Genomic DNA, 288358 nt, shown 5'->3' with positions numbered 1-288358 from the left:
TGCACTAGCTGACGATTACATCCCCTGCCTCTTAGATATTTTGGCTTTCTGTCAATCTTTGGCTTTATGAGTAGGATGGACATGGGGTCCCACTGTTCAGATGGAGCATAGCTATTTAACAAAGGAACTATTTTACCCTAGAACAGAAGATCCTGTAGAAATGAATCTAAACTCCTTGCAAATATTTTATAAAATACATATTTGGAGTTTGGGGGTTTTCCATGTGATCCTGCTTTAGATTATCAAAAGATAATATTAGCCCTAAATCTACTAGCCCCACATAAGGGAGAGCTTTCTGGCAACTGATGACTTTTAGTCTCAGTTCTGTATTGCATGAGGCAGCCATGTGGAATACTTACCTTACTGAATTCATATCAGGCTTCAGACACTTATTTGCAATGAGACCCAGAAGAAATCACTTCACCCTGTTTGCCTCAGTTTTCTTATCTGTAAAATGAGCTGGAGAATGAAATGGCAAACCCCTCCAGTATCTCCATCAACTCCAAATGGGGTCATGAAAAGTAGGACGTGACTGAAAAATACGTACTGCATGAGACTGAGGTTTGAAGGAGTACTTTCAGGCTTAATCTATCTATCTATCTATCTATCTATCTATCTATCTATCTATCTATATATATATATACACACACACCTTTGGTTGAATCAAACTTGTTGGTTTTATGACAACTGTTTCCCTTTTGTCTTTGTACTACACACTATCAATGAAGTAGTTGAACTGATTATTTTCAAACTTGTCAGTTTGAAACTGTATATTGTGTTGTCTTGTAAAACTAGTTGTATTGAGACCTGATTTTCTTTTCTGTGTAATTGAAAGAAAACACTTCTTTTCCCAAAAAACCAATCATTGAATAAACCAAAGTAAACAAAGCAAAAAATTCGTCCCAAACCCTATAAAAATATATTTATAGCCAGACATCAAAAAAGTAGCAGATCATTGTGCACATAAAAGTACCTTTCTTATTTGCTGATTGATAGTATTTTGAAGACTATACGCCTTTGATTTTTCAAGGCATGCACTTCTTCCATGACCTCTATTGATGTTTGAAATGCATGGAATCATGGAACAAATTGAATTAAGTGTGCTTATTGGTCTTTTTTACTCCCCCTCTCCTCACCTTTTTTTCTTCTACATCATGTTATGCAATCCCACATTTCCTGGAGTTCTTTACATTTGTCTCATATTCATATACTATGATTTTAACTTTGGTGATCATTTTTATCCCTTGTCTCATTAAGAATGATCCCCCTAGACATACATATAAAAGGTACTTCCTTGAAGTTTTTAATGATATGATCTTTGTATTGTGTTCATATATACTTTAGGGATGTGTAAGCTTCACATAGGAACTCTGAGGTTGTTGTTGGTTCCTTTTGCTGCACTGCTTTCTATTTTTCCCCAACGATTTTTGACAAATAGGGAGTATGTACCCAAACAATCTCTATGCTTGCATTACTGGGTTACTGAAAACTGAGTTAATGAATTAGTTAGCTTCTGGTTCTTGTTTATAGAGTCTGTTATTCTGGTTGTAGTTGTAAAAGCAGTAACACATCATTTATTGATACTGTTTTATATTAGAATTTGAAGTCTGAAAGTACTGTTCTCACTTGATTCCTACTTCTCCCCAACCCCGTGATTTCTGTTGAGTTTCTAGACCATTTGTTCCTCCAAATGAATTTTGTGATTATGACTAATTCTGTAATATGGCCCTCTAATAGCTTGATTACTATAGCACTAGATCTGTAAATTGCTCTAAGTAATACTATAATTTATTTTATATTAGTACGGCCCAACATTGAGCAATGTCTATCCCTTCCATCAGATAATTATTTCTTTATTTTTATAAAAAAGTGTTTTTCAGTGATACTTATATTTCTTCATTATGTCTTGGTAGATTGATTCCCAGATGGGTTGTGCATTTTACAGTTATTTCATATATGGATTCTCCTTTTATCATTGTTTTGTTATTGGTTTTTTGTGTTTCTGCTATATGGAAATACTGATGATTATGTGGGTTTATTTGATATTCCACCATTTTACTGACATTGTTAATATTTTCAATTTATTTGCTGATTCTCTGCATTTCCTAAGTAAACCATCATATTGACTGCGAATAGGATACTTTTATCACCTCTTCGCTAATATTTATACCTCTAATTTCATTCTCTTGTCTTATTGTTTGCCTTGACATTTCTAGAAGTGTGTTTAATAATATTGTGGAGAGAGAGGGCATCTTTATTCTTATCCTTATGTTTCTTGGGAAATCTATTTCTCAATATGGAAAGTGTTTTTCCAGTTCAAATTATACTAACATTTCATTTAGATATATATTTTTATCATAGTAAAAACAATCCTTCTGTATTGTTTTATAGTTTTAGGAAAAATGACTGTTTATATATGTATGCAGACATATATGTGTGCACGTATATTTACTGCATCTTTGATATAATCATGCATTTTTGTGTTTTGGTTTTTTGATATGATTTCTTATTTTCTAGCTGGTAAAACATCTTTCCATTAATGCTATAAATACAAGTTGGTCACAGTGAAAATTTAATATATTGCTGTAGGTCTTTGCTAGGATTTTCTTTAAAATGTTTCCATCAATATTTATTAGGAAATTCACTCTAGTTCTCCTTTTTCTCATCACTCAATGATTTAGCTATCAGAACCATATTTGTCTCACAAAAGGTGTTTGGAGCAATACTTTTTTCCCCTCAATTATTGAGAATAATTTGTGTAGCATGACTTCCAATTGTTCTTTGAATTTGCTAAAATACACCTCTAACTCCACCTTGGACCCCCCCTTTCACTTCGACAGTCTCTTCATGGCTTGTGCAAATTGACTTCCCAACATTGAGCTATTTAAGCCCTTATATTTCTTGTTTTATTAATTTGGACATTTTGTATTTTTGCAGATAGTCACTCACTTCTTTTAATGCATCAAGTATATAATTTTGTGCAGTAAATCCAGACCATTCTTTTTATTTCTTATTTGTTTTGGTAATTTGATTTTTTTAATCACCTAAAGATTTATCGACTTTATTAGTCTTTAAATAAAAATAGCTGTGGTTTATCATTTTTATTATTTTTTGCTTTCCCATCATATCTCTGTCTTTTCTGATTTTTCAAGATTTATGTGAAATTATTTTGGATTTAATTTATTAGTTTTTTTCTAGTTTTTAAAATTGTATTCTCAGTTAATTGATTTTTAAGTTTTGTTGATTTTTTTTCAGATGCATGTGAACACATATCTATCTGTCTCCTCTGAGGATATTTACCTAAATCCCCCAAATTTTGGCATGCTCTCCCAATTGTTTTTCTCCTTTATTATATAGTTGCATATTTTTTCTATGATCTGTGATACTCAAGATATCATTACTTAGTCTCCATTCAGATTTGTATCTTGCATGTGTTTCTTGTACAGTATCACTTGCCATTTTTATCACTATGTTCTGTAAAGGATGTTTTTTAATGTTGTTTGATTTTTAGTAGATATTCATAATTTCTTTGATCAGTAGCACAAGGAATATTTTTATAAGGCTACATTGTAATACAGAGGATTTTGTATCTTATTTAATGTTAATTGTTAACTTATGGGCATCTAGGTGGTTCAATGGATGGAGTACTAGGTGTGAAATTAGGAAAACTAGGTTCAAATCCAGCTTTAGATACTTCCTAGCAGTGTGATCCTGGGCAAAATCATTTAATTCCCACTTTCCTCCATTTCCTCATCTGTAAAATGAGGAATTTTACTCCCAGAGTTGTGAGGATCAAATAAGATAATAACCATTCAGTGCTTAGCACAGTGTCTGGCACACAGTGAGCACTATATAAGATTTTAAATAACATAATAAAAAGTTTCCATTCAGAAGATAAAATAGTTTGTATATCTTAAGTCCTCTAGTAGTGTGTTTGATGCTATAATTTTGTTTTTGTTATTTATCTCCTTCAGAAAGAGGAATATTAGAATCTCCTAAAATTATTGTGTCCTTACCTATATCTGTAACTCAGTTTGTTCAATCATTATTAATTTAAATGCCATAACACTTGGCACCTATGCATTCAGTGAGGGAATAGTTTCATTGTCTATGCTGCTTTACAGTATAATGGAGTTTCTCTGCTTATTTTTCTTGATGTTGTGAATTTCTCTTTTTGCTTTATCCAATAGCATAACTGAAAAACTTGCTTTTTTAAGAATCATTTTACAGATGATACATTTTCTTCTAAATTATCATTTTTTCTCTGGACCAAATTCATATATTCATTGTTAAGGTTATAATTTATGATTATTATATTTTACTCATTTTTGTATTAATTTTTATCTTTCCTATTTTAATTCAGCATTTTCTTACTATGATTAGTTTTGCTTATATTCATTTAATCATTACCATTTCAAAAGCCTCTCCCTTTTCTATTTATGTTTACCTGACCAATGCCAAGTTCCTTCAATTGACTTAAATTGTTTCTCTACCTCATTATTTATTTCTCCTATTGTTTTGCCTCTTTTCTCTCTTATTACCTAGAGAAGAATGCTGTTCAGTATCTTGCCTTCTTCCGATCCCCAACCTCTTAATTTTTAACATCCTTTGATAGTACCCATTTCTTTGTCTTCTCTCGTTTAAAGATTAGATTTCTCTATCCTACCTAAACTAAAAATTCAAGGTTACTCATGAGTTCTTTCTGACTACTGATGGCTATTCACCCCTCCATAGGTAACCCGATGGCCCCCGATTCTTGGGGCACACCATATTGATGCTAGACTTGATGCAGATAGCTGATGGACACAATTTATTACAGCTCAGAATATCCAAATTCCAAAGATCTGGCAGCGTTATGTTCCCTAGTAGCTAGGATTACAGGCTTGTGTCACTATGCCCACCCATGATACTCTTTTCTGACATAGTATTCCTTTGTCTCTCTCCATACTTCTATCCCTATCTAGATTGTCTTGATTTTATTCTCTTGTTCATGAATGATACATTTACATGTTCTTTAAAAGACTATTTCTTTGTCCCTCGTGAAAAACAGGGCTTCTGTAATACAAATATTGACTTCTTTTCTCTGCCTTATTGCCATGCTACTTCAGTTTTTCTTTCTTTCCTTCTCCTTTTTTATTTCCCCTTAAATGTTTCCTTTTATATATTTTTATGATCATCTGTCTGACTTTTATTTTCTTTTAATCCTGAATCATATTTATTATTTTTATAGAAGGACTATTTTCTTCTTGTAGAAAAATGAGAGATTTTGTTTCATGGCTAAGTCTTTTTTAATAAATGTATTTTATCTTTCTTTTGATTTGCTTACTTGGAGAGTTTGGCTTTTGAACATTCTCTTTATCTTGTTTTTTTTGCAAGAGTGATTCAAATGTCTTTTTTTTTTGAAAGTCCATGTTTTTCATTGATTATTAGGCTTGTGTCTGCATTCTGTATTTGAGGAGCACATTTCTTTCTCCCTTGGTTTTTGGAGTAACTCATTCTGATCTTGCTTCTAATTTCTCACAGATAAAAATTAATTTTATACTATTTTAACTAACTTTCCTTCATAATATTAAGGCCTTTAACGCCGTTGGTAACAAAATTTGTTATTTAACATTGAAATTCTGATATATAACCACCACATACCAAAGTATCAAGGTGAAACTCAGAAGGGAGATACATTGGCCCTGGAATCAAGAGGACCTAAATTCAAATCTAGTTTCAGACACTTACCAGCTGTGTTACCTTAGCCAAGTCAGTTAACCCTGATTGCTTCCCCAAAACAAAGAAAGAAACTCAATAGGGAATTGTATAAAGTCATATATTCATGTTCAAAAATTACTTTCACATGTGCAATATGGTTAGACAACAGTTTGATTAAAACCTTGGGGTTTTAAGCCCACTAAGAATCAACACAATGTGATTCATAGCTAAAATGTTAATATGATCTTAGGTAATACTTCTCTATATTCTGCTTTATTGAAAATGCATCTGTGTCTATATATGCCAGGCTAGACATCATGGTCTAGAGAGCTTGCAAAGACTCTAGAGAGCATACAAAGATGGGTGACCAGGATGGTGAGGAATCTTCAGTCCTTATCATATGAAGATCATTTGTGAGGAACTGAGGCAAAGAGAAATCAAGGAGACATGACAGCTGAGCTGAAGCTATTCAAGGAGGCTGAACTAGGAAAACTATAAAAGAAGTTACAAAGAGGGAAATTAGGCTTCTTCCCCCCCAAAAAAAAACCTTTTTAATAAGCTATTCAAGGAGGCTGAACTAGAAAAACTGGAAAGAAGTTGCAAAGAGGGAAATTAGGCTTCTTCCCAAAAAACCTTTTTAATCATTAATAAACCCCCATGGAAGGTATTTAAGCAGAGGATAGATGGCTACTTGTCAGATATGCCATGGTAGGGATTGGACAAAATGCTAATTGAAGGCCCTCCATTCCAGGTCTTGGATTCTGAGATTGCATTTAACCTATGTCATTATATTACCTATTGTACACTCCTGGATTCCAGTGAAACTTGCCTTCTCTGACTTTCTAATTATCCCTCATACCCAATATGCCATGCTCTGTTTCTGTGCCTTTTTATTAGTTTTCTTCCATGACTGCAATGCTCTCCCACTGCACTCCTGCCTCTTAGAATCCTTCCAATAGAAAGTTTTCTAATTTCCCAACACATTAGTTCTCTCTCCCCCTCTGCCACCCTCTTCTTCTCCCTTCCCCTCTCCCTCTCTCCTTCTCCACCTCTCTTTCTCTCCCCCCTCTCTCACTCTCACTCTCTCTCTCACTCGTACCCTCTCTCTTCTCTTTCCAGATTGTAGTGTTTGCTTATGTCTGTGTCATCCACCGGAATGGAAGCTCTTTGAGGGAAGGTATTTTATTTTTGCCCTAAAACCGCCAGCATTTATTGAATTGAATTTCTTCAATGGGTTTTTTTGAGTTTTGGGCAAAGTGATTTTTCTTGTGAGGGTTTTTGCTTTGCGTTTGGTTGTTTTTTTGGTTTGTTTTCTTCAGAAACATGTGGCCATTTTTAAGGTGAAGTAGGATAGCTGATCATCTCAAATGTGAGTATTCACTCCACCAAGTTATCTTTCCATTTTTTTCTCCTCTGTTCTCCTAATGAACTGAAGCCAAGGTACTAGGTAGGGGCATGTGATCCCAGGGTCACATAAAAAAACAGAAATGACATTCTTACAGAAAAGATGTTTGAAGGCCCATGACCAATCTGTTTTATACTACCGAACAATAACTATTTAATAATTTTAATTTTATATCTTCTAGTATGTAGCAGGTCTTTACCATCATAATGAGGCACTATATTAGTATAAACTAGCTCATTAATCATAATAATATCACCCCCACTCATTTGGCTGTTAAATGGCTTGATCATGATCTTGATAAACAACTGAATTAATTGTCTTGCCGACTCTCTTAAATCAAGACGTAGTTTTCTATTTTTTCTGTTATGAAATCCAGCATGAAGTTCTCAACGTTCAAACTTTTTTTTTGTATCTTAGAGGTGTCTACTTTGACAAATGATCCACTTTCCCAAGTGTAATAAAAATGCTGTGTTGAAAACTGACTTGACTTCAATATTGGAAGGATGAGAAATGACAGGTTGAAGCTTTGCATTCGGGTGGCTCATTTGGGAGGATGCTCTCTTCCCAAGGCCCAAAACAATGATGATTATTGAAGTTTGCTCATTCGCCCCTTCAAAACACCATTACCTAGCCCTTCCACATCTCTTGGCTATGATATTTCATGGCCTAAAGCCCAAATAGCTTTAAGATCTTTAAAAAACAAACTAGTGAAATAGGATCACTGATACACACTTACCTGTAGACAGCCTTATGTGAATTTAGTATTGAGGGTAGTTGAATAAAATACTGATAAAAATGATTTGAGATATAGAAAGGCAATGATATCTATAAGATCATATCTACTGACATGAAATTGAGTAACTATAAATGTAAAAGTCTTACCTTGGGGTTCAAAATATCAGCTTCAACAATGTAGAATTGGGAGAATAAGATAGCATTTTGATGAAAAAGATCTAGAGGGTTTTTTATCAGTAAATATTTATCAAGTTCTTACTAGGTGCCTGTCAATGTGCTAAGTACTGAGGAAAGACAGAAAAGCCAAAAACAAGATCCCTGCCCTCAAGTAGCTCTCATTCTGAAGGAGAGACAGCATATAACTATAGACAGAATAAGTGGGAAGGCACTAGCATCTGGGAAGACCAGGAAAGATTTTCTGTAGAATGTGAGACTTGAATTGAGCCTTGAGGGAAGCTGCGAGGTTGGAAGTGAAAAGGAAGAGCATTCCAGGCATGGGGAGTACCCAGGATAAAAGTAAAGCCATAGCAGGTGGAGTACTGTGTTTGAGGAATTAAAGATAAGTAGACTATTAAAAAAAAAAGTAAACTCTCAGAAGATTAGAAAGGTAAAAAGACACCAGAGTATAAAGAGCTTTGAATTACAATCATAGGAGTTTATATTGGTTCTGGGACCCATTGGAGTTCATTAAGTAGCAAAATAACATGATTACAAAAATCACTTTAACAAGTAGACAGATTATTTTGCGAAGAGGCTTTTGAGGCAAGAAGACCCACTAGAAGTCTACTGCAAAAGTCTAGAGAAGAGCTACCTAGGCTGGTGTCTGTGTGAGAGAAAGACATCTGTACAAAAGAGATTGTGAAAATACAAATGACAGTACTTGGCATTAATTAGAAATATTGCATAAGTAAAAGTGAAGAGTTGAGTTGAGATTGTGGTGACATCTTTACTGGCTTTTATTTTTAACAGACTGCAGGCACCATATATGTGAACACTGATACATGGTGACCATAAGGAATCTCATGGGATCTTAGGTCACAGTGAGAGAAGCAAATGGCACAGAGTCCAGAATGAGGGAACCGAATGTGCTTCCTTATCCTGTTGTTTGACCATATCTTGAACATTGGCTTCAATTCTGGAAACCACACTTGGTTATACCATATTGGTAAGGGGGAGGTCAATGGAAAACCTTAAGGCCATTCCATAAGAACAGAGGAAGGACCTAGGATGAATAAGACTTAGGAAAATGTGGTGGATGTCTTTAAAATTTTGTTGGGTTTTTATATTTTCCTGTCTTAATGTAAATATAGTAGTCATCAACAAACTGACATTTCACAATAGAAAGAAAAGCGAACTATAGAAGAAATTGCTAACTTGTGTTACTTGTTTTAGCTTTTAAAAATATATACCTATATTTTTTTAGTTTAGTAAAGTAATAACTATATTCTATTTGTGTCATCTTTGATACTATTTCTTCTGTACATCTTAATATGTCCTGTTAATACTGACTTAAATCTATCATTATTCACTAAACCACCTCCCTATCTCTCATCTCCAAGAAAAAGCCTTCTTTAGAAGTAAATAAATGTAATCAAGCAAATTAAGTCAATGTATTGGTCCTGTCAGAAAATATATACCTCATTCTATATTGTCCATTACCTTTCTGTCAAGGAGTGAAAGGTATGTTTTATTTTCAGTCTTCTGAAGTCATCATTTGTCACTGTTGTGATAAAAATTCTGGTCTTTTTTTATTCAATTTTATTTTGAATACTAGTTTTTTCTCTCCTCCACCCACTGAGAAAGGAAGAAAACCAAATTACATTTATATATGTGTATTGATGAATAACAAATTTTCACATCACTCATGTTCCCAAAAAAGCAATAAAAAGAAAGAAAAAATATGTTTCGATCTACATTCTTAGTCCATTAGTTATCTACTAAAGGTGTATAGTATATTTCTTCATGAATCCTTTGGAATCATGCTAGGTTATTTTTTTGATCAGAGTAAAACTTGCTAAGTTGATAATCTTTACAAAATTGCTGTTCCTGTGTAAATTCTCCTGATTCTGCTTCCTTCACTTTGTATCAGTATATGCACATCTTCCCAGATTTTTCTGAAATCATCCCATTTATCATTTCTTGCATCTTAATACATAGGAGGCATTTGAGATTCACTTGTAAATTCATTTTATTCTAGTTTTCTTTATGCTTTGCCAATTCACTTATGGCTTGTTCAGTTTCTTTTCCTGGTAAGGGGCTATTTAAATTCTCTATTTCTTTTTCTGTGAAATGGGAAATTTTATACTTTATGAATATTCACCCATTTTATTTAAACTACAGTTTTTTGTTAGTGAAGTACTAGACAGGATTCTGAAGAGGGAGTGGGGGGAAAACACAAATTCAGATGGCTTTACAAGTAAACTCTATCAAGTATTCTAATAGCAATTAACTTCAATACTACATAAATGTTGGGGCAAAACTGTAAAAAGAATCATGTCAAATTAGCTTTATGAAATAAATATGCTGCTGATAAGGGCAAAAATATGTATCAATATCTCCAATGAGTATTGAAGTAAAATATTATAGATCTTTATATGTATCTTATATATGATCACAAACACAAAATATTCTTTATTAAAATAATGGAATACATAAATAATTTGACACACATTAATTGTTCATGGTTGTGCTATGAAAAGATAATAAAATGATAATTCTACTTTCATTCCTTTATAGATTTAGTACAATATCAAGATAGCAAGAGAATATTTTGTAGGCACTAGACAAAATAATAACCAAGGTTATCTGGAGGAAGAAAAGGAAACAAGATCTTATGGGGAATAATAAAAACTAAGTAGGAAGGAAGGGGACCTTAATAGTAAGAGATCTCAAATTATGCTATAAAACAGTAATCATCAAAATTATTTTAGATTGATTAAAAATAGAAGAGTTGATTAGTGGAACAAATTCAGTAAACAAAACTGAGAAGAAATTGGACATTACAGTACAATGTTCAGTAAACTGAAGGACGCCCACAATTGTGGTCAAGTGTTCCTATTTGTCAAAAGATCACCTCTATCTGACAAAAAAGTGGGAAAATTGGAAAGCAATCCAGCAGAAGTTAGGTTTTTATAATAGTATTAAGCCTTAGAACACAATAAACTCCAAATGAATACCTGACTGAAACATAGAAGGTCACATCATCGCAACAATAGCTAGAGGGAAAATGTTGAACTAGGATGGAGATTATTGTAAAAGATAAAATGGACCATTGTGATAACAAAAAAATTGAAAAGCTTCTTTATGTGGAAAATAAATGCAAGTTAGAAGAGAAACAATTGGGTGAAAGTCTTTCCAGACAAGGTGTCTGACAAAGGTCTCACATATAATATAAATAAAGAATTGATGCAAATATATAAGAGTAAGGGCCATTCTCCAATAGATAATTGGTCAAAGATATGAACAAAGTTTGCAAGATCTGAGCTATCAGTAATCATATGGGGAAAAAAAAAACTTTAAAAGTCTCAGCTTCCACTTCAGATAGAGGCAGGTTTGGTACCTAAATTGAGAAGAGACAAAACGGGGGGGGGGGGAATATAGGCCAACATCTTTAATACATCCTTAATACAAAAATATTTATTAAAGTATTAGCAAAGAGGTTGCAGCAAGATGTTTAAAAGATTATGTTTTATGGTTGTTTAGTCATTTTCTAGTTGGTCCAACCCTTTTTGACCACATTTAGGGTTTTCTTGGCAAAGATATTGAAATGGTTTGACATTTCTTTCTATAATATGTCCAGTGGATCCATTCTGTTGGGCAATCAGAGGTTAAGTGTCTTTCTCAGGATCATACAGCTAGGAAGTGCCTGAGATTAGATTTGAACACAGGTCTTCCTGGATCCAGGTCCCAGTGCTTTTTCCAACTCTCCAAAAAATTATTTAACTAATGAGACTTACAGCAGAAATATTTCATAGCTTCAATATGAGTAAAAATTATAGGCATAATGGGCCACACTAATAATAAAAGCAATTAGAATCACAATTATATCAATAGATGCACAAAAACCTTTTAACAAAATAATTCTGTATAGAAATACATGAACCACTCTTTAATATGGTAAATAATATCTATCTAAAATGAGAACTATATATCATGGAGAAGTGCCAGAGGTCCTTCCAATAAGATTGGAGTACAGTAAATATCTTCATTATCACTACTATATTATTTTATAAAGTTCTAGACATGCTAGGTATAGAAAAGAAACAAGAAAACAAATTGATGGAATAAGCATAAACACAGAAAAACCAAAACATGTTCTCTGAAGAGGATATATTTGTATACTTAGATAATCTTAGATACTGAGGTAAAAAGTACTTAACACAAATTAATTATCAAAGTAGCAGGTAGAAAATGAATCTACACAAATCATCAACTTGTCTGTATATTGTTAACAAAACCTAGGAGGAAAAGATATAAAGAGAAATTTTCTTCTAAATAACTACAAAACATATAGAATATTTGCGAGTGCCTACCGAAACACAAACAGTAACTACATCACCACGATCACAAAGCACTCTTCACATACATAAATATAAATCTACAATATTATAAAAATATTAATTTCCCACAGGCATATTGTCTCAATATAATAAAAATGACAGTACGTGCCGATGATAAAAATATGTGAATGGAATTCAAAAAATAATTTCAAAATTCACCTGGAAGAGAGAAAAAATGTCAAGAGTCTCAAAGAATATTTAAAAAGAAGGAACAATAGGGATGCTAGCTAGTAAGGGTACCAGCTTTCAAACTAGGCTATAAAATAGCAAGTATAACAATTATTTGGCTCTGTTTTAAAAATCGAAAAGTTGATCATTGGAACAAATTAGGTACACAAACCCAGAAGCAATTGAACTTGATTTTTCCTCCTAACTGCCAAACCAGTATTCTATTCACTGTGCCACCTAGCTGCCCATTCAATTGAACTTAATACAATAGTTCAATAAGCCCAAAGACCCCAGCTACTGGAGAAACTCATTATTCCCCCAAAAGTGCTAGGAAAACTCAAAAGTAGACAATTATTTTAGATAAGTATCTTACACCACAATCAACTTCAAGTGGGATATATTACCTATGTATAAAAAGTCACAACATAGACAAATTACAAGGACAGGGAAGGAAATACTCTTTGCAACTATGGAAAGGGGAAATAAGATGAAATGAACAATTTTGGTTACATTCAATTTAAAAACCTGTGCTCAGATAAAATTAGTGCAGTTTACATTAGAACAAGAATGGTTTAATAGAAGAAAAATCTTTCACAAGTTTCTGTGATAAAGGTCTAACATTCAACCACTGTAGAGAACTGATTCAGATATATAAAAACACAAACCATTCCCAGTAGACAAATAGTCAAGACATAAGCAGAACAGCTTTCAAAGGAAGAAATCCAAGCTGTCATAATGAAATGAAAAAATATTCTTCAAATCACCAGTGATAAAATGCGAAGTTAAGAAACTCTGAGTTCTACCTAATGCTGATTAGCTTTACAAGGATGACTGGAAAAAAAAAAAAAAGGAAAGTGACATTGGTTAGATAGCCTTCAGGAAGCAAAGCATACTGGTATCTTGTTGGTGGAGCTATAAATTGGTCCAGCCATTCTGGGAAGCAATTTGGAATATACCCCAAAAGTTGCTAAAGTGCATATGTCTTTTGACCTTGTATACCATTGATAGGCATATATTCCTGTTGGAACACCACCTATCCCCAAGGATATTACACAAAAGGAAAAGGACCTGTGTCTAAAAAATATCAATACCAGCACCCGTTATTGTATCAAAGAAATAGAAACAAAGTGGATGGCCAACATATGAAGAATCATTGAACAAATATGAATACAATAGAATGTTCTTGTGTGATAAATGATTGAATGGGATAGATTCAGACAAACTTTGGAAAACATAAAAGCTTACCCAAAGTGAAATCAGAAGAATACTTTATATAAAGACTACAGTATTGTAAAGAAGATCAAATTTGGGGGTGGGGGAGTACTCTGATCAACTGCAACTCTAAAGAACCAGTTATGAAGTAGAGATTTGTAAGGAGACATATAATTTTTTGACATGGCTGAAGAGTAGTTCAATTTTTACTTAACAATGCATAATTTTTAACCAAAGAGAGACATTTTTTTCATTTTGGAGGATTTGGGGGAGACATGGAGATAGTATAATGATGTCACACAAAAATAAGAAAATAAATTATTGAAGTATTTTTAATGCACAAAAAAGAAGAGGGGTAACTTTGAAGGGAAACAGACACATAGGACTACTTTCAAACTAACTCTTTAGAAATAGTTATTTAAAGAGAACTTTATATACAATCATTTTTTCCTGATCCTTGTAGATGCAGATGTTTATGTTTTGTTATCAGGTTGTTTCCCCCATTAAAAATGACCACAAAAATTACAAAAATAAAAATAATAGACACCCACTAGGTTGATTTGGTTGAAAGACAGGGTGAGTGAAGGGGCACAATGCAGAACGTAGGCTGGAGCCAGATTGTGATGTCTACGCATTTCATTCTCCAGAAGGTAGGGAGACTCTGACAATTTTTGAGTAGGTAAGGGACCTTGGTAAACTCATATAGTGAGAAAAGTATTTTGGTTGTTTTATTGAGGATTCTAACAGTTGACATTCACACAGTACTTCACAGCTTACAAAGTGCTAGACATAAATTATCTCATTTCATCCTTACAACACCCTTGTGAAATAACTAGTGAAGTCATCCTTTTCCCTTTTTTACATAAAAGGAAACTGAGGCTCAGAGAACTTAATTGTTTTGTCCCTTGCTGATACTGCTAGTAAGTCACAGAACTGGACCTTCCCCCTCAGGCTTATGACTTCAAATTCATATTCTTCATAAAGCCTAAGCATTGTAAACAAAACCCAACTACCTTAACTTTTGTTACCTTGAAAGATGTGTATCTTCATATAACCTTGTGTTTTGGAATGTTAAGTTGAGCTGTTTCAAATATTTATTATAATTATTGTACTGTAAGAAATAATAAGCAGGATGGTTTCCAAAAATAATCTGGGGAAACTTAGTTGAACTGATACAAAGTGAAATGAACAGAACCAAGGTGGATATTTTACCCAGTAACAACAGTGTCCTATAATGGTCAGTTGGGCATTACTTGACTCTCCTAAGCAAAACACTTAACCCAAGACAGTGATGAAGGACTTATGATAAAAAAAAATACTATCTACTTCTAGTGAAAGAACTGATGGAGTCTAAATGTAGATTGAAGCATACTATTTTTGGCTTTCATTATTTTTCTGATTTTGTTTTTGGGGGTTATTTTGGTCCATGTTTTCTTTTGCAACATAACTAATGTGGAAATGTGTTTTGCATGATTCCACATGGATAATCTCTATCAAATTACTTGCCTTTAAAAGGAGAGGAGAGAGGAAAGAAAGGATTTGGAACTCAATTTTTAAAAAATGTTTTTAAGTTTACAGTTAATTAAGAAAAAAATTAAATGGGAGAAAAATATTTTTTCTTGTAAAACAGGTACAAACATAGTAATCCCAAGAAATCAGACCATTATTGATCTCTACACTTTGGACCATTTGTCTAAAATTGAAGTAGTTATAACCAACTATATGCTTGGGGATCCTAATTGTAACATCATATTTTTAGAAATGCATACACCCTTTGAAAGATGAATTGTCAAATAAATATAAATTGATCATTGGAATGCTGCCATCTTTGCACTTTTGCTCCCTTTCATACTCAAATATGTCATGAAACCTGAGAAACCACTCTTTCTGACTCTGTCCCTCTTGACTGATTGCAAACTCTGTTTTTCTTAAAATGGCTGCTCCAAAATTATTGATTCCCAGGAGCCCTAGAAATACATGGAGTAGAAGAGGTGCAATACGTTGGGTATTGTTTCCTGACTTTTGGAGTACATTCCGCAGATGAATATGTGACCAAATAGACTAGTCATACCTATACCAGATTCTTCTACGGAACTACTGCCCTGGGCTCCAAATATTGAGTCCAAAATGTGACCATCTGTAATAGACACAAGAGTGTTTCCTATGTGGGCTTCATGCTGTCAAACCATAGTATACCAATAGATACTTTGCTTAGCTCCATAATGTTCCTGATAAATCAAAGAGCAGATGCCTTGGGAGACCCTTGCAAATGATTACTCTAGATGGTGCTAAAAAGAAAAAAGAAAGGGAAGAAAGATGAAAGGCTCTGAAATGTATAGATGTGTGGTCAACCCACAAATAAAATCAACTGACTTCATCAACCTTTGTTCTATAGTCCCCAAATATCTTCTTTCTGACCTTTTTCCCCTTTACACTTGCCTTTTATGTTCATTTTGACCTGATTTTACTCATTTAAAATTGTCATGGGAGAGGTACACAATTTGCCCCAGACCTTCCCTCTCTACCCCAAGGACAGCCCTAGGCACCACCAATCCAAAGGACTCCTTTCACTGTCTATGAGAGGGGAAGCAAAAAGACACTATAGACCAGTACCATACAACCAAGTGAAGAATACAGATAGCCCAAGTTTTTCAACCTAGTGCAGAATGACCTTTCATCTCATGTAGTGGTGTGGTTTAAAAGCCTGGGCAAGTCAGCAGTTACTCTACTTTAGCACCAGATGGCGTCCATGCATCAGTAAAGCAAAACATTGACTGATAATTTACATTTTTGGACGATGAGGAAGAACTTGGAGAAGTGGAAATTGACAAATTAGTGGGTTCAGGCAAGGCAAGGTGAAATATAGGAGTTTAGGCAACCTTGGATTAGGTTTAGTATTCCCATGAAATGTGAAGTTACAAAATTTGAGTACTGCTTGTAATAGCAGATTCCATTGACTTTCTTGGTCAAGAAGTGTAGATGAAGCTTGTTGACAAGCCCAAAAGGAAAATCATAAAACTTTGTTACGTGAAAATAATGGTATAAAAGATAAAGAAAAAGACATTAATATTCAAAATCAGATCAAAAATCAGATCATAGGATCACAGATCTTGAATAAGAAGGAGCTTCAAAGGTAATCTAGTCTAAGCTTTTCATGTTAAAATTCCATTTTTAAATGTTTTAATTTTAACACTTCTTTTTACATTACCTCCATTTCTAAAAGCATTGTTCCCCCTTCCTTATTCAATGAGATATCCTTTATAACAAAGATTTTAAAAGAAAGAGAACAAAAGCAAAATTAACAAATATGTTCTCTCTGATCATATATACAATAGTCCATTCCTATATGTTCCCATATCTTGAAAGAATTAGAGGTGTGTTGTCTACAATTTCCTCTGATACCCAGATTATTGATAATGATGCAATATTCAACTTAATTTTCTTGTGTATAAAAATGCTGTTATGAATATTTTGGCATACATGAGAGCTTTCTGCTTTTTACCTCCTTGGGATATATTTCTGACTTTCGGTTCTCTGGACCAAAATATGGAAAACTTAAGTACATTTTAAGGCATAATTTCAAATTATTTTGAAGAATGATCAGGCCGATTCATAGATCAGCCCACAGTGTTTTCATTTTTTTTTTCTCAAAGCTCATCTAGCATTGTTTCCTGCTTTTGTTTATCTTTGTCAGTTTGCTGTGTTGTGAAATCTCTTGTTCATTTGATTTGAATTTTTCTTCTTAGTGAATTGGAGCAATTTTTCATGTGACTATAAATATTTTGCTATTCTGTTTTTCAGAACCATTTATTCATATTATTTAATCATCCAGACACTGGAAAATGGCGTTTGTATGGTTATGTTGGTTCCTTATATATTTTGGATATCTGGCCATTATCAGATATTTGTTGCAAAGGTTTTCCCATCAATTAATGTTTTCCCTTCTTTATCTGGCTGCATTGATTTTGTTTGTGCTAACATTTTTTAGTTTCATGCAATACAATTTTTCTATTTTAGCTTTTGTGTTTTCTTCTGTTCCTTTATTTGGTTAAATATTCTACCCTAACCATGAATACACATGATACCTAATCTCATTCTCTTCTAATTGTTTTTATTATATAATATTTTATATTCAAATCAAATATGCACTTTTGATGATATTGTGGCATGTGGTGTAAGATGTTGATCTAAATCTGATTTCTGCCAAAACTTTATAATTTCTTTTTAAATAGGGAGTTGTTCAGTGATCCCAAAACCTACAGATTTTTAAAGATGAAGAAACCAAAAAATTAAGTGACTTGCCCAAAGTAACATAAGAAGGAAGCATTTGCATCAGGAATTTAAACCCAGGTCCTCTCATCTAGAACCAGTGTTTATGAGTTCATATTTGGCCTCAGATACCTACTAGCTGTGTGACCCTGGACAAGTCATTTAACCATGTTTTTCTTAGTTTGCTCATCTGTAAAATGAGTGAAGGAAAAAAGCATCTCCAGTATCTTTGCCAAAAAAACCCCAAATGGGGTGACAGAGAGTTGGACGTGACAAAAATGACTGAACATCAACAAAATCAGTTTGATGATTTCTAATGTCCTCTCCAGGTTAAAATCAAATCATATTTGGAGAAAGAATCATTCTGGATTACTATCTATAGCTTCTTACATTTGGATTTTTTCCCATATTAAGAATATGAGCCCCAAGTGAGCAAAGACCAGGTCTTAGACACTTAGACCTGAAGTGAAATGAGGAAAAACATGAGATTTGATCTCAACCTGCTCCCAGGGCTCAACATAGTTCTATATACATTGTGCTTAATACATACCCCACCACAAACAAATGGATAAAGAAAGAGTGTTTTCTAAACTCTAACATGTAGTTGTCTGAACAACCCACAGAAATTGTCTATTACTCCATGTATTTTAAAAATTCATCACAAAGGACAGTGACCTGGGCACAGGAGGACCAGCCTTTGGGAACCTGAGTTATAATTTTAATAATCCCAAGCTTCTGCCACAAGCAAAAGTCCATCTTTTTGAACTCCAATATTCTTCTGGTGATGTTGACTGGTTGTGGATTAGGGTATATTACATAGTTGAAGTATTCCACTCAGAAATCAAAGCAGAGCCACATGTCATGGTAGATGTGAGCAGACTTCAGTACAGTACTAACAAGGAAACAGTAGAAATGATGTCATTAGAGAAACACATGACTATAACATACAGAGCATGATAAATAGCAAAGAGATAACTTATATATCAGGTGGTATCCATACCATGGATCAAAAGAAAACAAGAAATTCCCCACCTCATTGACTGGACCCCTTGGAGAGAATTTATGGGCTGGTATAGATGGACACACCACTTGGGCAACATGGATGAGTTTTGGTCTGGAATGTATAAGGGAGTGTCCACATCATCAAATTCACGTCTGCATTAAAACATTATTTTTCCCATGGGTTTCATTCCAGAAGCTGCAAGGCAGAGTCATTCCTGTGACAGTCTCCCCTCTCCCCTCACCCTACAAAGCTTGATCAGAAAGAATTCCTAACATCCCTTGAATAGACAAACCAATTTCCTTTCAATTTCAGAATCCTAAGAGATTACCAAGACCAATTTCATATTCATATGGATTAGGTCAGAGTTTGTAAAGGCTTAAGAAAATGATTAAATGCTGCCAACCTTGTATCAAACATTTGCTTTTAAGAATTTTTTACCTGCTATTTTTTGAATATTTTCTGAGTCCCCTTAAAATTCTGATTAACACTACATCCTATTCCTGAATAAATAAGATTTCACTAAGGTTTGATTAACACTGTATAAATCCATTTGAATTACTTATTCCTTTTCTGATTTGTGTACTTACTTCAGCTGACCAAGTCACATGGTTCTCCCCATTACTCAGTAGACTAAAACTAATGGCCTTTTTTGCTTTTTTCCCCTCTGGCTAATAAGTTCGGAGCATTGTATTCTTTGGCCATAAGTCTCCTTGTCAGTTGTCTTGTAGGAATATGTATTTATTCCCCAGACTTCTCTTCATTCTTTATGGGTGGGAGTACATGGAGTATTTGAGGTTTCTTTGTGAATGTAAAGTCAATTTATAACCCAGATCCACTAAAGCAAGGGGACATTTCCCACATTAATCACAGAAATTATGTATCTGAAAGGAGAGTGTGTTCATTAGGGGAGTTCTGCCTCTGGGGAAATGAGTCTTGGAAGTTGTAGAAAATCAAAAGCTCCTTGATGTCAGGAATCATTTTCTCTTTTGCATTTACACCGTCTGTGCCTACCTTAGTGCCTTGACATATAGTAGGTGTCTGACAGATGTTGGTTTGTAAGGCCAGATCTCCTTCTGGGACACTTTTCTAGAACTTAGAAGAATGTGGTTTAATTACAATGACTGCTATCCCAACTCAGGTCCCTAGCTCAGCATTACCTCTGATCTTCAAAGAAGTTGGCATCTGTGAGTTGCTTCCCTTATGACCTAGAAGAGAGGGGAAGATACACTGATGTTCTGCTTGGACATTTTAGTGGAGAAAAGTCTCCAAAAAGAGGAGTTTGCAAGTTTCTTCCAACGATCAATCAATAAAAAAGTATTGATCAAACACTTCACTTACATGCCAGATATGAATGCATGGCACTGGAGGTACAAATACAATAAAGAAAGCAATCAATTCTCCCAAGGAGCTTTCATTCCATGAATGAGAACGGCTTTTGGAAAAGGATATTTTGTCCCAGTTCATTAGATTGTCTTCTAGTCTTCACTGTGCATTCCTTATAACCATTTTTTCGACTCTGGAATAAACCCACACATGTTTAAGGCCCTAGACTAATAGATAATATTGTAAGAGTGCTTTCTAAAGCCAACCACAAAATCATTGGCTTAGTCAGTGTTTAGGAGGGCAGAACTTTCAGCAATCAGGTTAAGATAATTGCTTCTTAATATGACAAAAGTTTTTGACTAGAAAAGTACAAAGCATCCCCTGAATGCCATAAACCACCATGGCTGGTGATGATTTCCCAGAATTGGATATGACTGGCGGATTGGTCATTAGAAATGCTTCTTTTTTTCTCCATTCGTAGAACTGTGCCTGGGAACAAAGGAAAATAGTAGCCAAACAAAAGTAAACGATCATTGTGTCTAGTGGTGGAGTTCTCCTACCTAGAGGAGAAAAGTGTGTTCCATTATCCATTTTCTGAAAGAAAGATCAGTTATATATATTTTTTAATCTCAGCTTTCCAGTAAAATGAAAACTCTTAGAGAGACAGGATTGATGTCTGTTTCTGTATTTGTATTCCTGTCTTCTAGTTCAGTATATGATATTGATGCCTTATCTTATTGCTAATAATTTTGTGTTGAATTAAAGTGTATTCAGATATTGTATCTAGAATATATTGTGACATATTTAACATGTATAGGACTGCTTGCCATCTGGGGGAGGGGGTAGAGGGAGAGAGGGGAAAAATTGGAACAGAAGTGAGTGCAAGGGATAATGTTATAAAAAATTACCCTGGTATGGGTTCTGTCAAAAAAAAGTTATTTTTAAAATGAATTAAAGTATATTGCGCTTTCATTTACATTATTGTAATCACTTGGTGTATATTGTCCTGATTCTGCTGTTGTCACTCTTCATCAATTGATATGAGAATTCTGTGTTAATACTAATTCCTTATATTCCTTATTTCTTGTGACATAGTTATACTTTATTTTATTCATTTGCCATAATATCATTAGCCATTCCCCAACTGATGTGCACCCATTTGATATCCAGTTTTTTTCTGTTATAAACAGTGCAACTTCATATGTATTTGGATTTATTCAGTTCACGCATATTCTAAATATATACTCGTATAATATATCATTATCTTTGCTCATTAGAAAGTAATCTCCTCGATTTTATGTGGAAAATAAAGAATTGAAACAGGCAACTCTTCTTAATGTATATAATGTCATACACAGACACATATATGGGGTGTGCCAAGTATGCCTGGATCCACTCTAATGACTCCAAGAAATTTTGTTATTTTTTGTGTCTCATTTTCAGACACAATTTCTGAAAACACAATTCAGTATTTTAATTCAATTTTATTGGTCATTCTAAAATTAAGTTGTTTTAATTTCTTTGGTTTGACAAATAAAAAATGATTTCCTCTTAAAAAAAGTAATCTCTTCAAAAGTGGGGATAGTTTTCTTCTTTGCACTTGTATCCCTAGCACCAAGTACAATAACTGACATATAATAAGGACTTAATAAATTTAGGGTTAGGATTAGGGTTAACCCTAACCCTAAACTTATTGGTTGACCTTTGTTTCTATCTTTGACCTCTTTCAGGTACTTTTCTAGCAATGGGATATCATGGTCAGTCAGGTCCACTTTCAAGTCTTAAATAGAGCCATCTACCATACATGACAATCCCTGCTGGGCACATAGTGACTTAGAAAATCCCATGTCAACATTATGTATGTTCTGTTGCCTTTTTATTTATTTAGTCAAACAGTTCCCATCTACATTTTAATCTAGTTCCTCTAATACTTGGAATTGTTGCAGCCAAATGTGGCTTTTCTTACTTCTGCAATAATGTGCCAGCTAGTGTCCTGAATGATATCTTTGTGGCTATGCAGAATCCTGCCTAATCTGTGATCTCCGTTTACTATAGCATTTTTGGAAGAATTTCCAAAATGAAGGTTAAAGCAAAAATTATTTTCTATTTGACACTCAATTAACCAGAAAATTAAATTATCCAAAACAGCTGGCTGTTTGATTATACTGGTAAATGGAGTTTTTACCGTACATGATCCTCTGAATTTCCAGTCAATATGTGTCTATGTGCATGTGAGGTGAAGGGCGAAGGACAAGAGGACCTATTTTATAAAAGGATTCTTTACTTTGTAAAGATTCACAAAAGTCTTTTAAACAACCAACTTCTTAATGAATTTAGAACATGTTTCCTTAAAATGTATTTGAAACAACTCCTGGGGAATAGAACTGTTGCTCAAGACAGCATGGTGTATTGGGGACCCTCTAGACCTGGGTCCAAATTCTAGCTCTTGATGTTTATTTACCTGAGAAATCCTAGGCCAATGATTTAAGTTCTATAACACTGTCTCACTATCTGTGTAAGTGGGACAGAAATCCTGATAACACCTATCTCGGAAGCTTCTTCTAAGTATCAAATGAAACAATGTAAAGAGCTTTGAAAAACTTCAAGTGTTATTTAAATGTCAGATATTATTAAATTAAAACATAACAGTCGTTTCTCACCCACTTCCTCTGTGCAAGACCCTGTGCTAAGTGTTGGGGATACAAATGAGCTTACATTCTCCTGGAATGGGCCAAGGAAGAGGGATCATAAAGATGCACACAGATATGTTAAGATTAGTTAAGAGAATGCTAATATCTAGAGGAGTTGGTCAAGTATCCAGCACGGATGGCCCCCAAGCTCAGTCTTGAAAGGTGCTCAAGAGCCTCCATGGTAAAGGGGAAGAAGAAGAAAACTTGAGATATATAGATCAGGGTAGGCAAAGTCACAGAGACAAGAGATGTAATTTCAAGTTTGGTGCAGGTAATGTGGCAGCTCCCCAAGGCCTTTGTTTCCCCTGGATTGCCTTGAGAGAGGTCTACTGAGTGGGGGGGGGGGTAATATACCTTTTGGCCAGGCCACTACTAGAGTTCTTGTTTAGCTCTGGGCACCATGTTTAGAGAGGGACAACCAGGATGGACCAAAAACTACAGAACATGTCATGGATGATCGGTTCCATGGATCAGGGTTTATTTAAACAATTAGCAATATTTAGACTCAAGAAGGGAATGTGTTGTATGGAAGAGATTACCTTGTTCCTCAACTCCAGAAGAAAAGTGTAAGAACCATAGGGGAAATAGGAGACATATTTAGATTCTATGCCAGTGAAAACTTCCTAACAGTTAGAAGCAAACTTCTTGGGGAAGTAAACTGCTTGGGGATATAGGCCCAGAAGTCGCTTCCACCTCTTGGATTTGATTGTTTCTATGATTCCATTAATTTATAACTGAGTCCTCTATTGGCCCAAAAGAGGTAATGTGTGCAATGCTTTGAAATTTTTTCAATGTTATATTAATGTTATCTAGTAGCAGCAGCAGCAGGCCACAAGCTCAATGAGGGCCGGAAGGATGTCATATATTAGCTGTAGATTCTAAGAGAGCATCTAGCCTCTGAATAAAGACTTCCAGAGATAAAGAACTTGCCATCAGAGAGCTGTATTTATGAGGAATGTTTTCCTTACACTAAGGCAAAATGTACCTGGACAATTTATACATATTGCTCCAAGTTCTGTCCTCTGGGAGGGAAAGTGGGGGGGCAGCTAGGTGGTGTGGTGGATAGAGCACTGGCCCTGGAGGCAGGAGAACCTGAATTCAAGTCCATGATCCTTGGCTTAACCCTGATTATCTTTAAAAAAAAAAAAAAGAAGTTTATTTTGTTCATAAGAACCCTTTGGATACTTGTTTTTAAAAACCAACTAAAAAGCATAGTAATCATGGACTTGGATACTAAAGATAGCTGTGAAATTTCTTCTGTCTTCTCTTCTCTACATCAGACATCTCTGGCCCCACACCAATACTCATCTGGCCCAGTCTTCAGTCCTTTCATCAGCCCTTTTCTAAAAGCTGTCCTAAATTACAGCAAACATGAAATACTGCCTTCCCTTCCCCCATCTTAGACCTATGAATTCAGCTTTAAACAGCATAGATGAAAGAGTTATATTCATTGCTTTTAAATTTGTATTATTTGATTGGAGAGGAAATGAAGGATAGTGGACAGATGGTCCAAAAGTCAGGAAGGTGTGGATTCAAATCCTGTCTCTGCCACATACTATGTCTCAGGGCACATCACCTCCTCTCTTAGTGTTCTCGATCAGAGGGTTCAAACTGGGCCTGACCTCAATTAAAATGTAATTGAGAAATGGGTAACAAAATAAATAAAATTTAATTTGTGGTTTTCTAAATCAATTGTGCTAATAGGGATTCCCTTCCATTTGAGTTTGACACTAGGGCTCTACTGTGAAGGGATAATGCTAACCTGTGTTGGTAAAGAAAGATTCCTCATCCCAAGAGTTCCATCTCCATTGAAAGAATAGATCCAGTCCCTATCTTCATTCCTGTTCCTTGATTGAGTCTGTAGGATCTTGACTCAGTTGTAGAATGAATGAATGAGCATTTATTAAATACCTACTGTATACTACCTCCCAAAGAACACAACCTTTGCCCTCAAGAAGCTGAGATGGTAATCAAGAGAGACATCTTTAAGGAAAGGGCCACCAGAAAAGACTATTTTTCAGAGTAAAGCCATTAAATATTTGAAGGCCATATCCATTCTAGAAGCTCAAAGGGGAGTTGGTCTAGCCTCTATATGAACAGAAATTCTCTTTATATTCTCCCTGGCAAATAGTCAACCCAGAAAAAAATGATGTGGGGAAGTGGGGGCTATCATTTCCTCTAGAAATAGTGGTTTTCACTTTTGCATGCTTCTGTTCTTTAGGAAATGTTTCCTCGTATTTATAATTCCTTACATTTTAAATCAACAAATTGTACTATTTGGGGGCCTGAATTTTGAGGACCCAGACTATACAGTTTCTAAGATCCCTTCTATCTCTAAATTCTACAACTAATAATGAAAAAAATCAGATCTTCACTTTGCAGAGTACTACTTTTCAGTGTCTTACAGTAAGGATTGTAAAAATTTGTTGCTAAGAAACCAAAAAAGATGGTGGAGTAGGAGGAAGGAGCAGGGCATCCCAGCCCAGTTTTCTCCTGGAACCATTTCAGGAAAGATCAAAGAAGAATGCGACTAAGTAGTGATCCAGAAACCCAAGAAAAAAGAGCAGGGATTTTTTTTCCAGCTGGGGTCAGCATAGAGAGATTGTCAGAGGTCTGTGGAAACTGGGAAGGGGTTCTGATAAGAAAGCCTTCAACATAAAGAAGCAAGAGTTTCAAAAGCATTTTATAAGTTAAATGAGAGTTAATAAGGGGAGAATTATAGAAAAATAAGAGCAAATAAAATAAAGAAAAAAATATTGCAGAAGAATTCATAGCTTAATACACCCTTACCCAAGTAATTGACTTCCTGAAAAGCACAAAGGACAAATCAACAGTCAAGAAATCAACAAGCCTTTTATTAAGCACCAATTCTATGCCAGGCATCTGAAGCAATACATACTCAACATGGGCTTACATCCTGATGTGCACAGACATTAATGACTCTGAGTAAAACAATAAGAAATAGTCAAACAAAATCAAAAGACTAAAAAAATAAAAGAAAACATAAGGGGCCTTATACAACAACTGACCTTGACAATAAGTCCAGACAAAAATGTCTAAGAATCATTGTAGTATGTAAAGGCCATGATCAGAAAGGAACCGGGATAGCATATTTTAAAAAATCATAAATGAAAACTGCCTTAGATCTATGGGAACCAGAGAACAAAGTGAAAAAGAAATACACTACTTATCTCCTGGGGGAAAAAAAGAATTAAAACTCCTAGGAATATTTTAACCCGTTGTAGATATTCCATAGGAAGGAAAAAATATTGCAAGCATCCAGAAAGAAAGAGTTCAAGTGCTGAGAAAACATTGTCAGAAAAACACAAGATTTAGCAGCCACCACTGTAAAGGTATAGAAAGTTTAGAATGTTATATTTCAGAAGGCAAAAGATCTAGGCTTACAACTGAAAATAACTTGCCTTCCCCCATAAAAAAAAACTGAATATAATCCTAGCAGGAATAAAAACAAGCCTTTAATGAAATGAAGGTCTTCTCAGTATTCCTGATGATCTGAACAGAGTAGAATCTTTGAAATAATAACATAGAAGTCAAGAGAAATATAAAGTCTAAACAAATGTAAATAGTTTGAAACAGAGGTTATAAGGATAAAATGTTTATATGTTAATAGAGGAAGAAGAAACAAGTGTCTGCTCAGAGCTCTGAAATTATCAGGAGCCACAGATGAAGTTAAATAATACAGAGAACCTAACAGTAGAATTGTTTTATTTTATGTTAAAAAAGGAAAGAAAATGGAGGCAATGTGATATACTAGAAAAGAAAAAGTGTAGAGAGCCGGAACTCTGGAGAAGTATACTTGAAGCAAGGTGTTAACTCAGTGGAATTGATGAGATGATGGTTCTCTAGTTCATATATATACTTAGTACTCAGTATGGTGATGTAATGGTTCTTTAGTTCATACATATATAGTATGCTGTTATGATATAATTGTAATAGGGTATATAAGGGCTAAGAAGGATTGGAAGAGGGACATTTCATTCTTGACTATCCTCCTGGTGGCTCTCCTGCCTCCCCACTAAAGACCAAGGCTGGTCCCCAGATCCTCCAGAAAGTTAACCCAAACATTACCAAAAAGGGGAGGGGATTGCAGGAAAGTAAGACTTTTCTGACATAATCTAAGTAAATCAGGAAAAAAACTATGCCAAATCAAAGGAAGTAATAGCAGAACTGGATGTCAATCAGATCTCACTTCCATCTGAATTGATCAAAGAAAGGTAGAATACACACATATACCTCAAGTTTGGTGTAGAAATACATGGATAATAAAAATAAGTAAAAGGAAAAATATAACTCAAAGCATTTTCCACGTCAATTTATAACCTGAAATGGTATAGTCAAAATACTGGCTTAGAATCAAAAGCCTCTCACAGAATCCTTTCCAGGCAGTCCCATTACCCTCCTTATGTAAAACTTGTTCTTTGATCAGAGCCAATTTTTGCTGAATCACCAGGTGAGACATTGGTATAGTTTTGCCTAGAATGAACCACTTGACACTGAAGAAGAAAAGTACTCTCTCTGTTGTCAGTTGACATGCTAATAAAATGCTGAAGCTGAGATGATGGACCTTGAATTCTCAGTTCTGCCCCCAGAAAAGTTTCTTAAAGTCATCCTAGGTTTATGCCTGCAGACATTTACTCCAAACTATTATTTTAGTTCTAACTTTTTCCTTCCAGATTTTTGATGGCTCTGTGCTCCCCAAACAATACAGATCAGAATCCATTCCATGTCTGCCCCTCTAGAACAATCTTGGTCATGCATCAGGGATTATGCCTCCAAAAAACTAGGTAACTCCTGCCCATAAACCTCCATTTATACAAAAGAGACACCAAGACTATGGTATAAATGATGCGGTGGAGGTGCAACAGGCAAAATGGTGGGAACAAACAAAAGAGGACATGATTTCATCAAGCTAGAAAGAGCCTGTAGCACTATTGCAATGATAGCAAAGCCACACCTCTAGTCAGAATAACCCCAAAATGACTAGAAAGAGGAGAGATTAGAAGCATGGCTAGAGCAGAACAAAGTGGAAGGAGGAGAAATCGGGATTGGAGAAGCTCCAAGCATGCTTGTGCTTTTAATGTATTTTGATTGTTGGCTATTTGCTCTCCTTTTTTATAATTAATCTACAAACTGTCTACAATTAAGTCTTACTTACATCTTCATTGGCCTTATATCCATAGTGATTGTTGTATCTACTGTCATATAGTAAAAAGGCTATCAAAAAATAATTTGTAAAAGAAGAGGGTGGAGGTTTTCTGCCAGGAAATGATACGAGACAATCTACCCAAATAAATTCATTCCTCAAACTATAAAGGCAAGTAGGCACCACCCACCTTAAGGCAGAGTTAGGGGATATAATATAGGTAATAAATCTTTAATCCTGTAAACGGTCCCTGGTAACATTTAGATGGAACACATAAATTTGAGTCTTCCTCTTCTGTTGGATGGAATTGGGCTAGTGGTCAATAGCACACCCTGGTGGCTTAAATGAATGTACTCCATTAAAATCCTACAGAGAAGGGTCTGTACAATCTGCCAGGGGCAGATCTTTCCTTTAAAGCTCTTTATTATTGGCTCTTGCTACATGTTCAGACCACCTTTTGTATGTTTGAAGAGTTTGATGGTGGTGGTGGTGATGGTAGTGGTCTCTCTAATTATTTTATGCTGTTTCACTTTACTATTTTCTTTTAAGTTTTGTTGATACTCTTTTTAATAGCACTGTCATTTCCCAATGAGTGTCCTATCCCCCCTACATAGTATCTTTTCTTGCAACAAATAAGTACAGCCACATAAAATAAATCAACAGATTGGTCGTGTCAGAAAATCTAGGTCTCTTTCTGAACCTATTGCCAATACCTCTCAAAAAGCAGGAAGTCCTTCTAAAGGCATAACAGATATCCACAATGGCCAAAGTCTTTTTTCAATTTTGTTTTCCTTTATATTGTTGTAATCATTGTATAAGTTCTTTCAGATTTAGTTACTTCACTATATCAGTCAATACAAGTCTTCTCAAGTTTCTCTAAATTTTTATTAATTTGTATATTCACATGTCAAAATTTGTTCAGCCACTCCCCATTTGACAGGGACCTACTTTTCCTTCAGTTCTTTTCTTCTATAAATAAATTTGACAAATGTTACTGTATACATGGTTCCTTTCCCTCTGCTTTTGATGTTAAGGTAGATACATTGTAATAGAATAGGGTTTGAATTTAGAACAAGTCTAAATTGTTTTCCAGTATCAAAGCACCATTTACTATGTTTCAGTGAATGTCTTCCCAAAACCTCCTCCAACATTTGCCATTTTCTTCTTCAATCTGCTGGTCTTATTGATATGAAGTTAAATCTCAGAGTTCTTTTATTTTGCATTTCCATTATTATTATTATTAATCAGTTGGAATATTTTTCATATAGTTGTTAATAGGTAGCATTAGTTCTTTTAAGTTAAATTTGTTCATATCCTTTGACTACTTTTATGTACTAGAGATTTTTAATAAAATTTGTATCAATTTTCTACATATCTTAAATATCAGATGTTTATCAATAAATATTTTCTGCAGAACATTTTCTTCTTACATTGATTTTCTTGGGACAAAATATTTTTCAATTTTAAATCATTAAAATTATCTATTTTTTCTTCTGTGATCATGTATAGTCTTGTTTAGTTAAAAATTTTTATGCAAAGTAACTTTTTCCATTCAATTAGCTTTGTTTTAAGGCCACCATCTTGTTGTTGTTGTTCCTCCTATATTTTAGTCATATATCTATTTGGAGCATAATGGAGCATATTAAATAAATGAACTTTTAGGGAAGCTCTTTTCCATGGAGCAGAGTGTTAATGTGATCAAACTGATTTCATGGCAATTTTTATTGAAAATTTTTTATTGAAAACTTTTTAAAGTGCTCAATCTAGACATCGGTGTCCTTGAGTTTACATTAAACTAGCATTTTCATGTGTTCCTAGGTCCTGTTTGCCTTAGTCTGTTCCACTGGTTAGGTTTTATGTTTGAGCTAGCTCTGGTTATTATTGCTTTATAGTTTAAGGTCTTATATGGCCAGTCCCCCTTAATTTCATTTTTTTCTTATCATTTAACTTTGAGAATCTCGAACTTTGTTTCTCCAGATGAATCTGTAAGCACTTGGCATTTTAATTTGTATGATGCTAAATATGTAAGTAAATTTAATTTTTCGGTAACATCATAATTTTGGATTATATTGATGCAGCCCAATTACAAACAATGCATCTCTCTCCAATTGCAGTTAGTCCTTATTCAGAGATTTCATGTTTGTAAATTTGCCTATTGGTGAATAATTTGAGTTATCCAATACCTATGTTCCCAGCTAAGATTGAACAAGGTAATTGTCTAATCTCTTATTTCAGCTCACATGCTGTAAATAAATGTCCTTTTTATGGTCTAATTAGTACCACTTTTTTTGGCATTTTTTGTGCTTTTTGTTGTTAATTTAACTGTTTAAAATGGCCCCTGCACATTGTGCTAAAGTGTTGTGCATCATCCTTAAATGTAAGAAGACTAATCTGCTTTATGGAGAAAATATATGCTCCCTTTAGGCATGAATGCTGTTAGCTATAAGTTCAATGTTAATGAATCAACAATACAATTCATCCAGAAAAAGGAAGAGGAAATGGTCTGTACATGGACGGGGCTGCTCCAAAAAGTGCTAAATAAAGGTCCGAACCAAAGACTTTCCCAAGTCTAAGCCTGTATTTACCCTAGGGGCAATGGCTCAATATTCACTAATTCAGTTTTCTGCAACTTTATAGAATATAATAACTAATAACTACAAATGATGAGAATCAAGTGTATTAGTCTTCATATATTTCTTTAAAAATTAGTTATATTCATATAAAGTCCTGAATGTGTCTTGGTAAATTGACATTAAGATAATTTGTTAGCCATGCTGTATAAAATTTATTTTTCTATCTCCTCTTCCTTGGCCTAGTTAACAAAATGTACCAGTAGGATAGTTCATCCATCTTTAAGAAGATAGCATTAAATTCCATCAAAAGAAAAGTACAATTGAAACTTAGATGCAGGATTCTTGACTCAGTAAGAAGGCAGATAAAAATTCAGTTTTATGCTGATATGTGTGTACATATATACATATACACACACATATATGTATGATTCTGTGTTTTTATATCCTGCTATTTTACTAAAGTTGTAAACTGTTTAAATTAATTTTTAATTGACTCTTTAGTTTTCTAAGTAAACTCATTTCTAATGCAAAATATAGATAATTCCTTTCTTAGCCTATTTTTAATCCTTCAATTTATTTTTCTTGTCTTTTTTATATAGCTAATAGTTATGGAACTATCTAGAATAATAGTAGTGACAATTCACATCCTTGATTTGTCCCTGACTCGATTGGAAAGACTTCTAGTGTTTCTCCATTACAAATCACGTTTGATTTTTAAAAGATAAAAATCAATTTTGGTTTTTAGTGATACTTTATAATCTATTAAGTAAAGCTACATTCACTTTTATGTTTTTTTTTTTACTATTGCTATTCTAACGTTAATGAATGCTGTATTTTGCTAAAGACTTTTTCTATATCCATTAATATTATTGCACGACATTTACTGTTTTTGTCATTAGTATAATCAATTATATTCATAGTGTTGCTGTTGTTGAGCCACTTCTGAATTCAAATCACATCATAAGCAATCTATTTCTGTAGTCTCTTTCAATATATGTGTGTGTGTGTGTATGTGTGTGTGTGTGTGTGTACATATACTTCTGTAGTCTGATATTTTATTCAATATTTTAGGCACATTCATTATGATTTTGGAATTTGTTCTCTGCTTGATTTGGGTATCATGATAGTTTGTTTTATATAAAACATTTGACAAGCTGTCTTCTATTTTTTACAAACAATATCTAACATTGGGCTTAACTGTTTTTGAACGTTTCAAAAAATTCACTTGTTAGTACATATGAACCTGTAGACTTTTTTTCTTTTAAGAATTTATTAATGCCTGGTATAATTTCTATTTCTGAAGTTTGGCTATTTTTAATTTCTTATTTTCTTTTAAATTTGAGTAAATGATTTTTTTTAGTAAATGTTCATCCAATCTCTTTAAGTTTTCATTTTCTTGGAATATCAGTGAGTAAAATCGTTTCTGATTATTTTGTTTATTTCTTTTATCTCCTATGAATTCTCCCTTTCCTCTTCCATTCAGATAACTTAATTTTCTTCTTTTTATATTAATTATTTGTCTGTTTTGCCATCCCTTTTTTAAAAAACGAAATGCTTCTAGCTTTACTAACTAATTTTTTAGAATTTGCTGGCCCTGATTTTGATTATCTCTTCTTTCAGATTTTATATTTTTCTTTGTATTGCAGGATTTCTAATTACTTGATTTTCTAGTATTTTTAGTGAAATGATCAATTCATTAATTTCTCATATATATATATTTCTCCTAAGATTTGCTGTGACTTTATCCCAAAGATTTTCCTACATTATTTAATGGCTTTCACTTCATTTGAAAACATTGTTTATTGTTTCTATAATGTATTATTTGACTCACTCTTGATTCTTATTTCAGTTGAAGTTTTTTCCCTTAAAATGTTCAGTTTGATTATAATATTTATCACATCGTAGTTACAAAAGAGTTTTTAATAATTTGAAGGGAGTTAAATTTGTGTGTGAATCTTTTATGACAGACATAGTCAAGACAAGCTCAAAATAGAGATAGATAGAGATATATGCATATATAGACATATGCATATTCAAATGTACTCTCAGTAATCAACAGAAGTCTATCATATTTTATATATTCTACATTATAAGAAACATTAAAGTTCATTCCCATTCTTTTCTCTTTTAAAACAATAAAACCACATCCTTCTTTGACCTTTGAAGTTGGTAGGATTCTGAAATCAAAGCATCCTATTCTCATTTTAGGATGTAAACAACTCAGATTTGTTGTTGTTGTTCAGTTATTCAATCATGTCGGACTCTTTGTGACTCCGTGGCCCACATCCTCACATGGCCTATATATCTCATTCTCTGCCTTCCCATTTTCCTTTTGCCTTCAATCTTTTCCAGTAAGTTTCAATTTCTCATAATATGGTCAAAGTATTTTAAGGTTCACTTTCAGTATTTGACCTCCTAGTGAAGAGCTTGAGTTAATTTCTTTAAGTACTGGCTGATTTGTTCTCTTTGCTGGCTAAGAGACTCTCAAAAGTTTGTTTAATTTTCTAAGTTTCTTTTGATTCCTTTAAGATTCTCCCTGATCTAATTTTCCTCAGAAGCATACTTGAAAGTCATTGATTCTGCCAAGTTTTATTTTTCCACTTTAGAATTTTGCTTATTTGGAGCTTATAATTTTTATTGTGGGAAGGAATTGTAAATTAATTTTATTTTTTTATTTTTGTATATCAAATTAATATTTCCCTTTCTTTTTTTGCTTTCACATTCAAGTTTACATGGCCCTAACTGTTGTTCCTAGGTATTTGATTACCATCTTCTTTGTTACTTGTAGGTTATTTTTTCTTTGGGGTCTTTAAGTATTCAAGGAAGATGATTACCTCTGGTATGAGTGCTTGATAAGTCCTTTTCAAGACTACTTATCCACCTTTGGTGTTTAGTCCCCACCCCCCAACTCTCACCTGTGGCTCCAAAAATCTGTAGAATGAACAGTGGCCACACTCCTGTAAACCATCTTGGCAGATGGACTAAAAGCAGGTTGAAGGTAACTCACTTGTTGGTGAGTTAGGAGATGTCTAGCCCAAGCACGTGAAGACTTGTCACAGTGGAACAGGTAGATAAGAATAGTTACTTCCAATGGCCAAAAGGGCAACTGAAGCAGGCAATGTATAGTGCTGAGAGCTTGGACAGACATTGACAATGCCCAGGCTAATCCATGGCATCCTGACTTGAGCCTTGCCACTGGACTTTGATGACTCTGGAAGAAAGAATAAGGGCGATGACTTATTGCAACACTATCTCTCATCAATTCACGCATGAGTCAAGATATTGCCGTGTGATGCTATCGATTCTCTTCAAAAACAAAGGACAAAACTGGAAAATGATAGGACACAAATTAGGCAATAGATCAATATCTCACACCTTATCCCAAGATAAGATGAAAAAGGGTCCACAATTTAGACATAAATGGTGACACCATGAGCAAATTAGAAGAGCAAATAATAGTCTACCTGTCAGATCTATGGGGAAGGGAAGAATTCATGACTAAAGAGATAAAAAATATCATAAAATGTAAAATAGATTATTTTGATTATATTAAATTTAAAAACTTTTGTACAAATAAAACCAATGCAACCAAGATTAAAAGGAAAGCAGAAAGCTGGCTGGCAAACAATCTTTATAGAAATTATCTCTGATAAAGACCTCATTTCTCAAACATGTACAGAATTAAATCATATTTACAAGAATACAAGCCATTCCCTAGTTGATAAATGATCAAAAAACATGAACAGGCAGTTTTCAGATAAAGAAATCAAAGCTATCTATAGGTATATGAATAAGTGTTCTAAATCACTTTTGATTAGAGAAATGCAAATTAAAACAATTATGAGGTACTACCCTATCAGATTGATTAAGATTAAAAAAAAAAAAAGAAAAATGATGATAAATGTGGTGAAATTGTGACACTAATGAATTGGTGGTGGAGTTGTGATCCATCCATTCTGGACATCGATTTATAACCATACCCAAAGGGCAATCATACATACCCTTCAATCCAGCATCACTACTTCTAAATCTATATCCCAAAAAGATCATGGAAAAGGGGAAAGGACCTATGTGTGCAAAAATATTTATGGCAGCCTTTTTTGTGATGATAAAATTTTGGAAACTCAGGGAATGCCTCTCAGTTGGGGAAATGGCTTAGCAAGCTGTGGTATATGAATGGAATGGAAAAGTATTGTGCAATAAGAAATGATGAATTGGCAGATTCCAGAAAAACCTGGAAAGATTTGTATGAATTGATGCAAAATTAAATGATCAGAACCAAGAAAATATCATACACAGAATCAGCAACTCAGCACTTCTCAGTATCACAATTATCCAAGACAAGTACAAAGGATTCACAAAGGAAAATGCTATCCATATCCAGATAAAGAACTGATGGACTCTGAAGGCAGGTTGAAACAATTTTTTCCACTTTGTTCTTTTTCATGGTTTCTTTTTTCCTTTTGATCTCTTTCTTCTTTCACAACTGTGACTAATATGGAAATATGTTTTACATGATGACACATGTATAACCTATGTCAAATTGCCTACTGTTTTTGGAAGATGGGAGAGGAGAGAGGAAGGGAGAAAAATTTGAAACTCAAAATCTTTTGAAAAATGAAAGCTAAAAATTGTCTTGACATCTAATTGGGCAAAATATACTATGTTAAAAAGAATATTAAAATTGTATTATATGCAACTGGAGAGGAATAAAATATTATTTTTTTAAAAGGACAGAATTTTTTTTCTTTGACTAAGATAAGGAATTTGGCAAGCAAATTTATAGATATTACATTTCTGGTTTCTTTTGGCTAGTGTTCTTTGAATTGTATCTATGTTTATTTTGATCTATGATTCCAGTGATTTTGAAAAATTCTACTTTATGATTTCTTGAACTATTGTATCAGGTGTTTTTTGAGGCAGCTGGACGAAGTTCTAAGATAATAGACTGAGTTCTAGGCCTGGAGTCATGAAGTCCCAATTCAAATACAGTTTCAGACACTTAATTTGCTATGTAACCCTGGGCAAATCATTTAACCTCTGTCTCAGTTTTCTCGGTCATAAAATGGGAATAATCCTACCTCACAAAATTAATGTAAGGATCACATGAAATAGTATTTATAAAAAGTGCTTAGCAAAGTGCCTAGCACATGGAAGATACTATATAAAAGCTTATTTTCTTTATCTTCCTCCTCTTTTATTATGACTTTATATACTTCGATGATTCTTAACTTCTCTCTCATTGTCTTGGTTTCCAGTTAAGTTAGATACCTTATATGTTCTCATTTTTCATTCTTTTGACTTTATTCTGTTGTTTCTTCTTCTATTGTTGAATTCTGACTTCTGTTTGCCCCATTCTGTTTTCCCCCTTGAAACCTTACTTGAATAAGGCCTTTGACTTCTGTTCTAAATTATTTACTTTTCATCCATGTTTTTCTTTAAGAGTTCTAATGTCATTCTTTATATCATACTTCAATTATTCCTTCATTTTTCCATACATTCTTGGGGTTTTTGTGGCCAACCCACTCCTATTTCTAGAGTTCTACTTGTAGCTTTTGTGGGATTGTTTTCTTCTTCTGGAATTTTATCTTGTGATTTTCTCAATCCATAACATTTCTTCATTGGATAAAAGTGTTTCTTCTGTGTTTAACCTATCTACTTGGGGTATGGTAAAGTTTTTTTTTTTGGTTTCATAATTGCTGGAGTTATTGTCACCCTTGCCCCTCAGTAAAGAATCCATGATTGGAATAGAAGGATGCAAGAGCCCATGTTAAGCTTTCAGTAATAGGCCTAGAGAAGAGCATCCAACAAGTCTGACAAAAAATATCTTCCAGCAATTTTGCTTTGAGCTATCTAGGGGAAAGAATTCATACTAGATGGGATTGGTAAACTTGGGATTTAAATCTTTGTGCCCTTCTCTATCCTGGACTTCTAATTGTAGTTGAATATAGACCTCCTAGCTCTGTCCCTCTTACCCAATCCTAGAATATAATGCTTAGCCAGGGCCAGGGTCTCCCATTGCCATATTGACTAATAGTTCTCAAATCTTCATTTGCAATGTGTTACAACCTGAGCATCCCTACTATCTTCTGGAAGACCTCTTACTGGACAAAAAAATTCAGTTCATTAAAAGAAGAAAAGGCAAGACAATCAAGTTTAGGACCAGCATCAGAGTTCATCTAGGTTATGTTGAGGTCTAAGCACCACAGTTTAAGAATATTGATAATCTGGAGAGTATCCAAAGAAAGATAGTCAGGATGATAAGTAGTCTTAAATCTATGTTAATTAGTTCGGATTACTCATGCCTTTCTTGTTCTGTAAAATTTTGTCACATTCTTTGAGAGACAGAAATTATTTGGAATGATGAATTTCAATGTTCTTTTTGTCCCCTCCCCCTTCATAGGGACATTTTAATTTCTGCAATAAGGTGATCCAAGTATAGGTAACAGCATGTAGCCCCAAATCTTACTCCCTTGGCTTTTATGGTGGTAGGTTATATTTTGAGCACTTCTTTCCTCTCTCTTCCATGGGTGCAACCATGCTGAGCTCTAGAGGTTCTGGAAGAGAGCCCTGACATTGAGAAATGCTTGCTAGCCCTTAAAAGTAGAGGTAATTAATATGGCTGGTTTCAGTATCAGATTCCTGTGACCATTCTTTTCTACCCCATAATTAAGTTCCAAGCTAATCTTTGTCAAGGCAAAGAAATAGCACTAGCTTTGACTCGAATGCTAATTACTTTGTTTTTCTATCTGATAAATAGAAAAGGCTAACTTGGCTTCTCGCTTGGAGAAGTGCCATTTGATTTTTGTTCCTGGGCATTACTAACTTCCTCAGATTGAATCCGATGATAATCAAGGCCCTCCAGGCCATAATCTGTTCTCCAAACCTGGATTTTGTGTGGGAGGATTATATTGTAGATTAATGGGAAGGTGAGTATGATAAAGGATAATAGTAGTGAAGTGTTTAATAAATGGTTAATTACTTTTATTTGGAATTGCACCAAAATTTTTGGTTCCTAAGACCAATGGATGACTATTATCCTTTAAAAGTGAGAAAGCCATGGGGCTTAAGCATGGGGTCAAGAGTTAGCAGTTCTTGTAACTTTCTGTATCACCTTTGCCCATCATTTTAGATTGGTCTTCTTTTATTAACAAAATGTATTTAAGGATCAGAAGGTTGCACAAGAACATTACCAACTCCATACTGACCCTTGATCTTTGACATCGTGTGAAGGTCTAGATAGTAGAGATCATTAAACACTAATTACAACATATGTATGTTACATAAGTCTTTCTAGATGTGCTCTCATCAGGAAACATATACAGAGTAAACTTTACAATTGTTATAAGTCACAATGTTTCATAGTTTGATTGGAGGACTGTAAGAAAGGTCTTGGAGAGACTTGAAAGCGCTTTGACATAAAGCTGATGGTATTGTTGGCAACTGGAATATTGGAATTTGACAAATTCGTGAAAATGATAGAGGCACCTGTGTGCAAGTGGCCCGTCAATCCAGGAAACATTAGTTCATCCTTTGCCATGAGAAGTTGGTCACATGGTGACAGGAGTCTGCGTCTGGGTCAGTCCCACCTCTTTCTCCCAGTTAGGCAGGTTCATTCTCTCTTTAGGTGAGTTGCCATCTCAGTAGGTCACAGGATCATGGAATCACAGAATTAGAATGCATATGTTATCAAAGATCATCTGATCCTGAAAAAGAATCTGAGAACAGGGGAAGAGAAATGGCTCATTGAAGAGCCCACAGGTGCTAAATGCCAGAAGCACGATTTCACTTCAGGTCCTCTGATTTGAAATCCAGCACTCTTTCTACAGTACTGGAGCAAGTGGAACATTTCTTAAGGAAAAGAAAAAAGGTAATATCCTATCTCTGGCACGCACCATTCAAGTCTCTAAGCTGCAGAAAAAATGCCGACTTGTATCAGTACATAATTTTCTTAGAGAGTTCTCCACTGATTAAATCATAGATCTAGATGGCCCAAGAAACCTCAGTAAGCCCTCTGCTCCACCAAAGGAAAAAAAAGGAGACTTTTTGAAAGTGATTTTTCCCCACTGTTCCTTTGAGAATTACAGTGTGAGTAAACAAATGGTGCTGTGCAAATAAGGTTTGCTAAGCTAATTTGATCAGTTAGACATGGCATCTCTGATGATTTGTTGCAAGATGATCAGTGACCTGAGGAACCAGGGGAGGGCCTGGCAACCAAAACAGAATGGATGGGCAGGAGTACAGGGATTGAGGAATCAATCCTCAGTTTCCCAGAAAGCCTTCAGCCAATTTTTATTTATTTTTTATTATAGCTTTTTATTTACAAGATATATGCATGGGTAATTTTTCAGCATTGACAGTTGTAAAACCTTTTGTTCCAATTTTCCCCTCCTTCCTCCCATTCTCTCCCCCAGATGGCAGGTAGACCAATACATGTTAAATATATTAAAGTATATGTTAAATACAATATATGTATACATGTCCATACAGTTATTTTGCTTCAGCCAATTTTTAGTAGCAGATCCTGTGGCTTTGGTTTTTTAGGACTAGCAGTCATGAGATGTCTTATGATAGGCCCAAGATTATATTGGGAGATTCCCAGAATAACGTGACACAAGGGACCTCAAAGACATATCTTCCAACTCACTCCCCAAAAAAAGCATCTCTACTACAATATGCTCAATAAATAGCCATCTAGACTCTGCCTGAAAATTCCCAGTGAGAGTGAACCCACTCCCTCCCACAGCAGCTCTCATTGTGAGAAAATTTGTCCTTACGTCTTTTCTCCCTCTGCTCTTAGTTCTTCCCACTGGGCCCCACATTTCAGCAGGCATTGACAAAGTGGAAAATGTCCAGAGGAGGGCAACCAGAGCTGAATTTAATGCTCTAGCTGTCATCTGATCAGGGGAGAGGACGGTGAGACTCCCTGACCTCAGCTTTATCAAAGCTCACACTTTGAGTGTTGAGAAAGAACCCAAAGGAGAAAGGTTTGAGAACACTTACAGAACAGGATGTAAATGAATGTGAATCATACTTAGGAAGTGGGCCAATGGAGTCATGATTTGTTGCTTCCTGTGGTCCTTTCCAACCAATGTCCTCTAGTGCAAACTCAAATGTATGTATTTATTACAGCATGGCTGAGATCATATTTGCATATTTGAACTGTACTTGGGTGCATGACTTCTCCACAGAGGTAACTGCCTACAGGAATAAAACCAACTTTGAAGACCCCCATTTATTCAGTAGCTCAGCTCTTATTACTGATTTTCTAATGAATAAGTAAGCAGTTTTAACTTGATTTCTTTAGCATCACTTTCTCTGTCTGTAAAATGGGGAGTGGAATGGGGATTGAACAAGATGTTCCCTAACAGCCCTTTCAACATTTGGGGAATCGGGAAAGTCATTTTGCAAAAGATGAACGGTGCCTTAAATACAGAGAGACTCTTAGATGATGGTAAGGAGGAAGTGAATTCCAAGCATGGAGAATAGTCACAAGGACAAGGAGATGGGCAGTGGAATGTTGTATGGAAGAGAAAGACCGTTTGGCTAGAAAGTAGAAAACGCAAGTGTGAAAAATGTTCAGTGAGGATGGAAAGATCACTAAGGTCAGGGTGTACAGGGTTTAAAAAGCTAAACAGAAGAATTTCTTTTGACTCCGGAGAAATAGGAAGTCACTCAGGATGGCAAGTGAGGAGATATAGGTCTCCAGTTCTTCTGTAGCTAGAGAAGTAACCTTGGGCAAATAAATCATTTACCTTTCTAGACCTCAGGATGGGGCACATACTCCAGTGGGTAGCACCAGCATCTGGTAGTTCCATCCATTGCATCTAGGGTTTGAACTTGGTGATCATTGTGGGTGATGAGCTCCATTATGTGGCTTGAACTCCAAAATTCAGATTTTTCCATGATGAGGGTCAATCATCATTGACTTGCAGCAAGTCTTTTATATTTAAGTGAGTAGTGATATCTTGATTTTTAGAGTAGGGTGTTTTTAATTAATGATTTTCACTTATATTCATGAAGCTACACAAAGCCCAGTGGCTATATAAGTGTTAAAAGGTCAATAAGTAGTTCTGAGGTTCAGAAGAAGTTAGAAAGACCCATCAATAGTCCAGACTCATCATTTTATGGCTGAGAAAATTTGAATGGCTTCAGCCAGTAAGTCGCAGGACTGAGCTTTAAATCCAGCTGCTCCAAATCCAAATACACAGGATATGCAAACTGCATATATATAATATTCTATATTCCATATGCTTTTCTGTATATTCATTCACTGTCATAACTTGTTACAAGAAAGAATTCTTCTAGGGTGTTCTTCTAGGGTGGAATTCATTGTACACCATGTGGATGATGAGAAAAACAGAGTACTTCTTGAGGTCCACATGAGGATTTAGAAGGTTGATATGTTTAATTTTTTTAGAAGGTTGACATGTTTAATTTGTTACACCTGACATGCTTTTCTTATAAAAGCACATCTGACACTGTAACTTAAAAGTCAATTCCATATTCAAAAATTCACATTATATACACATTAAACTCCAGGGTTGATTTTTTAAATATTTTTCAATTAGCAAGAATTAACACCTGAAAGAGAATGCTTCATTCTGTTTAATATGAGTAGGTCAGAGATGAAGAAAGCTAAAGAGAAAACTCTCACCTCATAGTCAAATCTCCCTCGTTATATTCCATCACATTAGCCATGGCAGTCCTGCCATTATGATCCAATAAAACTCTTTAGAGTAGCACATGGGCTTAAACCAGTGCCTTTCCCAGAAAAAGCCATTTAAATAGAAAACTGGATGAGGCTTTAAAACACCTAAATATAAAGAGGTTAGTGTGACTGAACACAAAGACACAGCTTGATGTAAAGGGACACACGGCATGTACAGAAACACTCAAGTGAACCAACAGGGTTGGGGAGTGAGTTGTTGTGATAAAGAATCAAACGATAGCGCTTGATAGTGTGGTTTTCAGTTCTTACATGTAGCCCAGTATGTACATCTGCAAGGGAGAATCAAAGACAGAAAATCAAGATCAAATGTGAACCAGTAGTCCAGTTGCTCTGTACCTGTAGATCTTCCCACTGAGCTGACAGTGGCTCTTTCTACCAAGTCTACTAAAGCTCAAACCTGTTACAGGAATTCACACAGTCCAGACCTGGAGAGCTATGAATAGACAGCTCCCCAGATAACATCACCATAGAAGCATTGAAAACTTGCACAACCCTAGACTGAGGTGTGAAAGTAGCTAGCATAAGTTCAGGCCAGAAGTTAGGAAAGCACAATTCTAACATAAAGTCCAAAGTCAAGAAGTACACTGGAAGAAAGAGCAAACAAAATAAAAATACAGCCATAAAGAACTACTATTTTAGTCTCTTAGGAGTTCTCATTTTTTCTCTTTTTATGCTCCTTCTGAGTCCTGTGCTTGAATATCACATTTTCTATTCAGCTCTTGTCTTTTCATCAAGAATGCTTAAAAGTCCTCTATTTCATTGAATATCCATTTTTCTTCTCTACTATTTTGCTGTTTTGCTGGGTGGGTTATTCTTGATTGCAGTCCTAGATCCTTTGTCTTTGGGAATATTATACTCCAAACCCTCTGTTTCTTTATAATGGTGACTGCTAAATCTTGGGGGAGATTTTGACTGTGGCTTTTTGATACTTGAATTATTGTGGTGTGAAAAACCTGGGAAGACATATGAACTAACGCAAAGTGAAATGAGCAAAGCCAGGAGAACAATTTATAGAGGAACAGTAATATTGTTAAGATAGCTTGAAAAGACTTAATAATGCTGATGAACACAATGACCCACCACATATAAAAATATATGATAAAACATGTTATCCACCTTCACATGGATAACTAATGGATTCATAATACAAATCAAAGCATATTTACTTCTTTTTTTTTTCTTTTTCTTGTATTTTGCTTTTTGGAACATAGCTAATAGTGAAATTGTTTTATATGCCTATGCATATTTGTAATGAGCTTTATTTTTCTTGCCTTCTCAATGATTTGAGGAGAGAGAGGGGGAGGAAGAGAACTAAACATTAAATGAAATTGAATTCAAAATTTTAAAAAACAGTAAAATAATGAGATTATTAACAACTATTTTTTGAATCTAACTATTTTACCAGTTCCTTATCTTTCCATCTTCTCTACAAGAATAGCATGAGATGTGTTATCAAAAACTTTATTACATCTACCTAAACTCTCTCCACAGCATCACCTTCATTTTCTAGTTTAGTAACCCTGTCAACAAAGAAAATTAGATTTATCTGGCATGATCTGTACAAGAAGCCCTGTTGTCTCGCTACAATCACAACTTCTCTTGCTAGATGTTCACTAATTACTTCTTTTTAATTAACTTTTTCAACTAGCAAGAATTTTTCCTCTCCCTCCCCTACTGAAAAAAAAAGAAAAATTTAAATGCTTGTAGTACATATACATAATCGAACAAAACCAACTCCCATAATTTCCATGTTTAAGTGATCCATTCTGTTATTTGTTCAGAAATCAAAGTCAGGCTCACTGAACTATAATTTGCAGACCACAATCTATGCATTTTCAAAAATTGGATTAATATTTGCCTTCTTCAGTCCTGTGATACTTTCTTAGTTCACCATCATCTTGCACAGTAGCCATAAATTCTAGTTCTTTCAGAATCTAATAATGTAGTTTATCTGGACCAGGGAACTTGAATACATCAAGAGCAGCTAAATGTTTCCTTGTTTTCTATTACTTTCTTTATCTTGGGGGTCAACTTCCTGGTATAGCCATCTTTGGCTTGCCCTTATAAGCATCCTCTCTCAAAAGAAGAGAAAAGGTAGAGAAGGGGAAAAGGAAGAAAGGAGAAGAGAGAAAGAATGAATTTGAGTCTCAGATATCAGCAGTAGAAGGTGCTACTGAGGTTTTGGGAGATGCTTGCTGACTCTGTGATCTGTCAAGTTAGTATAACATGAGTTGTCTTCTTCACAATGTCTTGAATTTTAGCTGCATTCCTTCGACCATCCTTGAGGTTAGTTGGCTACATTTTAGTGGAATTTTCATCTTTGGCTATAAGATAGCTGAGTTCTAATATTCATGCATATCATCATTTGGTTATATTTACTTTTGAGTCAATTTCTTTAAATAATTTCTTAAGAACATGAATCTTTCAAGAGGTTAATAACCTTATGATATGAAATATTGCTTCAGATTTTATCCAATACACCTGATTAAAAAAATAAAAAGGTAACAGGAGCTCTAGCTAATCCAATTACTCTCTTTTGCATAGCCAAAAAAAGGTCATCTGGGCAAATCACATCTCTCCTTTTAACAGATTTGTCTATGCTGAGTTTATTATATGTTGCAGTGAATTCTATATACTCCCTAGAATAAATGGTTCTCCAGGTGTTACAGCTCAGTGGATTTGATTCTGCAGCTTCTAATTTCTCGTTTGACAAACCATTTTTAATTAAGATACATCTGCCTAATGTCTACAGGAAAATGGGAAAGCAAAGAGTAGGAAGGAGACCATGGACCTGAAAAAGAAATGGGGAATAGAGGAAATATGTATCAGGGAAATGAGCATTGATTAATGCTGTCTTCTTGAGAGCATTCATTTCATTTGTACTTCCTGTACCCCAATTTTCTCATTTGTAAAATAAAGGGGATAAGACTGTTAATACCAAATCCTTTTTGATGGTGGGGAGCTATGTGGGGATAGAGCTGGGTATCTGTGCTTAGCCACCTAACAAGAGATCCATGTGAGCTTAGACTCTGACAAAGTAGCTTTGAAGCTCCTTGAAGGCAGGCCAGAATGTTTTCTTTGCACATTATAGGCACTTAATGCTTTTTCAGTGGCAAGGATCTCTGTTCTTAAACCAAGTAAACCCACTAATTAAATTTAATGGAATTGGACCTATGTGTATGAGGTAGTTTTGCTTTGGGGATCTCATTACCAGTGAAGGAAAGAGAGACCTATAGAGGAACAATGGTTCCTCGCTGCTGTTTACCCTGAAGCTTCCTTATGGGCTTTGCTCTGGCCTGCTGGAGAAGATGGCTCTGCTTCACCTGGGACTGAAGAGAGTTTCATTTCTTTTTTTTAATTTTTAAAAAATTTTTATTGAATAGTAGCTTTTTATTTTCAAAATACATGCAAAGATAGTTTTCACCATTCACTCTTGCAAAGTTGTGTTCCAAGTTTCTCCCTCCCTTCCCCAATCCCCTTCCCTAGATAGCAAGTAATACATGTTAAACATGTGCGATTCTTTTATACAAATTTTCACATTTATCATGCTGCACGAGAAAAATCAGATCAAAAGGGAAAAAATGAGGAAAAAACCCAAAAAGGTGAAAAAACTATATTGTGATGTGCACTCAATCCCCACAGTATTCTCTCTGGATGGCTCTCTCCATCATAAGACCATTGGAACTGGTCTGAATCACCTCATGGTTGAACAGAATCATATTCCTCAGAGTGATCATCACATAATCTTGTTGTTGTTGCAAATGTTCTCTTGGTTCTACTCACTTCGTGAATTTCAATTCTTTAGTGATGAGTTGACCTCTGGAACCATGATGGTAAACCAAGTGCCAGAGGATACAGAGAAGTAAGCCGAAGATTTAAAAAAAACACGCCTTGGAAAATCTACAAGGCAGAACATTTGCTTACAACCAATCAAAAATAGTCTGGAACTGAGCAGACATGTCTAGAAGGATTGACATTCTCTGCCAACACAATTCAGATGAGCAATACTGAAGTGAATCTGATTTAACAGCTCTCATCATCATTAGCTCCAACAACTGGTATAAATTGTAAATGTATGGGACAGTGGGAGAGGAAGGGAGGAAGGAAGGAGAGAAGAAGAGATCTGGAGTAACCAGTCCCCAATTCCAAGTTTTAGAAGAAACACCTGATAATACCTTTTCCCCTCCCCATGATAAAATAAAGGAAGGAGAGCCAAGGCAAATACTATAGCAGTTGGATTTTACCTAAACACTCCTTTCCAATGCTCTTGCTATCTTCTTATTCCAATTCAATTCAATTTATTAAGCATTCATTAAGTGCCTACCATAAACCAAGTCTTTGGGTTTCAGAAAAAAACAAAGAAAAATAATCCCCTACCATCAAGAAACCTACATTCAAAAGAGGAATATGACATGTAAAATGTTAAATAGAGGATCACTTGAAACAGAGATGAAAAAGGAATAGGTTCCAAACTTGGGGGACAGCCTATACACAGGCAGGGCAACAGGAGATGAAATGCGAGTTCTGGAAGCAACAAATAGGCCAATGTTACTGAAATATCGAGTAAGTAAAAGGAAATAATGTGAAATAATCTTGAAAGATAGATTGAAAGAAGGATTTTAAACGCCAAGTTTAAAAGTCTGCCTATTAGTAGGAGCCAAGGAATTCCTGTCATTTCTCAAAAGGAAAGGTAGTGATTGGGACTTTTAGGCAGATAAATAATCATGACATGTGTGTGGAAGATGAATTTGAGAAAGGAGAAGCTGTTTCAGTAGCCTAAGAGAAAGGCAATGAGAGCCTGTGCCATTAATGAAACAAGTCACTATCAGTGGAGAGAAGGAAACAGCCATGGGAGGAATTGACAAGCCTTGTCAGTTGTCTGAATGTGAAAAGTGAGGGAGAGAAAAGAGTGGAAGATGAATCTGTGGACCCAAACCTGTGGGACTAAAAAAGGTTCTTCAACACAAAGAGGGGAAGGTTAGGGAGAATGCTTATAAATTCAGTTTAGAAAACATAGAGTTTAAAATACCTTTCAGATATATTAAGTTAAGTCATCCCGCAGGTGGTAATAGAGATACTAGAACTCTCTATACAGATTTAGGAGGCCTCTTGCTTAAAGATTATACACATGGGAAAAGAATGAGTTTGCAAAGTTCCTAGAAGGAGAGGACAATACTATAGAGGAAAATATTATTTAAAAGATGGGTGACAATCCAACATTCAAGTGTGGGAAGGAGGAATCAGACCAGGTAGGAGGAGAGCTACTTAAGAAGAGTGTCCCAAAAGGCAAGGGAGAAGTAAGTATACATGAGGAGGTGCTGGTTTCTGCTGTCCAAGACAACCCAGAAGTCAAGGGGGATGAGGACTGAGAAAAGGCCAGATTTAGCCATAAAGAAACCAATGGGAATCTTAGAGGAAGCGCTTGAATTGAGTAGTATGATCAGAAGCCAGATTGCAAGATTACTTCTCCTTCTCCTCAAGTCTTTGCTCAGCCCACTGTCCATCTGTAGTATATGTGTATATCTGCGTTCATTGCCAACTGAGGATTCACAGATGAGGAAATACCCTCTACATAGGCAGTTTGGCACTTTCTCTGCAATTTATTGTCTTAGTAAAGTGCCTAGAAGATGAGTTTTAGTCAATTGACTTGTCCAGGGAGAAGGTGACTGTTAAACTAAGATGCATCTGAGGAGGGTGTATGTGTGTATATGTGTGTATGAACAAGGTTTAAACAGAATATTACTTATCAAGATAGTAAGGTAATTTGAGTCAAAAGGAAGGAAGGACTGTGTAGTATACGCATGTAAAACAACCTGTACAAAGTCAGCAAACCTGTCTCTGTTTGTTTCAGTGTAAAATGGGGATTATTGTGAAGATCAAGTGAAATAGTAATCATAAAGTGCTTAACACATTGCCAGGGCACATAGTGAGCACTATATAAATGTCAGCTGTTATTGTTATTATTATTATTATTATTATTATTATTATTATATCCACAACAGGAGAGGAGAAGGAAAGAAGGACAGCCAGAGGGGAAGAGAGAAAGGGAGAGGAGGGGAGGAAAAAAGAGAGAATGTCAAATTGACAGAAAAGACTTGAGGCAAATACCCTAACAGAGCTCCCCATCTTAACCTCTCCTTCCCACTACTCATGCCATCTTCTTATTTCAATTCAATTCAACTCAATTCAATTCCACTTAATTCACCAAGGATTTAGGAAGTATCTACCATAAGCCAAGCATTTGAGTTACCAAGAAAAACATGATCAAGTCATCCTACATTAAAGGAACCTATATCAAAGGAGGAGTACAGCATGAAAAAGCTAAATATATAGAAGGTCATTTGAAGTAGAGATGAAAAAGGAATATGTTCCAGACTTGGGGGACAGCCTATGCAAAGGCAAGGAGGTAGGAGATGAATGTTGAGTTCTGGAAGCAGCAAATAGACCAACATTGTGGGTATATCTAGTAAGGAAAAGGAAGTAATATGAAATAAATCTTGAAAGATAGACTGAAGCCAAATTGTGAGAGATTTTGAATGTCAAGTTCAATAGTTAGCGCCTAACTGAATCCAATGACCATTGCCCAGTCCTTCTCCTCCTTGTCTTCTCTGCTGCTTTTGGCACTGTACAATGCTCTTTCTTACATCCAAACTGGACAGCCACCTTCTCTCTGAGAATGATAGTCTAACTGCCACCTCAGTCCTTTTTTTTTTTCCTTTTGTTGAAAAAAATTCATTTCTCTCCAGGCTGCACTCTGAACTTCCTTTACTATACTCCAGAAACCTCTTCACCCTGGATGCTCCCTCTAGCCCCAAAATTCACACTTTGGAAGTATCTTCCCACTCCGTGGCCCCTCCCTCTGATTGGCTGGTTCCTCCCAGAAGCCCTATATAAGGAAGGCATGAAGGCTAGCTGTGTCCAACACACACACACCCCACACACAATTTTTGTTCAATTTTAAATTATCTTCTCCTATTAGAATATAAACTTCATGAGGGAAAGTACTGTCATATTCATTGTATTTATGTTCCTAGTGCTTAGCTCAGTGCCTGGCACATAGTAAACACTTAATAAAAAGTGCTTGTTGTTAATGATTGACTTCGAAGCTTAATAAATACCAAATGAGTACTTCCATATAGGACTCAGGCAGTTAAGTGGCATTGTGGACAGAATGCAGGGCCTGGAGTCAGGAAGATTTAACTTCTGAAGTTCAAATGCAGCCTCAGACACTTATTGGTTATGTGATCCTGGGCAAGTCACTTCATCCTGTTAGCCTCAGTTTCCTTATCTGTCAAATGAACCAGAGAAGGAAATGGCCAAACCACTCCAGTATCTCTGCCAAGAAAACCCCTAAAAGATTCACAAAGAAGTGGATGTAACTGAAAAATAACTAAACAATAAAATATACATTTTAAGACACAAGAAGGTAGTTCATATCACAGCTTCTTAAACTGTGGGCTCCAACTCCACATGGGGTCATATAACTGAATGTGAGGGTCACAAAAAATTTGGTAACGGTAAAAAGTATGAAATATCCTGCCAAGATGTAATTCTTTTTTTTTTAATTCTCTAAAAATAAACAAACACATCCTTCTCTTTAGTATGTACATTTGCTTTCATCTTTAATAAATGGTAAAATTATATGTATACCCAAGGATTGTTTTAAAGTAAATTTCTTTATGATTTACTATCAGTAAATGTTTGATTTATATAGCTGTTTACCTGAGGTCACATAAAAATTTCTCTCATGAAAAGGTGTCACAAATAGAAAAAGTTTAAGAAGCCCTGGTTTATATGAAACTGCCTCTCTTTGCAAGAGGCAACTTTTTAAATCTACACTATTCTAAATTACTAAATTAATTTTCCTAAAGCACAAATCTGATTATGTCATTCCACCATTTGATAAACTCCCTATTACCTCCATTATCAAATATAATTACCTGTGTTTGGCTTTTAAAGCCTTTATAACCTGGGCCTTTCCTCCCTTTCATGACATTTGACTCCCTTCTACATACTGTGCAATCCAGGTGCATTGGTTCTCTCGCTGTTTGTTTGTTGTAGAAAACAACCCATTTCCCAAGCTCTCTACATTTTTACTAGCTCTCCCCATGCCCACAATGCTCTGCTTTCTAGCCTTCATCTTCTGAATTGTCTGCTTTCCTTCAAGTCTTAAATAAAATTCTACCTTTTTGAGAGGCCTTTCCTAGTCCTACATAACACTAGCAGGAGTCCTCAAACTTTTTAAATAGGGGGCCAGTTCACTGTCCCTCAGATTGTTGGAGGGCCGGACTATAGTAAAAACAAAACCTTTGTTTTGTGGGCCTTTAAATAAAGAAACTTCATAGCCCTGAGGATAAACGTCCTCAGCTGCTGCATCTGGCCTGTGGGCTGTAGTTTGAGGACCTCTGCGACTAGTGCTTACCTTCTGTTAATTACTTTCAATTTATCTTGTACCTGTCTTATTTATTATATATGCTTGTTCTCATGCTCTTCCATTAGATTGTGAGCTTATAGGGTCTGAAACATTTTGCCTTTGTGTTCCCAGCACTTAGCCCAGTGTCTGGAACATAGTAGGCATTTACTAAATTCTTGCTACATTTACTTATTGAAACCTTATTCATATCTTTTACCCATTTATTGATGAGAGAATGGCTCTTGTTCTTAGACATTTGAATCAGTAACTTACATATCTTATAAATGAGATATTTATCAGAAAACCTGATATAAAGATTCATTTTAATGAATTCTTCCTTAATCCATAGGATAAAGGATATTTTCTTCTTTTTCCTCTAATTTTTTTTTATGATATAACTTTTTATAGCTAGGTCATATATGTAGTTGAAGTTAATCTTAGTATATGGTATGCATAACCATCTATAACTAGTATCTGTCATATCGTTTTCCAGTTTTTCCCAGCAATATTTGTTAAATAATTAGATCTTATTGGAGCTTTTGTGTTTATGAAATGCTATGCCACTATATGTGTTTACTTCTTTAAGTTGTGTATCAGTCTGTAACATTGATAGAATTCTCCATTATTTAACCATCATGAAATCATTTTGATCCTGTTTTGTACAATTAATCCTTTCACACCACAATGATCACCATCATGGTTTTGTTATATCAAAGTTCAGCATAAGAAATTAAATGGGAATTTGGCAGAGTTTTGCAGAAACCATAGATGACAAGTAAAGGCCAACAAATGACACAGAAAAAGTTTAGAAATTCAGAAATGCATCTTTTAATAACATCATAACTCTGACTTCTTCTCTGATATGAAAGAAGGGTCAAAAAAATTTTATGTCTATTTTCCAAATCACAGGGGTCCTGCTTGTCCAATCCCTGCAATGTGGAATGAATAACAGTAGTTTAGTCTGAGATCTATTACTGCTGGGGCCTCTTCATTCCCACTTTATTTTTTATTATTTACTTAGAGAATCTTGACTTTTTGTTCTTCCAAATGAATTCTGTTTCTATTAGTGTTTTCCCAGCTATATAAAATAATCTTTTGGTAATTTAATTGATATGGCACTAAATAAATAAATATAGGTATTATTGTCATTCTTATTATACTGACTCAGCCAACTCATGAGTAATTACTATTTCTTTAATTAAGTCTGCCGTTATTCCTGAAAAGCATGATTTATGGTTGTACTCATATATTTTCTTGTGTGTCTTGGTAGGTAAACATTTTACACATTCTATAGTTACTTTAAATGGAATTCCTTTTTTTAATTCTTCCTGCAGGCTTTTGTTCATAAAATATCAAAATGCTGATGATTTATGTGTATATATCCTATATTTATCCTTCATTTTAATTGCACTTAATAATTGCTTTAATTAATTTTAGTTGACTCACTATGGTTATCTAAGTAAACCATATCATTTGCAAAAAGTGATATTTTTATTTGTTGTTTTTATTCTCTTAATTTCATTTTCTTGTGTTATTGCTATAACTACCATTTCAAGTATTATATCAAATAATAGTAAGGATAGTGGCCATTTTACTTTGTGCCTAATCTTATTGTAAAGGTCTCCATCTTTCCCCCTATGACATATAATACTGGATTGGGCTCTGTATAAATAATATTTACCATATGAAAGAATGATATATTTATTTCTTTTTATTTTTAATAGAAATTAGTGATGAATTTTCTCAAAAAGATTTTTCTGCATCTATTAATCTGTTATTAATGTTATATTTTATATTTATAATTTTCCAAGTATTGAACAAATTTTACTATCTTGCTATAAATCCAACATGCTTTTTTATGCATAACTCTTTCCTAATATTTCAAGTTTATAATCTTTTTTCCCATCTTTTCAATTAAGCATCCTTATTCATCTGTCTCTCACACTAATCTCCCCACATTGAATAAGTTTAAGAAAAAAATAAATAAAGCTCTCAATACATAGCTGTGTAGTCTGGCAAAACAATTTCCCACAATAACCATGTTGGAGAATTTATAGCTCTTCGTGCATTTTCATTGCATCACTTCTCTGTTAGGCTGTTGATGAATGGTAAGATTCATCTTCATTCTTTTCCACTTATGGATTGTCATTGTATTCATCAGAATTGCAAAGTCTTTCAAAGTTGTTTTTTCTCTGTAATATCATTATGATTGTATAAATTGTTATCCTTCTGTTCACTTTACTATGCATGAATTCATAGACGTCTTTTCATTTTCTTCTGAAACTGGCCATTTTATCATTTATTTCCATTCAATCATATTCTGCTACATTTGTATACTACCACCATTTACTGCTAATATTTTGTTTAGCATGTTTGTATCATTATTCATCGAGAATATTGGTCTATAGTTTTTATTCTGTTTTGTCTTGCTCTGATTAGCTAATACGACCATATTTTTATTATATTATATTATTAAATATAATCTGTGTTTTTCCTTTTTTTGAAAAGTACATAACACTGGAATTAACTAGTCTTTGAATGATAAAATTCACTTGTAAATCCATCTGATCTTGGATTATTTTTTCCTTTGTTAATTCATTTATTCCATATTCAGTTTATTTTTCTGAGGTTGGGTTATTTAATTATATTTAATTTAGATATTTTATTTATTATATATTATATATATATCTATTTGTTTATATATAAATATATATTTATATTTAGTTATCATAATATATTAATATATACCATATTATGGTATATATTAATATGAACCATAATATAATGATATATTATAATAAATAAATCTATATAAATATATAAATGAATATAGTATCTATAAATATAGCATATATAAAATATATAAATAAATATAATAAATATATAAATATAAACATTTTATATATTTATTTATGTATATAGTATAAATTAATATATATTATAATATAAATATATTTTAATTATATGTTTAGTTATAATTAAGCAAATAATAATTTGTTCTCTTAATCTGGACATTTTATTTTTATAAATATCCATTTTTTAGTTGTCAATTTTATTGGCATATAAGTAGGTGGGATATTTTCTAATGTTTTCCGCTATTTCTCTACTTGTGATTTCTCCCTTTTTTGTTTTTTACTATTACTGTTTGTTTTCCTCTTTCCTTTTTATAGTCATATTTGTTAATGGTTTATTTTATTAAAATTCAGCAAAAACAACTCCAAGTTTTATTTATTCAGTGGAACTCATTCTCTCATCTTTGCCTCTGTGCCTTAGCTGCCTTCTCCTACCAGCCCTCCAACCCCTTTCTCTTCTTGTTGAGTTATTCCCATGTCCTCCATTTTGAGGGAGAACTAAGATTTCAACATTTTGGAGACTGCAAGATACCCATTTTTAAGCCTAATAATTTATATTTTAATAATTTCCTTTATTTCTCTTCATTTATTGTCAATTCTTTTTTTTTTTTTTGATAGTTTGGTTTTCCAAACTGATAGTTTAGTTTTCCTTTCCTTCGTGTAGCCAAATTAATTAATGGTTGATTTTGCTGGAATTCACCAAAAACAGCAAGAACAACTCCCAGTTTTATTAATTAATTCAGTGGGGATCATTCTCTGGCTCCATCACTCATTCTCTGAACTGTTCTGTGATGAAATTGTCTTTTTTTTATAATAACTTTTTATTGACAGAACCCATGCCAGGGTAATTTTTTAACAACATTATCCCTTGCACTTGCTTCTGTTCTGATTTTCCCCTTCCCTCCCTCCACCCCCTCCCCTAGATGGCAAGCAGTCCTATATATGTTAAATATGTTGCAGTATATCCTAGATACAATATATGTGTGCAGAACCGAACAGTTCTCTTGTTGCACAGGGAGAATTGGATTCAGAAGGTAAAAATAACCCGGAAAGAAAAACAAAAATGCAGATAGTTTACATTCATTTCCCAGTGTTCTTTCTTTGGGTGTAGTTGCTTCTGTCCATCATTTATCAATTGAAACTGAGTTAGGTCTCTTTGTCAAAGAAATCCACTTCCATCAGAATACATCCTCATACAGTATCGTTGTTGAAGTATATAATGATCTCCTGGTTCTGCTCATTTCACTTAGCATCAGTTCATGTAAGTCTCTCCAAGTCTCTCTGTATTCATCCTGCTGGTCGTTTCTTACAGAACAATAATATTCCATAACATTCATATACCACAATTTACCCAGCCATTCTCCAATGGATGGGCATCCATTCAATTTCCAGTTTCTAGCCACTACAAACAGGGCTGCCACAAACATTTTGGCACCTACAGGTCCTTTTCCCTTCTTTAGTATTTTTTGGGGATATAAGCCCAGAAGTAACACTGCGGGATCAAAGGGTATGCACAGTTTGATAACTTTTGGGGCATAATTCCAGATTGCGATGAAATTATCTTTTGTTTTCCAAGGATTACGTTATTTAAGTTTGTAGAGGAAAATTAAGCTGCAGGGCACTTGGAGTCCTTCAGCCCTATCCAAGCCTGCAGTAAACTCCAAAGTCCATGCCCTATCAGAATTATGCTAGGGGGGCTCCAGGGGGACTGTCTATGGAACAAAGGGATATTCTGGCTCAGAATTTGTGTAGGTCATTTCAGCAACCCCCAGGAATGTTACTGAACAAGTAATACTTTTGAAAGTTATGCTGACGCTGTTCCCCCTCCTACTTGTTAATCAATATTGGGGGAGGTTCTGTTGAGAGAGGATGTATTGGAAATGACCCAGTTGTAGTTTTTGCATTATTTGCTATCTGTCGCTTATGGGGTCACTCTTATCTGTTGTTTTGGCAATTGGAAAGGAACTAAGATCCCCTTTCGCTGATGTGGACCTATCCTAATTGTCTTTATCTTATAAAAAAGTTATCAATATGTAGAGTGAAGCAATCAGAACCAAGAGAACACTGTATACAGTAACAGCAAATATGATGATCAACTATGATGGAGCTGGCTCTTCTCAACAATATGGTGATTGAAGTCAATTCCAATAGACTTGGAATGGAAAATGACATCCACATTCAGAGTATAGAGACTGAATATGCATAGTATTTTACCTTTTTTGTTTTTTTTTCTTTCTTTCTCATGAATTTTCCCTTTTGGTCTGATTTTTCTTATACAACATGACAAAAATAGAAATATGTTTAAAAGAAATTCACCTATTTAATTTATATCTGATTATTTCCTGCATTGGGAGGGAAAGGAAGGGAAGAAGGGAGAAAAATTTGGAATACAAAGTCTTACAAAAATGAATTATGTTTTTAGAAAAATACTATTAAAAATTTTAATTATCAATAAAAAAAGTTATTTAAGTTTATTGTAAGTTTGATTTCAGTTAATTTGTCCATTCATTCTTCAATGACATATTATAGGATAGAAATTTTACTGCATTGTGTTCAGTAAAGAATGTGCTTAATAAATCTACTTTTCTATATTTATTTATGATGCTTTTATGCTTGAATACATGGTCAATCTCTTTAAATGTACTATGTTGGGCTAAAACATTATGTATTTCTTCCTCTCCTCATTCAGTTTTTGTCAGAGATCTATAATATCTAATTTTTTCTATTGTTATTTAGTCATTGCAGTCATGTGCAACTCTTTGTGACCCTAATTTGGGATTTTCTTGACAAAAATATGAGAGTAGTTTGCTATTTCCTTCTCTACATATCTAATGTTACTAAAATCCCATTCAGAGCCTAAATTTTTTTTTTGGTTTATTTTTGTTTGTTTAGTTCTAAAAGGGATGTGTTGAGGTCCCCCATTATTATGGTTTTATTTTCCATTTTTTGATGTAACTTGTCCAGCTTTTTAATGCTATGGTGTTCATTGTGTGTGTGTGTGTGTGTGTGTGTGTGTGTGTGTATTCAGTATTAATATTAATTCACTGACAATGGACCATTAAGCATATTATGGTCTCCTTGTTTGCCTTGTCTATTTTTGCTGTTGCCTTGTCTAAGATCATGACTGTTAGTTACCTTTGCTTTTTGTAGTTCAGCTGAATATAATTTTTTTTGTTACACTCCTTTACTATAAGTCACTGTGAATTTTTGTTTTTCAATTGTGTTTCTTATAAACAATATTTTAAAATTAGAGGAACATAGAATAGTTTATCTCTCAGACTTGTGGAGGAGAAAGAAATTTGTGACCAAAGATGAACTAGAGACCATTACTGATCACAAAATAGAAAATTTTGATTACATCAAATTAAAAAGCCTTTGTACAAATAAAACTAATGCAAACAAGATTAGAAGGGAAGCAACAAACTGGGAAAACATTTTCACAGTTAAAGGTTCTGATAAAGGCCTCATTTCCAAAATATATAGAGAACTGACTCAAATTTATAAGAAATCAAGCCTTTCTCCAATTGATAAATGGTCAAAGGATATGAACAGACAATTTTCAGAGGATGAAATTGAAACTATTACCACTCATATGAAAGAGTGTTCCAAATCATTATTGATCAGAGAAATGCAAATGAACACAACTCTGAGATACCACTACACACCTGTCAGATTGACTAAGATGACAGGAAAAAATAATGATGAATGTTGGAGGGGATGCGGGAAAACTGGGACACTAATGCATTGTTGGTGGAGTTGTGAACGAATCCAACCATTCTGGAGAGCAATCTGGAATTATGCCCAAAAAATTATCAAATTGTGCATACCCTTTGATCCAGCAGTGTTTCTATTGGGCTTATATCCCAAAGAGATACTAAAGAAGGGAAAGGGACCTGTATGTGCCAAAATGTTTGTAGCAGCCCTGTTTGTAGTGGCTAGAAACTGGAAAATGAATGGATGCCCATCAATTGGAGAATGGCTGGGTAAATTGTGGTATAGGAATGTTATGGAATATTATTGTTCTGTAAGAAATGACCAGCAGGATTAATACAGAGAGGACTGGCGAGACTTACAGGAACTGATGCTGAGTGAAATGAGCAGAACCAGGAGATCATTATACACTTCGACAACAATATTGTATGAGGACATATTCTGATGGAAGTGGATTTCTTTGACAAAGAGACCTGAGTTTCAATTGATAAATGACGGACAAAAGCAGCTACACCCAAAGAAAGAACACTGGGAAACGAATGTGAACTATCTGCATTTTTGTTTTTCTTCCCGGGTTATTTATACCTTCTGAATCCAATTCTCCCTATGCAACAAGAGAACTGTTCAGTTCTGCAAACATATATTGTATCTAGGATATACTGCAACATATCCAACATATAAAGGACTGCTTGCCATCTAGGGGAGGGGGCGGAGGGAGGGAGGGAGGGAAAAAAAATCGGAACAGAAACGAGTGTCAATATAAAGTAATTATTAAATAAAAATTAAATTAAAAAAAAATAAACAATATTTTATTGGATTCAGCTTTCTAATACATTCCACTATCTTCTGAGTTAAGCTCCTTGAGGGTAGGAACTAGTCTTCATTTTGGCATTATATCCCAGCACCTGATACCACTCTTTGTACTAACAGGGTTTTGAGAAATACTTGTTAAATGTTATTATGAAAGAAAATCTAATGTAGGTGGAATGAGAGAGTTGGAAGAATATGCTGGAAAAGCTTTTAGAGATCTCATTTTACAAAGGAAAAAAGTAAGGATGCAAGATGAAATGGCTGTACCTGGGGGGAAAATGTGATTTGGACTGATAACCATGATGTTGCATAGTAGTTAGAGGAATACCTGGGTTCAAATGCCAACTCTGTCATATATACTTGTGACCCTAGAGGGACAAGCATACTTTCCCCTCTCCCATGGCCTCTAGGCTACATAGAGAAAGGATTAAGCTCCCTTGGTAGATGGAGCTTCTGCATCCAGGAATTCCACATATCAAAAAATCCTGGGATCAATCCCTCTCTCCTATCCTTGGATTAGTTGGACAAGAACAGACACTATACCATTTTCAGTTAGGAGAAAGACAGATAGTTTTCAATAACAACTTGTTGAATTTAGCTTGAAGCTTTAGGAAAAAGCTAGGCTGGAAGCCTGACTGAACTAGAAGGGGCAGGGGAAGGGAGTGAGATACCATGGAGCTGAACAAACATGGAGAAGTTGTGCCATAGAGTGTCTTGAATGGCAGACTGGTGATTTTGGATTTGGTCCGACAGGCCATAGAAAGCCATCATCAGTTGAGTAAAAATAAATGAATTCCCCATTAGGTACAATAACTGATGAGCAGCTACTTCCTCGGATGTGAATCCAGTAGGCAGATGGATGAATCCGTTAATTTTCACACATACTGAATGTCTGCTTCTATAAAGGTCCCATTAGCCTTCAATAACATTATATGAATTTGGGACGCACTTCGGAGGATTTTTAGTTCCAGAAAAAAAAAATAGTGACAGCTTGGTAAAAAGGCTTCCATCTGTCTCACACTGCTTACAGCTCAGCCCCACCCATCATCAGTGAGATATATTGTTTGTAATGAGCATGCATTCTGCTCTTTGGGGGGAATTGTAGTTAGGTTGCTTGAAGAACTTGGTCCATTTTCTAAGGAATGAGAGAAGAGAAGGCACTCCACAGGCACTTCATGGCATAGCATCTTCATAAAGACATCTGCTGACATCTTTGGACATCTCAGAAGTGAGGAATAGAAAAATTGAATGAAGAACTTAGAAGCTCATTACTTCCACATAGACCTGAATATGATAGTCACATCTGGAGTAAGAGAGTGATCAAGAAATGAGCGGTCAAAACAACATCTTTTCCTTTGGTTCTTATTTCAGAAAAGTACCAATTTAATGTCACCGTTCACATGATTCTCATATCAAGGAGGGAGACAGAGAAAGCTTGCATTGCCCAGAGCTGTGATGATTTGTCTGATTCCCTAGAGACAGAATCAGGAGGCTCCAACATCTAGCATCATTCCCTGCTTCCCTTTTATCAGATCAGTAAACTGTCCTAGTCTTTATCAGCATATTCTTTTCTGGGCCTATTCTCACTCCAATCCCAAGAAAATGGTGCCATTGGGCACCACTGGTGTGGAGACCCAAGAAGGTTTAGCCATGCTATGTGTCCTAGTTATCAGCAATTGACTTCAATAGAACGTAAGCTCTTTGAGGGCAGAGAGTGTCTCATTTGTTTTTTTATTCCTGTCATTTAGTACAGAACTTGGCACAAAGGTAGAGCTTTGATAAATGTTTGTGAATTGGAATAGAATGGAGTTAATTGATTCATTTCCAAATTGGGGAAGAATCTTGTGGTGAAGGAGCCTGAAGAACCATTTGGGGTTATCTTATCTAGTTACTTCACTTTGCAAAATGAAGACCAACAACAAGTGGACAATACTATGAGCCAAAAGTTGATCTTATGCTAATGTTATGCCCATGGCCATTATTACAATTTGGGAATGTCATTAAAATTTGCCTTTCCTCAATGTCTAGATGACCCATAGTTGAGATAAATGACTAGCATGTCTAAGGGTAAGATTTGATTTTCTTTCTAAAAACTTACCTTTGCATATTTGATTTTAGGCAGCATTAAAATCAGTGAAAACCACTGCCCAGATGTCAATTTCAAAGGAAAAGTTAACTATACAATTACAACACAGTACAGAGACAAGAATACAAAAATGATAGTTGGGAGCAAAGCCACAACTAGGGTGAGTCTTTGTTCCAGAGTACCACCATGTAGAAAACATGATTCCCTCTCCCATAGATGTCCAGGTTTTGTCATTTACTGCCTCCGTGACCTTGAGTGATCAGTCAACAATCAGTGCCAACACATAGTAGTATTTAATAAAATTTATTGATTGATTCCACGTCTATTATTTCCCAAACATGGTGTTCCAGGCACTGAAAATACAAAGATACAAATGAAATTGTCCCTTCCCTCAAGAATCTTGCAATCTGTTGGGAGCTGAAGCATATCTATGTATCAGTATATACAAAGTCAATACAAAGTGATTTGGGAATGGGAATGGAGAGAGGTAGATACTTGGATTTACCTAACATGGATAGGTTACAGTGCAGAATTCTGACAAATGGTGACAAACGGAGAAGGAAATGGCAAACCACTTCAGGATCTTTGCCAAGAAAACCCTATGGACAATGTAAAAATGTATAACATTAGAAGATGAACTGCTCAGATCCAGGGCCTGGCATGCCATCATCTATGGAGTCATGAAGAGGCAGACATGACTGAATGGCAGCAGGGCTTCTTTTTTATTGTAAACCCCTATTGATTTTCTTTTTTCTTTTATTTTTTTTAAGTTTTCAATATTCATTTTTGTAAGATTTTGAGTTCCAAATTTTTCTCCCTCCTCTCCTCTTCTCTCCTCTCCAAGACAGCAAACAATCCAATATAGGTTATAGATGTATAATCATGTTAAACATAGTTCCTCATTGGTCATGTTGTAAAAGAATCAGAACAAAAGAGGAAAACTACAAGAAAGAAGAAACAAAAAAAAAAGCAAAAATAAATTATGTCCATCTGCATTCAGACTCCACAGTTCTTTCTCTTTTCCATCATGAGTTTTTTGGGATTGTTTTGAATTGTTGTATTTCTGAGAAGAGCAAAGTCCTTCATAGTTGATCATTGTACAATATTGCCATTACAGTGTACAATGTTCTCCAACAACAGGGATTCTAAAAGACAGAGGTAAGGAGGAAGAACGGTCCTGGCATGAGGTACAGAGATGAGAGATGGAGGGGCAAGTATGACAAACACCACAAAGGCCTGTTTGACTTATGGTGAAAGAAGAAGAGTGATGTATATAAAAGGACCAGAAGATTAAATTGAACTAATCCAATTAACTTTTTAGTGCTCTACATAACTCCCTATGACTAGAATTGCAAAGAAAGGTCCCACTTGCACCTGTAAGGGGAGTTTTCTCTTCCTTATACCAATGATCATGATTATAGAGCTAGCAGCTAGCTCCTAGCCTCTCTGTGGTTTCTCAGAACCCAGAAAATAAAGGAGCCTGGGGGATTGGTTGAAGTAGAAAGTTGATGGTTTGGTATCAAGAAAGGAGACAGAAAATCTTACAAGTAGGAGAAGTGTATCACCATACCCTACAAAAATGAGCACTTTTAATGATGACTCTGAGTAATGATGAAAAGGTTAAATACTGAGTATACCCATTTAAGAAACCATGGAAGTATATGACATATATTTTAGAAAGATTTCTACTTTAAATGGTCAAAAACATGGAATTTTAAAGGTAAATCTCATTTATATGGAATATTTTCTTCTGTAGAACAGCTCATTCCTCAGCGATGCTGGATAAATGAATGTCATCCTATCGCCATGATAGAATGTGGCTCTTCTTAATGAGGTTATTTTCATTCTTAGGCTGACAATCCAAAGCATTCTGTTTGTAAGAAAAATCATGCCTTCTTGTACCAGAGAAGAATTCTTAATCATTATGGTATCAAAAGATAAAATCTGTTGATACTATATGATACTATACATATATTTTATGCATTTCTGTGTTTCTAAACTTTTTCTAGGTCATCTGCAGCTTCCACATAACTCCCTCCAAAATTCCCATTTAGTTTCCTATGACGAATTTTTATCTCTGTATCTCTGGTGCCTAGTGCTTAGTAGGTCCTTTAGAGATCTAGATAGCCAGCCTTAGTCTTTCTTCTGAACTCCAGTTTCATATCTCTGAATGCCTCTTGGCATTTTGAATTGGATACCCTCTAGGCATCTCAAACTCAAACTCAAAACTGAATTCAGGATCGTCATGAAGCCCCCAGCCCCATGAAAGTGTACTTCAAGAGTCTCTGGACATTCAGCTCAGTATATCCAATACCCAGAGAAAACTGGATGGCTCTCAAATCTGTGTTTGCCTTCTATTTGGGGCAGCATATTGTCAGGGCAATATTGAAAGTAAGTGATACACTGGCTTTGGGCTTTGGAGCCCTTTTAGAGCCACACCCCAGGAAATGGAAGAAGTTTGCCTGGAGAAAGGTTTTGGCCTTTATCTCAGAAACTGTTTCCAAGAATATTTTGCAGAAGAAAATGTTGAGCTGTCAGCCAGTGCCTCTGACCTTTCTCAGCTCTGCCAAGATGAGTAGTTCCTGTGTAGCACCTAAAACAGAAGCTGCACTTTGTTCGAAAGACATTTCTGGGAAGAAAAAAAAGAAACTCTAGTTCTAGTTCCCTTGCTTCTTAATTTCCCATTATTCGTTGGCTTTTATTACGGTCCTACAAGCATTAAGTGCCTATTATGGGTCAAACACTATGGGACAGAAGTCGAATAGTCCCTAACCTCAAGGAGCTTACATTCTACTGGTAGGAAACAGCTTAGACATGAATTTATAAATGCAAAATCTATACAGAATGAATATGAAGTCAATTGGGAGGGAACACTAATAACTAGGGGGACTGGGAATGATCTTGTAAAAGAGGAGGTAGCACTTCAGGTCAAGCTGGGAAGGAAGCTAGTAGGGATTTTATACAAGCTGATGAGGAGGAAGAACATTTCAGAAATAAATGGAGGCCTATATAAATGCACCAAAGGAGGAGAAGGAACGTCATGTACAGTTAGAATTGAATGGAGAATTTCTGGGAAAGAGTAATGTGAAATCTGTCTAGAAAGAGCAGTGGACTTAAGACACTTAGTAACTCATGTCAATGTGGTGCCAGTCATGACTTCAAAGGGCATGTTACCTACCTCTTAGGAGAGAGGTGGTGCATTATGGGTATAGAATGAGGCATATATTGTTAGACATGATTACTGGAGTGATGTAGTCAGACCTATGCTTTAGAAATACAGATTGGACATCTTGTAGAATTAGTTGGAAATGGGAAGTATAGAATCCAAATAGAATGTAATTGCAATATTCCAAGTAAGAGGGAAAAGAATCTGAACTAAAGTGGTAGCCATAAGCCTGAGTGACCATATTCTCCTTCCTCTTATTAAAGCTTTCCAAAGACTCTCGTTCCCTTGTCAGCAAACTTGGAAAAGAAAATAGGTGATGGGGTATTAATGATGGATAATTACACACTAGCCAGAATAACTTCCTAGAAGAAGGGGGGCTTTTAATAGGAATAATTGGAGATACATTTGTCTTAACCCAAAGAAATGACTGTCTACTGACAGAATTTCACATCCTGGAAGAGAGATCTTTAAGCAGAAAGTCTTTCCTGTATTCCTCTGATCAACTCCAGCAGATATGTATAAAGTGACTATTCCATACCAGGCACTTGTTGGAGACATAGTACCTAGTACTTGGAAACACAAAGAAAAACGCAAAATGGTCCCAAGCCTCAAAGAGTTTAATGTTTTGAGGTATACAGCATATGTATGTTTGGGTGTAGGTCAATTCCTCAATGAGGCCACTGTTTTTGTTTTCTTAGATGAAATCTTTCTTCCTATCTTTTCCTCCTGGATTTTGTTGATAGTATTCAGAAAAGCTGATGGGTTATGGATTTATTTTGTGTCATGATACTCTGCTGAAGTACACACTCCTGGACTACCTCTCCCAAACCCTACTCACACCAGCATGTTGGTACACAAATAGCAGCTGTCATCAGAGTTGTAGGAATATCCCTAATAGGTTGAGAGAGATTTCTAATGTTTTATCTCATAGGCCCCTGCTGCAATGCTTTCCACTATACTTATCATTTAATAGCAATTAGTCAGGCTTAAGTCGCTTATATAAAGAGGTATTTACTAAAATAGTACAATAAGAAGATTTGATATGAAGTATGGCAACAAAAATATGGCATTCTCCCAGCAGTACATCTTGAGTCCAGGGAGAATGGGTTCAGACTTAAAGCACATGTAACAAATAAGGTAATTCACAACTGGAATTCCTTTTGCTAGAATTCTCAACACGTTCCATTACGTGGTTCTTTATCTCCTTGGACATGAGGTTCTGTTGAGTTCCCTCCTTGTCAAGTCTAAAAATTACCTTTTCTAAATGGATCTAGTTGGTTCTCAGGTCCTGTTGCTAGTCATGGATGTTTCTGAAACACTGCTGGGACATAAAGAAGTCCAAGTCCTCTGACCCTCTGAAGTTCACAAAGTTGTCTTCCAGTCAAGATATAGAAGAGGGCCGTAAGGCTCATCTCCATCTCCTCTTTCTCCCTCCCCACCCCACACACAACCTCCAAAAGATTCCCTTTCTGAGGCTTAGCTAAAACAACTCTCAAGTTGTTTTATCCTACCCCAGATGTTATTGAGTTTGTTCATTGTGTACAAGTCTCATAGGGCATACCTGAATCTTCTCAACCAAACCAAATATACTCAGCTTCTTGGATAGGATTACTCCACTTCATCCAATAGCCCTCACTCCTTCCAAATTGATCAAGGAGTTGCTGACTTCTACTCCAGTGCTTTTAATTGTCTGACTGATTCAATAGTGTTATTCTCACCTGATTAAAGGAGTTACTTTGATATGGAATATTTGATTGACTCAATCAAAAATACCAATTTTCAAAATTGCTTCTCTAATTTGTTCTTTGACCTCCTCATTATATGCAATAACACTATTTAATTTCCATTTAAGTCTGTCAGTTATTAATATTAACAGATATTAATACAATACAATAAATGCTAGCATTTATTGAACATCAGCTATATGCCACTAAAGTACTAAGTACTGAGGGTATGAAGGAAATCCAAAAAAAACCTCTTTACCTTAATAATAAAAATAATATCAAATATGTATATAGTGCTTTAAGGTTTGGCAAAGGGCTTTACATAGGTTGTTTTCTTTAATTCTCACAGCTCTTTGAAGCAGGTGCTATTATTGACTTCATTTTACAGAGCGCTTAAGTAATTTTCCTAGGCTCACATGGATAGTAAGTTCCTGAGGCAGGGCTTTAATTCAGTATTTCCTGGTTTCAATTCTGGTGTTCTATCTTTATGATTTGTAAAGAGAATGTTAATAGTTCTGCATTTCTTTATGAGTCCTTTATGCCCCCTCATGTGATCAATTTTTGCAATGCTATGGTGCATTTCTGAAAAAAAGATCTTTTTTTTTACCTTAAAGTCCCTCATTCAATAACCAAGGAAGGTATTTTATAGTCCAACTCCTAACACCCTCTTCATTCTTAATTTTTATTCAGCTTTATCATCTTTTAGATTTGTTCATATCTGATAAAAACTCATTGAAGTCACCTAAAACTATTATCTTACCATTTACAACGTTTTATACTTGTTAGCTTTCCTTTTAAATACTTAAATGCTATGCTATTCATATATGCATACAATAATTTGGTGGATTTTTCTTTCAAATCCTCTTTGTCAATCTCCTTTATTTTAGGTGCAAATTCATTCATATCGATAGATATGATGGTTAGGTTTGCTTTTACTCCTCATCAATTCATGTTATTTCTTAAAGTACCACTAATCATCTATAGTTTTTCAAAACAATAAGATTCTAAACTCTTCTCTTTACTTCCTTCCCTTAATTTCTAGTTTGTCCTTATCCCAGTCTTCCTAACTTTAATTTGTTTTGCTTAGGCAAATTCCCTAAACTTCACAACTGGTTAAAATTAATTTTTACCCCATATCCCCAGTCTAGTTGTCTCATTTCTATTACTATAATCATGTTTAATTTGTCATGACTGATTCAGATAAGAGTTTGATTTATAAGATTCTTAGAACCTTCTTTTCCCAACCTGAGGCTGAAATGAATAGACTTCATTTCTGCTGCCTTGATATTCTCTCCATCCTCTCTCCTTGTCCAGAGTACTTCTTTTTGAAACTCTAAACCAGAAGTTTTCTTTCTTTCTTTGTTTACTTGATGACCTTAGATAAAGTGGCACTCCCAGGGGACAATAGTGTTTTCATATATAAGCCAGAGATTCACCTAGCCCTTTTCAGCTATTCAAATGGTTAACCTCCTAACATTTCTTTGATCCCCTGCTTTCATATTTCAAAGGCTTCGCCCTACTCTGATTTTCTCAAAATGAATGCTCAGAAATCATTGATTCTGTTTAAAAGTCCATTTTCTCTCCATCTTCAACTTTGTAAAATGTTATCCTTGGGTGCATATCATTTTCCCATTTTTGACTAGCTCATATTTCAATACTTGTTTTTCTTTCCTTTTGAAGGTCCTGAACAAATGTGACTGGGTTTCCTTGGTACATGATCTGTATCTTTCTGACATCATGCAATATTTTCTGCTTGACCTGGAAACCCTGGAGTTGACAACTACCTTTCTGGGTGAGTTAAATATGACATTTCTCTGATTTGGGAGTAAATGCTTTTTTAGTATTAAAAGCACTCATTCTTGGCATCCCTTCCTTTATATGTTTTTTGTGATTATGATACATACATGTTTTGTCCCCAACTCTCATTTGTTGCCTCTATTGAAGTTAGAAATGATTACATATATTATTCTCATATTTATATATTTGTAACAGTTTTGTTAATCAATCATCAATTAATAGAAACCCTTCTCCTACTGTTTGTAGGGATGTCTTTAGTTGGGGATTTTTGAAGATACTTCCTTCCCAGTAGCATTTCTCTAGAATTGAAGTTTGTGTCTTTTTAAGCAGTGTGTATAATTTTGAAGACTATGATATTTCATTTGGATCCTCTAAGTGCTTTTTTCTTTTTTCTTTTTCTTTTTTCTATATCATATGGGATACCATTCACTCTAATGTTTGTAGTACTAGCTTCTGCTTATAAATCTGTTTCTTGTATTAGTTATTTTTAATTTTCTACCTTCTCAGGCTTGTCTTTCACTTTTTTAATCTATTGATGTTTATTAATTCCATGTAGTTTGATTGTCTGAATTCAATGCAGTTTTTAGTCCTTGGACTATCATTTGTCCCTTTCCCTAATTCTTCCTTTATCTCTTCTGGAGTGTTTCCTTTTTGATATAATGATTTTAAATTTTTAAAAAACTAAACAAATATTTACTAATATTGTTTGTTTTTATATTACCCTTCATTTTTCAATGTAAAGTAACCTCCCAGAAAATTCTCTTTTATAATGAAAAATAAAAAAGATAAACACAGTTCAACAAAACCAAGCAACATAATGGAAAAAGAGTAAAGTTCATGAAATGCCCACTTTTTCTAGCCCTACCTAAATGTTTGTATGTTCTTCTAAGGTGCCCCTTTTATGAAAATATTAAGTTCTTTCTTCTTTCTCACATCTTCCCCAGTAGATTCCTTTTTCTCCTAATTTTGCTTTACTTTCTAACGTCAAACAAAACAACACAAAATTCTATCAGTTGTTGAGTTCATTTTTCTTTGATCTTGAAAACAGTGAAGTTTTGCAGGTCCAATTGTCTCTTTTTTCTATTAGGTTTTAACACTTAATCATCATTTTCTTCATTTAAACTGCAAAAATAAAGTTACCTTTCTAGGATTTTCTTATGTTGGTAGTCTGTATTTTACACCTCTATCCATGGTTTTCTCAATAGGAATGGTTGAAGTCCTTTAGAGCAAGATAGCAAAATCCTATTTTTCCTCTGGTAAAATTATACTCAGTTTTGTTGTATAGGTTATTCTCGGTAAGAAGACATTTAACTGTGCTTTTTGATATAACATATTCCATGGTTTACTTTCTTTACCTGGAAACTCTGAATTTCAAGGATGATATTTCTGAGTATGTTCAGTTCAGAGTTTCTTTGAAGAGGTTGATTGGAAAGTGGTTTTGATTTCCATTGCCATTTTGCCCTAAATAGTAATAGACAATTGTTTAATGATTTCTCAAGATATGATATCTAGACTATTGCTTGGTCATAGTTTTCTGGAAGGTCCAGTGAGTCTCAAATTCTTTTTATTTGTTGTATTCTCCAGGTCAGTTGTTTCTGATATAATATATTTCATTTGCACTTCTAATTTTTAAGTCCATTAGCTTTGCCCTACTATTTCTTGCTGCCTTTATTGAATCATTGAGTTTTATTTGTTCCACTCAGTTTTTCAGTGTCAACTACTTGGCAAAAATTCCTTACTTTTTAGTATAAGGTAGTCTCTTTACACATTTTATAATTTCATGTTTTATCTCTTGCTTCAGCTCTTCCTTAATTTCTTATATCCATGCTTGAAGACTTCATGGCAAATCCATTCTTTTCCCCCTGAGGTTCTATATTTTGTTTTGGAGTTATTTCCTTCTGAAATTTTATCTTGGAATTACGTCAACCCATCACCTTTCTTCATCACAGTGGGACTTTTTCCCATTTTGTCATATATCTGGTTTTACTTCTTGCTGTAGGACTTTGTGTCTAGTTCAGGGTCTGCCTCTTCCTCTATTGTTGGATATTATAGCTAGGCCCAAGGCTTGTTACCTGTTGCAGCCATAAAATAGGATAATTTTGGTACCAAAACTATGTCCAGAATTTGCTGCCATGTTGTTCCTGGTATAAAGCCAGGTGATCAGACTCTAAATTCTTCCATAGCCCTGGCCAATATACAAATAACTATGTATCTGTGTTACACACACACACACACACACACACACACACACACACACACACCCCTGTCCTTCCCTGAAACTCCCATCGATCTATTAAGTTCACTTCAATCTTCTGAATCATTCAAGTTCATAACCTGCCTCACCCTCATATCCAATCATTTGGAAAATCCAATCAACTCTATCACTACAATGTATTTGCCATCTGTCCCCTTCTTTCTACTCACACAGGCCCGCAGTACCTCTTGGCAAAACTGTGGCGTTAGCTTCCTAATTGGTCTCCTTGCCTCAAGTCTCTCTCCTCTGTGAAATGGAGATGATACCTGAAGTCTCTCTTTCTGAGATTGGCCTCTCTTTCTGAGATTCTGGGATTGGCCAAGCCACAAGTTCTGTTCTCCTTGTGACATACTCACTCTGGTCATTTTCTACCCATCTGCACTTTCACTTGCCTCCACTGATGTTCACCTCTTTCTCTGAGTACAATAATCTAATCATCACTACCATGGATAACCTGAACAAGGAATGTTAAAGCCCTGCCTTACTGTTCTACCCTCCATCTTCTCAACTTCTCAGACTGAAGCTCTTTTCCCTGGTCACTACTCCATTATGTATAGTGCTTCCCAAATTGGTATAGAAACTCCTTGAGGCCATGATTTGTGTCATTTTGTCTTTATATTCCTAGCCCTTAGCATGGTGCCTTGCACAGGTGAATATTTTATATATGTTTTTCATTCATTCATTCATTTGCTAAGCACATGAGAGGGTATCATCTATGTAGCTCATACCCCAAATCCCATATTTCTTAAAATACAAAGCTCAGCCTTACATCCTTTTCTCACTTTCCAAAAGAACCATGAATCCCAAACTCTCCATCACCTTAAGGTCACATCATATTGAGTATTAAATCCACTTGGCTACATATATTTTATGACCAGTTTAGAAATACCATTCATGGCTATTCTTCTCTTAGAAGCCCCAAGGTAAAGTGTTTCCATTTCCAAAAGCTTTATAAGAAAGAAAAGGTGAAGAATGAGTGCTTCATAAATCCCTTTGTCATAAATGGACTTTGTAGTGGTTCCAAGAAAATCTGTTTGAATTGTTTTTTTTTTCTGCTCCCTTATGTTTCCAAGATAGTCTTTGGGTTATTTGGGAAAGGGAGATTGTAATTTAGGTACCAGTATTCTCATCAATAGTTGGATGATCCAAAACTATTTCATTAATAAAAAAAAAATCAAATGTGGAAAAGCCTTTAAAAGTTAAATTTCTAAGTGTAATTTCCTGGGCATTTTGTTTTATTTTTTGTCTCAGAGTCAAAACTGAGGTCTCCAAGAACTCTCACGTAGAAAGAATGTTGGGAAGTCATCTAGTCCAGTCACCTGAACCAAACTGCTCCAGACCCATGTTCAGCTAAGCTATGATTAAAAATTGCAGGGGAAGGAGAGGTCAGCAATTTCTCTCTCAGAGCTTACCAATTTCATGCCTGTCATCATATGCTGCCTTCTGAAATGTAGAAAGGAAAGCTCATCCTTTCTATTTCAGTAAAAGTAGAATCAATCCACTCCCTTCAGTGTCTGTGAGAGCCAACCTAGAGCAATGTTGGGAGGCCAGTAAAGACCAAACATCCCTCCTTTTGAAAATCCATTGCCAACTTTTCTCCATCTGTTTGGAAAATTCCACCAAACTTGGAGAGAACCCCGATCTTCTATTGTCACCCCCAATCTACTTTGCCCATTGAAGCCCAGCTCTTTGCTAGTGACAGTGAGTGTCCAGAGGCTGCTCTGAGTTCAGCCTAGGCCATTTCTTCCAGAGAGAAAAATGCCTTTTTCCATTCAGATTCCTTTTAGGTGTTCTATAAGTCAGGGATCTGTGGTATCCTTATTTGGATACCACAGTCTGTGGTCAGTAAAAACAGTCTCTCTACCCCTTATTAGTGAGTTCTTCATGAGCTAGTGCTAAGAAAATGAACAAACCAAGGTTCTTTCCTTTGGCGAGCTCTCTGATGATGAGATTTTCCTCCCTTAGTGAGGATACCATCCCAAGGTGACAAATGCCATATAGTATAGTGGTGGACTCCGACTCAAAGTTTTTCCAATAGAGAAGGATTTGATGGTCCTTTTACTCTACTGATAATGGCTTCAAGAACTTTAGAGTCACCTTTAGGCCAAAAATGAAACTTCAAAAGAAGAAGAATTTAAGGGCCTGCTGATTCTGAGAATTCTCAGTACTTTAGTCAGCCTTTGAAGGAGATACTTTGGGGATAAAGAGGCCATTGATCGCTTTATTTTTCTTATCAACAAAGCTAGTCCTCTTAGTTTAAATATTGAATTGAACTATGACTGCTCAAATCAGTGAGTATTTTCATCTTAAAGAATAAATGAAATATAAAGATGACAGGGATAATATGCCATTGTAATTGAATAGGACTTGTAAAAAGTGAGGGGAGTCACTCAATTCATGCCCAAGAACTGTGTCTTGCCCTCATATTTTTTTTTGCATTTTCAGAGTTTCTGACACTGGTTATTTATTGGAAATTGAATAAAAGAAAAGAGGGATGTTTAATTGAAAAAAGAAAGTCCCTCCCCATTCCAGGATTTCATTTTGTTAGTGGTAGGAGTAGACTTTCAATACTAATCACGTACACATGTAGCCAGTGTTCCAGGCTGGTGCCCTTTGCCAATTAGTGTAATGTGTTTATTGATTCATGTTCCTGAGTCCCTGAGTCCTTATCTGTTGAATACCAAACATAAACGAAAAGAGCTTCAGAGGAGATGGCAGCCTATCCTGAGTCTGGCACCGCCAACTCCAACCACCACCACAAGGAGTCTTATTATACAAAATGAGGGGCAGAGGTTTGGGGAGGAGAACCTTAGTAGAGGTACAATTCAGCATCACTGAGTAAATGCCTACTCTGTACTGAGGAGTTAGACAACCAGAGAGGAAACAGTTTGCATCCTCATGGAGCTTACATGCTGTTAGAGAGTAAGAGTATGAAATATGCCCTATTACAAAGAAGGAACTATCCTGGTATGGTTTTGCTTTTATTCCTAGAATCAAGAAGCAGGAATATCCCCTAAAGAAGATCTAGTCTGTTCCCATCCTTTTACAGGAAAAAAAAACTGAGGACTCCCTTCCCTCAGAAGTGAAAAGACTTGTACCTAATGCCTTTGGTTACTAGCAAAGTTATGACTCCAGGCTTCCTGGTGCCCAGTGCAGCACGCTTCCTCCTATTTTATACTCTACATTTGGACTTTGCAATGGATAGATCTTGTTATGGTGGTAAATCCCTTTAGTGAGCTTACCTTCTGCTGTTATTTTTTTTTTCTTTGTGTGTTATGATAATCCGAAGATTACCAAACTTTGTAACTTCTACTGTTGAGCAACAACCTGGCATAGTGGAACTGGCATATTGTATGGTGGAGAATATTGATTTATTTGCTTGATTTCAAATCAACAAATTCATCACCTCCAAAGTGCAAGAGATTTTCACCCACTGAATCAAATACTTTTTGATAGTCAATAAATAATTATAACAGTTGTATTTCCTATCACTTTAAGTCAACTAGGTGACTGCCAAAATATACTGAGCTAGTTGCAAGTAGTGCAAGAAGATGCCTACAAGTCTTACTGATTCTTTCTTATGCCTTAAAGGCTCTCTTCCAAAAAGGGGGCTCCCGTGCTTATGTCAGAATTAGTCAGGATCCTTTGAAACACGGAATAATAATAATTTACTTTAAGCTTTAGAAATTATTTTATACACATTTGATTTTCACAACAACCCTGGGAAATAGGTGTCATTCTACTTTCTTTCCCATTTTACAAGTCAAGGAAGCTGAGACTAGGTTTCAAATGAGGAACAATTATAGGAGTGAGAATCAAATCTCGGTCTTTCTGCCTCCAAATACAATACTCTTTCCACTATGCCAGGTTGCTGCTCAACAGTAGAAGTTACAAAGTTTGGTAATCTTCGGATTATCATAACACACAAAGGAAAAAATAACAACAGAAGGTACACTCACTAAAGGGGTTTACACCATAACAAGATCTCTCCATTGCAAAGTCCAAATGGAAGAGATATTCCCCATGGCAAAGTCTTCCAGATGCTTGTGTTTGCAGATGTCATTGTGCTGATTACATCAAGCCCCAGGACACTGCAGAGCTTCCTAAATGAGATTCATAATCTTTCATAAGAGTTTGACCAAACTATTTCATGCAGGAAAAATAAATGGATGAAAAATGTGACTATTTTCCAACCTCTGACCTGCAGTTGGAAGGCAATCCCAGTGGAGCTCATCTTTCAGGATAAATACTTTGGAAACATGTTGCAAGTAGCTGAGGAACTGGGCCTAGAATTAAACAGGAAAACAGTGGGTTAGATGGTCTTTGGGGACCTGCACGATTATTTAAGTAACACCAAGCTTCTTCCTGCAAAAGGCACTTATTTTGAACCAGAAAATTCTCTCTGTGGTGGTAATCAGGTTTTCAGAAAGAAGCTTGGTAGTAAGAATAAGGGATAACTGATGGTAATCCCACATATTCTAAAAGCATTCATGCGATGTCCAGTGTGTTAAGTGATCTCTATCACCTTGGATGGTTTATGGTAGGTGTGGGAAAGAGGCTCATAGGATAAGAAGACAGGGTTTCTTGAGTTCTGATCTGTTCCAGGAGATGTAGTTCTTACATCAATAAGATCACAGAAGAGCCAATCAATGAGGGAGGGAACGGAAAATATTTGTTAAGTAGGTACTTTATGCAAGGACTGCACTCAACATTGGGGATACAATAAGACAGTACCTGCTCTCCAGGAGTTAACACTCTAATGGGGGGAGACAACACACATAGGAGGGTTAAGAACAGATGGAAAGGTCTCATGGTCTAAGGTGCAATGGCAAAGCAAGGCAAGGCAAGAAGCATTTATCGAGAAGTTACTATGGGCCAGGCACTGTATTAAGCACTGAGGATATAAATACAAGCCTCCTCCCCAACAAAGATGGTTCCTTCCTCTGATGAGCTTACACTCTATTGAACACCAGACCAAAGAGAGCTGATGACCTGGGGCAGGGTGGTGGGGTGCTGATATTGCATGTGGTGATGTATCATGGCATCGTGTCAAAGTGCAGAAAGGCCAAAGCAGAGCCAATCCAGCCTCCATTGGATGATCTAGGCCTTTCTCCAGGAGAAACTGCATCAGAAAATGGGACTAGAGTATCAGAGGATGCTGCTCCCTGATGAGAGGCCATGTGGTAGCAAGTGATCATGTATTTTCTTTAAAATCATTTGCACTGCTGAAATCCTATCTGTTTCTGATTTGGAACCATTTAAAAGTACCAAAGACTTCAACATCTGGGTCTTAAATAATGGTAATTGCTGAGGAAGCAGGGATCTGTAATAGTTGCCTTCTCATATCTTATGACTGCTGCCTCCAGAAATGATGGATTTGGGAACTGGGTTGGAAGTAGAGCTAGTGGTCTCTTGGGTGCTGTTATCATTGGATTCTAGGGATTACCTGACCACTGATAACAGTCAGGGATTGATGGTAGTGATGAGGAAGGTGAGCTCCTTCTCTCTGTGGATTGTGCCCCCTCATCGATGGCTATGGGAGGCCAAACTGGAAGCAGAGCTGATGATCTGAGAACACTGTTATTCTCAGTTTTCAATTTGGCCGAGTCCACAAGGATGGGAACATTTGTTCCTCTTTGTCCTGTAGCTAGCCCTTGTAGTCTATGGACTGGGTTCAGTCCTGGGTATACTTCCTTCAGTGATAAGACACTGTCCATTTTGGTCCCAAATTGGTTCATAACAACCCCCACTCTGATCCAGCATTCTCTGATAATGCTAATTATGTCTCTCACTACTCAGCTTCTCTTATTGGCCATAGGACCTTCATACCTTTCAGATGAGGTCCCCAGAAACAGGGAATCTTGTATTTGTAAGAAACTTCAAAGGTCATCCATTCTAGTCAGATTTGAATAGTAAGCCCATCTGCTACATATCTGACAGCCAGCCATCCTACATGTGGGGACCACTTACTAGCACATGCAGCAACATATGTGCGAGTTATTAAGTTTGCTACTGGGAAGATAAAGACAAAACAGTCCCTGCCCTCCCAGAGCTGACATTCTACTGAATGGATCTGACAAGTACACACAGAAATATGATAGCTGTGGAAGAGGTAAATGCGAGATCCTAAGAAAGAACCCTGGAGATTTTTGAAGAGGTAGAGGACTGCTTCCAGGGAGATGAAAGAAGATTACACAAAGGAGTAGCACTGAGCAGACCCTTGACAAAAGAGGAAAGATAACGAATCTGAAAGGTGGCTATGACATTTTTCTGATAATACCTCCATCTTGAACCCATACTTATGCCTCCAAGATCTATATACTTTTTTGACTGAAGGGAATAAAATATCCTAGATAATGACATGATTGGTAGAAACTGACTTCAGCTCTCCCATTTTGTAAAAAAAAAAAAATTTTAAAAATCGTTGATCTTTGTGCTCTGTTGTTGAGCATGAGACATCATGGGTTTTTTATTTCAAAACCAAGGACAGCTCCGTGCTGATTAAAATCTGTCCTTTCTAAAGAAACTGTAAAATTGGGAGTACTGTGAGTCTTAAGAAGCTCAGATTCAGGCTTCCTAGACCCAACAATAGTTTGGGATTTTCTGAGGAGAGATTTTTGCTATTGCAATTGCTGCTGCCTTGGGTACTATTCAGTAAGAACATTATCAGCTTTCGTGAGCCCTTAGATGGAGGCCAATAAAGATGAATGCCTTTGAGTTTTCCTATAAAGGGATGTAAAGATCTTTGGAAGACTGGAACATGGGGACTGGGCTTTTTCTTTTGAATACTAAAGAGCCCAGAGAGCACAGGTTGAGAGAGATTTTGCAGTCTAGACCATTTTTTCTTCTCCAGATTGTTGAAAAAAAGTTCAGATATTAGGATGATTCGTATTTTAAAACCAGAGATGGAGGCTCAGTGTTCTTGGTATAATTAGGAACACTGCCTTTTGTGACATTTTTCCATCCCATCAAAAGGAAGAAAGACTTGTAAAGTAGATGAGGTTTGGTCATCCAACCTATGGATAATAATGACCAGTGTTGGACTTGTTTATTCTCCTGTGAAGAGCAAACTACTTTAGTGAAAAAGGTATGACAACTGAGTCCCTAAGTCTCTAAGTTTTAGGAATCATACTATGCATGTATCAGGTGACTACTAGATCTAGTTTTGAAGATAACAAAGATTTCTGTCGTATGAAAACTATCTTTTTCTAACAGAACTTAAGGATCAAATTTTATGGTACTTAAGAGAAAATAAGGCAAATTCAATATTCCACCTTCCTTTGCTAGAGTGATAGTGGGCTGTGGGTGTGAATCAAAAATTTAATTTTGGGGGGGGGGGGCTTGGCTCTACTTCTTATGAGCAAGCATTTGGGGGTAAAGGAAGGAAGGTAATGAAAAGGAGATAAATTGTAAAAATAATTGTAAAAATTAAAAAAAAAACAGAAAACATGTTTTAAATGAAGAATAAAGAAATCTCCTGTAAAAAGCAATGAATAAGGACTTGACAGCTGGGTGTTAATACTAGTCTAGTTGTGCGATCTTGAACAGGTCCATTTATTCTGTGAATCTTGCTCTCCTCTGGGAAGTGAGACAGTTGGACTAGATAGTCCATAACAACTCTAAGTTCTGATTTTTCTGAATTTTTTGGTTAACTTGAAAATTTCAAGAAGGGCTAGAATTGGGGGAGGAGAAACTTAATCCCAATTTAAGCCCCTATGAGCATGCCTTCAAGCCAAAGCATTTGCTCTCAATAATCTACTGTGGGTTCAAAATATAGGAAAATGCTAGATAAGGTCCCACTTTTACAAAGCAATTTAACTGAAGTCCTTGTGTGATCACGTGAGTGTTCCATGCACATAAAGGGGGAAAAGCAGGGATGTTTTATGTCACTAATGTACTGATTGTGATTTGGGAAGTTGGCAAAATATTGGTTTTGATTGGTTTGCGAATGTTTTGCCAAGCAACCAACTGCATTGCCAAGAGTCCACAGATGCATACCACATTTACAAGTGAGAATATTATTTTGATTTGCATTCCATTCTGACTGTGGGCTTTTGTCTGCCAGCTAAATATTTGGAGATTTATTTCTTCACCATTTTCAAAACTGCTAATGGGGCTAGCAACTTTCCATAATAACACTTAGCAAGGTGAGGCAATTCCCTCATTTCTATGTTCTAGCAGACATTGTTTCAAAATGTTAGCAGTGCTCGTGCCCATCTCCCACCAGCCACACCTTTCATTGAGAGAGCTCACTCCTAGTTCCCAAGCACTTTTATTGATGCTCTCATTTTGCTGCTCACTGTGGTCCTGTGAGCCAGGCTCAGCAGGGATCATCATTTTCATTTGACAGATGGGAAACCCAAGACCCAGAGCTCAAGTGACTTGATTATGGGCTCCTAGATAGAAAGCTTTACTATTGCAGTGATATCGTTAAGTGTGAGAGAAGAGAGTATAAACATGGTTTGGAAAAGTTTTTATGGATTGACATACTTTCTTCTTTAAGCTGCCTTCAAAGCTTTCACATAGTTAGAAAAGAATCCAAGTAATCCTTCTGTAATGAATTATTTTATGATGTGGTATTTACTCATTTTCTAATCATATACTTGCACCAGGAATGCTGAACCTAGGCTGCTTCCCCTACTGACAATTTCATTACTAAGTTTTCAACATGTTGAAAACCCCATCCAGTGGTTTCTATTTCTGATAGGAGGTGCTGACGATAATAAGCAATGGTTAAACTCCTTGAAGGCTTGCAGACAAACTGCTCCGATTTTGAAATGGAACGTGGTTGATTTAGAGGTGGGGAGTGACTGGTTTTTACATGAGCATCATGGAAACATTATGAAAATTGAAAAAAATGTAATTAAAAATTGATCAGAAAGGATATAATTACATTCAAACAACACTGGGAGAGCCCACCTATTGCTAAGTTAACATCAGCAAATTGCCACAGCTGGAAAGGAAACTACTTGTAGGTGGGAGCTAAAAAGATGGATTTTATATTTTGAAAGCAGTATGTCTGAATGTTGTTGAGCTACCTGCTAGTCATTCACTTGAAGACAAGTAAACTTTGTTAAGCACTGGGGCAAACAAAGACAAAACGGAACCAGTCACTGACCTCAGAGGGATTCAATCTCTGATTGGCTGATTGGACAAAGCTAAGGCTTAGGGGGCCGAAGAGCATCTGCTAGGGTCACGTCTCGAGGTGCGGGAGATGCAGAGAGGAGCAGTCAGAGCTAGCCAGGGAAGAATAAAAGAATGCTCGGCAGTCTGGGTTTAAATCAGCAAGATTCCATGGAGTACATAGCTCTTTGCTGCTATCTGGAGGGAACCAAGAAAGGACCAGCAGGCTGGAATAGAATGCAGTGCCCAGGTTTGCACACTGCTGGATCTGGGGAAACTGAAGATCGGCTGGTTTCAGATTAATGTCCAGATGATCCTGGTTTGATCTGGCTGAGAGAAGCCCAGAGTGGACCACAGTAGCTCCCTCTGACCAAATTAACTCCCTTTTAATTCAGAGCTCTGCTCCTTACAGAGAAGAATGAAAAAATGGCTGGGATATGTGCACATGTCCTTAAGGGAAGGGGAAAATCATTACCACTTCCATAAGATAAGGCTTGTAAGCAATTTCCTGTTACTAATGAGCTATATGGTCTTGACCAAATCCCTCTACACCTCAATTTCTCCATTGAAAATCAGGCTAGTGGAGGGCCTTGAGTTAAGGAATTGGGGGAGAGCATGAGATCTGTCTTCAGGTAGGTGGGGGACTAGCATATGAAAGAGGGCTTGGGTATATTTTTTGATCAGCCCCAGAAGCTTGAACATGTAAGAAATGGAGTTTACTGAGAAGGACAGGTTATTAAAAGACATGCTGAAGACTGCTAGAAGGGAAAACTTCTAAGAAATTGAAGCTATTCCAAAGTGAAATGTATTGCCTTGGGTATTTGTGTGCTAGAGGACTTCCGGCAAAATTTGACCATTTGTCAGGTGCATTGGGTGGTTGGGAGCAGGCTGGGTTTCTTGCTCACGTATAAATTAGGCTAAAATCTTTCACAACTTGGAAATTCAGTGATTTTGTGATTCAAGCCTTACCCTATGGGAGCTGACCAGGAGGGCGTCCATAACTCTTTCACGGATGACGACTGAGCTGTTTGTCTCTTCTCATACCTAAGAGTTTGGGAACTAGTTTCTTAGGCTTGTCTTCTTCGAAGTGGAATGCATGGACAGTTCCCCCTACTGGCCCCTCTGAGCACATCTACTTGAGAAAGCTAGCTCATTGCTAGATCATTGGGCATTTTTATCAAAGCAATAATTATTATAAAGAAAAACTAACATTTGCATATTATTGTTCTTCTTTACAAAGAGCTTTCCTATCTGTGTTTCTTGTACTGACCTTGGGAAGTTACTAGAGTGGCTTAATTCCCTTATTTCTCCTCTAGAATCTGTTAAAAAAAAATCGTATGTGAGTATGAAGGGAGAGGAAGGAGAGACAGCAACTGAAAAAGAGAGATGCATTGATAAGGAGAGCAAGCATTTTGATTGTGTTATATAGAGGGGTTCGACAGCTCTGTAGTCATTTCCGAGCTGCCTTCCTCTCAGAAAGTGGAAAGAAAAATCTCTCTTGTGTGTGAGAGACAGAGACAGAAAGGAGGATGGGGGGGGAGACAAGAGAGAGGGACAGACAGACATACTGAGAAACAGAGAGACAGAGACAGAAAGAGGAAGAAGAGGAAGCAAGTAGTTTTATGGTGTTGTCCAGAAAGCTTCCATTTGGAAATACTGCAGTTGTTTCAAAGGTAGCTTCCCCTCAGAGTCTGTAAAAAAAAATCTTCGCTACAAGGGAGGAGACAAGAGAGCGAGAGTGGAGTGGGGGAGTAGAGGGGGGCAGTGAGGGAGGGAGGGAGGGAGAGAGAGAGGGAGAGGAGAAAGCTCAATTATGTTGGAGAGAGGGCTTGCATTCTGCAAATCTGTAGTCATTTTCAGAGATGCCTTCTTCTCAAAAAGCTGTAAAAAATTCCTCTCTGTGTGAGAGACAGAGATGGAGATGGGGATCGGAGGGGGAGTGGAAGAAGAAGGAAGAGAGAGCAGTTTTATTGTGTTGTATAGAAAGCTTCCATTCTGAAATTCTGCAGTTGTTTCAACGGTGTCTTGCTCTGTTATATTTCAAAAAAAAACTATTCCTTTGTGGAAAGGGGACAAGAGAGAGAGAAAGAAAGGCACAAGGAGGGAGGGACGGAGAGGGAGAGAGAAGAAGACGGAGAGGAAGAGGGACTGAAGGAGGGATGGAAGGGAGAAGTGCAAATAGTTTTGTTGTGTTGTATAGAAAGCTTCCATTCTGAAATTCTGCTGTTATTTCAAAAGTGCCTTCCCCTCAGATTCTGTTTTAAAAAAACCAAAAACTTCTCATTGAGTGTGTGTGAGGGGGGAGGGAGGGAAAGAGGACAGGGGGGAGAGGGGGGAGAGAGAGATAGAGACAGACAGAGAGACAGAAAGACAGAGGATGAAAGAATGAGAATGGAGGCAAGAGAAGAGAAAGCTAAGGAGTAAGGGAAAGCAAGCAGTTTTATTGTGTTATATAGAAAGGTTCCATTCTGAAATACTGCAGTTATTTCAACAGAGACTTTCTCTTAGTTATATTTCAAAAAGAATACAATTCCTTTGTGGAAGGGGGGACAAGAAAGAGAGAGAGAAAGGGAGGGAGAGAGGGAAGGAGGGAAAGGAGAAAGGGAGGGAGAGATGGAGGGAGGGAAAGAGAGAGAGAGAGAGAGAGAGAACTGCAAGTAGTTTTGTGTTGTATAGAAAGCTTCCATTCTGAAATTCTGCTATTATTTCAAAGATATCTTTCCCTCAGAGTCTGTTTAAAAAAAAAACTTCTCATTGAGGGGGAGGGAAGGAGGGAGAGAGGATGAGAATGGGGGGGGGGGTCAAGAGAAGAGAAAGTGAAGGAGGAAGGGAGAGCAAGCAGTTTTATTGTGTTATATAGAAAGGTTCCATTCTGAAATACTGCAGTTGTTTCAACGGTATCTTTCTCTTAGAATCTGTAAGAAAAATAATAGTAATGCTAATCTCCTCTGTGAGTGTGAGAGAGGGTAGGAATAGGGAAGAGAGAAGAGGGACAGAGGAAGGATAAAAGGGTGGGGAGGGAGATAGAGCCATTTTACTGTATAATATAGAAATGTTCTATTCTGAAGTACTGCAGTTGTTTCAGAGGTGCCTTTCTCTCAGAAACTAAAAAAATCTCTTAATGTATGAGAGAGGAAAGGGATGAGAGAGCAGGAGATAAGTGGAGGGAAGAGAAAGGGACAGGGAGTTAAAGAGAAGAGAAGGGAGAGGAGAAAGACCATTTTTGCTATATTGTATAGCAGGATTCCATTATGCAAATATGCAGTTGTTTTGAAGAGGCCTCCCAATCAGAAATTATAAAATGACAACAAAAAGCCCTCTCTTTTGTGTGTGTTTGGTGTATGAGAGAGACAGAGACAGAAAGAAAATGCATTTTATAGACTACTTTTCTACTCTCTGGCTGTTTTGAAGGTTCCTTCCTCTCAGAAAATATGAAAATCAGATATCCTCTCTGTGTACTTGCATAATACATATCTCTTTTTCTGTGAATTAAAAATGGTATCTTATTGTATTGACAATATTGTTGGAAGAATCTGGTTGGAATTGCATTGTGTTACAAAAGCTGCATTTTGAACTGCCAAACAATATGCTCAGTTAATGACCCACTGCAAGTTAGTAGGTTTGAGGTCAGATAATTGATATAACTATTATGATGCAGAATGTTGGCAGTATTTTCATACTAATCAGATTACCATAGAAAAAAATCCAGCAACAAAGCCCTATACCGGAACATCTCGACTGATGCTCTGGGAAAGTAACAGACTGTTGCAGATGTACAAGCCAAGAAAGCAGAAAGCAAAATGCCTTTCCTTACCTTTGTGAGCAATCTGCTTATTCCTTAGCACTTTTTGATACCTAATAGCCATGGGGAGGGTTCGCTCTGGTAAAACCCACTCTGCAATTTGACAGACTTTATGAATTCTCTGCCCCTTGCTATTTGTGTGCCTCTGGGGAGTAATTTAACCTTCCTAGGCCTCAGTTTCCCCATCTGTTTACTGAGCAAGATGGACTAGATTATCTTTAAGGATCCTTCCAATTCTAAATCTTTGATATTATGAAACCTGTGGTTCTCCCTTTTTCACTTGAATTTCAGATTTGAAATACATTTTAAATGCATGCTGTTTCTACCCTGGCTTCAGGTTCAGCCCCAAAGCTTCTTCTCCAAAGCCATTACAGGACATGATTTCTGATGTATCGTGTGGGTGGAAAGATACCAGGAGGGATTCTACATTAGGCACTTCTATCCTCCTAGCAGGGAAGAACACAGCTCTCCACCATGGGAACTGATAAGAAGCCTTAGGCGAGAAGTGCTTTCCCTGTCTGGGGAAAAGGTTTTAGACCTTCCTGTGTATATCTTCTTCAAAAACCCTCCTGAGTATATCTCTTTCAAAAACCAAATCAAAGTTCTTGAAATCTGGCTGGCTCAGTCTGTTCTAGCTAGGCTCATTATTGAACTTGGGAGTGTTGGGGAAGGAGGTTGCCACGGGAAGACAACAGAGCTTTATGCTATGGAATGAAATGCCCCGAAAGCATCTCAAAGTTACCGGGGCCAAAACTGAACTCATCATTATTGCATTATTGCCAACTTCGTTATTGCATTTCAGGGCATCACTGTTCTTTCACTCCTCTAGAAGTCATGTTCAGCTCTTCACTTTCACCCTTCCCCTTCCCCATAGCAAATCTCATACCAGCTTTAGCTAGACTCTACCTCCACAACACCTATCTCATCTGTCCTCTATTTTCTCCTCACTCTACAACCACTTTGTTCAGGTCTTCATCGCCTCTCACCTAAACCATTGCAAAAGCCTCTTAATTACTCTGCTCCCATCTCCCATCTCATCTCTCTCCCATACATTCTCTACATAGATTTCAGTCATGTCCAACTCTTCATCACCCAATTTGGGATTTTCTTGGCAGAGATAGTGGAGTGGTTTGACATTTCCTTCTCCAGGTCATTTTAAGATGAGGAAACTGAGGCAAAGAGTGAAGTTGACTTGCCTACGGTCACACAGATAGTAACTGTCTGATGCCAGATTTGAACTTAGAAAAAAAGAGTTTTCTTGACTCCAGGTCTAGCACTGCAGTGCCACCTAGCTGACCCTCTACATACCTGCCAAGTCAGTATTTCCAAATCAGAGTTCTGATCTTGTCACTCCTTTATTTAAGAAGCTTCTGTAGCTTCCTATTACCTCTAAGATAAAATCCAGCTTCTTCTGTTTGGCATTTATAGCCCTTCCCGGGTGAAGGCAGAGGGATGACCTGCTGAGAATTTGTCCATCTTTTCAGGCTGGAACTAGATGATGACTCTTTTACATAGTGTTTTCCCTAACAAACTTGCTGTTTCTTAACAGCAAACCTTCTGTTTCCCACCTTTGAGCTTTGCATAGTCTGCATCCCAAGTCTAGAATGATTTTTTCCCTTCTTAGAACCCCTATATCATTTTTCCTTCTTATCTATCTATCTAATCAAGACAAAATGTAGACCTTTCCTGCTTTTTTCCAATTTTTAAGTGTTCTCAGAATTATTCGCACATACACACACACACACACACACACACGTACACACACACCTTGAATTTGCTGATCGAGTCTAACCTGAACTCCTAGTAGAATGAGTTCCTCAAGAACAAGGATTGTCCCAGAATAAAAATAAAATCATAGAATCTCACAGTTGAAAAGAACCTCAGGCCATGTAGTCATTCAAGCCATACCAGAAAATATACAAGCACTGAAACATACCCCACAGGTGGACATCCTACTTCAACCTGAAGGCTTCCAAAAGGGTGCCGACTCCGAGCTTGTAACACTTATGTTCTTCTAACTCTATGGATCATCTCATTTTTGCCTTTGGATGCCCACTACTTACCATAGTACCTGGTAAATAATCAATAGGGCATAGGATCTAGAGCTGCAGCTGGAAGGGACCTCGGAGTAAGACTAGCTAGTCTAGCCTGGATGGGTAGGATGGCTGGGAGCCTGGGAGATGCGATGGCTTGTCTGAGGTCATGAGGTGGTAAGCATGGTGTTGAAATACTGCTTATTGAATTTTCTTCTAACTTGGTCAGAAAACACCTGCTTCACTTGCTTCTGGAACCATTTCAGGAGGATCCCTAAAAAAGCAGATTCTCCCAGCAGGCTCACCCCACCCCACTGTCTTCCACCTGGGGCTTTCACTCTTCCAGCCTTGTTTCTTTCCATCCTTTTGCATGCCCAAGCTCTTGGCACTGACTGTTCCCAAGCCAAATGAATTGTCCCCCCAGTCCAGGTTCTAAAGGTTGGGACTTGCTGGGGGAAAGGAGTCCCTAGAATTGAGCACAAGAGCTGGGGCTTAGTAAGGGGAGTGCTGTGGAGAACTCAGAAGAAAATAAGTCTGTCTGGGGAAGGCAAGCCCCCTGAAAGGTCAGTGCTCCCATAGGGTTGGCATTGGGAAGTCCAGCCAGTGTCCGAGGGAGAATCAATAGTCTAGTCTGGTCTCCTCTTCTTTGTAGCTCTTGAGCTGTAACCAAGCTGAAGCAAAAGCTACTGTCTCGTCTCAACAGTGGCCTCTTGTGGAACACAACTTGTCGTCCCCACCCTTGTTGATTCGGAAGTCCAGTGGCCTTGCCTTAATGCTGCCAAAAATCCCTTTCGGTCCAGGTGGGATTTGAGACCTATTTAATGACTACTCTCAGCTCCTGGAAATGGGACCCAACAGGCAAAGTTGTCTCTCCATCTCTGTCTCCTCCCTATCTCCCTGTCTCTGTATGCCTCTGTCTGGGGCTCTTCTCTGAGATAGGAAGCTTCCACGAAATTGTGAATTCAGAGAAGCAGAGAGAATACTGCAGAGGAAGAGCGGCAGATCCCGGCAAACGACATGCACAACGACTAAAATCTTGATAATGGAAAGAGCAACCCCAATAGCAAAAATTCATATTAAAAAACAAAAAGATGCTGAAAGTTATCTAATTATAAGCACCAAGCTTAGACCTAAAAAAAAAAAAAAAAAAGAGGAAAAATTGTACCTTGCCCCTTTCCTTTCAAAAGAGTAGACCATGCGTGGGGAGCGATGCACATTCTGGGAGACTGAGTTTGTGGTGCTGGCTGTCAGTTTGGGGGGGACCTAACGGCTTCGCCCACCCCTCCTCTCGCTTTTTTATTTTATTGCAAAAGATGGTTATTTGGGTCGGGATATGTTTGGAAATGAAGGTGATGTAAAAACAAAAGACAGCAATTATTATTATTATTTTTTTTTTATTAAGCAATTCCGAGCTACCTTTCTGTGTGTGACTGAGGGAGGGAGGAACTCAGCCAAGTCTTAGCCCTTTTCAGAAAAGGGGGCTCCTTGGGTAATTTTGGCCATCTCCCCCTTGCCCTGGGGCTGGGGGCTAGGCTCTTAGCTGAGTCTGCGGCTTAAAAAAAGTCCTGGTGGTCCCTACTCCCCAAGGTTCCTTTTTCTAAGTCCTCCATCTATCTGCCTTGCCCCTAGTCACGTCCCTGTCCCCCTCCTTCATGGCTGCTCTGCAGTAAAATTTTTTTTTTCATTGCCTCCATCTCCCCGCACTAAAGCACTGAGCCCAGAGCTTTAGTGGGGAGGAGGGGGGAAAGAGAGAGAGGAAAGTCGTAAATACTGCCCCCTAAGACCCCCAAAGTTGAGGGGCGATGGGGGAGATGAAGCTCACCTCTCCCCACTATCCTGCCAGCGCGGGCGGGGCTGGGTGGCTCCTCTGAGGTGCCCTCCCCCCAGGGGGCTCCAGACACCAAAGGGTTAAGTGGCCCCGCCTTCCCACCCCCACCAAGTGTTTGCGTCTTTGCTTGCGCGGGCTCGCGGCTGTTGAAATAGACTGCGGCGCTCGGAGCGCGCCAATCCCTCTGCCGTCGTTCCTTCCCTTCCCTTCCCTTCCCTTCCCTTCCCGTCGGCGGAGCTCTCCCGCTCCGCCGACACCTCTTCCACCTCTGCCTGCCGCAGTCCTTGCGGCAGGCAGCCCACCTGCCTGCCTTCGGGCAGGCGCTCTCCCAGCTCCCGGCTCCGCGCTCGCGGGGCTGGGAGACCTTCTCCCGAGCCGCCGTCCCGCCCGCTCCGACGCGCCCCGACCGCCCGGGACTCCAGAGCATCCCGTCCGCTCCGCAGACCGTGCGCTTCGCTCCAGGTAGGTGGTATGGGGATGCGCGGCAGTCGCCGCTCCCCGAAATGGAGCCCGAGAGGTGAGCGGGCGTCCAAGTACACATCCCCTGCCCTTCCCGAACATTAGCTCAGAACACGGCTCACGGACTCGGGGGATGGCTCCAGGGGACACCGAGACTGGGAGAGCAAGGAAAAGGCGAGGCGAGGCGAGCCCCGGGGACGGCCAGCTCCTTCTGGCTCCGTCCTGTTCCGGGAGGTCCCCGGAGACCTGTTGCGCTTTGCCCGGGCATAGAGGATTGGGGAGGACGGGAGGCGTATGCCAAGGAAACCGAACTGTTAGCGAAAAATCGAAGCTCCCCGGGGCTTGCCAGCCAGTCTTCTACCACTGGGAATGGGAAATAGCGAATGATAGCGGACCAAAGCGCGGGAAGCTTTGCGCACCCGCCGGAGGAGCGGCCACGGCTTCCGGGAAATCTCGGGAGACCAGCCGCGGGGAGACTGGGCGCACCCGCAGGGAATGGCGGAGCCGGGCTTTAGTGCCCTCTTAGAATAAGCTGCGGGCACGGCAGCGCTCGCTGTAGCCAACAAGTGTTTCCCCAGCCCGACCGCGCTCGCAGCCCGCCTTGGCCACCTGTTCTTCGGGCAGTGGCGGCTGATTGCGCGGGCTGCCCCGGGGCGCTTCATGATTTCAAAGCGGGACCCCAAAGCCCAAGTGCGCCCCAGACACGTAGGCACACACTCGCTCGGAGAAACCTCGCTCGGGGAGCCGAGCCTTCGCTCCGATCGCAAATCCCCGGCTCGCCAAGCTTTGCGTTCTTGGCGCAGCCACGGCAGCCGGCGACTTGCGATCCCAAGCCTTGCCTTGGGCTCGGCTTAGGAGCGAGCGGATTCGGATTTCGGGGAGCCCTTAAGCTCCCCGAAATCTCCGCAAAAAAAGCCAACTCCGAGCCCCCCGTCGGCGCCAAAGGGGAGGCGAGCGGAGCGCGGGACCGAAACGCGCTGAAGACGTTCCCTGCAGGTAAGCAGATGCGCGGTCAATTACACAGAAACACACTCGGTAGGCACACGCACACTTGTAGGGTTCTGAAACGTCGTCAATATCGGCCACCTTCCCGGTGAGGTCCTTGCAGCCCCCAAGGAGCAGCCTTTGAGATTGAAAAAAATAAGAATAATTAAATAAAAAAATAATTAGGCATCGGCTCTCCTTAGGGCGCTGCAAAACGACACGTTCGGGAAAGACAGGGCTCGGAAGGGGCTCCTCTCAGCCCCCCTTCTCGAGCAGGGTCCCTGAACAAAAGCGGCTGCAGCTCACTAGCTGGCCCCCAGCCGAAAAAGCCGCAGCGCCGCGCGGCAGGAACGGCCGAGCCGCCCGAAACGGCTACAGGTGGGGGGTTGTTTATTACTGCCAAATGAGCAGTTGGGGAGGGCTGCGGGGTGGGGGCGGGGGCGGGGGCGGGGGCGGCCAGTCCATGTCTGGCCACTCGGCCTTGGGACTGCGCTGCTGCCTCTCCCCATTTCCAAAGGCTGGCAGACTCTGTCTCATAAGCTGGCCGGGGAGCAGGTAACTGGCTTAGAGCCAGGGATGGCTAATTAGTGTGCGTGGGAATGCGGGCTTCTAAATCCCCCACACACACCTCATTCCCCCTCCTCCTCAATGCCCCCACCCCATTCTCGCCCTCCCCATCCCACTCCCCTGCCCCTCTGTCCCTACTTCCTCGCTCCATTCCCCGTCTTCCCTATTCCCTCCTTTCCTCCCCTCCTCCCTTCTCCCCCTCCCTGTTGTTCCCCACCTTGCCCAAGCCCCCACCCGACTCTTCTCTTTCTCCCTCCCGCACTCCTCATCCTGTCCATTTCTCCACCCCCGCCCCACTCTCGCCCTCCTCCCAGCTCCTCCATTCCATTCCCCATACTGTCCGTGACCCCACCCCATTCCCCCACCCTTCTCCCTAACCCTCCCTTCTCCCTATTCCCCTACTCACTCTTCCCTTTATCTCTTCTCCCTCTCTCCCCTCTTCCCCATTCCTCATTTCTCCGGCCCCACCCCACTCTTCCCCTTTCTCCCATACTCTTCCTACCCACTCTCCCCTCCTACGTACTTCTTCCCTTTTCCCCACTCCTCATCCTGCCTCTCTCCTGCTCCCCAGCCTATTCCCCCACCCCACATCCTCCTCCTCACCTCTTCTTTCCACTCCCCATCCTCCCCATCCCTCTGCCCACCGCCCCTCCTCTCCAGTCTTCCCCATCCTTCACCCCACTCCTCATCCTGTACATTTCTCAACCTCCTCACACCACTCTCTCCCTCCTCCCAATTCTTCTATCCCACTCCCCATCCTGACCATGACCACATCCTACTTCCCTGCTCTCACCAACTTCCCTTTTTTCCCTACCTCCTCCTCTCCTCCCCTCCCCTCTTCTCCCCTTTCCCTACTACCCCTCCTTTCCTTTCCCCTTCTCATCCACCTCTCCCCTTTTCCTTCCTCCCCATCCTGCCCATTCTTCTTTCACCCCACACACTTCCCCCTCTTTCTCACTGTCCCCTCTCCACTATCTCCACTCCCCACAACCTATTGCCCTGCTTCCCACCTCCCTATCCCACTACCCCAAGTGGACAGTTCTTCACCCCCATCCTACTTTCCCCATCTTCCCCAATCCTACTCCCACTTCCCATCCTGCCCATTTCTTCACATCCCACTTCCCCCCATCCTCCCCACTATCCCTGCTCTCTACTCTCCTCCTACTTGCTCTTCCATCCCACTCCCCAACCTGCCCACTCCTCAACTTCCCAGCCTACTCTTCCACCCCACCTCTTTCTCTGCTCCCCACTCTTATACTCACTCCCCATTCTTCATCCTGCCTCTCTCCAACCCCCCCTCACTTCCACTTCCTATCTTGTCCACTCTGTCCCTTCTCTGTGCCCCCCCATTTTTCCCATTTATGCATTTCCTCAACTTCTCCCCTCCTCCTCTTCAGTCCTCCACCCCCTCCCCATCCTGCCCATTTCTCTACCTCCACTTTGCTCCTCTTCACTCCTCCCCTGTTTCTCATTTCCCCACCCCATCCTGCCCATTTCTCCACTTCCCATCCTATCCATTCCTTGGACCCCCAGCTTACTTTCTCTCTTTTTCCTACTGCCCCCCCACTCCTCCTCCCCCACTCCCTATTGTGCCCATTTCTCCACCCCTTACTTTGTCCCTCCTCTTCACTTCTCCCCTGCTCCCCATTCCTCATCCTGCCCATTTCTCCACCCTCGACTTTACCCCTCCTCTCCACTCCTTCCCCTACTCCCTATCCTAACCATTTCTTTGCCCCTCCTTTTCACTTCTCCCCTCTTCCCACCCCATTCCCCATCTTGCCCATTTCTCCATCCTCTACTTTGCCCGCCTCTCCCCTTCTCCCCCCATTCCCTATCCTGCCCATTTTTCCACCCCCCACATATTGCCCCTCCTCCTCATTCCCCATTCTACCCATTCCTCGGACCTCCACCCTACTTTCCCCTTTTTACCTACTGCCCCTCCTCTAGTTCACATCATTCCCCATCCTGCCCATTTCTCCACCCCCCAACTTTGCCCATCCTCTCCATTCCTCCCCTCCCCTACCCCATTTTGCCCATTTCTCCGACCCATTTTCTACCCATTCCTGGGACCCCCACCCTACTTTTCCCTTCCTTCCTATTGCCTTTCCTCTCCAATCCTCCGCTGGTCCTCATTCTATTCATCCTGCCCACTCCACCTGACCCCACCTCACTCTTACTCCCCAAATCTTGTCCCCTCCGCCCTCCTCTCTGCTCCTCTATCTTGCCATTTCTACACCGATCTCTCCCCTCCTGCCTTATTTCCCACTCCCCCACCCCACACACCCACTCTACTTTTCCCCTTCTTCCCATTAAAGGAAGTGCTCCCCGCTTCTCTACCCCATCCTGCCCATTTCTCCACCTCATGCTTCACCTCACTCCCCTTGCTCCCACCCTCACCCCACTTCCCCCTCCTTCCCACTGTCCCTCCCCTCTCTCACCCCTACTGCTCTGCCCCCCAGCCTACCCCCACTCCTACTCCACTCCTCCACTAGTCCCCACCCTTCACTCCTCATCCTGCCCATTTCTTCACCCCACCCCACTTCCATCCTCCCTACTATCCCTGCTCTCCACTTCTTACCTCTACCCCACTACTCATACTGCCCATTCCCCTGACCCCACCTCATTCTCACTCCTCATTCCCATTTCTTTTCTTGTCTACTCTTCCCCTCCTCCCTGTTCCCCCATCCTGCCCATTTCTGGGCCCTACCCCATTTGTCCCTTCCTCTCCACTCTTCCCCTGCTCCCCACTCCCCATCCCATCCTGCCCACTCCCCCACCCACTCTCCATCTTGTCCATTTCTTCCTTCTTCTCCTCTCTACCCTACTCCTCATTCTGCCCACTCCCTTGCCCCCAGTCAACTCCTGCACCCCATCCCACTCCCTATTTTGTCCATTTTCCCCACCCCATCCTTTCCCTCCTTCCCACTGCCCCTCCTGTTCATCACTCCCCTCTCATTCATTTCTCATCCTGTCCATTCCCCTGTCCCCCAGCTTTTTCTCTCCCTCATCTCCCTCCTCCCCTTCTCCCTTCTTTCACCCACTCTCCTTCATGTCCACTTCCCCCTTTTCCTTTCCACCCCTTTCCCCATCCATTCCATTCCTCTACCCCCACCCCACTTCTCTCCACTTCCCCACTACCCTTATTAATCCTCCTCTCCACTCATCCTCTCTTCTCTGCTCCTCCGCCTTACTCCCCATTCTGTCCAGTCCTCTGTCCCTCACCCCTGCCACCACCCACTGCTCACCACTCACCCCAATTCTTATCTTGCCCACTTCTCTCCATCTTGCCCATTTTCAGCCCCCAGACCACTGTCCTCCTTCTCCCCATTCCCCTCTTTGTCCACTCCCTCACTTCCTACCCCCATCCTCCTTCCTCACCCCAATCCCCCCAATCCCCCTCCCTACTCCCCACCCTCACTTCTTATCCTGTCCATTTTCCCCCTCTTCCCCTACCCTGCCCCTTCCTCTTCACTGCCCTATCCCATTCTCCATCCTTCCCACTTCTCCCCTCTTCCTCACTTCCCATCCTGCGGGTTCCTCTGCCCCCTACCCCACTTCCCATCTTGCCATATTTACCCCTTCCTTCCCATTCCCTATCCTGGCAACTTTCCCAGACCTCCACCCCACTTCCTTCCCCCTGCTTTGGATCAACCCCCCACCATGGGCCCATCGCAGACACAGATTAGTGGGATGGAAAAGTTAGGTGTGTACGTACACACACACACGCACACACACACTCAATGTTCTGAGGCGGGACTAACTAAGTCTGACATAGGGGGGAGGGGGGCAGAGGGGAGGGGATGGAGAAGCTGACACTTTCGGGCTGCAGCAGAGCGATTGGGCTACAAGGGGCAAAGGCCAGCCTCTAGCGTGGGACTGGGCTTGGGGTGTGCACGGTTCTGGCGACTCCAGTGTCCCAGAAGGGACGTTGCACCCAAAGGAAGCCAGGGTCGGCCGGGCTTCTAGGATGCAATCATCTGGAGTATACAAAGAGTCCCTGAAGTGGGTCCGAGCCCAGTAAATGTGATCGGTGGCTCTTGGGATTTGGTATTCGGGAAAGCACATGTCCATGGCACCACGCGCGGCACTGTGCCACCAGTGAGGCAACTGAAGCTTGAGGGGCAGGGGGGCAGGATGAGGCCCTCCGGTGAAATGTGAGAGAACACTTAGGGGGGCTTAGGGGCTGCTCTGAGGAGGGGTGGGAGGCTTCAGCATCTTGGACTTGGCTTTGGTTTGCATTTTTCCGGCACCGCATCTCTAAGGACCCGTTTAGCATCCCGGAGCTGCTGTACACACACTGACCCGGGGCTTCTTCCTTAGTGGGGTGCGAAAACAGGCAGAGGGCGCTAACCCCAGGCTTCTCCAACCCTGCCATTTGGAGGGTCGTGATCTCTGGGGCTTCCTAACCGGGAGCTTTGAGCCCTCTGCAGGGGCCGACCCTGGCCACCAGACAGCCTCGGAGGGAGGGAAATGGCAGCTGTGAAATCCTCAGGACCTTGCCCTCTCTCCTTCCCATTTTTACCACTTTTGGGGGGTTTTGTTTGTTTGCTTTTAGTTAACCTTGAAAATGAAGCTCCAGTTCCCCCGGCCTTCAGACTCCTGGGGGCATTTGGGAGGGGCACGCATCTTAGGGCCCCTCTCCCATAGAGTGAAGGCTGGCTTTAGACTATTGAAGACGGGCTCTAATTTAACCCAAACTGGGCCAGTGCAATCCCGTCCACCCCCTTCGCTTGCAAAAACGGGGCTCGCCTTTGGCTTCTTTGCTGCTGGTGGGCTGCTCCTGTAGCCTGGGAGCTCCTGTTTGGGGTGGAGCGGATTGATGGGGAGCTGTCCCAGGCTGCCGCACTTTCCCTGATCCGGGGAACAAGAGCAGAAGTATTCCTGTCAGTCATTATTTCCATGCGGGGTCTCCCCTCACACCAGCTGCATGGGGCCCTCGGGGCTCCCTGCTCAGACTCGAGCCCCGGGGGTGCCCCCCTCCCCCTCTCCCCCACCCTCCCCACCCCGCACTTTGCAGGAAGCTGCTGCTGAAGGGAGCTAGCAGGAGTCTCCTCAGCCCTTTTCGATCTGTACAGACCCACACTTTGGGGAAAGCTTACATTTTTTTTTTCTTTTTTAAATGCCCTTTTAAAAAATAAGTCACAGTCAACTCCAGGACAGGCTTTCACATATAATGCATAGAACAGGTTTATTTAGCTAAAATCAGGCCAGAATCCTATACTGTTTCCCTCCACAGCTTTTAAAAATCAATTTATTCATGTCCTGTCCTCCAGAAAAAAAACAAACACGCAAACCTGAGGGTGTCTTTGAGACCCTCCGAAATTAGAGAAACGTGCTTGGCCCCCAGACTCGGACTTGCTTCTCTGGGCGGGACAGTCAGCTCCACCCCAGGGGTTGCCTAGAATTCCCCGGGATCCAGATTTGCCTTGGACCGACTCACAGCAAAGAGACCAAAGGTCCGGTTTTCCTCCCCTCAAATGCCAGGTTGGAGGGTCGTGGCAGGTTTTCTTAGCAATATCACGGGGGCATAAAAATTGGTGCAAAATCATTCCCAAATCCCTATTGATCCCAGAGTAGCAGTGTGGCTCCCCAGGCTCGGGCTCGGGTCCGCTACCTCAGATTCAAGGTCCCTTAGAAATCCATCCTTTCCCCAAAGCAGGAAATGGAAGGTTTGGGGAGTTCTTGTGCTGGTTCTCCCTTTCCTTTGTTCAGGGTCATTAAGATCTCGAGGTCATTTGACCCCAGTGGTAATGAATTTATCACTCTTAAACTGTTTTTTTTTTTTAAGAGTCCAGTCTTTTGTAAAAAATCTGCCCCTCCCTCCCACCCTCCTCTCTGAGAAAAGGGAAGTAGGACTCCTAAGTGTCATTAGGACCAAGATGTCTCGCTCCCATACTGAGAGCAGATTTTCAGAGGTGGCAGGAGGTTGAGAACACCTGAAGGGCAGGGAAGCAGGAGGGCAGGGGAAGTTAGCAAGGGATGGAGAAAGGCTTAGAAAACCATTTCCTTTTTTTTTTCTGAGGCAAGTGGGGTTAAGTGACTTCCCAGGGTCACACAGCCAGGAAGGGTTAAGTGTCTGAGATCAGATTTGAACTCAGGCCTTCCTGACTTCAGGGCTGGTGCTCTATGCACTGCCCCTCCTAGTTGCCCCTAGAAAACCATTTCCAACAGACGCCACAGGGAGCACTGAAACAACAGAGGCATAGTTCTTCATCAAAATGGTCTTTCCTTTCTCTGGCCCTCCCTGCCAAGACACCCCATGCATTTGGAAAGCATTGGGGGTTTGTTCTGAGCTTCCAGGGCCCATTTTCTTGTCAGGTGTCCCCTCCCCAGGATTTGCTTGGCACCTCTCTGGTTAATTCCCCATAATCAGTTGCAGATTACACTTTCGTATTTATACCATCACACCCTCCACCCCACCAGGACAGGCATTGGGTCTAATTTGATGCAAAGTGTTCCTTGTGTTTTTCTTCCCCAACCCCATCCTGCGTGTAACACAAGACCAGGCACACTGCGGGTGTTTAATAAACATTTACTCTTGCGGCTGCTGTTGTTATTATTTCTGTGTGCGTCTCCCACTGTACCGTGACTTTCTTTGAAGGCAGCTCTAGGCTCCTGCCTGCATATACCATGGCTTCTACATCCAACAAAACCAGACTCCACGGACCTCTGTTTCCCCTTGAACCTTTTCCGTTGCTTCTCAGGGAAAGAGCAAGCTCAATTCTGAGGGGGCAAAATGGGCACTGATTTTACGTGACAATGAGACATTGTCTTCCTGTCATAGGGTGATAGTTAAGATCTTAGGATTTTTTTTCTATCTCCTAAGAAATTTCTCGTTAAAAGATTTCCTCTCTCTCCTCCATTCCCTCTCCCCTCCTGTTACATTAGACTTTTACAAAATGGCTGAAGAAAATGTTGGCATTGATTATGCTCTTTAACCTTGCTTAGACACACAACAGTTGTCAGTTTGTTGGTTTTCCAGCTCTCCGAGCTTTTGGTCATTGTTGTTGCTCTCATCAGGGGCTGTGACTGCTGGGTAAGAATCCATCGAAGCTAGGTGCCGCATTGCAGATGCCAGTGCAGATGCCAGTAACATCTGCTCCACTAGGGGGCTTGGTTGGCAGAGCCTTCACGGCCCCCCCTCTCCCTGAACCCCACCCCCTAGACTGCGGCAAAATTTTCTCTGTCGTTGACCAATGGAGAGCTATGGAGACTCCATTTTACCCACTTCTGAAGAGCTTAGTCTTTCAGCCCAGCCACTCCCCATCTCGTGCTGGGATTGGGCAAAATAGGACAAAGTATATACTGTGTGAGTCCAAGCCAATGCCCGTCTATCCAGGGTCCCAGCTTAAGTCGCCACGGCCATCATCCCAACTTTTCACAGCAAACTCATCTCATTTATAGCTGTCTCTCCTCAAGAGCACACACACACACACACACACACACGTACAACCTGCACACATCCAACATCCATCGACATGCCATGCCCAAGAACAACTACTGTACTCATCTCACTAAGGCAGGGGCCTCGAGACTAATGGCATTAACTGGGCTGACCCCTGCAAGTCCCACTCACATCGCAAGTTCTGAAACACTCTCATGTATAACCCCCAACCTTGCTGCTGTGGTTTGAAAAGAGCTGAATTATTTTCTCATGCCAAAGGCTCTTCCCGAGGCACCTGCCACTGGAGCAAAAGAGCATGATAGCAAAGATCCCGAGTACAGCCAGCTTTAAGGGGGCATGCCTTCCCATGACCCATCTCTGGGACAAAATGGAAACTTATTAATAGGAGGATGATACATTGAGCAATATCTTATTGGCCACTAATAGTTTATTGTAAATTAATTTATCAGACTCAGTCCAATCATGTAGCAGGAACCTGGATCACCAGAAAGGTAAGTTTTGAGAGAAGGTGATTAGGTAGATTCTTCCTTGTTAGGGAATGATTGTGGGGAAAGGGCTATACCCAAAACAGAATGAAAGTGGGAGAAAGACCTAATCCAGGTAAAGGAACGCCACATTTGATTTCATTTCCTGCTTTCCAAAGCTCTTCTCTGGCAGACCTGAGCAGCCTGGAATCAGTGTTTTTATCACCTCTACAGAGGTGTAGAAAATTGAACAGGCCCAGGGCTAAAGCTGCTTAAGTGTCCTATGGTGCCTCAATGGGGCAGAGTTGCCAAGGAGTCACAGTGACCTAGCTCCAAATCCTGCCTTAACATACTTGTAGCTGTTTGACCTTGAAAAAGTCATTTGAGCACTTTAAGCCTCAGTTTCCAAATCTGTAAAATGGGGGATGATAATAGCCCCTGACTCATGGAATCATTGTGAGGATCAAATTAAGTAGTGTATGGAAAGTGCTTTATAAGCCTTAAATCCATATAGAAGATGGAATTATCACTATTATTATTTTATGATACCAAGGTATCTAAAGTACTCTGAGGAGCCCGTTGACCTGTTCAGCCTCTGAGCCTCATACCCCCATCAGGATACAGGGAGGTTCTGAAGGGCAAAAGCTGATGCTAAAAATAAACTTTGCTGTGGGCTACCTGCCCATCAGAGTGATTTCTATTTCTTAAAGATGATCTAGGTTTAAAAAAAAAAAAAAAGCACAAAAAGAGAGTCTAATGAAAAAGACTATGGAGTGAAGCCTGTTGGTAATTGGGGCACACTTTTGGCTCCAGGGCCCTCCACTGCCCGTGCTTGCCAAAGGCAGAGCCATTTCTCTGCTGACCACCCCTAGTGCTGCCTAGTTTATGGAGCCCTGCTGCCGTCACGGTGAGCCAGGAGCCTTACCATTTGGCCCCATTGGGCAGATGAGCTGAGTGACTTGTAGCTTAATCCCTTTGACTATGACAGTGGCTTTTATGACAGCCACTCTGTGGGGCCTTTTTCTCAGCTTTTACAATCTAGTCGGTCACACACTGGATGTCCTTATCCCATTTCCAGTGTCGATAATTTTGGCATCTGGTCACCTAAAACTTTATCATTTACTCAGTTGCTGAGGACTAAGAGCCAAGGGCAAGCTGCATGCTTTTCCCCCCTAACACCGCCCCACACCCTGACAACCTTAAGGTTCCATTGCTTTGCCTTATAGTTTTGATCTAAAAGGCATAAGGAAATAGTAAACACTGAGTTTAAATATTGACTCGGTGATTTATTACCTGCATGACCATGTGTGTGAGGTCTCTCTTGGCCTCAGTTTCCCCATCTGGGGATAAAAACATCAGCCTAAATGCCCTCTCCAGTCCTTTCTGGCTCTAGATAATAACTCATATTTGTAGAATGCTTTAAGATTGGCCAAGTATTTTGTGTTACTTCCTCAGATCCTCTGGACAACCCTGGGAGTTAAGTGCTCACTTTATATCTTCACTTTACAGATGAGGAAACTGAGGCTGAGGGAGGTAAAAGCACTCACCCAGAGCCACACAGCTTGCTAGTACGTACCTGAGGCAGAATTTTCAACTCGGCTCTTGCTGCCTCCAAGTCCAGGGTTCTATCCAAAGTGCCACCTAGCTGCCCACTAAGGATCCCATAATTAGTAGAGAATTCCCGGCAAAAATTGGGTCTCTGATTTTACCGTGGGCATTTAAAGTGTCCGTGGGCAGAAGGGGAAATAAGAAAGCCCAGTGTAAAAACACTTAGAATCCCCAAGCCCTCAATTCCAATCCCATCTCTGAGGTTTACTAGATATGTGACCCCAGGCAAATCCCTCACTGATTAAAGAAACCAGAATAGCCTTAGAAAGGAGAAGGAACCCGGCCAAGCTTCTAGAGGGGCTGGAAGAGCCTGGACCGGAGCTTACTTACTCTCTGACCGTCCAGTGCTTTTGAAGGTTTTGGTGTTTGCCAATCCTTCAGTGACTTTTCGGTAGGCATAGGAATCATGTCTAGTACTTTGAACCCGGGACCTTCTAATCCATTGCGGGTCTCTTTTACCTATTAGTAACCATGTGACCCAGATTTTGCAATATGATCCCCATTGCAAGAAAAGAAAGTTAGATTTGAATGAGACTTTGACAAAGTAACCGTCTGTTAGCAGATGGGGATTTTGTTTCGGCAATATGGCTACTTTGTTAGTCTCTGGCCATGCTGAATGCTGTCATCTCTGAGTCAGCCACGAGGGGGCGATGCCATATGAATTTGAAAGAGACAAGCATCTGGTCCATAAAGGATTAATGGGCTGAAATCTGGGCCTCCTGGCACCCCTAGCTCACATTGCACCCCAGAAATGATGTTACCTATTGATATCTTAAATCTGTCTTGTTAGCAGTGGCTTAACATGTTACCTTTGCTAAGTACCATAATTCTATTTTAGCAGGAACCTTCTGGAGACTGTGTCTCATCTAAAAGGAAGGACTTGAATGGTTGGCTCTCAGAACCTTAGTAGGCTATAGAAGGATAGATCCATGATGGGATGGCCTGTTACCTGCCAAATCACACTTCCATAGGCACCTCCACTATCTTCTTAATTGTCTTAATAGGAATAAAATATCCACTAGCTCCTTAAAACTCTGCATAAATTGCAATCTGGATATGCTCTATGGAGAGAGGAGCTATGGCATAGTGGACAGATGGATGGTTTTGAAAATAGTAAAAAAAAAAATAGAAAACAGAAATAGTAAAAACAAAAAAAAATAGTAAAAGCTGAGTTAAAGTCCTCCCTGTAGCACATACATTTCCTCTGTCAGATTCCCAGGCAGTCTTCCAAGAATTTCCACTCTAGGGGCTCCTATACCTATGAAAGCACAAATCCAACCTGCTCTCATGTCCCTTTCTACTTCACCTTATCCCCACCTACTTAGTCCATTCCTCTGAGGCCAGGGATCAACTGAAACATCTTGCCTAAAAAATAATAATCCCAGGTAGTTGGAATTGGTCTGGAAGTCATCAACCACCTAAGGCAGGACCTTGATCCATCCCAAATAAAGAAATTTGCTCATGTTGGGGAGTACCAGTTAGGGACTAGTGTTCATTTGGGCCATTTGGGTGCTGAAAAAGGCAGCGAGTTCATCAAATGGATCTAGACTGCCTCTTCTTCTCCCCTCCCATCCTTGGCCTGATGAGGACACAAGCTGGGACCGACTCAGAGAGGATGTTTCTTCTCAAGTCTCCACCAAGGCAGATTTTTTGCAAAATATTGTAGAGCCTTTTTAATTCAATTTAGAAAAATGACTTCTCCTATTTTTGACAGGAAATCCTCAAACTTCGAAGAAACTTGGGTCACAAACACTTGGCTGCCTACCTTTACCAATGTGTCTGTACCCTATGGATAGTAATATGATCAAATAGGGGTTTTGATGGCACACTTCGAGTTTTCACCTTTTGGATTCTGGTTGCCCAGAAGCACTAGGAAAATTCGCAGATTGAGTACTTGCTCTATCCAGAAGCAACTCAAATGTGAGAGAGGGAGACGAGGTCCTGAAAAACACAAAGGAAAAAGAGGAAAAAAGAAAGGTAGCAGAGGCACTTTCTTCCTTCCCATCTTATGAACAGAAATCAACCCCTCTTGCTCTCATTCATCAGTAATCACCTGGAGGTAGAGGGAACCTCTGGCTTTCAGTTTCTTCCTGGGCAGTGTGCCCCCTTTCCTCTATCTCTTGTTTTCTTCTTTATTCTCCTTCCTCCCCACCCACTCCAGGGCCCATTGCCCCCCTCTCAGCCTCTAAATTTCTGTTTCTTTTTGTCTCTTTCCTCATTTTTTTCCTGTCTGTCTCCTTTCCTCATTTTTCTTTCCTCCAACTCCTATACCTCTCTGCCTCTACTTCCTCCTTCTCTTTCTCTCCCTCCTCCCCCTTTACCTTATTGCCTCCTATCTCTCTCTGCTCCCTCCCTTTTCCTCTCTCTACTCTTATTTCTCACCTCTCCCTTCTCTGTCTCAGTCTCTCTGTGTGCCCCCCCCCTCTCTCTCTCTATATATATATGTCTTTCTATTTCTCTGCTTCAGTCTCCCCCTCTCTTCCCCCCTTCCTTTCCTGCCTCCTTCTCTCTCTCCCTTTCTATTTCTCTCTTCCCTCCCTTCTCCTCTCTCTCTCTATCCTTTTTTCCATCCACTCCCCTTTTCTCTGTCTCTTTGTATATGTCTCTCTTTTTCCCTCTCCTTCCCTCTCCCTATTTATTCTGTCTTCTTTCCTCTCAAACCTTCACCTCTGCTGCTCCTCATTCCTTTCTTTCTCTCTCTTCCATCTTTTTTGCCTTTGTTTTCCTCATTCTTTTTCTTCTCTCTTTTTTCTTCTTTCTCTTTTATCTTATCTCCCTATCTCTACCTCCATTTCTCTCCCTACTTCCTATTCTATCTCAGTGTTTCCTCTTCTCCCTTCTTATTTCTCATCTCTTCTTTCCTCTCAAACCTTTACCTCTGCTGCTCCTCCTTTCCTTTCCTTCCTCTCTCTCCCATCTCTTTTTCTCTATTTTTCTCATTCTCTTTCTTTTTCTACTTTCCTCTTTTTTCCTCTTTCTCTTTTCTCTTGTCCCCTATCTCTGTCTCCCTTTCTCTCCCTACTCCCTATTCTTGGTCTTAGTAATGCCCCTCTCCCTTTCTGTTTCTTTTTCCTCTTTCCTTTCTTTTCTTTTTTCCTTCACTGTCCCCTTTTCTTCTTTCCTTTCTCTCTCTCTAACATGTTTCTCCCTTTCCTCCCTTTATTCTCTCTGTCTCTCCTTTTCTCTGTCTCTGTCTGTCTCTGTATATGTGTGTCTCTGTCTCTATTTCTTCTCTCTCCCTGTCTCTCTCTATTTGTCTCTGTTTCTCTCTCTCTTTCTCTCTGTCTCAGTCTTTCTCTGTCTCTCCATCTTCCCACCCTTCCTCTTTCTTTCTCCCCTTCCTCTCTTCCCTTTCCCTTTTTTCTCATCTCTTCTTCCCTCTCAAACCCTCACCTCTGCTGTTCCTCCTTTCCTTTCCTTCCTCTCTCCCATCTCTTTTTCTGTGTTTTTCTCATTCTCTTTCTTTTTCTTCTCTCCTATTTTTCCCTCTCTCTTTTTTTTTTTGTTCCCCTATCTCTGCCTCTATTTCTCTCCCCATTCCTTCTCTCTGGTTCCCCTCTCCCTTTCTCTGTTTCTTTTTCTTCTCTTTTTTTCTCTCCCTTCACTGTCCCCTTTTCTTCTTTCTTTTCCCTTTCTCTAACATGTTTATCCCTTTATTCCCTCTCTCCATTTCTCTCTCTCTATCTCTCTCATCTCTCTCTCTCTCTTTTTTTCTCTGTGTCTCTCTCTGTGTCTCCCTCCTTCCTCTTTCTTTCTCCCAAGTCCTTCCATCTTCCATTCTTCCCTGTCTCGTATGTCTCACCTCTACTAGTCCTCCTTGCCTTTCCTTCCCCCTCTCTCCATCTCTTTTTTGCTTTTTTCTCATTCTCTTTCTTTTTCTTCTCTACTCTTTTTTCCTCTTCCTCTTTCTCTCTCTCTGCCTCCCTTTCTCTCCCTATTTCCTCTCTCTTGTTCCCCTCTCTTTTTCTCTGTTTCTTTTTCTTCTCGTTTTCTTCCTTCACTGTCCCCTTTTCTTTTTTCCTTTTCCTCTCTCTAACATGTATTTCCCCTCCCTCCAGTTATTTTCTCTATTTCTCCTTTTCTCAGTCTCTGTATGTGTCTGTCTGTCTCTATCTCTTTCTCTCTCCCTATATCACTCCCTATCTGTCTTTGTCTTTGTCTGTCTCTCTCATCTCCATCTCTCTGTCTCTTTTCCTCTGTCTCAGTCTCTCTGTGACTCTGTCTCTCCCTTCTTCCCTCCATTCCTCTCTCTTTCTTCCCTTCCTTCCATCTTCTTCTCCTTCCTCTTCCCTATTTCTCGTCTCTTCTTTCCTCTCAAACTCTCACCTCTGCTGTTTGTCCTTTCCTTTCCTTCCCCTTCTCTCTCATATCTTTTTTCTCTATTTTTCTCATTCTTTCTTTTTCTTCTCTCTTCTTTTTTCTTCTTTTAATTTTCTCTTCTCCCCCATCTCTGTCTCCCTTTCTCTCCCTACTCCCTATTCTTAGTCTCAGTGATCCCTCTCTCCCTTTCTCTGTTTCTTTTTCTTCTTTCCTCTCTTTTCTCTCTCTTCCTTCACTGTTCCTTTTTCTTCTTTCCTTCCCCCTCTCTAATATGTTTCTCCCCTTCCGCCCTTTATTCCCTTTTTGTCCCCTTTTCTGTCTCTGTGTGTGTCTGTCTCTGTCTCTCTATCTCTCATCTCTATCTATATCTCTCTCTCTTTTTCTCTCTCTCAGTCTCTCTCTCCCATCTTCCCTCCCTCCCTCTCTCTTTTTCTGCCTCATTTTACAGCTTCCTTTCCTTTCTTTCCTCTATTTCTTGTCTCTTCTTCCCTCTCAAACCCTCACCTCTGCTGTTCCTCCTTTCCTTTCCTTCCCCCTCTCTCCCATCTCTTTTATTTCTATTTTCTCATTCTCTTCCTTTTTCTTCTCTCCTATTTTTCCCTCTTTCTCTTTTTCTCTTGTCCCCCTATCTCTGTCTCCCTTACTCTTCCTATTCTCAGTCTCAGTGATCCCTCTCTCCCTTTCTCTGTTTTTTCTTCTTTCCTCTCTTTTCTCTCTTTTCCTTCACTGTCCCCTGTTCTTCTTTCCTTTCCCTCCTGCCTTTATTCCCTCTGTATCTCCTTTTCTCTGTCTCTGTCTGTCTCTGTCACTATCTCTCTTTTCTCTCTCCCTCTTTGTCCATCTCTCTCTCTCTCTCTCATCTCTACCTCTATCTCTCTTCTTTTCTCTGTTTCTCTCTCCTTCCCTCCCACCTTTCCTCCCTCCTTCTCTATTTCTTCCCTTCCTTCCATCTTCCTTCCCCCCTCTTCCATTTTTCTCATTCTCTTTCTTTTTCTTCTCTCCTCTTTTTCCCTCTTTCTCTTTTTCTCTTGTACCCCTCTCTCTGCCTCCCTTTCTCTCCCCATTCCCCCTCTCTGGTTCCCCTTTCACTTTCTATGTTTTTTCCTTCTTTCCTCTCTCTTCCTTCACTATCCCCTTTTCTTCTTTCCTTTCCCTCTCTTTAACAGGTTTCTCTCCTCCTCCCTTTATTCCCTCTGTCTCTCCTTTTCTCTCTGTCTTTCTCTGTCATTATCTCTCTTTTCTCTTTCCCTCTTTCTTTCCCTGTTTCTCTTTGTCTCTGTCTCTCTCTTTCATCTCTACCTCTATCTCTCTTTCTTTTTCTCTGTCTCTCCCTTCTTTCCTCCCTCCTTCTCTCTTTCTTCCCCTTCTTCCATCTTCCTTCCCCCCTCTTCCATTTCTTTTTCTATATTTTTCTCATTCTCTCTTTCTTCTCTCCTCTTTCTCTTTTCTTTTGTCCCCCTATCTCTGCCTCCCTTTCTCTCTCCATTCTCTCTCTCTGGTTCCCCCCTCCCTTTCTCTGTTTTTTCTTCTTCTCTTCTCTTTTTCCTCTCTCTTCTTTCACTGTCCTCTTTTTTCTTTCCTTTCCTCTCTCTTACACATTTCTCTCCTTCTGCTCTCTTTACTCTCTCTTTTTGCACCTCTCTCTCTCTCTTTATCTATCTCTTTCTCTCTCTTATCTCTCATCTTTCATCTCTCTCTGTCTCTCTTTTGTCTCTGTCTCTCCCTTCCTCTCTCTTTCTCCATCTCCTTCTATCTTCCTCTCCTCCCTTTCCCCCTTTTCTCATCTCTTCTTCCCTCTCAAACCTTCACCTCTGCTGTTCCTCCTTTCCTTTCCTTCCCCTTCTCTCCCATCTCTTTTTCTGTATTTTTCTCATTCTCTTCCTTTTTTCTTCTCTCTTTTTTCCTCTTTCTCTTTTCTCTTGTCCCCCTATCTCTGACTCCCTTTCTCTCCCTACTCCCTATTCTCTGTCTCAGTGATTCCCCCCTCTCTAACACATTTCTCTCCCCTTCCTCTCTTACTCTTTCTTTCTTGCCTCTTTCTGTCTCTTTTTCTCTCTCTTCTTTTCCCGCTCTCTGCCTCACTTCCCTTTCTGTACCTCTCTACATCTCTTCATCTCTATTTCTCCTTTTTGCTTTGTCTATGTCTTTCTTTATCTCTTTCTCTCTCACACTTCTCTGTCCCTCTCTCTCTGTCTCTGTCTCTCTGTCTCTGTCTCTCCCTTCCTCCATCCTCCCCTACCACCCCACCTTGATATTTCTTTTTCTCTTCTTTCTTCCTTCTTTTCCCTCCATCTCTCTCTGCCCCCTTCTTCCCTTTCTTTCCCTCCTCCCATTTTTTTTTGTTTTGGTGCCCCATCTCTCTCATCCCTTTTTCTATTTCTTTGGCTCCATCTCACTGTCCCTCATCTTCTCCTTCCTTTCCCAATTTCTCTTCCTGTCTCATCTTTTTCTGTCTCTGCTTCTCTATTCCCCAATCTGAGGTTTTCTCTCTTTTTCCCTTCTTCCCTCCTTTCTTTCAGCTTTTCTCTTGATGATTCTCACTCTGTCTCTATGTTTCTTGTTCTTCTCTTCTCTTTTGTTCTCTCTTTTCTCTTTTCTTCTCTCATCTCTGGCTGTCCTGCACCCTCCTCCTTTTCTTTTTCTCCCTCCTTCCTCTTTCTGCCTTAATATTCCCTTGTTCTCCACCTCTCCCTCTTCCCCCTTTCTCTCCCCCCTCTTTCCCCCCTCTCTCCTTCCCTCTCTCTCTCCTGCCTCCCCTTCTCTTTCTCTCTCTCCTTCACCTTTCTGCTTCTTTACCCACTTCTCCCTCCCTTTCTCTTTGCCCTTTCTATCTCTGTCTTTCTCTGTGTGTATTTTTTCTTCTCTTTGCCCTCCTTTCTCCCTCTACTCTTTCTCCCCATCACTCTCTCTCCCCCCTTTTTCTCTGGACTTGTGCTCCCCAAGTCTCTTTCTCCCCCAACATGCAGCCTGTATATGGGAGGTCTGATAGAGGTGATTTCTGGTTTTGTCAGTTCTTCTCCAAGACCCTTATTTACAATATCCATGGTTTTAAGTCCCTGAAATACGTATTTTTTTCTCTTTGATTTTGGATTATGGAAATTTATAGGAATTCAGCTAAAGTTTCCAATGCCAGTGTGTCTTAGTTTTAGCTAAGCTTCTTCAAACTCTGTCGCCTAGTTCTGGGGTCCTAACCCATGGGGAATCACCCTCATCATTGTTGTGTCAAAAGAGCCTCATAGTCATTTTTGTCTTGAGTAGACACAGCCGAGCTAAAGGGTTGGCAGAGGAGTCCATTTCAGTAATAGGCTCTGTGAGTAATGAGATACATCTTTTCCTCTTCCCTTCTCTTATTCCTCTTTCCTCCCTCTCTATTCATTCTTTCTCTACATATGATGCCCTGTCTTCTTACCTATGTCCTTCTCTTTCTCTAGTTCCTCATTTTACCCAGTTGAGACCTGCATGTGGTAGTTTCCAACCCCATCCCATATTCACCCCTCTCCTCAAAACATCAAACTGACTAGAGGAGAAGGCCCTGTGTAGGAGTGACAACCTTTCCTTCTAGCCTGCGTCTAATTGTACCGAGAGTGTCATCTTGTGGAACGTGCTGATTTTCCCATCTTTGTGAATCCACAATCGAATTTCACCTAAATAAGATTGAGTCATCCTGAGACTCCTGCCAGAAATTATTCAATCTTTGTGTTTCCACATTTCTTTAGCTGGGAATTATGGGCCGGTGCCTTCCCTTGGGAATTCCTTGAGAGGATTCTTGATTTGCCTCTTGTGGCTTTAGGAGCGAGCGCCATGTTGCACCCTGGGAAAGTCCAAGTTTCAGGACAGTATGGTAGAGTAACTTGTCTCGGATTGTAATTCCTGCTGTTTCAGTGAAATGACCAGCGGAGCTGAATTGATCTTTGTAAGGGGTGTGTATTTTAACTGTGAATTAAAGTGCAATTGTTGGAAAGGTTGATGAATTTTTAAGTGCGTATGGGAGGATGATTAATGGATAGACTGAATGACAAGAGACCGCCCAGGTAGCAAGAAACAGAGACTTCCTAGCAGAGCTGATGGCAATCCTTTAAGTTAAAGCATTGAAGACCAGCTAAGATGTAGATGTGATGTGGAAAGGCTAAGCCCCAAATCATTGTCAGTTAACGGCTCAGCTTGCATTTGTTTCTTATGGTGCCGTGTCTCAGTTATCCCTCTGGGCCCCAGGGGAGCGGGACACTGGAGAGGAGGTAAGGCTTGATATTGCATGTATCCTGTTTGGGAATGGTTGAGCGCCTGGGGCCCGGGGGTCTTGGTACAGTGGCACTGGGCACTTTACAATGGGAGAAGTGCCAGCAGGACCAAATAATACAAAAAAGGATAGGGACAAGGACAAGCATCATCTCCCACGAGATTCAGCTAAAATGTACATAAATTACCTGCCTGTTTCTTCTCCTCCTTTTAGCTGACCAGATGGCTCAAGGTGAGTAGATTATGTTTAGATTTGTAAATGCCGGTATTGGATGTATTTTTACTCTGTGTCGCCTCCTAAATGTAATGGGCATGACTATAAAGACTACTCCAGCTGCTTCTAAAAGCCACAAATGAAAAGGTGTCATATTTGATGACCGTTCAGTTGGTATGAATGTTTCAATTAGCACTTGACTTAATAATAACCCTTTGGCAAAGCAAGATGTCAAGGTGATGTTGCACAGTTGACTGTTGTCTTTTTCATTGCATCCATCCGTCAACATTTCTGCCATGTGCTCCTACCACTGACTGGGCAGCCCCATTTTCCCTTTCATTCGGCAAGAATGCCACTCCGTAAAATGGCGAGGTAAAAGCAAATTGTTCCAAATCCAAAGGGAGAAAGAGATTTCAAATAGATGACCTTCAGGGTCCCATATCACAAGGAAGCATCATGATGAGAAGAGAATAGGTTCTACAAGATCCCAAAGTGGTCAGATGTTTCAGAGGGGAAACCTTTCATCTGAAGAAAAGCAGGGTGTGAGTGCAGAAGTAGGAAAGTCGGCGATCATTGTAGAGAGTACAGTGATGAAGGTTGAAGGAACTAGAATGCTTCCCCAAACAGAAGGCTTAGAGAAGCACAGAACAGGGGAGCTCTTAGGCTCTTTCTGTTACAGAGAGAAGCCTTGGCTGAAGTGGTTACGATGCTAAAATAAAGTAGCATCAGCAAGGGGGAGATCTAGAGAGCACATTAAACTGTTTGAAATTAGAAGAAGAAATCTGAGTAGAAAACCTGAAGAGGGGTGAAGAGAGCAGGGGGCTGTTTGTATTTTGGACAGATTATGAGGAAAGCCACCAAGTTACCCCAAGTTGGAGGTAGCTGTATAAATGATAGGAGAGCCCCGGTAAATAAAAGCAAAAATGCGCCCGTAGGATTCATTTCCTGATTCCTATATTGCTGGGCAAAGTCTGCTTTTCTTAAGGAAAATAAATTACATGGCTATTTCTTAGTTCCATCCCTGCTACAAAGCAAGGGAGAGAATGAGAAGAGAATTCTTTTTTTTTAAATAACTAAGCAAAATAGAGTTATCAGTAGCCCTAGTATTCACAATCAAGTACATCAGGTGAGATTTCAGAAGCATGTTTACCTGAAAATAATGGACAAATCACTTCACTGGACCTCAGGTATAGCAATAATAATCATAATATCTAAAAAGCGTTAAATTTTAGAAGGATGGGAAAGGAAGAAGGAAAACAGAAGGCGGGGGGGGTAGAAAAAGAAGGAAGAAAAAAGAGAGAAAGGAAAAACAAATGGAAGGAAAGAAGAAAAAAGAAAAAGGAAGGGAAAGATGAAAGGAAAGAGAAAAAGTATATACAATGAAGAAAGAGAGAAACAGAAGAAGAGAGGGAAAAGGGAAGGAGGGAAAAAGAAGGGAAGGAGAGAGGGCTGAGAATGTCTCTTATACTTCCCCAAAACAAGGCATATAGACGTTCTCCTGGACTGTCCTCACTCCAAAGAAAGTGTTTTCCCAGCCGAATGATTACAGCTAACCTAGAAGTAGTCGATGCTGGTGCGGGCTGTTGGAGTTGACCCCTTCACCACTGAGCCAGTCAGACTGTGCCATCCCTCTAAGGCTTTGCCTTTTGTGTTTGTGCAATTTTGCATTATCTTGGGTGCCAGGATAACCAGAGTAGTGCATAACCACTTGGCCAGCAGGGTTTTGTACCTAGTCACCTCACTGATAAGCCAGGAGGTCCTGGGGCTTAGAGGAAAGAAGACTGAGTCTGGAGTCTGTGAAGCTGGGTTCGAATCCTGGCTCTGTGACTTCCCTTGGGCAGGTCCCTCTGAGCCTCACTTGATTCCTTTAGAAAATGAGAGGTAAACTCTAGGGACCCTTTAAAGCTCCTTCCCATTCGAAATCTGTGATTCCTTGATCCTCTAAGAGCTGATTTCAAAGGTTTTCACTGACACTAGTTGTATGACTGTGGGTAAATCACCTCACCACTTCAGAGGCTGGCGTAAATCCCCTCTACAGAACTGCAAGCTCTCAATTTATAATCCCGTGACCTCTCAAGGCCTCAGTTTCCATGTCTGTATAGTGAAGGGGAGGACTACATGACCTCTGAGTTCACTTCCAGCTCCAAATGACCCTATGATGTCATTAGTCTCTGTGGAGAAAATTTTTAAGAGCTAAAGGTCATATACTTGTTATACAAAAATTCCTTCTATTAGTTTCTTTAGAAGAATAATCCAATTCATGGTGATGAAATTTAATAAGCATAAATTTAAAATTAAACAGCTCTTGAACCCTAATAGTTCATATTCTCTTCAGGGAATGATATTTCCACAGATTAATCTATGCAAACCACCATTTCCTGCTTGCTTCTGGAGAATAAATAAATAAATAATATCCAGTCCCAAAGCCCTCTTTTTAGTGGGGTCTCAGAGAAGCTAAGTTACTTATTTAAGGTCTCACAGCTAAGTAATTACAGACCATTATATATGTCTTCCAACTGTGTAAGAAAAACTCAAAGAGAACAGAGAAGACACCCACCTACTGGTCAAGCCTTACCTTACCCATTCCCAATCAGCCATCCACAGACCGTCATGGCTCTCATTTCCTTTATGGCCCTTGAATCTAGAAGGAAAAAAAAGGTCAAAGCCCAGATTTGAAAGTTCTAGGAACAGTTCTAAAAGTATCAAACTTGGAGTCGGGAAGTCCCAAGTTCAAATCCATCCTTGAACCCTTGCCAGCTGTGTGTCCCTAGGTAAGTCACTTCAATTCTCTGAACCTTCATTTTGTTATATATTAATTGAGGATCTTTAACAGTTTCCTCAAAGGATAGTGCGGGTATTGAATGAAATCACATGTGGGAATCACTTTACGAACCCTATCCCACTACCAAAACTCCTGGTGTTCTAAGTTATCCATCCAGTGAGATCTGGATTCAAATACCTGCTGTATGATGTTGCGTAGGTCACTGGACCAAGTTCGTGCCCAATTTCTTCATCTGCAACATGACAAGGTCGGACTAGGTAGTCCCTGAAATACCCTCTGACCTAGCTCGAGATCTAGCATCCTGGAACCTCTCTTCCACATGATAAGCATCATCTCCCCCACTCAATCCTTCCCATAGTTTCTTCATCACCGGGCTCCCAATCCTTCATGCCGTGCTTGAGCTTAATGGTAAATTTAATTAATCTCAACTTTAGAGTTCAAACAATTTGCAGCTGCCTTCCGGTTAAGAGTGATTATGGGAGAGATGCTCAATCGGTCCCAAGTCATTTCGGAGGTTAATCGGCTGATGGAGATTTTTATTGCTTGATGGAGCTTGGGAGAGCTGAGAGATCCTGGCCCCGAGGACCTGCTCTGCAAACAGATGGCTGTAGAAATATGAGGCTCAGTAGCCTAGAGCCCGGGAGCACCAACCCCCGCCCCATCAGCTATTTAAAGCAAAAGCATTCATTAGTTATGTTGTGCAGGGGCCAAATTTGCATCCCACTGGGATAAGCGCAGCTTCCCTGGTTTTCATCCCCCAGGGAGAGACAGGGGATCTCTGTAGCCTTGCTAAAGACCCCCTGGGTTAATTTCCATAAGGAATCAGTGAGCAATAACATGAGAGGGGTCCCTCGGCCTTTTGCCTTAGAGTGGAAATCCAGAACGACTGGGGCAGGGTCACACGATTAATGGCCACAACCTCTCCCAACCGCCAGACTGATGTGCTTCCCTGAAGCCAGTTTCATTTGGCTATTCACCAGGATATGCCAGTGAGAGAAGTCATTGTGGGGAGTCTTTTTTAGAAGGAGCTCAAGTGAGATAAGGTAGCTGGTTATGTGGGTTGGGTTGGGTTTTCTCCTAGTAATTGAGACGGTGGCCATTGGCGGGAGCCCTCCATTTTGTATAGCATGATGGAGCCAACGCTAAATGTTGGATTCCAATCCTGACCCCGATGCTTACTGATGGGATGGCCCTAACAAAGTCCCTTTAGTTCTTGGAGAGTCAGTTTTCCTTATCTATAGGAAAGAAGCTGAGAGACCTGGATCTGTCTGAAAGCACAGTCCAAGTGACTTGGTCAGGATCACCTGGCCGCTTCGTGCCGAAGCAGAACCTAGACCCTGGGTCTTTGGAGCCTCAGAGCTCTCTGGATATAACTCCTTTAGATACAAACTTGGAATTTGAGTGAAAATGTTTCATCCCCGTAGGAGCATTTCCCGCCTTTGGGGATTTCTAGAGCAAGATTCATCACATTGTGTTTCAGAGACATGATTTGTGGCCCGGTCGGTCCTTTTATTATAGTTACATGTCTGCTTTTCAATTCCTTCTCAGATGATTATAAACTATGATGTCAGGCATAAATAACCCTCAGAATTTGAGCAAGATAGATTGGAAGGGTGAGTGAAAGAGAGATGTGATTAAGACCCGACAGCTCGCTGTTCCCTTCTCATTCAGGCACCGTGGTCATTAAACGGATCTGAGAATTGGGAATTATTCAGCGTCCTGGTGGTCTATGGATTTACCTGTGGTACACGGTATTCTCTGAGGCTTTGCTTGGAAATGGGTCAGAGCCCTGGCAAGATCCAGGGACAGGAGAACTTGCCATAGGCCAGCTGTCCTCCACTCAGTCCTCCTCAGAAATCTCTTTGCCACTAACTTATCCCAAGCCTTGGAGCCCTAGGTAGAGCTTGAGGGTTGTGAGGGGAGGCTGGTGAGAAGAGAATATTTGAAGGATATTCACCCAGACTTGCCTCTCGGTTGGCATGGCTCAGCTAGTGCTCCTCCCTAGCCCACAGGAGCCAAAGTCAGTGAAATCCTTTAAAAGTTCCTTGGAACGTTTGAGAATCCAGGTAGACCAATGATAGCTCCCCTTTAATGATCTCAAATAGAGAGACAAACCCTGTTAATGCTACACAGTAATCCTGTGCAGAGGGACTTTGCTACAGCTTTTAAACAGGAAATGGCTTCAGAAAGGTTTAAGTGATTTGTCCAGTATCACACAGCTTGTAAGGGTTCAAAGGTGGGCTCTGAATTTAGGTCTTCCTGATTTCCTGGTCCAGCCCTTTTTTTTTTTTCCAGTACCACACAGCCTCACTTCAGGAGCCAATGCAATAGGAAAAAATAGACTTCATAGCACTGAGTTGACAATGCCATTCAATACTTTTAAGACTTCAGTGAATCTATTAATTTCCCCCCCCCCGAGGCAATCGGGGTTCAGTGACTTGCCCAGAGTCACACAGCTAGGAGTGTTAAGTGTCTGAGGCCAGATTTGAACTCAGGTCCTCCTGACTTTGGGGTTGGTGCTCTATCCACTGCGCCACCTAGCTGCCCCAAATCTGTTAATTTTTCAATATGTCTTAACGTTTAGTGTTGGTCTTCAGATGAAAGGTGCACTGTCTTTTACAGGGTCTGTACCTGAACACTTTTTAGTTTGGTAGGACCTGCCAGAGCCTACCCTTTTCTGGCACATCCTTCAAGAACATGGGGCCTTGAAAATCAGTCAGTGATAGTGTCCCCAGATTGACTTTGTCAAAATCTATCTCGAGAGAATAAAAATTCTACCCATTTCCAGCCTGCTATTGCAACCTCAGATGTGGGCACTAATCCTGACCCCTAATATCAGGTTCTTGAGTTGGTTCCTCTATAGGAAATAACCCAATGCAATGTAGATTTTTGACACGTCTTAATGAGCTCTAGTGTCATTTAGTGCATTGTGTATTGGGTTAGACTGACTGGACTCAAGCTGTCCAATTTTCCTTAGCACCTTAGGCTGCTTGACTGCTATTCGAACTTTCTACCACTAGATGGCAACATTACTCGGTCTAGCTCTCTGCTGAGCCCCAATAACTTCACATTTTAAGATTTATAAAATGCCTTCCTCAGAACAACCTTAATTATCTTGTCCGTTTTCACAACTGTTCATCTGTCTTTAAAAATTCTCCTTTTGATTCAAATATAGATTTGAATTAAATACTGGACTATATGACCAATTATTAAAGAACGAACATAGCAAGAATTTAAACAAAGAATAATCCATGTACTTTTCTTGTGCTTTCTATCTCATTACTAAGCAAAGTATAGTCGTGACTACTGCTCAGATATAAGTTGTACAGCACTACTGATTTCCGACTAGAGCTCAAATTGAATCTCTAGAAGGCAGCATTGACCCCCTCATCTCTGCTTGTCCTTCGTACCACCAACTCCAGCTGTTTCACTTAATGGGAAGACTGCAGAGATTCAGCTAGATAGGAGCCTGAACTCCGTAGGTACTGTATCATTTAAGTTCGGAATTGATAGTTAAGATTGTCTCTGCCCCAAAGCTGCCCCCCCCAAAATGAATAGGGGGCAAGGGGATGAGAGAAGGAGCCTCTTTTGAGTTGCTCTCATATTTTTCCCATCATACTGATATAATTACAAGAAAGAATATGGTCATAGAGCCCCTACTCAGTGATACTTATTTGTCAGCTAGGAGGAAAATGGGCTTGTTGGAGCTATCTGTCTAGTTCTACCCAGATGCCATGTGACAAAAGCTATCTATTACTCTAGCCTGCCTCATTAGGAAAGCTGTGAAAATCTTCAAAACAATATGATCGGTACAACCCTTAGCATGTAGTAGTATAGCTTTCTACAGTCAACCTATTTCTTTTTTTTTTTAAGTCTAAAAAGAATAGCTTTTTTTCTTTTTGTATTATGCATGTTAGGATGAAGCTTAGTGGATAGTAGGTATGGGCCAAACCATGAATGGTTGACACAAGGAGACTAGACAGAATAAGAGACTAGATGTGATCAAGATGAGCTGCCCAGGAAGACCCCAGAAGCAGGTACTAGGAGGAAGCTTGGACACATACATATAACGTTAGGGGAGTAGTAGTAGGCAATTCTCAGAAGTTTGGAAGTCAGGTGATCAGTGTCTAAACTTAAGGAGTTTAGATATAGGGTATAGACAGGCAGAGCCTAGCATGATGATAATTTGGGCAGGTGTCCAGCCAGCTAGTGGAGAGAAAGTCTGGCAAAGAGTTGTTGTTCAAGGTAGAACTCTAGTTTCTAGTTGAAAGCAAGTCAAGGGCCTTAGTCCAAGGAGAATTGGTTAATGGACAGAGAAGTCATGGAGAGGGATGAAATTAATCAAACCGAGGTAGGAAGTCAGAATAGGTCTGATTGTAAGTCTGACTTGACGAACCATCTATTTGTAGTGGGCTAGATTAGTCATGAGACATGGAACTGACCCTGGAGGTGAGGGTTAAGTGGTCCCGTTTGGAGTAAAACAGGGACACAGAGTAAGGACGGTAATTCCATAAGCTAAAACATCACTCATCACTTTTTGTGTTATTTCCCCCAAAACGTCCAGTATAATTACAGAATATTCACCACTTAGGCCACTGATCTGCTGCAGTTATCCTGTTTCACCACGAGATGTCACTTGTATTTTCATTAGCTTTACTTGAACAGCCTTGCCCTATGCTGGCTGGCGCCCAGCTCTTAGCGCTATACTTATGGAAGGCTTTCAAGAAATTGTTCACATATGGATCCACATTTTCTTAAAAGATATTTCTTTAATATTTTTTTTACTGGACCTAGGGTTTTTGTTGTTGTTGTTTTTGCTATTATGAACTCCCTCTGAGGAAATTTCCTTTACCATGCAGATTGGTGCCGGTTCTGTAACTGGTGATCTTAGAGAGTTGCTTGTTTTATTAAAAATTACTATTTAATATTGGCACTATTAATAATCCAAAGTATATACTATTATATAATATTAATAATCATGATTATTCAGGTCAACAAGCCAGTTAAATAACCCACTGTTTACAAGACCATGTACAAGATCTGAGGATAAAAATATTAATAGAAAATAATCCTTACCTTCAAGAACTACGCAATTTAGAATTCAGATACAATTGATGCTATAAAAACAATTGCACAAGTCTCAGATGCTGTTATACAAATAGCTGAAACAATACCTACTTGAGAGCCTAATTGAATTATTAGTTAGGCTAGTATCTTTAGTATTCCCTTAGAAATACATATCAGTACTTTGTAGTGTTCAGTCTTGCAAGTGTGTTAGCATTTTCTGGAGCTGGGCAGCACAGGATTATTTCACTACCCAACCTCTCTCTGGAGGTCTCTTTACTGACTTTAAGGCAGCCTTCAAGCCTGGCTCCTGTTAACTCCACTTTCCACCCACAACTTCTTGAAAAACATGGTTAATTTCTGTTTCCTACATCATCTAACAGGAAAAGCTTTGAGGATTAAATATCTTCCAGACTATTAGTGATCTATCTAAAAAATGGATGTTTAACACAGTCCGTCCAATATATCTGAGGCAAGTTTCTCTTCCTGGGAAATGTTACACTCTAGTGTCATGCCATACCTTGACTAAAAAAAGTAATTCCTTGAGTCGACAGGTCACCAATGTCACTGGTGGTCACCATCCTTCACATATTATAACTATTATAAATGGATATCAATATTTTTCCTGCCACTTCAGTTACAAAGAATATAGTATTCTCTATCTCCTCTGAAAAAAAGCCCATTTAAAATGGCAGCAATAATTGCTCATTCTGTAATACCGATCCGCAAGTATATATGTGTTTGTTTCATTTGTTTCCACTCATTTCCTTTGAAGCTATGACAAGTAAAAGTCAACTTAACATTAACATTGGAGAGATTTGACTGTACAAAGAATATCTCATGTTAAAGACTGGTAAATCTAAGCAGCTTCTGGAGGGAAAATTTTAAAGATCTCTCCCTCTGAGCATCTTTTGGCCAAGTTGATTTATTTGTATTTCTGTGAGGAGGCATGAAGAGAAAACTAAATGTCCATCTAGGGACTGTTTCTGTATGATAATTATATTTATGCCTACCTCTTCATTCACTCACAAAATCCTAGAGTACCAAAATTACTTGGAGTTCTTTAAATATATACATACATATATATATATATATATATATATATATATATATATATATACATATATATATATATATATACACACACACTCCTAGAATCTTGTGAATTTTAATAAGAAGACTTTAAACTGAAAATGGAGCAGGAAGGAGAAAACTAGTCACATAGTTGGTACAGCATAAAATTAAGAACAGCAATCTAAAAAAGCAATAATTCAGAGGAAATAAAACCTCAGAAGAGAACTAGCAGTGAAATTCATGGCCTCAGATAGCTAAACACAAATGAACAGAGAAGGGCTACTAAAAACAGAATGAACCAGAAAGCCCTACGAATGGAGGCAAATTTAATCTCAAAAATATCACTGCAAGTGGAAGGATGAGTCTGATGTTTTGATTATGACTCTGGAAATGAGCTTAAAGGGGTGGTGGAATAACACTATATATTAAGAAAATATAGTCATGTGAGAGAATCCAGGATTTGGATGCAGAACATTTTGGTGAGGTGCAGCAGAAGAACCTAGAGTGTGTTCAGGAGAGTGAAGGGACCAAAGAGCTTGCCAAATGAGAAATAGTTAAAGAAAGTAGGAATGTTTATTGTGGAGCCGAGAAAGGACTTAAGTGTGCCTTGATGGCTTCTTTCAGAATTTTATAGGATCATTATATGCAAAATGGATTCTATTTATTCTGCTTTGTCCTAGTAAGCAGAAGTATAACCAGATAATGGGAAATTGGAAGGAAGCTTGCTACCAAGAATTTCTTAACAATTAGAGCTGCCCAGATTTCTTTCCAGTGAAGAGGAAAATTTCCACTTCTTGGAAAATTTTACAGAGGATCCCTATTTGGGTGCCAGTTGGACTAGAGGGCTTCTAAGATCCCTTCCAACTTGAAGATGCTATCACACCTCTTAAAATACTTCTGAAAGTCCATGTGGGTGGGCACCAGCTTTGGAGATGGGAGGAAGACAAGGCATATCATACTCTAGCTATCTATAAGGAAGGGCTGTTATTCAATGATTTTTATTATTACAACCTCTTTTCATTCTTAACTATGATTAATTTTTATTCTATCACATAACCAAGAATGATGTTATCCTGATGCAATTTCCAAATTGTCTCAATGAGACTGTTACACTCATTTATGCTATGCATAGATTTTGGTATATCCTTTAGAGTCAGGCTTCTTGGTTCCATTCTAGTCCTACCAAAATATCAAGATTTTATCTCTTTGATGTCCATTTTCTTCCTGGGATTGAAAAGACATTTCATATACCAATGAATATGTCTTTGGGGCATCTTGGGAAAAAATCTTTTTTGAGGGGAAAAGATGGGCAAGCATAGAGAGGTTCTGGCTTGGATAGCAGAGAATGTTTTTCCCATCATCCAAAGAGAAACTTTTTTTTCTAAAATAACAAGTGAGGGGGGAATAGTTGTGTGACATTTGCCATTGTTTAATGGGATCAGATTTATAAGGCATAATATATGGAAACACTAACACTGTTCACAATTCTGGCATCTGTCACCAGTCAAAGTAAGTAGGAAGGGACTGTGGCCCTTGCATATAAGTCATCCCTAGATGTGGATATGTTTGGGCAGTTAAAATAAGTCAATTAATTATTTACTTTCCAGAAAAAAAGTAAATAGGCAGTACAAAACTATACCAAGTATTTCCTAGATATGATGTCCTATTTAAAAAAAACTAGAACGGGTAATATGATTTAAAAGAAATATGGTATCTAAGTTTAATGTGGCACTTTCTCTCACTAGATGCATTCACTGATACTTCAGTCACTACTGAACACTGCTCCTCAATGTGCTGAAAGAACTGTTTTCTTTTTGACAATTCACTGGGTACTCATTCATTTCTCACTTACTGTACTCTGTGTCTTTCATTCATTTTACCAAATGTTTCTTAAGCTTCTGCTATTCACCAGTCACTGACAATACACAGACAAAAAGACAGAATCCTCTGCCCTCCAGGAGGCTTTCATTATGATACTCAAGTTTAGATTTGACTTCATAGCCACAACTAAATTTTATCATCAGAAAAAAATTGCCTAGGCTATGGAACCTTATGAGGCAGCTCCTGGTCTTTATTGTATAAATAATATTTTAATTTTAAATGAAACCATATAAATGGGATGGATTCTAACAGGTGCATATTGGCCTATATGAACTGAAATATAGATGCTCATTTACTATGCGGGATCCCAAAAAGGGCTAATGAAAATGTCCAGAAGAAATACGAAGCAAAAAGTCTGTTCAATCAATTTTTAATAATGCAATCATTAATCTCAATGGGTTTTTCAAAGGAGCTCAAGAGAAGGCAGGGGAAGAAAATCTGAGCAAGGGAAATCAGAATTAGTCGAGGAAAACCACAAACCAAATCCAAGTCAAAATACATTTGAAGGTATCAGGGTTCCTAAACTGAAAAGTTACATGTCCTGCCACCACCTCTCAACCCTTTCTGAACGGGCTATGAAACTATTTATGGCCAAAATGTAATCATCAAAGAAATTGTTGAAGGGAATGGAACCTCCACGGCTACTATTTTTGACTCTGGGTCAATGGGCAAACAAGTGCTTGCTATATTCCCCAGTTATGTCATTCAAAAGTGAAAGGCCTTCCATTATATGGACAGGAAACTTTTTTTTAACCCTATGAAAAGTCATTTATCCCATTTGTTAGAAGTCCTGCCTTCCTTTGCTTTAGCCATGACTTTACATTGGGGCCTGATAATACCTTAGAAAATATTCTGGATGAGGAGTAGCTTGATTTAGGCCCAATTTAACTTTTTAATGACTGATCAGTGCATCTCAGCCTCTGGACCTTTTGAAGGATGATATCTGAAAGTCTTTTTTTCTAAACCAATCTATATTTTTATTAGGGCAGAGCCTGTTTTTATCCATTGTGTCTTCATTGCTTAGCACAATGCCTGGCACGTGGAAGGCACTTAGTAAATTTATTGAATTGGATTGGATTTTTTCCTATTTTTTTATTAAACATTAATTTTATTGATGGATTCTGTTTCTGCATCACCTACATTTCCTAATGTATCACTCTCCCTGCATCTCCCAGTTCACAAATTTACCTCCATTTCTCTAATCTGCTTAAATTTAAACAGCCACCAAACATTAACTATTCCCATCTTTTGTTCTCTTTCCCAATTCGCTGGGTGTAATTAAAACCAAGCATTGTTTGGATTTAAATTTCTCCTATTCTTAATGATTGGAGCATCTATCTTTCTATATGAATGAAGGAAAAGTGAAATAAAAAGAAAGTGGGAAGGAAGGAAGACAAAATAGATGTAAGGAGGAAGGAAAGAAAGTATTTGTTAGGAGACCAAATCAGCCACTGAGCTAGACGTGCATCACCACCAGATTGCTTGCAGGTAATGAACATTGAACATTTTGTACTCAACTCGCAACTCTCAAAGATCCTCAGCTCAGTCTTAGACAAGCTGTGATCTCTATGGGATGGGGGAGACTCTACAAGTATCAGTTCATGGAGGCAAACTTTACAAGGCTAATTAGTTTGGATGGTGATTCTACAGAGTCTCTTTGCTGAGATTGCTTAGGTCAGGCTTGTCAATTCTTGCCAAATACAGTATTTTTCACCCGTTTCTAGAACTCCCAAGGAGTAAGAGAAAATGGCAAACAGCATATTGCTCAGCTTAAATTGTCAACCATGTGGGTGTATGTGTATAATAGAAAATGGCCGGAGCTGTGAGACACCTTTATATTGGGGGAAGTTGTGTATCCAAAGAGTTGTGTGTTCATTTCAATGCAGTGCCAAGCTTTTCGGTAATTTCCTTCAATTCAATATGCATCTGATACCGGATCTTTTTTTATAACAATGAACACATTGTAATGTAGTCAATTTCATGGTAATTCAACTTAGGTTTAATTATACTTTGGAAATAAGCATTTTTACAGCATGTGTTATTTCAATACCCCATAAAACTATTAACAGAACAGAACAAATTAATGGCGCATACTGGTCTGTGGAGCCTCATTGTTAGAATAACAATGCTTGCTTTAGCGTGAAGTTTTCACAAGTGAGTCTTTGCACAGCTTAGTCTGGTGGATGAGTTTTGTACTGAAGAGGTACTCTCGTTGGCAGAAATGTTGGACTTAACTTTCACAAAAGAGACAAGAAGCAAAAAAAGAGGGACTGGGGCCATGTAATCTGGTTCAGCCCAGACCCAACCTCGGTCAGCTCCAGAGGAGGTCTACCAGAACACGGAGAGGGTCTCAGTAAAGCACAAGCTGGCCTCTGGCTATTGCATAATTGATCTGGAGTCCAAAAGTGCAGGGCTGCCTCTCCCACCTCTGATTAGCTCAAGTTTTCCTTTCTCACATGTACTGTTCTATAACCGTGTAATTTTGATTGATCTCAAGGAGAGATAACTACTAAAATCTCCTTACTGTGGCTCCCAAGACTCATTGGAAATTTCAGATAGCGTAGACCATGGCAATTCATTTACTGAAGGAAGGTACCCAAGAGACTCTCATCACAGAGATCCTGAATTTAACTCACTAAGTTACAAATTCACTCTAAATCATAGCGATTGAAGCAAATAAATTTGGATAGCTCATGTCAGTATGTCGCACTCGCCTTCTTGTCCCTCTTCATGTTATGTTATGGCCAAAATCTGGCAGACAGCTATTGGCTAACAGTGTTTGATTCTCAGTTCCATCAATCTGCTAATGTCTTGTGACAAGAATAGTGATGATCAGTTAAACCATCAGGCCAAAAAAAAAAGGAACAGGCACCACAATTCCCCATTTGCCAGTTGCCTACTGGCTGTCGATCAGCATGAGCTTTGATCCCTAAGCAAAGGTCGCCGATCAGAGCTGTTACTTTTGCGTGATGATATTCCACTCTCAGGGATGCTGTGACCAGATGGCAATACCTGGAAAGAGACCAAGAAGCACAAATGATAGGAAGAGTGTGGCAAAAGGTAAGAGTATTCTCTTGGTTGTAAGTTGAAAGTGTATGGCTGTACCAGGCAGAGCTTCACCAAAACATTCAAGCTTTAGGGATTGCCGAGTATGCAGTGGTAATACTGTGTGAGTCAGGGTAGGCGAGGTTGGTGAATATCCTGCTGGCACTTCTGATGCCACACCGGACTCTACCTTTCTATACTCGTATTTGTGAATTTGCGAGAACATTGCAAAGTTCTGATGTTTTTATATGGATATTCCCTCCATTGCTGCTGATAGCATGTCCACTGTGATTTGATAAATGGTCTTTGAGAGTTGGTCTAGCTACAAAATCCATTTCCCTGACTTAGTGGTGGTTGGCCACTCTCCAAGTGTAGTTTATTCCCACTGTAGTTGGAACTACCAGGGCTGGGGCTCACTTATGGAGCTTCTGGGAAGCCAGAGATGCTTTTGGGCCCCAGTGGGGCATCACTTGCACACAGTGGCCCAGAGCAGTGGCGAACCCTTTCTAATATTGTTGTTGATAATTTTCACAAAATGGATCATGGTTTCCATAGTCATTTTGCTTTTCTCTCTAAAAGTGAATTTGGATTCAGAGAGGTTGACTGTGTTCTTCTGTGGCCATTTTGTTTTGCCATTATTAGTAATGACAGCCTCGAAGAAAGTAGGTATCATTTACCAGAATTTCACTTGACATCCAAATTATCTGGAACTTGACTACTCAAGCCAGAGCTTCCTATGCCAAGTGCTTGAAATTAAGGCTGCCACTGTGTATGTGTGTTTGGAGGGGGGATGTTACTGCTTCTGTTCTCTAGGCAGCTTTGATTCAGCCCTTTCTTTCTAAGCAGGTCCAAACTCCTCTCTAATAATAGCTCACATTTCTAGGGTTCTTTCCTTAGGGAAAATGTTGTGAGGTAGATGCAAGGATTTATCATCTCTATCTGACAGGTGGAGAAACTGAGGATCAGGGAAATTGTGTGTTGCCTAGGACTTTGTGGTTACTAAATGATGGAATTGAAATTTGGACCAGGTCTTCTGTCTGTATCTTCTTTTAGACTTTTTCCCTCACTTTCCCCTTTCCCCAATAGAATGGCAAACCCTTACAGATGATTGGGTTGCCGGCCTCTGTCCAGGAAGCTGACTCGGTTTGCCGGACCACGGTTCTGACCCATTAAGAAAGTTCTTTCTTTGTAATCTGAACCGAGGCAAGACTCTCTCGCTCCAAATTGTCCCAAACGCCCACTTCCTGCAGTCTAAATTAATGAGGTCTTAGCATAGCACTCTCTGATTAAAATGAATTGCTGGCAAATGCTGCCACAATGCGCTTTGTGTCTATTGCAGAGTGAAAGGAAGGGATTCTAAGGAAATGTGACTGGTTCGAGAAGCAGCATTTCCAAGAATATCGAGAACAGGCTCCCAGGGAAAGGCTTGAGTTAATCTACTTATTAGCCGTATGACCCTGGGTAAGTCTCTTAAATCCTGTTTGCTTCAGTTTGCTCATCTATAAAATGAGCTGGAGAAGGAAATGGCAAACCACTTCAGTGTCTTTGCTGAGAAAATCCATATGGGATCACAAAGAATTAGATTTGATTAAAACAACTGAATATCATTACAGCATGGTAAAGAGCAAGACTAGAACCTAGACTTTCTGACAGTATCACTATGGTATTTGAAAAGACATTAAGGAATTGAAGCACTTTTTTTTCAATTTATACAGAGAAAAATCACTATTTACTTAGGCCTCAGCTTGCTCCGTAAAACTCATGTCAATTCAATAATTCCACTGCTTAATTCTGACCCCAAACTGTGACAGAAGTTATTGCCTTTCCCAGGGAGAACTATTTAAATACCTAATTCACTGGAGGCACTCAAAGTTCCTAACACAAAGATTCCTGATGATAATGTGCAAAGAGCAAACAATTTATTAAAAAAAAAAACCCTCTCGTATTGGAAGAGAGGATTGCCACCTCTCAAGAGATGCTTAAGAATATTCTTGGCTCCGCAGAAGGGAATTAATATTTCAGGAATCTCCTTGGTTCTTAATTGGAAATGCCAGTTTATATTAGAATGGCTTTGCATCGTGAATCTGCCAGCACCCTCATTCTGGGCAGGTTTATTTGTTGGGACCATGAGGCTAAAGAAAATTCTCTTTGTCTTGTCTTCCAACTGCCCCTCATGTGGCGGGAGCTACAAGGCTCTCTAATGGGAAGCATTTCATTGACTTCCTGCTCCAAGTCCCTAAAATCCTTCTAGCTCATAAAGTGCTCTCACATCTATTCCTTCATTTGCTCATCACTTATTGCTGCAAAGCAGAAGGTACTATTATGTCTTTTGCCGAGGAAAAGAAATTGAGAGCTAGACAGAAGTGATTTGCTTGAGGTCATATGACTATAACAAATGTCACAGACAGGATTGGAACCTGGGTCTTCAAATTCATAATCCAAAGACCAAAAGATCAATGCTTGCATTGATTTAGGAGGAGAATTTGAAATCGGGTACCTTCCCATAAATGAACAGCACTAATGGCAATTGTGATTTAACTGGCTCCAAGTGAGTAATGGAGGACCATTTCCCCCTGCCATTTTTGAGACAGAGTGATTGAACTCAATGTACTTGGAAATGTGTACAGAAGCATCTAAATGTAAGCCATAGACATGAAGGCACGCTTTAGTGTGCAGGAATGGACCGAATTGGCGTCTAGTGCCTCATCTAAGTCCTTGAAAAAAGGATTAACTAGCACAGGATCAAAGTAACATCCACAGAAAATACCACTTGATCCCTGGGTAATGTACCATTAATGACTCTCCATTGGTTTGGACCATTTGACCAGTTGCAATTATTTGTGTCTTGTGCCCTCTAAAGGGAGAAATTTGTCCACAATGGTAAAAGGCCATTGATAAAATGGTAAATTGGGTAAAAATGTGGTAAAATGTGGACAAAATGCTATTCAGCGTTAAAACAAAAATTTCTCAAGCCACTAGTCTAGAGGGAAAGATGGAGAATCAGCAGTCGCTTCCCACTTTTCTTGCTCTCTAAGGGATAGAAAGATACATATTTTGGTCCTTTTCCCCCACTGAGGAGACCAGCATAGGTCCAACCCATGCTGTCTGAGCTGGTACCTTAACTGAAACAGGCTCAAGGTTGGGGGAGAAAGGGGCAATATGCTGGTGGGATTGCCAACAGGCAGGCTCTGCGTGTGCATGTGTTGTTTTGCCTCCAGAATCACTAAGTGTAGGCTGGCAACCACTGAGCCAAATGATCAGTGACAGAAAATCTGCCAGCTAAAGTATGTTTCCAGTCAGTCTTAACTTATGTTTGGAGCCTGTTGGAGCCTTAGCAGATTTTCCAAATTCATTGATCTGTAATTACTTCCAGCTGTTCATTAATATAGAAGTTCAAAAGTAGTTCAGTGTCTCACAAATTTAAAATTACCAGAATCCCATCGTACGTGATAGCAGTACTGGGAAGTCATTTTGACCAGGATTTCCCTGTAGGTATATAACCCTCCTTATCCCAGGCAAGTGCCTACTGACTGGCGTGCAGAGGAACAGCAAGAAAAAAAAATTAAGAATTCAGCTCTTCCTGACTCCAGCTCTATCTGGAGGAAAGGGGAATGTGGTGAGGTTTCCCAGGACAGACTGGTTAGCTTCAACATCCTTCCCCAACTCGAAGGAGTTGTTCCCTAGCAAGTTATTTAATTCAGTTTAACCTCCCTTCATTTTATCTACAAGGAAACCGAGAGCCAAGAAGTTAGGGACTTTGGCCAAGATCACCCAGGACTTGGGCTGTAACGTGCAGTACTCTCTCCATTGGCCCACACAGCCCCTGTCAGGTACAGGCACCCTTATGTAATTCAGTAAAGGCTGTTGCATTGTTCACACTAAGACTGACAGACCCTTCACAGCTTGTTAGGATAACGATACTGTATTTGAAACAGATTTAGCCGAGTTTGGATTCTGTCTGGACAGGAGAATGTCAACCTTTGACTCAAGTTTCTAGTTGAAAACTGAATGGATCAAAGTCGTTCTGCTCATCTAAGATTCTCAAGCATATCACAATAGATTTGGTTTTGTTGTTGCTCTGAGCCAAGAGTGATTGTGTCAGAAAGGTTTTATTTCTCCATTTGATGAACAGGGAAGCTGTCGTTTTCAAGGCAAAGAGCCGAGGTTAAGAGGGAATTTTATTTTTGTTACGAATAATATATGTTTTCTGCTCCCTTTTCTGAGTGATCTCCACACTAACTCCCCATAAAAGCCAGTTTTTATTTTGAAAGACAAGATTAGAGTGAAGTTTGGAGAAACTGAGGCCCAGGTGATAAAAGAGATAACACAGCGCAGCAATGGTAACTAAGGCACTGAAGAGGAAAATTGAGATGTTTTTTAAAATAGGGCACTAGTGAACTGAGGATCACAAAATGTCCCAGTTGGTAGAGTACTGCAATTTGGTTAGCTATTCCAGCCTACTTCTTTTACATAGGTCCAGAAAGGAGAAGGAACTTAAGCATAGAGGCTAGCTGAGTTGCAAGTGACCCAAGGGATAATCACCTCCAAATCCACTATTTTACAGGAGGGGAAACTGAGGCCCCAGGGAGAAATACCTCACCCAAAGTTGCACATCTAAATAATAGCAGAGCCTGGCTCCAGCTCAGTGTCCTGAGTATTATGCCAAAATGCATGTACCCTCTATGCCCTTTGTTGATCTGGAAGTGATCACATGTACACCAATCAACTGGATCTTTGTGAATTAGATAGGAACATAGATACTATCATATATACACTTAGAAGCCCCCGTTTGAAATTCTAGAAAAGCTATATGGCAGTGAACAGAAATTTGTCAGTGTGTGAGCCTTCAAGATGGGAGCTCCTTCCACCTAAGAAAATACCCATCCATCATTCATTTCAAGTCTTCGAGAGTCTTGAAGCTCGGAGAGATAGGGTCATACAATAGTAGGTGTCGGAGGTGGGAGGCAATTCCTCTCCTGAGTTGTAATGTCACGAGAAGAAAAAGATACTTGCTTTAGTTGAAAGGATGAGTGCATTTTTCTAGCGTGGCTTCCTGGTCCATGCCTTTTGCCCGTGGTGCTTCCCTCACTGGCAAAAATGAAAAGTCTCGTTTCAAGGACGTGAACGTAACCTCTGGCTTAACATGGGTCCAAAGATCGGAGAGCTCCAAGTAAGAGCTGTGATGGCCCAGAAGGGGGTGTCAAACCCACCTTCACGGGTATAGACAATCCAAAGGAGAAAGGAGGGGGAAAAAAATCTCATGTTATTGAACAGGACACGGGAGACAGATGAAAAGTGTAGACTAAAACCCTGCTCCCTCTCCAACTCTAAGGACTATAAGTCCTTACCATGAAAGCTCTCTGAAAATTGCAGTGCCTGCCTTTCAGCAGTTCTTAGGAATTATTTCACCAAATTTCTAGTGACTAGAGCAACATATTTTCTCTCTTTATTTATTGAGCATCTTAAACGTGCTAAGCTCTGCAGAGAACAGTCGCAAGGCAAAGGCGTCCTCCTCCAAGGACTTATACTTTAAAATATCATGACAATAGAAAAACTAGGGAGAGAGGGAGAGGGGATGAGTGAGACAGAGACAGAGAGAAGAGGAGAGAGGGATGGAGAGAGGGAGGGACAGAGAGAGAGAGAGAGAGAGAGAGAGAGAGAGAGAGAGAGAGAGAGAGAGAGAGAGAAAGAGAAGAGGGGAGAGGGACCCTTCAAATATAAAGCATGGCTGATATCTGGCTTCCCAATGCTGCATGTCCAGCCACAATCAGGACAGAGTCAGAGAAGGGTTGTCCCAAGACACTGGCATGGGAGAGCGTAAAAAGTTGAAATGATTTTAAGATTGGATAATTTGACAACATGTGCCATTCCTGTTTTACTGAGGATTTCCCTCCTTAGTGTAGGAACAAATTAGCAGGAACAACTAGCTAATGTGGGGAAGGTACAGTGTTTTGGGGATACTGAATTGAGCAAGGGATGGAGAGAGGGGGGAAAGAGAAGAGGTGAGAGTGAGAGAGACAGAGAGAGACTATCCATGTGGAGTATGGAGAGAGAGAGGGTAAAGGAGGAGGAAGAGGAAAAGAAAGCAGCAGGGGAGAGAGGGAGATTGATAAGAGAGAGAAAGAGATAGATAGGAAGAAAGGGAAGAGAGAAGGGAGAGAGATGGGGAAAGAGAAGTAAAAGAAGAGAGGGAAAGAAGGGATTCTTTTAAAAAGAGGAGGAAGGGAAAAAACAGGTGGTGAGAGAAAAGAAAGACAAAGAGAACAAAAGAGTAAGAGAGGGATACAGAGAGGGGAGAGGAGATTATGTGAGAGAAGAGAGAGAGAGAAATACATGGAGGGGAAGAGCGAGGACAGGAGAAGGAAGAAGAGGGAGAGAGAATGGGTGGCAACAAAGAGACAGACACAAAAAAGCAGAGAGAGATGGTGGGAGGGAAAAGTAAGCAGTGTGGCTTAGCAGATAGGGGCCTAATGTTGGAAGCAGGAAGATCTGGGTCCAAGCCATTGTTCTGACACATGCTAGCTTTGTGTCCTATGGTGTTAGATAATAATGGCAAAAGGCTGATTTCCAAGTAATCAAGAGCCAACCCTGTCCTTGTAGTATATGGATCTGGAGTCGGGGGACATAGGCTGAAATCCTACTTCTGTCATTGTCCTCCTGTGTCACCTTGGGCAAATCACTAGATGTGCAGTTTCTTTCCTTCCAGATTCCTCTGAGCAGTTTTGGTTCAGTTCAAGGTTCTTAACAGAGCTGTATTTCCAAAGGGAAGAAAACCAAACAGATGGAGTTGGAGCATTTGCATTTAATTAGGCTAAACCTTGATAATGACTATGAAACTTGAATGAGTCCCTCTGTGTTGTCATTGGTAGGAATAGTTCTGCGGGTATGGAAATGAACTTTTACCATGCAGAGACTCTGGCCAGACACTGAGGATTCCCCGGCTCAGCAGTCATAACTCATGTGACTTGGGTTCAGTCTTTTCCCTTTTCTGAGCCTCTCTTAAAAATGGGAGGAAAGGCTCCGACCAGCTGGCCTCCAGGAGTCTCCATGAGTGCCCGCTCCAAATAGCTAATGTGGTGCTAGGGCTAGAAAGCTTTAGCAGACTTAGGAAATTGCTCTGTTAGATTTTCTAGGAAAATATAACCTTCTGTTAAGACCCGCCACAACATCTAATGTTTTTCTGGAAAGTTGTGACATCCTACAGAACACCAAGTTGTATTGTGTGAAAGGATAAATGCTCATTGTTAGAAAGCATGTTAAATGATGCACCCATGACCTCCTGGCATAGGATACATAGTGTTTGCCCCCATCCTCATGGAGGTTCCCTAGGTTGACAAAATCCTGCCTTTCAAAAGGACACAGAGGCATAGAAAAGTGTAATGGCTCAGAGAAATGAAAGGACTTGCCCAGGGTCACAGCCAGTATACCTCAGAGACAGCACTCGAGGCCGTGTTTCCTAATTGTGACACCAGCTTCAATACAAAGTATATTGAAAGTAGGACAGTGTGATTAGAAGAGCGAGAGACTGCCTTTCGTAGGGAGAAGGTAGCTGTTGTGTGCTGAAGGGAGGTAAGGCTTCCTGGAGGCACAGGTGAGGAGGGAGGACATTCTGGACATCCTGGACCACTTTGCACAGTCGTGAGAGAAGGAGTGTTAAACGCAGAGAAATAGCTTGCAGGCTGCTCTTGAGCATTTGAGGAGCGGCAATTGAAAATATGATTGGGAGAGTAGGTTGGGAACCAGATTATCGAGGTCTTTGACGGGCTGCGGAGTTTGTGTAGTAGCCTTGTCTGATTGCTTCAAAATACTACTTTGGAAAGCAGAGTAGGATTTACCGGGAGAAGGAGGCAGAGTTTAAGAGGAATATCTTTGCTAAGGGGAAACAGAGGATAGCCCTGGGAAGGCAGATGGAGCTGACAGAGGAGCAAAGGGGAACCTCGATGCAATCCTGTTGAGGCGGCTCCTGTAACAGACAGAAATGCTTACGTTGGGGCAGCCATTTGTTGTCAGAGTCTTGTGCTTTTTAATCGAAGGATTTATCAAAGCCGGCCAGTTGTGGTGACTCAAAAATACTACTGTTATCTGCCATTGTGATAGAAGAGCTGAGATCCCAGAGGCCAGACGCCCCTTCCCAACTCATTATCTATCATGGAGCAGGGAGGTTGGGTAGGAATTGTCATTGACAAAACACTGGATGGTCAGTCTGTCACATATCAATTAATAGTGGACGAAGAAAAAGTCTGGGCTGACAAAGTTAAAAAATATTTTGCTCTCTTAGCATTGCAATCATAGCTGGAGTTTTGTGTCAGCTCTGTCAGGAAAATAATGAAAAATGTTTAGTGCAAAGTGGGACAGGGTTCCCCAGTCTCCCACTGATAGGCTAATGAACTGGGAAGAAAAACCGGATGCGAACGAAGAAGCTCAGCCAGTTGTAAAGAGGAAAGCATAGAAATGATTTGTCACTTGATTCATTAGGAAACTATTTCCATTTGGCAGCTGAACTTGACCCCAAGAACAAATGTGACCTGAATAAAAAGATGTCTGTGGTTATCAGGATAAAGAAACTTTCCTTTAAAATCCAACTTAACCCCCGAATTTGGTAAGAAGATGCTACATGGATGGCAAAAGTTGAAAAGTCACTTAATTAGATTTCTTAGTAACCCCTAATGAATTTCCAAGAATCAGAGACCTTTAGTTTGGAGGTGACTTAGGTCACTTCCTTTCCCTGGATTCCCCATTCCCCCCTATAAAATGGATTAGAATAGATGACCATTGAGAGTCCTTCCAGCTCAGATTCTATGAATACTACCCAGATTCAAATGTTTACAGCGGCCCACATTGACTGTTTAACCTTGAAGAAATCCCAACCTCTCCAGGCCTTAGTTTCCTCCTGTGTAAAATAATGGGATTGAAGTTGATGACCTCTAAGATCTTCTCAGTTTCAGTGTGAGAAGCTCATAGGACCTTCCCTCATCTGTCATGCAGGGACTCATGGGAACGTGTAGATCTCCCAGCTTCTGTGCTTTCCTTGGTGCCAGAGCTCTTCTGATTGATGGTGTAACTATGGTGCCAGTGATTAACTATCTCCAATAATCATAATCTACATTTTGTCAAGGTCTCTAGAGATCTTGTTGTACATCTGCCCTGTGACATTGATAATATGAGTATTACTACCTCGTGCCTCTGAATGAGTAAACTGAGGCTCAGAGAGGGTAATTTGCTAACGTCACACAATTAGTAAAATGTCAAGGGCTGAGTCCTTCCAAGTCCAAGTCCAGGGCTTTTTCAACTCCCCCCCCATCCTCCTCCTCCAACAGTTCCTTTGTATTCATTCAAAGGGCAAGTTGGAGCTTTTGATTTCACCCATATTGCTCTTATGCTCCAGAAAAAAGAGAGACTATATAGCCTGGAGAGCGTTCTCTCTCCGATGTTGCCTAAAGCTGTTGCTGTCAGGTGGTAGCTGTCCACTGTACTCAGAAACAAACAACTATTTGTCTTGCTGGCAACTCCTAACTGTAATTTGAAGTTAGAATACAGTCTTCTATTTGGCAGCCACAAGCAATCTGTAACTTTTACAAACTGCCCGATTGAGAGATCAGAAAGTGCTTGCACAAAGACTTTGTATCCCTCAGCACCAAACATTTGAACCAGGAGTCTTTTTTTTAAAAAAATGGTTTCCCCATGAAAGAGTGTGGTGGTCTTGTTTTGCTTGTGTTAGCAGATCTGGGTAAAAAACTAACTTCAAATACTAAAAAGAGAATCTGTAATTTATAAAATCCCTTACTCCTTCAATAACGTCTGGGGAAAGAAAAGACACCTTTGACAGCATCTAAAAGACCCAAGAGACCATAAATCTAACTGTCAAAAACCATTTGCCTCAGCCTCTGCTCTTAAAGTGATCTTGAGCCATGAGCGTACGAGGTATGGTAGGTGGATGGGCCGGATGAATATTCTGACGTGGTTTTTACCATTCTGATCAGACTCCCGCTGAGGTGTTTGGGTGGATCTCAGTGCTGCATTTTAAGAGGGATACAGAGGAAAACAAATGGGATGGTAGGCAGTTAAAAAACCAGGCCTACTTTAGAAGCAATTTGAGGAACTGAGCATGATCAGTCGAGGGGTCACTTGAGAGGGATATCATATGCCTGCAATTTGAATAACTGAGGGCCTAACGTGCAAAAAAATTGATTATCTCTGGTGTATGTAGGACATGAAGGCAGAATTAGAATCAGCACAGGTTGCTTGGGATCAGATGTCAACACAGCAGAAGGAAGAACTTTCTAACAATTAGAGCCTATTAACACAGACTGGGATGCCTCCTTAGGCACCCTAATCCCATTACTGGAAGGAGTTCAAGTGGAGACTAGGGAATCATCTATTTAATATGCTGTTAATGAAATCCCTGTATTAGGTGAGCTTTGGGATTCATGATTTCAAAAGTCCCTTCCAACTCCCAGATTCTATAATATTCTAAGATTTTAAAGAAAAAAGAGGGAGGAAGTCACCTAGCTCATTGTTTTAATCAGTCTCAGCAAACACATTGACTTAGTAGAATTTTTTTCAATATTCCTCTCCATGGTTGCAGTAAAAGTACATCTTATGATAGTGAGAATGGTGTCTGCATGTTGGTACGTTATCTGTTTCTTGGAGCTGAAGTAGTGGTTTGTTTGTTTTTTTTTTAATACTAGCCTTATTTCTTTGAGACCTTTGGCTAATGGACCCAATTTTATACTCTCTCATTCCCACTCAGAACCATCAAAAGTGCTTTGCTCTCCTGTGAAGAAATAACAATTTGTGGATCACCGGTCATGTCTCTCATTTAAAGCACTAATAGCCAAGTCTATTAATGTCCCCAAACGGTCAGTCTTAGCTCTCACTGCTCCTTGCTCTCATTATGGAGCCCAAGACTAGGATTTGTATTTTCTTTTTTTTTTTTTTACTATGGCCAGATAATTCATCAATTAGCAACCAGTCTACTGGCTATGAGTCTCAGGAGACTCAGCAGACTCAGACTATCTCCAGGACCAAGGTCAGTGCCCTTCCAGGTAAAATCTGCTAGAACATGCCCCATGGGCAAAGGGCCTTCACCAAGCCAGGGTCCTCCCTGCAAGGTGAGCTATCCAGAGAAGATTCTGTACAGGATCAGACCGCTTATTTCTTTATTGGCCATCTCATGTTTTGAAAAGTTTTCAAATGTAGAATTTTAACAGGCATTCCAGAAAAAGTCAGGCCAGAGTCCCTTAGAGATAAAGTAACCCTGAATAAGTTTGAACCAAGGGGCAGAATTTTTAGTTTCCTTTCCAGTGTGTGAACAGAAATTGGCCCCCACTGGTCTACAAGGTCATTATCTCTGGCAGGAGTCGCTGACCAAATGCAGTACCTTAATGGGGTAGTTAATTGAATCAAACTGAAGCCTTGTGCTAATGAGAGCAGGGGAGACTCTCTGAGGTTTTGCCCCCCTTTTCTTCTTAGGGAAGGAGAGAACTCCTCAAACCCTTACTAAAATGGCTTTTTGTGAATTGAAGAAATGTGTAGTGCTGTGCTTTCTCCAAATTTGGCAGAACTGAAGAGAACTTAAAATTTAGAATGTCATCAGTAGAAAGAGACCTCGGAATCTAGACTATTACAGTTGAAAGGGTGCTTAGAACCTCGAATTTAGAATATCACATCTGAAAGAGATCTCCAAACCTAAGATACTGCAACTGGAAAGGAATCTTAGAATCTAAAATGTTGCAGCTGAAAGGGACTGTAGCACCTAAAATGTCCCAACTGGATGTTCCATCTGGAAAGGAACCTTAGAACCTGCAATGTCACAGCTGAAAGAATGTAAAAAAGAATGGAAAAATTAAAAAGGACTTTGGGACCTAGAATGTCAGAGTTGGAAATGGACTATGTTGCATAGATTCTACAGCTAAAGGGACTCTTAAAACAGCTTAGAATGTCAGAGCGTGGCGATGGTACAATAGTCCAACCCTACTATTTTTATTTATTATGGCTTTTTATTTACAAAAACATACGCATGAGTAATTTTTCAACATTGACCCTTGCAAAACCCTCCGTTCCAACTTTTCCCCTCCTTTCCCCCACCTCCTCCCCTAGCTGGCAGGTAGTCCAATACACGTTAAATATCCAACCCTACTATTTAAACATGCAGGGGCAGCATGTAATTTTTCAGTTCTGATGACGTCCTTTATAGATAACACTCAAGAATTATTGGTCTAAAGGAAGCCTATTCCAGGGTGAATTTAGTAATTCAGCAACCCTGGATCCAAATGAGTGTGACTTATTAACCTGATGACTGGATGTCAAGCTTTAAGAATTTCTGTTCACGAGATCACTTGCCATCACCCATCCGGTGGTCTTTCCCTTACTGGCTGAATAACTGGGAATCTCCTTTGGTTTTGTCTTCTCTCTAAGGGTCATGTGCCTGCAGTTTGTTTAAGTTACCAGCAGATGGCACTCCCAAGTCTTTGCTTGGACAAGTAACTTGTCTTCAAGTGGGCCAACCTATAGTAAACTTGAACGTAAGCCCTTCTCTTTGATCGAATTACCCCCTTATTGATGAATAATAACCTGGTACAAGTTGCTCTTTTAATAGATAGCAGACTTTAAGGGTATTTTCATGGGTTTTTGAATAAATTTTCATTCAGAGAAAAGGCTGTTAACTTTTGAGTCTCATTCTAAATAAATTTCTGTATTTCTACGAGATTTAGTGCTAGCTTATTGAAACAGCGCAGTATAGAGTATAGAGTGCTAGGTTTGACGACAGATGGATGAGGGTCCAACTCTTTACTGCTGATAAGATCCTAGGCTAGTAACTTAAGTTAGGCAGCTCCCTAGGACTTCCCTAAATGAGTCTTAGATGGGCTGAGAATTGTGGGACAAGTTTCCACACTGAGAATGAGCTCCAAATGTTGATAAAACTGTCGATCCTTCTTGTATTTGTAGACAATGATAGCTTCTGATAAAAAGATTTTTCTTAGTTCAGTGTCTTCAATAAGTATATCTATGTAAATAGTGTGTATCTTCCTACAATAGGTAGGGCGTTGTATTCTGAGTACTGGGAGCCTCATTGGAATAAGTATATAGTCAGTGAAGGTAACTTCTTGGAAGGGTACAACACCATATGGATATGTATGTTCTACTGTGTTAAACAAAATCCACACACAACAGACTGAAAATATCTGAGAGAAACCAGAAATATAGAAGCAGATTTCAATTCAGATTTTAGAATTAAACTGAGCTGAGCAGATGCTGCTGTATCTCTCCCAGGCCCCTACACACACACACACACACACTCACTCTCTCTCTCACTCTCTCTCTCTCTCTCTCTCTCTCTCTCTCTCTCTCTCTCTCTCTCTCATTCATGGCTGTAATTGGGAGAAGGTTCAACACGTTCCCATACTCCCAACTTCTGTCTTCACACCTATTGTCCTCTAGCCAACATATCGTATACTGCCAAAGTAATTTTTTCCCCAGTAATCATTGAAGCCTGAGGTTTCTTGACAGCAGTTGGACATGGGATGGATATAGGTCTTAGGTTGGCAAGTCTTTTCTTTGTTAATGGATATAAAATATTGGAGGCTTTAAAGACTTACTGATGTCTTGTATCTTAGAAGTTGAAGGCTACTGGCCAAGAGGAAGGCCAATAACCTGAAGTCCTCCAGCTCCTCTTGGCCCACTCATTTTGCCCTAGATCTCTTGTGGACAATTCATCATTCTCTATGGCAGGAGGCATGGAGGTACTGTCACTCTCTAACTGCTGAGAAAACTTATTTATAGTTAATAAATAAAGACTAGAATAAAGAACTTAGACTTGCCTACTATTTTTATTGAGCAGTGAAGAGACATCAAGCCATTTGGGTTCTACCACAATTTGAATTCTAGATCCTTTGGGAAAAAATTGAGTTTGTGCTGCATAAATCCAGAGTGGTAGGGGAGGATTTCACTGCTAGGATGGCAGTGGCCTCTAGCTTTTTCTTTGGTCATTATCAGGTTCAGAACTTTGTCACTCAGAGTTTCCCCTAGTTCATTTTTGTCCTTGTTACATAGAGCATCAGCAACCAACCAGTTCTTAAGGGCTGTCAATCCAGGTTCAAACCAAAGGAAAAGAATTACACACACACACACACACACACACACACACACACACACACACACACACTGCCTCCACTCTAGACAGTTGTAGCTGAACTGAGAGCAGAATGCCCCTGGAAAAGTCAATTTGCTTTGGCCACATAGTCTGATCAAAAGACAAAAGGTGTAAGGAGTGGAAATAGTGGATAGGGCATTGAATGTGGAGTAAGGCAAATCTGAATGGGTTCAAATCCAACATCAGGCACTTAGCTATGTGACCAAGCCACTTAACTTGCTGAGACCTAAGTTATGTCAGCTACAAAATGGAGTGGGGGAGTGTAGAGGACTCTGGGGCTTTTAAACTCTCTTTTAGCTCTATGATGTTAATACCCTATAGAATGGTGACTTTGAGCCTCCTATCCTATTAGAATTCAGCTTTTCCTCCCAGGAGTCCAATTTCCCACAATTACTGCTTCTCTGAGCCACTAATATATAAAAACCTACCATCCTTGGATCATGATGGAAGGATGGTTATTTATTGAAGTGGAAGCCAATTCTGTTCAGTAAGGCTGATGAAATGTCCACCAACTGAGTGTTTGACTGATACCTCCCTGGTCCTGTTAGTTATCTAGTGAGGAGCCTGAGAATCATTGGTGTGGCTTGAGCTTTTTCAACTTGGCTTCTTTCAATGATTAAATAAATGAATGGAAAAAAGCCAAAAATAGTCAAAAACGAGTAAGTAAATCTATCACATGTTCACATGATCATTCACTAAGTTGTGGGGAAAGCGTTTTGTAAATTTCATTATGAAAAGAAATGGTCAGTATGGGGTCAGAACTCAGTGTAGGAAGATAGTCTATTGTCCCTCTCTGGGAATTCCACGTGTCATTATACAGATGAGCAAACCGAGGTCCAGAAAGGAAATTTGATTTGCTACATCCAGAGACAGAAGGGACTTGGTGCTCTGCTCTTCTGACTTCTGTGGCAGCCACGAAAACAGCCCCAGCCCCCATTTTTCATTGGGGTGAAACAGGTGGCTTTCCTTTGGGTATGACTTGTAGGGAGATTAAAATTCAAAACTATTTAGTGAGTTCCAGGAAATATTTCCAAAGCTTCATTTAAATGCTCTCTTTTTAGAAGTCTGACAGCATACAATTAAACTTAACAACGACTCCTGGGGAAAGAGAAGGGAAACTGATGCCAGCTCGCCAAAGGGAAGCCACTCAGTTACCTGATGATGACAAAAGTAGCCTAGAAAAGGGAATTTTTCAACACTTCCAAAAGTGGGTTGCCAAGGCTTGGAGGGCTAGTGTTTTAACCATTTTATCTTCAACTAGTGTCATCTCAACTTTGCCAGAAAACAATACCTGGACAGAGTTTATGGCATGGCTGATTGGTGTAGTTATTTAGCCTATCTTGCCATGTGTCCAAATTAAGACGGTTTTCCTGGTCATCTGTAAAATATTCCCAAGCTAGGCCCCAAATGGCCAGAGAAGCAAGTCATTGTGTGTTGTAGTCTCTTCCTTGTCCCCAGTCTTCATGAAAAGATGAAGAGTATCCAAGAGAGGCAGCGTGCATGGTGGTAAGTGTACAAAGGCCCGTACAAAGCTCAATCCTGAACCAATCTGCAGCAAGTGGCAGAGGCAGGAGGTTCTCTGACTTTGATGTCAATATATCTTGGAGGATATAACCTCTAGCTGGCTCTCCAGCATTTCAAAACCTCTCTCTGTTCTCTGCTGCCTCACTTTAGTGAGCGGCGCCCACTTTCAGGACCACCATCCTATTCCCTAGAAGTGGAGACCTTTCCACAAATAATTTGCAGCTGTGACCAAAGAGGGGCAAAATCTAGATCTACTTCTTTGTCTCCCTCTCCTTATCTTAGTCTCCTAGAAGTTTCTGCAATCGAGCAGAGAGTTTAGGGGCTCATTTCCCTTATAGTGCAGAAAGTCATTTTTCACCCAGTGATGGGCTGTAGGGATTGGCAACTTTACATATTTAGGGCTACAGCTTCCAGCGGCCCCATAATTGACAGATTTCCTATGGTAATGACTGGAAAGGGTTGGGATTGTTTTGACAAAAAGAATACTTAGAATCTGTGCTTGTTATGCAGAGATGGGAATTGTTTAAGTCACTTGATACACTCTAGAGTTACCTGGTCAGAAATAGTAGCATCTATCCTGCTGGGCTGGGATCCCCTAATGTCGACTATCACTACTACAGCAGGCCAGTGGAGGAAGGGTGGAGCTTTTGTTAAATGAGGTAAGGGGCTGCCGAGGGATAGGGTTAATGCTGAGGTGACAATCGTCCAAGGGGCCCCCTTGGCCCTGGAGTTTTTTAGCAAGTGGTTTGGCTCGTAGGAGCTGCCTTTGGAGACATCTAGCTCAATGGGGAGGCGTGGGGTTGGGGATGGTATTTAACAGCACATTGAAACTAGTATCAAACCTTGGCTGGACTGGACAGGCCCTTAGGAGGAACGTGAGTTCCTGGAAGGGGTAAGGACAAAATGGGAAAAAGAATAGAAAGGCAAGCGAGTAGACTGCAAGCTTCTGAGGCTGCAGGGAGGAAGCTGGCAAAACAAGCCTCCCTCACAGGATGCCGTCTGTCTGTTTCACTGCATCTTATTCAAAGGCAGTTGTTGCCCTTCTCCCATCGCACCTTAAATGTTTTAATCCATTTGGCTAGAAAAGTAATTCTTTAAGTGAGAGGAAAGGGGGCCCTGCACAAAGGATACCAGGGACAAAAAAGTAGATGAGGCCCCCTGCCCCCTCCAGGACCTCATAGAGAAAGAGGTGGGCAGTCTGGGTGATCAGGAGAAATGAGGGGCTGTGGCCCCACAGTGTGGCCAGCTGCCCCAGCAAGAGGGATGCCGTTTTCCCTTCTCTTCCTTCTCCATCCCTGCCCCTCTTCTCCTGTACTTTGCTACAAACTGCTCACCTTTTCTAAAGAATGGCTGTGGATAGTGTTGAGGCTAGAAATCGGCTCCCCCGACAGTAGGGTTTGGGTGCCCCCCCAGGACTGTGGAGGACCCCTCTGCACAGCTCTCGGTGAGCTAGCACAGTGTACTCTTTTCTAACTGCATTGACAAAAGAAATAGGTTTCCCCATGCCATCAGCTTCAGGGAGGGAGCAATAGTGGAACGGGGACAGCAAGTGGGCTTGCGGGACCCCTTGGGCGTTGTTTTTGTGTTTAGTAGCTGCTCGCCATTGTGCCCTCAAGGGCTTGTGAACTCACTGTGATTTAGCCCAAGCCTGAGATTGGAAAGCCATGATGGAAAAACCCCAGCGTCCTTTGTCAGACTGCTGTGCTGGGCTTTATTGCATTCAACAGATGCTTCAAGACAGCACCAGCATCTCAAGGTTTCCTTATTTAAACCCAGCCTGGCTGAGCTGCCCTCCGAGGCCTGGCTGCAGGTGCCATTCGTGTGCCCCCTTTCAGATCTGTGGGGATGATAGGGATCCCTGAAGTTGGCTTGGGGTCTGGCTCTTCCCTGGGGCACCTACCATAGGTTCTGACTGTCTTGCACCCCCACATTAAAGAGAAGAACCTCTTTCTCTCCCTTCTTCTTGGTCCCCTGGCTCACTCCCCTCAGTTAGGGACTCCAGCAGGAAAAAGCTCAGAGGCAAGATTCCACCGGCCCTCGCCAACCATGGCCAGAGCAAGCCCTTTCCCAGCTTCTCCAGCCCAACCCACCCGAACACCTGGGCTGGGATCGTTTGGACCTGGCGAGAGGTTTTGGAGCCAAATATCCCCAGAAGAGCAGAAATCTTGGGCTCATAAACCGGTGGCTTTGCTGCTCCTGATGGTCGGGGTCTGGGATGTGGGCCGGGAGTCTTAGCTGCACCAGGAGAGCCCCGCCCCCAGCCTCGGTAGCCACCCAGATGAGTTCTCCCCGGGCCTCCACAGGGGCACTTCCAGCTGGAGGCTGAGGATATGGGGGAACTCTGGGGGAAAGCTGGGGGTTGGGCTCCCTCAGAGCACACGGTGGAGGACATGTGCCTAGAAGGGGCTCTGGCTGCCTGCCGCCCTCCCGTCCCTGGCTTCCCGTCCATGACTCATCCCCCTCTCCCCGAGGCTTCTAGCCCCCGAAATGTTCTAAGCTCACTGGCGGGCTCCAGACTGGCAGTGAGGCAGATCGAAGGGGGTGTCGGTAGCGAGGGTGATTGGCTGCGTATTGCCCCGCCTCTCCTCCCCGCATTGAGGCAGGGTCTGCCGGGCTCCCCCAGCCTCCCATCCCCGAAAGTTAGTTTGGTGGAGGGCATAGCTTGCTGCCACCATGCAGAAGGGAGGGGAGCCCGTCCCTTCGTGCTGGGACCCGCTCTGTCTGTGACCCCCTTAGCTCCCGCAGTCCCGCCACCCCCTCACCAGCGTGCAAGGTGGTGCGCAATCCAGCGCGCGCCTCCCCAGGTCCCTTGCGCTCCCAGGCAGCCCGTCCTCTCCGGCCGGAGAGCGCCTTGCCGGCCACCCTTTGAGCCCCTTCCCAGCTCCTAGCCCCAGTCAGAGTGCAGCATTCTCTGGGCCTGGCAGCCTCTGGCTTTCTGCGGGGAGGGGAACACAGAGGCGCCGTGCACTCCGCCCGGGCTCCCGCCCAGCCTCAGCGGCTGGGTCCGCAGCTTGCTCCCGTGCCCCTCCTGCAAGCGCAGGCAGCTCCGGGGGATCCCATGCGTGCGCCTGCCACCTCCCAGGACGCCCTCCTGCCGGCGCCCGCGGTAAGTTTGGCACCCCCGCCCCCACCGCAGCACCCAGCACGTACCATGCCAAGCGCATGCTGTCTGCAGACCGCCCTCCCCGGGCCGGGCCACCCGACCTTTGGCTAGGCTGGACTCGACCCTTCTGGCCAGAGGTCCCTCACGGCTGGGGGCTTTTGCCTCTTAAAGCTGTCCCTGCACTTTGCACACCAACTGGCTGCCCCCACCTGCCTAAGCTCCCAGGCCAGAGCTAGCCATGTGTGCGCACTTGTCATGCGTACCTCCCTGCCCCGGGCCAGCCTTGCGCATTCAGTCCAGGACTCAGGGGCACTCGGGTCAACAGCAGGCCCGCTGCATCCCAACGCCAGCTCTCAGCAGCTTGGCCTGGGAGCCTGGTACTGAGGGCACATCTGCTCCCCGCTGTTCTGAAACCTGCCCTCTTGGGCTTGTGATTCCAGCTCCCTGCTTCCCTGGCCCACCTCATTTCCCTTTATTTCTTGGTATACTTTTTTCTCTAGAAATGCACCCCGAGGCTCAAAGGGTAGTACCTGTGAATGGCTGCTGAGCAGCCCAGGCTGGCTTCTGGAAAGCTGGAAAAGTTCAGCTTGTTGCACCAAGCCTGCGGGGGGAGGAGGGAGGGGGTGCTTGGCTCTGGCCCTTGCACCTTGCTGGGGAATGTTGATAGAGGTCCTAGAATGGGGAGGGGGGCTCAGGCTGGGAACTGATTTGGGGGAGGGGCTGCCTCAGCTGGTGCCTGCTCCCTCCCACTGGCCCGCTTTTACAGGCTGTTCCGTGCTGTCCGAGTTCCGAGCCAGAGCTGGAAGAGTCATTCATTACCATTTGTGGGAGCCAGCCCCATCAAAGCCGCCGTTGGGATGCAGAGCTGAGAAGTGCCCAGTTCTCTGGCCTCACCCAGTGGCACTGAGGCAGATAGAGCTGGGAGGCCAAGGCAGGGGCTCCAGCTGCTTGGGTGCTGAGGCAGGAGGGGTCCCTCAGTTACCCTGGAGCTGAGCCGGAGTGTGAGAGTGATACACATAACCATTACTGCTCCTGCTTGGACACTGACAGCCTTAGCCAAGGCGAAGAGGAGAGCAGGGTCTGGGATGCTGGGATTCTGACAGCAGTCCCCTCCCCGTTCATTCTCACCCTGGCTAGATGCCCTCTTCCTGCCATTAGTGGGAATGGGCTGCCTCTGTAGCAGGAGCCAGATCTTCAGATTCAGGGGAGGCTTGGACCCTTCAGCAAGTGCCATAAAGCATCTATTTGGGCAGGCTGAGGAATAGTCTACTCACTTTGAGTATTGCTTTTCTTTGGGCATGTTTAATTTAAATTAAAAAAACCTTCCAAGATAGCCTGATGCCTGGGAAAAATGATTTCTTATACTCTCTTCCCTTTTCTTCTTAAGGATCCTTCCTGTACTGGAGCTTGGTAGAACAGGGTGAATGGTAGGGCTCCTTCCCTTGCATAGCTCCCTCCTCCTTCTTACTCCCCCATTTTGAGGAGAAAATGTGAGAGAGTTGTTTTCCTCCTTGCAATTTCTCCAGTGACAGATTGGCTTTCTCACCAGCAGGAACAGCCCTGAACCTCTAAAGGCTAGCTCAGACTAGTTGGGACAATGCTCAGGTAGGAATTTTGAAACCTTGTCTTTGCCTCCGTCTGGTGACCTCTGCCCTTTTGGATAATCTGGACATGGAAGGGTTTGGGGGTGTTTCAAAACTGTTTCTGCTGCAGTCGTCGCGAGGGGGGAGGGAGACTCCCAGCTTCTTCTCCTTCCACAAACAGTAGGGATCCGTCTGAGATCAACATGGAGAGACAGTGTTGGGGTGCATTTGTCTTTAGGAATATCTGGAAGTGATTAGGTTGTGAAGTCTGCTTTCTGTCACTATGTCTTTTGAAGAGTTCAGGTAAAGCACACAGTCTTTGAGGATGAAAAATCTGAAAAGAGGAGTTTTTATTGATGATGGGGGGAGGGCAGCTGCATGAGCCCTTCACTTGTGGCAGGTTAGGATGCTAAACTCTTTGCTGAGAAACTGAAAAAGGAATACTCTCAGTTTTCTTTCCTTGGTTTTCCTCTGAAAAGTCTGTTGTTTAATCACCATGGACAGTTCAGCATGTAACTGGAAAGAGCCGAGGATATTAGAGCAGTCAGAACTGCTGGTCAGATCTAGTTTGCTTCCGTAGTTTTGTGTCTGTTCCCAGAATTCAAGTATTTATTAGCTACCAACTGTCTACAAAGGTGCTGTGCTAGTTGCTGAGAATACTCCAATGTGGATGTTGCCTCCAGCAGTAAAGATCCTCACTCCTGCTTGCCTGCTAAGCCCCTGTATCTTTCATCTGTGACCTCTCACAGATCAACTACAAGGGATCCTACCCTTCTTCTGGGCAGCTTCACTATTTCTAGAGATGTCCCTTAGAGCGCTTCTTCAACCTTCATGCCTTCCTTCTCCCTTTGGGCTCCCTTTAGAAGTAGTCCCACCTTCGAACATCCCACTTTCAGGACCCTGACCTCTGAACTTCCCTCATCTGATCATGGTCTCCCACCATCATACTTCCTTTGGGCTGTACATTCCCTGAGACTGTGGCTGGTCTCATTTCTCCCTTCCTACGCAGTCTCGTCTCCACATTTAATCTTTTCTACTGGACGCCGTTTTCTACATTCGCTCCACGCTTTTCTCCTTCCCTCTTTCAGGCATCGTCCCATTCTGCTAATCCTCAGCTGAAGCTCATCCCTCACCCAATAGTAACTTTACATCTATGCGAGAAAAGTTAGAATCTAGGAAGATGACCCGTATGGGCCTTGGGGGATTGAAGTCATTAGGGCCAGATAGCCTGGGTCCCAGGGGAGTGAAAGACCTTGCAGATATGAACATTTCGCTTCTGTCAGACACATCTGCACTCACCTCGGCCAGGAAAGGCGTGGCAGGGTTCCCGAAGGCCAGTGAGCCCTGGATTGTCAAAAGAGAGCAGACAATAGAGTCTGCAAAGTTTTAGGCCTGGGATCTTGACTTTGATTCCTGGCAAGCTTCTATAATACATAATTAAAGGGATGGTGAGTGAACATCTAAAAAAGGAAAGAATTGGCACGAGCTTATCAAAACTGAGCATAGCAGACTCCCCTTAGTTGCTCTTGTGTCCATTTTCCTAGACTTCGAGCAGCCTTACAGCAGATCAGCCTTATACAGTCTCCCCGGGGTTATTGTAAGGATCAAATGAAATATGTAAAATAGCAAAGCGTTTTCCAAACCATGAAGCACTCTGTAAGTGCTAGTTGCTATTATTATCTTCAGGACAGAGAAGGCTGGAGACGTGGTTTGCCTGGATTTCAGCAAATGATTGGAAAAGGTCTCTTAGGTTATTTTTGGGGAGGCAAAAAAGAGATGCGAGCTAAAGGAACTGGCAGTTTGGTGATTTGTACCAGGTCAGATGACCAGACCCCACAAGTACTCTAAGGATGACCTGACTCCAAGAGCCCCAGCGCAAGTTCCCACGAGACTGTTCTCTCCTTGTTGAAAATCTTAGAGAGGGCAATTCTTGGTCAGAAACGGGTTGGACTTAGATGCTTTCTGAGGCACCTTTCCCTCTGCAGTTCTGTAAGTCATCCCTTTCTCCTTTCCCTGCAGTTGCAAAATCCTGTGGATTTTACCTTTCTGTCACCTGCCACTCCCACAGCCAATGAGACAGATAGAAAGAGGAGAGAGAGAGTGAATGTGAGTGTGTGCCTATGAGTATTAGTTCAGACCCTCAGCACTGCTCACCTAGCCTATTTGAACCAGCCTCCCAAACTGGTCTTCCTTTTCAATCCATCCTCCAAACAGCTACCAAAATAGACTTCTTAAAATGGAAGCTTGTCTCGTATCCCTCAGCTCCCAGACCTTCAGTGGCTTCCTGCCTCAAGGCATAGGGGGAGATCCAAACTCCTCAGCCCGATACAGTCTCGCTCGGAGCTTCCTTACCACAGGCTCCGTTGCAGCTAGCCTAGACTGCTAGCTATTCCTTGAATCAAACTTGCCTTTTTCCAGTTGGCAACTTCTCTGTCCCCCTGAGCTTTTTTCTTCTTTCCAGATTCAGCTCTCATCCGCACAGCCTGCTATCGCTGTTTTCTCCATTCTCAGCCGACCTCCCATTCTCATTTGTGTGCACGCCACATACCCCAACGTGCTCCATGCCATGCCCTCTCCTGATTGCCCAGCACTTGGCAGGCTTAGCATGTGTTTGTCGGATTTGAGAGAAAGGGGCTCGCTGAAGAAAGCTTCTCCCCACTTCCCTCTTTGGCGTGGTTCTCCTTGCCCCCTCTCTAGTTGGGACAGGCCAGATGCCCGATTTGAGCGGGGTGTTTGGACTTTGCCCCTTTTCACGGTCCTTCCTGGGCATGGCGCCGTCCTCTCAAGGTCCCCTTCCATAGGACTAGGATTCAGCCTTCTCCCACGCCCAGACATACCAGCCAAGACTGCTTGACTCATCTTCCCCGCTGTCAGGAGACGGAGGGACAATTTGGACTTTGAAGGTGACAGTCACTGGAAAATCAGAGTGAGTTTGACAGTGAAATATACTGGCTCCCTCTTATCTCCGAGTCCTGCTGGTTGCCACCTCTGGTTTTCCATGGCTGCTCCATGTTTTTTCTCTGGCTGGGGAAACTGCCTATGAAGAGCACTAATGAAAGTTCTGGGCTCGGGCTAAGACCTCTGGAAGGCTGACCTTGCAGCCTCTGGGCTAGGGCATGGCTGAGTCGGTCCCCAGACAATTACTGGCAGAGGGGTGGCTGGTTGATGGGGCAGAGCAGGGAGAGTGAGGCAGAGTGGGCAGCTTGTTGCCTTTTAGTGTGTGGCAAGCTTCGGGACTGGCCATGAGAGAGAGTAGGTGGGGAAATGGGGCCTTCAGAAGGCAATTAATTAGCTTAGGTGGGAAGATGAGTGTGCAGGGATGAGCCTGTGTTCTTGTGGGGGCCTGTGTGGAATTAACATTTCCATGAAATAGGGATCCTGTTCTTTCATTAAAAAAAACATCCAAAATTTCAGAAATGTCATTAGGGATTTTGTAGAGGTCAGAATGATCTATTTCGAACAAGGAAGGACCTTGAAAGTACAGCCAACATGCTCCTTTTTTTCCTTTTTTTCTTTAATTAAAGCTTTTAATTTTCAAAATATATACATGGATAATCTTCAACATTGACCCTCGCAAAACCTTGTGTTCCAAATTTTTTCCCTCCCTTCCCTCCACTCCCTCCCCTAGATGGCAAGTAATCCCACTTGATTTGAACCTGGGTCCTGTTGTTCCAGTGCAACAGTTAGAGATTTGGGCAGAATGATGATGAGGCACCTATGAGCCTAGTTCTGATCTGGTTTCAAACACTTGCCAGCTGTGTGACCCTGGACAACTCACTTCATCCCCTTTGCTTCAGTTCTGTCATCTGTAAAATGAGCTGAAGAAGGAAATGGCGAACCCCTCTAGTATCTCCACCAAGAAAACCCCACATGGGGTCATGAAGAGGTGGACATGACTGGAAAAACAACTGAATAAAAAAGACTTGGGCTTGAATCTCCCTCAAATGCTAGGCTGAATTCCTTTGAGCCTAAAAATCCCCCTATATAAAATAGGGGGTGGGATGATAGGATCCACCTTTCAGGTTGCTGTAACAAAGGCAATAATGTCCATAAAAGACTTGGCAAACTTTAAGGTGCTCTATAAATAAGAGCTTTGACCTGGCCAGACAAAGCATGGAGTTTGGGAAAGGCCTCTTGTGTTCAACTCCACATCAGGAGGGCAGAAAGCCAGGGGGGAGGCACACAGAAAATACTAAGAAGGTGGTGAGTGAGTGAAAATGGGTGGGCTATATTGAAGATGGCTGGAGGAGGAAGTTGTCACTAACTAGTGCAAGAATTGGACGGCTGTTCTATCAGGACCAGAATTTTCCCCAGCCACGAGGCTAGCACACCTCAGCAGTTGTCAGTAATGGGCGTCTGATTTTAGTCATTTATATGAGGTTGCCTGTTAGATATCGCCGTCTCCCATTCGAGGTCCTTCTGTTCTACCCTCCTGAGTAGCTGGGACAGGTGCATTGTTGTAATTCATTTCATTTTGACCAGGGATGTGAGAGCATTGCAGGTAATTAGATTTCCCTTGGATTACTTCTAAACTATGGAAACTTGTATCCCATGATGACTGTAGCTTCTGAAAAATCCTACCACTGTCTTATTTTTTTTTTCAGCTTCTGCCAGGTTTTAAAATTCTTGACCTGCACCAAGGGATAGCCTTTCTCATAACTCAACAAGCTTAGTGCAGGTCGAGGAGACAGTGCGATATGTACAGAGTGAAGAGATTTGGAATTGAAGGAGTTGGTTCTGAATCTTGTCTGGGTAACATCCAGAGGGTCACTTGCTGTCTCTGGACCTCAGTTGCTTTTGTGTAAAATGAGAAAGTAGATTAGAGCATGAACTTTGAGGGTCTGGGGAGATGAGGAGAGGATCAAAATTGGTTTTTGTCAGTGAGACTTCTCTTGATTCAAGATAAAATTCTTTTTTTGTCGTTTTCAACATTCATTTTTTGTGAGATTTTGTGTTGCAGATTTTTTTCTCCCTCCCTTCCTCCCTCCCTTACCATCCCCTCCCCAAGACAGCAAGCAATCTGCACTAAGTTATACATGTACAAGAGGATCCAAAATATTGATAACTATTTCTTGATTTGGGGATACAAAATAGAATATGAGCTCAAAGAAACAGAGTTGTGATATGACAATTTAAAATGGAGTCTCAGCAGAGACTTAAGAGTCTTTCTTAAAGATTTAAATCATTCTTAAAATTCTCTTCTAGCATCTTCGAATTTTTTTCTGAAATGAAGAACCCAGCGATAAAAATGTCGCTATCAGACAGAGAGTGGGCAGAGAGGAAAAAATAACATGGAGACAGAATGACAAGTGAAGAAATGTTGTCACTGGAGTAATTTGATTTCCTCTTTGTTACTAAGCTTTATATTTTACTTTAAGAAAATGCCATTTTTCGGGGCTCTGCCAAATTCTTTAATTAGAGACTTGATAAAGCCGTACTGGATGTTGAGTCTCCTGACTTGGATAAAACAACAAGCTGAGGCTAGTTAATTTATTTCTGTAGCACAATGCTAAAGACATATCTGGAAACCACCGGAAAATGAGGCTGGAAGGTTGACAGTTTGGGTATTTCTTTATATGAACATGAAAACCAGCATAGGTAGAATGGCCTTGAAAGCCTCCTCCCTGCCTCTTGTAGAGCCTCCTTACCCGGTACTGGCAGTTCACCCTAGAAAGTGTCACTGCCAGGTCCTTCCCATTGATTGGCCAGCACAGGAGTCAGAGGCCAGGAGTGGAACCTCGGCTCTGGCTCTTGGCTCATCTCTGCTTGTTTTGCTTCTTTTGACTTCAACTTCCTCCTCAGTAAAATGGACCCCAAAGAGCCCTTTCAGCTGTGGTCACTGCCCGAGATCTACTAAGGTCAGTTCCTCTGGTCCTCCCGGCCAGCCTGCTGCCCTTTGTTACAGTACAATGGAAGATCTTGGAAAGCTCGAGAATCCAGACACAAGTTTGGCTCTCAGCTCTACTATTTCTTAGCTGTGGGACCTTTGCTGAGGCACTTTTATCTATTTGGCTTCAGTTTCCTCCACATCTGTGAAATCAAGAGGTTAGAAGACCCAGTAGGAGGCTTAGGTGTCAGACACTGAACTCAAATGCCAAAGACCTGAATTCAAGTTGAGCATCTGACACATAGGAGCTATGTGACCATAGAAAAACCACTTAGCTCCATATACTTGAGGCAGCTCTCTCAGACTCAGTTCAAAATAGATCGATGATCAGATGTTCCATCTTAGGAATTCTTTACACTGAGGAAATCACAGATCCAGGCTCTATCTGGTATAGGTGAAGGTAACTCCTCAAAGCATTACAGTACTCTAAGGCACAAGCAGCGCCCTAAACGAATTCTGCTACAAGAGAAATTATCAATAACGAATAGCTAGGATTGGATGGTTTTATAACCAAAAATGGAAAGAGGACGAGAAGAGATCAATTGGTTTTGGTTTTTGTGAGGGTCTGGAGGTAAGAAGGGATAAAATGAATTCGGTTTTAGAGCTCTATAATTGTAGAGTTGGAAGAGACCTGAGAGGTCATGTAGCATAAGCCAGTGTTCTTCCCCATCCACTATAAATGGCGATCCAGATTTTGCTTGAATTCCTCCAGTGATGAAGAACTCTACCTGATGAGGCAGCAATTCCATTTGAGGGCAGCTCAAATTATTAGGAAGATGCACACGTTCATCCGATGTTAATCCAATTGTTTAGTTTTTACTCATCCATCCATTTCTACCTTCTGAAGCTGCATTGGGTGTCTCATATCGATGTGAAAACGGGATACCCGAAGAAAGAGTTTTGGAAGGCAGATGGAGATAGGGACCAAAGCTCTGAGAAGAAAACAAGGCCAGAAATATATGGGAATCTTTAGAAAAGATGGTAGAACCTATGAGAATATGAAATTTATCTAAAGACAATGTGCACTGTTTGAGTGAATGGGAATCAGTGCGTTGGAGTAGGAAGGCAATCTGATGTCAGGGGAGGAGTTCTCGTGTCCTAGGCTCTTAGTCCTGGCTCTATCATTAACTACCTGTATGGTGTTAGGCAAGTTCCCAAGACTCAGACTACCCAGCGTCTCCCAGCTGAGAGCCTAATCTTGTCATCGATTTTCCAGTTGTAAAAACCCACTCTAGAAATCCGAGTTAGAGGATCTGGGTTTAGAATCCCAGATAATGACAATCAGAAATCTTAAACTCTATCATTTTTATTAGGCAAACGAGGGGCCATCTGCCACTGGATATGAGGAGATATCTCCACATCCAAGGCATTTCCATGAATATAGAACTTCCCTGCATCGAGAAGCATCCTATTGGATTGGTGGGAGGAGAGAGCTATATAGCAGGGGAGACAAATAGCTTGCTTTTTCAGGATAGAGTAGTTAAGTGAATTCCAAGATGTTGGCCATCAATAACAAATTACTCATAACCTTTTCTAGGTGACTTCTATTTAAACTTTTGCGCAGTGATAGCCTCTGTAGAGTATTGTTAAAGAATGGATAGGGAGATGAAATCCAACTTCATTTGAGAAACTGCTAAATTATAAATGATAGCTCTTCGATTAGATCCTAAACAGAGCTCCCCAGAGCACAGAAACAGCATAGCAGCAGAGACTCATCAGCCAGTTTTGGCTGGAGAGCATTGTATGACAGCTGGCAGTGGGCACTTGCTGGTTTCCCTGAAAGGTGAAACGTGATAGATTCATTACTGTCTTTGAGCTTCAAACATGTTTATGCTCAAAGTATTTAGTAAGGATTCAGAAATTAAAACTGAAGGGCAGGGAGAGATGGGAAGAAGTCAAAGAAGTAATAATGTTCTTTATCGCTGTTTAGCGATCGGAAACGGTCTTAAAAGTCCAGTCAACTTTGGAAATGTACCAAAGTGCATAGTCCACTGGTGGTGAACCAATTCTACTTCTTAATAAGTCTGTGCTAGCCACTGGATTATACTGAGTTAAGGATAGTTCCAAGAATCCTCAAAGGTTTCCACTGAACTGAGATCAGAAAGAGAGACATTGGTCAGCTGTCATCAAAGTGAGCAGCATTCATTAAGGAAGGTGGTGGTCGTTGGGAACCACGATGGAGCCAGTTCAGTTGAGCCAGCCCCCAAGGGGCTCAAAGTAACCAAGGCTCCAGAGGAATTTTTTTTCTCTAGTAGATGTCCAAAGTTCAGGAACATTTTTATGGAAGTCACCAGTGAGCTCTTAATTTAGAGCCCATGATTCCTAAAGCTGTAGCCAAAGTCACTGGTCCTGAGAGCACAGAGCTGGCCTGTTAAGTGGCCAAACCAAGCCATTGATCCTTGAGAGCTCTATTTTTTTTTGAGGGGTGGGGTAAAAGGGAGGGAGGCAGGGAGAAGAGAGAAACCCAGGACTCCCAGCTAAGTACTTCAGAATGCTTAAGTACCCACATTAACAGCTTGCAAAGCCGCAAGACATTAAGTACTGAACATGGGAATCCCTAAGTAATAGAACCAAAGTATGATGATTAAATGGGTAATGTACTTGCAGAGTTTCCCCTGTGAAGCACCATAATAATGATAATCTCCTCCATGACATTTTCACCGTGCTACACTGAAGGCTTCACGGGAGATAGCGCATTTGATTCTCACAACAACCTTATAAAAGTAGGAAGCTGAAGCCTAGAGATGGGGAGCCAGAGGGACCCCGGAGTCCAACCTCCTCATTTTATACCATTGGAAATTGAGCACCAGAAAAGGACAGTGATGTGCCTAAAATCTCAGAGCCACTTGGCAGGCTTTTAACTTTGACCTTTTGCAGGGATCTGGATGCAGTCTTGCCCTGATACAGCACAGCTGCCAGAGATGGGGGAAAATCCTCTGAGGTTGTCTAATCCCCTCCCTCGTTTTACAAATGGAGAAACTGAGAGCCAGGGCAGGGTAATCAGGATTTAGACAAAGCATAAGTTTCATACAAGGCAGCTAAATAAAGCTCTAGAATTTGGTACAGTGCCCAAAGCCCTAACTTCTAAATGATAAACAGGTCTGCCTCCTCCCTTGTCCCCTGGACCCCAATCTGGTCAGCTTGTCCGGAACATTGCAGGGACATAGATGAGAGATCTTCTCAAAGTGGGACAATTAGCAACCAAAGATTCTGGCAGTATAGTCAATTAAATAACATCCCACCCCACCCCATTGTCCAGTGTAAAATCTTTTGCCCCTTCATGGTTCTCAATGAAGCACTCAATTAATATTATATATAGAATGTTAAAGCCTGCAATCCCCCCCTTCTCTTCCTCTCCTCTGTTCTCCTCTCATCTCTCTCCTTCTCCCCCCTCTCTCCCTCCTTCTTACCTCTCTCCCTCTTTCCCCCTCCTTCTTTTCTCCTGTCTCCCTCTCTCTTCCCCTCCCCTTCCCTTTTCCCTATTTCTCTCTCCCTCCTTACCTCTCTATCTTCCTCTTCTCCTCACTCTCTTTTTTCTTGCCTCTCCCTCTCTTCCTCCCTCTTTTCTCCTATCTCCCCCTCCTTCTCTCTCCTCCACTGACTACCTTTCCCTCTCTCCCCCTTTCTCTCTCCTTTTCTTTCTTCTTTCTCTCTCCTCCTCTTCCTCTTCTTCTGTCCTCTCTCTCTCTGTCCTTTCTCTGTCCCTCTCTTCCTGTTTCCCTCTCTCCCTCTCAAAATGTGGGAGCCTAACTAATGGTAGTATATATCTTGGTAGGTCTGAGTTATAGATCCTAATAGCTGTGGCTTTCCTGGCACAAGATTCAGGATAAGAGATAGCCTCTCAAAATAAGCAATCAGAGGAAAATAAAGGAATGGAATAAAACAAAATGACTTGAGAAAATAGAAGAAATGACTAATAGGGATGCAGACCCAGCAAGGTCAAATATACTAACTCAATTTCCTATAAATAACATCGACCAGGTGAGAAAAACCAATCACGACTTAAAAAATAATCTAATTGTGTTCCCAGAAATTCCTTTCTGGCTCAATCTCTTCTGAAAATCATATGAACCGTTCCCCTTTAATCTAGTTTCCCATTCTTCAAGGTTCTTGCAGATAAGCTAGAGTAGCAATATTTATAGACCATCTATTTTTCAATGGGAAAGTATGTCAAATGAGAGCATTCTTAGCCCAGTATATCAAATCAAGCAGAAGAGCACAGGATGTGATTCGGCTTTGGGTTGTTTGGCCCTGCCTCGAGATTCTCAAGCATCCTGCTCTGTGTTGAGGAGGGAGGAATGTATCCAGTTCCAGCCCATTGTCAGCATGACTTTTGCGATCGTCTACCTTGCGGATACCGTCAAGACAAAATTGTTGATATTAATTAACGTCTCTAAACTCATAGTCATAAAAGGTCGGCCTTATCCTCTCTGTCGTTGCTGCTCTGGGGAAGGGAATAGACATGTGGTTTTTAAACATAACGCGACTCCTGACTCACTTAATTCCACCAAGACGTTAAACTCAAGTCACGTAGTATGCATCTGTGCTTTACACATCATAGGCACTTAGTACTTATTGGGTGATCTCCAGAGGGAGAGTAGAACCTTGCTCTTTTCTCTACCATTGCCTCTGTATTTGCCACATTTCTAATATTCTGGGAGGAATGTAAATGATGGGAGGGATGCTATGTGCTTCCAAATAAAATAAATAAAATCTTTGCATCTAAAGCTGTCCTTCTTGTTTTTCTCCCCCGAGTCTTGCCAAGCCTGTGACGCTTAGAATATATTAAGTAGCAATGTCATTATACGGTTCCCATCATCCTGCCACGTGAATGTAGAAAACTGTTATTTTCCTCGTTCAAAGGATATCGGTTCCTTAAAATAGCAAGTAGCTTCCAAATGGTCTGAGCCGTACCAGTCATTTTCACATATGAATACAATCATGGGAGAAATAGAATTGTGGGTTCCATTCCTTGGCAGCGATGTTCTAATACAAAGTATCCCCTCCTGGTAGAAACAGCTTTTTCTATAAAGTCAGCTCTTGAATAAGTGAGTTTCTTGGGAAAGTAGACCTTCATTTCTTCAAACTAGGTGCTATCTCATTTCTGCCATGATTCTAGGACAGAAATTGCCCTGGCCCACCTATGGTCCCTGCTCTTCATTTGGATTTAGTGCAGTTTGAATGTATAAATTTATGGCCCGGCTCTTCTGCATGGGGCTCCATCCATCACTTTCTTTACATCTACCAGAACTAGTGCCTTTGGATGTACCTTAATGTGCCGTTAACCTTGGTTTTCCGATCCTTCTTTTCAGAGGAAAGCTGATATCTCCAGTGATTGAAAGAGACTGACTTCTCCACATTACCCACTTCCAAAAGTAAGTATATGCATGCCTGCATGCGGGAGCCAACCCCAAGGAGGGGCTTGAGGGGTTTGGGTCGTGTTTGTTATCCAAAATACCCGAGATGGAATTGCCAGATTTTGTTCATGTTGCTCTACCTTATCACGGAGAAAAGTGCATCTTGAACGATTCCTCTTTTACTAAAGCAGAGAATCCTTTAAGTACCCTTCATTAAAACAGAGGACACAGACCTAAGCTTTGATGTTGCATGATCCGATGAAATGATTGTGTTGATTTGGGATGCCTCGAGTCAAACCCAAGGGGTAACATAGTGTAGTGGGTAGAGGGCTGACCTTGGGGTCAGGAAAACCTGGTTCAAATCCTGCTTCTGTCTCTTGCTAATTGCCCTGTGCACAAATCACTCAGCCTCTCGGTATCTTGGGAGGCCTTCTAAAAGTATACGTTGCAGAAAAATTCCTCGGCCTCATTGAAGGAGGGAGTCTCTACATCAGAAGTTCCCTGTGTCAGTAAATTCACAGTCTGACGTCACTCCCTTTGAAGAAAAAATCAGTGCCACTAGATGACAATCAAGGGGACTTATGTGACCCCCTCCAAAAAATGTCAATCTCAACCTATGAGACTTAATCAGTGTTGTACCTTGAGCATTTTAACAAGGCAAGGCCAGCTAGAGTATAATCCAACCAAACGAACACTATCGAAAACAAGCTCTTGTGTGCACTTTGAGGGTAGCTGCACAGATCCAGACCTGGACCAGAGTGGGCAGGAAGTGGACTTTCTTTGTTGGGAGCTCCTTTTATAGCAAAGACTCCCTTGGACTCTCTACTGCCTTCCTGCCCCACTGATAGATAGCTTTCATTACTAACAGTAACCAACTTCTAGGTTAGCTTAAGGAGATTTCTCAAAGTTCCAGATGGAGTGAGATAAAGTTCTAGAAATCCCAATAAGTGATGACCCAACATTGGGTATTTGGAGAAATCCTAATTTGGTCTCCTAGAAAATTGGTTAATTTTGAACTTTGAAATTCAGTTACACAGATGCCCAATCTATCTTTTTGGTGGGATGAAGAAATTGAAATCCTCAGAAGTGAATGGTTGCCTCCAAGGGCACATGTTTAGAATAAACAATTACATTTGTCCCCTTTTAACCAACAGGATGAGATTTAACCACATACAGACTTTTAAATATCTGGTTTTGATATAGTATGCCAAATCCCCATCTTCCCCTGAGTAAGCAAAACTCAGAGATTTTCACAGGTCATGTTAATTTATCCAAAGCAAAATACATCTGGTAAGATTATGGGGGAAAAAAAAACAACCTTACCAGACAGTAGCAAAATAGCAGAACGTGACACAGTATACTGACCCCAAATCTGCAAGTCAAATTATTCTCTGTGAAATTCAGAAGGCCCCCTACACAGAGTTGGGTGCTCAGTGAATTGGGGGAAATGACTTGAATACCTGTAGGAAAGGCAGCTTTGTCCAAGAAGCTAGTACTTGCCTCTTCTCTGTCTCTGCTAAGTGGCTGATGCACTCACGTGATTTCTATTTTCTAATGGCCTATGAGTTGCACAGACAGTCTCAGATTTTGAAGGCAATTGGGGCTCAATTCGAATTCCCAACCTTGTTTCTCAAGTATTGAACAAATGCCTCCTTCTGTGAGCATTTTTTCCACTAGTGTGAATATTTGCTTATCCATCTTTATTGCTGGCTTCCAGACAGAAGCCTTGGAGAATGCTAAATGTAGCCACCCTCGTCAAAACTCTGAGCTGACAGAGAAATCAGCCCACCCTATCCAAGATTCAGGATTCTGTGACTAACATTAGCAGCCTGAAGGGGGCACTTTTAATCCATCCCCATCTTATAGGGAAGAAACTAATATCAGCAAGGACTTGCCAGGGTCATCGAGGCAGTAGATGGCAGAATCAGGATTCGAACCTAAGTCCTCTGACACCACTTCCATTGCTCTTTCCCTTGCACAATGCTACCACCATTTCAGAACCAAAAAATGCAAAGAAAATGGTTTGGTCATTTAAAGGTTAAAAGGTAAGGTCTTATAGTCTCTAAGGCTAAGTTACCGGTAATGGGCATCCGTAGAGACTATTTTCCACACTGGAAGTCCCTACTCAGATGAAGTCTCAAGTCCAGAGCAGCTGGAAGAAAAGGTAAGTTGAGATTTAAGCTAGTATTTGAAGGGCTCGCTAATGCTGGATTGGTTTCGCTACAACCCTGGATAAAAGTTCTATTTGTGGTAGTTGATGTTACTTAACACACCCACTGTCTAAGAGATACATTTCCCCAAAAATGAGGAGGGACTTTTAAATTATAGGTATTCAATATATGCATATCTTCTTCAAGATAACATTTCGGGGGCACTGTCGCAGCTGCAACACGTAAAGGAAGGCCTGGTGGAAGGGAGTTTGTTTGAAGGGTTCGGCTCATTAAGAACAATGGTATTTTTAGGAAATAGAGGCTGTGCCTGTTGTCATGTGTTGATGAGTGTCGAAATTTCAGTAGCAGTGCATGAACTAGAGAAAAGAAAGTGCAGAGAGAGTCTTGAGAAGTCCAGGCCAGCCAGTCTGGGCACAGTGAATGACATTTGCCCGATGATCTGTTTAATTCTATGCTTTGATCTCCTCAACCACACAAATAATTGACTTACTGTAAGCAGTGTGAAATGTACCCGGCTGTCAGTTTACCTTCTTCTCCGCTTCAGCTTTTCCATCTACAGAACTGGACTAAATGGTAACCAAATCACCAAGTTCCTCTCCAGTCTTGAAATTCTGACCTAGTTCACCTGTTCAGCTCCCCAAATGTAGGGCAAAGTGGTGCCTTCTCCTATCTCTTCTTTAGGGTTGAACTTAGTGTGTTTGATTTCCTAGCATTGCTTCCTCTCTTTTATTCTTATTGGAGACATTGTGTATATCGTTTTTCTAGTTCTGCTCCTGATTGGTACCGGACAAGGGTTCATAGAAGGCACCCAGACTTCTCCGTGTTCATCATATCTTTTAGAGCATGATCCAGTTCTCTTATTTCTAGGTAGTGTAGCTTACCTCCCATTCACCTGTCAATGGAGCAAATGGGTTTTCTCAAGCAAAGTTTCAGGATGATTTTTTTAAGTCGCCCTGGGGTCTTTGATTTCTACAGGCTGAGCTCCATCATGATCTCTGTTAGAAAGTGGCCATTTCAGTTAGGTACCATAAGGAGGCAGATTGCTAAGGAAAAGAGAGAGCCAAGTTTTAATGACATCCCAAGATAAGCAGCAGGGCTCGATCAACAACCCAATCCTTTGCCAGCAAAGGACAAATAGGAGATTCTGAGACTCTTCACAAGATTTGATGAAACCGTCAACTGCTGCAAAGGTCTTAAATGATAGAAACTTCTCCTGTGTCACTGTGTCAGGTTAGAAAGCTCTTCCAAAGGAAAACAGAAAACTCCAGGGAACTTTACCCTAGCATTGATGTCACCCTGATAAAATCAAACTGAACTGTTCATTTTTCCCAACTGCCCTTGAGAGCAGCCTCAGTTGGAAGGCAGTATTTGGAGTTATTGGCCTGTCTTGAGGAGAAGGAATAGGCTCTTCTTCTTTAGACAGGTGATAGCAAAAGCAAGTTTCCCAGCATTCTGAGGGTGACCTTGTGACTCCTCAGGTGACAGCTCTTTTCCTAAAGGCCCACTTTCTTTACCTTTATTATGTGTACTGAGGGGAAACCATTATTGGATTTCTGGAAATATACTTTAGAGGCAAGTTTTCAGGTACTCTGCTGTGGAAAGTGAGACCCCAGGGAGTGCTGCTGCTGAGCCCCTGAGACAGATGGAATGATGAGGTGTGCAGCTGCTTTGCATCATTTTCAGCCCTTGCTTTCTAATCCGGCATCCAACACCTCCATGGAGCCAGCCAGTCTAGGGAAATACTAGATGATGGGCGCTTTCCATCGGTCCACCCTTTGGCTCTTGCTGTGTCTTTTCCATTTGGGCTAGTATCTGGGTTTTCTCTAGTGTGTGCTTTCCTAACTGGCCCTTGGTTTTAACTGACCACTGATCATAATAAATACAAAATTGCCAAATTCGGCATAATTATCACTCAGTTTACTGACATGGAGACTTGGGAAACAGACATTAACATAGATTTAGAAACAATCGATGAGCCATTTTCAGTGATTTGTCATATAAAAGGAATAATACTCTGTGGTGCATTCCATCAGTGTCTTCATGTTATTTTCCTTTTTTTATTGTCTTTCTAACCAAAAAGATCCCTCTCTCATGATTGAGGATGTGGGTGTTTAATCTGTAGCATGGCCTACCCCAAGAGCTTCCAGTGGGGTTACCCCTCTTGTGAGCTCCGTGTTAGTGTATGTCTTGCCAGGTCACTAGACGTGCAAGGAGATTGAGTTTACGATTAGACACTTATGAGTTGTTCCCCTCTCCTTATCCCCCATTGCATGGGGTCCTGGGCCTTCTGACCCTGGGAGCTCTCTCCCATCTCCTTATCTTAACCAAATAAGTGGCTAGTGATATAGCACTCTAATTCATAAATGGGAGCTCAGAAGTGAATGTAATTGAAAGATGGTCAATCCTCTTAGCCAAACTTACATCATGTGAATACATGACACCCAATTGCTGAGGAAGGGGACTCTCCATATCCAGTAAATCTGGGGACAGAAATCTTGAGGGGAGTGATGACAGTGAATTGTTCCTTCCTCAATGAAGGGAGCATAAAAAAGTGCCCTCCAAAGATGCTTTGTTGTGATCAGAGTGCTCATTTAAGCAGACAGATATTGAATTTATAAACTCATTTGTTTAGGACCACTGGAGAAATAAAACTGAAACCTTTGTCTGTGTAATTTGGATCTTAGAAAATAGGGGTCAGGTAGAAAATAGAAAACACTTGGAGAGAAGTTAAGAAAGGTAATGGCTGTGTGAACATAGCCATTCTTTCCGAGCCTTGGGTGGGCCCAAATATGTCTGTTTCCATGAAGGCACCAGGAAAGAACACTGAGCTTCCTCAGTCTCCATCCCATTAGCTGCTAGTGTTCTCTTCCTCCTCACTAGTTTCACACCCCACAAAAGTACCTGGTAAATACTTTGTCCACATTTTCCTTACATGGATGTGCTGTATTCCCCTCTCCTTGAAGGCTGGGACTGTTCTCTTTTAGTCAGACATTTGTATTCCCGGTGGGAATCCCGCCTCAGATACTTAGTAACGATGTAATCCTTGACTTCTCAGCCTCAATTTCCTCAACTGTAAAATGAGGCTAATGATAACACCCACCAGGGTATTTGTGAGGGCCAAATGGCATTACATGTAAAGCATTTTGTAAACCTTAAAGCACTATTATAATCATTATAATTAATAACAATAACTTAATAAATAAACTTAACATGGGGCAGCTGGATGACACAGTAGATAGAACACCAGCTCTGAAGTCAGGAGGACCCGAGTTTAAATCTGGCCTCAGACACTTAACACTTATTAGCTGTGTGACTCTGGGCAAGTGACTTAACCCCAATTGCCTCAGCAAAATAAATAAATAAACTTAACAATAATTATTATTGTTAGTCTCCTCAGCCCCTAGCACAGTGTCTGGCACAAAACAGATGCTTAATAAATGTGTGTCGATGATTGATTGGGTTCTGAAAGGCTATACCAGTAGAGTATGAGCTCAGGTCGAGCCTTACACAAAGGAAAAGACTTTAAATATAGTCTGATCAGCAGTGTTAGTTGCCCAAGGATCAGTCTTATGAAGAACATATTTTGTAAGGAGGAAGAGAACATGTTCATTGGGTGAGGGACTGAATCGGTCCCACCTCTCAGTAGGCCTTTTGACAAGTCTTGGAGATTCAAAATTGAAAGGATCCTGGACACTATTCTCTGATCAAAAGTGTCAGCTGGGTATATTGACAATTTTAAAGATGGTCATTGGCTCTTGGACACTTACTGCATAAGCAAAATGAGCTAATATATGTAAAGTGTTTTGCAATTGTTTTTGTTGTTGTAGTTCATTCTTCAGTCATGTCTGAGTCTTCATGACCCCATTTGGGATTTTCTTGTCAAAAATACCGGAGTGGCTTGTCATTTCCAACTCCAGCTCATTTTACAGATGAGAAAATTGAGGCATAGTGAAGTGATTTGCCCAGGATCATACAGCTAGTAATTGTCATAGGCCAGACTTGAACTCATGAAGATGAGTCTTCCTGACTCAGGGCTCAGCACTGTATCCACTGCAGTGCCACTTAGCTACAAACTTTAAAGCACTTTAAACATTCGAGTAGTGAGGAGGAGGAAGAGAGGGGAAGGAGGAGGAAGATGAAAAGGAGTATCCTTTTCAGAAGTTCTAGCTAATATCTTGGAAAGATAAGTCAAGTTTCCAATTTACAAACAGATTGTGATGGCACTGGTAATGGGAAGACCATGATCCATAAGTGAAACAAAGCTTGATCTACCACTGATCTCCCCAAGTACCCATCAGAAATGAGCTTATTGGGTTTCTTTCACAATCCTATTGATGCTACTGGATGAATAAATGGACCCAGGGAATTAGAGGAAGGGGAAAATAAGGCAGCAAGCACCCTCAAGGCTTCTTGGGCTGCCTTGAGGATTGTCTTGCCCTTGGGATAACTGGTGGGAGAACTATCCTTAACCCAAACAGCCATTAGGGGATGCTCTGCCTCCACTGAAGTCCCCTTTTCATATGAGGAAAGAAAATAGGACTTTGGATCAATCAGGTGGGGAAGTAGCTCGAGTGGGATTTCTTTCTTTTTGATGAACAAAACTCCAATTTGAAGAGTGGATAAATGACTCAAACTGGATCCTGTTCATGGAATCCAATAATACTTTTTGTTGCTGTCTAGTCTTGTCTGATGCTTTGTGATTCCATTTGGGGTTTCCTTGGCAAAAATACTGCAATATCTTTCTCCAGCTTATTTGATAGATGGGGAAACTGAGGCAAACAAGGTGAAATGACTTGCTCAGAGCCATGTAGCAATTAAGTGTCTGAGGCCAGATTTCAACTCATGAGGACAGTCTCCTGCATTCTATCCATTTTGACACCTTCCTTCCCATTAATACTTGTTTCACACATGTATTATCAGAAACAGATTAGACCTAGACCTCAAGTTTTTTTAAGTGCTTAAATGATATAGAACATTGGAGGGCATCTAGCTCTCATTTTGCAGATGAGGAAATTGAGGCTCAAGGGCCCTCAAGTAGTGAATAGCAGATCCCCAAGGTAAAGTCAAATGAATCAACCCGAAGCATTTATTAAGTGTCTTCTAGGGGTGAGATGCTGACCAGGGTGCTGAAGGGACTGATAGGAATTAGTGCTTCAGCTAAGTGCTTTACAAATGTGACCTCCTTTGATCTTCTGGACCACCTGGTATGGTAGGTGTTAACATCAGCCCCATTTTGGCCCCTTGGGGCAGTTTCCATTCTACCCTGAGGAACTTTGTACTCGGATAAACACATATAAAGTGTGTGTAAGAGAAACGCCTGAGAGGAGGGAAGCTGACCAGTACCTCTTGTAGGTATGAATTTTAAGCTGTGGAGGGACTTTGGTAAGCGTTGCCCCACCTGGCTTACTGAGAAAATGCTATACAAATGGGAACTAGTAATATTATTATATTATTAACAAACACAGCCTGCACTTGTAATGGTGAAGAAATGTTCCTACTGTGGAGGAGGGAGGAAGGAGATGGAGCAGCACTATTCAGGGAGGCGAGGAGTTACAGGAGAAAGAGTCCTGAACTTTAGAGTTTGGAAAGACATGAGTTGGAATCTAGCCTCTAAGACTTAGGTCACAAAGGTTTATGCTTCTGGCCCTCATCCTTAGAAGGGAAGGGAAAATACCTGGGGATGACTGCTCTATGGTCATGTTGGGGAAGGTGCAAATTAATTAAGAGATGGAAAGCCCTTTGCGACACAGGTTAGTGGCAGAAATATTCGATGAGCTGGTCTTTTGTTCCTACGAGCCTCAGTTTTCCCCATTGTCAAATGAGGGGGGTTGGATTAGGTGAACTTCAAGGTTCCTTCCTGCTTTGACATTCTGTGATTCTATTTTACTTTAAAAAACTCAGAAAAGTTTCCCAACAACTCAGTGTAACCATCTGGCTGTTGGAAGAATCCTGAACAAATGTTGGTCCATGATGAATTATTTCATTTTCCCCCTTTCTTCTCTTTACTCTTATGGGAATCACACAGGCCATTAAAAATGAAGGGAAAAGAAAGGCAATTGACAATTCAATTCATCACTTCCACTGTAGGTAGCCTCCAGTGGGAATTCTTGAGAAAGACTCAGTAAGCACCACCCTTTCCCTCAGGGAGGGACTAGAAATCTTGAATGGTGAGAAGGCTCAATAAATTATAAGGGATCTCAGATGTCATCGAATTTAACCAACCCTCATATTACAGAGAAGGAAATTATGGCTCATAGAGGAAAAGTGATTTGCTAGAGTCACACAGCCAGGTGTGTGTCCAAGCCATAGTCTTCCTGGGTTGGAGGCTAACTCTCTCTATACCATGTTATGATTCCTTTCTAGCAGAAAGAGATGAGATCCACAGCAAAATGAGAGTGCCGGACTACATACCACCTGAGGTCCTTTCTGTATCTAGCACTATGACTCTGAGATGTGACGGTCTGTGTCCCCACTGTTTCTACTCAGTTTAGAGCAGATTTGGGCCATTTGGTGCTTCGTCAGCACCAAGGACAGTTGGGCTGTAGAATAGAATAAGTTATGGCTCTCAAGGGATATGTTTGAGCCCATTGGTGATGACCCTCTTGGATGCTCATGATGGACTTCCTAAAAATCCTTTCTCTGTCTGTCCCTGGTGTAGTGTACCATCTGTGTGGTTCATGCCTTCTCAGAATCCCTTGGGCAAACACGACTTCCCCAGGAAAATTTCCCCCTCCTCTCTTGAAATGAAGTGAACATCCCTGTTCTCTGGGACAGAGATAAGTTTCTTTTTTTTTCTCTTTTGATGTGATAACAATGGGATTGATTATCTTGCTGAGAAAAATCAAAGGAAATGGGTCTGTGTGGCATTAAGACTTAATCTTTCCCCCTATGCTTTGGTCTTTTCAAATGTTAATGCATTTGAAACATATTCTTTGCAACTGAGGACATATTGTCAGCTCTTGCAGTTCCCGGAGTGCCTAAATATAGTTATTTGTGATACTGAAACATTATTTATGCATGTGTGTGAGATTAGGGAGGAGGAAAAAAAGCAATCATGAGGCCGAGTGTTTGGGTTCCAGGTGCCTGCCAAGCCTTCACTAGTTATCTCCACTCTGCAGGGTAGAATCTTGTCTACAACTCCTTCTTAAATGGCAGGGTTTTCTTGACACAGGACACTGTGGTTCAATGCTGTTTGGGTCTTTGCTCATGAATTTAGTGACCCTTCAGCACAGGAAGTAGGATGAGCATACTGGGAACTCCCAGGACTTCATCCATCCGTCAGCCAGCATTTATTGTGTGCCAGGAGCTAGAGATTTGTGGACAAAGCTTCCGGGTGGCTGACCTGAAGACTCCTCCAGTCTACTGGATAAGTTTACGTACTATATGTCAGGCCAAAGTAAACTCATTTCCTTTTGATTTTGGACTGGGGGGTACTACCTTGTTCTTTTGCTTTCAACAATCAGGCTTGGTAATAGTTACCAGTGCTTCCTGACAAGTGACAGTGATACATGTGGGCTTCCCAGTATGTTCAGAAGCAGAAGGAGGAAAACTGGGAAATGTTCTTTGGATGATGCTGAGTGAAGCAGAAGGATACAGTAGAGGAAGGCAGACAGTCTGAGCACAGGACATGGCTCTGTTAATACCCTGACTGGACCATCCATCCATCCCTCCTCTAGAACCCTCACTTTCCTCATCTGTAAAGTAAAAGGCTTGGAAGATCTCTAAGGTTTCTTTCAGCTCCAATTCTGAGACTCTACGACCTCAGCTAATGCCCCAATTAAATGAACTTCAGAATAACATCGAGGTTCTCTTTTCCTCTTAGGGCATTTTGCATTTACTATTATAAAATGGGACTGAGGTAGGATTCTGCATGTGTATTCTGACTAAGGGAGTCATGGCTCAGAATCTCTTTCAGCAGAATGAGAAGAGGCTCCTTTTTAAGGACCTCAGGCTCTTCTTAGGGATATCAGGCAAAGACAAACTAGAAAGGATGATTCTGACTCAATATCCCAAGGGCTTCCCTAGAGGTCTCTCAGTTAGCCTAATTTGAAGGGGAATTGTGGTGGGTATTCGAAAAAAGGAGGGAGTAGATTTGAGAAGGACTTTGTAATTGGCAGAGAGGGAGAATCACCTCACCTCTGGCCATTTCCTAAAGCCTCATTTCCATCTCCTTCATCTGGAATGGGTGAAGCAGGCCTGGGAAAGCTGGCCTGTGGACCAAGGCTTCTTTTGTTGTGCTAAAGTGGCGTAAATGTTTTTTGAAGATAGCCTCACACCCCCTCCTCCCCAGCAAATCTACTGATAAATAACAAGATGTCAAAAGCTAGTCTTTGAAATAATTGTTTTTTAACTTTCAAATTCTTAAAATAATCTGGTTTTATCTTGGAGGTCCACGTGGGTAGGTGAGAATTCACCAGCATCCTGTCACTTCCTAGCATTTACCCTGAGGGCATGGGCTGCTGTGAGTTTCACTGGGGATTATCCCTGCTTCCTCTCCCTGCTGGTGGGTTTTCTTTTCTTTTGGTTCTTGGGGAGGAAAAGCCTGTTTCCTTGGATTCCTGAAAAACAGCTCCTCTGGAATGAGGGGGGCATTATTTAGTCAGCCCCCCTGGGGCTGGGGTGCAGAGGTATATTTTGAGAAATGGTGCCATGCTTATTCTAAAGAACCATACAGAACAGAAACAAAGCAACTTTAATAAGATAGTTGTGCTCAGTGCTCTATATATGTCTGGACAGGAGGGGGCGCCACCCCTCTGACTTACTCATATTCTCATCCTCCAAGACCTGCTACTTAGTACATAGGTACAGGGCTATCTCGTCAGTCTTTTCCGTCTAGGAGAGACCATTTCAGTTCGCACTTTTCAGTAGAGCTGGAGAGATACTTCTCGAATTGGTTTTGGTGGCTCCCGTTGGCTATCAAGGTTGTTTAATCCACCAAATCTGCGTCTCTTCTGCTTTGCTCTTTGGGGAGACCTTGCCTGTCTGGGGTATGGAGATTCTGGCCGTGGACATTTAAATTCCAGGTAGCCCCTGCCTTATTTGGGGCCCAAGGAAAGCAGGCTATCTTCCCATCTGACAGCCATCAGCCCAGCTTTTGCATTATGATAGTGGTTGCCTTCCTGGGCTGATGAAAGAACCAGTCCTGGGCTTGAATTGCCCCCTTTCCCAACTCCCTGAGAATTTCTCAGAAATGTTAAAGGTACCATGGTATGCCCGCATGTTTTCTGAGTAACCTTTTTAAAATAAAAATTCGAAAGCCCACCAGAATTCTCCAATTTGGTGTCATTTTAGGGGGGGAGCACATCACTGTCTCCTCAGAAGAGGATCCTTTGTTAACTCCCCATCATTCTTTGACTGGGCCCTGGTGAGCTGAGGGCACAGAGTATAGAGCCCACCCCCTGGCATCAGTGACCCATTGCTCAGGAATACTTTTGCTTGACAACTGACAGCAGGTTCCATTCCCTACTGGCTCACGGGAGAAACAAGGAGACTCTACCTTGAGGCTCCTCTTGGGTTAAGAAATGCCAAGCCCCCATGGGATAAAATGAGACCTTGGGCCCCTCCCCGGGGGGGGGGGGAGGGGCTGCAGTCACTTCTTTCCACAGGTCCCCTTCTCCAGGAGCGGATATGGATGGGAGCTCCAGATCCTATTGCTACCAGAGGCCAGCTTCTTCACCCAGAAAGAAGTCTTCGGGGCCTGCTCTTCTGAATTCGCAGCTGGTTTAGGTCCCAGCTTTACTCCTCATAGAATGTCTCCTGTCTCAGGAGTAATGAAGGGACCTAACCCAGTGCAGCGGAATGCTCATCCTGCCCGGGACACGCCATCCCCTCTGGTAGCAGAAATCGGCCACAGATGAAGTCACCAGCAACCCGGAGCCCTCCAGGGGCCTTGACATCTCTCTGGCAGTGCCCACTAAAAAGCGGCTGCTCCGATGAGCTAGAGCCAGTGAGTGATGTGGGTTGAGGATGCAGTCGGTGCTTTTGCATCCTGGTCTGAGCGCTGTTTGATACCTTCCTGAGGGAGAAGAGAGGCAGGGCCGCAGGCCCAGGAGCCTTTACTAGGAAATGTGTGCATTTAGGGGCAGGTATCCTAGGGAAGACATGCAAGGAAAGAGACAGGATGTGGACCCAGAACCTCCAAGCCAGGGAGTGGCAGTCTGATTCTGTTTACCTCACTTAGACCTAGAACATGGTGCAGCATCTGTACCCCAGAGCAGACAAAGCTTCAGCCTCCCTGAAACCATGAAAGGTAAACTTGACCCCACCCTTTGCTAGTACAGTCCCATGGGCTTTCCAGGAAAGGCAAGGTTTTCTTCCTGACTCTCAAGGGGCACAGCTAGTAGCTTAACCTAGGTTTTCTCTTGGTAGTTTAACTGAAACTATCCTGTATTTCTTATTAGCCTGAATACACACAGAGGAGCTTAAGGGCCCTTCAAGAGACATAAGCAGTAACTTTGTCCCAGAAGAGACTTTAGGTGGCAGTGGCTGTAAAAGGAGCTGCCAAGTTCTTGTTTCAGAGACTATTTCTGCCCAGTGTGAAGTCAGTCTCGTATTGTTATTTTACAGATAGAAGAAACTGCCATCTTAATAGTTAAGGCACTTGCCCAGAGTCACCCAGCTTAAAAACAGCAAAAGTGGGAATCAAATCACTTTGCCCAATGGACAAATCAGGGGATGATTTTCACCTTAGTAAAGGATCCCTGTAAAGAGCGAGGTCTTTTGTGCATTTAGATGTAGAAGTCCATCCACAAAAATCTGGTTTACCTAAAGCTTGGCTGGAGCGCCTCAAATATAGGAAAGAACAGGCATCTGTAAGTGTTGATATACTGCCACTCCCCATGCTGCTAACCGTGTGTGAATGGTTTGGGTTTCACATTTGTTTCATTGTATTTTTTTTGCCTTGTGTCTGATTTATGTATTGCTTATTTGGATGATGGGGATGTTGATGAGATAAGTCGCCTTCCTAGATTCCCTTTTGATTTAGCATTTCAGCACAGAATGACCTTAGACAAAATTACTTCTTTGCCTCTCAATTTCCTTCCTTGTAAAATGGCAATAAAGTCTTTTCCTTCCACAAATCAGACAATCTCAGGACAAATTAAGATGTCAGTCACTGTTCCCGTCACTGATGCCAGTAATTGAACAGACATCAGAGAATAAATTGAGTGTGATGTGAAGACAATATGTACATAGAACAGAGGAGGGGAGTGAGTGAGTCCTGAAACTGTTGGGGCCCTTCTGCTTAAAAGACTTTTTCATTGGCCAGGAAAGAGGCCCAAAAATACCTCGTGGCTTCCGTTGGATGCCCTGATATCACTTGGAAAAGCCTGGAAATGCCCTCTACAGACTATGCCATCCGCAATACAGTAATAGGCACACAATAGGTATTTTTTTTAATGATTATGAATGTCTAGGCTCTGTGCCAGAGACTCAATTAGCTGCTACCAGTTGTCACCAGGTAATGGGTTCAGAGCCCTGTGGCTACTTGGGCAAAGAATTAGATGAGCTAACATGTATAATAACAGAATTAGTTGATTAAGCAACGCGATATTTCCATCTTGATCTGGGAGGTCTGGAATTTGTCTATAATATTCCTGGGAGTTTTCATCTGGGGATCTCTTTCAGGAGATAATCGGTGGATCGTCTCAATTTGTATTTTACCCTCTGGTTCTAGAATATCATGGCAGTTTTCCTTGATAATTTCTTGAAAAGTGAGATGTAAGCTTTTTTTGATCAGAACCTTCAGGGTAGTCCAGTAATTCTTAAATTTTCTCTCCTGGATCTATTTTCCTGGTCTGTTGTTGTACTTCCCATTTTCTACTAGTTTTTTATTCTTTTGATTTTGTTTCATAGTTTCTTGATGTCTCTCAAAGTCATTAGCTCCCATTTGCTCAATTCTAACTTTTAGAGAATAATTTTCTTCAGTGAGGTTTTATACCTTTTCCCCATTTGGTCAGTTCTTTTGTTAAGGAGTTCTTTTCTTCATTTGGCTTTTGTAGATCTTTCCCCATTTATCCAGTTCTGCTTTTGAAGGCATTCTTTTCTTTAGTGGATTTTAGCATTTGGCCTATTCTCTCTTTTCAGGTATTGCTTTCTTTGCTATTTGGGGGCCTCCTTTTTCTCCCTGATGCCACTGTTGCTCCAGGCCTCCTCCTGCTTTGCTGGGGCCTGTGCTGGTCTGCGCTTCTATCTCACCCTGCTGCAACAGACATTTCCTGACAACCTTCTAAGTTGTCCTGAGCTGGAAAATGGTTTCACTCCATGTGTCTGTAGGTTCTGCCCCTCCCTAATTTATTCAGAATCATTACTTAAAGGCATTTGGAAGGATTTGGGTAAAAGATCAGGTGAGCACCTGCCGTTACTCTGCCATCTTGGCTTCGCCTCCCCTGGCTCCTTTTTAAATCTGTTTCTTACTAGGGCTTTGCCATTTTCTTTCCTGATCATTGTAAAACACAGGTTGAACATCACAACAATTGTTCAACAAACCACTTTTCATATGGCTCCACGGTGGTTTTCTCACACGGTGGTGTGGTTGTTCCAAGCAGGAATACAAGTGTTTTGGGGGCAGTCAGCCTTTCATAAGGACTAAATTGGTCTCTAGACCCTCTTGTGATCTCATTGATTAAACAAACACTTGATCTCATACACCAAAGTGCCTTTGCTGGATTTCCATACTAGCCAAATGTCCTGCCTTAGGGTATGCCTTTTTTGCACAGTTTTTCATGTAGAGGGGCTGCTGGTGACATATATATGCACACACACACACACACACACACACACACACATATATATATATAGGCTGAGGTGACAACAAAGAACTTTAAGCAGAGATGCTTGTGAACAGCTGAAAAACAGTTAGCACTAGCTGGAAACCAAGTTGAATTATAAGTAAATTGTTGAGGTTCCATTTCTTCAAATATACATATGAATTATAAATCAACCTCTGTGTTATTCTGCCAGTAAAATGGTACGATTTTATTCCCTCAATTTATAGAGCACTCAGGCTTTTAAACATTCAGCCTGGAAGAAGAAAAGGATAAGAGAAACATAAAGGCATATAGAATCACTTGACAATGTACTGAAATATTAAGACTGCAGCTAAATCTGGGACTTAAGTGTTCCATGTGTAAAGCAAAGGACAAGTTTAAAAGGCCCAATCTCCCTTGCGCTTGGGCTCCATTCATTTTGAGGTTGAAACAGGCAGTATATGGCATTAAACATAATTATGCTGAAGTAATGTTATGTGAGAATATAGCTCTCAATCTGGAGCGTTAGGAGAAATGAGGCATGAGCCAAGGTGACACTGAGGCAGCCATTTGGAGTCTCAAACATACACAATTGGAACTGCCAATGATGATGTTGACTTGGGAAAGCCTTCCATTTTATTTCCCCCAAAAAAACCTGAATGATACAAAGAATTAATGCACTGGCCAGGTCTTCTCATAGAGTAGAGAAAATATGGGTACAGCTCTCCACCAAAGGTGAGAGCTCAGCTAGTAGCTAGATAGCCAAGCTAGAAAAAAAAATAAGGGTATGCAAAGGATCACCCAAACTCCACAGACTGTTGAAAGGCATGTGCTTTGATTGTGAAGTATGTCTATCCTGCTTTGTGATCCTGGGCTTAAGCTCTCCATTTCTTCATCTGTTAAATGGAACTCATAAGGTGAGACCCAAATGAAATAATAAATAGAAAACATTTTGCAGTAGGAGTAGTAGGAATAGAAGTAGTAGTAGCAGTAGCAGCAGCAGCAGCAACAACAACAACAGTAGTGTGCCATTAAACACTGAATAGCACTCTGTAAAATGCCCCAAAATATAGCTTTGTACTCTGAGCGTCAAGGAAATTTGAAGGCCATACAAACACAAAATGCCTGATTCCTATCCCTTTTTTTCAGGGCTGTAGTGAGAAATGGAAACCATATATTGCTTTCACAAATTATAATCTTATGCACGCACACACATACACACACCCACACCCACACATACACACTATAAAAGCAAAAAAAATGGCCTGTAGTAGCAAATAGTAAAAGGTCTTGTTGGAAACTGGTACACAGTCTGGTAGTCACTTTCCAAGAAAAGGCATCCACTGGTTTTATGCAGAGATTCACAAGCAGGTTATTGAGTCATCCTCCTGAGCTTGAGTTTGATTGTTCTATCTTCTTCTTGCACACTGATGTGAGGAGAGGGTCAGGGTCAGCAGGAAAGGGAAGCCTGACAGCAACCTAGTGGGGAACACAGGGAAGGGAGTGCATCCCGGCGTAGCCCAGGCTCCTTACCCATTGTGGCTCTCCTGAAGAGTGCTTTGACATTGTCTACCTCTGGTGCATTGACCTGGACCCTTTTCCTGTGCCTGGAATGTGGTCTCCCCAGTTCTAATTATATACCCTATTCAGTGAACAGGAGCAGTTTGTCAAGGATGGGAGGAGCAAGAGGAAATCACCAAGTTGATGAGCAAGTACATCAGCTTGGAGGGGATTACTAGTTTAAGACCAGTATACAGTTCTAGCAATAGTGACCTCTAGAAATAGAGAAGAAAAGTCTGCATAATGACTGAGTTAAACAGAGCAGCAAAGAAAATGGAATTAGATTAAAAGCCAATTGCCGTCCTAGGTCTATTGGGTAGATCCTGACCTTGGACTTGAAGAGGCAGAGATACACATTAGCGGGAGAGCTCCAAGAGGAAATCTGTTTGCCACTGAGCTTCATGAGGTTGTGAGTCCACTGTTAGGTTCTCACTAGTTAATTCTTGCCAGATGGCTAGGTGACGACTTGTCCATTTTCATAGCAGAGATTGACTGTGCAGCCACTGAAGACCCCATGATTCTACTACTCTCTAGGCACCTGCCTCTAGAGATGACTCCTCCCTTCCCGGCTGCAGATTGCTTCTCCACATTTGGGACCCCAGATAGCCAAGCTTTTTCAAATAACTGAAAACTTGGTATAATTAGGAGTTGGGTAAGCTTAAGTCTCAGCACTGGCTTTAATGCACAGGATCATATCTCCATTTATTTGGACTGCAGGGAGGACTTTCACCCTCTATACCCCTGCTTCTTTCTTGGCTCTCAACTGTGGTCTAGCTTGGGGTGGTTGCTGAATCAATGGCTTCCTTATAAATGAAGTGCTGCTGGGTCTCTTTTCTTGGCAATATAGATGAAGCAATTACTTCTTAGAGCAGAATTGATTGAATAATTGATACTGTCTCTCTAATTTATGTACCTTCCTCTCTTGATTTTTGTTCTTGCTTTATATGGGCAATGTATAAATTCTCATGTACTCATCTTTAAGCAATAATTTTGAAGTTGGATCATTTGGTAGCCTGTATCACATCGGGAATAAAACCTAGAACTCTGGACTTTCAGCTCACTGTACAACCCAGAAATGAATACATTTTAACTTAACAGGGCAAAGAGCTCTGGGTGAAAGATTTCAGTAAATAGTGATAAAAGGGTCAGTTAATTAAGAGTCTGTGAGTTGTTGACAGCTATTAATTATGTACTCTCCTACTTGTTTCCTCGAAGGCGATTCAACCACAAATCAAAGTGTTTCCATTACAGTTGTATTCTTTTGCAATTTTTGAAAGATCAGGATATGTGGACAGTAAGTTCTAGAGGTCTGACAGAGGTTAATGTTCATTTCTGGGCCCCAAGCATAGACCACTGTGTCGAGATGAAGGCAAGCAGCAAGGGGGAGGGATCTCAAGCCCATGCTATCTGGGGAGCAGTATAGGCAACTGGAGATGGTCAACCTGAACAAAGGGCAAAGGCTGCTAGATAAGGAAGAGAAGGCCAAAGGCAGGCAGAGCTTTGGATGCATTGCCTCCTCGGGAAACAGCTCTAGGCAGAAGATGTAGCTAGCCCAAGAATGATCGACTGCCCTCAGGAAGGAAATCCTGCTAACACAAAGGATTCTGCTAAGGACAGAAGGGGTCTAAAGAGTCCAGAGTGGTTGTCCAAGGAACTCACTGACCCATGTAGATTTTTAAATATACACAGACATACATACCCACATATATGTGTTTATATACACATATTGTATATATTATATTGATTAGAGACAGAAAAAAGATTGGGGAACAGAAGGTGAGCACAAAAGCCTACAGGGGGCTATAATCTTAATTTCAGAAATATTAAAACTCAAAATTTGATGTCTTCTCTTTCCCCTCTAGTCTCAGAGAGTTGTCCAGAGTACTGAGAGTTAAGCGATTTGCCCAGGGTCCTACAACCGGTGTGTGTCACAGGAAGGACTTACTTGAGCTCTGGTCTTCTTGGCTTGGAGGCCAGATCTCTCTCTTCATTAGGTCACACTGCCCCTTTGTAGGAGATGAAATATCGATTAAACACCAATTTCTTCTTCCTGGGCTTCTTTTAAGCTTTTTATAAACCCCCTAAGTCCATCCCAAATCAGAAGAGTTCAGTGATCTTTTATCACACACTCTAAGTGTCTCATTCCACTTTTATAAACTCAGTACGTAATATTTGATATCAACACTCCATGGTACTCAAAATATCATTACAGCATCTGATAGCTTGACTATGTAGGCTCAGTTTGAGATGCTTTCCTATTGGATTGTAGCCTAAAAACAGAGGATTTCCAAAAGGATTCAATTTCCTGTTGTGCTGTGGAAAAAATAACAAATATTGAAAGTTGCTCGGGTAGGGGGATGGCTGCCTTATAGCTATTGGGGAATGTAGCCTCCTCTCAATAGGCCGGATTCTTTGAACAGAAAATGAAATCTGTGTTTTCAGTTCTGGTCCTTGTAGTTGTACATGATACGAAGCTGCAAGACTTAGGAAAGGGTGAAGGGAGGAAAAGAACATGAACGGGGCTGGTTGGAGTTTTCTTGGGGCTGTCTTTGCTCCTGTATTGTTGATTTGGGTAAATACAACACAATCAGCACTTGTTCTTGAGCAAATAAGCTTGTTTTGTCTGAATACAATTGTGTTTGGAAAATGATGGAGCTGGCTTCTGTGGAGAAAAGACAACTTCAACAGTTGATGGAAAAAATAGCCAATCCAGATATCAGCTCCAAATCCCCAATGCTAAAACAAAATCCCTAACCAGAAAGTACCTGGTTATTGAGATCTTGGCTGGCCAAGGAGAAGAAACACAATGACTTGTGTTAATGCATCTCCTACATTTGACAAATTCCCCTGCATGAAAACATACACAAACCTTTACAATTCTCAGTATGATGAGGAACAGTATTCATTTGAATCCAAAAATGGAAACAGGATCTGACTTACTGCAAATTTCAGTGAGTCAAGGGGCAGGTGGATTTAGATTCGAGTTCACACACATGAGTTGAAACACATTGTTCCTCCTCTTTTAGTGAAATCACTTTTTATTAGACATAGAATCCTTTCTATCAATAGAAATGAACAGAATTGAGCCCCAAGTAAAACCAGAGAAAGTTTACCTTTCTCTTAAAAATATAGAACAGAATTTCACAGTAAAACTAATGGTCTTTTGCTCTGGGGCCCCTTTTCTCTTTGTCTATTTGAACCAACACATTCTCTGTGACAGGGGACCATTAGACGTGGTGTAGGGAAACAAAAACAAAATAGAACAAACTTATAAAGGGTTTTGTAAAGGTTTTGTTTTGGTGATCTTGTTATTTAGAGCCAAATTATATGAGACTGGATTCTGCAGGTTCGTAGTTTAGCAAATAAAGAAAATCCTATCAACTCATTTGAAAACTGTCTCAAGCTACTCTGATCACGATCATAACAGTTGGTGTGTCAGAGTATGGAATCGATAACTTCATTTCTGAGCAATGTACTAGAGAAACTTGGAATATCCTCTTCAGGCTCTCTGGCCAAATTCCCTCAGTAGTTAAAAGCCCTTCCAGAAAGTAAACTCCTACCAATTAGCCAACATTTTTAGCCTCTCACTGGAAGGAGATTGGTAGCTAAATATTGGCATCCTTCATAGACAGACATTAGTGTCTGATCTTTGAGTGGCGCGGTGGTTAGCTCTCTTAGTCTAGAGTGATTCCCTGTACGACTGCCAGGTGACTAAGGCTCCCTAACTTTGCTCATTTGAGTGCTGGGTATTTCAGCTTGTCTGTTTTACTTCTCTTCTACGTAAACACAAAAGATAGAGCCAGGAGCCAGACAGGATGTCATTGTAAATACCCTGGCCTGAGTCTGGAAAACGGTCAGAGAAATTTGTTTTAAGGTGCCCCATAGTACTGCCGTGGGCCAACATTTTCCAAAGTCCCTCTACTTTATTTGTCCTCTGTCAGCCCGACATGAAAGGAAGCAACCAAGATAATTGGAAAAGACAAAATGCAAAGCTGCTTGTTTGTTTCTGACCTTTACTTACTTTTATTCCTTTCCTGAGTTTTTAATCTAAGTGGATTGCAGTGAGTATTACAATAAGATTCTGTATGAGGGGAGGGGAGTCTGATGACCAAGAAATATAAACAAGAAGGGAGAGTTTATTTGGAAAAAGTGTAATAGGGAGCACAAATGAGATTGTTAGAAAGTTATTCCTTGGATACAGATGCAATTGGTGCATTCATTTTTCCTAGCCTCATAGTGGTCCCATTTTATTTACATTATGGTCTCAGCCCCACCCCCTCTTCCATTGGCCTGCCCAGTTTTTTCATTGTCATTGCCTCTCTCTATTACTGATTTCCTTCCATCCTATGAGACTTCCAGATCTGTCGCTCAGCAAGAATTGACTGAGCACCCACTATGTGCCAAGCCTTGTTGCTAGGTACCATGAGAGTTATAAAATATTAAAAATCCAGTCCCAGCTCTCAGGTAACTTCTGGTTTAGGTGGAAAGGTTAGGCCAAGTAATTAACAAACAATAGGAAATGGTGACTGATGAAATAAAGCACTTTGCTGTAGATGCTGAGTATTCCCAGAAGGGGTAAATTTGGGAGACTCCTAGATATCTCTTTTGCACTAAGGTGCATTAGCCTGCTGAATCTTATTTCTTTTCTAGGGCTAGGTTCCTGGAGCATGTGCTGATTTAGCAGCCTCTGCAGACAATCCATCTACTTAATAAGAATGATAATGTTAATTCCATGTTTTAATGAATTTCAATTTCACAGAACATTGGTATCTTGAAGGGTATAGTCTTGTTCTACTCAGGCAGCTCTAATCTGAGACTGTCTTGTGAAGGATGTAATTTTCGACTTTCCTCCAGAAGTCTCTGTAGTCACAGTAGAATAGGTTCAGCTCTGTAGGGGATGGAGAAGTAACAAAGAATAAACCCTTCTTTATGGGCTTGGGGCAAAATTCAATCGAGAATAGGTAGCGATTGTGGCTCATGTCTGTTCTGAACAAAAACTCTTCTCCTACCCAAGCTGTTGGCTAAAAACTAATAAATTATAGGAGCATTTGTCACAATAACCCAAGATCTTGTCTTTATATAAATTACTCTGTATAGGAAGAGACCCAGAAACCAAAATTATCGCATGGTCATCAATTTACTGCTTAAGGTCATTTATAGAAGTATATGCTGCAGGACTGCAGTTCAGATTAGTTGGAAAGAAAACTGCTCCAAAAAAATTTTTAAAAGGAGCCAAAGTAAAATATAAAGAGTAGGGGGTGTGTTACTAAACTGGTGAGGAAGAGCTGACTGGGAGAGTAAGGTAGACTATATCAGCTCTGCCATAAATGTCATGTTAGGTGAGATGTTGAACCTTTCCAGTGTATTATTTTATTGGATTGGATCCAGGAAACCCCTGGATCCAGGTGTTTTTAAATTGATTTTGTTGGAATACTTCCTGGAAATTTAGGAACACACTATTCAATCTAATTTCTATATCTTCTTTGTCAAATTAAGACCTTCATAGAAATTTTAGAGTCTGGAAGTACCTTGGAGAGCTCCCAATTCAACCTCATGAATTTGTTAGAAACCATTGCCTCATTTTGCAGAAGGATGGGAAACTGAGGCCCAGATTAGGGAATAACTTGCCCTGGATCGTGTAAGTAGTTCATGGAGGACTAGGTAGCTGAGCCCAGCTCTCTTAAGTCGTCAATAAGTGTTCTATATTAGGCTGTCTCTCTTATCCAGTAGGTATTGACAACCTTTCAAAGAGGGTATGCTAAGATGAGATTTACTCTGTACTCTGCCCAGGGAGGTGTGGATAAAATGGCCTCCATATTCTTTCCTTCATCTATGCTAATTGCTATTATGTGGCAAAGTTTAGAGTCAGAAAACCACTTTTCCTCTTCATTCTGAGGACTGTTCCTTTGCATCTTTGTTAAATCAAGTCACTAAGAAGAGTGAGGAAGTTTCATATAAACTCTTATCCTTGGACCCCTTGTCCCTCATATAGGACCTCTTAAGCTGGCCTGGGGGAAGTAGGGCAAGTACCCCTCGACAGTCTGCTGGTATACAGGGAACCATGGACCTGTTAGAGAAGAAATACACAATAAAAAGTAAAGATACTTCAAGGCTCCTTGAACCTACTACCCAGCTTACAGAGTTTGGCCTTCCATGTCATAATCCTCAAGCCATTTTCAGGCTCATACTAAGTCTTCACAGTGTTTGTTCCTATGGATGTTTGTGCCAGCGTGTCTTCCCCGCTATGACAAGTCCTCAAGACTTCAGTGGGTGAGCACAGGTAGAGAGAAATGGAAATCAAAGGGAGGCAAGAGAATATAAGAAAATTTAAGGTATCATTAGCCACAGCCAAGAAGGTAAGGTTTTGTTTTTGACCATGAGCAAAGGTTGTACACATGTAGTGCAGTAGTCTCAGGCCAGAAACTGTGCAGTCTGAGGTTAATCCCATGTGTGGCTCCCAAGATTCAGTTTCCTTATCTGTAAAACCTGTCTCAGATTCAGTCTCACTCAGGGTGATTGTAAGGAGAACACTTTTTCAGTCTTCAGCTATAGAAATAGGAGCTGATCATATGACAATTTCCTCCAGAACATCTCCAGGTACTTTGAAACTACCAACTTAGAGTTGAACCTAAATGCTCTCTGCCTACTAGGGTATCTCTGGTAGAGGAAAGTACCATTGGTCTTTACTTCCTTGTACTCCAGGGGTTCTGGAAGATTGGAGAGGAGCCTACATATAGGGGAAGCCTGCTTCAAAGACTCCTGGCTCATTTTCAGATAGTATTATTGTCATTCTTGGGTAAATACTTATATACATTGGGAAGTCTTTTTAATTGGCTCCCAGGAATACGTTAAAAGCCAAATTAATTTTCCTTGAGTTGTTGGGTATTCTTTAAATTGACTTTATTGGTGAAAATGATTATTTAATGCGCCTGCATTTCTAGTGCAATATTTATAGGGGAATCTGTGATGAGAACATATGGCTAAGCATTTATTTTTAGTGCACACTAAATAGAGATTGGCTAATGAAGGTTAAATTGTAGTGAAGCTCAAGTTGTCAGATTTCTATCCTGTTACAAAGGAATGACTTTCAAATGACTTTGATATTCTTTGTCTTTGTTTTCCAGCTCATAAAACTATAGTTTAAATAACATTAGTGTCTCATGGTCTTTCTCTGTGGCCCAGTAAAAGCAGTTGTTTTCTCAAACTTGAGTACTGTTCTCAGCGGAGGCTCTAGAGCTTTGAGAACAATTACTTATTTTTTAAAAAACACTTTGGTGGTACTGTTCTTAGTACCAGTGTTCCTAATAATAGACAATCTATCCAGTATGATTTGAAAGTCAGCATTTGCTTTGTCTTTCCTCACCTCCTTTGGATCATAGATTTTGAGCAGAAAAGGACCTTGATGGTCATCTAGGCCCATCTCCATTTTACAGATAAGGAAACTGAGGCCCACAGAAAGGAGGTCACCTACTCAGAGTCACACAAGGAAAGGAACAGAGCTGGAATTTAAACTGAGGTCCTCTAAGTCCACATTGAGCCGATTCTGAATCTTAAGGAATCATTTCTTGAGGAGTAGTCCCAGGCTAAGGTTAGAAATATCAGCAAGGCACTTTAGCCACAAATATTTCTCTCTATCATTTACAAAGACAAAAATCCTTGTGATTTTGATACTGATGGAGATTTCTGTCTCTGGATGCTCTGTACATGACTCTGTTGCTTACAGTGTCCAATCAGTAAACAGGGAACTGCCATCAGAAGGGTTAAGGAAGTCAAAATAAGTTGATTGAATTACAGCCCTTAATGTCTAATAGCTAGCGTTTAAGGTTGTCAGCGTGTTTTATGTGACTTCTCTCATTTAAACCTCAGGAATGTTTTGAAAAATAGGGCTTCTTATTGACCTCATTTGCAAAGAAGGAAACTGAGCCCCAGTTGAAGTAACTTGTCTAGGACCATAAAGCTAGTTAAGTTTCATAAGGGCATTTCAAGCCCAGATATTCTTCATTCCAATACCACTGCTCTGTCCCCAAAAATCGCTTAATCTTTCACCATCTGGATCCAATTCATTCTAACAAGTGTATATTAAGGGCCTGTTGTTTATTGGCACTGGGGTGCAAAGTAAGCTTAATTCATGGCCTTGAGGAAATCACATTCAAAAGAGGACAGGGAATCACAGAGATAAGTCAATACAAAATATGCACCACATAAATCTAAGGGATTTGGAGGAGAGCACTCTGTTTTAGGTGAATCAAGGAAGGTCTCCCCTAGGAGATGCATTGAAGGAAGATAGGGTGGAAGTGAGGAGGTGAATCAGCGGATGAGATCAGAGGGATGTTGTCTGATAACTTAGAAAAGACCGAGTCCATCCCTGCACTGAATTTCTCAAAGTCATCTAAATGCATGGAGAAAATCTGACGAGTCAGGAATGCACTTTGTCATCATTGGGTTGGGGCCAATGATGTCTCTAGTTCCCCTCTCTATCCCCCTTCCCTTGGTGTTAAATTCATTTACTATTCCTGATAGTAGGAGACAGCAGGCTTTCTATGGGTACAGACAAGTCTCAGGTTCATCTTGCTCCAAATTATATTTTTTCCAGAAAGGATTGAGTTTTCCATGGAGAAGGGGGCAAAGAGGTTGGTAACAAGACGGTGGGCTTGAGTCTCTGGAAAATACTCATAGTGACTCAGCCCAGTGCAGGCTTGTTAGACTCCGCCTGCTTAGGCCTGAAAACCTTCCCTTATGTGACAGTTTGGAGACTGGAAACAAAGGGAGATTGGTGAAGGAAGTGCAGATTTCAGGCCACTTTGGCAATCCTGAAGATTCTGCATAGAATGGATTGCTTTAGGGCCAGGTTGCAGCCTGGTCATGGTACTTTTGGAAGGGACTTGGCCCAAAAGGTAGGAAGAAAAGCTCAGAGCTGACAGATGTCAGACATTTTTAATAAGTGAGAGCATCCCCCTATGGCAGACTTGGTTTATACATATCTGGGGATCAGCAGGTTAGAAGAGACCTTATTCTCTGAAGGATTTAGGTTGATGGTCTTCCAAAGGGCAGGATCTCCATTGTATGTATGTATTGATGTTTGGGGGGGTTGAGCAGGTTACCATATAGGATAAGTGATGAATTAGGCCAGAGACACTGTGTAAAAGAGGTCATCGGTAAGATGTATGTCCAGAAAAAAGGCAAGCCAGTCACAGAAGCAGAAAGAGGAATGACTGATAGCTAGCCTATGGACATGATTTAGTGGAAGGCCCACCACCTCCTGCGATGGTGGATTTTCAGGAAGATAAATAAGATACAAGATAGGGTGTGGTTGAAGTGACAGCATGTGATCCCAAAACTATCACAGGGAAGCTGGTTTAAGGGACACTTTCTAACAATGAGTTTCCCCGGTATCCAGAGAAACGAGGAGACGCAACGTCACATAACTCGAGTGTTCTTTGTGACTGTGTCGGACACTGTCCAACGCACCATTGCTTCTTGCAGATTAAGCTGATATCCAACTTGAGAGCCTTTCTATAGAGTCCCCTACTATATTAACAATATTTGGAGCAGTCAGGTGTGCTAGATGGGAGCCCATCCAAGGTACTTTAGCTACCACATGTAACTGAGGCTGAAGAAATTAAATCTCAAGGGTGTCACTGAAGCCTTGGATTAATTACCTTGAGTCCCCCATTACCCCTACTATTCCGGCTTCCACTCCAAGGAAGGCATATTGTGGACCTTGGTAATGAGCCAATGTATTGATTTGCAGTGGAAGCTGCTAAGTCAGAGTCCCTCGGGAGTCATTTTCTCTGCTCACACAGCCTCCCTGGTCCTTCTTAAAGACAAATTCCAATTTGGGAGCATCTACTTTAGCATGAAGATGGCTCAGTGGCATTCAGAAGTCCAAATGACAGCCTCGCCATTTATATGATGTTGGTGAGATTTTTAAGACAAATATGATTAATGGCCTTTAGCGGTGGCTTGGCAGAGGGCTCAACAGAGAGCATTTCCATTTTGCACCATTTGAGCCGGAGCCCTTAGTGAAGTATTGGGTGCGGTCTGGGGCTTCTCAGCTGAAGAGATAGATCAGGGACATGGAGAAAGTTGTAAGATTCACAAAACTGATGAAAGGATTTGAAAATAAGCCCTCTGAGGAAAGGGCTTCCTGCTGTCTGAAGAAGAATGACAGATAGCTTTGAATAGCTAAAGGCAAGGGAATCAGTGTGATGGGTGTAGGCTTTGATGCAGCTGTTCTGCACTTCCCCTGATGCTACAGGGAAAGAAGGAAGCTAGATATATGTAGGAGGATGAATTGACACGAGTTATCTCACACACACACACACACACACACACACACACACACACACACACACTTTGGTTACTGTAGCAGTAAATGGCTACCTTATATATCAGTCCCTTTTGACCCTGTATTCTCCAAGCTTTTGACCAGTTTTCAGACCAACTAGCAAGCTCCCCTTTCCAAAAAAAAAAGCCATTTATGCATTATCAGAAACATTCTTCCTGACTTTTTTTTTCATATGTTATGACTTTGGACAATTATGTCCCTAGTGGACTTGGCGTTCCCTTTGCACATGCACAGCATGGTGATAGGGACTGGAATGGAGATTAATATACAGGGGAAATGATCAAAGAGTTGTCATTTTTCAGGGGAACTGCTCTGAGGGATGCTTCATTAATGTCACATTTTGTACTCGGCACTAGACTTGGTTTTGACAGCACACTGTGCCACAAACTTAATTTTTCCATTCCCCAAATTAGATTTTCAATTCATGATTTCAATGTGTGCCTCTGTCTCCTGTTGCTCTAACAGCCTTTATTTAGATTCATTTTTATCTCCATTGAAAGTCTGTTAAGATTTCACTCATAGGCTCCTGGATCATGTTAGCATTAGCCTTTAATAATAGCACTTAAGAAAAGTGAACAGAGAATAAGAGAGGGATATGAACATTCTTCATCTTTCTCCCCATTCAGAAATCCAATTTAATGTCAGGTGTGCTAATTTGTACTTATGCTTGATATTCCTACTTGGAAACCTCTTCTGGGAACAAGGGTTTAGCTCCAAGAGACAATGATGTTATCTTGGCTTCCTGGCTGGTTCCCTCTCCTTTGCCTATTTCCCACCTGTCGGATGCCATCCTGAAGGTCCCTTACACAGCACTGATGAGTGTGATTTATCTCCATTTTAGGTTCTTCATATGTCTCTACCATCACATTCATATTGTAATATTCCTAGCTGCATAATAGATCATAAAACTGCCACTGTTGGAAATAGAAAGCAATGTTTCAGGAGCATTAGAGAGAATTGTTTTTGTTTGTAAGCTGCGTGACCTTTTTTAAATTATAGTTTAGGAATGTTAGTGCTCCAATCAGAAACTGAGTCCCTGTCAGCAGACGATTGTTTTCCCTCCTCTTTTTGCTTCCGCTCGCTTACAGAAGGAAGCAGGAGCAAAACTTGGACAGTTTGAAATGAGATGCAAATTCTGGATTGCTTTGGGGGGGTCTGCTTGAAAATGATACTCAGAGCGTTGATCCGTGGGTCACCAGAAAAAGCAGCAAGAGGAAAGCAAGTGAGCTTGAATGGGAAAGGGGATCTCTAGAGGCAGTGACTGTTAAATCTTTAACAAATAGAATTGAGATGTTACCTCTAATGCCATTTTGTCAGGTTGAGGATGATGTGTCAGTGCTGAAAAATCTTTAGAAAAATATCCAAAGGAAAATGCTCATTCGCCACTTTTCCTGTCGACTGCCTACGTCCAGAGCCAGTGGGAACACCCATAACCACCGAGAGAAGGGGAATAGGATGGCTCTCCAAGTACTAGATGGGTTGGAATTGCCTTGTCCTTGTTGGCCCCAAAGGCAGGGCAAGAAGCAATGGGTAGAAACTGTGAAGGGGAAGAATCTGGCTAACTCTAAGGAGAAAGTCACTAATGGTTAGTGCTGTTCCAAAGTGAAATGGGCCATTCTGGGGTCATGGGGCCTGTCTTCAGCAGAGGGTAAATGACCTCTTATTCAGGTTTTTCCTAAGGAGAGGTTCCCTAAAGCCCTTTCCCCTTCAGGAACTGTGACTACTAATGCTTTTTCCAAGCCCTTAGACCAACAGGGATATTTGGCTGTCAGTCTCAGCTTATTTCTGTGCGGGTTAATCCTCAAGGCAGATCCTGTTGAGATCTCTTTTCTTCCAACAGTTGTTCTCCTTGGAGGGAAGCACTGTCTAAATCCAGGCGAGCAAGACTTATTCCCAATAATCCCGCTTGTCACTGAAAGGGAATATCTCTCATTCTCATCCTTGCCTGTGAAAGTGAATCCAGTAGTATCAGAATTCCTCAAAAGACAAAAGAAAAGCCCCAAAGGGTCCTGGGTTCCACAGCTGAGCCCGCGAGTGTAGTTTTCATTTTGTCCCTGACAGAATGTGGTACGTGGATGTGGATGTTTATATTGAAAGTATGGTCATGTGAGTAGATAGGCAGCCAGGTGACAGAGCAGAGAGAACCCGGAGAGTTCAAAACTAGCCTTGGATACTTACTGGGCAAGGCACCTGATATCTGGCCTACTCAGTTTTCTCAACTGTAAAATGGGGATAATAATGACACCAACTTTCCAGGGTGGTTTTGAGGATCTAATGAGATAACATTTGTAAAAACAAATAGACCAACTGACTGGCACATTGTAGATCCCAGATAGATGCTGATTATGGTGATGATCACATGGTGTGACTGTAGCAGCCGACTTTTTTCAGGGGTTATTCATTCACTGAACCAATGAAGAAACCATGGCTTTGGAACTTGTTACCAATGAGAGGGCTAGTTTTCTACATGACATTACGGAAATGTTTCTAAATGCCATTTTGCAGCCCAGGAAGCATGACCAGGGGACTGTCTAGGCCACCTAGGAGCTGTCTGGAGAAGCAGGGGGGCTGGCCTTACTCCAGAGTATGACTTCCTGTCACACAAGGACTGTTTCTGGAACAGACTCAAGCAGGCCTGGGGACTCACGGAGGTGGAAGTTGACTGCACTGTTGGAGTAACGCTGTGGTCCACAGCCCCTCTGTGCCCGCCTATCCATCCTGTGGAATTCTTGCCCAAAGGTCTACTATACATTCGCCCCAGGGGTCTCCCCCATGTGCTGCCTTGCTTCCTCACTTTCTCTTGCTATAGAGAGGACATCAGGTGAGCACATGGGCAATCCCCCATCCCTCGCCACTTGACCAGCCCTCCTGTCTTTTCACTTTTCTCTTGCCTTGAAGACATCCTTTATATCCTTGTATGCCTGACATACTGTCGATGCTTAATAAATGCTCATTGAGTCAGTCACGTTGGATGTAAGCTCTCTAGTGAAGATGGTGAGCCATGGCCTAAGACACTGAGCCATGGCTTCAAATAAGTGGGCGTTATAGACCTCTGGGTTGGCATGGAGGATATGGGAATGGCTTTCAGCCGGATACTAAAAACGTAACATTTCAGTTTAAAGGGGAGATTTCGATACTTACCCAAAACTGGAGACTTGAAAGTCCAAGAGCCTTGGGGGAAATCCCACTTCTGCCACTCAATACTCATGCGAGTTAGGCAGGGCACCTACCCTAAACTGTGTGTGTGTCTCAGTTTCCTCATCTGTCAAATGAAAAGATTAGATTGAACTGGGTGACTTCCAAGGTTCCTTGGCTACTCAAACCCATGATCTTATGATAATGTTTAGACCCAAACATAAGTAGAATGGCTCTTGGAAGTAGGTAAGGATGACTAAGAGCTGCTGATTAAGTGGGGATGGTGGAGAGGTCTCTTCATTGTCAGCCTTGTTTATTGTCTCCCTACCTACTATGCAAAGAGAATGCTGGGATTTTCTTGAGAGAGACAGAGAGCATCTTGTATTAAGTTACAAGGGACATGGGGCAGAGAGATGTTTCTCCACAAGTTTAGTCACTTTTGAGAATTCATTGTAATAGTTCCACCAAGGATTATTCCTATTAACCCCTGGGGTGAGAAAAAAGCTTTATTATTACAAACTCTTCTTCATCAGTGAATTTCCTTGAATGGGAATTTATTGAGAAATCCTCAAAGATTTGCATTGAGGCAGTTTCTCTATATCACCCATACATCCAGAGATAATTGAAAAATCTGGATGCTTTGATGGTGTAGAGACACTCCTTCAGACAGCAGCTCTGCTGAGTTCAAGAAGTCGCTTCTTTCATATAGGGAACTTGCCCTGCTGTTTATTCAGCACAGACTGCTGCTAAAAGGCTCTGGAAACACCAAATTGCAGAGGAAACTCGATAGAAATACCCCACTCCAGATGCTGGAAGTGGCCCGGACAGGACCCATGATCCCAGCATTAGGTAGTCCCAGCTACAAATGCAATGTCACAGGAAACTGATGCATGAGAATAGACAGGAACTCTCAGGCAGCCTCATTCCAAGAAATCGTTCATTCTTGACACATCTGTTTATGGCTTCAGGTAGCCTTGTGTGGAAATGTACGTTCCAAGTTAGCCGAACTCTTGCCTGATAGGTCGCAAGTGTAAAATGGCTGCAAAGCGAACTTGAGTTGGCTCAGGCCATGTTTGCCTAGGGGTACTGGGGAAATCACTGGAGGACCTGGGTCCAAATCCTGCTGATTACCCAGGCTGAGGGCCTCTGGGTAAGCTATTCCTAGCTCTGAGCCTCCATTTTCTTTTCTGTTTGTGATTCTTGCTCTCAGTGGCAGATGGGATCTCCAAAAAGTGTCACTCCTGTCAGGTTGCAGGGATCCTTGGCATGAGGGGAGTTATTATTTCAATCGCTGATTGCAGCAATCTATACCTGCCTGTCCTGTGAGACTTTTGTCCGTGTTTTTTCATAAATATGCCATAAGAGGTTGGCTCGGAATCTTGTGTCCCTTGCCCTAGATAACTTGCCAGCCTCTGGATTCCAGTGGTTCCAACCCCCACCCTTGGTCATCAGTTCCCCTTCTCTTTCATTACATCTGGCCCATCTTTTTTCTTCTTCGCCTTATCTGATTCTCTGATGGCATCTAGTAGACCGTAAATTGCTTTGTCTCATTCTCTTCTGTCCCCGTTTCGATTGTTCCCCTCTAGAGAGCAAGTCCTTGTTTTAAAAAATATTCCAATTTTTTCTGTCATCACTGATTTTTTTCCTTGTTAAATGGCTCAATCCACTTTACCACAGAGTACTGATGACAAGAAAGGCTAAATAAGAAAAGTAAACTTGTTCCAAATATTTGTATCTGATGAACTGTCCTTCTAATTCCACTAATTTTTTCTGTCGGTGCTTTGAATGAGCACGTGGTGTTTATTTTGCCCTCATCATTTGGGAGGTAGGTAGATCAAGAGAGTAAAACATATTCAAAGCTTTGGGAAATAGCATGTCCATTTTACAGAGTTAAGCCTCAGAATTTTGTCCTCTGAAATTTGACACAGCTCAGGGGATGTCGCCACCCCACCATGGCTTTCCCCCCAACAATTATCTCTTCATATTGAAGTGTGTCAGACACCCTATCAGGGAAAACAAGTCACTCATGAGGGTGCTGCTTACATTCAAAGCCTTCTAACAAAAGAGGCTTCTGTGGACTTATTGTGGCTTAGAGGTGAGCCTAGGGTCTCCAAGTGGAGGCAATGCAGGTCCTAGCATGCTGGAAATGCCTTTGTAAGCGGCTCTGTCCAACAGCAGCCAAGACCAGTGCCAAGAGGCTCCTGGCCAGAAGGAGGGCTCTCTGGGAAGTGGATGGAAAAATACAACAGAGCCGAATCCACAGGCCTCCGTTTCTCTCCATGGCAGAGCAGGGAGAAATAGGTTGGGAAGGATGGGGAAATCAAGTCCATAATTCAGAATGAGACGTCAGAGACTTGCTGGTGCTCCAGAAGTCTCGTGGCTGAGACAAAACTTAGCTGAGATAATTCGGTAGCATCTTGGTCCCTTGGGAACAGGCTGATTTTTTTTCTTGATTCATCTCCATCTCCTCAACACATAGTGCAGTGCCTTACTACGTGGTTCTGGAATTGAATTTATAATTTCTCCCCTGGGACTGAGCGCTCAAATTTTATTCTGATGCTCAGGTGTCCTGAAATTGTTTCTCCCTAAAAGGGATACCATATCATATGCTGTGCTTGGAGACTTAGGGACTTCCCCCCCCCCCCGCCCCCCGCCAATGTTTAATGAAAATCTAAGAGAGGGTTATGATTCTTTATTCTATAAATCAGTTGAAATTTACGTTGCCTGCTCGGATCTGATCTGCTTACAAAACAGATACAGCACAAGTCAAATCAATGAGAATTTATTGCTAAGCACCTACTAGGTGTCAGGTACTGTGCTAAGGACTAAGAACACAAAGAAAGGTAAAACAGAGCTCCCGCTCTCAAGGACAGCCCAGTCTGTCCAATGAGATAGACTTGATTCTCAGGATTCTGTGATACTCAGGCATTCAGGAGTAATAGCCAAAATTGAATCCCTGGGACCAGCGAGTGTTTGGGACTGGAGGGTGGTGGCCGTGCAGCTAGGGTGCTTCACATGTTGCGCTCATACAGTGTGTGGGCCCAATGGCAGCTGCTACCATGGCTCAGGCAAACTGAGACTAGAGAGCGGCACGTTTCTTAACTCTTGTTCCATATTCACTTTCCCCATCAGCTTTGTAAACCATTGTCAACTACTTCCAGATAGACTGAGAGAATGGAACTTAGCTTTTCATTCCAATTCATTTGGCAGACGCAGTTTAATTTCTGTGTATTTGAGAAAATGCTCTGAATGTTGAAATTGAAGGTGGGAGAAATGGAGATGGTGTCTGCAGAATCACAATATGGGTCGGCTGAGTTTTTTCCTTTGGTCGTTGTGCTATGTGAATAAATAGATGTATATCTCCACGTAGATGTAATTATACTATTTGTGGCCAGACTTCCCGAGAGGAGCATGGCATCAAATAGTAGGAGAAAGCTTCTCTTCTGAAGCTTAAGTGATCATCAAAACAGTACTAAAGCGATCACTCATTTCTTCCTGTTCTCTTCGAGAGGTCTCTGGCCTCGTGTATGCAGCAAATATGCTAATGAAGCTGTACCAGATGCTTCCGTCTGGTCAATAACCTGTCCTTGGGGGCAGGCATTGGACAGATTCCTGATGGAACAGATGGGGTCGGTGGCCATCTTGGGTTTTGATCATAATTCTTGTCCCAGCTTCAGATGCTGCCCAGATGTTATCAGACCACTGTTAGGCCTGAGCAAGGGACATTTATGGTATCTCTGGTGGGCTCCAATGGCAGGGTTTGACCTGTTTTGATGTTGTCCCCATCTGTGAAGATTTGCAGCTCAGGGACCTTCCTCAATCCAAACCTGGTTTGGTCTGGCATCAACGTGCACCAGAATTGGACAATCGATCCATTGGGGGAGAAATTATTTTCTATTGCTGAGCCTGATTGTCTGTAGCCTCCTTCAAACAAATGATAAGTCATGTGGATCCTTTGAGTGTAATCAGAGCCCCGGTAAGAGACTTTATTGAGTCTCCCTAGTGAGTGAAGGAAGCTAGAAAATTTGTCCCAGAAAATAGAGGCAAGACTAGAATAGAAACCTAAAAGATTCAGGTGACTGAGAAAAGAGATGGGCTTGAGGATTTGATATTTAATGCAAATGCTGGAAATTGAGAGCTGGAAAGATGACTGGGATCTGGTATCTGACAAGAAATAGAGGCTCTGGCCCCCATCTGTTGTCAGTCTTTTTATAAGTTTTCAATACAGACCATCTTGTCTCAGCCCTTGCTGGAAGGTGATTGGTTGATGTGCTGTCTCAGCCATTTGGTGTTTTTTACTTAGCATGAATCTTCACCTCTCATTAACTGAAGTTGCCTTTGTGGGTTTCAAATGATCTCTGACCTAGCCGGAGCTATCCAGTACCAACTCTTTAGTCACAGATTCCCCTTACCTAGATCATAGACAAGATACCGTCTGATATTAGTTCCCTGCTATGGACTGGTTCCACTTCTGCCTTGGCGTGCAGGTTCAGGTTGTCATTGGTATTTGACATTTTGTATTAGTTTAGACCATATTTTCCAACTTTGCATCATATACATGTTGATCTTAAGAAGGTTGTACAACCTCCTTGCTGAGTCATGAAGCATTTGTTTGGATTGTTCCCATCCTGGCCTTTGTATTTTTCAGTCATTTCCACTAAGCGTTTAATTTTTGTTTGCATGATCTCGGAGCCAGCTGATCATCGTGGAGGGTCACTGTGTACAAGGAGATGAATTATTTTATTATTTCATCTGCTCGATTGATTTTTGTTTTGCTGCATTGTACGCCTTCCCAGACGCTCTCTGAGCTTGCTGCTAGTTTTTTGGGTCTTCTTTGTTCCGTGATTTCTATATCCCCCTAACTGTTTATTGATCTTAATAGGGGACCAGGAAGGTTGGATTGTGTGCACGTTTTTCTTCTCAGTAAGGGAAAGGCAAGGTAGGGAAAGAAGTAAAGTGGTTACTTTGTGTACAAGCTCACTTTTTTCTATTCATATATACACTGAATTCCTCATAAATTATTTTTTTACCTCCATTCAAATTCATTCTTATGGGTCTTGGGCCAGTAGATCCAGAAGCTGTGAATTTCAAACTATTCTAATTGCTCACTCAATTGTTAGGCCTCTAAAATGAGGGCAGATAACAAGTAATAGTCAGCAAATATGGTGGCAGCTGGCAGAGCTTGGCAGGAAGGGCCAAATATCATAGCCACAGGTTTTACCGCAAACCAGCATGCTTCACAACCTGACTGATTGGCTATCAAAAAGCCACATCCAGTTAGTTTCCCATGTTGTTTTGCCTTTAAATATCTAAGGACAAACAATATTTTTTTTTAAGTTTTTTTTTTCCATCTTGGGGGAGGAGGCAAGAGAGAGGAAATCAAGCCAGAGAATTCAGTTAAAAAGGTAGAAAGGCTTGACTTCTAGTCTGTAATTTGCCTTTTTATGACAGATTTCCATTTGATTCAAACCTAGAATGGAAAGTCCTCCTGCCTAGAATAATGCTTATTTATCCATCGTCCCCTATGACCCTCTTGGAAGATTTGTCACCCTTTTTCGGAGACCTTTTCTAGTGGATCAAATCTTTGTCAAGGAATACATTACATTAATCTGATTTGCTTGGAAAGTGGCAAGCTGAAAGTTTGATTTCACAGTTGAATTTTTGGAATTATCTCGAAGGGTAGATTCATGGTATTCCATTTGGACCATAAGATAGCTTGATCTGACAAAGTGATTGGAAACCAACAAGCACCACTCCACAAACGTCCCCACTGTAGTGTCCCACTTCTCCTGTTTATTGTGGCTACCGTCATGTTCTCTAACTCAGTGGAGAGGTAAAGGGGAAGGCTGATTCCACTACAGAAAGGAAGAAGGAAACCGAGCAAATTTTCTGGTTCTTGCTAGTGGGGATCTGACATCTAACGTGATTTATTAAGTCCTGAGCCACGGAAACGTCTTCACAAACACATATCTATGGCCCTCTGAATTGTAAAGGTGCAGTAAAGGTGGTGAAAGAAGGTGATGAAAGGTGCTGTTTGTCTTTCCTTGAGCATGATGAGGTTGAAATGAGCACAGCACTTCTACCTTTCCCAGTTTCTGAGAAACTCAGTTTCTCGATAGGAGCTTCAAAGAGGCTTTTGCAAATACTTGCTCATTGGGCTCTCACTGACAAGGATCATAATTGAATAAAATTAAATGGTCACCAAACATCTTCATCCATCCAGCAGCTCGTGTTTGAAAAGGTTATTGCCAAAGTCCAAGGGTGTCTACTCAGATGACTTCTGTCAGTGTAGTAGAATGGTGCCCTGGGATGAATGCTTGCTGGCAGCGCTGGGCTGCTGCGTGCTTATAGCTCTTGATTATGAGGTTAAGTAATAGCAATTTGTCCCTTTATAAATAATTCATATTTGATTTGAGCCATTTCCTAAAATAATGCAGTTTTCTACTCTACATATAGAAAGCACTTAGTGAAATTAAGAAGCAACCCATTTGAAACGGATGGAAGGAAGGGAGTTGTTTTTGCTTTGTTTTGTTTTTCCTTATGGCAAGAACTTAGCAATTCACTTCCTTGGAGGCGTGATCACTCCTGAGCTAACATGAAAATGTGTTCCTTTTCTTCCCAGCCTACCTCAACCGATTCCTCTGGGAATTAAATTGGGGAAGTGAGGCTCTGAGGATTTTCACAAGGCTTTTGCAAGTGCCCATGTATGACCAGACACTTGGACTTCCCCATTGGGGGCTCCTAGACAGCAAGCCCATTGGCTGGCTCTGTTAAAGGTTTCTCCTATGGATTTATCAATATATAATGGATTCTTATCAATAGAATTCATGTATATTGATGGTGTCAAGAGCAGTAGGCTGTGAAGTGCATATTCAGTCTGTCTCTTATTAAAATGGAGTGCTCAGGCTTTGGAAGCTACATTTCTTTTGCATGCTTGCCCTGTTCACTTTGTGTGATTTTGTAAACAGAAACCAGTTTCTCTGGACATACTTCATCTCTTTGTTTTTCCTCCACCATCGGTGCCTTGTAAATCTTTGTAGTTAATAGATGTCATTTGTTTTCTGTTTGTTCCATGCACAAATATCGAATTTTGTCAGGGATCTGATCATTTCTTCCATCCCATTTATGTGCCCACTTTCTGTTTGCCTCGTTCCTCTTTACCTTGCACCCTGAATACCTAATGAGTTGTGGCCCCTTTCATGTAGATGGCACTGACCATCTCCCATTTGGAAATCAGCAAATCAAATAGGCTGGATTGTCCCCTTTCGGAAAGGGCCTTCCAATGGAGTCCACAGAGGTCTTTATGGAAAGGCTGATGTTCGTATCATCTGCCACGTCTTGGTTTTTGCTTTGGCTGAGTATGTGGGCAACGAATGTGGCAGGATTCCATAATATAATAAATGACTCCAGTGAGAAAATAGTTACTTTCCTTCATGTGGGGCCACAAAGGAAAAGACTTTGCAAATGATTTGGGTGGGAGCCAGGCTCCTTGAGGTCCAAGCGAGCTCGGGGAAGGCTTAAGGCCTCTTCTAATAACCATGGAATTATTACCATGCCACTCAGCCCGTCCTGGGGACTGTTAATTCAGTCAGCAAATTAATTTGACACAATGCCCTTGTACTAGTCACTAGGGGTGATGAAAAAATGAGATGAGGAATAATGGTCCCTGTGCACATAGGCTCTGCAGTGTCATAGACGCAGAAACTCCCCTGTTGCTCCCCACTGTTCCCAATAACTCAAATACAAAATCGTGAGTGATAATTGCTGAGAGTTGACAAATAAAGGGCCCTATAGGGGCAAAAGAGGAAGACCAGGGCCGACAAAAAGAGGTCCAAGGAGGGAACTACAGGAGATGAAAGGGGGAAGCTAGGACATAGGGAATGGTCTGGGCCAAATCAAGGGGGTAGGAGAGCACATGGGATGTTGGCTGGGAAATGGGAGAGAGAAAAAGAGGGGAAAAGAGCCTAGTGTCATAGCTTAAAGCCAAAGAGGTGGGTTAGAGTCAGATTTTGCCTCTGAGGATGGGCCCCAACTCAAAGGAAGGAACAAGTACTTGAAGACTGTGTATGAATGATGTTCTGGGTGCTGCATTTTAGAAAGGACATCTGCCAGGTTGGGAATAGAAGTGGAGGCTGATTGGCTAGCTACTCATTTTGAGAGATGTTCAAGATAAGATCTGGGATGGGAGGGGACAAGGTACGCTCTGAAGTTTCTTCTTATTGTAAATTCAATGATTTCATGAAATCCTAACTCTCTTCTAAATAACCAAGCATTAGCAATTTCTCATGGCCTTCCACAGATTCCATTTTTTAAATTTTTTTAAAATTTTTTAAATCTTATCTCAACACATACACACACACACACACACACACACACACACACACACACACACCCCTTTTACCCAACAGAGCTTATCCAAGATTCAGTGCTAGCATTCTGCCGAGTAAACCTAGTCTAAGATTTTAAATTCCCAGGATCTCCTGGAAAGCCCAAGATGTCCAGTCACTTTAGCTGCTACCCAATTTTTCAGCGCACTGTGAAAGAGATTGAGGGAAATTTGTCATTGAACCAAATGCTGTGATACCCCACAAAATATAATTTACTGGATGTGTCCTGTGGAGTTTCTTCCAGTTCTCCATGGAGTGGACATTTAGAGCTTCCCATCAATAGTAGAATACACTGGCCACTTCTCAGGGGTTCTGCACAGTCCCCACAGGGGGGCATTGGTATTCTCTAGGCAGGCTGAGGCGGCAGAAAGCACCAGAATATTAAGATAGCCAGCCACCCTCCCACTTAGCACAAACAAATGGAACCCGGGGAGTGCCGGAGAATGGCCCGTAGTCAATGGCATTGTTGCGCTGCACTACCGGGGCCGATGTCACATCCCCAGAAACTGTTTCTTCCATCTTACCTTGTAGGGATTAAATCTGTGTCATATGAAGCAAAACATCATTTTGAAAGCTGTCAGCCTTTGACTTGCTGCTAGATTGATAGGAAAAAACACAGTGGGACGTCCATCCTATAGTCCAGAGAGATAACCGATACATTGGAGTATTGAAAATGAGAAAACTGAATGTCCTTAGAGATACTTATTCATGCTATTCTGATGGGAAAAGAATTGGACAAAGCCTCGGACAAGGCATGTAGTTTTTTGGGGAGGGTCTGGCATTTAGGGTAATGGTCATATACTTGCCCTAAGTGTAGCATTTCCTTTGGTTTGCACATTTTTTGGAGTCCCCCAAAGAAGAGAATGTAAAAGAGGGAGCTGTGAATGATGTGATATGCTACAGAACAATCAGGATCATTGCCATTGTTTCTATGTAAACTTGAACTTGAAGAGGCCTTCCAAAAAGTTTGTCCTTTCAACTGTTTTAAGCCCCATCCCATTCTGCTGGGTTAAAACATTCTCTTCATATCGAGGCATTATCACACATTTTCAATTAGTGGAGGCTGAAATAATGAGCTTTGCCTTTTGTTGGAATGTCCTAAGAATGGACTGGCCCAATAATCCCCAGTCTGGGCATAAGCTGGCTCTGTGTGGGGCACGAAAGCCCAGAAGGGCAAAGAAAAGTTAATCCAAAAGTCCCCCCGCCCCCAAGTGGCCCCCATGCCTCCCCAGCTGGGTGGAGGCCATCTAGTTCAAATGATAACTGTCACATGCCTGATTAGTCATAGGAAGACCCAGGAAGAGGAGAGGCCAGTGAGAGTTTAGTTGTAAATGGCCAAGTACTGAGTGAGGGGAGCCTTGACAGTGAGGTTTGGGAGTGTGAGTGGTGAGATGGAACAGCCTGAGAGATGTCAGATTCCAAATGGCCAAGACTTGGCCATGTCAGAGTTGGGAAGGTGACAGAGCGGAAAGAAGGGTTCAAGGGAACTTCCTGGTTTTGAGCTGAGGAACAAGAACAACGGTGGTGTGGGGACAGGGAGGGAATGATTAGTTTTATTTGAAATTTTTAAACTGGAGAAGGGAAAATGGAATATGAGAAAGAGAGAGACAGACAGACACAGAGACAGAGACAAAACACAAGAGAGAGACAAAGATGCAGAGAGAGGCAGAGACAGAAAGACAGAGAAGAACAGGAGAGAGAACAGAAAAGAGAGGAGAACAGAAGAGAGACAGAGAAGAAAAGGTACAGGCAGAGAGAGACAAAGAGGCAGAGAAAGAGACAGATAGGAGACAGAGAGACAGATAGGTTAACTGTAAAGTTTAGAAAACTCAAAATAGTCAATTTGTGATGTGAAGCCATCCTCTTCTGTGCTTTAATGATCAAGGAGGAAAATAAAAAGACTCTCCACTCTTTGATGAATTTAATTTTTCTGAGACCAAAAGAAATTCACAGAGCCACTTCATGGTAATTATTCTTCTGATTTCCCAGCATTTATAGATCTGATAAATTTTTCAGAAAAAAAGTTCACCTTTATTACCCTGAAAGGAATCTGATTTTGACGTGAGACCTAATTCTTTGGGCAGGTCTCTATTTACATGGGGAATATGTGATGAATTCTTCTCATCTGATCCAAGTCCTAACACCCCCTATCATCATATCTATAATCATTTAGAGTTGTCATGTCCCTTGAAACCCAGAAATGTCACTCTCTCTAGGAAGCTTCTCTCACAATAGGGTTAGAAGGAGAAAACTGCCGAGGCAAAAATTAATTTCGAGAGCCAGTCCCAAGACATCCACAGAGAGAGAGCAGAGCATTGGTATGTCAACCTAGCCCTTGGGCAACAGTGCTTTGAGCTGGAACCATCTGGATTTTGCCATGAATCCCTCATTTTTCTCAGAAAAAAATCCTCCTTTCAGAGGATTCAAAGAGACTGGAGCCCCCAGGACACTGACCTGCATGGGCTGGCAATTCCTAGGAGAGCTTATTTGTGTGTCACGCTTAAGGAGAGGAAGGGCAGTGGGGGAAAGGCCAGTTTACATTTGGCATCACTTTGTTAAGCAGAAAGCAACAAGGCGAGGAGACTGGGAAGAGATTTAGTGGGGGACTTGCGGCTAGCTAGCTGGAGTGACTCCCCTCAACTTTGTCAAGTTATCACAAATTGGAAAAGAGGTTCTGTTAAGATTATGGATACTTCCTAATTCTTTTAATTTACCTGACCAAGGCACTCTCAGAAACTGATTTCCAGCTTTATATGCTTACTTTGGCTTTATTTAATTTAATTAACTGCTTGTCTAATAACGTTGAGAGCCTTTTATTGAAGTCAGCCTTCATTAAAATCCTGACATTCATTTATTCCCTCGGGCAAATGGCGGGTGCCTTTAGTTAAGAAAAAATGTGAATGCTCTATACAGCCCCCAAGGACTTGGCTTCACTTGTCCAGATAGCTAAGAGCTGTTGAGGTAAGAAAGGCTGAAAGCCCCAATCAGTAGGCCAGAATCGACGGCAAAAACCAAGCCAGTGTCATGACAACAGGTCAGCATTAGCAGTTCAAGCCAGCCATTTGGCATCCTCGTCTGTCCTTGTAGCTTACACTCTGATAGGAAGGACGGGGTAGAGTAGTGACTGGGCTGGACCCACCATGAGGGCTTCTCACCTCTCAGTCAAAATTCAATCAATGTTGATTAAGCACCTCCTCTTGTGATAGGCTGTTGTGCTTGTTAGTGGGGTTGCTGAGTAACTCGGTCCTTAGGCCACAGGAGCTAAGTCTCGTATTCCCATCCATGCTTCAGAAATGTGCTTGGGCCAGCAGTGCTCCCTTCATTTGAAGTTGTAGCTCAGGTCCCAGTTTCCCCTCCTTCCATATTCCCACCTCTCCCAGTTCGCATATGGTTCTACCACTCAGACCAACTAGTGTGTACTCAATCATGTCTTAGATCATGAGCTCCCTGAGGGCAGGGTTTTCTGTCACTTTGTGTCTCCCATGATGCCTTGTATATCTGCTGCATGAACACACACACACACACACACACACACACACGCTAATGTTGGCTGATTGATCCCACAATTTTTTTTGATAAAAGCCCACATTATCAATATTTAATTCCCAAACACCCTGTAGAATTTTCCATGAAAGTTCTTTTTCTCCCCCCCCCCTTTTTTTTTTTTTGCTATTCTCCAAGGCATGTCCTCTGAGAAATGGGGTATTTTCTCTCAGCAGCTGCTCCAACATTGGGTTCTCAGTGTGAAGTAGGATTTTGGGGAGAAGAGAAACAAAGCAAAGTAACTGTTACCTATCAGTGGTTTGGAAAATTACCTTTTCTTGGGGTCTCTTCCAAAGCCCACTAAGCTCTCTCTTCCCTTCTTGTGAGTAAAACCATTCCAGAGCCCAAGATGGACAAAAAGATGAAAAGATCTTGCATACTTCCTGGGAAGCTGGGCTTCTGGTGTGCTTGGACTTGTAGCTTCTCTTCTCCCTGATTTATATGCATGCAAGCCAGGTCCTCAGTTCACTTCTGCATTCTACATCAATTCCTCCTTCCCCTGGTCTCCCAGGCTGCATACTTGTCAGACAAAAGCTTCTAATCATCCCATTTAAGGGCCTTGATCAGATTTGCATTTGACATATTTCTTAATTTCTTTGCCCTTTCCCTAATTATATGCATCACTGGGTAGGAACTTATGTCTTAGGCATTGAGGAAACGGGCCCCCATCCACTCTTTATTCCATTGGTAACACTCCAAGAGGCTCTCTGTGTCACGGCATGTCTCTTTCTACTGTGTTGTCAGATGCCTCAGCAAACCATTACTAGACCAAGACTATGTGACTCTGTGATGACAAGTCCCTTCCCTTCTCTGGGGTTCAGTTCCTCCCCCCTCCACTTTGTAAAAGGAGATGATTATACCAGAGGGTCATTAATGTCTCCTTCCCATTTGGTCGTTCGGTGATTCAAGCACTTAACTGCAGTCTCTGGACCTACAAATAGGAGAAAATATCCCCACGGCACACCACTTCAGCCCATATTCCTGAATTCTCTTGAGTTTTGTAAGGGAACCACCAGGACCATTCGATTGCTCTTGGTCTGAGCCTATTCTCCAGGAGTTCTTCCATACTGGTTCTTTCAGAGACACCCTGAAATCAAGAGGCCATCACTGGACTGAGGCAGTAACTTCCCACCCCCATTGCCATAAAGTATCTTGCAGAGGCCTAGATCACTGATGAAGTTATCTATCGATCCCCTCGAGGGCTATTCTAACTGATATTAAGGCAAACTTTCAAGGTCTAAAGTGAATTTCCCTCTCCCATTTCCTTACTGGATTCATGTTTTTTTTAAGAAGCAGAACTTTTAAAAAGCCAAGCTGCTTTGCAATCCAGAATTAAATCAGCACGCATTTGTTCTCCTATGAATCAACTAGCCCATCTACATCTATTAGTCCTTTAATGTTTTCGGACAATGGGGCCAATTTTTGGTTTCCTTTGGACCCACCGTTGTTTAACTGATCAGAACACAGAGCAACGCTCTCTTCTGAAGAAACTGAGGTCTTGTGAAAATTCTGTATGATGTTTAGAAAAAGCAGGGGCACTTGGCCTAAAGGTAATCCTAGAAAATGGCCTGAGAAACCACTTAGAATCTCTTGGTAACTTTTCAGTCCCTGGTTTCATTTTAGATATGCAAATACATTTTAATTTTATTACCATTAAAATATTTTATGATATTTCAAAGCTTAATAGACTTTATTGCCCCATGGGAGCCATTAGGACAGATTTGTAATTATTTGACTTTGCTTCTCTGAAAATTACAAAGAGATACTTTAGAGTTTCAGAATGATTACACATTCAGAAAGGTGGTAAATATGGCCTTTGGCAAGTGTCTCCAATTTCTAAAGCATGAAATCATAAAAATGATGAGGGCAACCAGAACATCATCAGGGGTGGTTTCTGACCATAGCGGATGCTAGCCAAGAAACAAAAAGGTTGCATCCCTCTCCCTTCCCCTAATTTGGATATCTCAAGAGAAGTTCCTATGGGGGGTTTGGTGTCACTGTGTGACTATGGGGAGTCACTTACCTTCTCATAGCCTCAGTTTCTTCATCTATAAAAATAGTGCCTATCTCACAGGATTGTTATGAAAATCAAATGCAATGATATTTGTAAAACGCCTTACAAAAAACTAGATAAATGTTAGCTATTCTTATTATCATTACTTTTGTTGTTGACTGTCAAAATAGTTTGAGTTCCTTTTGAGTAGGAACTGTGTCCTATTTTGAATGCCCCTCTTTTTAAAAAACGTATTGTGCATGGTAATTGAAAAATGTTGGTTGATTGCTCTGAATGTTGTGTGTACCTGAAGGATGTAACCAGATTGTTTTATGACTGGGGACAATGCCAGAAGGGAGGAACCAAATTCTGGAGAGATGTTTTCGTCTGTCCTTGGCAAATAGAGAACAAGCACTTTTTTTCGCAGAAGGGTGCTATGGGATGTCTCAACATTCTCAATTCAGTTTTAAGCTTTAATAGACTTTTGAGACAGCCAGTAGTGTACAGAAGGCAAGGAACCCTTTTTTGGCCAAAAGTCTCCAACGAGTCAGGAAGTTGGCTAAAGAAGGAGCTTGTATGGAGTCACTTGTTCCAAAAGCATGAATGAACTCAACTAGTTGTGGGAGATCTTCCCTTCTTGAAGAGGGCAAATGACTAAGAGATAAGTTTACTCAAATTGCAGATGGAGTTTTCATGCAAAATAGAAGGCATCTTCATTTCTGGGCAGGATCACCTATTTTCCAAGTAATATTGAGCCCCGAGAGCCCTGTCTGGGGTTTTTCTCTAAATTCTATATTTCCTTCGATGTAAATATAATTTGTTTTGTTGGGTCCTTGCATAAAAGGGGTTTTAAATCAGTCCCTTCCTTAATTAGTAGCCCAAGCGAGTTAAATTATGTGAGAGTAATGTGTTCACTACACATCAGAAACCTGCCTATAGAGATTTCAATTATACTATGCCTGGATTAGAGATTCATAGAATAGTTTTTATGTATTAAACCTGACTGTAAACTCAGCAGGGTTTATCCCAGCAGGGCTGCATGCCCCCACCAGTCTGCTCAGGTGCTCAGCATGAGACTCCATCAAGGACACGGACTACCTTAGCAACGGAGAAAAGCCGTTTTCCTAATCCTTTAATTCTGGTTGAATCAGTAGTCGGCATTTTTTGAAAAAAAAAATGTGATTATTCAATTAAATCTTGTTATAATTTACATGACAAGTAGTTGATGGGAGGTCCAGGGTCTATGTGAGAAGACTGGGTCAAACTGACCATTTAACAGGACCCATTAGCATAAAAACAAAGGTTATCTTGCCCACTGCCTTTTCAATGGACTACACTCTCTTGCTGTCACTGATTGGCCCACAAGGACCAAGGTCACAACCTTCACTCCAAACCTTCTCAGACCTCTCATCCCAAACCCAAATGGGCCTAGGCCTGTGCTCAGCTAGAAGATGACCCGAGTAGCTAATCACTGCTAATGTTGTTCTTCTTCTGATCCAGATAGCACTGGACCATGTCCCCAGGAAATTGCCTGCCTCTCTCTGATGAGGGATTGTGGTAGTAGGGATTTCAGGCACAGTGACAGGCTTATGGCGGAGCTGCCCAAGCCAGCCTTTTAATAGCCTTCAAAGGAGCCCACTTAGGCTTCCTTAAACTGAAAACTAAAGAAGGGAAATTGCCTGAGCATGAGTTAATATCAGGAGTTGGAGCGGGAGCTCACGCCTGACTCTTAGCCCCTGCTTTGCCCACCATTCCAGAACACTGATGGCCTAAGAGCTCGCCTTTTGCCTTTTTGGTTTACTTTCAGAAAAGTGTCTGCTTTCTGAAACTTGCTAATAATTCTCATCAGAATTTTCTTATGTAGCAGAAGTGATCAGGGTACTAGGGTACTACTGATTGACTGGAGTGGGGCATCTTCCATGGAACTGGATATGCACTATAGCCCCTTAGGAGATGTCCCAGTCCAGCAAATCAGCCCTGCGACCTTTCCAAAATCTAGTGAACATGCTGTGTGGTGTATGGTGATCAATGCATATCTCTCTTTAGTCATTTATCTCCCATTAGCGACCTTGTATAAGTTTTTAAATGTCTGTTGAAGCGAGGGGCGGGGGATGAGGCGAGACAAGAATCCAAATCTGTGACTGTATCAGCTTAAGGAGCTCCCAGTATGGAAACTCCCTCTGCTGGTGCAGATAGTAACTCTGGAACTGTAGAACATTAGAACCTCTTAGTGTTTGGGGACACCAAGAGGTTGTGGGATTTACCCATTATCACCCGGTTGGGCTGTGAAAGAGGCAGGGCTGGAATCCCTGTCATCCCCACTCCAAGGCGCTCAGTCTTGACACCTCTGAAATTTGCCAAAGAGATGATAAAGACTCCACAATCCTCAATGTCCTTTTAGTCTTAGTATTTGCAGTCAGAAATCCCTAAGCCCATTCTGCACAACCGGGAGGGCGTGTAAGCCAGTGGATAGAGCACCGCGTTTGCGAGTGGAGTCCCAGCTCGGAAACGATGGGGACGATGGAAACTTTGTGTGCACGAGCTCCCGTGCCTGAAAAATTGAAATCGGGGTAGGGGTAGGAAGTGAAATCTATCGTGAAATGTGGGACGCAAAAACCTAAGATAGCCGTCAAAAATTCATTTTGTTAAAAAGTTGGAGTAACACCATGCCTTTTTCACAGGTTTGTTCGGAGGAGCACCTGGAGCTTTTCTGAAGAAAGCAAAGGTATGTCATTTGCCCTTTATTGATATTGTCATCAACCACCTCCATGTCCATTTGTAAACATATTCCCCCCTCCCCATTTCAGAAGTGCAGACTGGTGGGATGAAAATCAAGTGATAGAATGCAGCCACTAGGAGGGGGAGAGGTTGAAAACTGGGAACCTTTTTTTTTTCAGAATATTAAAAAATCAAAAAGACCTTTTAATTTTGGAAGTTTGCTCAAAAATGCTTGATAGATACATAAATCAAGAGATTTGTTTTGAGATTATTTTGAGTAGGTCCAAATTGGCAAGGATTCATTCTTGATGAACTCGACAGTGAAATCAAGCAGAAGGTTACAGAATTTAGGCACGAGGACTAAGGGATTGGTTAGGTTTTCTGTCCACAGAGACGTGGCCATCACGAAATGTTTTTTAAAAAAGGAAAACGTAAATGTCGTAGAAGTCACATGACCACCAAAAGGTCTGGAGATAAGAATTTCAATAAATGCTATTTAGACAAGGAAGAGGAAGGAAAAAGCCACTCTTGCTAGTGACAACAAATAGGGAAGACGTGGCAAGGCGAGAAATGCTCTGCATCATTGAGGCTCGTTGGCCATAAGCTACTTCCCGTTGTGTGGAGGAGAAAAAGTATGACTTATGCAAAGGGGGTTGGTTTTTATGTCTGTTCAGCAAACTGAAGGCAGGGTTGGAAGTAAGTTCCCATGGATGAGGGGACAGCACAGGCGAGGGAGCACTGGCCCTAAAGATACAGAACCGGCCTCAGATCCCATGTGGCTCTGATGTTTTGCAGTCCACGTAAAACCCTTCACCTCCACACGTGTCCATTTCTCCCCTTATATCATGAAAGAATTGAACTAGATAGCCCCTGAGATTCCTTCCACCTCTCAAAGCAAATCTCCAAGACAAGTTACAGAGGAGCACTTTACATCAGTGGAGGGAGTTTCCACACTGATGAATCCAAAAACTAAAGAAAGTCAAATGATTATTTCCTTGGCCTGGTAGTCATATTGAAATGGAGCCCAGTGACCTCTGTCTTCTTGCCTTTCACATGCACATATTTTCATACAACTCAATCACCTTATGATGATAACATAAGATCAGGATGGGGTAGAGATTGGACCTGTGAAGTCATTGCTCTAGGGAACTCCCAGGTGAGGAAATTCCCTCTATCAAGGCCTGCCTTTCCTTTCTCTTCAACCTAAAATCTTTAGTTATCTAGAACACTGAGAAGTGAGCAGACTTGCTTTGGGTCACCTGGACTATATGGATTGGGGCAGGACTCAACTCGTGTCTCCTTGGCTTTATTTACTGCATCGTGCTGCTTACATAGTAACAGAGGGAAAATGTTTTCATGGGGGAGAACTATGAAGAAATTAGGCTCGAAATGAACAAGTTCTTTGGAAAGAGTGAGAGGTTTTGTTGACTAACCCCTTGCAGGCTAAGGACCCCCGAGATGTTGCACCATGAGTGGTTTATAGAGTTTGGCCTCTGGATACATAGGCAGGCCCCCTGAAGCTTTAAAAAGAGTGATCACTTGGTCTCACTATGGCCATAATTCATTGAGCTCTGGAGCTAGTTTTATTAAAAAAAGAGAATTCTTGCCGGACCAGGAGGAGGTGCCTGTGACTATTGTCAAGGGCTTGTGGGGCCAGGCCTACATAGGAATGACATCCCAAAATGTCATGGCAGTTGAAATCTGCCACCTTGAAATCCACGTCTTCTTTCTTAGTTGAATAAATTCTAAATGGCCCATTGGGAGGGAGGCGGGAGGGAGGAAGAAAAAGAGAGAGGGAGAGGGATGGGGAGGGAGAGAGGAAGGAAGGTAGGTCATTTCAGGGACTATGTGCACTGACAATTCATTACGTTCATTTGTACTTCAGTATGTTCCTTTACTGAAACTGACTCATGCCAGCTTTTCCTCTTGATATAGCGCCATTAATTCCAATGGCACTTTTGGAGTTTGACTACAAAGCTGGAGAAGGAGCATTATAGCTTTTCCTACATCCTGATTCTTATTCCCCCAGATGAGTTTTAGCAGAGATGAACAGCCAGGACAGAGATTCATTTCTAAAGGAAAGAAATTGGTGCTTAAGTACTATTTTGTACTTGATACTATGGAGTTCCTGGTTAAAAAAAATAGTGGGGATGTCCCTGGGGGACACACTGGTCAGAGGATCTGTATCTCCAGGTCCCGGGATCATTTTTGTCATTAATGCCAGCCTAACACTCTATATCCCTTGGCCGTAGGCCCCTTGCCTGGCATTAAGACCTCATTCCTTGGCTTCCTTCCGGTTTCCCTACATTGCAGTTCTCCCAACTCTCATCTTTAATTGATGGGGAAATGGATCACTTTGGAAATATATAACGTCATGAAAACATTCCTGGTTGCTTTAAGGCTTCTGGGGTAGCTTGCTGCAATTGTCGGAGAAAATCTTAGGGCAAAACTAAAGCAAATTCAGTGATTGAGCAGCTCCACTCAGTCCCCATTGCTGGACCTCTGGCAGCCTTTCCTTTCAGGGGCTGCTGCTTCTGATACTTCCCCAACTGGGGGGAAAAAGATAGAGGCAATTGAGTTCAGTGCCTACCTCCCAGGTAGAGATAGAACATCCCAATCTGCTGCTGCTACTTTCACCTACTTCCAAATTTATTCTTTAAAAAAACAAACAAACACGTCTTTTCTACTTTCTCCTCACCAGGCCTTTGGTAGTTGGGAAAAAAGAAAATGACGGAATGCATTCATTCTTTACATGGTTTTGAATTTGCCTTTTGTGTTAAATTCAAGGCTGGTCAGCTGATCTCGCCACCCCCCCCACCCCAGATGATTTTTTTTGGCCAAACATAACCTTAAAAAAAGGTTACATGCTGCCAACCAAGAAAAGGGGCAGAGCCTGCTGAAAAAGAAGGCTTGAGTCTTAATTTTGGTTTCTGAACATACTTGAGCAAGAAATCAGGACTTTTAGTTTTCTACGAGGACGGAAAGCAGTCATTTAAAGTTACGCTTTGCGATTTTGAAATTTTTAGGAGGCCAGGTTTCAGATGTGGGAAGGGCCCTTCGGTCATTGAATGCGGCTGAGGAGATGGAAGCCTAGAGAATTTCAGTCATTTGCCTCAGGTGATCCAGCTAGTGGCGTTTGGGTTCAGGTCTTCCTGACTCCAGCCCCAGTGTGCTAACGATCTTTTTCATAACTTTGGAATGGATTTTTCCAAACTGTGTAGTAATTGTGTGTTAAGTTTTATTTCAAAACAAAAACATTTCAGGCTTGTCTTTGGAATGCAAATTTCCAACAGGGAGCCACTGTGGAGGCTAAGCCGGTCTTTGTCCCAGGCCAGGGCAGCTTCTCTCTCTTATCTCCAGGTATCAGGTTCTCCACTGGAAGGGCTTTCTGTCGAGTATTGCCGATCCAAGAACCAACACTAACTCCATAATCCCTTCATCAATTCAATTTTTCTAATCAGGGGTACTGTCTCTTCTGAGACATCAAAAGACAAAAGATGGCTCTTCAGTTCTGCATGCCTTAGGGAACCTACCACACAGCTCCAGGGCGTCGCTTTCAGTTGGATGTGCTAGGGAATGAAATACTCACTTCTCTGAGGCATATTTTGATGAATAATGTGTAATGGGTTCTTTATCCCTTAGAGCTGAAATGTATTGAGCAAAGCCTGTAGTTGAGGACTAATGAAAGGCCTGAACTCCAGAATCTGACTTGTCTACGTAGCTGAAAGCTATTGGTAATTCGGTGGGGAGAGCCCCAGTCAGTAGGCCGGAACTCATAGCTTGAAAGCACCGAAGGCAAAAATCAAGTCCATGTTGGAAGAGTGGATCAGCAGAAAGAGCATTCAGACTTCTGGAACTGAGTTAGGCCAGAAGTCAGGACTGCTTGTGGGGACTGCTGTGGAGGAGATTCTTACTCAGGTGGAGTTGCAGGCCGCTGGCCACGGAAGGCCCACCTGACTCTGTGGTTCCGACATGCCTTTGATTTGAGACGACAGTTTTTGCTTCTGGCTTGAGCGGCAGAAGGAACAAAAAATGATCTTGAGCCGAAAGCAACAAAGTCATCGAGAAAGTGATCCCAAGGATTTGGAAATTGGAAAGAAAGCCGGACATTGAATTCAGAGGGAGAAAGTTTGGGAGAATGTGAAGAAAAGTAGGACACAAAGCAAAGGATGATGAGGGGAAAGAAGAGAACCAGAAGGCTAAGAATACAAGCTGAAAGAAGAAGAGGAGGAAGAGGAAGGGAAGACTTAAGCTGGAGGAGAAGGAAGAAGAGGAGGAGGAGGAGAAAACTCAAGCTGAAGAAGAAAGAGAAGAAAAGCTGGCAAGACAGAGAAAAGGAAGTTGAGTGTGGATCACGAGGTTCTGATAAGGTAAGAAGATGCTACCGAGGTGAAGCGTTCTCTTCAGGGGAGTGGGTTACCAGAGCTCTTTGGCAGAGTGGCTAAGACAGATGACAATAGCTAGGAGGCTTCAGCCGAATCAATGTCCCCTGCGTCCTAAGGAACGATGGAGTGTTCCTAAATGACTGAGACAGAACAGACTGAAGGCTTCGATAAGAAAATTAAGAAGAAAAAGGATCTGAAGACACAGAGGATCTGGACTTGTGTCAAGATCTGAGGTCGGATAAGAGGAAAGGAAAAGGAGGACCACCAACATGTGGAGCTAAGAGACTCAGCAAGCTTGTCCCAAGGAGGAGGAAATGAACACTGGGAGGAGGAGGAGGAGTTCAGAGTCAGCAGCTACTTGTCTTCTAAGCGATGGACGTGGAGGTGGGGGGCTGCTCTTGTAAGGGGCAGAGAAAGGAAAGAGATGGAGGTTGACGACTTCCTGCTCAGAGTCACCAAGGTAGCTATCCGTAGACCTGCTGACTTCCTAAGACATAGGTGATGGAAAATTTCCCCAGACTCATCAAGCCCTCCTTAAGTGGCTCATGTGGCCGATAACAAGACCTCAGAAGGAATCTAAAAAGCTTTGTAAAGGATGAGAAAATCTTGGCCAAGAAACTAAGGACTGGAGAAGGATGAAGAGAAGGACTGCAGAAGAGAGACAGCTAGGTCAAGTGAACTGCTGAGATTGGGCAGTGAGGTTGGTATTTCTGAACCATGAGTTCCAATGTAGGAATGACGGGCACCTGACTACGAAGGGAACACACTTCCCAGAGCCCCAAGATGACAGATTGGCCTGACAGTTCTGATCCAAAGGGCTTCTGATTGAAAATGGGAAGGGGGAGGAAGCTAGCACCCTCTACAGAGAGAGCCACACTAAAGGGGAGAATAGCTAGCGTTTCTATGGGATGCTTTGACATCTGCACGTCGCTTCGCTTTTAAAATGCACAGCAACCTTGCAAGATTCAGAGAGATAGACTTGCCCGTAGTCATGGAGGGAAATGAGTACCAAGGAATTAAAATCAGGCCCTTCTTAAGCCAAGGTTCGTGTTCTAACCACTACACCAGACTGCCCCCAAGCTTTCCCATGCTAATAATCTCTCTCTGGTTCAGCTGCTTGGTCAGTTCAGATTTCAGAAACCATGTATTTGAGTTGGAATATAACCTCTGAACTTTATATTCCAGTGGGCTATGAGAACACAGATAATCCCTCCCCCCCCCCACCTTGGCCAAGTTTAATTCGGGGAGCAAAACAAAAACCAAACAGACAAACCAAAATGTGGAGGAAAGAGAGTAGTAGCAGAGATGTCTTTAATGAGGAACGTCTGGAGTTCTTGAAAGGGCTGCTGTTAGCAACTTTCTTCACTGCTTCTAACCTGCTGTCATGTGTACTTACGCTCACGCCATTGGTTTTTGCGAGTTCTGAGTCTTGTAATCATCCCCATTTGACACTTGCGATTCTCCCAGCCATTTGACAGCTGCCTATTCTGTTGTGTTTGTGTCTTCTCCAGTGGGACCCTATCCAGAATGATTCCATTACTTTCTCCCGTTTTGTTATTTTTATTCATGTTCTGCTTTTTTTTCTGTTGGGGAGATTTTCTGTTCCTTCTTTTCCTTCTCTACTTTGGCCTGGATCGCTTTCTTTGAATAAGTTCGCTTCATTTGAAAGTGACAAGCGGCAGGCAGCCCTTGGAGAGCCATCTCTCTGCTTTGGATTGAAGGTAGGTGGAACTGGCTGCTCGATTAGCATTCAGGTGCCTGGTGATATATGCATATATCTGATTCTGAGGCTCAGGTGCTCAAGTGTAACCAACCATTCCAAAGGCCATCAAAACTCCAGACTCCAGAGGCATCGCGCTTCAGCATGCTCCTCTGACCAAAGGAGACACGGGGTCCAAGGCGTCACTGTTATGAAAAAGTGTCATTTGGGACAAAGAGAGAGTAGGGAACTGAGGGGATGAGAAGGTGAAGGCCTGGCCAGCCAAGAGAAGGCTGAGTCCAGGGTCAAAGGCTCTAGTTAATGTTGGCTTTATGGGAGCCCAGATTTGCCCCGACCTGGCCTCCCTCTGCCTATGCTTGAATCTTGGGAGGAATGGCTGCCTGTGAATGGCCCAGATTGAAGCTCACCAGCCTCTCTTGCCTTGGTCTGGTATCTTTGACCTAAGGTGGCACCCTGCCCTAGCCCAGGCATCCAACTAAAGGAAATGCTCAGATGCTTTTTCCACTGTAGAGCGGCCTGGACCATGGACCAGCAAAGTGTTGGCTTTGTCCCACTGGACTAACAAAGCAAGCCATAAGGGCAGGAGCTTGGTAAGCTGGAGAGCCCTGGCAGTGGGAAATCTCACGAAGTTGTACACTGCTTCTCCCCAATTAGTGACCGGTCACATCGTCTCATTGTGGCTGTGGTAACAAAATCCAAATCCTAGCAGGACTCGCTGAGCTAGTCCGGCTTTGGGGAGAGGCCGAGAGTTACCTTCAAAGAACAGACTGTGTTGTCCCTCACCTGGGGACATATTAGCCTAGCTGAGGGTATAGAAGCTCATCACGAGGCTGGCCACAAAATGGCTCACAAAGAGCCTGCCAGACAGGAGTATTAAGGTCTGAGTGAATCGAGGAGGAAGGTTCAGAGAGTCTGAAGGAAAATAACAATTCAGGGCAGTCATGGGCAGGATTTAGAGAGGTCAGCTCCTATTCCTCCATCTGAGTGATCTGGGACAAGTCTTCTCTTTCTAGACCTCAGCTTCTTCCTCTGAAAAAAATGAGGGGAGTGGATTAGATGACCATGAAAGGGCAGCCCTTCCCACACCAAACTCCCTGATCTTTATCTGGGCAACAGGGAGGGGCATCTTGGCCCTCCCATTAGCTCTTTTTCTGCTCAAAGGCACATGCCTGTCGCCATTATTCAGTCCTGTCTGTTGATGAAATGGGTTTAATCAGTTGGAAAATGCAGGCAAGCACCAAGAAATAAGCATGATCTACAAGGGAACAGAAACTCTTCTAATTATCTAAAAAACACTAAAACTTGCTCTAGGTTAAGCTCATTTTCATTCCAGAGGAATTACAATATCCCCCTTCCAAGTGGCAACTATGGCTTAGCTGCTTCATTTATCTTCATGTTTGGAAGTCACGCTGAAGTGCCCAAGCGAGTCAGGGGCCCTTGTTTATCAATAACGCCTTGCGTGGCAGCAAGAGTTGAGAGCTCAGCAAGGGAACCTCAAGAGCTCTCCTTGCCCAGCTTGCCCCAACAAGATGGCCCCAGAAGAGGGAGGTGGTTGTGGTCCCGCTAAAAAGAACAGAGGAAGAGGAAGCACTGTGACAAATTCATCAAATATCTATCCCCGAAAAGGCTCAGGAAAGTCCCCTGAATCTCCCCCTCGTTTTCCAGACCATCACTGAGATCCCACATAATACAGAAATGGGAACTTGAGGCCAGATGGAGACAAAGACTTGTCCTAGATCATACAGCTAGTAAGTGGCCATTGAGTTTTTAAGCATCTATTAGACAGGATTCAAATCCAGTTCTTTGTCCATTGGCCCAGAGCCATCTCTAAATGCTAACGATTCAGGAATGATGGCTAGCTGGGCCATCCTTGGTTTCATTTACTAAGATGTCTGCTTAGATTAAATTTATGAAGTATGAGGATCTTCAGGCTTCATGAACAGGGCTTTTGCAACCAAGAAATTCCCCAGTTTGGGTTCCTATTGAAGCCAACGGCTTGGACATCTGATCATGACAGAGTGAGTCGTGATTTTTGTCGATTAGGTTTTCCTTCCCCAACGGCCGGAAAACAACCCTGCTCTGTTGTTCCTTAAACATCAGGTTGAGTCTCTAATGGTTTTTTAAATAGATGCAGAAACATTTCAGAGGCGCAGAGAGATTTTCTTCCAGTCAAATAGATTCTAAAGGAAGAGAGAAAAATGATTTGTTTCTTTGAAAACCCGGTTAACATCTAAAGTGTAAATGGAATGATTACCCTCTAAGCTTTCTTGTCTTACATAACTTTTCTTTTGCAAGAGAAAGTGTTGCCAGGCAACTCCAGTAGTGCCATCGATAAGAGCATTGGCTTGCTTTCTAGAAAGCTTGCATTCTCTCAGTTTCCCACCCATTATAGACAGATGGATGAATGGTTTCCTTGGATACCATAACTTTCTGTGACCTATGGAGAACTGGAATGGCTGGACTATTAGTTATTCCTTTCTTTATAATGTTGTAGAGTGCTGAGCTGGGCTAAGAGTAGGAAAGCACAGAGAATTTACAGCTTTTGAGAAGAAAAGGTCTGAGAAAGTTATGGTAGACTCCTCTGCAAAGGAAATTATTCATGATTTGACCAATCTTGAGGAGAGACGTAGAAATCGAGAATTACATTATCTCGAATTGGTCCTTTCTCAGTCTCTTCCTGTGAACCTAGTCCAAGGTAAGCTTGGTGAATAAGGCCTAGAGAAGGGCTTCTCTAACTGTGACCATTTACCCAACACCACTGATAGTGATGGGGGAGGGTTGAACAGGCAAAGGCATAGCGGTGGGGGATCAGAAGTTGGACTAGACTAGAAGGCCTGCTCTCGTTGAACATGACTGATGATATGAAAAAATGAAAGGGGGGAAGGTTCTTATGAACTGATACAATCAGCCTTGTGACACGGTCCAGGGTTTGAGGATGTTTTCTATCACCAAACCGGGCCAAGCAGATATGGAACCTGGGAAAGCGACCCCTCGGATTAGTGAGATAAGTGGGAACAAAGACAGTTAGCTTCCTGATTGAGCCAGAGTGGGATGTGGATCATTATGTGCTACTTTCAAGCTTGAAAATCAATTTAAAAATGAATATTCTCATTTATTAATTTGGTGAGAATGGATTGGCTTTTGCTGAGCATGCATGCTATCATTTAACTCTGGCATTTGTGCTAGGGCAGGAGAGTTCTCTCAGAGCACGGGGGCAGGGGGACAGAGCCCTCGTACCCAAGCCCAAACCCTCTCTGACCTTTTCTGTCAATTAATTAGGACCCTGTTAAGTACTGTAGCAGGATGTTGGGCTGTTTAGACTGTCTCCTGGCTCAGTGAGGGAGCCAGAAGAAGAAGCAGTTTGCTCCCTTGCTCCAGACTTCCATGCCTAGAAAAATGGGCAGGTCTCGTCTCCTAGGAAATTCACTCAGAAATGGCGTTGGCCTTTCCTCTCAAACGAACGTGCATTTCTTTTGTCCTCCGTTCAATTGCTCGTGTTAGAAGTCACTAATTCTTATAGCCTTTTGCAGGCTGATAGAAGGCAGACAACATAGTGGCAGGGAAAGGACTCAAGCCCCAATCAGGATATAACAGGGCCTCTGCTTAAATAGGCTGCTTCTGGCCCCAGCCTCTCTCTGAAGCATCCTGGCAAAGTGGAGGGAGGAAACGGGTGCACCAGTCTTAATCTGCTGGCTCTGAGCAAGTCCCCTCCTCTCGGGTGCCCTCTCGCAGCTTGCTAAGATGGCTCCTTATGATGAAATTGTCTCTGTATTGGTGGAGGCAGTCTCCACCCTAGTGAAATCCCGGGTTCATTAGGAGCTACTATTGGCATTCATTGTGGGGATGACTTTGGGGATGGTAAGAGGCTGCAGTGGAAAGGTTATTGGGTTTCCATCTGGAAAACCTGATCGTAAATCCTGGCACTGTCAGCTGATGACCATGTGATCTTGGGTAAATTACTTGCCTTCTCTGAACCTCTATTTCCCCTTCCGTAAAACGACTTGAGGACCTCTAAGTTCCCTGACATCTCTAAGGGTCTGATGTTGCAGGAATGAAAGCCCCTGCCCATATTCTCCTTGCTCCCCCTAGCAATCCCAGTGCTGTCACGAGCGACACTTTTTCTAAACACTTCTGGAAAATGACTATCCTATCAGGTGGTCTGAAGGCACCCAAAACAATGTGACCCCTTAGGAAATTTTGGGGGCCTGTTTACCACATCTGACGATGGGATTTGCAAGGAAGGATGGAGGCCATTGGAGCTGGCAGATCATCCCAGGGCATTTTCTCTCTGTTCATTGGTCCCTTGGGGGACACAAGTGTAGGATGGTGGTGGATTTCAGTGTCATTCCCCCACAGTGTTCTCTGAACTTCCCAGATTGAGTCTGCCAAAGGGAAGCATTTGAGCTGCAACTGAATGAATCATGTTCTTGGCAAGAGTGACCATTTCTCAGGCTCAGACGAATGACATCAGGCTTCTGGAGGTGAGGAGGATGGCCTTCATGGCTGGCCTGCAGTTAAGCCTCACACATGAATTCCCAAAATGTCCCCGCCCTTGTGAAGTCCCCCGAAGGAAGCAGTGCTTTGGCCTGAGTCCTTGCCCAGCCATCTGGCCCGGCCTCCCGATTTTACAGAGAAGAAAAGTGAGGGTCCAAATGGGGAAGAGACCTGCTCAGAGATGGGGAGATGGGGCTGAGCCAAGATTGAACCCCAAGGTCTCTGACTGCAGGTCACAACCCGCTTGAGATCATACTTGAAAGTTTGTGCAGCACTCCATACACATGGCTTCATTTGAACTCTGGGAATTAGGGATAGTTATTTTACAGAGGAGGAAAGAGATGTTCAGAGAGGTCAATGGGCTGGCCTGAGGAGGAGGAAGAGAGGTGATCTGCTGGCATGATCAAGTCAGAAAATAGCCAAGGAAGGATTTGAACTTGCTCTGTCCCGCGGCTGGAGTCTAGCACTCTATCCATTGCCTCTGTGGCCATGAGAAAGGGTGTTATCTTCCCTCTTTTACCCCTAATTGGTAGCATCTGGAGCATTTTAGCCCCAAACAAAAGTTGTCCCTGGTTCCGTATGGCTCACAGGACACCATGCTTGGGTGTTAATGAGGTTGCATTGAGTGTACCCGGCCTCCCTCTGTGTTCAGCGTGAGTCCTGACCCCTTTGCATGACTGTATCATGGCTCTTGTCACTATTGGAGTGACGGGACGTTAAAGACACTAATGCGCTCCATTGTGGCCTCCCACACGCCCATTCCTCAGAGTAGTGACATCATTAGTGGGACAAAAAGTACTTGGAAGTTGCTGGCCTTGATTCTTTACAAATGGGGATAGTGGTGGTCAGAAGGTTAGAGAGAGAGAGAGAGAGAGAGAGAGAGAGAGAGAGAGAGAGAGAGAGAGAGAGAGAGAGAGATAGATGGAGGGAAGTGGCAAGAGTTAGAGGAACAATGAAAGGGAGAGACCAAGGGAAAGGGAGTGACAGAAGTGGAGAGCAAAAAAGACAAAGGGAAGTGGAGGACAGAGAGAAAGGGAGAGAGGACAGACAGTGTGAGGAGGGAGCAGAGAGATAAGAGAAAGAAGACAGAGGGAAGGGGGGATAAGGAAATGGGAGAGGCGGAGACAGAGACTGAGAGACTGAAGGACTTGTCCTGCAGTCTGCTTAGCGAGAATGAAGAATGAATCTCACCCAAACATATCTCATCACCATTTCTTTTTAAAACTCCTGAAATGAAAAGGTTGCCACTGACTCATATGCCTCTGAATCAGAAGAGCACTTCAGGTCCCTTCAGATCCACAACACAGTAAAACAGAAAAGCAAAGAAAACTTCTAAAAGCCTTTTAGCTCTGTTGGGGAGAATTATTGAAGAGAGGTGGGAGGGAGGAGTAACTTGGTCAATTATATTTAGCTTTTTCTATGGGAAGAAAGACCATATCATAATGGAGAGCAGGGAGGAAACCGTCCTTGCCTAGGACTGGCATCACACAGCCCGATGAAAAGCCTGTGCTAGGTTCCAGATCGTAGTGGAAAAGTGACCAATGAAATGCTGCATGTTTATGTACCAGCTCCCAGAAGTCTTGCCCCCCAGCTAAGGAAGTTCTCCCAGGGCCAAGTGCAAGAAGAAACATGATCGGGAGTTCAGAAAGTACAACTTGATATGTAAAATGCCCCTTTTGAGTTCCAAACAGTGAGGCAAAACTACCGGGAACGAGTCTTTGAGTTAAAAATGGGCAGAGATATGTGTGTGTTTGGGGGTCTTTCGACAGAAACTGAGGCACCCCTGAGAGATGGGATTCTCTTGCTTTTCTAATCATCCATCTCCCTGATTTAGCCTTGGCCTAGCCTTGTTTCTGTTCATTTATTGCTTCTTTCTACCATGAGCCTGCCCCTCCCTCCCCCACCTCTTACCCTGCTCCTGCTTGGGCCGGTCGGACAGATTGTTGTTGGTCAGTCACGTCCAACTCTTTGGGATTTTCTTGACAAAGTCATTGGAGTAGTTGACCATTTCCTTCTCTGGCTCATTTTACAGATGAGGAAACTGAGGCAAATAGGATCAAGTGAGTTGTCCAGGATCACACAGCTAGGAGTTGGCTGAGGCCAAATCTGAATTCAGGTCTTCTGGACTCCAAGCCCAGAGCTTTATCCACTGAGTCACCTAGCTGCCAACTGGGCAGATATGCACCTACTAAGTGTATAACCCTGTTCTCTGCACAAGATGAAAAGCAGTACGTGCTCTCAAAAGTTGTAGTCTATGTGAGATGGGGCAAAAGGGGAAAGGATGTGGTAGGTACACAGATGAGTGAAGTATACATAATGAAGATCATGGGAGATTGAGACAGATTCTGTGGTGGAGCTGGCACCTTAACTGACAAAGGGAGGCAGAGACTGCAAAATGTAGAAGGGCAAAGACAGGGTGTTCCAGACATGGGAGGACAGCAGCTTGTGCAATGGTGTGGTGATGGGGATCAAATACCAAAGAAGGAGAATGGCAAGTAATGAGAAGGAAGAGCGTATGAGGTCCCCTGATCAAATACATATGGGGACAGTGTCCCGATAGGTGAAGTCCATTCTTGCTGCTGGGTGACTGGATGGTCTTGAATTTTAGACGGTGCTGGAAGCCAGCCCCAGTTAAAGCTTTAGAAGGTATATGAAGCTGGAGGTAAAGGAGCTCCTTCTACTTTCTGTCCTCCTCCAGTTATCAGCTCTGTCAGAAGAACATTGGACTAGATGGGTTCTAGGTTCCCCCCACCTGGTTCTAAATCCATATATGCTGATGATCTCCTTTACCCATCCTTTAAAGGAAATCCTTGGTCTTTTCAGTAGTCCAAGTAAAGGAAGGGGAAAGGTGCCACTGGGTATCTGCCAGCCCGTTCTCCACCAAGTTTGCTTGCCCCGAAGCTATTGGTTTGTGACTGGCTTATTCTGCTTAGTAATTTCCCAGCTAAAGTGCCTGCTGGTCATTGGGACCATTACTGGAAGGGGGAGGAAGGCAACTGCCTCTGCAGTAAGTCCTGCTTGTAGCTGAAGGTAAACCTGGGTTACTGTACACCTGCTCCTGCTGCCCTTCCTGATTTTATGATGCATCTGGAGGCCGTGAGGTAGAAATGCAGGGCATTTGGGCTGCAACCTGGCTATAGAAATGAGCTGTGTTGGCCCATACAGTGATACCATGCAGCCGCCCCAAGGGACTTAATAGCAGTTTGCAAGATGAAAAAAGAATCTGTTGCTGAATAATGAATTCTAAGACAAAGTAACAAGCAGGAGATTGATTTTGCTAAATTCTTGAAATGATTCTCTTCACACTTTGACCTTTACTCACATTTCTGCAAACCCATGATGATTTTTAATGAATTGGAGCACATGGCTGTTGATAAGTTAATGAGATTTGTATTAAATTAGTCTAAACCAATGAGATCTGGCAAACAGTGCTCAAGGCATCTTAAATTTGGGAAAACAAAGCTTGCCATTATCTCCCTCTTCCCTCCACTCAGATGCTCCGCAGCATACTGCTTTGTGGCAAGGCCCCCTTCTGCAGTTATCGGGAGGTAGGGGAACGGTCGGCATTTCCTAGTAGTTGGTCATTCCATCGTTCCCTATTACAGGACAGACTGTCCTGTCAGGGCAGTCCAAAGAATGAGACTCCAACCTCCTACTGGAGGAGAGAGTCCCGCTACGGATTCTAATGACGGCTTCTTCCTTTGACACTGGCCCTGTATCTGCCTTCCCAACTGATAGATTGCTTAAACACATTCAGTGACATTTAGATGTGGACTCAGGTGGGTGACGGTGAACTTGATCACAGGACTGCCAGCAGACATTTACCCTTGGAGCACCCCCTCATCACAGGCCTGTGAGCTAGTTTGGCTAGCCATTATGAGCCCCATGTGACTGAAGAGAAAATGATCCCTCGCCTCAAGTCCATTGCGTCATCTGAGGCAAATCTAGGCCTGGAACCCAGCTTGATCAATGTCCGTTTGGGTGTCTTTCTTAGTTCTTTCAGTGAGCCCTCACCCGGATCCCTCTGTCTTCTGAGGAGCCCTTCTATTTCTCATCTCCATAAACCATTCTGTGACTATGACTGTGAAAGTTTTCTTTCAACTAAGCATCCTTTAGTGAAAGGGCAGAAGAGGGTAGACCAAAGAGTAAACATCGGCCTGGAAGCCTGAAGGGCTCTAATATTTATCAGTTGGGTGACAAGCGAAACTGCTTCCACTCCAGAAGCTTGCTGGCCCAACTAGCAAAAAGAGAATCCCCAACTCTCCATGACCATATTTGTTGAGGTCTTCTTGGTGGAGATAATGGAGTGGATTGCCATTTTCTTCTTCAGCTCCTTTTATAGAAAAGGAAACCGAGCCAAACAGGGTGAAGTGACTTGCCCAGGGTCGCACAGCTAATGTCTGAGGCCAGATCCGAACTCATCTTCCTGAGTCCAGGCCCACGCTTCACACGCTATGGTGCTCCTGTACCAATGAGGCTAGGGGGTGAGACACAGACAAACCATTGGCTTCTAGAAGCCTCAGGCTTCAGCATTTTTTTTCACCTACCAGTCTTTATTCACACTTAACTCCCATGCCTTATAACAGTAAGCGTTGGGAGCCCAGAAAAACACCAGTTGGAAGGTGTTTTCGAGTTTAATTAATACTGAATCGCCCACAGCCTCTTTTCTTTGCAGTCTGGCCTAATTTCTTTCAAGGCACCGGGCCTAGCCCATCCTCTCGCTCTGGCCCTCTAAATTCATAATATATTAACATATTTACATGATTAACTTGGCCCTTGCCCTCCTTTGAAACAAGGCAACGTGTGATTATTTTTTCCTTTGGGCTGAGTTGGGTTTCAAGCCAGTCACAGACATGTAGATGCACACGACTTGCTGCATTTAACTGACTGTAGCTCCCAAGCTGTAGGAGTGACTTCCCTTTGGCCCCGGCCAGATTTAACTCATCGGCTGCCCACAGACCACTCAGCTAGCATTCAGCTCGCGATAATGCACTGACGTTACATAAGCAGTAAGAAAGCTCTGAACTTTGCTAATTAAGAGAATCCACTGTCTCAGGAAGCTGACAGAGAGAAGGCCCGATTTCCACCCACACCAAGCTGTCCTTAGAGATTTCCGTAAGGCTTTCACATAGCAAGAGAAAGCAGAGAGAGGTGGCAACAGAGCAGAGAAATAGCAAAATGGGACAGAATTAACAAAGAAACTATCCGTTTGAATATCCGCTGTTGGCTTGGACTGGTGGTCGATCAGGAGGGTCATAGCCGTGGATATTTTCTGAGTGCAGGACACAATGCGGGGTGCTGTGGGGTGCAGAAATAAATGAAATATCATATGTTCCCTGCCTTCAAAAATTTGCAGTTTAATTTAGAACCATAGAAAAAAAGGGTAATTATTAATTAATTCTGCCTCAATGAGCAGGACACATATTTAAACAAAAATAACAGTAATGGATATTCCTTTATGATTAGCACAATCCTATGTGCGCATTTTCATTTGATCCTTACTCAAATTCCAATGAGGCAGATAGTCCAAGTATTATTAAATATAAATGAGAAAAGTGTTCAGTCAGTGGTTCCCCAGCTAGCACTGGGTAGAACTGAGATAAGAAGGCTAGATCTGTTACAGCCCAGGCTTGCATCTTGGTAACGAATGCTTTGTTAAGTAGACATTATCCTACCGACCTGAAAGCCCTGTTTCCAAGGGCACACCGAGTCCGATTCCTACAAACAACCACTTGGCGTGACCCGAGTACACAAAAGCCAACCTCTCTCCCCCTTCCCCCGACCTCCCAAAGCACATTCTTGTTACCTATATGTCTTCCCAACTTTTGAATCCCTTTATTCTTTGCAGCCTCATCCCATATTTCTCTGAGCTGTGACTGTAGCAATGACCACACGATGGGAATAGCCCCTCCTAGAACAGAATCCTTCTCTGTCTAGTCGGGTTTTCTAGTCTGGGATTCAGACATGAATATAAAGAGACCTTTGTAATCAAATCCTTGGAGAAAGCAATTGCTTCTGATTTTATCTTTACACTCCTAGAATTCCAGCAGTGGGTTTTATTTTAGGGGCCTAAATTGAGGAAGAACCAACTTTGCTTTCCCCAAAGTTCCTCTCTCCAGGTCCACTAGTATAAGAATAAACAGTCACGGGCCACACACAAGGGAAAAAAACCCTTTCCTCTCTTTCCAAATGGGAAGACGAAGACCCAGAGTGAGGATGTGCTTTGTTCATCCTCACAGGTTGAGTAAATAATGGGTCAGGTGCTGTGCATTTCTCACTATACTTGCTTGTCTCTCTAACGAAAATCTCCAAGTTAACAAAATGTGATATTTTATCACATTTTGCTGATATTTAATGCTTCAGGTTTGCAAATTAAGTGCTCATAGTGATCTGATTGGAAAGGTATTACAGGTACTATTTCCCCCATTTAAGGATGAGGAAACAGGCCCAGAGAGATTAAGAAATGTGTTTAGGATCAAACTGTCAGTAAGCGTGACAACCAAGATTCAAACCTGGGGTCTTCTGCCCTCGAGTCCGAGGGCCTTTGGCCTAGACCACTGGGACTCTTAAATGCAATTGCTGGGCTCTAGTTTAGTGGGGCCACTCATTCCCCAGCATCTAGCTCCCAATAGCCCCTTGAGAAATGCAGAGTACGCTAAATTAAAGTCCAACATGGAGCTGTGAGGCTGTGCCATGGGGCCAAGGGAACCGATGAGAGCAGTCTCGTGGGCTCTCGTTGTTGGTTACATAGTGCATAGGTAAATCGGGGCCAAAAGAGAAGGTAAATCGAATTAGCTGCCTCAGTGGACAAAAAGAGAGTTGTTGTCCCCTTTGATGAAGCAATGGTTAATTACTAGTTCTAAAGCCACTGCTAATAACCAAGTACTTTCCTAATTATTGTGCCAAGAATGAAAGCTAAAGGAATAATCACCAAAAGAAAATTATGCATAAGATTAGTTGGTAGGTTAAATTCTATAGGGATTAAAATCACTTAATTAGGCAAATAATATATGCAAATTGACCAGAAGCATTCAAAAAGCACAATATTCCATAAAAGGATATATTAAAGGAATCTCAGGCCATAACAACTATCGATAATGATTTCAGGAAACAAAAACCCGCCTCTACTGGTATTATATGAACCCCAGCCTTAGATTTGGCAATTGGACCCCAAGCTCTTCTTGGATGGGCCTGTCAAACTTGCCCTCCATGGGCTATGTTCTATCAGCGTGTTCTATGAAGGGAGAAACTGAACAGAGTAGTCTCTTGGTGCCTTCTGCACAGAAGAGCTCATAGTTGCCTATGGTACCTGCCCTGGACCCTACTGGGACAAAGCTTGGTCCAGTGTCCCAAAGACAGGCATTAGCATCTCTGCTGAAAGTCGCCATGGAAAAGTAGTGATGTGCTTTTAGTTGTTTTGCAGTTTCTAACTTAGAATCGGGCATGAAACTTGGAAGATGAAGTATGGCCAGAGGCTCGGGAGATCTGAATTCCAGTCCCCTTCTGATACTGGCTATGTGAACCTCAGCAAGTCATTTCACTTCTGTGTGCTTTGGGAAATTCCTGAAGATTTTAGGGAATGAGCTCTGTCCACTAATAGGATGGAAAAATCACCACCAGAATGAAATTGCAGGCCCATTGTGTATTCTTTAAGTGTATAGGTTTTATGAGCTGGAAAGGAGCTTCCTTTTCATCGATTGGGCAAGATCCTATTTCCTGCCACAACTTTACCCTCCAGGGTGGACTCTACATTGGCCTAAGTGGCATGGTCTAGTGGAAAGAGCCCCGGCCCAGGGCTCAGAGACTCAAATCTCACCTTTGCTGTTCACTTCCCTGTGTGTCTTTAGCTCTGAAGATCCTCCAAGCTCCCTTCCAGCTCTCAGCCCATGGGCCTATATCATGTTCAGTGCAAATGTTCATAATCAGCAGCAGAGAGGCCTGGGGGCACCAATGGAACTGCCTAGCTGAGATGGAGGGAAAAACCTAACTACGGCATCAGGTTGGGTCTTCTCAGATACATAACGTTCATAGCATTAAGACACACCCTCAAAGGAGCCCTCTTCTCCAAGTTATGTCCAATAAGCAGTTAATTACTGGCAATTTTAACTTAACGCTTACGTAATAGGGTTTAGGGGAAAATCCACTTTCTCCCGAGTCCTCCAAGGAATAACATTTTGGTGTGCTTTTTCATCATCTGTGTCTGATTTGTAGTAGTTAAATCTGTGGCTTTTCTGTTTTTTCTGGCTGAGAGGATAAGCACAAGGCCTAGAAAGGGGACTGGGCTTGCCCAGCATTAGCCACTGTCGTGGAACAGGACAGTACGGTTCCAGGCTGACAATAAGAGCAGAACCAGAGACACGTAGGGCACCTTGGATAGATCCCTCTCCTTTCTGACCACTTAGGGTTGTTTGATCGCCCCCATCCAAGTGACAGAAATCTCAGAAGCCTGAGACCCATGTATATGCCTAAACTCATTGAGCTGAGAAATTTTCCTTGTTCACCCACTGAGCTTCCAATTTGGTTGGAAAATGTAATTGTACTTTTCAACAGATAGGGCGCTCATTTGGTGAGGGGAGCGTTTCCCCAGAGGAGTCCCCAGGAAGGTCCTAGGGCTTTCATGGGAAGATGAGAGGTTCTGTCCCACTAGTGCCCTTACTCTTCTTTATCAGAGCCTTTATCCTCAGTGGTTAGTTGCTGCCAAATAGAGAGTCGAGGAGGAGGGATCCTGGAGGAATAAGGCTGCTGATTCCCAAAGGAGACTCTAGGAAGGTTTCCGACCCTGGGATGCTAAAAAAAATGCAAAATTGAGTCCTTCCTTTGGCCACTTGGGTGCCAAATGTGAAGATTCTTCTGAATGTTTCTGTGCCAAAGTACTAGAGTGCCCCCTGTGGATTAGATTTGTCTTTCCTTTCATCCTTTTCTGAATCTGTAAGCTCCCTAGTCAACTGACAGCATCTCTCAGGCAGCCTGGCGGCCTGTTTGCATGTTCTGTAGTCCCCATTATACTGATACTGTCTGCGCTAAGGTTAGCTCCGCGGCAGAAGAAATCAACGGGAGAAATGAGGTGATTTCCGAAGCTCCATCTTGATAGAGAGGTGGTCTGGGATGACCATTATTTTCTCCTCATTACTCTCATGATCATATTAGCTAGCCCTCAGGTTCTAAAAGGGCAAATTACACAGCACGCTCCTGCTGCTGTCAGTAGCCAGAATCTACAGAAACTGTAGATTCTTAGAAACTTCTGTAGAAACTTAAAATCCTCCATGTGGATTTGGTTTATGTATAGCCTATACATGGGGCAGCACTGGGCCTAGAGTCAGCAAGATTCATCTTCATGAGCTCAAAACTGATCTCAGATACTAGCCGTGTGACCTTGGGCGAGTCATTTAAGCAGTCGCCTTAGTTTCCCCACCTGTAAAATGAGGTGGAGAAGAAAATGGCAAAGTATGCCAGAAACTTTGCCAAGAAAACCCCCAAAGGAGTCACGAAGAGTCAGCTGTGACTGAAAAATGACTGAACAGTAAGGATTAGACAGGTATTCTGTGTGACAAGATGAAAGCCTTATTCTTTGTCCTCAGTGGGCTCAGTTGCTCCCAGAAAGTGGGTCCAGGCATCTGCTCAGGGTTCCCAAGAAAGCTGTTCTTTGGCGATTCATTCCTTAGCATTGAGAAAAGTGACTCTTGGACAGTGCTATTAGTATTAGGATTATCAGATTAAAGCTTTTTTGAGGTGAAAGGCACATGGAAACTATGTAATGTCACCCCTTCATTTTCTGTAGGAGAAAATTGAGGCTCAAAGAAGGAAAATGATCCTATATAAAGTATACCCAGGAAGGAAATCTCCAGGGCCCATTTCACCAGGTCCCCTGCCTCCAAATCCAGTGCTAGCACAGCACACTTTCTGTTAAGGTGCCATTAGCACAAAGGCCACACAAAACAACCAAATGGCTTCATTTGTCATTTCCATGGGGTGTCCCGTGCAGCCCGATTCTGCCTCCATCTGTTGTTGTCAAAGCCTCCGGCTCCCTCGTCTTGGAATTGCGATGTTGGGTTTTGTTGGTGAAATGATTGCCTCAGACAAGCCCAATGATTGCAGAAGCCAGATGTTATTTGCAGATCTTAGACCCGAGTTATTTCTTTAAAAAACCCCAGGGCAAGAGTCAAACGGGGGGCAGAGGGAGAGCCGAGACGATCCTTCTTGCCAAAGTGCCACTTCACTCCTGAAATGAAACCATCCTTTCAAGAGGAAAGCGATGTTTTAGAATCTGCTTCCGCTTTTGATTTAGAAGCCAGGTGTGTTCTAACAGGAGACTCCTTACTCGTTTGCCTCAGGAAAATTGGAAAACCGTTATTTTTATTTAGCGGCAGTTCCTCTTTCTCTTGGACCAGTTATTTCTTGGAAGAGGGAGATTTTTTCCCCACTCTAAAAAGAAAACAGATAATTTCTACTTTCATCAGACTATTTAAAAACACCCCAAGAATAAGTGTGAATGCTTTTTTGGCATATAAAGTATTACAGCATTTTTGTAAAAATACCAAATTTACAAAAATGGGAACGGAGGTGGGAGGATTGTATTTGTCTTCACTATGGTACTTTGAAGATGTGGCTTTGTACCACAAAGGGACCACAGCCAGCTCCCTTTATAAAAATAACCCTGATAAAAATGAATTAGCTATTTTAAAAATTGAGTTCAAAAATAGCACTACTTGTCAAATGTCAATGAAATGACCAGATCACTTCATCTAACATCTACAGAGTGAGGGGATTGTTATATGTGTTGGCCCAGAATAGGGAAAGCCTAAAAAATTGACCCTTTGGTCATATTTCAAGTCCAGGCTCCTCCGCCTGGCTAGGTTACCTTGATTTTAAAGTCAGTTTTACTCTCTAGGCCTCAGTTTCCTTCTCTGTAAAATGGAATTCTGAGGTCCCTTCTAGCTCTAAATCTGGGTCTAAATCCCCTTTTATGGGTGGAGCAAAAATTCACCTCATACCATACCTTTTAGCAAATTTAATGTTTGCCCACAAAGGTCATTCTATAGTTCTAGATGGTGCTTTAAAACAGCATAAGATGTCGATGTTCCAATGAGGTGGCCTTGGGCCTGGGGGAAAAGCATTTCATTTTAAAGACTAAATAATATAATCTTTTACTGTGCATTAAGCTTTTATTAATTAAGTACGGATTAGGAGCCTAGTTTAAAAAGCCACTGCAATATAGTTGCTTAGCTTGAGACAGAGTATTTAGCCCTTCATTAATGTTTTCCAAATTTCTCATCCGATTAATCATCTATGGACAAAAGCTGTTTTGTAATGCTATTTCCTGAGAAAATGTTATAGTTGTTAGCATGATTAGATGCGATGACTTGCTACTCTTGAAATTCGTAGAGATCCAATCATTTCCGAGCTGCAATCAGTACATACATTTGTCATATTAGAGAGGCCCGAGGATGCCTGGGTAATGAGCGATCATAAAATCACTGGTTCCTGTCTGAAGATGTTGATTTGGGTGGAGTCTGAGTGAAATCTTCTAAAATGAATTGCCTAGGGAAACTGTTACCACACTTCTTCTCGTGTATTCCAAATACTTCATTAGTCCAGTGCCATTAAGCTTTCTCTGCCTCTTCACTTTTCCTAAGCAAAGTACTGGATGTCAATAGAGATGAGTAGTTAGAAAAAATTAATGGTTGCCTATGGCTTAAGTTCGGTAGTTGGTACTAGCCAAGCTGTACACTTAGGAGGCAACCTACTCTAATCCCAAACTCAGTTCTTTGGAGTAGGAGATGAGGCTCTTAGAAGGTGACTTTAAAAATCCATTTATCTATCTCGTGATGACTCTTAGGCTCTGTTTTGTGCATGAGAGAATTTTGCCTTTTAAATAAATCTTCCCTTAGGAAAATGAGTGCCTGAAGCACCTTGATGCTTGTGTCAGAGCAAGACATGTAAAAATCAGGGCCTTGGTGGAATTCCTAGCTCAGAATCTCATGCGGTGAGATTTTTGTGAATTCAAAGGATTAGGCTCCTCGTTGACAGCATCTATCATTCTTCCCACTGGGGATTTCCAACTTTCTTTGCATCATTAGTATCTGTTTCACTAATTCGGCATGTGTTAGGGGAGATATAAATGAGGATTAAGTCTAACTCATCCTGGGAAAGGAAAAAGATGTGGAAAACTTTGAGGCACTGTTACATACTATCCAGAACTTCGAGATCAGAAGAGGCTTGTAATCTAACCAGGAAATGCTTTGAGGGAAATGAACCAATGGATGTCCAACAGGAAATCATTGGTTTTGAAAAAATGAGGGGGCTGCTTGCCATCTCCCTGAAAATAATAATAACTAAAATGTACATTGTGCTTTAAAATCTGCAAAGCATTTTGCACTCATAATCACATTTTATCTTATCTGATCCTTTCATTGGTCTTCTAAGATAGGTGTCATTATCATCCCCGTTTTCCATATGAGGGAACTGAGGCTCAGGAAAGTGACATCATCTGCCCAGAATCACACCACCCACCTAAGGACTTCCTAGCTTCAAGTCCACTGGTCTCTACCCCTCCCATGGTGAAGGAAGTAGGGAATCTTAGGTCTGCTGTAGTGAGGGAGAATGTCTCCCCTCAAGAGTGTCCTACTCCCATGCAGATGCAGAGTACAGTCCTTGAAGGGGGAATGAAGGAGCCTACACACTTTCCCTGCAGAGCCTAGGAACACAGGGCTGCAAATGGGAGCTAGAGCTCCGACCTGCGGAACAGCACTCTTTCAGGACCTTGGTCAGAGGTATCTAGCCAATAGCTAGGTTTTCTCTCCACCAGTCCCCTCAGAAGGGATGGGGCCCCTAATGTATGTTCTCACATACATCAGAGAGCCATTCCTTCCTTGAATAAGGGGATAGGTGCCCTAGAAAGCTGGACTGCTTTGATTTTTTTCCCTCACATCGCTTTGGTGTTTGTTATTTGTTCTCATGTTTCACTTTTTCCTTTCCCATCTCAGGAAACGCTAAGTTTACTGAAACCCATGTAGCAGAGAAATCTCCCCATTTCTCCTTGTCCCTTCACCAGTTGCTCTGATTGCCCTTCCCTTTCTCTTGCCAGAGAATGGTTAAACTTAAGTCCTCTGGTACAGGACAGAGGTGGGCCTAAACTAAGATAGCAGCTCCCTGCTGTGGCCATTCACTGATTGTGACTGTAGAGTGCTCTTGGCATTAAATCCTGTGGTGAAAGAAGAGTGGGGTTTTGGTCACCAAATAACTGGGCAGATGTTAATTGATGAATCACTGGTGTCCAAGCATCATTGCCTTAGAGGGTGTCTTAACACATTCATGAAGATGAGTTAGTTATTGCCTTGCCCTTCTAATTTATTTAATTAAAGAGAGCAACTCTTTTGTTGAGCAGCTTTTCCAACTCCTAGTTCCTCTCGTGGTAATAGGGTCCTGGCTTTATTAGCCCAGGCCTCTTTGGGGGATAGTTACATGTGTTAAGTAAGTCTTAAATATTCAACTAAGTCCTGCTTTGATTTTGAAAGAGCATATGATTCCAGGGACAGGCTGGGGAAGAAAAGGAAGCTGGGATCCCCTAGGAGAAACACTAACCTGTCGAGATGTCCTTCAGGATTAGAACAGAGGAGAGAGGTTAGGGCCAGAATATAGGCCTGGAGATGATCAGCCTAATTTCGGCTAAACTCCTGAGAACTTAGGAGATCACCAAGTCATAGATAGCATAGAGAGAAAAATTTGGGCCCAGCGCAGAGCCCCGTGGAAGGCCCACGGTTAGTGAGGGGGACCTAGTGACAAATGAATTAAGGGGATTGATTGAAAAGGAATGAGCAGATATTTAAGAAGAGAACCAGGATAAAAAGAGTGCCATGAAAAAACTCCAGAGGAAAGAATATTCAGTAGGAGAGGGTGATCAACAGTGTCAAATAGTGCCGAGAAGATGGAGAAAATGTCACTTGTCTTTTTTTTTTTTTAATGGAAATCAGTACCAGCTATTGCTGAAAGCTGTGCCTGTCACTTGTGGGCAACTCATTTCTCCCTTGAAAAGTGAAAAGCAAATGAAGCCAGTACTTATAAAAGGTTCTGTTTGACAGCTCTGGAAAGTCACTGGAGTTTTTTATTCAAATGAGAGGTAGAACGACGCCATCACTTTACCTTCTCCTGCTCCATTGACGCATCTGTTGTGTCTCTCACTGTTTAGGGAGAGTCTGTTGGCTGGCAACGGAGTTATTTTGGTCAACCCATCCCAGAGGGCAGTAGCCAGGAAGTCTTCTAGGCAAGTGGAGACAAGGGTCCTCAGAGTGGCAATTGCCCCGGCATTTTCCTACTTGTTGGGCAACTTTTTTCCTTAAAAGAAGGAGAGGGTGATCAAGGGAAGCGAGTGACAGTGAAAGGGACACTGGGCATGGTATTGGAGTCACAATTCAGCTCTTACCCCACTTCTCATCTCATCTCAAATTTAAATTTCTCCAACTTCCAAGGGCAGGATGCTATATTCCTGGGTGGGAATGAGGCGGCCCTCCTCCTTCAGGGGGCCAAATGTAGCTGTTATAGAATGGATTTGGAAATCAAGAGCTGGTTCAGGAGGCAGAAATGAATTCCATTTTTCATGCAAGACCAATTTAAAAGCACATTATTAGCCTTTCTTCATTTGCCGAGGGGCCACCGAGGACAATGAAATCACAGTGAGGATTTCGACTAACAATGCTAATGGCATTAATAAGGGCATATGCAAATCACAGAGGGAGCCATGTCAGAAAACCATTTGGGCAGTGGAGCGAGATGTCTCTCCTGAGTGCTGTGTGGGGGTCAAATAGAAATCCCCTGGACAAATTGCCTAATGTGGCGAGGCCCATTCAGTGTGCCGTGGAGGAACGGTGGAGCTGTGGGCACAAAGCTTTCTCTTTAGCCCCCGAGTTTGCCTGATTGCCAGATAGCCCATTTACCTTGGGGTGCTCATTGATATAGTGGTCTGGGTTTGTAATGATGGGTTTTTTTTAATTAAAAGCAGGGGGAGGAGGAGAACATCTGAGTCTCCTATGTATTCCAGTACCAACAGGCTTCACTGCCCCAGGGCCGCAGCTAGATGGCCATTTTGGAGCTAAAATGAAGACTTAGGTTAGGGGAAATGATTTCATCCTGCCTGCTCAGAAGAGCCTTACCATGTACATACTCACACGTACTCGGGGGCACACACACAAGGGAAAAAACATTTTTGTCAAAAAGGCAGCATTCCCCTGGGGGAAAGGAGGGGAAGTGGTGGGAGGAATTGCAGGCTAGAAGGAGTCCCCAGGAGAAAATGCACTCCTGGCTTAGCTTTGCTTTTCAGAACTCGTACAGAAGCAAGGGGGCAGCAGGATCCAAAAGAATGGGTGGTGGTTGACCTGAGATTCAGGCACACGGGCCCCTCCTCACAGCATAGTGCTGTGCCTGTAGCTCACTGCCTTCCCCTTGCCCATCATCTGCTTCTTTTGGTTTCCCTGCCCAAGTTGCTGCTCCCATGGCCTGTAAGAACCCCTACACCCCATTCTGGACTGGCTGTTCTACCCATTTCCTCTTTAGACTTTTGCCTCAGGGTTCCGAACTCTTAGGAGTACAGCTTCCAGGTGAGGAAGAGTAAGGGCAGAACCCATAGCACAGTTTGGCCAAAGGGAAAGAGGTCCAGTTCGGTTCCCTTTGGCATCTCGGGAGCCCTTAGCAAGGGAACTGGGCTCCCCAATGAAGCCTGTTCTTGTGTGGCCCATCTTTTGGCACCCTGGCAGGCTGCGAGATTAGGGACAGAAGAGGGAAGGGATAAAATGCCTTCTGCAGACAGCCCACTCTTCTGAATGCTTTACGGATAGCATCTCACATGGTGGCGGCAGTGTGGGCTCTCGAGACGTAGCCTATGGGCCACATTTAAGACACAGGCCATGTCCAGCCCAAGACCAGGAGTTATTTGGCTGCCAGACTCTTCCTTCCTGGGTATCAATGAACAGGGATTTACAGAAGTGAGGCAGGGTAAGAGCATGACACGTGAACGGTGCTAGCTTCTGCTCTGTGTCCACATGTGTTTTGTGCACAGGATGGTATTTTTATATCATTACCTTGAAATGCGACGATCCTGCTTTCCGCTTTCCCTTAATGGTCTATCGCGTGACCGAACCCCTTCCTCCAAAGAGTCTATGATTTTGAATTGTGCTCCCCTTTTATGTTTGTCGTTTCTACTGCACGACACCCATTTGAGTTGATTAATTCTCCCATCGTGGACTTCTAGACAGTTTGTCCAATTTCAGGATCAAAATTTCCCCAAAGCTCTATAGAATCTACTCCATTTTATCCTATTGAGTTTCCATTCAAGGTCAGGGACTTCAGCTTATCACTGCGAGATGAAAGTACAAGAATGAAATGAAGCCATTTTAAAAAATGCTGTGGAATCATGAATCACACAGATTTCCAGCAGGAAATTTGGGTTCAGGATCCCAGGAGAACAATACAACCACAGGGAACCTTTCTCCTCCAAGAATGAGGTGGTAAAGATAACCGGCATTACTTAATGCCCTACAACAGTAGGAAATAGAGCTGTCTCAGCACATAATAACATGTTTGCTGACAGCTTTTGAGACCCGGTCCAAATCCCATGGCTTCTTGGCTTTTCCAAGCAAAAAAGGCAAACTCTCAGTAAACATCCAGGGAGAGTGTCTGCTTTTGTCAGTGCCATTGGACCGAGGGTCACAGAGACGGTTTTCACCCGAGGTCTCTGAGTGCGTTCATAATTCTAATCTGGATCCTGAAACGAGTGAAACGGTGGAGGAGGTGGGGAGGGGAGAGCCACCCCTGGATGGTGATAAAATTGCCTTCACCTCCCAGATGTCAGGCAAGAGCTTGCCAGCCAAGGCCAGGCCAAAGATTAGAGGCAGGCTCCCAATATTTCCCAAGGTCACTTTATGAGCCAGGTTGGAAGGAGCCAGACTCCTATGTCCTCTGGAGCTAAAATTCAGATGAGACCCTCCCTGGCAATGTCAGAGCTGATAAATAGTCGCCGTATTAATTGGACCTTACTTATTATTCATTGCCAGATTGCCCGGGGTTCCCAGATTGCTTAGCATGGCCCCAGATTTACATTAGGGGAAATCGATCTGAAGAAATCAACTAGGCTGAAGTTTTGCCATCTGCTTTAGATGGTAGGAGGGGTGGGGGAAGGCGCTCCACAGTTATCCGGACATTCAATTGAGTCTGCAATGTGACATTGGATTGGGGAGTGACAGAAGGCTCTGTGTCTGCTTTGTGGAACCGGTGACCACAAATTAATTAAAACTCTGGTCGTGACAAATGGCAGGCCTTCCGGGGCTTTGTCTCAAGGCAGCGAAAACGTGAGGGGGCCATCACCATTCAGAGAAACCTCCCTTTCACTCTCGGTAGCAAGAATAATTACTTAAAATGGGAAGCTCGAAGATGGCCTGCCTCCCACTCCAAGGGGCAGCCTAGAGGTGAGTTCATCCCCAACCACTCCCCGCACCCCGGCATTTTCAGGTTGGAGCTTATGACAGGAAATGTAGTCTGGGGATCGGGGACAAGTATGAAGTATGGTGAAGGCAGAAGCCAGTGCAAGGCAAATATACAAATAATCAGCCTTTTATTGCCCCTCCCCACAGCATTACTAAGTGTGAGTCCCACTTTGATTGAAAAAGAACTGTAGATAAGTCACAATCGTGTTCGTTGGATCTGGGGGATCCCTTCCATTGCTCAGCGCCCACACAGGCCCAGAACTCTAGGTGGCTTTTGGTCTTTGTGAAATCGTTGCCTCGAGTCGATTCTTCTTCAGTTCAATCGGGGTTTTCTCAGCAGAGTTAACAGAGTGGTTAGCCATTTCCTCTTCCAGCTCGTTTTACAGATGAGGAAACTGAGACAAACAGGGTGAAATTGAGTTATGTAGCTGGTGTCTGAGGCCAGTTTTGAACTCATGAGAATGTCTCCCCGATTCCACACCCAGCATTCTCTCCCCTGCAGGACTGCTGGCTGTTCCTTATTCTAAAACAGCCTGTGTCTGCAAGTGCTTCATTTCTTTAGTCTATTAATAAGGTAGAAGTAAGAACAGGAAGATAAGGGCAGTGACTCTTAAGAGTGGGTACAGTTCCCGACCAGGGATATCTCTTGCTAGTTGGAAGGCACTGCCTTGAGGGCCGAAGCCAGAGCTTCTTAACGGATAAACTCCTTCAGCTCCCCAAAGCGTAAGAAAAGACTAGCAGCTCAGTGGTCTTATATTAGCTGATTCTGAAATGGAATGACAAGGGCTTTGCTGAGGCTCTCCACGCTCGGCACACTTGCACGCCATCCTCAGAATGTCCCAAATGGTGAGACTTAGTTGTTGAGCCGCCTGGGCACTTGCTGGCAAACCCCACCGTCCAGCCAACCCACGGAGTACCTGCTGTTGCCAGTGCGGATGGTTCCCACACTAGCCCGAGTGCTTTCTTTCCCTACTTCCTCACTATTTTCTATCTGGAGCCTCCCTAAAGACATGCTGATGATAATTCGTGAGGAACTCTTATTTCCTTCCTTACATTTTTGAAATTGATTCAAATTTTCACACCGTCGGCAAAGGTTCTTCCTGGATGAACACGGAGAGATGGCTTTGTCCGTCTGAACTGGGACCAGGGCTTTAAATGCTGGGCCTGATGGTCATATTTCTCTTCCGGGGTCAGTGCTTTTCTCTGAGCTCTTAGGGAGTGCTCAGGAGGCAGCTAGAGAGAATACAGATGACTCAAGATTGACATTTCCCAGTGGTGTGTCTGTTTATCCCGAGGGGGCTCATGTCGCCCTGTGTCTTGTTTGTATTGGATATTGTGAAGGTCAGTTGCACGGAGTGCTCTCCAGGTCTGCTCTCCTCCCCATCGAGACAGGGTCCCAGGAGGTCACCGAACCTGTCATCTGAGTCTTTGATGCTCTATCTAAGCTCCATGATGGCTGCCTACCTCTGAGGTGCTCAAATGTTATTCCTAATGAGGGAAATGGGGATTACCGCAGTGGAGGTAGCCTGGCATTAATTAGTCCAGAATGTTCCCTGGAACCTTGAGGACCGTGAGGAATTAGAAAGAATAAGCTAAGGCTTGCCATCCCCATTGTCGTATCTCAGTGCTCCTGGATTTGGACATAGCAAAATGTAGCACCCTACTTCTTGGTGCTTATTCAGGCAGGCTGGCTTTCTGAATCCGAGCTGCTACCAGTGGGTCTTTGGTCAGTGTCTCCAACTCGATTCACCCTTTATATTGGCAAGCCGACAGGTATCTCTGTAGAGGGATCCCTAATCCGACATGTGGTGGGAGACTTGAAATCTTCTCAATAGGCTGGGACGCTTCTTTTCAATGGGCCTGCGCGCTGATCACCCACTTGGTTCCGAGACCAGGTGTTTCATTTCCCTAACTGCCCAACTTTCCACCACAGACAAACCTTCTCCCCCGGACCCCAACTATGTAGATAAAGAACAAGCAGGGTTCCCCCAATTCAGAGGCTCTTCACCTCTTCTTACTCTGGGCAATGACTCAACAGGTTACTCTCCAAATGACCTTGTCCCTCAGCTTTTGCTTCTCACTGCTCCCCCACCAACAAAGACAGACATTTATCATCGGTAACCATGTTTTGGGCTCCCTCCACCGACTGAAATCAATGCCAGCATCATGTATTTGAGACGCAGTGATTTCCACGGGCCTTTGATCCCACTGATAACCATTGATTGGACAGTCTCTGTGTCTCTTGATGTCCCTGGAGCCAGGAGGCCCTAAGTTCTAATATGGCCTCAGACTCTTAATAGCTTTGTGACACTGGACAAGTCATTTAGACCCCAATTGCTTGCCCCGCCAAAAACAAGTAGTATGGAGTACTACAGGAAATGAGTCAGACAACGTAGCTACAAATTATACTTGTGTTTAATGTAATGATTGAGCCTCTATTATAATTGAAATCTGTATCTTTGAATATTGAAATATGTATATGTATGTATGTATGTATATATATGTATATATATATATATATGTTTGTATAGATATATATATATATACACACACAGACACATACACACATATAATATAGAAATGTGTATCTTTGTTTTCTCCCCAGACCTCTTCACCTGGGTCTGGACAAAGAAGGCTCTACCATTGCCTGCCGCTCCACGCCTGCTGGTAAGTCCGTTGCCTTCTCTCTTGAGATTCTCTTTTTCACTCTGGTTCTGCCCAACTGTGGATTCAGCGAGAGCGCTAAAGGTCCCAAATCGTCATCCAGCATGCTTAGCTGGTCAGGGAGTGGTCCTCTGAGAATGAGTTTTGCTCAGTTTTCCAAATTCTCCTCCCCAGACTCATCAGAGTTGGTACCAGCCAAGGGCTTTATTTTGACCGGATGGGACAGGTGAAGTAGGGCTGACTTAAGCTCTCTAAGTAATCAGGAGCAAGTGGGAACCTGGTGCCAGTTCCTCCCTCCCACAACTCTCTTCCTTTTCATTTTAAGAAATGGCATGCTGGCCCACACAATACTTGACCTCCTATTCCCTACGCTTACTATGAGGTGGTGATGGTTTGTTTAAAATACATCTCCTTTCAGGGAGGTGAGGACTGGCTTCCAATTTCACCTTGTCTCCATGCACTCAGTAGGAGTGCTACCCTTAGCATCCTTTGGCATCTCTGGGATCCTTTATCTTACTTCCCAAGAAAGTTGTCTTGAGATCCCGCAGAAGAAAGCCGTGACGACTGAGTCTTTTGTGTCTGTGCTGTCCTCTGTCACTTAATTCGCCCCCAGACCTGACTTTACTGACTCTAAGCTTCCAGTCCCATGGCCACCGTGAGCAGGGCCTAGCACGTAGCAGGCGTCTCTAGGAACATCTGGGGGACTGCGGTGAATAGAGGTCAACCTGATCTCTGTTTCCTCCCAACTCCCTGGTTAGGATATTTGGAAGTAAGGGGAGAAATCCCCCTCGAGAGTTTTTTTTTTTTATCACACCAACGCCTCATATTTTTGGAGACTTGGCTAAATGGCCTTTGGCTCTTTCAGCAAGCTGAGGATTTACAATGAGGTGATGGTGGGTCTCTAAAGTACATCCCCTTTCAGGGAAGCAAGGACCGGCTTCCATTTTTACCTCGTCTCCATGTACTCAGTGGGAGAGCATCATCCAATATGTTGCAAATCTGAAGTCCGATATAAATGTAGAACCTAATCATGAGCTACGGCAGAGCTCGATGCCCTGCTCTGCCATTTAATTAGAGCTTAAGATGGGATTGAACAAAGTTTCCAGTGTTCATTAGTGGCAAGAATTCTTTCCCCCATCCCTTGAGACCCAGGAGTCAAGCAGCCTGGGGAAGCACATGATCTGCTCCCAGGAAAAAGCTCAGCACAAAGGAGTCTCCATGTGCTTTCAGAGCTGGGCTAACAGAGAAGGCTGGATGGCCCACTGGGTCTGCCTCCCACCTTGGAGGTCTGACCAACTTTAAGTACTGAGGACAAATACAAATATCCCATCCTCAGAAGGGGACCTTGCATTGGCTCACCAGTCACGCTTGGCTCCAATGTTGCCCTAGTTCACCTAGAGCCCACGAACCCACAGAGAGGTGCTGGGCCACGGTGGGCAGCTATACTCCCTTTGAGGACTCAGTGGGGCGGTGATTTCAGTCACAACGAGGTGACACAGATCGCCTCGAGGAAAAACGGCTGGACAACTAGCTTGTGGGGTATTCTGATGCTCAGGTTCCCCCTTCAAGTCCAAAGAGTTCTGTTGTTCCTGCTTCTCCAAGGGTTCGGTGCTTGTGCCCATACCCTTGTTGCTGCTCCTGCTGAAATGGACCAAGCAAGGAAGCAGAAATGAATACGAGAGTAGAACAGGCAAGAAAATGGGGCAGCAGGCCTGCGTGTACCTGTGACTTGTCGCATGGGCCATAGTCTCACATAGACTAGTCCTCGGAGCCATGAATCAGGCAGTGCTGTTTTGCAGTGCTCGTTCTGGCTCCTTGGCCCTTTCAGAGAGAGACCCTTGTCAATTCTGCTCCTAAAACTGAAGTGAATTAAGTGGGTGTAGGGGATAGGCGATCAAGTGTAGACATTCCTAGAGACTCCTGCTACGTGCCAGGCCCTGCTCACGGTGGCCACGGGACTGGAAGCTTAGAGTCAGTAAGTCAGGTCTGGGGGAGAATTCAGTGACAGAGGACAGCACAGACACAAAACGGCTTCCTTCCGCGGGATCTCATGACAGCTAGCTTTCTTGGGAAGTAAGATAAAGGATCCTGGAGATGCTGAAGGATCTGAAGTCCCAAAGCTCTCTTTAGAGCAGACCCAGAAGGCCCGGAGCCCAGAGGTCTTAAGTTTCCAAGCCCCCTGGAAGCTTCCCTGGTAGTGAAAATGAGACCTTTAGGAGCTCTCAGTCTATCTTCTCTCTCATCTTTCTTTCTCCCCCTCTAACACTTCTTCCCCTTCATCTCTCCTTCTGTGTCTCCCTTCTAACTCTGTCTCGTCGTTTCCTTTCTTTCTCCTCCCCTCCCCATTTCTTTCCTTCATTCCTTCTCCCTTCTATCACCTCTTTCCACTTCATCTCTCCCGGTTTCTTTCCTTCTATTTCCTTCCTCTCTCATTTTTCCCTTTCTTTCTCTCATGTATCTGTTTCTTCCCTCTCTCATCCCTTTCTGCTTCATCTCTCCCTTCTATTTCATCTTTCCCTTTCTCCCCATTTTGTTCCTTCCCATCACTCCTCTGTCTCCCTTGTGCATCATCTCCCCCTGTTTCTTTCTGACCCCTCCTCTATCTCAGTGTCCCTTTCAACTCATCTTTCTCTTCTCTATCCCCCTTCATCTCTCCCTTTCCTTTTCTCATCTGTCCATTTCCTTCTCTCTCATATTTTTTTATCCCCTATTTTCCCCCTCCATCTCTCTATTTCTTTCTCTCCTCCACCCATTTCTTTCCTTTCCATCTCCCTTCTATTACCTCTTTACTTTTCTATCATCCATTTCCACTTCATCTCTCCCTTTCCCATTTCTTATCTGTGTCTCCCACTTTTCTCTGTTTCTTTTCTTCTCTCCTCTATCTCTGTGTAATCTTTCCCTTCCTTTCTCCCTTCCCTCTATCATCTCTGTCTCCCTTCTGTCTCATCTTTCTCTTTCTTTTCTCCCCTCTTTCATCTTTACTACCTGTCACTCCCTTATCTCTTCCTAGTTCTTTCCTTCTCTCTTCTATCTCTGTCCCCCCCTTTTCTCTCCCTGTCTCATCTTTCCCTGTCTTTCTCCCCTCTATCACTTCTTTCTTTCTCTGTATCTCCCCTGCTCTCTCCTCTCTAACTCATCTTTTCCTCTCTCTGTTCCCCCTTCTATTTCATCTTTCTCCCCTCTGTCTCTGTCTTCCCTCTATCCCTTCTTTCCCTCTCTGTCACTCCTTCTATCTCATCTTTCTCCCCTCTATCTCTGTCTTCCCTCTATCCCTTCTTTCCCTCTCTCTTTACCACCTTCTTTCTCTCCTCTATCTCCTCTCTAACTCCATCCCTTCTTTCCCTCTGTCCCCCTTCTATCTCATCTTTCTCCCCTCTATCTCTGTCTTGTCTTTATCCCTTCTTCCCTCTCTGTCACTCCTTCTATCTCATCTTTCTCCCCTCTATCTCTGTCTTCCCTCTATCCCTTCTTTCCCTCTCTCTTTACCACCTTCTTTCTCTCCTCTATCTCCTAACTCCATCCCTTCTTTCCTCTCTGTCCCCATTCTATCTCATCTTTCTCCCCTCTATCTCTGTCTTGTCTTTATCACTTCTTTCCCTCTCTGTGTCCCCCCTTCTCTCTCCCCTCCTCTCTAACTCATCTTTCCCTTTCTTTCTCCCCTCTCTCTGTCACCCCTTCTATCTCATCTTTCTCCCCTCTATCTCTGTCTTGTCTGTGTCCCTTCTATCCCTTCTTTCCCTCTTCTATCTACTAACTCTATCCCTTCTTTCTCTCTCTGTGTCCCCCCAATCTCCTCTCTAACTCCATCTCTTCTTTCCCTCTGTCTCCCCTTCTCTATCCCTTCTTTCCCTCTCTCTGTCCCACCTTCTTTCTCTCCTCTATCTCCTAACTCCATCCCTTCTTTCCCTCTCTGTCGCCATTCTATCTCATCTTTCTCCCCTCTGTCTCTGTCTTCCCTCTATCCCTTCTTTCCCTCTCTCTGTCCCACCTTCTTTCTCTCCTCTATCTCCTAACTCCATCCCTTCTTTCCCTCTCTGTCGCCATTCTATCTCATCTTTCTCTCCTCTATCTCCTCTCTAACTCCATCCCTTCTTTCCTCTATCTCTGTCTCCCTTTCTCTATCCCTTCTATCACTTCTTTCCTTCCTTTATCTACTCTCTAATTCCATCCCTTCTTTCCCTCTCGGTCACTCCTTCTATCTCATCTTTCTCCCCTCTATCTACTCTCTAACTCTATCCCTTCTTTCTCCCCTCTATCTCTGTCTTGTCTCTGTCCCTTCTATCCCTTCTCTCTCCCCTCCTCTCTCCTCTCTAACTCAGCTTTCCCTTTCTCCCCTCTCTGTCGCCCCTGCTATCTCATCTTTCTCCCCTGTCTTGTTTTTATCACTTCTTTCCCTCTTTGTGTCCCCTCTATCTACTCTCTCCTCTCTAACTCATCTTTTCCTCTCTCTGTCCCCTCTTCTATCTCTGTGTCCCCCTTTCTATTTCATCTTTCTCCCCTCTATCTCTGTCTTGTCTTTATCACTTCTTTCCCTCTCTGTCCCACCTTCTTTCTCTCCTCTATCTCCTCTCTAACTCCATCCCTTCTATCCCTCTCTGTTCCCCCTTCTATCTCATCTTTCTCCCCTCTATCTACTCTCTAATTCCATCACTTCTTTCCCTCTGTGTCCCTTCTATCCCTCTATCTCTGTCTTGTCTCTATCCCTTCTTTCCTCTCTGTCCCCCCCTGCTATCTCATCTTTCTCCCCTTTATCTCTGTCTTGTCTTTATCACTTCTTTCCCTCGCTGTGTCCCCCCTTCTCTCTCCCCTCCTCTCTAACTCATCTTTCCCTATCTTTCTCCCCTCTCTCTGTCACCCCTTCTATCTCATCTTTCTCCCCTCTATCTCTGTCTTGTCTCTGTCCCTTCTATCCCTTCTCTCTCCCCTCCTCTCTCCTCTCTAACTCAGCTTTCCCTTTCTCCCCTGTCTTGTTTTTATCACTTCTTTCCCTCTTTGTGTCCCCTCTATCTACTCTCTCCACTCTAACTCATGTTTTCCTCTCTCTGTCCCCTCTTCTATCTCATCTTTCTCCCCTCTTTGTCCTCTTTCCCTCTTTGTGTCTCCCCTATAACTCATCTTTCCCTCTTTCTCCCCTCTATCTACTCTCTAACTCTATCCCTTCTTTCCCTCCTCTATCTATTCTCTAATTCCATCCCTTCTATCACTTCTTTCCCTCTCTTTTGCCCCCTCTATCTCATCTTTCTCCCCTCTTTGTCCCTTCTTTCCCTCTGTGTCCCCCCTTCTCTCTAACTCATCTTTCTCCCCTCCATCTCTGTCTTGTCTCCATCCCTTCTTTCCCTCTGTCGCCCCCTCTCATCTTTCTCCCCTCTTTGTCCCTTCTTTCCCTCTTTTTGCCCCCCTATAACTCATCTTTCCCTCTTTCTCCCCTCTACCTACTCTCTCCTACCTCCCATCACTTCTTTCCCTCTCTGAGTCCCCCCTTCATCTCTGTCTCCCCTCTATCTACTCTCTCCTCTCTAACTCCATCACTTATTTCCCTCTCTGTCGTCTTTTCTATCTCATCTTTCTCCCCTCTATCCCTTCTTTCCCTCTCTGTCCCCCCTTCTATCTCATCTTTCTCCCCTCTATCTCTGTCTTATCTCTATCACTTCTTTCCCTCGTTGTGTCCCCCCTCCTCTCTCCCCTCCATCTCATCTTTCTCCCCTCCATCTCTGTCTTGTCTCCATCACTTCTTTCCCTCTGTGTCGCCTCTTCTATCCCTTCTTTCCCTCTCTGTGTCCCCCCTTTTTTCTCTCCTCTATCTACTATCACTTCTTTCCCCTATGTCCCCCGTTCTATCTCCTCTCTAATTCTATCCCTTCTTTCCCTCTGTTCTCCCCTTCTCTCTCCTAACTCTATCTCATCTTTCCCTCTCTGTGTCCCCCCTCTAACTCTATTTCCCTTCTAACTAATCTTTCCCTCTCCGTCTCAACTCCATGTCATCTTTCCAACTCTCCTCTTTAACTCTATCACTTCTTTCCCTCGCTGTGCCCCCCTTCTTTCTCTCCTCTAGCTACTCTCTATCACTTTTCCCTCTCTGCCCGCCCCCAACTCTATCTCATCTTTCTGTCTTCCCTCTATCACTTCCCTCTCTGTGTCTCCTCGATCTCCTCTCTAACTCCATCACTTCTTTCCCTCTCTGTCACCTCTTCTATCTCATCTTTTTCCCCTCTATCTCTGTCTTCCCTCTATCCCTTCTTTCCCTTGCTGTATCCCCTCTATCATTGTCTCCCTTCTGTAACTTCTGTGTCCCCTTTATAGCTGTGTCACCTCTATCTCACCTTTCCCTCTGTGTCCCCCCTTCTTTCTGTCTACTCTCTAATTCATCTTTCCCTCTGTGTACCCCTTTCTATCCCTGTGTCCCCCCTTCTTTCCCTCTCTATCCCCCTTCTATCTCATCTTTCTCCCCTCTTTGTTCCTTCTATCCCTTCTTTCTCTCTTCTATCTACTCTCTAATTCATCTTTCCCTTTCTCCCCTCTCTGTGTCCCCCCTCTAACTCTATTTCCCTTCTAACTAATCTTTCCCTCTCCGTCTCAACTCCATGTCATCTTTCCAACTCTCCTCTTTAACTCTATCACTTCTTTCCCTCGCTGTGCCCCCCTTCTTTCTCTCCTCTAGCTACTCTCTATCACTTTTCCCTCTCTGCCCGCCCCCAACTCTATCTCATCTTTCTGTCTTCCCTCTATCACTTCCCTCTCTGTGTCTCCTCGATCTCCTCTCTAACTCCATCACTTCTTTCCCTCTCTGTCACCTCTTCTATCTCATCTTTTCCCCTCTATCTCTGTCTTCCCTCTATCCCTTCTTTCCCTTGCTGTATCCCCTCTATCATTGTCTCCCTTCTGTAACTTCTGTGTCCCCTTTATAGCTGTGTCACCTCTATCTCACCTTTCCCTCTGTGTCCCCCTTCTTTCTGTCTACTCTCTAATTCATCTTTCCCTCTGTGTACCCCTTTCTATCCCTGTGTCCCCCCTTCTTTCCCTCTCTATCCCCCTTCTATCTCATCTTTCTCCCCTCTTTGTTCCTTCTATCCCTTCTTTCTCTCTTCTATCTACTCTCTAATTCATCTTTCCCTTTCTCCCCTCTCTTTATCTCCCCTCTAACTCTATCTCCCTTCTAACTAATCTTTCCCTCTCCGTCTCAACTCCATGTCATCTTTCCAACTCTCCTCTTTAACTCTATCACTTCTTTCCCTCACTGTGCCCCCCTTCTTTCTCTCCTCTATCTACTCTCTATCACTTTTCCCTCTCTGCCCGCCCCCAACTCTATCTCATCTTTCTGTCTCCCCTCTATCACTTCCCTCTCTGTGTCTCCTCGATCTCCTCTCTAACTCCATCACTTCTTTCCCTCTCTGTCACCCCTTCTATCTCATCTTTTCCCCCTTTATCTCTGTCTTCCCTCTATCATTGTCTCCCTTCTGTAACTTCTGTGTCCCCCTTATAGCTGTGTCACCTCTATCTCTGTCTTCCCCCTTCTCTCTCCTCTCTATCTCACCTTTCCCTCTGTGTCCCCCTTCTTTCTGTCTATTCTCTAATTCATCTTTCCCTCTGTGCACCCCCTTCTATCCCTGTCCCCCCTTCTTTCCCTCTCTATCCCCCTTCTATCTCATCTTTCTCCCCTCTTTGTTCCTTCTATCCCTTCTTTCCCTTTCTGTGTTCCCTCTATCTCCCTTCTATCCCTTCTTTCTCTCTTCTATCTACTCTCTAATTCATCTTTCCCTTTCTCCCCTCTCTTTATCTCCCCTCTAACTCTATCTCCCTTCTAACTAATCTTTCCAACTCTCCTCTTTAACTCTATCACTTCTTTCCCTCACTGTGCCCCCCTTCTTTCTCTCCTCTATCTACTCTCTATCACTTTTCCCTCTCTGCCCGCCCCCAACTCTATCTCATCTTTCTGTCTCCCCTCTATCACTTCCCTCTCTGTGTCTCTTCGATCTCCTCTCTAACTCCATCACTTCTTTCCCTCTCTGTCACCCCTTCTATCTCATCTTTTCCCCCTTTATCTCTGTCTTCCCTCTATCATTGTCTCCCTTCTGTAACTTCTGTGTCCCCCTTATAGCTGTGTCACCTCTCTTTCTTCCCCCTTCTCTCTCCTCTCTATCTCACCTTTCCCTCTGTGTCCCCCCTTCTTTCTGTCTATTCTCTAATTCATCTTTCCCTCTGTGCACCCCCTTCTATCCCTGTGTCCCCCCTTCTTTCCCTCTCTATCCCCCTTCTATCTCATCTTTCTCCCCTCTTTGTTCCTTCTATCCCTTCTTTCCCTTTCTGTGTTCCCTCTATCTCCCTTCTATCCCTTCTTTCTCTCTTCTATCTACTCTCTAATTCATCTTTCCCTTTCTCCCCTCTCTCTCCCCTCTAACTCTATCTCCCTTCTAACTAATCTTTCCCCCTCCGTCTCAACTCCATGTCATTGTTCCCTCTGTGTCCCCCCTTCTTTCTCTCCTCTACTCTCTAACTCATCTTTCTCCCCTCTATTTCATCTTTCCCTCTTTGTCCCCTCTCTCTCATCTTTCCCTCTCTGTGTCCCCATCTCCCCTCAATCACTTCTTTCTCTCCTCTATATGTCATCTTTCCCTCTGTGTCCCCCCTTCTCTCTCCTCTATCTACTCTCTAACTCATCTTTCTCCCCTCTCTCTCATCTTTCCCTCTCTGTATCCCCATCTCCCCTCAATCACTTCTTTCTCTCATCTATATCTCATCTTTCCCTTTGTGTCCCCCCTTCTCTCTCCTCTTTGTCCCCTGTCTACCCCCCAACTCTATCCCATCTTTCCCTCTCTGTGTCTCCTCTATCTCTGCCTCCCCTCTAACTCATCTTTCCCCCTTTGTCCCCTGTTCTATCTCCCCTCTGTCACTTCTTTCCCTCTGTGTCCCCCTTCTCTCACCTTTACTTTTCTGTCTCCCCTCATCTCTCCCTGTTCTTTCCTTCCCTCCCATATGGCCTGTAGTGGATGTCAGTGCTTGACTCGCAGGACCAGTTGGACTGTCTTCCCCTCAGTCCTGCTCCTTCTGCCGCCTCCGGCAGGACCAGAAGTCAGCCTTTTAGTGTAGTTCTCAGGTCACCAGGATTTCCTATTTATTAAGCTGCCAGTCTCCATTTGGAAGGCACAGGTGGTCAGTCATCACCTTTGTCCCCAGCAGGAGCCACGTGGACACCGTGTCAAAGGCTCTCTAACCCCATGTCCCTTCCTCCTCTCCTGTGCATCCTCATTTCCAGCCTCTCCATCCTATTCCTCATGGCTGCTGGGGCCATCATTCTCAGTGGGGGCTCCCCTCAGAGGCCTTGAGGACCCTTGTCCTACCCCCCCAAAAAAAAGAAAAACCGAGATTCTTCTGTACAAGGAGATCTCGGACTGTCCTCCTTTTAAGGCAGGACTCAATTTCTCCCCATCTTGTCAAGGGGCTGGAGATTTTCTTTGGCTTCCCTACTCTGCTGTTCCCCTCCCCCCCCAAAAAAAAACCAGGTGCTCTTGGACTTCTCCCCAGCGAGGCCAGTTGGGGCCTCGCCACCATGCCCACTCTGGGAATGAGCCGGCCTCCACTGTTCTCATTTTGCTGCTCATGAACCGCTTTGCCAGTCTGCTGGGCCTGGGTGGCTCCCGCTCTTTGAACCCCCCCCCCCCATACACACACACACACACACACACTGAGCTGACATGCTGCAAGTGGGCCTTGCAGATTGACTCGGGCATATGGAGGGATGTGCTGCGGCCTCAGGGCTTCTCCCCGTGGGGTTGTCACCTGGTTTTTCTCCAAGACTTGACAAGAAACCGGCCTTTGCCCGGGGCACCAGCTGAGTTTGCTTTTGGCATTCCTTCGAGCCAGAGAGTCAGCTTTAACACCTGCCTGGCTCGAGGCGGGTTCCTTCCCTCCCTCCTTTCCTCCTCTACCAAAACAAAGTGACAAAGGTCACAAAAAGTGACCCTGGTGACTGGTCCAGCTCCTCCTGGTCCCAGTTTTGGATTTCTACAGGAGCAGCTCAGCCAGGGAGTCCAAGCTGGGGGCCGTGGTGGGGTTGAACAAGGCCCCCAATCCCCGCTGCTCTGAACGCTCCCGCCTCAGGACCTAAAGTCCCCGGGGGCCCACCTTGCCCTTCTGGTCTCAGCCTGGATGGATGGCAATCCTTTTCTTGTGTTCCCGAGGCCCTGGTGCATGTGAGCCTGGCCTCTGAAAGCTAAGGCTAGAGTGTGAGGGCAGCCACTGATGCTCCTCAGCCCTCACTTCAGGAGGTCCTCGTGTCCCACGGAACACCTGGCCGGGCCAAAGTTCACCAGGAGGACAGGCACCCGGCCACAGCCTTGGCTTTCTGGGCTCTCTCCAGAACAAAGTGAAATGCCAAAAGCAAACAGCTTCAGGGATCCCCACTCAGAACCCCGCCCCCCCTCCACACACACACAGCCTCCTCAAGGAGCTCATCCCTGGGCCATTCAGAGGCAGTGGCCATGAGCCCGGGGTCCTGGAGGCTCTCCATACAGCCAGAGGCTCACGGGGCATCCTTTTTGGACACCCCGTCACACCTCCTCATACCCTGGGGTGTGGGAGCTCCCGTGGCCGCAGACGTAACTGGTGGAACTCGGCCGTCCACGTCATGTCGTGAAGCCCCCCCTTGTTTCCCATTCCTCGCCTCGCCTGTTTCAGTGGAAATGCAGTCGATTCACTGTCTTGCACCCATTCCTGTTTTCCCCCTGACTCCCAAAGCTAAGGCTCCTGGAAGGGAAATATGGAGCTAAAAGCTTTTGCTCATGTCTGGCAGCGTTCTCCACCACCCATCACGAGGAGGAGGTGTCTTAGGGACACGACTGGTATCACAGAGGGAAGGGAGGTTCAAATCCAGGAGAAAGAAATTACCCTAAGTGGGTAGTGCTGGAAAGAACTGTGGCCACCCTGTGATCCAGCTCTGTCATTTACAGAGGATGAGCAGAGGCTTGGAGAGAAAGGGGCCCTCCTGCCACCATAAGAGAGAAGTAGTTGCCTTTGAGTCCCTCAACCTCTCCTCACCCCTGCAATCAGCTGAGGTCCGGCTAAAAATTAAGGCAGGGCTCCCCCATCCTTTCCTCTCCACCCCCCCAGCAGGACCTCTCAACCTCCATCTCATCAGGACGGAGCCCAACGCCTCCACGTTCGCTCTCGGGATGCCGCAGGGCCATGCACTGATGAGATAGGAGTGAGGCAACTCGGAGTTTCCCACTGCCCCTTCAGACTCTGCCAAGAGCCAGGGCCCCTACTCTGTGCCCAGGGCCGTTCGATTCATGGTTCCTCCAGAGTCCACGAGGCCGTGGAGAGAAACAGGAATGGGTTCCCCGAGTCTAGGCTGTTAAGTCGGCTACCTCACAGCCATCCCCCCTCCTTTGCAGGTCACAGAGCTAAGTCTATAAGTTTCCAAGTTGGAGTCCCCCAGCATGCTTTGCTAATTTGTTTTGGCACAGGAATGGGGGGAGGGGGGCTGCAACCTGTGACTCGATTTACTCATCAGATGGAACGGCCCCTGCCAGTTGCCACACTGCTCGAGCAAAGCTCCTTTCAGTCACCGTGTTGCTAAAATGAGCTGTCCTCTGTGGATCGTGCTGCTCTGATTTTGCTTTCTTGTCGTTTTCATATGGTTCCTGTCTGTCTTCTGCTTTGCCTTGCCTTCATTGTCTTGCCTTTTTTCCTGCCGTTCTACTAAGTAGGCAAACAAACCCTGAGACACAGTGTGCTCCAGCTACGGGATGGATAGAAGACAAAACAAACCGCTGTTTAAGCCTGTCTGGTAGGAAGTCTAAGATATTCATTTGTATCTAAGCAGGTACTGCAAGAAGTCTGTTCTGCAGCCCTTACCGGCACAGACTTCCCTCAAAGTCTGAGATTGGCCACCTCTGACTTCTGCCAAAGTCCTTGTACTAGCGCCTCCCCTCCCTTCAGTTCTCACTTATATATTGCACATGTCTTTACTGTCGGTGAACTTGCACTGGCTGTAAGGATATCTGCTCAGAGCTAGGAAAGCGAGAGATTCAGCTCTAAGGACACTCTCGGGGGGAAAGGTTGCTTGCTCACAGCAGCTCTTTACAGATGGTTCTTTTTGCCAAAAAGCCTCGAGGGCTGCCCTTTCAAGACGAGGCTTCCCTTCACGCACCTCCCTGGCAGTCGCTACGATTCCCGGTACGTATGGTGCCCTATCTGACCTATCGTGCGCTACTGCCAACGTCTGAGTCACCTGGAAATGTCTTTGATAAACACGCACCTTCACAACGGTTCGCACTTTCTCCCGGGGGACAGTTTCTCCCTAACCTCTCGGCGAGACGTCGTCCTCTGGGACGACGGACAGCTCTGAAATGTGAAGCTATGAGGGGAAAAAAAGCCCCCGACCACAAGAAACGTGGCCTTGTTTCAACTCGAGAATATACCTCCTTTACCCAATAGCATAACCCCAGATGAGAGGGAGGTCCCATCAGATTTCCCAAGGAGAACTGGAATGGGATCATTCAGTTTGGGATCCTGAATGGGGAGCGATGTGGCCGAGGCCCCTGACCTCTGTCCTCAGAATCTGTTGCTTTCCTCTGTGGGATAAGGAGCACCTGAAGGACGAGCACAGATCAAGCTCCGGGGTCCTTATGGGTTAATTAGAGAACAGGCAGCTTGATCTTAGTCACAAAAAACAAAGAACCTGGTTCTGATGAGTTCCCTATCTGTCTTCAGAGGGTTCTAGTTCACGATATATCACATACACATGAACGACGCATGTCTGCCTAAGTGGGGGATGGATGCGCCAGATCTGGCCTTTTCCATTTGGTTCCGGACCCTTTGAGGGCTCCAGAGTTTTATGACCAACCTCTATGCTTTAAACGACACAGCGACAGTAAAATAACCTCCCCGTCACTTGACAATGACTAGCCACCTCCACCAACCCCGAGTCCAATTTTTCTTCTTCACAAGGCAGCCTGGGTAAGTATAAACCCTCCAGACCTAAGCTATGGGTGTGGGGAGGGCTCACAGCTTCTAGACCTACCCCTTCATGGATCCCAGAAGCAGAGGGGAGGCCGGCTGGGCCTCCTCACAGCTCGGATCCCCGTTCTCCCCTCGTTCAGATGCGCCCGTCTGTTAGGCCTTAAGAAAACGTAGGCTTGATCTGATCTCACCCCACATTTTGAGCCCGGGAGAGCAGAGATGGATGCTTCCCGGCTCACTTGATCCTTCTACTGGTATTTCTTTAGAGAACAGACTATGGAACTAGAAAAGGAGGAGAAGGTTGGTTCGCTCAATAATAGTGCCCCACCCATCTGGCCCACGTGGGCAGCCCATCGGCGAGCCGAGTCTGAGCACTCGGCGCGACAGCTGGCCGAAGGCACTTGGGGCTGCCGTGCTCTCCCTGGGTTTGCTTTCTGCCAGAGTTGTCTCAAATGCCACCCAGTCCCTTTGGGAGCCATTTGGGAGGCCTCCTTGGAGGTCTGCCGACCCCTCCCAACTGCGTCCTAACTCGTCTCCCGCTTGTCTTCCAGCTTCAGACACGGGCCGCACCTGCTCGAGTGCAACTTCCTCTGAGGTAAGCTATTTGCCCAAAGCCTGGAAGGGTCTCTCTCACTTCCTCTCCTCAGCTCCACTAGCAGTGAGTTCCTTGTCCAAGTCCTACCCTGCACCTCATAGAACAATAAATCCATGGGGCCACGGGGAGTTCCTCAGTTTGGCAATTAATCAGCTTTTCACATGTGCCTAGAAACTGGGGGGGGGAGGGCAAGCACTCATCCTAAACAGATCCTTCTCTCTTAGTATTTCTGCCCCAAGATCACAAAGTCAGAGAGCCAGGCGCTGCCCACGCCCATGTTATGTGGACATAACGAGAGGAAGGGTTTGTGAGGAGCCCCGAGTGAATGCCTCAGCCATTGGTGCCCTTTCCAGAGAGATTCCCCCAGCCAAGAAGGGCAGAGTTCAAGGGGTACCATTAATGACATCAGCCAAGAGTAGGTCCCCGCCTGCGTTTGGGCTCCCCTCGACAGACTTAGACGAGGGTGGGTTTTATTTGATGATGGGAGAAGTGTCTAATTTCTCATGGCAGTTTCTGATTCCCCCCAAGGAAGCCCAGGACTCCAACTGAACAGCCACCTGATAATGTTCCCTAGGCGCCCAAGTGGAAGCACCGCGCAACCATGAGTTTGCTAATACCCAGACTTAGGGCACTCTCCAGGTAAGAACCTAAAAGAGGTAGTCTGGGGCTCTCAGTGTGGAAAAGACTCCAGTGATCACTGCCCCCCCAACCTTCAGAGCAAAATGAACCCTGCTAGAGAGAAGTTGATCAATGGTAGTCGCTGCAAAAACCTCAGCCACCCCACCCTTGCCCTGGTTTTTAACATCCTGGGAAATCAACTCTTTGTGGAGGTCGCAGGTTTCCTTCCACTGGTGCTCTCTCTTGTCTAGGAGTGGAATTAGCCATTTGTAGGGGAGGCAAGAGAAAAGAGAAAATAGTCTGGTCTCATTTAGCTAACTGTCTTTCGGGAAATCGAGATGGGGGAGCAGAACCAGGACACAGGAGCCAAAGTTGGCGTAACACCCTCCCTTTTCACATCCAACAGGAGGTTAAGAATGGCCCCCCAAAAAATCTGGTGATGACTCTTTTTTCCCACCCCCCTGCTGGAATAGTGGGAAGCAGAGGACACATGACCTTCCCCAAGACCTCTCCAGGGCTCCCACAGACCTGGCACAAAGCCGATGGGAGACCCCGACACGTTTGGTGTGGCCCATCCCTGCCCCGGGGGAAAAAAGTAGTATGGGGCCACTTCAAAAGTGTTTGCTTTGAGGGCTTGAGCCTGGTCTCGGTTCTCTCTCCCTTTTCAGGAGGGAAGAGGGATAAACAGCCAAAAAGACTGTGTGTGTAAGAACAAGTGTACGCTTAAAACCTCATCTATCCCCGCAGTGTTTGTCACCCTAGAACCGCTCTGTGGAAAATCCTGACTTAGAAATGGGCTACAGGTCATGAAAAGGGCTTCTCATCTCATAGGGGGTGACTGAAGGAAGGACTTCGAGACTGCCACACACATAATTAATTAAACGAGGTCGCCCCTGAAAATACCTGACAAGGGGAGGGGGGTGTTAATCCATCAAGCAAAAACAATGTCATTGTGCCCTGAAAGTCTCATGCAAATCCCGGCCAGACGTTCCACTGTGCCTGCAATTAGAAAGTAACGAGTTTTTGCACAAAGCTCATATAATCATGAATAGACTTATTCACAAATGATTTGTAGCCCAACATGTCAGAACAGATCTCCAACAGGCCCTCATGGCCCGCAAAACTGAGCTGCCTCAGCAGTTTTGGGGACACGGCCACACTCGGGGAATGAGCTCCTTGCCCCCGGTCCTTAGCATGAGGAAGCCTAGGGCCTGATCTGATTCCACCCACCATACAATCTGGGGCTGCCAGCTGGAGTGACAGGGAAAAAACCCAGTAACAGCAAGAACTCGAAGATTCCCATCTAAGATATATTCAAAAGAGGGGTGTCTGTGTCCAGACTGGCTTCCGAGCCCACCGGCTCAACTCTGTGGAAAGCACGAATGCTCGGCACGCCCGCTGAGAGAAGCTCCCAGTGTGTCTAAAGGGAGTGTGGCCCTAAGATGGCCTATCCCAGGTGATTGGGGGCACTCCGGCCAAGCTCCCCAAGTCACTGCAGAATGTCTCCCCAACCAACTCGTCATACCAAAGGGGCAACTTTCCTTCTCTTGGTACTTCACGCCCCCTCTTTAATTGAACGTATCACAGACAAGACTAGCTCGGAGGGTCAAAGCGGTCATTCTCTTTAACTCTGGCGGGCTCCCGGTGGGTCAGAAGCATCTCTCCCTAGTCTTACATTTGGTATCGGGGCTTTGCCAGGAGACCCAGAATGGCTCTGAATCAGAGCAAAGCCCTATAGCAGGAAAGGGCAGGAAGATGCCCAACATCCAGGTCGGGGGAGCCCAATCCTGAGGCCCATCCCCTCTTTGGGCAGATTGTGTGATGTATGGGCATGGGGGGGGTGGTGAGGATAGTGCCATTCGGTGACACACGAGCCAGTCCGCCTATCCAGAGGTGCGTGTGCCTGGCCCCCTGAGCTGAGGCTCCTGGGTGGTGCGTTCCTCCCTCCCAAGGAGAACTAGGTTCCAGGTAACTCTTTGAAAGCCTTTAATCCCCTTTTCATTAAAAGCATAGCAGTTATGCAGAAACTCTTGGCCCTTTGTCCAAAGGGGAAAGGCAAGGCCATGGGGGTGTCTATTTAATGCCACTCTGAGGTTAGGTTAGAGAAAGGCCAGGATCGGGACAAGAGTCCAAGCTTTGGTCTTGCAAGAACTTGAGCTTTTGGCCCGAGCCCCAGACTCGGAGAGCCGGGGCGGCAAACAACCGGGATCCTTCCCTGCCGGGCGCTCTCCCTGGGGCCGCCTGCTCCTGGGGCATTTCTCTTGGCGTCTCCATTGGTATGATGAGAAGGAACGAGACACACTGGTGACTCAGACCCCCGAGAGCAGAGGTAAGGGAGCGTAGATGGAGACTGAGACTGTGCCGGCCAGGAAGGGGGTTCCTGCGGAGGGGGGTCATATCACAGGAGGCCCGCGAGCAGCAATGTGGCGCTCAGAGAGCTTCTCAGGGGAGCCTTCCCTCTCCGCTAGTCCATTCCCACTGCCCATTTCAGAAGGGCCCGGAGCCCTCCATTTTCTGAGGGGGAAATGACATAGAGCTGCATCAGGCAGATTCTGCTCTCAGACGTCTCGGGCCCGGGGAACCCTCCTCACCTTTGGCCTTGGGCAGTAGGGTGGGTGGGGACTTCAGAGGACTGTGGCTCTAGCTCTCCAAGGGACCTAACAGGTCATTGTCCTTATCTAAGAGGAGGCTTGCTGCCTTAGCTCCCTCTTGCTGGAGTTACTGCCTCTGTGATCTTGGGGTTTATAGGCAGATGTTTCCGGGAAAACGACAAGTATCTGAGGGGGGCGGCCATCAGGATCCCAAAGCGGCCCTCCTCCACCAGGTGGCCTCTGTAGACAATTGGGGGACATCCAAATGACCCTGGCCTTCACCCACTCAATAGTCCTCCCGTCTGGTTTGGTGACTTTTCTGGGGAGTACGCTATCTCCCAACTCTGAAATCCCGACAGCCCAGAGACAGTGCCCTCCCGTGCGTCCCTCACGAGCAGACCATGAGGGCAGAATGAGCTCTTAGGGAGTACAGGCTTTGGGGAACAAGTTGAATGTCCAGGTACCATTTTACCATCATCTTTGATGAGTCTCTCTCTCTCTCTCTCTCATTGGCAAGGGCAGTTTTCTCCCAAAGTGAGTGAGCCAGCCTCCAGAGGAGGCAGCGTGGGGGTGGAGACTGTGAATGGTGGCTGGAGCCAATGTGGCAGAACAGTCCTCGGGGTACTCACGGTGCGTCCCGTGACTCCCCGTTAGGACGCCACGGCCTCTCCGCTCCCTCGTCCAGCTCACGGAGGCATCAGCGATGGCTCCGAAAACTCCAGAGACAAACGCTAGCGTGCCAGCTTTTCTGGCGACCCTGAAAAGAAATGCAGACCACAGATGAGACACGCTGGGGTGTGGAGCCAGACTTGATCTCGGGAGCTTTCAGGAGAAGTAAACACACAGCCCGGAAGGGGATCTGGCACAAGGCCTCCCCGGAATTCTCCGGGACAGACGGCCCGATTGGCAATTTCCAAAAAAACTGCCCCTCTCCACCTCCCTCATTGCTTTGGGAGTCAGAGGCTCAAACCGAGGTTGGCATTCCGCCTCGGCCGTCGAGTGACGGGCTCGGTCTCTGTCAAAGCTTTAGACCTCACGTGCCAAAAAGCCGTCAGGGCCCGGGAGACTAATGCCGAAATATAGCCCTCCCGCCCCTCCGCCAGCCAAGGGTGGACCCAGGTGGCCACTGTTTCCCTTGGAATGATTCTCCAGCCTTACAAACCCATCCACGATTCAGCCCGGGGACCCGTTCCAGAAAGGGAGAGCAGAGACTCGGGATCACGGGACCGGGGGCGACGGCCATTTGGCAGATAACCAGTTCCCCCAGAGGAAATTCTCAGAGGTTCAACGGGGAGATCAAAGTGTGGGGTGGAATCCCCTCACCGTGTCTCCCCAGACTGCGGAGCTCTGACGTGCTGGCACCAGCTCTACAACTCTGAAATGGGCCCCCGACTCAAGTAATGCAACTCGGGAAGCGTTCCCGATTCTGCTAGCTCCCTTAAGCTGTGCTAGGGCAGTTCCACAGAGGTCCTCAGAGGGCTCCACTGCTAACTCTGGGGGCTCAGGGGAACCATGGGGGCGCCAGTTCTCTGTTCCCTCAGTTTACAGGTCCCAAAGCTGATCACTTTCAGGGCTTCCTATCTGGGTGTGTTTCATAGTCTGGGCGTCACGTAGGAACGGGACCTACTTGTAACCAACTCACCACATGGGGAAAGGACATTAGTAGGAGAGAGTATCAGGACTAGACTCGGGATCAGGATTCTGGGCCCGAATCCTGACCCGGGCCTCATCCTAGCTGGGGGACTGGGGGCAAGTCCTTTCCTTCCCGGGGGACCCTCGAGGATCCTCTCTGTAATCAGAACCAGGAAGTCCACCCGACACCTCGGCCCCAATCCCGAGAGAAGTCCCATGTTCTGAAAAGACCCTGGATCCTGGGGGCAGTGCAGAGAACACAGGTACATGTACTCTGAGGAAGAGATGACAGTAAATCCACAAGTGGTCCGTGAGCTTGTGGGGTAGCGTGGCGGGACTGGCGAGGGGCTTCTTCTAAAACCTTCCCGTGCGGCCGTGAGGATAGGAATGGTCCTGCTGTCTGGTCCTCGAGTGGGCTTTGAATGCTCACTGGGACTCTGGGAGGAGAAAGAGCCCTAGCCTCGAGTCAGAGGACCGGCCTCTCCCTTTCCCCGAGGCTTATGGTCGTGAGGGACAGAGGATGGAGTGCCGCCCCGGATTCTGCCTCAGACATTGATGGCTCCGGGAAGACCCCTTAAGCCCTGCCATGCTGTAACCTGCAGGAAGTTTGTAACTTTGTGGGGATCCAGGCGCGAGGACTCAGATAGCTCCAAAGCACAGGGATTAAGGCCAAGGAGACCATAAGTGGTGAGAGGACCAGTCTCTCCAACCCAGTCAGGTAGCAGTTGGGAGGACCCCATTGGCATTCTGGGCAAGTCCATAAGCCCCTTCTCAGGGGAAGGTTGGTAAATTCATTTTCAAACACAAAAGATTCCAAAGGAAATCAATGCTCTTGAAATCCAGGTGGGAAAATGTCAAGAACCTGCCCCGGTGGGTGGAGTCACAGTAAGAGGCCCCCACTAAGCTGACCGTGCTGTCTTCTTTTCCAGTGTCCTACAAAACGGCATCATGGCTCTACAACTGAGCCGCAACCTGACCGACACCGGCCTGGACGAGTACACGAACGGCACCGACAACGCGACCACACCCGCACCGACCTCGGCTCCCGGACCCATCCGCAAGAACTGGCCCGCTCTCCTGATCCTCATCGTCATCATCATCACCGTCGCCGGCAACATCCTGGTGATCCTGGCCGTGACCCTCGAGAAGAAACTGCAGACCGCCACCAACTTCTTCCTGATGTCTCTGGCCGTGGCGGACATGTTAGTGGGGTTATTAGTGATGCCCGTGTCCGTTCTCACCATCCTCTACGGTGAGTCTGGGTAGCCGCCCCGGACGCCACCAGGCAGGGTACCTTAAGAGAAGGAGGAGGAGATGTCTGGCCTCGAAATGTTGCTAGCGTGTGACGCGGCCGCCATCCGCCGCCCGCCGTAGTATCCTCCCTCCCAGGAAGGCTGGCGGTCACACAGAGGCACTTGGAGCAATAGAGTTATAGGGAAGCACGTCCTGGCAGTGTGGGGCGCCCCCGAGCGCTCCTAACCTTGATGGGAAAGTCACCCGTGTCAATATGTCTCCATTCTCCTCCCAGGGTACATTGTCAGGAGTTCAGTTCATTGGAGCTTAAGTGGGGAACCCACCCTGGGAGTTTCCCTCTAGCTCCTCACCCAAACTCCCCAAGTTCAGAGTGGTCCCATCTCCCAGGACTTTGGGGCAACGTGCTGGCTCGCGTCCCGAGAACCACGCTTTGGCGCTATCTGGGTCCTCACACTCAGAGACTCTCCGAGGCAGAATTGTCACTTGACTGAGCCACGGAATGACAAGAGATGAAGAAGCCAGCCGGCCATCCGCGGGCCCGGGACCACCCCCGGAGAGAGACGTCCTCCCACCAGAATCTGGCCCTGGATTGGACACCACGAGCCCACTGGAAGCATAGCTGTGCCAATGGCCGTGTGTCTGATGCCAGGGAAGGATCCACCTAGCTGCGCTCATCACTGCCAGCCGTCCCGAGAAGAAGACTCGAGCCGTGGGACCCGAGACCGCGTCCACGGCTGTGCCCGCGAGTCTGGCCCAGCACCCCACCCTGGAAGCTACCCACAAACACCGAGGCCGGCATTCCCGCCAGAACCGGGGGCTTCTGACACGGAAGGACGAGCCGGACGATAAGGCCCTCCCAAGAAGAGTGCCTGGCGTCCTGCCCCCGGGCAGAAAGTCACCGGCCGGTCCCCCCAAGTGGGCCAATCGGTAACCAGCGGGATCCCAACAAGCCTTCCTTCCAGGATCCCCAAGTGAACACCAGAAGCATCCATACACAGGAAAAGATGCTACTGACCCGGGTGATACCCAGAACAACAACTTGAGGCTTCTGTCCCGTACCCATGATGGAAATCTCCAGATCCCCTTTGGATCATTTTGGGCCTAGACCTGTCCCCCCAGATAGCACAGGATAGGTTCAAAGAGGGGCTTGTTACCTTCTGGCTGGCATGGCCCCTCACTCAGAATACCACGGGATGACCAAGGAAACATGTTAGAACAAAGCCTAGTCCCAGAATGGAGCCCTTAAGACATTCAACCTCCAAGTGAAGAAGCCCCTCCCTGGGAAGTCCCAGACTCCAACACGAGTGCCGCCTCGCAGTACCCGATGGCCCCGGGGACAACGGGTACCACTTCCCACCAAAAGCTAACCCCCCTCCCGACAAGGAGACTCTTCTTCCTAATGCTTAATGGGCAGTGTTAGCAGGGATGGCATTTCTGGACAGCCCAGGTAACTGCGTAGTCTAACACCTGCCTCCACTCAGACTCACTTTGTTTTTGTGCATCTTTCTTGCTTTCCCAGAATACACCTGGCCTCTTCCAAAGCAGCTCTGCCCGATGTGGATCTCCCTTGATGTGCTCTTCTCGACTGCGTCCATCATGCACCTCTGTGCCATCTCTCTGGATCGCTACATCGCTATCCGGAACCCGATTGAGCACAGCCGCTTCAACTCTCGCACCAAGGCCTTGCTGAAGATCGCCATCGTCTGGACCATCTCGATGGGTAAGTGGGCCCACCTTCATCCCTTCGGCGGCAGCGTCTCGTCGAGCGTCCCGGGGGCTCCGTGAGCAGCGGCCAGAATTTGGTTGCGTGCCAACCTAAAAACCTAGCGGGGGAGAAACAGTAACAGGTGAGATCCGATTGGGTTAGTGCCATCAATCATCCCCCGTGCACCCAGTAGAGTGTCGGAGAGGGCAAAGGTTGCCTTAGCCCAGCCTCTGACGTACAACCAGATTCAAAGACGGTCCCGGGTGCCGACCCCATCCTACCCGTACACGGGCCCACAGTCAGTGGCTCCGCCATAGCATCTCTCCCCCCTGGACACATGACATAGAGGAAGCGGCCAGGGCCAGAATCGAGGACACATCCAGAGACGATATCCAAAATGAGAGCCAAAGGAGCCGTGGGAGCCTTTGTGTTAAGAATCCGATAAAAGGACTGGAGAGGATAGAAAAGGGCATCCCACTCCCCAGCTGGCAGGAGGGAGTCTTGAGTAGAACAACTTCCTATCGGGACCTATCGAGTGGCTGGCAGACTAGATTTCTTAAGAAAGGTCAGAGAGGGAAAGAGAGGGAGCTATAGCTAGGAAACCCAGTAACCATCACTCCCCCAGGTTTGTGGGTTGTTAGAAATGAGCTTCCCCAGAAAGCCTGTCCTAAAACATTCAGAAAGAGAACCAGCTGGGTGCCGGTGACCTCCAGAAGAATAAGAAATTGAAACCAGTTCTCACCACCAAAGGATCCAAGGTCCAATACCCTCCCCCTAGCTACGAGACAGCTGGCATGCCCCACTCTGGATCCACATAGCGCCCAAGGGAGCACGGACCATCTTTCGCCGAGCCTTATCCCTGTGGCTTTGGCGGGCTCCCATAAGAGCGAGCCGGCAGGCTGGCGATCGAGCTCGTGCCGGTCCTCTTGAATTGGCTCTCATTTCCCCAGCTCCCCTTTCCCTGCGTCGGTTGAACAACCCCAAAGCCTCGGGTAGGTTTGGCCCGAACCCTTCCCCCTCCAAAGTTAGCCTGAGGCATTCTCTGAGACATCGTGGCACGGGCTCACCCTGTCGAGAGTCACAATCAGGCATCCGGAGTTTCGCAGGGCCATGGGGGCCGGGACGTCGCGGGGCCCCGGGCTCGATTCACAAGAACCCTTTTGTCGTCCCCGCTCTAGCCGTCTCCTTGCCCATCCCGATCATCGGCCTGAGGGACGAGAGCAAGGTCTTCGTGAACGGAAGCTGCACCCTGAACGAACCCAACTTTGTGCTCATCGGCTCCTTTGTGGCGTTCTTCATTCCGCTGTTCATCATGGTCATCACCTACTGCCTGACCATCCAGGTCTTGCAGGGCCAGAGCAGCGTGTTCGCTCCCGAGAGGCGGAGGAAGCGTTCCAAGTTCGGCTGCCTGCGGCGGGAGAGGAGCGCCCACAACATCTCTATGATCCACAATCCCAACACCGGGGGGCCGGTTCGCCTTCTCTCTCCCGGCCATCGGGAGGGTTACCGTAAGGGAACCATGCAGGCCATTGCTAATGAGCGTAGGGCCTCCAAGGTGCTTGGTATTGTCTTCTTCCTCTTCCTGCTCATGTGGTGCCCGTTCTTTATCACTAATATCATGGCGGTGATGTGCACTCAGTCTTGTCGCAAGTCCACTCTGGACGAGCTCCTGAGTGTGTTTGTGTGGGTCGGCTATGTGTGCTCAGGCATCAACCCCCTGGTGTACACCCTTTTCAACAAGACCTACCGCCGGGCCTTCCTCAAGTACCTTAGCTTTGGGTGGTTGGGGACCACCAAGAGCCCTCCCAGGCAGCTCCCCGTCAGTGCCGCCAACCTGTACCCCAGGGAATACACTGGGCGGGAATACACTGGGAGGGACTTCACCCCCCGGGCCTACGTCCCCAGGGAATACAGCCCCAGCCACCATGAGGATGACGTGCCCCAGATCGTCCCCATCGAGGACAGACCCGTTCCCGAGGTAGTCGAGGTAGTGATCGAGATGGAGCCTTGCTCTCCCCAGCCGGCGGAAGCGATAGGCGAGGATACCTGTACCGTGGTCGATGAGAAAGTCAGTTCAGTTTAAGGAGGTCCGGCCCCGAGCTTCGGCTCACCGCAGAGGAAGTCCAGTCGCGTGAACTATCACGGGAGCTTGACTGGCAAGCGTTTCCTCTGCCCCTTCGGGACCCCATGTAAATAGAGCATTCTGAGCAAAGGTGTCTGAGTATGGCTTTGCAACCTTGTACTTTGCCTCATGCCCACGAGCGTGGTCTAAAGTCGTATATTTACTGCGCACCCAAAATTTTCAAAAGACCAATCGGCCAAACCCGTCCCATCGGCGGGCTCCAAAAGGCAACCCCTCCTTAAGTAGCGGAGGAGGAACGGGCCCATCTCTCTTGGGGGCCGCTCACCTCGAAACCCAAAAAGGTGCATGCAGCCGTGGCCCCGGGCCACCCCCAGATCTATCCCAGCAGAAGCACGTTTTCTTCTAGCCCGACAGTAAATATACGCTTTAGATCGCCGCTCTCTTCCTGCACGCGCATCATCACGACAAGATGGGGTCGTGACCTCCGACGCCACGGGCGCCGTCTCCCCCCGGGGCGAGGGCCGGGTCCCTCTTGGCCGACGCCCGGACGTCGGAGCCGACTCAGTCGGTGCGTGATGACGATGTCCATCCCCCTAAACGTAGTGCTGTGCTCCCCTAGCAGCTCGGTGGCCGGGTCTGTGAGCGGAAGGACAATAAGAGATACACACACCACTAGCTTTTCACCTCCCGAGGACCACCTTCCAAATTTGGATTTCGGCACCAAGCGATTGGAAATCGGCATTCTCTCGGTGGTCCTCGGTCCAAAATCCTAGTCCCCACGATGGAGCTCGGTGACGCCATCCCGGAGCTTAGCTGTCCATTCTGCGATTTGAGATTCCCTGGGAGGTCGACCCCTTAATCCCACAATTCCCCATCGCTTTAGAGAATAATCAAGCGAGCCAAAACAAAAAACAAAAAAAAAAATCAAAAGGCAGACTTAAACGATACCTTCTAGCCTTATATTGACAGAGATTTTAGGAGAAAAAACAAAAACACTAAACTAAAAGGAAGAATATCAAGTACCTCTCTTTAGGGCAAACTTCCGTAGTCCTTTCTCAAGCCAAGCTTATGGCAGGAGCTGGAAGGGCAACACCCGGCAGGGCAAGAGGAGGAGACTTTCCAAGTCTTAACTTGATTCAGTACTACGGAAGTAGGCCCTTGGAATGTCAATCTATCCAAATGATGATCTGACTCTGGGAATAAAAAGAAATACAGAGTTTCCATTGGATTTCTCAAAGCTAGTTATCTCCTGTTTGGCTCCTTCCTCCCGTTAGCTAGTCCAAGAGAAGGCTGCAGCTCATTTGTGCAAGTGGCAAGCTCGTCATCGTATTACAATCCCGTACAAGAAGTTAAGCCTTGTGACCAATCTGTGTCGTGTTCTAATCTGTGTGTTCTTCGCGGGTCTGCCGCTCTCTTAAGGATTCCATTTCAGTTCCATGACCATCCTCACTCAGAGCACCGACACCGGGGCCTGAGAGTTACTCACGTCTGGTCATCCAGTGTGTGCTGTGTGCAGAGTAGACAAGTGTTCTGAGTGGTTGTGTTTCCGTGTGTGTATCCATTTCACACAGATCTGTGGCTTTCCCGGAGGATTCCATGATGCTAGCTTATGCCCGACATTATTTGCACGGCCTCCGAGTGTACGTTCCAAACTTTGGAAATTGGAGGTGGCAGAATCTGAAAATCCAGAACCCCTGGGCCTAATCTCACACGGCCAGCCTTGACGTAAGCAGCAGTCCGTGCTCGTGAAAAGTCCAACGTGAGATCACCTAGACAGTGAGAGGAGGGAAACCGAGGGGCAGCGGGAGAGCCGCCACGCTGGGCAAAACCAGCGGGGCCTCGGCTCGCTTTGCGGTACTGCCAGGTGTCGGTCATTTCTTCGAGCATGGATTTCTCCTTTCTGCCCCCCGTCCCCCCAAAAAAATAAAGCGAGAAGGTCCGAGTCAACTTGCCCGTCTACTCTGTCGAACCGCACGTCTAAGCGTTCCAATGACCGACCGGACGAGATCCGGCCCGTCCGTCCCAAAATGACGCCGTCTAAAGAGACCCCGCATGCGAACCGCGTGTGTCGCACGATTCCATCTCTGTGTATTCCCGGATGGCAGAGTAGCTGAAACCGTAAGGGACAGAAACACAACACTTTTTAGCAGCCCTCAAGTCGATTCCAGACCACGCCCCCCCCCTTCCCCTGGTTCAGATCTGAAGTAACGAGTATCGGAGAAAATGGGAAACATCTTATTTCTTCTGTCAAATATAAAGGGCAAGCTCATAGCACATGTTAACAGAGATCCTTTGAAAAACCCACAGACTTTCAATTGCACTAGCAATAAACTCCAACGATAACTAGCTTAGAGCACATTTGTGGACAGTCTCCATATTGTCACACAGTAACATCAAGTAACCCTCATGGTCATGGTTCTCAGATTCCTGTGCCAATCACCAATTCTCTGTGTTCGATATTAAACTTCTATCTATAGTAACAAGTTATCTTAATGTCTATTAACTAATCTGGATGTTTAAAAAAAACAACAAAAAAAAAAAAAACTTGCCTGCTAGATAATTGCAACCTTAATGTTCAACAGATTATCTTTATTGATGTATTATTATAATCTCTATATTAATGATAAGAATAAAGATTGCCTCGTGCGCTCCCTCTCCCCGACCCCTTGTCCGAAGGTAATCTCTTAAGAATGATCTTAGGTAACTTGCTGTCAAGATACCTGGTGCTTAAGTATATCCCCCGCACCAGAACTTTGTGCTATTTCTCTTAATTTATTAAATAAATAGTAAGTGTTCAATTACTCTTGCTTCTGGAGTGTGGTTTTTTCTTTCGACACCGGAATACACACATCTTCGCCCGAGCAGACCTAGGGTGCCCCGAGCACAGGTGGACCCCGGCGGGTGGGCCCTCACGAAGGGAAGCCTTGGCACCCGAGGAGTGACAATTCCCAGGGTGGGTGGGGAACTTTCGGAGACGACGGCCGCAGCCGCCCCGAGCGTTCCCAGCGGAGAGTGGCCGGCAGATAGCCCTCTCCGGTCCCCTAACAGTGTGAACATGCTGGTGAGCTTACACGCGCTTCCAGCAAGCTCCGGTGTCCTGAACAAACCAGACCGTCTGTTATAAGCCATTCCCTCGAGAGCAATGGCCCAAACCTTCCCGGGCACGTCTTTGGCCGGCCCCCCTTTCCCGCTCTCCAAATGGGGTTACCAGATAGGGAACCGCTGCTGGGGGGATGTTCCCAAGTATTCCTCAGCCGGACAGGGTGTCTTAACGTCTCGGCGCAGTCGGAGTCTTCGCTAACTTACAATTACACGAAGGCTTTTGCCCATAAGACCCTGTAACAAAAGCAGCTCCTGGTTCCTTGGGTGGCGGAGCCCTCATTGCTCCTATTTAATCCCAGATACTCAATCTGGAGAGCTCTAGATTCTCACCTCGGGAGGCTGCCCTTCTGGCAACGGCAAAGTTACATCCCGATCTTCCGGTTCAGGGCCCTCTCTCAAAACACAGAGTAACCAGAGAGTAAACGGGTCAGCCGTTCCGTCCAAGCATAAAGTAGCGGAGCCCCCAAACCCCGGGCAACGTGTTGGTTACCGTTCTGGGCTTTCGAGGAGAATGACCAGAAAATGAGGCCCATGACCTCTGCTACGTTCTGACGCCTGTGAACTCTCGGGCGATGAGAAGGAGAGTGAGGTGACCCAGTGGGGATTATCTGGGAAAAGGCAAGTTACCAGGAGAGATCCTGGATTGCACCCCACTCCCTGAGACTTGCTTTTAGACCCTTAGGAGGAAAGTCAAATCACCATTCCATGCAGATGGCTGCGTTCTAGAAGCATTCCGGGCAGCCGGAGCCATCGATTCCCAGGAAACCATAGGGTAACACGAGCAGCCTGATTCTCTCAACCGAGGCCCATGGTGTGCCAATTGATGCTCGGGGACCGTCCGGCTTAATGGCTTACAGATAGGCTGATTCCTGGCCCACCCACAGAGTTAGCTCCAACCATAGGCCAGCACAGTGCTAGGCACTGGGGACACAGACACAGACAAAAACCACTAGTTCTGTCCTCTAAGAGCCCTCGTCACCTTTCCCTGCCTGCCCACCCATCGGATACCCCGAGCCCGCCCCGGCACATCACTTGAAGGTAAAGACCATAGATGGGGCCAAGGTACAGGAAGCAACAGAGTTGGAGGGAAGGAGTCCTATTAGTCTGTTTGGGGAGAAATGCAAGTTTCTTTTGGAGGCTGGAAATAGTCATGTGAGCCAGATCCTATGGAAGTCAAGATAAACATGAGCACTACCAACAGAGGGAGGAGGATTCACCGTCCGCCTTGGCTGGTCAGCACCAGATTAGAAAGGGGGGTGGGGGCACATGACTCCAACCCAAGACTCACACCCAGCCCACCCGCCCACCCGTCCTCAGAGCAGAAGCGTACAGGCCCATCCTTCCATAGACTAAAGGGGGAGGAGAAAGGTGCCATGTCTCTAAAGACCCAGAGTTCAGCAATATATCCCCCAGCTTTGCTCCCATGATGCATCCCAGGTGAAATACTGGGCTAGGACTGCCTCAGGTCAATCCCTGGTGGCTTGGCTCCAATAATGGAAAGAACCAAGTCACTCAGAAGCCCCTTGACAGATGTAGAGGCACCCTAGCCAAGCATGAAGGTGACACCCTTGTTCTTAGCCAGCAAGATGCTGGGCCTGGAATAAGAGAAACCTTAGTTGGGGACTTCTTCAGCTTTTGCCATTTGCAACCACTCTTCCTCTGAGAAATGTGGATGTGACCCCGGGCACAGAGGTATCTCCAAGAGCCATACGCATCAAACATGCACTGCTAAGAAATCCGAGTTTCACGACCCTCACATTCAGTTACGAGACCCCACATGGGACCAGGAACCACAGCTTGAGAAACTGGACCTTAGCTGAAAGCCTGTTTCAGGTATTTATCGGCTATGTGCAATTTCCTCATCTGTAAAATGGGGATAATAACCGGGGAAAGAGAGAAAAGTCTTAGGGAAAAAAGCATATCCTGTGCAAAAGGACTAAGAGGAATGGAAAAAGTAAACAAGGGATTAAAAAATGGAATCCATAAGGTGCAAGAACAGGAGGGAAAAAATCTTCAAGAAGATGAAGGGAAACCCTGAACACCCCGAAAACTGTGCTTGCTCAGTTGTATCCAATTCTTCATTATCCCGGACGAGGCTTTGTCAGCAGAGATAGTTTGCCTTTTCCTTCTTCGGGGCATTAAGTCAGAGGCCAAAGGACCTAGCCAAGGCCGCACAGCTAGTGTCTTAGGCCACATTTGAACTCGGGTCCTCCTGACTCCAGACCCAACACTCTCCACTAAGACATCTAGTTTCCCCTATCTGAATATTAGAATAGGCCAAATAGAAAGCCACAGTTTCAGGATGCAAGAAATATTCAATGAAAATCAAAAGACTGGAAAAAAATAAATGGAAGAAAAGGTTAAATGGAGTGAATAAACACTTAAAAAGCACTCACTACGCGCCAGGCATTGTGCCAAGCATTTGACTAGTACTAATTACCTCATTTAATCCTCATAATAACCCTGGGAGGGAGGTGCTACCATCATACCCACTTTACAGTTACAGAAACTGAGGCAGAGTTGAAATGTTTTGCCCAGGATCACACAGCTAGTAGTAAGTCTGTAAGGCTATCTCTGAACTCAGGTCTTCTTTACTCCAGGCTGAGCAAGCTAGCCACTGAGGTCTCTAACTGCCTGGCTATATCTTATCAAAAACAAGTGACCAGGAAAAGCAATCGAGGAAAGATCATGGAAGAAGTAGCAACTCCCTGAAAATCAGGACCCCAAATAAAACATTTCTATCCTCTATTTCAAAAAAATCACACATTACTGCTCCAGACAGCTCTTAGAAGCAAAAGATAATCCAATAAGAAGGAACCTACTGGCGGTATGCTCAAAGAAACCCCAAAATTAAACTCCCAGGAATTTTGTGGCCAAAACCCAGAGTTTCCAGGTCAAAATAAATAGACAAATAAATGAAAAAAAAGTGTGTGTATGTGTATGTATATATGCAAATATATAATATATACATATGCACGTATGTATGAATATAAAAAGCAAAATATCAAGGATTGCAATCAAGAATAACTTACTTAGCCAAACTAAGTATAATCCTCGGGGGAAGATACCAGGAACAAAAGACCAGAAAATGGAAACACGGTCCAAATTTGTCTGAAAAAGTTTTATTTAATCGTGGGACTCGGGAGAAAACTGTGATTGTATTGTTTGAACCTAGCCCTGTGCAGCTGGGAAGTTGGACAACCCATGCCTGCTGCTTAGAGACCCTCAACTAAGGACCTAGGTTATACTGACCAGAAACCCAATCAGATCCAAGGATTTACACGAGGATTTTCTCTCAATTTTATATCTCCAGCAACTTATACGTCTTACCTGAAAACTGGCCCTAGACTCATCAATTATTGTTTCCAGGTTCCTTTGTTCACCGACACTTGGGAGGAGTGGGACAGCTCCTTTTCTGATGTCAGGAAATAGCACTTGTTTATTCTTACCCTCCCAACTTGGGAAGTCTCTAATCTTTCATCCCATTAGAAATCAGATTATATAATGATGTCTCATTTTATTTTAATTAACTGGTCTTTTAATGTATAAAAGTCTGTCTCTCCATAGATTTGGGGTCAAGGCCTAAGCTGAAAAAGGGATCTGGTTTCAGTTTAGTAGTAGGCTATTGGCGGGCATTACTTAATCGATGTTTACAGGATCAAACCTTTGTTTCCTTAGTCACGTCATCTTTGACCCAACTGACATACATGCGATAAACAACTTGACATCTCGATACTTAAAATACAGGTTAATCAAAATGCAAGAAAAACAGAAAGCAAAACAATATTAGTGAAGTTCCCTGTACCCATTCAGCCCAAGAAAAAATCTAACAAAAAGGAAAGAGGTTAAAAACCCAAGTAGAACTTGGCAAAATTAGTAAGGACAGCTCTCTGGTGATTGATCAAAGAGAAGAGAAAGGATTCTACATATTTCTTGGCTGTGCACAACACTTTTGCAAAATTGAGTATGTAGTGGAGCATAAAAAACTGAAAAACACATTCAGAAAAGCAGAAAGAATATGTGTCCATCTTCTTTACAGGCTACATAACAAAATGATATTCAACAAAGGCATTGAAAAGATAATTAAAAATTAATTGAAGACTAAATAAATTAATGCTTAAGAATTCTTGGGTCAAAAGAACAAATCAGAGTAGCAGCAGAATATTTCAACCAAATAATATGATTCAAAATTAATCAATATACCACTGTTTATAAGTTATAGCTAATGTCATCCTTAAGGAAAAATAAATATCTCTAAAAAAATTTTCCTCCATAAAAGAACAAGTAAATGAAACAAATTGTTCAATGAAATAAAGAACACAATTAAAAGAAAATTAGGAAAATAGCAAATAAAAAACTTACAAATTCTGAAAATCAAATTAAATATTTACATAACTGAAAGCCAAAAAGAACACCAACAAAACTGACAATTTTGATGAAATGATGACAAAAACAGGAAATAGTCATTAAAAAATATCAGGGGCAGCTAGGTGGTGCAGTAGATGGAACACCAGCCATGAAATCTGAAGGACTTGAGTTCAAATCTAGCCTCAGACTTAAACACTTCCTAGCTGTGTAACCCTGGGGAAGTCACTTAACCCCAAATGCCTCTGCAAAAAAAAAAAAAAAAAAAAAGAAAGAAAGAAAGAAAGAAAGAAATATCCCACTTAAAAAATCAAATATCAGAAAAATAAAATTCAATGAGCCATAAATGAACTCCTAATTAAAAAAAAATTCTAGAACAAGACAATTCATATCAAATGCTCAAAGAACAATTAAGTCCAATATTATAGAAACTGTTTCCAAAATAGGGAAAGGTCTCTTCATCTTTTTCTATTATCCAAAAATGGTAGTGACATTGCTCAATCTCCCCTATGAAGAATGATACAAAAAAATTTAATAAACTCTTACAACTAGGCTACAAAGTATTAAAAACATTATACTTCATGACCAATTTGGATTTGTACCAGGAACACAAGGTTGTTCAACATAATAAATATTAGAACACAATAAACTATATAAATTCACCAAAAAAAAAAAAAACCAAATTTACAAGAAAGAAAAAGAAATATAAATTACTTTACAGCACTAGAAAAAGTAATGAACTTCATCTGCAGGAAGCAATCGTCAAGAATATCAGTGGAATCAATGAAAAAAAGCAGTGAGCAGAGCCAGATCTCAAACTCTGCAAAAACAATTATAATCATGAAAAATTATTTGGCAGTAGTCAAAAAAGAGATCAGTGAAACAAATTAAGCACACAACATAAAAAGGAAAAAAAAACACAAAAACCACTGGAAAATGGGAAATAAGTCAAACAAAAAGGTAGTTTAGACCAAAAAACTTGGTCACAAATAATAGTAAATTCCAAATAAGAAGAAGTTCTAAATGAATGTATAAATGGATAATGAAAAATTATTTCAGAAGCCAAATTAGAAGAAAAAGGAAGAAAATACCTTTTGGCTCTAGGGATGGGGTTAGAGTTTATGAGTAAGGAATAAAAGATAAAATAGTTCATTTTAAAATGAAAAGGTTGTGCACAAATAAAATCAATAAAGTTAAAATCAGAAAGGCAACAGGGGAGAATCTTTGAAGCAAGTTTCTATGAAAAAGTTCCTAACAAAGAAATATAAGGAAAAATTCAAATTTACAAGAACAAGAGAAGAGAATCCCAGTAGATTGTAAGTAGATGTAAAGGATACGAACATACATGTTGGCAGGAAATCCAAACTTTCAAAAATCACGTGGAAAAAATGCTCCAAAATCACTAATAACTAGAGAAATGCAAATTAAAGTAAGTGCCGTGTCAGCTCTCGCCTATAAGAATGCCATAGATGTACAAAAAGGAAAATGACTAGCAGAGGAAAGGGCTATCTATGAGAAAACCAGGGTAGTGGGGTGCAGTGTTGGAGGAACTGTAAAATCGGTCTATTCATTCTGGAAAGTAATTTGGAACCGAGCCTGAAAATGTTATGAAACTGTTCATTCTCCTTGAAAATGCAATACTTCAAATCACTATTGATCAGAGAAATGCAAATGAAGACAACTCTGAGATATCACTACACACCTGTCAGATTGGCTAAGATGACAGGAAAAAATAATGATGAATGTTGGAGGGGATGCGGGAAAACGGGGACACTGATGCATTGTTGGTGGAGTTGTGAACGAATCCAACCATTCTGGAGAGCAATCTGGAATTATGCCCAAAAAGTTATCAAATTGTGCATACTCTTTGATCCAGCAGTGTTACTTCTGGGTTTATACCCCAAAGAGATACTAAAGAAGGGAAAGGGACCTGTATGTGCCAAAATGTTTGTGGCAGCCCTGTTTGTAGTGGCTAGAAGCTGGAAAATGAATGGATGCCCAGCAATTGGAGAATGGCTGGGTAAATTGTGGTATAGGAATGTTATGGAATATTATTGTTCTGTAAGAAATGACCAGCAGGATGAATACAGAGAGGCTTGGAGAGACTTACATGAACTGATGCTAAGTGAAATGAGCAGAACCAGGAGATCATTATACACTTCGACAACGATATTGTATGAGGATGTATTCTGATGGAAGTGGATTTCTTTGACAAAGAGACCTGAGTTTCAATTGATAAATGATGGGCAGAAGCAGCTCCATCCAAAGAAAGAACACTGGGAAACGAATGTGAACTATTTGCATTTTTGTTTTTCTTCCCGGGTTATTTTTACCTTCTGAATCCAATTCTCCCTGTGCAACAAGAGAACTGTTCGGTTCTGCAAACATATATTGTATCTAGGATATACTACAACATATCTAACATATATAGGACTGCTTGCCATCTAGGGGAGGGGGTGGAGGGAGGGAGGGGAAAAATCGGAACAGAAGCGAGTGCAAGGGATAATGTTGTAAAAAAAAAAAATACCCTGGCATGGATTCTGTCAATATAAAGTTATTATTAAATAAAATAATAAAAAAAAGAAAATGCAATACTTCAGATTGATACCCTCAGAAGGTAGAGAAAAGGCACTGTTGAAGAAGGGAAAATCACCATGCCAGGAGATTTTTTTTTAAATCACCAGAAAAGTAATTTTCAAATAAAATACAAAGTCGCTAATATTAACATAGCACTAAGTATGCAACAGGCACTTTGCTAAGCATTTTGTGACTTATCTCACATCCTCACAACAATCCTGGAAGGTAGTTGCAACTATTAGCCCCATTTTACAAATGTGGAAACTGAGGCAAACAGAGAGGTTTTTTTTCAAGTCACTTGTCCATGGTCATGCTACTTATAAATATCTGAAGATGGATTTAAACTCAAATCTTCTTGATTCCTGCTTTCTACCTATACCTTAAGTGAAGGCCAAAGCAACAACTGCAAAATATCCAATCGTAGAAATTCAAATAGAAGGAGTTATCAAGGAATTATAAAAGGAAAAAGTCCTGGTCCTACTGGCCCCACAGGAGAATTTGAGAAAACTTTTAAAGCAAAAATACAACTAATACTACACACCCGATTCTCAAAAACAGAAAGCACTCTCCCAGGCTCTTTTAACTACACAATTATAATCGTAATAACTAAAGCAGTGTGGATCCAGGGTGACTTCATTTTAAGAATCACTCTTCTTCACACAGATTTTATACTCTCCCATTAGTATTTGCAATGCAAGTAATGGAAAATAGGATTACCATAGTATAATTGCTGTCCAACTTGTTCAGAGAAACAGCCTAGCCCTCCCTGCTCCATAATGTTATGCAGAAACCCTTAATCCTGAAGCTGGCATTGCCCCAGATCAGCCTCAAGGCCCCAAGTAACAGAGACCTTGACAAATCAGTCCTTTCTAGCCCCATAAAAACAGTATTCCCTCCCCAGACTTTGTGATTCTACTCAAGCAGGAGAGCCACCCTCACTAACGAACTCAACCTTGTTTTGACTGACACGATTCTGGTCCAATTATCTGGTTATTCTCATTGCCCCCCTCATGCCACAGAAAAAGAAGATGATCAAACCCCTCCCTGCAACTCAATATCCTTTCTAAATATTGATACAGAAATTTAAATAAAATCCTGTCCAGCAGAATATAGCAATTCATCCAAAAAATCATTCCTGATGAACAAGTTATATGAAAGGTGCAAGGGTAATTCAGCATCAGAAAAAACAAGCAACACAATGAAACAAAAAGATCCTAAAACCATGCAACTATCTCAGTAGATGCAGGAAAAGCCTTTGACAAAGTACAGCAGGCATTTTATGCTTTAAAAAAAACAAAGTAGGGGCACAGAGAGAGCTTTTTCATTACCAAGTATCTATCTAAAACCAAAAGGAAACATCACATGTAATGGGGACACACTAGACTATTTCCCAGCGAATCCAGGAGTAAAGTAAAGCTGCCCAGTCTCCCCATCACTATTTGATGTTGTTCTGGAAATGCTAACAGCAGCAATGACAAGAGGAAGAAAGTCAAAGCATGATGAGAGGCAAAGCGGAGATAACTCCAATTTCCTAATGATGACGTGACAGTTTACTTAGAAAATTCTAGGGAATTGGGATTCTCTAACACTAATTAAGATTCTTTGCTTCCACAAATATTCAAGCTAAAAAATAAGCCCCAAAATCAACAGCATCTCTATAGAACAATTTTTAAAAATCCAAGAGGCGATATCAAAAAAGTAATTGCCATTCTAAATAATATAAAATGCATAAAATATCAAGGAAAAGGGCCCATAAGTACAAAAATATTTATAGTGACAGTTTTTGTGGCAGCAAAGAATTGGAAATGGAAGGTGAGCCCATAGATTGGAGACAGCAGATCAGATTGTGGTATATGAAGGTGATGGAATACTACTGTTCTTTTGGAAATGATGAAAGGTGATAGAGAAACATTGCAATTGATGCAATGAGGTGAGGAGAACCACAAGAATTTCTACAACACTGTAAAGACAAACAACAAATTTTGATCAAAACAAGGGAACCAACTTCGGTCCCAGAGGGCTCATGACTCAAGGACTAGCCACCTCTAGATGGAGAACTGATGGAGTCAAAGTGCAGATTGAAGCATGTTTTCTTTGGACATGGCTAATGTGAGAGTTTGTTGTACTTGACTGTTATTAACAAGGTTTCTTTTTCTTGCTTTCTCATTGAGGATAGGGAGAAGGGGAGGTAATGGAAGAGGGAAACTCATGGCTGAAAATAAGATAAATTGAATTTATAAAATGATCATCAGTTATATAGTATATTTAGTTGAATTTTCCATGACATTTAGGGAATTAAATATAAGTATAAAACACTCTTTCCAGAAATATAGCAAGACCTAGACAAGGAGACTGTAATTCCTTATTATGCAAGGGACTATGCTATCTATAATTATTTTTCCCTTCCAGTGCCACGGCACATGTAAGTGTCATACATCTTGTCATAATATACTATCTATTTTTTAAATGGGGAACAATAGGAAAGATGAATTATGTCATCTATAGAAACAGCTTAATTCTAACCTTCATTTAGAGTGTAATTCCTCATTCCCAAAAAAACTACAGTGTGATATAATAAATCAAGTGACAATCTTGCAGTTACATCTGGGATGTACAAGGCTACAACTTTCAGACAAAGTTCTGGGAGGAATGTGGGAAAGAGTCTTCCCACACGAAGTTTAACAACTGATTACAGGAAAATAATAGATTTTTATTGAAGAGTGAATCCATAGCAAGTTTAAGTACCTAAAAACGCATAGAAGAGAATCATTTGGGGGATAGAAAGTGGCTTTTGCATCAGATACATGGTCTTAATCAGATATTCAAGACACATCTGTATAAAAGACTAAAAGATGACTTCCTCTACAAGTAAATGGTCCAAAGCTCCCCAGATTCAGGTTTCATGAGAAACAACTGCAATTTATTGGCAACAATATGAAAAGAATACGCTCCATTATTATCTGAGCAAGCCAACTTAAACCAAGTTTCACCACTTACTACAATTATTGATAAGAAACAAAGTAAGCTGACAGGAGCTACTGTGGAAAAGAAGGATGAAACTGTTACTGGCTCAAACTATGAATCGGTTTTGTTGTTTTGCAAATAAAACTTTAGTTTCAGAGGTGAACATCTACCAATCTTTGCAATCGGAATTCTAGATGAATATCCCGAGAAGGTTGGTCATGGGCAGAATGGTCATGTTTTTGACTAATCATTTATAGGAACACTGAGTGGGAACCAGAGTGGGAACAAGGAGAAGGCCATATATTTGAGAAGATTAAACAACCCATATGGTATGTAGAATCTGTTATAAATATAACGTGATTAATTAGAAATTAAGAGAATTATGGGACAAGCCTGGATATCGACCAAGCAAAGAAGAACCATGGTATAAAAATGTACGTGTGTGTGCACACACACACCACACTACACCAATATTAATGAAAACAAAACTAAAAGGTAATTGACCACCAATTAACTACAAGTAACCATATTTCTAGAGAAGAGAGAGCATTTTTCTATCTTCTGCCAAACAGACTAACCAAATGGATACTCTTGCACTCAATATCCCTTAGATCTATTACATGGGGGGGATTTAAACATAGTCTGTAGCATAAATTATACATGGTACTGATTAAACTTTAGATATTTCATAAAAATGTGGAAAACAGCTAGAAGCAGACAAAACTGCCAGTGAGGAGGCTTAATACCTAAAACTAAGAGGAGAAGGAGAAAAATGATTAACCAGAGCACACAACAACTTGAAGGGTATCGGTCCCAGATCCTACCACACAGGAATACGCTTTACAAAAAGCCCTAGAGCCACCCTTCCCTTGCTGTCTGCTATGATAACTAGACTAGAATATGGAGAGCAGTGAGACTAAGCAGTCCAATGACTTATTGTGAAAATCACTCAACAAACTTCAACTGTATTGTGGACTTACTCGTGGGATACTAAATGCTGAATGTCCCTCTGTGGGACGCGTCATCTGTATTGTTGCTGTATTGTTGATATGGGGTCAGTCCCAGTTTTGACAAAGCTCTGGGTCTCCTTGGTCAGTGTGCCATTATAACATCATTTCACCAGAAACGGCATCAGACAGAGCTGTGGTTACCCTTGCTACATCCTCAACTTCTTGGCAAGCACATAAAATAAAGACCTACATTGAGCAAAGATCAAAACATCAGCCCATGTAGAGTCCATAGTGTTGATTACCAACTATTCTAGAAACTTTCAATTATGAAAAATTGGATTGAGACAATCAAGCGTATGAGGAGCATCTAATCTCTACCACCTTTTAATTATGAAAAATTGGAGTGAAACAATCAAGCATATTAGGAGCATCTAACCTCTGCCACTTCAATTAGGCAAAAACCAACAGAAAAACTGGGGATTAGAATAGAAAAAAATGATAACAAGGAACACAGCAAAATTTCTTAGCAGCAGCTAACAAAGTCAGCGGCAACAAAACAAATATACATTAACAGAACATAAAAGGGGAAAATGTATAACCTGAATATGCATTTTTTAAAATTAGGAAATCAACAAATAAGTTAACTTAAAATAAGAACAAAAAGAAGATAATAAAGATTACAGAAAAAATATGAATTTGAAACAAAAAGCGTAAAAATGGTCAAACTAGAAGGTAATTCTCTGAAAAGGTTAACAAAATTGATAAGCCCATTGTTAAGTCTGATTAAGAAGGGTTCGACATAAGGAAAATGATCAACATAATTAAATATATTAAAAAGCAAAATATCCAAAACCACAGGATCATCTCAATAGATGCCTTTGATAAAACATAACACATTTATCCTCAAAATTTGACACTAGCAGGACAGCAGTGACTGCACTGAGTCTGTGCTCTGAGACTCTGAGACCGTGCTGAGACACTCGGGTTGGGCATGGCCAGATCCCGAGAGATCCTAGCTTTTCAGAGTTATCGTCTTTACCCCCTGTGTTTACAACTTCTCTGCTGATCTACTACTTGCTGCCAGGGCAAAGTAGCCAACACTATGGCAAAGTTCTCCCCTCAGAAACGGCTGAGATCACACCCCACCCCCCTCAAGTCAGCTCAGTGTAAGCTGCCTTCCATACTCTCACTGTCTGCTGTGCTGCAACTGCCTGCCTTCAGTCTGCACCCTATCTAACCATCCCCACCCACAAGCAAAAACAGACCTTTTCTGGCGAATTTTGAGGATAGCTTCTATTGGTAATTATTTTTGGGGTTTTTGTTCCAGTCAAGCACTAATTCCGAGGCCTTGTCATGAAATAAAGTATTCTGAGAGCAAAGACAGAATTTAAATAGATGTGTATGTCCTCTCTGCCATCTTGGTCAGAAGTCCTTGATATGTCTTAATACTACTGTTCATTATGTATGCCTCTGTTGCTGTCTGAATGATGCTATATTTAAATCCATTATAGATTCTAGTATTCTGTGACTTACCACCAAGGAAGTGCTTCAAATATTGGTGTTAATCAAGTACAAGCATTCACAGGATGAGGGAGCTAATTGGAGGTGTTATTAAATGAGCTCTATTGCTTCTCTAGGCTATCCAGCCTACTCCCTCCTCCTTTGGGTTAATTTTGGACCAAACCCATTATCCTTCTGCAAGTCATTAAAAGAAGTCAACAACAAAGAGGAGCCATGGGATCCTGTGATCCATAACTTTTTGGGTCAACTGAATAATAGTAAAGATATGGTCTGCTATTAAATAGAAAGGAGGGAAGCCTCCTTTTCCCCTACATAGGCCCCTCAATTGGCACAGTCTTGATGTATGTGTAATTACTGATTGAAACATTTTGTAGAGGGAGAAATTAGATTTATCGGTTGCTTCCTTCATATTTTTAGTACAAGGATCCCCAAGCTAGCGTACATATACCCTTGGGGAATAAGAAATTGACAAGGAACTAAGGGGAATATTTGACTCTATTTTGAAATGTTTAACAACAGTATGACACAAGAGTATTTTATGTAACACATATAGAGATTTCCACTGTGCCACTGAGCCACTGCTTTTAAATATTTCCAAATTCCCTTTTTTGTCTTACTGCTCTCAATAGCATTTCCAGAACTATATCAAATAATAGTGTAAAGAGTGGGCGCCCTTGTCTTACTCCCATCTTTATTAGAAAATATTCTAAGGCCTCCCTACTGCTTATGATGCTTGCTTTTGCCTTTAGATAGATGCTTTATGTCATATTACAGAAGGTCCATCTAAGTTTGACTTGAGAAGAAACCAAGAATCAGTCAAGCAAAACCAAAAAAATGAAACAATGGAAAAAAATGTCAAATACTTTCTTGGGAAAATAACAGACATGGAAAATAGACCTAGGAGAGATAAATCTGAGAATTATTGGACTTCCTAAAAATATGATGAAAAAAAGAGCCTGGACACTATTTTCCAGGAAATTATCAAAGAGAACTGCCCAGATATTATAGAAACAGAGGGTAAAATAGACATTGAAGGAATTTATCGATCACCTACTGAAAGGGACCCTAAAATCAAAACTCCAAGAAATATAGTGGCTAAATTCCAGAACTATCAGACCAAGGAAAAAATATTACAAGCTACTAGAAAAAATCAATTCAAATATAGAGGAGCCACAATAAGGATTACCTAGGCTCTAGCATTGTCCACATAAAAGGATCGAAGGGCCTGGAATCTCATATTCCGAAAGGCTAAGGAACTTGGTATGCAGCCAAAAATAACTTGCCCAGACAAAATGAGCATCTTTTTCCAGGGAAGAAGACGGACATTCAATGAAATAAGTGAATTTCATCTATTTCTGATGGAAAAACCAGAACTAAACAAAAAGTTTGATCTCCAAATATAGAACTCAAGAGAAACCTAAAAAGGTAAAAAGAAATCTTGGGAACTATATTTCTGCTATAAAGAGATATAAAGAACACATGTATAATTTGTTCTAGAAACTAGAAGTGGAAAGGAAATTGTACCAGAAAAAGGGTAAAGTAAGGGTACTACATCTCACCAAGAGGTAAAGGAAACCTATTATATCTGAGATAAAGAATGTAGGGGGATGAACATAGTATATATCTTACTCTCCTCAGAATTGGCTTAAAGAGAAAAATATAGGACATAGTCAATATATGGTGAAATTTCTCCCAAGTCATTGAAAAGTAGGTGGGGAAAAGTGAAAAGGGAAGGAGTAAGCTAAGTGGAAGGGATACAGAAATTGTGAGGAAAGAGAGTAAGAAAGGGGGAGGAACTCTAAGGTGCGGGGAGGGATACTGAAAAGGGAAGGCTGTGAGAAGCAAGTGGTGCTCACAAGTTTAATAGTGGGGAGGGAAGGGGGGGTAAAGAGGAAGGAAAGGAGAAAAGCATAAGCAGTGCTTAACAAGATGGCAAGTAATACAGAATTGGTCCTTTTAACCATAAACTCCCCCAATCAAGAGGAAGCAGAAGCAGACTGCATTAAAAGCCAGAATCCTACAATCTGTTGTTTACAGGAAACACACTTGAAACAGGGCATTACATACAGAGTAAAGGTAAAAGGTTGGAGCAGAATCTACTATGCTTCAAGTGAAGTCAAAAAAAGGAGGGGTAGCCATCTTGATTTCAGATCAAGGAAAAGCAAAAATTGATCTAATTAAAAGGGATAAGGAAGGTCACTATATCTTGCTAAAGGGTAGCAAAGATAATGAAGCAATATCAATGTTAAACATATACACACCAAGTGCTGTAACATCTAAATTCTTAAAAGAGAAATTAAGAGAGATGCAAGAAGAAATAGACAGCAAAATTATAATAGTGAGAGATCTCAACCTTGCACTCTCAGAATTAGATAAATCAAACCACAAAATAAATAAGAAGTCAAAGAGGTAAATAGAATACTAGAAAAGTTAGATGTGATAGATCTTTGGAGAAAACTAAATGGAGACAGAAAGGAGTACAGTTTCTCCTCAGCAGTTCATGGAATCTATACAAAAATTGACCATATATTAGGACATAAAAATCTCAAATTCAAATGTAGTAAGACAGAAATAGTAAATGAATCCTATTCAGACCATGATGCAATGAAAATTACATTCAATAAAAAGTCAGGGGACTATAGACCAAAAAGTAATTGGAAACTAAATAATCTCCTACAAAAGAATGATTGGGTGAAACAGCAAATCACAGACATAATTAATAATTCCACCCAAGAAAATGACAATAATGAGACATCATACCAAAATGTATGGGATGCAGCCAAAGTGGTAATAAGGGGAAATTTTATATCTCTAGAGAAAGAGAAGGTCAATGAATTGGGCTTACAAATAAAAATGCTAGAAAAGAAATAAATTTAAAAACCCCAGTCAAACACTAAACTTGAAATTCTAAAAATAAAAGGAGAGATTAATCAAATTGAAAGCAAAAAAACTATTGAATTAATGAAACTAAGAGTTGATTCTATGAAAAAGCCAACAAAATAGATAAACCCTTGATAAATTTGATTAAAAAAAGGAAAGAGGAAAATCAAATTGTTAGTCTTAAAAATGAAAAGAGTTCTTTCCACTAATGAAGAGGAAATTAGAGCAATAACTAGGAGTTATTTTGCCCAACTTTATGCCAATAAATTTGATAATATAAATGAAATGGAAGAATACCTTCAAAAATATACCTTGCCCAGATTAACAAAGGAAGAAGTAAATTGGTTAAACAGTCCCAACTTAGAAAAAGAAATAGAACAAGCTATTAATCAACTCCCTAAGAAAAAATCCCCTGGACCAGATGGATTTACATGTGAATTCTACCAAACATTTAAAGAACAATTAACTCCAGTGCTAAACTATTTGAAAAATAGGGATTGAAGGAGTCCTACCAAATTCCTTTTATGACACAAACATGGTACTGATACTTAAGCCAGTTGGGTTGAAAACAGAGAAAGAAAATTATAGACCTATTCCATATATATAGAGAGAGAGAGACAATATTCCCTAATGAATATTGATACTAAAATCTTAAATAAAATATTAGCAAAAAGATTCCAGAAAATCATCCCCAGGATAATACACTATGACAAAGTAGGATTTATACCCAGAATGTAGGGCTGGTTCAACATTAGGAAAACTATTAGCATAATTGACTATATCAATAACCAAATTAACAAAAACCATATGATCATCTCAATAGATGCAGAAAAAGCATTTGATAAAATCCAACATCCATTCCTAATAAAAACACTTGAGACTATAGGAATAAATGGACTTTTCCTTAAAATAGCCATGAGCATATATTTAAAACTGTCAATAAGCATCATATGTAATGGCGATAAACTGGAACCTTTCCCAGTAAGATCAGGAGTGAAATAAAGTTGCCCACTATCACCATTATTATTCAATATTGTATTAGAAATGCTAGCTTCGGCAATAAGAATCAAGAAAGAGATTAGAGGAATTAGAGTAGGTAATGAGGAAACCAAATTATCGCTCTTTGCAGGTGATATGATGGTATACTTAGAGAACCCCAGAGATTCTACAAAAAAGCTATTAGAAATAATTCATAACTTTAGCAAAGTTGCAGGATACAAAATAAACCCACATAAATCCTCAGCATTTTTATACATCATCAACAAATTCCAACAGCAAGAGATACAAAGAGAAATTCCATTCAAAATAACTGTTAATAGCATAAAATATTTGGGAATCTATCTACCAAAGGAAAGTCAGGAATTATATGAGCAAAATTACAAAACACTTTCCACACAAATAAACTCAGATTTAAATAACTGGAAAAATATTAAGTGCTCTTGGATAGGCCAAACAAATATAATAAAGATGACAATACTCCCTAAACTAATCTATTTATTTAGTGCTATACCAATCAGACTCCCAAGAAACTATTTTAATAACCTAGAAAAAATAACAACAAAATTCATATGGAAGAACAAAAGGTCAAAAATCTCAAGGTTTTGAAATTCAAGGTAATGAAAAAAATCAAATGAAAGTGGCCTAGCTGTACCAGATCTGAAACTATATTATAAAGCAGCGATCACCAAAACCATTTGGTACTGGCTAAGAAATAGAGCAGTTGATCAGTGGAATAGGTTAGGTTCACAGGACAAAATAGTCAATGACTATAGCAATCTAGTATTTGACAAACCCAAAGACCCCAGCTTTTGGGATAAGAATTCACTATTTGACAAAAACTGCTGGGAAAATTGGAAACTAGTATGGCAGAAACTAGGCATTGACCCACACTTAACACCGTACACCAAGATGAGATCAAAATGGGTCCATGATTTAGGCATAAAGAACAAGATTATAAATAGAGGAACATAGGATAGTTTACCTCTCAGACTTGTGGGAGAAGAAGAAATTTGGGACCAAAGAAGAACTAGAGATCATTATTGATCACAAAATAGAAAATTTTGATTATATCAAGTTAAAAAGCTTTTGTACAAACAAAACTAATGCAGACAAGATTAGAAGGGAAGCAATAAAATGGGAAAACATTTTTTTACAGTTAAAGGTTCTGATAAAGGCCTCATTTCCAAAATATAGAGAGAATTGACTCTAATTTATAAGAAATCAAGCCATTCTCCAATTGATAAATGGTCAAAGGATATGAATAGATAATTTTCAGATGATGAAATTGAAACTATTTCTACTCATATGAAAGTGTTCCAAATCACTACTGATCAGAGAAATGCAAATTAAGACAACTCCGAGATACCACTACACACCTGTCAGATTGACTAAGATGACAGGAAAAAATAATTATGAATGTTGGAGGTGATGTGGGAAAACTGGGACACTGATGCATTGATGGTGGAGCTGTGAATGAATCCAACTATTTTGGAGAGCAATCTGGAATTATCCCCAAAAAGTTATCAATCTGTGCATTCCCTTTGATCCAGCAGTGTTACTACTGGGTTTTTATCCCAAAGAGATACTAAAGAAGGGAAAGGGTCTGTATGTGCCAAAATGTTTGTGGCAGCCCTGTTTGTAGTGGCCAGAAACTGGAAACTGAGTAGATGCCCATCAATTGGAGAATGGCTGAATAAATTATGGTATATGAAGGTTATGGAATATTATGGTTCTCTAAGAAATGACCAGCAGGATGAATACAGAGAGGCCTGGAGTGACTTACATGAATTGAAGTTGAGTGAAATGAGCAGAACCAGATCATTATGTACTTCAACAGCAATACTGTATAAGGATGTATTCTGATGGAAGTGGATTTCTTCGACAAAGAGAAGATCTTAATACAGTTCCAACTAATCAGTGATGGACAGAATCAGCTACACCCAGAGAAGGAACACTGGGAAATGAGTGCAAACTGTTTACATTTTTTTCTTCCCAAGTTGTTTTTACCTTCTGAATCTAGTTCTTCCTGTGCAACAAGATAACTGTTTGGTTCTGCACACATCTATTTTATCTAGGATATACTATAACATCTTTAACATGTATAAGACTGCCTGCCATCTAGGGGAGGGGATAAAGGGAGGGAACAGAAGTGAGTGCAAGGGATAATGTTGTAAAAAAAAATTACCCATGCATATGTACTGTCAATAAAAAGTTATAATAAAAAAATTTTTTAAAGAATTTATAATGGCACAGGACCAGGAGATCATTATATACTTCAAAAACAATACTATATGATGATCAATCCTGATGGACATGGCCCTCTTCAACAATGAATTGAACCAAATCAGTTCCAATAGAGCAGTAATGAACTGAACCAGCTACACCCAGTGAAAGAACTCTAGGAAATGAGCATGAACCACTACATAGATTTCCCCATCCCTCTATTTTTGTCCGCCTGCATTTTTTATTTCCTTCACAGGTTAATTGTACATGATTTCAAAATCCGATTCTTCTTATACAGCAAAATAACTGTATCGCTATGTATACATATATTATATTTAACATATACTTTAACATATTTAACATGGATTAGTCTACCTGCCATCTAGGGGTCTGGGGGGGCGGCGGGGAAGTAGGGGAAAAGTTAGAAGGGAAGGTTTTGCAAGGGTCAATGCTGAAAAATTACCCATGCATATATCTTGTAAATAAAAAGCTATAATAAAAAAAGAATTTTTTATTAAAAAAAATAAAATTTATATTGAGAAAGTCAAAAAAAAGACATATCAAATATAAAGAATCCAAAATTCTTAATCAAAAGAATTGGATTTACCAGTTACAGTGGGGACTTCAGGAAGAACATGGAGGAGCATTCCATGAAATGGCAAATTAGTTATAACCGTCATGGGCTAGAGCATCCACATGCTGGTACCATAGCTCTAGATCATAAGGGACTCAGAGGCCACCCAAATCCAATTTCTTCATTTTACAAATAAGGAAAACAAAGCACAGGAAGGAGATATGAGTTGTCTAAAACCACACAAGGTAGTGGTAGAGGTGTCCACTACCTTTCAAATCACTTCCTGAGTGCTCATGAGTACTATAAGGTATATCATTGCTACCCTCAAAGGAAAAAAAATATATAGGATTTCTTCGATTTTGGCCAGCTTGGAAGGTTTGCTGTGAGGCCATCTGGGCAAAGTGGTTTTCTGGCTGCCTAATGCTTTTGTTATATCTCTTATTTCTCTTTTGAGATAGGCCTAAGAATTAGGACTTTCCAATTATATCTGTTCAAGTAATTCATACTTGAGAAATTTATATGATTTGTAAACAATTCTAAGACAGGAGAGACAATAGTTCAGTAGGCTTCCCTATTAATTATTTTTTATTTCCTTTGCATTTGTTGCAACTTCTCATTTTCCATTATTACATTTGCCAATTTGCATCATCTCCCTCTCATCCCTTACCCTCTCCTCTCATCAATGATTTGTCTGTTTGATTGGTCTTCTAAAAAATGACTCCTGGTTTTTAAATCAAATTATTATTTCATCATCTGCTACATTTGGGGTTTTCACTCCCTTTGTATTTTCCCCCACGTTTTCCCTTGGTCTGTTGCTTTGTTCCTTTTCTAATGGCTTTACGTCCCAGCTGACATTTTTTATTTCCTCTCCTTCATTTTAACTGACTCATCAATCACTCAACTCTGGATCACTATATTGACTTTCCATAATGAGCTTGGCCGCACCCCATACCTTTCAATGTGTGTTATTGTCATTTTCTTACCTACTTTTTATATTTGCTCATTTCATGGTTGAGTAGATTGCTTCATTTCTGTGTCTTTTCATAACTTCTGCTATAATGTTTTCTTCTCTTCTTATATTGTGTTCTGAAAATGCAATATAGATTCCTTTGTGCTAACTCAGGTTTTATTTTAGAGCTTTTCTCTGACAGGGTATATGAACAATTGTTATCAGGACTTCAAGTGTACATTCTAGACGTCTGCAATTGTATTCTCTCCATGTACGTACTTATTCCAGTTTAATAGCCAATTTTCACCTGTGCCTCATCTGCACAGCAACTCGGATTTGCTTTATCACCTTCAGATAAGAATGTTGTTCACTTACTATTGGGTTTTTTTTTTCTTCTTAGACCATAGATAATGTATGATTTAAACCAGCAAGTATTTCTGTGCCTAAAAAAACAGGAACCATTTCCCTGTTCAGAACTTGTTTTTCCTTTTGCCATTGTAGAATGCTATCTTTGGTCCTTGGCAGTTTTGGTCCCTACTAGATCCTACTTTCAGTTACAATTACTACTGCTTTTTGGTGAATTCACAATCATGGGATCACAGAACTATTATTTCCACACATGTATGGACATAGGCTCCTACACCTAGGGTCACATCTAGTCCAATCTCTGATGATGAAAAGGAAGGTCAAAGTCAAACAGGATGTAAGCTGTCATGTGATTTGAACTCGGTTCCTCCGATTCTACTCTATTATATTGATATTGCAGCCTACATATCTATTTTTAATCTAATCAAACCTTGAAGCTCATTGTAAACGCTATTATTATTCTAAAAAATTAGCACTAAGAAACACTGACAAAATAAAAATAAAAAAAAAGTAATGTTGACATCCAATATTGAAAAATAACACATGCACATGGTTCTGTCAATAAAAAGCTATAATAATAATTAAAAAAAGAAATGCTGACATCATCACCATCACAATACTAGGATTCACTTAATCTCATCAGACTTGGCTAAAGAGAAAATATTAGACATATTTGATTTATAGAGAAACTTCTCCCACCTCATTGAAAAGGCGGGGAGGGAAGTGAAAAGGGAAGAGGTAGGATAAATAGAAGGGAATACAGAAATTGAAAGGGAAAGGTTTAAGAAAAGGGGAGGGACTCTAAGGTGGGGGGAGGGATTCTAAAGAGGGAGGGCTGCATGAGGCAAATGGTGTTCACAAATTTAATACTGGGAGGGGGGTAAGGGGAAAAGAAAAGAGAAAAGCATAATCTGGGGTTAATAAGATGGCAGGAAATACAGATATAGTAATGTTAACCATAAATGTGAATGGGGTAAACTCCCCCATAAAGTGGAGGCGGATAAGCAGACTGGATTAAAAGTCAGAATCCTACAACATGTTGTTTACAGAAAACACACTTGAAGCAGGGCACTACATACAGAGCAAAGGTAAAAGGTTGGAGCAGAAACTACTATGCTTCAGGTGAAGTCAGAAAAACAAGGGTAGCCATCCTGATCTCAGATAAAACAAAAGCAAAAATTTATCAAATTAAAAGAGATAAGGAAGGGCACTATACCTTGCTAACGGGTAGCATAGATAATGAAGCACTATCAATATTAAACATATATGCACCAAGGGCTGTAGCAACTAAATTCTTAAAAGAGAAGTTAAGAAAGCTGCAAGAAGAAATAGACAGCAAAACTATAATAGTGGAAGATCTCAACCTTAATCAAACCACAAAATAAATAAGAAAGAAGGAGGTAAACAGAAGACTAGAAAAGTTAGGTGTGATAGGTCTTTGGAGAAAACTAAATGGAGACAGAAAAGAATACACTTTCTCCTCAGCAGCTCATGGAACCTATACAAAAATTGATCATATATTAAGACATAAAAATCTCAAATTCAAATGCAGAAAGGCAAAAATAGTAAATGCATCCTATTCAGACCATGATGCAATGAAAATTATATTCAACAAAAAGTCAGGGGAATATAGACCAAAAAGTAGTTGGAAACTAAATAATCTCATCCTAAAGAATGAATGGGTGAAACAGCAAATCATAGACACAATTAATAATTTCACCCAAGAGAATGACAATAATGAGACAACATACCAAAATATGTGGGATGCAGCCCAAGCAGTAATAAGGGGAAATTTTATATCTTAAAGGCCTACTTGCATAAAATAGAGAAAGAGAAAATTAATTGGACTTGCAACTAAAAAAGCTAAAAAAAGAACAAATTAAAAACCTCCAGTCAAATACTAAACTTGAAATTCTAAAAATAAAAGGAGAGATTAATCAAATTGAAAGTAAAAAAAACTATTGAATTAATGAAACTAAGAGTTGGTTCTATGAAAAAACCAACAAAATAGATAAACCCTTGATAAATTTGATTAGAAAAAGGAAAGAGGAAAATCAAATTGTTAGTCTTAAAAATGAAAAGGGTTCTTTCCACTAATGAAGAGGAAATTAGAGCAATAACTAGGAGTTATTTTGCCCAACTTTATGCCAATAAATTCGATAATGTAAATGAAATGGAAGAATACCTTCAAAAATATACCTTGCCCAGATTAACAAAGGAAGAAATAAATTGGTTAAACAGTCCCATCTTAGAAAAAGAAATAGAACAAGTTATTAATCATCTCCCTAAGAAAAAATCCCCAGGACCAGATGGATTTACATGTGAATTCTACCAAACATTTAAAGAACAATTAACTCCAATGCTATATAAACTATTTGAAAAAATAGGGATTGAAGGAGTCCTACCAAATTCCTTTTATGACACAGACATGGTACTGATACCTAAGCCAGTTGGGTTGAAAACAGAGAAAGAAAATTATAGACCAATCTCCCTAATGAACATTGATGCAAAAATCTTAAATAAAATGCTAGCAAAAAGATTCCAGAAAATCATCTCCAGGATAATACACTATATGACCAAGTAGGATTTATACCAGGAATGCAGGGCTGGTTCAATATTAGGAAAACTATTAACATAATTGACTATATCAATAACCAAATTAACAAAAACCATATATCATCTCAATAGATGCAGAAAAAGCATTTGATAAAATCCAACATCCATTCCTAATAAATACACTTGAGAGCATAGGAACAAATGGACTTTTCCTTAAAATAGTCAGGAGCATCTATTTAAAACCAGCAGTAAGCATTATATGTAATAGGAATAAACTGGAATGATCCCAGTAAGATCAGGAGTGAAACAAGGTTGCCCACTATCACCATTATTACTCCATATTGTATTAGAAATGCTAGCTTCGGCAATAAGAGTCAAGAAAGAGATTAGAGGAATTAGAGTAGGTAATGAGGAAACCAAATTATCGCTCTTTGAAGATGATATGATGGTATACTTAGAGAAGCCCAGAGATTCTACTAAAAAGCTATTAGAAATAATCTACAACTTTAGCAAAGTTGCAGAATACAAAATAAATCCACATAAATCAACAGCATTTTTATACATCCCTAACAAAATCCAACAGCAAGAGGTATAAAAAGAAATTCCATTCAAAATAACTGTCGATAGCATAAAATGTTTGGGAATCTATCTGCCAAGGGAAAGTCAAGAACTATATGAGCAAAACTATAAAACACTTTCCACACAAATAAAGTCAGATCTAAACAATTGGAAAAATATTAAGTGCTCTTGGATAGGCTGAGCAAATATAATAAACATGACAATACTACCTAATCTATTTATTTAATGCTATACCAAGTCAGACTCTCAAGAAACTATTTTAATGACTTAGAAAAAATACAACAAAATTCATCTGGAAGAACAAAAGGTCAAGAATTTCAAGGGAACTAATGAAAAAAAAAATCAAATGAAAGTGGTCTAGGCTGTACCAGATCTGAAACTATATTAAAAAGCAGCGGTCACCAAAACCATTTGGTACTGGCTAAGAAATAGAGCAGTTGATCAGTGGAATAGGTTAGGTTCACAGGACAAAATAGTCAATGACTATAGCAATCTAGTATTTGACAAACCCAAAGACCCCAGCTTTTGGGATAAGAATTCACTATTTGACAAAAACTGCTGGGAAAATTGGAAACTAGTATGGCAGAAACTAGGCATTGACCCACACTTAACACCGTACACCAAGATGAGATCAAAATGGGTCCATGATTTAGGCATAAAGAACAAGATTATAAATAGAGGAACATAGGATAGTTTACCTCTCAGACTTGTGGGAGAAGAAGAAATTTGGGACCAAAGAAGAACTAGAGATCATTATTGATCACAAAATAGAAAATTTTGATTATATCAAGTTAAAAAGCTTTTGTACAAACAAAACTAATGCAGACAAGATTAGAAGGGAAGCAATAAAATAGGAAAATATTTTTACAGTTAAAGGTTCTGATAAAGGCCTCATTTCCAAAATATAGAGAGAACTGACTCTAATTAATAAGAAATCAAGCCATTCTCCAATTGATAAATGGTCAAAGGATATGAACAGACAATTTTCAGATGATAAAATTGAAACTATTTCTACTCATATGAAAAGGTGTTCCAAATTACTAATGGTCAGAGAATTGGCTAAGATGACAGGAAAAGATAATGACAAATGTTGGAAGGGATGCATTATTGGTAGAGTTATGAACAGATCCAACCATTCTGAAGAACAATTTGGAACTAAGCTCAAAAAAAAAACTATCAAGCTGGGCATACCCCTTTGATCCAGCAGTGTTACTACTTGGCTTATATCTCAAAGAGATACTAAAGAAGGGAAAGGGACCTGTATGTGCCAAAATGTTTGTGACAGCCCTCTTTATAGTGGCCAGAAACTAGAAACTGAATGGATGCCCATCAGTTGGAGAATGACTGAATAAATTGTGGTATAAGAATATTATGGAATATTATAATTCTGCAAGAAATGCCCAGCACAATGAATACAGAGAGGCCTGGAGAGACTTACATGAACTGATGGTAGGTGAAATGAGCAGAACCAGGAAATCATTATATACTTCAACAATACTATATGAAGATCAATTCTGATGGAAGTAGCTATCTTCAGCAATGAGAAGATCCAATTCAGTTCCAATTGATCAGTGATGAACAGAACCAGCTACACTCAGAAAAAAAAAAAACAAAACACTGGAAAATGAGTGTGGACTGCTTGCATTTTTGTTTTTCTTCCCAGGTTATTTTTACTTTTCTAAATCAGATTTTTCTTGTGCAACAAGAGAACTGTATAAATATGTACATAATTTATTATATTTAAGATATACTTTAACATGTTTAACATGTGTCAGACTGTGTGCCATCTAGGGGAGGGAGTAGAGAGAAGGAAGGGAAAAGTTGGAACAGAAGTGATTGCAAGGGTCAATGTTGACAAATTACCCATGCATATGTTATATCAATAAAAAGCTATAATAATAAAAACAACAATACTAGGATTCATGTAGCACTTTAAAGTACATCAAGAGTGCATGCAACGACCTTGTAAACTACGTGTTATTATCACCATTTAACACGTGGGGAAAGCTACTTTAAACTGACACAGAGTTTAAGTGATTTGCTCGGCTTCATACGTCTTGCAAAAATATGAGGCAGGATTAGAATTCAGATCTCCCTGAGCAAGTATAATTTTCTTTTAAAATCTTTGAGTAGGAATTGCCAGGATGGTGACAGAGTAAATACCTTGTTTTTAGCCTTGGCTGGGTCTCCTTGCCTGCCCCCACCTCCTCTTTGCAGGACTTTGATGGCTTTGGAGAACCTTGGATTCCCACCTTCATCATGCTCCTGAAAGGACAGAAGCTAGCAGCTGTGTCTGTGTCAGGACCCAAAACAGATTAGACTCACAACTCCACAAGGATCCCCCACAAAGAAACCATACAAATACTAATGGGGAAACACTTTGAACACCTTCACAAATGGGAGAAAAGAACTTCTAGGATTTTCCGTGTCAAAGTTGCTCCCTAAACTTGAGCTCACTTTCCCCTAGACACTATATGGAGGAAACTATGTTACTGATAGTTGGGAGGAATGTTTATCCCACCGATTTCTAATCTACCCCCTCAGTAAATACCCCTGTTGAAAATCTACTTAAGGATGACTGACGACAACGATTCTCAGCCAATAATCTTGGTGTAAAATCTATCTCTGGAGGTTCAAGCAGAGGACATTATGAAATTACACTGGCCTCCTCACAAGTACTGCTAGAATCTTGAGGCAAAAGCAAAGCCTTGCTCAGAGACCCAAGATTCATCCAAGTCGAGGTAAGGATAATGAAATACAATATAACAGGCAAAAGACAGAGATTTCTAATTAGGAATAACATACCCAGAAAACTGAGTATAATCCAAAAAGAAGAGGATTTCCAACTATTCCTGAAGAAAAGACCAAAAATGAATAGACATTTTCAAAGAGAAACATGACAGAAGAGAAACCTAGAAAGGTACATACATTTAATGAACTGGAAAGGATTGCATTAAAATGACTTCTTTATATGGTAATATGGGAAGAACAAACAAGTAGCCTCTGCTAATTCCAAGTTCATTATTGTAGAGAAAGAAGGCTTAATTAAAACTAAGGACCTAGGAAGAGGTTTCATTCTGTTTTAAAGATGTATATGGAAAGATAAAGGCTTAGAGTGAGAAGGAAAAGAGAAGGAACTCACCACCTCCCTTAGTAGTGGGTCTTGAAATCAAGAGCATACAAACAGAAGAAAGGGTGGGAACAATAGGCATCCCAGGAACCTCAATTTCATCATTACTAGCCAAAGATAGGGTGAAAACATACACAAGGTGGTAGAGAAATGCACTCATAGAGAACTAGGGGACACAGGAGATGAGGAGAAGGTGATTTAAGAGGCAGGACAGGATACATGAGGCTGTAGTCATCAGCAAAACAAGCTCCAGGATCAGAGTGGGCAGCATGATAGAGAAATTAAATAGAAATAAATGAAGATGAAAAGTTTGTGATCAAGGATGAACCAAGGAAGAGAAAAGAGGAGGAACAAAAACTGAATCATTCATGCATCCTAAGTGTTAGGCAAATTCTTTTTTTACCACTTTCTTCTTTGGAAAGAGACCAGAAGGGAAAGAGAGAACAAAATGAAGGGAAACACAAAATTAACCATCGCACCCATTAACAACCATGAATAAGAATGGATGAACTGACCCATATAACTGTAGAGGACAGGCAGCATGGATCAGGAAGCACAATCCAACAATGTCATTTACAACAAACGCACTTGAAACAGAGCATTAAAATGAGGCACTACTAATGCTTCGGGATGATGTAAGAAAAACAGGGGTTGTAACCATGATTTCTGACAAAAATCATAATAAAAATAAATATGATGAAAAATGTGGAAACTACACTAAAAGTTAGTGTATTATTATTAATTTAAAATTAAATTAAAATATCCTCAAAAACAAATTAATATCAATATTTAATAGACATGTGCCAAAAAGCATAGTATTTAAATACTTGAAGGAAATTAGTGAAATAACAATAAAACTATAATAATGGAGGACCTAAACATAACTCTTTCAAATAAAGACAAATCTAATAAGAGGAGAAAGAATTTAAGGATCTGAAAATAACTTTAAAAAATTAGAGAAGATGAATCTCTGGTGATTACAGAATGGGAACAGAAAGGAATTTAGGCATTTCTAAATGGGTATCACACTTTCAGAAGAATTGAGCATGTATAGGAGGTGCATAAAAATCTTACCTGAAGTATAAAAACCCCCACTAAACAACACATTTTTTAGGGAACAAAATATAATAAGAATTATAGTAAAGGGTCTTTTTTCCACAATTATAAGACAGTTTTCACCATTTATTTATGTAAGATTTTGAGTTCCAAATTTTTTTTCCTTTCTTCCCTCCCCAAGAAAGCAGTAATCTGATACAGTTTATACAGGTACAATCATGTTACATATTTCCACATTAGTCATGTTAGAAAAGCAGAATCAAATCAAAAGGGAAAAACCACAAGAAAGAAAGAAAAAAGTGAAAATAGTATATACTGATCTACATTCAGACTCCATAATTTCTTCTCTAGATGGGGATAGCATTTTCCATCATGAATCATTTGGAATTACCTTAGATCACTATACTGCTGAGAATAGCTCAGTATATCATAGTTGATCATCACACAATGTTGCAGTTACCATGTATGATGCTTTCTTCTGCTGCTTACTTCACTCAGCATCAGTTCATTTAAGTCTTTCCAGGTTTTTCTGAAATCCATTTATTTATAATTTCTTATAGGATAATAGTCTTCCATCATATTCTTAAACTACAACTTATTCAGCCATTCCCCAACTGATGGTCATCTCAGTTTCCAATTCCCTGCCACCACAAAAAAGAGCTGCTGTAAATATTTTTATACATATGGCTCCTTTTCAAGGATGATTTCTTTGGGATACAGCAGTAACAGTATTACTGAATATAAGGGCATGTACAGTTTTACAACTCTTTTGGCATAGTTCCAAATTGCTCTCCAGAATGATTGGATCAATTCACAACTTCACCAACAATGTATTAATGTCCCAGTTTTCCCATATCTTCTCCATAATTTACCATTTTCCTTTTCTGTCGTATTAGCTAATTTGTTAAATGTGAGATGGTCCCTCAGAGTTGTTTAAATTTGCATTTCTCTAATCAATAGCGATTTAGACCATTTTTTCTCATATGACTAGAGATAGTTCTTATTTCCTCATCTAAAAACCTTCTGGTCATATCCTTTGACCATTTCTCAACTGGGAAAAAGGGTCTTTTTATAAAATAAAAAATAAAAATCTAAATAGCTCTCCTGAAGAACTAATGGTCCAAAGAACAAATGTTAAAACTTCAAGATGGAAAAAATACACTAATGAGATAATAAAACAAAAAAATGGGATGCAACTATAGTATTCTGTAGATGAAAGTATATATGTCCAAATGCTGACATTACCAAAAGAAAAAATAAGTAAATGAATTGGATATACAATTTTAAAAGTTAGAAAAGCAACAAATCATGCTGCTCCCAAAATAAACACCAAAGTAGACATTTTGAGACTCAAAGAAATGAAAGGAAAAAATCCTACTGAAATAAGTAAAATAAAAGCTGACCATTGGGGGAAAAAAAAACTTAACAAAATTGATAAATAGTTTTCTAGCCTGATTTTTAAAAATATGAGAATAATAAAGCTCACATCAAAAACAAGAAAGAAAAAAAAAACACAAGAAATCGATGAAAAAAGGAAGCTATCAAAAAGCATTCCCCATATGCCAACAAAAGCATATGAATGAATGGATGAATATTTAGGAAAAATATAAAATATCAGAATAAATGAAGATATTTCTTAAATAAGTCAGTATAAGAAAAAAACTTAGCATGCTATCAGTGAACTCCCAAAGGGGAAAAACACTAGGATATATTTGCAGGTGAATCCTATCAAATATTCAAACAATATTATTACGGAACTTGTTTTCAAAAATAAGAAAACCTTTTTCCTATGATATAAAAGTTTAATCTTAATACTTAAACCAAGAAGAAAAAAAATTCAGCAAAAATATATATGTATACATGACACATTTTTAAGTTTAATGTTTATTATTAATATTTTCTCCATTACTTAATAAGTCTAGATAACCAACAAAACAATAAATCAAGCCCTAATTTCTAGCATTTACTGATTTCCTGGATGGAAAATTTCTGGTGAAAATTTAACAACCGACTCCCAAAAGTCCACATAAGCTGCTTGCACTTGGTGCCCACCAAGAACTTCATGAATACCAACGTAAAAATAGGCTATAAAACATCACCAAAGAGGATCTAGAAATATTTTTTTAAAGTTCAAAAAGACTCAGTTGAATTTAAACAAAAATTCAGAGTTTAACACTAACGACCTACTAATAAGCCTTTTTAATATCTTCTATAAAGAAAGTTTCATAATATACAATATTTTATAGCTTTTTTTTATTTTTCCAAATACATATTAAGATGGTATTCAACATTCACCTTTGTAATACTTGGTGTTCCAACCCTAACCCTTCTCCCTTGTCCCTTAGATAGTAAGCAATCCAATATAGGTTAAACATGTGCATTCCTACTAAACATATTTCCAAACTCATTATCCTACACAAGAAGAATCAGATCAAAAGGTGAAAAAAACATGAGAAAAAAACAAGCAAAGAAATAACAACAAAAGTGAAAATACTATCACTTGATTCACATTCAGCCTACATAGTTCTCTCTTTGGATGTGGATGGCTCTTTCTAACACAAGTCTATTGAAATTGTCTTGAATCACCTCATTGAGAAGAGCCACAGTCATCACAGTTGATCATCACACAATGTTGTTGTTACTGTGAACAATGTTCTCTTGGTTCTACTCACTTCACTTAGTATCAATTCATGCAAGTCTCTCCAATTCTCTCTGAAATCATCCTGCTGATCGTTTCTTATAGAACACTAATAAATACTCCATTACATTCATATACCATATCTTATTCAGCCATTCCCAACCATGGGCATCATTGTTGCCAGTTTCCTGCCACTGCAAAAAGAGCTGCTACCAACATTTTTGCCCATGTGAGTCCCTTTCCCTCCTTCGTTATCTCTTTGGGATACAGACATTTTAGAAACACTCCTGGACCAAAGGGTATGCAGAGTTTGATAATTCTTTATAGTTCTAAAATGGTCTCCAGAACGGCTGGATCCTTTCACAACTCCAACAATGTATTTGTGTCCCAATTTTCCCACATCCTCTCCAACATTTATCATTATCTTTTCCTGTCATCTTAGCCAACTTGAGAGGTATAAAATGGTATCAAGTGACAAAGCATTTTTTCATATGACTAGAAATGACTAATTTCATCATCTGAAAATCATCTGTTCATATCCAACCATTTATCAATTGAAGAATGCCCTATATTCTTATAAACTTGAGTCAATTCTCTATATATTTTAGAAATGAGTCCTTTATCAGAAACACTGGATGTAAAAAAAAAAAAAAAAAAAAAAAAAAAAAAACTTTCCCCAGATTTCTATTTCCCTTCTAATCTTGGCTGCATTGGTTTTATTTGTACAAAACCTTTTTAATTTAATGTAATCGGAATTATCCATTTTGGATGTCATAACATTCTCTATGTTCTTTGGCTATAAATTCCTTCTCCACTGATCTGAGAGGTATACTATCCCTTTTTCTCCCAATTTACTTATAGTATCATCCTTTATGTCTACATCATGAACTCATTTCGACTTTATCTTGTCACACAGTATTAGATACTGGGCAATGCCTAATTTGTGCCATACAATTCTCCAGTTTTCGCAGCAATTTTTGTCAAATAGTGAGTTGTTATCCCAGAAGCTAGGGTCTTTGGGTTTGTCAAACCCTAGGTTACTATAGTCATTGACTATTGTGTCTTGTAAATCCAACCTATTCCACTGATCCAGCACTCTATTTCTTAGCCACTATGAAATGATTTTGATAATTGTTGCTTTATAATACAGTTTTAGGTCTGGTACAGCTAAGGCCACCTTCCTTTACATTTTTTCCACTAATTCCCTTGAAATTCTTGACAACATGGAATATTCCCATTTTTTGTCATTTTTGGTAAATTTCTAGATCAGAGGTAAAACTCAGGGTTGCTTTTGTTTACTTTTTCATTACTAGTGATTTGGAGTAATCGTTTATTTCCTTTGACCAATTACCTAATGAGAAATGAACTTTGGTCTGATTTATTTATTTTAGTTAACTATTATCATGGATGCCAAAATTGTATCAAGTATATTCAATACAGAATTGCTTTCCCCCTACCCCCAGTCAATTGATTCCCTTCTTAACCCTAGATAAGTTAAAATGGCTGCGCAAAAGCTTTGTGATTTCATTTCAAAAAAATGATCTTTTTTATCTTTTTAATTGATTCTCTCCATAGTAAAAGTTACCCAATTTGCTTTTCTTCTTATTTTTTATGATATAATCTTTTCTATTTAGGTCACATATCCATATTGAATTGCCCATGGAATGCAGTATTGGTCAAAGTCTAATTTTGCCAGCAATTCTTATCAGAGGAGAAATGTCAAACAATGACATTCCCAAATGTGGCCAAACCAAATTAAAAAGAAAATATTTAACAAAATACATGCAAATTCAATAAAACAAAATAATATTACATTATGAGGATAGTCTTTATACAGTCACTTGAGATAACAACAGGATAAGTAACATTACTTTCTAGGTTCTAATGTCCAATTTGAATGACAACCTCACGAATGAGTATGTCACTACAGAATTCAGAAAAACCAGGGCCCACAACAGTGAGAAAAATTCCAAATCAGATAGCAAAAATGAAAACAGGATTGTAGTATGGGAAATACACAGCACTATCAAAGATAAACTGTTTCACTCAAACCACAGCTGAGGTGGGGAAACAAATGCCATTATCTCTATTGATACCAACAATAAATGACTGGTTATCATGAAACACACCCCGACCTCAAAAAAGCCTAATTATCAGGTCACCTATAGGGTTACCCCATCCATGTTGGGTGTCAAATTGATGGAAGATAGAACTCATGGTTATTTACATGCAGTAAATAATACATACTATAGCAAGCATACAGAAGACCAGAAATGATATCCTCATTTCTTTGAAACATTAGGAAAGCCTTCACTACTTTCCATAGATTAACCAGATCTTCTGTACCAAAGGCCATCAATAAGATTCCCAGTCTAAAGAGGTTGTGCCAAATAATGATTCCAAAGAGCAAAGGAAAATAAGCTCTGTACCCAGGGCCATGGACAGGTATAGCTAGCAGTTCTTCTGATTAAAAGAGGGAGAAAACAGCCCTGAGGCTTCTCTTTGGCACAAAGTCCTTTTTTTAACTAGACTAGAAAATATCCTGACCTCAACAGATGACCAAGGAACTATTTGTACTTGGGAGTGTAGAAATCTTTTATATTCAAAAGAAGAAGCCTACAGAATTGTTCACTGTAAAAGCTTGGAAACCCTGAACAGAGGGAGTGACCTATAATATGGTAGGGTACGTTGGTCCACAGAGCAGTGTGCTGACCTCATTGTCGTATGCCTGTGAAACCTAGACAGTCTACCAGCATCCATTTGCTCTTGGGAAGATTCTGAAGATCACCTGTAAGGATAAGGTACCAAACACCAAGGTCCTTCCTCTAACTGAACTGCCCAGAATTCCACTTCTACTGCAGAAAAAGAAATTACATTGGGCTGTCCACATTGTTCAAAAATCAAATGTATACTCACCAAAAATAAATACATATACATATACATATACATACATATATATATATATATATATATTATATATATATATAATACACACACACACACACACACACACACACACACACATATATATATATATATATATATATGGAGAATTCACATAGGTCAAGCGCTCACAAGGTGGTCCAATAAAGCAATACAAGGACATTCTCAAGGTGTCTCTGAAGAATTTTAGAATCTATTATATGACATGGAAGATACTGGCAGATGACTGCCCAATATGACGTGCTCTCATCAGAGAAGGGGCTGTGCTCTAGGAGCAAAGCAGAACTGAAGTAGCCCAGGAAAAAATGTGAGAAGTGCCCAGTTAGAAAATCCACCCCAAATGTTCATAGGAACTCTGCATCTGACCTTTGGCAG

At 41.8% G+C, this 288358-nt stretch overlaps 1 protein-coding gene across 5 annotated transcripts; it reads left to right on the top strand.

Annotated features, from left to right (window-relative positions):
* Window positions 1-85297: 85297 nt before the first annotated feature.
* HTR2C (5-hydroxytryptamine receptor 2C) lies at window positions 85298-254412 on the top strand. Of its 5 annotated transcripts, none has more exons than XM_051968230.1 (9): window positions 85298-85594; window positions 150797-150859; window positions 197406-197449; window positions 228118-228179; window positions 241685-241728; window positions 242257-242367; window positions 247499-247821; window positions 249343-249543; window positions 250707-254412. In XM_051968230.1, the coding sequence occupies exons 6-9, from the start codon at window positions 242330-242332 to the stop codon at window positions 251609-251611; spliced, it is 1467 nt and encodes a 488-aa protein (XP_051824190.1). In that variant the 5' UTR covers window positions 85298-85594; window positions 150797-150859; window positions 197406-197449; window positions 228118-228179; window positions 241685-241728; window positions 242257-242329; the 3' UTR covers window positions 251612-254412. The 5 variants fall into 5 exon arrangements, with proteins under 5 accessions (XP_051824190.1, XP_051824192.1, XP_051824189.1 ...); XM_051968232.1 differs by lacking the exon at window positions 85298-85594 and adding an exon at window positions 137486-138017 and having other exon boundaries at window positions 242261-242367; XM_051968229.1 differs by lacking the exon at window positions 85298-85594 and adding an exon at window positions 137487-138017.
* Window positions 254413-288358: the final 33946 nt, after the last annotated feature.

Source organism: Antechinus flavipes, chromosome X (genome assembly GCF_016432865.1).
Source record: "Antechinus flavipes isolate AdamAnt ecotype Samford, QLD, Australia chromosome X, AdamAnt_v2, whole genome shotgun sequence".
In the NCBI taxonomy this organism is placed as follows: domain Eukaryota; kingdom Metazoa; phylum Chordata; class Mammalia; order Dasyuromorphia; family Dasyuridae; genus Antechinus; species Antechinus flavipes.
The sequence above is the reverse complement of the archived record's forward strand: the minus strand, read 5'-3'. Positions and strand labels throughout refer to the sequence as shown.

Excerpts from the sequence above, each read along its gene's own strand:
- HTR2C (XM_051968230.1), top strand. The coding sequence starts at position 242,330 with ATGAGTTTGCTAATACCCAGACTTAGGGCACTCTCCAG. Across the intron at positions 247,822-249,342 it reads CGTTCTCACCATCCTCTACG|AATACACCTGGCCTCTTCCA; the intron begins GTGAGTCTGGGT and ends TTGCTTTCCCAG. Across the intron at positions 249,544-250,706 it reads CGTCTGGACCATCTCGATGG|CCGTCTCCTTGCCCATCCCG; the intron begins GTAAGTGGGCCC and ends TCCCCGCTCTAG.